Raw genomic sequence first — 209,691 nt, 5'->3', positions numbered from 1 at the left:
GGCTTATCTTGTAGCAAATTTCATATATCTCATCGCTTACTTGAGTCCATGAGGATTTTGGCAGAACATTTAATTTAGTATCCTTTGCCTGAAATGTGAATTTGACAGCAAATGTATTCTCAGATCTCTTACGTATTTTATATTTATGTCTTGTAAGCTGTTTTCTTTTACATGCGGTGTTCAAATTTTTTTCTTTCCTTTTCTCCCTCCTTTGCATGAAGACAATGCAGGGAATGGAACCTATTAATATACTTTGTATCGTGCTGCAAAAGACTGTAATATATGTAAAATGCACATAATATCCAGGTTTTAATGATCTAAAAGTAACATAAATTCCTGGTATCTATCGGAATACTAACAGTGTTTATCTAATTAATTTAAAAGAGGCTGTGCTATAAGTGGAAATAATTTTATGGCACTCTCCTGGTTAATTATTGCTCTGGTCCACTCTTCTTCATATACGAGCCTTTTGAGACACTTGTGATCATTCTAGTGGTTGTTTTTTGTTTAATATCTGTTACCTGAGGCTTCCTTGTGTACATGTCTATGATGCGTGCCCCCGCAGGTCAACCTGCTGCCTCTTACTGCACTGGCTCCCAATCTTCTCGTAACCAAGCTTTGCTGAAGAAAATCAGCAATGTGCTATACTTCATTCCTCAAGTCCTTTTTTTTGTCCCAGTATCTGCAACCCCTCATCTTGCAGTAAGAAGAGTGTGGCACAGTGTGGCTGGTCCTGGGCTTGCAGTTAGCTCTGTGATTGCTTCCGGAAGTGCTGGCACTAAGCTAGCACTAGCTTGGCTGAAACGTCAGTGTTTCTACCCTGTTTTCTCCAGAAGTCCCGTTTTCAGACTCCCAGCGATGTAAGCCAGCCCTGCCTGGGTTGGATGCAGCCGAGGCCAAGCGCTGCTTATTTGCTTGGGCTCTGCCTGAGCCTCAAGAGCAGCAAGTCAGTGTCCTGCCCATTGGGGACAACAGTGGTGCTGCTCAGCAGGGATGGCCTTCGGGCTGCAATTGTGCAAAGGCAGGAGCCATTTGTGGGAAAAGCAGGAGGGGCTCTGGAAATGAGAATGCTGACAAAGAAACAGCAATAGCATAGCGCTCTGCAGAGTGGGCACACAAAATAAAGAAGTCAAATTCACGATGGAATTGGGCTTTGGTTTCCTTTTCCTGTCAGTGAAGGACTGATTTAAAGATAAAGTCTCCTTTGGAGGATAAAGGTAACGGATTCTCTTGCCATGAAATTGTTTAGGTACTCAATTATTTTCCTCCAGGAACAGCCTCTTTTCCTCTCTTGTGCATGCATGCTTTCGACACATTGCCTGACTTATTTTTGCAATTGCTATGGAGCTTCTCTGGGAGAGTTTGCCTGTTTGAGTTCAGTTCTCTCCTAACTTTCAACCTGGTGTTGCAGCTACTGCGTTTGTGAGAGAATAACAGAGCTCTCCACCTTGCAGCTGCGATCTGACCGTGCCCTAGCTGTACATGGCAGCGGTAAGAATAGCAAAGTGCAGAAGAGGAGGCAAGTCACTACGAGATGGGCTGGGGCAGATGACAGCTCTGGGAAAGACAGGCAGGGAGAAAACAGGCGCAAAAGGACTGTAATGCAGACAGACCATGAGCAGGTTTTTGTTGGCTCCTCTGCATTGCTGGCCTAATTTTGTTGGGAATATATATAAATTTTATATCCCGCAAATGTTGCACTAGACCCTGCTTGTAGTTGCAAATGCTGGGTTTATGTGGCTGCTGTAAAATAGCTACACTATTTCCAGGATGACAGTGTTCAGTCTTTAAATACTAACAATCTCGGCAAAGCAGCTGGTTTTGGACAGATGATTAAGAACAGGCTTCACTGTATCCCATTATTAACTGGGATATGCTGCTATGAGGTTACGAGCTAATATCTGAAGGTTCAGAGCAGTGCAATGTCATGCGTTATTTGTGCAGCTCACTGCTGATCAGATAAAATATTTAGTGGCACTAAATCTTGGCTCTGTGGTGTATGCATCATTTGCTACAAAAGTACGGAGAAGATTTTTAGTGTGTGCAAGTCAAATTCCTCAGGTTAGAGCTGTAAAGAGCCCGCATCGCCATGATGAGTTGTTATGATCCTGTACTGGGATCTACAACCTTGAACCAAGACCTTTAAGTTTCCTGTGGGGAGGGTGACATGGTCCTTATTCATACTGGTCAGAGGCAAAATGCAGAAGGCCAGTGGGAGATGCTAGGGGAGACGAGGGGTACCTGTGTCAGGCTGAATTCCTAGTCTTTGATTTTGCCCTGGAGTTAGTCCTCTCTGGCAACACAGGCAGCGGAAACATTGTCTCCCACCCTATGGAACAGCCCGATAGGTCTCTTAAGCATTTACCTAGAAAAATGTCAGACCCAGGTTCAATGTTGTCTTTCACCAGGGGAATCCAAGTCGATGTCTCCCTTCTTCCTTTTCCGCATGTTTGTGCAGATGTTCAGCAGAGCCTCCAGGTATTTCCCTGCTCTCTCAGGTGAGAACCAGGTTTCCTCTCCCTGGGCCTGTGACGTCAAAGTTTTGCTGGAGGGTGCCACAGTCTCAGCTGCATGGCAGGGGGTTACGCTAAACACTAGGACATGTATAGGGCCATTCTCTTGGCAAATGGGGGACGAGAGATTAAACTGCCTAAAGAGAAGAAACTCATCTATTTTCTGGGTGGGTGTGACTGTCACTGGGCTACTGTGTGAACCATTGATGATAGTGAAAGAACCATGGCCTTCAGCAGGATCAGTGGTGACTGCTGCAGCCTGGCGTTACGTGTCTTCCCAGTGTACTTGCTGGATCTGGTTCTTCGGGGACTGGAAGTGATGCTTCTCCAAGGACTGCCTGGGACTGTGTGAGGCTCCGTATCACCTGGAGATAAAACTCTAGGAACACACAAGACTTAGAGTGAAAACTTGAATTATGAGCCCCTGCTTTTCATCTGACATTAAACTACATTAGACTTGTAGTGGGAGAGCTGAGGCTGCTTTTGCCCCCAGCGGTACAGCTGGCCTCTGTCCCCACCCTGAGAGATGCCAGCGCTTGTCAGAGGGGTGGGATGAGGGATTGGGAGCACTAACAGGTTTAGCCTTCTGCTTTTAATCTGATGCTGCAAATGTGTCCGAACTATATAAAAAAGCTGGCCGATGAAGTCCCATTCTAGGTGCGGAAGCCTTTTTGTAGAGCCCACCTCCGAGTAAAGTGCCTGGAGCTCTGCTGAAGGCAAGATGTGTAAGCCAAGTAAAAGTTCTCTTCCCCTTCTCTTCATGCATCCCTGTCCAGAGAGAGCAAGAGCAAATTACTTTCAACTGGCATTGGGTAATAGGTTTTTGGGAAAAGCCTGTTCGTCATTTAGTGCTACAGAAGCAGGAAATTACTGTGATGGATCAAGTGCCCACTCCAACCTCCTAAGCAATTTATCTACACTGTTTTTCCTGCAAATTCAATACACTTAAATGTAGTTGATCAGCCATTTCCATGCTGGCTGGCTGTGCTTGGAGACCTCGAAAATTTCATAGGCTGAGTTTTCCCAACACAGCGGTTGCCTCAAGCTGACTGACCTGCTGACTGTACCTCTCAACGAGAAAAGTGGGAGGCAGATTTCTGAAGTTGTGCGTTACCAGCTCTCTATTAGGTATAAAAATACCTGGGTCTAACTCTTAGACCAGCCTAGTGGGATTTGTGGCACTATCTAATTTTTCTTGCTATCCCTGTAGACTGAAATGATACCCCAGCTCCACTCATCCCTGAACATGTAATGTTCTCCATATCTACGTATGCTGTGGGTGTCTCAGGCCCATCTCTATTTAGGAATGATTTGTTAAAACGATGGCTGCTAGATTAGAAATGGCTCATTCTAGATATTTCTGCCTGAAATTGTAAGAGAACAGTAAAAAAATCCCATCACCTTATTGATGAGTTTGTAGTATGTCCAAGAAGGAGATGCAAGTCCAGAGACAGAACTGTCACAAGCTCTTGACATATCTATCTTTAAAGCTGTCAACCAAAATGTCTTCAGGGGGCTGATAAGATAATAATATATTAAAAGCATAAGGCTTATGCTTCAGAGCGTAATTTGCTCACCAAGCACTGAGGAACGAACTTACCCATCTGGAAGGTTGTTCTGCAACTATGCATTTTAAGGACTTTACTATTTTATGCTTTTCATGGTACCATTTTCTTAGGCACTTATAAAAATAAGTTATGTTTGAAACGAGCCAGATGTGGCTTTTTCCAAAGCTGAAGAGATTCAGAGACTGTGGAGTGTGGACATGAAATTCACTGCAGATAAGCAAATTGCTGTTTGCAATTTTTGTACCATTTCTTAATGCCTAAGATCAGTATTTTAAACTACGGTTTAGCTTCAATAAAGCAGAAAAACTGCCACTAGAGGGTGGTATTAATACAAAAAGAAAAAAGTCAGTTTGGAATACATCTCTTTCCAGGATAAAATGATTTATACTCTCCTACACGTTTATAAATATGGGATAGATCTCCTGCTCTAGTCAGACTTGTTTTAGTCTTGTTGGCTTTTTTCCCCATCGAGTGATTTATGTAGTTCTGTTTCAACTGTAAACAGTACTAGCAGGTAGTTAGTTTCATACCTTAATGTATATATGAATACTAAAATGATGTTGTTTCATCTTCTTTGCAAGGGACTTTTTTATTGTATTGCAAAAAAAACCTGTAAAAAAGTTTTAATGATTTTTCTGTTGAAAACTACCCATTCACTTAAGATTGCATTCCATTTTAGAAAAGATGAGGTGGGTGGTTTTTTTTCCTCCTCATTCCTTTTTTTCTCTTCTTAAACAGTGGGAGAACTAAATTATTTTTTACCAAGGCAGTGCAGTATGATTGAATGACTGTTAAAGTCCATTTAGGGAGCATCAGGCTAGGGTTTAAGCCCCAGTGCAAAGTAAGAGGGTTTTGATAGTCTAATGTGGACAGAGCTACTGTGGTATATAACTATATATATATATATATATATATGGTATAACAGTGTGTGTATATATGTATGTATAGTATATGGTATAACCAGAAGATATGGTTATACCGTATGAGCCAAAGTATGGTTATACCATACCAACCCTGAGCAGTGGAGGCTGAGGTACAGGGACAGGGTAGTGCAGGGGCTGAGGGGCCAGTCCTGAGCTGGGTGGCTTAGGCCCTGGGGATGATGTTGCTGTGCTGCTTTGGGCCGTCGCAAGCCCTATGAGACGCTGATGGGTGTGCTTGGACACGAGGGCTGCAGACAGGTGCCTGTGACACCCCACTGCTGCCCTTCGGTGTCGAGATTGGGGAGTTTTGCCAGCACTGCAGCCTGCATCAACCCCAAGGAGAAGCTGTGGGAGGCAGAGGAGGGGTGTGAGAAATGGAGGGAAAGTGGAGGGGACACAAGGGCCAAAGCAGTGGCAGGGACCTTGCCCTCTCCCATCTGTCCTCTAAGAGAACAAGCCAGTTTCATGGCACTTTCAGCATGATTGATACACACAGGGTGGACCTGCAGCGCTCGGCAGGAGTGGGGGCTTGCTGTGCCCAGGAGCCTGGTGGGGACAGTGCCCCTGGGCTGTGATGGTGCCCACAGACCCCCACCACAAACTGCTCCAAACCCGCTACATCCTTCTGTGCTGATAGCCAAGCTCCTGTGTCCCTTGTGCTTCCCCCTCTGCTCCCAGGCGGGGTTGAAACCCAGTAATAATTGTATTTATTTTTCCTTCTTCCATGTTGGAAGAGAGCTGGATGAAAGACATTATCTAGCCGTGAACTTTTGGGCTTTGATGTGATCTGAAAAGCGTCAGTGTGTGTTTCCCCTGTTGCTGTTTTACGTCACCGCACACGATGACAACTCTGCCAGGGAGGCAGCGGCCCGGCCTGAGCTGGCGTGTTAAAACGACGATCGCATGGGTTTTGGTGGTGCGCAGTAAACACATTCTTTCGCCGTGACGATGTTGAAATCGTGGCTCTTCAGGGGACAGGACGGTGCCTTTGAACTGATATTGTGACTGTGTGCGTGGGATGCGAATGCAGCATGTAAAGCCACCCCGTGGTGCGCTGGTTTAATAGAACAGATTTTCAATGACTCATCGGGATGATGAAAATTTTCTACTTGAATTTAATCTTAGCCCAATAAATCACTTGGAGGGGAAAAAAAAAGCAACAGTAAAATGCATGAAATTAGTGGTCCGGTGATGAGATGGACTTGGGTTTGTAGAGCCAGCATGGGTGGGGATCTTGGTCAGCAGCGTGGGGCTGGGAAACATGGAAGGAGGTTGGATTAAACCGCAAAGATGGGTTGGGGTGGGACTGGCTGTGGGGCAGAGCTGGGCCACGGTGGTGGCTCCTCCTCGTTGGCGTGTTGGCCACTGTGCGTGTAGTTAAAAACTAACGATGTTCAGCCAGTTACTATGGCAATGATGTAGCACGAGTTGTCATGGTGACGGAGCAGAATTTTCATCACGTTCCTGCAGGAGGGCGATGGATGCTGTTGTGGGGGGTTCTGAACTTGACCATTTGCCTCGTATCTTTTTCCTTGGTAGAAACGCTTACACCCGCTGCAGTCGATGAACAGACCTGTCCTTCCTGTCCTGTTACCTGGTTTTCTGTGTCCCAATGCTAAATTTTTCTTTCACATTTAAAAGTTAAGAACAGCTCTGGTAAGCCATAAGTTGCTAAGCCTAACCTGATTATGTGCGCTCTTATACAACGTGTGTTAATAAAACATACTTCTGCTAGCGAGGCTGTTTCCAGACACTTGCTTAGTCTTGTGTGTGCTCTTCACCTTTGTATCTGCCCATAATACAATTCAATAGGACATTAGCTGCCCATTTGAAAAAATAATTTGAAGCTGGTCTGAAGTAAATTTGCTTCAAATGCTCCCTTTTAGCGCAATACTAATGTATGTTTTGCCTTGGAAATGCATCTTTTTTGTTGCATTTTTATTTAAATTGCCTTTGCTTTCTTTTCCTCCTCAGGCTTTAAGAGCAATACACAATCTTTTTCCTTTACTCATGAGCTATGCATCAGTTCCTCCTTGTCAGGGTTTTTTTCCGTATAGGTCATCAACAGGACAAGTACACTGTATGTAAATTATATTGCTTTCAATGGTTCTTTCCTTAGGAGAGCTGGCGTAACTCCTATTTTACCCCTATAGAAACCAAGAGCGTACAGATCAGCTATGTGCTTTCAGTTGTGCAAGAAAGTAAACTCCTAGAGTGCAGAGCACATGCAACAATTTGGTTTTGTAAGGATAAAAATCTCGTATTCAGCTTGACTCAAGATGATGGCTGTTTTTAAAAACCAAAACATTCTGCTCATAAGCTACTTTTAAAAATCTCTAAACCCTTCATTACATGTAAGTCTCTGTGCTAAACCGTACACCTCAAAATGAAGCCTGAAAAATAGCATTAGTGGTGTTTTACAACAATGCGTACATGCTGCTTTCATAAACCGTCATTCGCAGGCACCAGGGAGTCTGGGAAATGGCAAATCTGAATTTGGGGTGTACAACTTGATAGCACTGATATTTCGTAAGTGTCTTCAATATTTTCTTTGGTCCTGTACTTTTTAGCAAGTAAGTTCTGTGTGTGCCAGCAGAACTGTATTTATTGCCAGGGAGCAGAGGAAGGAACAATACTGGCTCAGAAATGTCTTGGGATTTGGACCTGTGCAGTGGTGGGTTGGAATGGTTATGCTTGAGGCTGCGTAGCTTTGGATTTAGGAAAGTAATCGCAGTGATATGTTTTAAGTCCTTTTTGCTTTAAAAAGCTCTGATTGCTGTGTGCTTCAGCGTACGACTAATGTGAGGAGCTCCCGTCGGCTACACGTGCTGGAGTGCTTGTTATAGTTCCTCTAAGTGAATTCCATCTCTTACAGTATCACTATTGACATCTACGAAAGACAGTTTCTTTTATTTCATTCCTTGTTCACAGCTTCATAATTACTCCCCATAAATGATGTTAAACTCATTGACCTAAGAAACTAAGTTTTCAGAAATTCACTGAGCTCTATGGTTCCCATGTACTAATTTAAGCAAAAAAACTCAGCCTCTGGGAGAGGTAAACTCTCAGCTGCAAGTTGCTGGGAAGCAGCAAGGTACCACCCTGTGCTGGTCCTGTTTTTCCAAACTTTCCTGGATATATCCAGGGGTCACTGTTAGAGATGAGGTATAGATCTACATGGACCTGTAGTCAAACACGGTGCAGCCTTTCTTGGTTGGCTTTTTAACACAGGCTTCTCAGAGCCATTAGTTTTACAAGAAGCTTCGTAAAATATTGGGAAAATGTTGCTCCATCTCATTAAAGACCTTGCAGATGTGACACCTCTGCTGTATCGTGTCGTCTTCCTACCATTTGTTGCTTTTCATATAAAATATTCTGTGCTTTTCCTTCCTTGAATCTTTCAAGTGCTGGACATAAATCCAGAGTCTCTTTGGGCTGTCCCATTGATACAAAAAAATAATCACAAGGTGGGAGGCCTGTGCTGTGCCTATATTGTTCTTCAGGTGTTGCATAAGCCCTGGAAGCCATTCAGAACCTCCCCACGTAGTCCTTGCTCTCCGCTAGGATCTGCTCAATCCACTTTTGTTTGGGTTAATGCAAGTCCGTGGTCATGGGGCAATTACAAATAAATGAAGTATGAAAGACTTCATAGGAACTTTATCTGGATATTTATTCAGGCATAAACTGTGATGTGAATCCAGCTGGGTCCCAAATAAGGTGACGCCAGTGAATGAAGATTTGTAAACTGCATTATTGTTCTGCAGGTATATTATTGTGCGTGATTTTTGGCAAGTGACCTCGAGAAATCTCATACCACAGTGATTTTTTTTTTCTACCTTATCAGTCTTTCTGATGATAAAAGAAAACTGGCTTTTGAAATTGTGAATAACTCTGGCATTACACTGGTATAGATTAGAAGATTTATGCCCAGACTTGTTGAGTGCTCCCTCCCTTCTCCCTCCCAAATGAAAGACACAGTATCCGTCACTGTATCTTGACAGAGGTGGATTTAACTGTGTTCAGCTGGTGAAAAACTTTAAAGCTCACTGAGATGAAGGATACTGTTTGAAGTCATGCTAGTAACTTCTTACAGCGGAGGCTACTCACAGGATTAGAGGATGCGCAAGCACACTAATGAGCAAATTTGGAGTTTATGAGCACTGAGAGAACTTTTCAATGGTATTAAACTAACTCTACTAGATACAGTCAAAACCCTCGTCTTTTGGGAAAGTGTTTATTTACATGGACAGTATTGGTTCAGAAACTTGTTCTCTTGCTGGAAGGAGGGTTTATGAAATTTCTGCAAATATTTTAATAGGAAGCTCTGATGAGTGAGTGTTTGTCCTAGAGATTTTTCTAAGATGTTCAACAAGCCATTACAGTTAGTAGATGAGTGGAGGCAATTTTAAGCAGCAGTAAAACTCCTCTGATATGTACATCACTGCTTCTTTACGTGGCAAGGAGTGTTAATGAGATGTTGCAGCATGCTGCAAAGAACTACCAAAATAAATTGACCTTGTGGTCCAATCTTCTTCCTTCTGTGAACAAAGTCATGGCACAGACAATGGGCTCTCTATGCTCTGCCATGAATGTACCACAGAACGCTGCTTGCTAAAACACAAAGAAAGTCCAGGAGGGAGGAAAAGTTGGCCATCCACGTGAAGGTAACTGGTTTTGATGTTGAGCTGCTTTTGATGGTGTGCTGCATCAAAGATGTTTTCAACTTCTGACATTGTCACCTTCAGCCTCCCTAAATATGTAAATAAAAGTATGTCCATAAAAACCTGGGGAGTGTTATCCCTACTTGATGGGTCTGTTGGCTGAGGAGAGATGTTAGGGAACTTTCCCAAAGCCTTGGGTGTAGGAAACATCCTGTCCTCCAGGTTTGGAGCAAGGATGTGAAACCAGTTTGTGTGTGCGTCCGTATGTGTGTAATGGAGACTTGAAAGAGAAACCAAGAGCTATTTATCTTATCCTTGCAGAAGTAATTGGTTGCACAATAAATGGGAGAAGTGAAAAATGATATTGTAACAGTTTAATCAAGCAACTGCTAAAAAAAAAATATAGGGGGGTTATTTCTCTATAAAACACTCTGAGAGCTCACCAAGAGACACTTGATGTTAACAGATTAATTTAAAAGACAGCAGTGTCAAAAAAAGTAACGTTTGTGAAAAGTTGGTGGCTGCAGGACATTTACAAACCATGAATGATTAACAGCTGAAGTTTAAAAGACCATGAATTTCCATTGTTTCCCGTGGTGTTTGTGACCCAAAGGAAATGGGTAGGAAGGAGCTTTAGGTACGTAAGACCTGAGACTCTTGAATTTGGGGTAAGGCTTGCTGCTAATAAGAGCATTATGAAAACCTCAATTTATGTGACTTATATTTCACTGGGTGAACTTCTTCTCCTCGGGGTCCTGCTGAGCAGAGGGTGGCGTGCGCTGCCAGAGGAAGGGAGAGCAGTCATGTTTCAGTGTCCTCAGATCGCTGAGATGACCTCCCTAAATAAAACACATGGCTGCTAAAGTTTTCATCTCTCTCTCTCAAATAAAAGTCCTTAGTCTGGCAGCTTTCCTTCATATTCTTAAATATTACTATTTTAATAGCAATAGTTGCTCACCTGCACCCCGGCTCGGAATTTAGTGTTTCACTATGTGCCCTGGGGGGGTTCTGTGCATGAAGGGGCTGAGACATCCCAAAGCTGTTTGCCAGAACTGACCAGTAATTTTCCTGTAAGTCGTCCCATCAGGAAATGCTGTTTTGTGAAACCCAGGATATTTCCTGAAGACATGCTTTGTAGCAATATTTCATTCTAGAAAGAGCAGAAAAAAGTATTTTGCTGATGTTAAAACAGAATTGTTTTATATAAGATGTTACAATGAAATGCATTTATCCTATAATGATGAGAAAATCACAGCAAAGCATTTCAATTAATAAAAAAATCATTTAGGGACAAGTTACAGAGATCCTTTTGTCCATTTTTTATTATGGAAAATATATTTAAGCTTGTAGAATTTGCTGTGAAAGGGAAAATCCTGTTACAAGGCAGCTTTGTTTTCTCTCTCTGCGCTGCTTCATGTTTTGTTTTATGTCTTACATTAACGAGGTGTTCAGCTGTGCAAGAAATAATGTTTTCTCAGTTTGTGGTTGACCTTCTGACTGCTTAAACTTATTTGCTGTATGATATCTTTATAGTCCAGACTTCTGTAATTTATAACTTAGGTATCCAATACTTTCATGAAGATGCAATGTAGAGTTAACATCTAATGTATGGAATGAGAGATGCAGTTGTAAGTCTCAAGTCTCCTACAGGACTGTGGGGCCCATTGGGTTGGTATTTAAGTCTGTAAGAGCAGGTGTCACTTGTGGAAATAATTAGTCAAATTTAAACAGAAGCCAGTCAGGGGCTGTTGGACAGTTTGGTCTAGGCCTTTAGGAGGGTTTTTTCTTTATGAAAATCCAAATGGTGTGTTTTGGAGGACAAGCCAATAGACTAAGCCCTATGTTTTCATATAGGTTAACTTGTTGGGCTGGGCTTTTGTTTATGAGGCATGCAACGCAGCGTGGGCCGAACTCCGGTGCTCTTGCCATGAAATAGGCGTTCAGCTCTCCTTAAAAGATAAGCCCTACAGAAAACCCACACAAATTGGGAGCAACTGTTATTAATTGAACCACGAATTTTTAATATTTGGATACCCTGAGGTACAAACTAGACCTTAAAATAAATTACTTTATATTTCATACTCCAGGTAGTGCATGCAGTGATACATGAAGGGAACTGAAGTTTCCAAAGGACTCTCTGCTTTGGGTTAAACAGGGCAGTTTTACAAATAATCATCCTGGAAACAGGTTTGTACCAGCTCTGTGCCTGGGGGAAAAAATCTGGCAGTGCCTTTCGTTGTCTGTCTGTGCCCGGCATCTCGCCTTCCGCCTGGGCAAGACTTCTCGTGTGGCCCTGGTGGCCCACTACACATCAGTTTCCCTTCTCGACTATCCTGTAGTTTTGCCACTCTAAAGCAGAATCCTCTTCTGACTGGTTTAAGAGCATCCTGTACTGGGGTCCTTCCCCTGGCTAACCCCTGCCTCTGGCAGAGCAGGACACCCGCCCCTGTGAATGCAGCAGCTGGGAAGGGGCTGCCCAGCATCTTCTCAACGGGGCTCGTGGCTGTGCAGCCAGCAGACGTAACAAATAACATTTCTGAGAGATCAGGGTTGAATTACAAATGCCCAGGGAGAGAAAAATCTCACTTCAGTGCTATCTTGACAGAAGTTATGAACAAATCAGATTATCCCTGACCATTACTCAGGATACTGCAAGCAACACAAAAATATTGCTGCACGTAAAGGTAACAGCAAAGTGATTTATATTTCCTTTCACAAAATTGCAGCACCTTGTTCTGGGAGGATTTCTGCCACATACAAATGTGGTTTTCCTGCCTGATGTGTTTTTATTTGATACTGGGATCCTTCCTTTAATCATCTAGGACATGTCTGTTCCCAGTGCTTTGAAGAAGTGGGTGCCCTGGATGCAGGGGGGGAAACCTGAGCCACCGCAGGTTCTGGAGATGCTCGTGTTGGCTTTAGCAAAGAGGGCAAAGAGCTTCAGGGATGATGGTTGACACTCAGTAGCTTTGTAGGGACAGCACAGTTTGCACATTTACCTCCAGTCCTCCTCCAAGTGAGCAAGGTGTGAATTGGCTCCTATAGCATTTGAATGTTGCTTTACTTGGACCATGCCACATGGGATTCAGACTATATTAGGGGAGATGTATAGATTTGATAGCTCTTGTGCATATTCTCATTCAGGTTAATAAAGGGGGAAAATGTCCTACTGGTGTTGCTATGACCAGAGCTGTTGGTGGGTGTGCGCTGGAGGTCATGGTGCAGGTACTAGGGTAGTGCTGCCACCCAGCACAGGCACCCTCAAACAGGGCTCCTTGCCAAGCTGACATCTGGGGCGGCCAGCAGCTGCTGGGAAATTTGTAAGGCCTCAGGAGAACTTTTTATTTTTTCACAAAAAAAAAAAGGAAATATTCGGGAAGTCTTAAGTTATCCGCAGGAATTGCCTTCTCATCAATTTTATTTAATTAAGAATGAAAACCACGTTAAGCGCACACACCATGTTGACACACACAAGTCCATGGGGCTGGCTGGGATCCACCCAAAGGCACTGAGGGAGCTGGCGGAAGTGCTCATCAAGCCACTTTCCATCATTTATCAGCAGTCCTGGCTAAACAGGGAGGTCCCAGGTGACTGGAAGTTAGCAAATGTGACGCCCATCTACAAGAAGGGCCGGAAGGAGGGTCCGGGGAACTACAGGCCTGTCAGTTTGACCTCAGTGCTGGGGAAGAATATGGAGCAGATCATCTTGAGTCCCGTCACGTGGCATGTACAGGACAACCAGGCGATCAGGCCCAGTCAGCATGGATTTATGAAAGGCAGATCCCACTTGACTAATGAGATCTCCTTCTATGGCAATATGACCCACTTAGTGGATGAAGGAAAGGCTATGGATGTTGTCTACCTAGATTTTAGTAAAGCATTTGACACCATTTCCCACAGCATTCTCCTGGAGAAACTGGCTGCTCATGGCTTGGATAAGCATATGCTCCACTGGGTAAAAAACTGGCTGGATGACTAGGCCCAAAGAGTTGTGGTGAATGGAGATAAATCTGGTTGGTGGCCGGTCACAAGTGGTGTTCCCCAGGGCTCAGTACTGGGGCCAGTTCTGTTCAATATCTTTGTCAATGATCTGGATGAGGAGATTGAGTGCACCCTCAGTAAGTTCGCAGATGACACCAAGTTGGGCAGGAGTGTTGATCTGCTTGAGGGTAGGAAGGCTCTGCAGAGGGATCTGGACAGGCTGGATCAATGGGCCAAGGCCAACTGTATGAGGTTCAACAAGGCCTCAGGTCCTGCACTTGGGTCACAACAACCCCATGCAATGCTACAGGCTTGGGGAAGAGTGGCTGGAAAGCTGCCTGGCAGAAAAGGACCTGGGGGTGTTGGTCGATGGGCGGCTGGATACGAGCCAGCAGTGTGCCCAGGTGGCCAAGAAGGCCAACAGCATCCTGGCTTGTATCAGAAATAGTGTGGCCAGCAGGACTAGGGAAGTGATCGTCCCCCTGTACTCAGCATTGGTGAGGCCACACTCTGAATACTGTGTTCAGTTTTGGGCTCCTCACTACAAGAAAGATGTTGAGGTGCTGGAGAGAGTTCTCCCAGGTAACAAGCGATAGGACAAGAGGAAATGGCCTCAAGTCGTGCCAGGGGAGGTTTAGGTTGGATATCAGGAAAACTTATTCGCCAAAAGGGTTATCAATCATTGGAACAGGCTGCCCAGGGAAGTGGTGGAGTCACCATCCCTGGAGGTATTTAAAAGACATGTAGATGTGTTGCTTAGGGACATGGTTTAGTGGTGGACTTGGCAGTGCCAGGTTAATGGTTGGACTTGATGATATTAAAGGTCCTTTCCAACCTAAATGATTCTATGATTCTGTGATTCTAAGCATAAGTGAATTATTCTATGCTTAGCATTGCTAATAGATCTTCGGAAAAATTGAGTTTACTTTAGCGTAATAATAAATGTACCTGATATTGGAGATGGAACTGTAGTGCACACAAAAATTACATTTAAATATTTGAGCCTGCTGGTACGCCTCTAAAGTAGGAAAAAGTGAAACAGCAAACAGCAAAACTGATGACTTGTAGACAGAATACCAAGTTATTTCTGTAGAGGTCAAACCAGAGACTCAATATTACAATGTAGGTACAGAAGAAACTTAGATTTCTATAGAAAAGCTTGTAAATCAGCTGCTGCTTCACTGAACATATACATTTTCATTTGCACACCTCATGGATGCACACAGATATGAACGGCATTTAGGCCTACAATAAGTAAGAAATTCTATTATTCCTAAACTTCTAGTATTTGACAAAGTAAGTTCATTTTTAATACTGGGAGCATTTCAAAGGACTGAGGTGTAATGACAGCATCAAGGCAAACATTGCTCAGGCCGGTTGCTCAAGCTGCGTTGGGGTATCTCACCTAAATATTGCTGTTCGGTCTCTCCCAAAAGTTCCTCATTTTGTTGTCCTATTTTGCGGAAAAAAAGAAAATCCACGTTGTTGGTGGGTTTTTGTTTCTCCTGGCCTCTGGATCACTCACTGCAGCTTCCTCAAACCCCAGCCAAGGGGAGCTGAGGAGATCTCGATGCCTGGTGTTGTGCTGTGTGCCTGGCCTTGGGTTTCTTCTGGACTCCCCTAAATCCCCAAACATTGCAAGAGCAGCAAAGCCCCCAAACTGCGCTCCTGTGCTGCTGCCTACCCCTGGGGCTGGCTGGAGAAAGCTGTGCAGGACCCTCAGCACTGCAAAACTGGGGGTGCAGGAGAGGGATGGGCCTGTGGGTGTGTGAAAAGGGGGGTCCCTCCGATGCGGGCATGCTGTGTCCCCCACACTGCTGCCCAGCTCCGTGCTCCCCTCTCACCTGCCATCGGGGCTGTGTGGGGAGGGAGGGCTTTTCCCCTCGCAACAGACTGCGTGACTGTATTTTCTTAACCAGAAATAAAACACGAAGCAGGAATTTTGCAATGTGCCTGGTTCCATGCTTTTGAGAAATGGTATGTGCATATACACTTTTTTTTTAATTTTTAGTTTTGGAAGGGGAGCAGAGGAGAGTTCAGAATTAACTACGGGATTTGGCAGCAGATTAGCCACATTTCAATCCCTGATTGTAACGTTGTACATCATGAACCGCTTTTATTCAGAGTAACTTTGCTTTGGCCATAAAATAAGCCTTGTGATGTGTATGACAAATTAAACAAAGGTCTTTGACATTAGGTCTGAAATTAAGTTTTGACACTTGCTTGGAGTAGCACTCAGGAAAAAACATTTAAAAAGAGCTGAGAAAACCATACAAATGAAATTCAGCTTAAATCTGCAGATATTGGTGGATAACCCTGTTGTGTTCCCCTTGGTGCTTGTTACAAGGGGTGCCAGTGTACCACTGTAATGGCTATCTCTGAAAACATCATAGGCAGGAAAAAAAAAACCACAATTAAAATGTGTTGCACTGAGTTATTTTACAGTACTCAGTAGTTCTTGGCCAAAGTTGTGAGGGATGTTAGGTATTTTTCCACCTTTAGCACACTTAAACTCACTGTTCATAACTCCAGTAACAATCTCCACGTTAAAGCTATTTCATCACAATCAAGAAGTCACTGCCAGAAAAAAGACCATTTCAACGACTTGTCTTATTCCTCTCCAGAGCAGCGCTGGTCCCAGTGATTTGTCCCTCCCAGAGGGTAATTCATTCAAATAAATGTAAACCACTGTTTTATGTTGTTTGGCCAGTATTTATAGATGTCAGTGTACTCTACTGAAAATGCACATGGTAGATATTAAGGGAGGAATCGATGTGTTCCATGGAAATAAGAACAGGCAGGGTTTGATTTTGGTTTACCCATGTTGCCATACTGAGTGCAGCTACTATTGATTTCAATCCCGCAAGTGTCTGACCTCCTTTGTACAGCACAACTTGTCTATCTTCATATCTTACAGCTGTATTTGTTTCGCCTTGTATTTCACACTTTTATTCCATTACTATGCTACTAGATAAAAAAAAAATCAATGCAGTTTGTTAATTTAAAAAATGAAAAACTCCCAACTTCCAACTCCGGACCAAAAAGCAGCTCTCGGGTATCTGCAGTGACCAGCATGGCCTGACCCTGCTGGGAGGTGACAGCGGCACAACTGAGGATAGAATCGTTTTGGTTGGAAAAGACCTTTAAGATCATCAAGTCCAACCGTTAACCCAGCACTGCCAAGTCCACCACTAAACCATGTCCCTAAGCACCACATCTACACGTCTTTTAAATACCTCCAGGGATGGTGACTCCACCACTTCCCTGGGCAGCCTGTTCCAATGATTGATAACCCTTTTGGCGAATAAGTTTTCCTGATATCCAACCTAAACCTCCCCTGGCACAACTTGAGGCCATTTCCTCTCATCCTGTCACTTGTTATGTGGGAGAAGAGACCAACATCTACTCACAAGGACAGATGCCCCGTCCTTGTGCTGCCACGGGGCACAGGCTCAGCTGACTGCAGAGTTAGGCATAAAAACTGTGTTCCTGCTGGTTTTGATTTGCATGTATGTATTGAGAAAGGTGGGAGAAAACCCGCTGACTTGTCCAATTCAGCCAGACCCAGTTTATGTTATTTAATGCTATTTAATCCTTCCGTCAGCATCAAATTCTGCGTGTCACCTTCCAGCATGTGGGCCTGTCGGCTCTCGCTGTATCTGCCACGTGAGTGAGAAGGTAAGGAAATATATTGCTCTTTTCTCCCTTAAGTCCATCTTAGTGCCACCACACAAGTTGTGTTCCCCTGCCTGGCTGGGACGGTGCATCAGATGGCCTGGTCCTTGACCTGCTATTTTCTGTTTTCCTCTCTCCACCAGTTTTGGCCTCGTTGGTCAGCAGGACGGCTGGATGAGAGGAACTGAAATACCGTGTTAGGGTCACAGTCCTGCTGGGGCAGGGGGGAGAGGGGCAGTCAGAGGGAGATGGGGTATCTGGCGGGGCTGTGTGCCAGGAGGGGGCTGGAGGGACGGCGGGAGCCAGGCTGAGGCCTGGGCAGGCTGCGGCACGGCGGCAGAGAGAGGGAGTGGCACCTCCAAGTCATACGGGTGCTGGCGTTGTGGCCCCTCCAGCAGGAAAACTTGCTTATGCCGGGTCTGCTGGAGCCGTAGTGCCGGCAGAGATCGGTGCTGTCAGCTGCATGATCTGCGAATGCCCTTGAGGAAAACAGTGAGGGAGTAGCTGCAATTATAGCAGCATGTCTAAACAATTTTTTTTTTTAAACAGTAATTGAGTTCTGTTATCTAACAGGATTTTAAGGTGCTACATTGTTGATCTTGTTTGGCCTTTCATATATTATAGAGTTTGTTTCCCTTCCACCCCAACAGCCAAGTTCATGGATAAAGCAATATTCCTACCTACAAGCATGGTACTTTCATGCTGTACCATCACTAGTGGATATTTAGGCTGGTTTCAGTTGTTCCCCATGTGTCAGTACCATCCAGACCAATGTAAAGGCTCGTCCCATGGGTTAGCAGTGATTGAACAGAGTGATTGTGGATCCTTCTGGGCAGGTTAAGCCCCTGTGAGTCTCAGAGTAAGTAATGAAAATGAAAAGACTGGACATGGCACTTAGTGCCATGGTCTAGTTGACAGGGTGGTGTCAGGGCAACGGTTGGACTCGATGATCCCTGAGGTCTCTTCCAACCTGGTTGATTCTGTGATTCTGTAATAAACCATGCATCTCTACCAAGGAGAACTTGAAACCTGGGCTGAGGCCTCCGTGGTTTCCTTACGCTGGCTGAGGAGGTGTTTGTGTGGGCTGCGGCAGTGCTGCGTCCTGGAGCTGCACATGGCTTGAAACAGTGATTTTTCAGCAGTGGCCTGAGAGCTAAACACCCCGCTGCCACTGATGCTCATTTTCTGTTCAGTTAATGCACTTTTCTCAGCAAAACAACTCATCGCCCTTTTACTTTTCTGAGTGCCAGTAGAGTCAGCAGTTCCCTTGTCACCTGCCAAAACCTTTGTCTGTCTTCATGAGAGCCGGGCTTTTTTCCACTACAAAACCTGGAAGCAATCTAAGAAGTCAGCGCAGTGTAACACTGGAACTCCACATTACACAACAGGAGGAGAGCCCTCTTCTTGTCTTACTTATTTTAAAACAGATAAAAAGCCACCACAGAAGCCTCTCTCCTCACCAGCGTATGGGCTGACTGTAGAAATTGGGTTACGTGTCCTCTGGGCTGTGCATGATCTTGAATGAGAAATGACCTTTGCTGTCCCCTCCTGCATGTCTTAGTCGGCTTTTGTGCAGGAAGGGACAAGAAGAAATACCCAAAGTAGGTCATTGGACACTGCGGTACAAAGGCTGCCACCACGGGCTGATCGATGAGCCCACTAAAAAACAGTTGCATTACGGCGGCTTTCCCAACATGAAGAATGAAAGCCCTGCTCTGAGACAGGGTGGCCAGCGTGCCCGTCACCCTGTATCACCCCACAGCACCTGACATCTGTCCCTTTCTTCCCCTCTGGGCAGATGGTAGTCCTCAACCACAGCCAGAGATTACTTTAACACCGGCCCCTTCAGCTGCGGCTCCTGCTCCTTATTATTTTTTTAAGCAAAGCCTGGGTTTCCAAGTAGCTCTTCTCCCCCTAAACCCATGTAAGTTGGGCATCATGGCAGGCCTGTTTTGGGCAGACACAGTCCAAGCCCAGGAATTGTCTTGACAACAGCCGAGCTGTGGCTGAACGTCTCTTGTGCAGCCATCAGCCTGGCACTGACATCCCCCTGGTTTCTGCAGCTGGCTGCAGAGGCATGTGCATTGCCACCGGTACTCAGCCATGAAGTCACTGAAGATAGGTCCCTCCTCCCTGCCCAGCGTGATGGCATCCCTTTTTCTGCTGTGAGAAATGCCCCCAGGTAGACTTTTTTTATTCTTTTCACTCTGGGACCATGTTTTTAAAATGTGGAAGATGGAGTGCTTCTCCCTCCCCCCTCCATTTTTCCTGTGGGGAGCAGGAGGGTGGTGGCGGGGTGCTGGCCGAGTGGGCAGTGGGTTCCCGCAGCCAGCAGGAGCAGGGCTGGGGGGCCACCATGTGCAGTTGCTCTTTAAATTGGGTAGGAGCCTGTCCATGAACAAGCGCTTCTTTGGGCCAAGATGGTGATGGGACCTGATGCAGGGTGGAGCGTGGGTGGCTGGGGGACGCTGATTGTTTTCTCTTTCTGTGGAAGGTAAGGGGAGATGATTGACAATCCATGTTAGATACAGTGGCTTACCCAGCAGAACTATCTTCTTTATTATAAAGATACACTATGAGGAACAAACCTGAATGTATACCGAAGCTTGTAATGGTACATGCCAAAAATGTACAGTACTATACATAAAAGTGCATTGTCACAACAGAGTAACAGTACATTTCTCTTCCAGAACCGTGAAATTTCCATGTTTTTATTTGTTCTTCGGGAGTGGAAGGAATGCAATGGGAATGCAGCCATACACGAACAGGGAAAGATGCAATGGAAATGCAACAGTACAAGAGCAAGGCTAAAGCTCCTCTAAAATTTAAAGGCACTTTCACATGTACATACTACAGATGTACATTGACACAATTAGGTAACAGTCAACAAGCAAGAAGCTACCAGTACTGCAATTTATCCAACTTGACAGTAAAGGACAATACTGATTGGATTAGGTGTGCAGGAGTTACCCTTTAGTACGTCTGTAGTTGTAGCAGTCTTTCCTGTTACATATCCACTTACTATACTTTTAAGTATCTATAATAACCATCAAACTACACATTTAACTGTGTGAATGCACTAAGTGGATGCATTCACTAAATGCACTGTTTCTAATATTTTCTTTTGCTAAACAATTTCTAATATAAGCATTATGGAGGCCAGTATAGTTATTTAAACATACAAAATTCCCTACGCAATTTAAAGATACAGGTATCCATCTCAATTATGCCAGGTGGGTTAATTTAAAAACGCTCGACTAAAACTGCATGTAAATGAAAGCTGAAATTCCAGTTTATTTCACTGATTCTAGTAAATTGGGGAACTACTTGAAAATATCTCTGGTCCCAACCAAGTGAACAGACCCTATAGACCAGCGCTGCTCTGCGGCTGGGGCCAGCCTGGCGTAGGCTCTCGCCCTGCGTTAGGACTAGGCAGTACAGTCAAGGGGGCTGGACGTTCGCTGACTTGACGCTGCACAGTTGGCTGTGGTGGATTAAGACTTTGCCTCTAACCCAGACATGCGTGAAGTCTGTGGCTGGATTGAGATGGGTTTGCAAATACCAGGAGCAGTTTGGCTCTCAGAGGAGGTTCATGGGGTACTTCTCACATCTGGAGCTTTGCATGACCTATCTACCAGGTGTAAACCAGAGTGGGAATTAGTTGCTCCTAAATAACAACAGGAAATTACTCCTGTCACCTCAGTAATTATGCCTATCAAATTTTTGTCACTACTTTTCTCCTCCCAAACTCAATTGTTGATGTATAGTGAGCGGTACAACTTCAAGCTTTCCAACGGTGAGATCTTAAATAACAGGTGGAAAGCCAGATCTCACTTAAAGCCATTTGTACTCCTGGAGGTGGACCACAACGGATTTTTTTTTTCCCCCCATCTTCTTCACTGAAACTTATTTTATGGATTGGATGTCAGAAAATATATTCACAGAAATAATATTATGGCTTACTGTTGCAACGTGCAAAACAGCTGTACACTGAGTTCACGCCTAACAAAGCTTAACAGCAGAGCGCTAAGCAAGGTTGACAGTCTTCACTTACACAGACATAAGAAAGGTACTGATTTCTGTCGTTAAAAAAAAGGGGAAAGGGGGGGGAAAAGGGTTACAGAAAACTTTAGTCAGCTTGAATCTAGGTGGCAGAAACTCAGCTGTCTGTCCCGTGAGTGACCCCTGCATCGCTGGCAGGAGGTAGTTCCCTCTTGAGGAGAGAGTCCCCGTCCTGCTGCCGTCAGCATAACCGAGGACGTGCATAGAGCGTTTGCGCTGTGCAAGGCAGCCAGCGGAGCTAGGTCAGCTCGAAACTCCGACTGTTACAGCTGAAATCATGTCTTTAATTGGACACTGAGCAATAAAGTCAACGGGATACTTCGATGAATTACTGGTAGTTGATCTTTTTGATCGCCTATCAGCCAGCCTAACGGACCAACAGGTTCCTGTACTCCCCAGAGCCTGGCTCGCTCAACTATGAACTTTAAATTAATTTCGCTTTTGTGAAGAATGTGATATCAGCGAATGAAGGTCTAGCTTCATGGGAAAAGGTACACTACTACAGAGCACAGAAAAAGGAGTTTCTGGAGATGTGCTTTAGCTGTGACCTGGAATGCTGCTTTTTATCGGTGAGAGCAATGTGATCTCCAGATCCATCCAGCGCTTGGCTCTCGTGAGACTGCCAACAAGAAAGCTAAAACTCGGTGCCAATTGTGAGAGTTGTGAGGGTTTGGTGTTTTTTTTTTTTGGTGTGTCTTAAATAAGATATGTGGCCTGAGATGACTTAGACATTCCACACAGACACTTAATCCTCACATGCTAGATTTCAGCTCTTACTAACCTGCTTGAGATTTGGTTTGGTGACCCAGAAATGAGAGGTCCCACCTCCCTTGACCCCCCCGCCCCTTAGTTTTGTGTGGGATCTGTTATTATATAGCTACAGTAAGACTGTGAAGTATGGTACAACGTAGCAAGCTGTTTGTGATTGGTGTTGTTTTTATTACAAATGGTGCAGCATCAAGTTTTCAAGTAAGTCTGTTTTTTAAAACGATGCACAATTGTCCAGTTTTTATTTTAATTGAAACCATACAAAATACAAATGCCCATGTTAACGGAGCTAGTTTCAGACAATACATTCAAAAACACTGAAAACCAAAGCCTCTCCAGTTACAAACATGAACAAATGATGTTATGGAGCCCTGACTTCTATCGTTAATCCATCCCTTTCCCTAGCATACCCCAGCCGGGCACTGTGGGTGGCTGAGCTGTCTACATTGTGCAAGATTTGTCGGCTGGACCCTGGGAAGGAGGGGAAGGCCCTATGCTAGGATTTGTTTTTGGAAGAACAATAGGTTTTGGCCTAAGAGCAGGAGGTTTCAGCTGCACTCCCATTCTAGGGGCCACCATGGGCTTGAAAGTACTCATGGTGTCACTGGAAGAACTAGTGCTACGGCGGATCTGAGGCTCAGAGCTCCTTAAAACGACGCTGTGGAGAGGGCTGAGTGACTCCGTGGAGGTGGCAGGGGTGGGGGTGTTTTTCATTTGTTCCAAGGTGTCCAACACGACATCGGGGGCGTGCTTCGCCGAGCTCTGCCGCTCCAGCTCCCGGAGCTCGTTCAGCGCCGTGTTCATCGTCTCCTCGATGTCCTGGGTCAGAGCACAGAGAGAGCGGCACGTCATTCGAATTGCTACTGAACGGAAAGCACTGGAGGAGCAGGGGGAGGTGATGAAAAACGCAGGACTTAATTTGCCAACCATCCTCTCTTTAATGGATATTATAGTGCTAAGGCCAATTTCCACCAGATTTATTTGAAAGACACTACGATTGACAAGATGGCAGCTTTGGCTGGACATTACAAATATTTAACCTGTTCACATGAGAGAGTCAAAATTCAGCTAAAAAATTTTTAAAAATCAATTAAACTAAATCCTGTAAGCCATTTTATTAAGTGATTGTCAGGACAATGGATATTTGCTTAGCAGCATTTTTAACTGTGAAGATTTCTGTCATCTCTTAGGTACTGACAGCTGTAAAGATTTTAGTCCATTTGCTACCTCTTAGCTGACTGCTCCCCTCATCTAGTGCCCCAGGTGTTCAGGATCTATATTCCCTCACGGGGATTATAAACCAGGTTTTGTAAGGAAATAAAGCTTGTGTGTCTGTCAGCTTTTCTCTCCTCCTGTTTCTCTGAGTTAAATTTTAAGCAGAAAAAACTGCAAGACATTGTTCAGTGAGCTTACCTAAGAAATTAGTTTTTTCATCAGGATTTCTGGCACAAATGATAAAAGATTGCACCAAGACACTAGTTTACTATTTTTCAGTGGTATTGAGATATGACTGAGATTAAATATCTGGTGTTCCCTGCTTGCTCAAAGTAACTATCATGCAGTTTAATCAAAGTTTGGGTTCTCTCACTGCCTAATGATCACTAATCTATGCATAAAAAAAAAATAGCTTAAATCAAACAGCACTGTGTGTGGTTCCAGGAAAGTAAATAACATATGGTAAAATGAAACAGTAACAACATTCACAGTTTCTAACTCTCTAATACATGGTTCAGCTTTCTGGCCCAAGCATGACAGTCCCTTCTATCCCTTGTTGGAAGCAGAGTTTGAAAGCAAGCATCACCAGTACATTGAGTGCTAGCGTTATTGTAAAACACTTTTGCAATCATATTGTACCCTCAGGGTGCCCCTAGTAACCATGTTATACTACCTAGACAAAACACAAATTCTGAAGACAGCAATATCTATTTGCTCAAGAGCTGTTACCAGCTCTGTACAACAGACCAATTTGATGATCGGGGTGCTCCCTATTCCATCCTTTTCACCTCTTCACTGCCAGGAATGAGACTGGTAAGTGCCCACACAGGGACGAGATGGCCCGTGATTTATTTGTGTCTTGCACATCATGTTCTTAGGCACAACTAAAAGCATCAAATCCACACACGGTATGAACTATATGAAAACTATGTAAAATCCACAAGACCCTGGAGTGTAAATCTGTGCTTTGAACAGCAATGGTCGCTACTAGCCAGTCAGAGCACTTTTCTGCAAAACATAATACTGAGAAATAATCGAACACTAATTACATGCAAGTTGGAATAGGCCAGCCTTCACCAGAGCACACAGATTTACATAGCTGTTGTAATCACATACTGTCCTAGTGTTCTGGGTGACAGAGGCAATTTCATTATGGTATAACAGGAAATAATGTATTTTTATTGCTACTGCAATGTCTATTCCCCCTCGTGCTTCTTCTATTCCCCCTTAATGCATCTTCTTTCACACACACACACTGTTTAAAAAGCTAAGTAGGATGTTCTCCTGCACACGTACTCCTACCAGTGTATGTGCTCTGGGCTATGCTATTCACTGAGACTTGCTCCTCAGAAAAACAGAGGGTGACATAAAATAAAGACACATACCTGAGCTATTGACTCTGGGTCCAGTGGTTTATGGTCATTGAAACCCATGTACTGACCAGAGGATGTAGATCTTCTAATTGGAGGACTATCAATCTTCTTTAGAGAATCATGCCTACTGATGTTAGTGAGACTGCCATGTCCAGGTCTACGCCTCCTTTCAGGGCTGTCGGCATTGAGGTTGCGATTTTGAAGGAGGGCTCTGGGACTGCAGTGAGTTGCCAGGTTGGGGGAACCTAGCTCCACAGATGAGTTGGAGAGAGGGTGGGGTGGGTGTACTGGGCAGTGACCGTCACTGCTCCTGCCAGGGCGTCTTAGAGGAGGTGGAGGTTCTGATCTCTTTCTTTGCCTGCACCAATGAAGAAGTGGTTATAGGACAAGTTGTAGTGACCCACCATAAGCACGTGGAGAAGTAATTGCTGTGTTATCTAACCTGTGAGCAGTACTACTGAAAACATGTTATGCTCAAGCTTACCTTCCTAAATACACGTCAGAGTGACGGTCAGTGGGAGAGTTCATGTCCTTTGATGATGACTTGTCTTCGGTTATGGGTCCGCTGCTGGCCTCACTGTCTGCCTTTTGGCTCAGTGTATCTGAGAAAGTATCATCCCTGAACAGAACACACATGGTGTGATGAGAAGTCAGTGAGTTAGGTGTGACAGAGAGCATCTTGGCACTCCCATATTTTAATCCTCTTAAGAAAAGCAGGCATGTTATAGTGCACTCCATATCTCCAAAAATTGCTTATAATCCTTTTGTTTACTGAGCTCTTTACATTTTGACTGTAACCTTTCTGTAAACAAGAACTGTCATCCTTGGCAAAGCACACGCTTAATACTGTAAAACAAGAGTTCAAGGCTGCATTTCTCCAGCCCTTGCTATTCTGAAGTTAAATGTCAGCAATTGCAATGAAGAGATAGTCAAATTAAAATATGTGCTGCAGCATCTGTCTCTTAATGTACTGGGAACATATCCATAAACAGAGTAGCTTAGCCTAGTAGTAGCTTTTGATTAAGAGCTTTCAATTCAGGACAATAAAGACAGTGGCATCCTGCATAGAAGGCTGAAGTTTCATCTATCTGAGCCTTCTAACCATTGTCCCATTTGGAAATCACTTTGTTCATTGCTTCAGCATTTTTTTACACCCCACCAAGAACCTAGTCACGCCAGACATTGCTTACATATCCTGCACCACTATGTACTGGTGAGGGACAAGGCCATCAATTCCGTTGTGCCTTCCTTCCCACCAGTCTTCAGATGCTCGGTGATACAGCAGAAGGGAAGCTCCTTTCTTGAAAGAGAGTTCTCGTGCAGATCTTCCAACATAGTCAAACTTGGCTATGGCTTCTATGGGCTCGCACTCTGGGTAGGGAGGGAAGAAGAATAGATGTCAGATTCCATACCGGCTTATCTGCTCATTTTGGTTTCATAAAGCCCATTTATTGCATTTTCTCAGTGCTCATTCTTACTGAGCGGAGCTGACAGAAATCAGGTCAGCTAAGGCAGATTTCAGGCAGTAGTTATAATATGTCTCTTACAAAGAAACATAATCAATCTGTGCCCTAAGTGTGAAACATCTGGGTTGCTTCGCAAGCTGCAGAAAACATAGCAGCATACTCAAACGTTACAAGAGCTGCTGCTGGGAGAGAGGCCTCTGCCTCCTGCCGCAAGGGCTCCTTCATGGCTGGGGAGTGGGATGAAGGCCAGGCAATGAAGATCTCCGAAAATAAGATGAACAAACCCAGGTGAATAATCAGGGTCTGAGGAAGTAAAAGTAAACTGGAGTGCCTTTAGCATCCGCAGTGGCAATGGAAGGGAGACAGGATTTCCCTGTGCATGAGTAGGGATGCTCTGCCTAATTAGGCTATGAGATCTCTGTCTTTTACGTGATGAGTGTGCAGTCTTGGTGAAAACCTAGTGTTTTACACAACATCGAAGCCTAGTGCTTTAATCTGCTTCCTTAACACCCTTTTTGAGTGAGGCAGGCGGCTCCAGACCGCCTAAGGACAACTCCTCTGCAGGGCAGTCCCTGTGTGGCCTGAAGTCAGCTAAGGCAGCTCTGCCTGCTCCGACATCCCAACATCCTCTGGTTTCTGCAGGGGAGGCTGGTATTTGTTGAAGCCAAACACTGGTTATAGCAGTCCTGGCTAACCTTCCACCAGTATGCTGGTAAATTCAGCCTTACACTGGTAATGGACTCCATCCTGTAACCTATGCTTGGGTTGGAAACCTACTGCTGTCAATGAAGGGCCCCTGCTGAATGTGTGCCTGCAGGTATCTTCAGAGCTGTGCCCGGACATCAGTGAAACAGCTGTGATTTTAACAACCTCTAGTTTCTTCTGCACAAAACCAAAAGCACCTGAGCTCAAGCAGATTAAAATTTGTCACCACAGTCTCAAAACCTAAAGAAAACCCTGCAAAATATAGGCTTAAAAATCACAGGCTTTGTTGACTCCAATAACTCAGAGTCCCCGAAATGACAAATTTCTTTACATAATTAGAGCAATATTTAGATGGAAATGAACATCTGGGCTAACGACTAGCATAGCAACTTTCTGTCTGGTGCAAATTAAAATCGCTGAGGTTGTAATTCCCCAAAGAACCTGGCTGGTAATAAAAGCCACTGTCCCTTTATGACAACATTTTGTGCAGGAATGTCTTTTCAAAATTAACGTCATCCTGCAGCACAAAAACATAATGATAGCACCTTTATTGAGGTTATAGTTTGCATCTGTGTTTTTTTAATAACTTGCCCAGCCCGCAGAGGGCTGTCTTGTGGTTTGCTACTTCTGCAGTCATGCTAAGACCTCCCATCAGTGATGAACTGCAGGGTGTTTAGGAGTTACAAACCCAGAAACTTTCCAGAGATGGCACACAGTGGTATGGGGAATTCACTGTTACAAATGCAAAAGTAATGTACGTTGGCAGAAATGACTTTGATTACATAAATGCAAATAAGAATCTAGCAATAACAGTATTAATTCCTGAAAATGCATCACTACTGGATGGCTTGCTGGCAGGCAGTCCCTGGTGGGTGGGTGGGGGGTGATAGGTTTCTTGGTTTTATGTTTTTAAGTGAAGAAAATGTAAAGATGACATAGAAAGAAACATTCTGGAAAACTGGGAAAACGTTAATGCTGGGGTACATATTAGTGATATATTCTAATATACAATCTTGTTTTAATTTCTAGGTACTCTATCTACATTATATCTCCAACAGAAAGTACCGATGCAACAAAGCAACTATAGGCACGGAAAGACACTATTGCCAAATGAAAATAAATAAAGCTCAACATGCCTGTTTATCTTGCATTGTGTTTAAGAGGGCAATATTAAATCCAATGGCAATAACGTAACACTGACAAAAGAACGCTGTTTTTACACACATCACGCACGTTTCTTGTGGAATTCGTTATAAGAAGGTATTACTGGGATGGGGGTAGGATTGAAAAGGAGATGATGTTTCTATGAACACACTGTTCTCAGATTGCAGGTAGGTTATGGGTTATGGAGGAGCGGGTCAAGGATTCAGAAGCAAAAGCTCCCAGGTTTCAGCAAGCCAGTCACTCACTAACAGATAATACTTTAAAATGCAAAAAAAACCCCCAACCAACCAAAAAACCATTTACATTAAGTATGCAAATCCCAAATTTCCCGTACATATTTTCCTTCGACGTTCTCTGAAGTTAACTGGTAACAGTCATGGGTACTGGATTGATTGACAAACCCCTACTCTGATTATCTATGGGATCTCCCGTTTCTCTGCTGATTTCAACAGACCATATAATACTCCACATTTAAGTATACACGTCTTTTTATTTACAAATTAATGGAACTAGTTCTATGTCCCTCAAAGGAATTACACTAATCTAAGTGTGGTGTGTGGTGGGAATCTGTTTTTTGGATCCTTCCATTGCCTGCAAGACTCACACACATTCCCAGAGATCTGAAGGAAGTTGCCCCACTGGAACCAGCTGTATAAATTGGTAATGTACCCATAATGGATGTGACTTTTGAGATATGTTCGTTAGATTGCCTGGGCAACAAGTCATACCTCCTCAGGGAGGAGTGCCCAGTAGATCTCACACAGTTTTCTTAACAGAACCAAAAATAAGTTCAGACAGGTTTTACTATTTTGAAAGGGGCATTTTCTTTGCTTGACTATTGCTTTTACATGGAGAGAACTTTCCTATAGCAAACAGTACTGAGACTTTACTTAAACAGTAATTCACCTTGTTACACGTCAAGCCTTAATAGTTAAAACTAAAGTACCATGACAGTTGCTCCCAGAAATAAATGCATTTTGAAAAGCTAAGCCATTTAATATCAAGGTTACTGAATGACAGACAAGCATTTCCAAAAAGCAAAAGTGATGAAAGCTAAATTTGGGATCTGTAACTCAAACTCTGTGTGGTACTGAATGTCTAACAGCAAAATTGACAGCTTCGAGGGAATTGTAATTGCACTGCTCTGTCCATACCTGGGGGCATTCGCCTACAATAGCAAGAAGTATTTGATGACATATAGGATCTCACCAGCTATCATCTGTAGTGACTCAGGCAATGATAGGGAAGCGAAAAATAAGGACAAACAGAAGAACTGTGGGAAAAGCTTTAGGGACTCTGTTAATCAACCAGCTCTGTTCTCACTTTTTTACTTATGACCCCCAAAGTTTGCTATGATTACTACCACCCTTTGATGACACATTATGTTGCAGTGTGCTTAAAAATCAAGGTTTGATGCCAAGTAGAGCTGTCCAGATCCAACAGCTTGGGAGAGCAGAAAGGGCAGAGGAAACATAAGTGCTAATTTTAATTTTAGGATTGGAGTGCCAGATGCAGTACTAACCTCCCTACAGAGGTGACGGCACTGAAGGGGCACTGCGCTGCCCTCTACACCTCAGGGTACAAGGAGCTAAGGAAAAGAGGGGAGACCATCCCCTGCACTCTTTTTTTTTGGGGGGAGGGGTTGCTGTTGCTCTGCTCTGCACTTCCTCAGTTCTCCCAGATGTACCCTGGCTGCCAGCAATAGAGTACGTCCTTGTAGTCCCTGGAAGACACTATCTCCCAGTGTGCTTCTCCTCTTCTGCACCCCATCAGAGAAGAGTGGCTTTTCAATTTCAAAGTCCTGCCCTCAGGACAGCAGTTCTCTGACTGGGGAACAGCAAAAGCAAAGAATGTTGCAAGGTGTTGAGAGAACAGAATTTGTCACTATGTCGATTACAGCATGGCCCACTGAAAAGCAGGAAAATCACTATGTGTTGGGGACACAATAATAACTTACAGCCCTATGTGTCCCTGTAATTTCTGTTTCCAGCAGAACCACCACCTCTTTTTTTACCCTACGTTTACGAGATATCTATGAACAGTATATTAATTGTATATATGTTTTCCCAGGAGACACCCATCTGTTTAACTTCCTCAGGAAATTCTCTCTTACTTCCTTTGAAAACAAACCTAGTCATCCTTCTCCATATGCTTCCAACAAGAACAAAAAATCTCCACCAAACTGAAGGTAAAGGAAATATGCTAAAAACTGCTTCAGCAAAACATGAACAATATCATTTGAATAGATTTTTTGTGTGCCTCAGCTTCAGTACAAATGTTTTGAACTTCACAAATTAAATTTCATTTCCAGATTTAGGAGAAAGAAGAAATTTATGTGTTTTCCTTAATAGGCACACTGTCTACACATTTAAAAAAGACTGAGAACACTACAGTAAAAGGCATCTCCTTCCCTCTTTCCTTTCCAGTGATTAACAGAAATATACGAACACTAGTAACCTTAGGAAAAAAAAGGCAATTTATATGCTTAAAATTAAGCAGTTATGAAGTGTTTATATGTTCAATTATAAGTTCCAGCCCTCTTTTTACCAAGCTACCAGATTTTATCTCTGCAGACATGATTTATTTTTTATTTTTTAAAAAGTCTTGTTGTTTTCTAAATAGTAATTAAGCATTCCTAGTGCTACTGAGCCAGCCCTTACAGATGGGTTTATTCTAGTAGGCACAGAAAGATTGAATTTTAGTTTAACTTTATACAGCAATTAATTCTTATAACAACAATAACTAAAGGAGAAAAATAAATCCTTTTGCTTTTGATCATAGCCTCTGGATTATGTTTCAATAACCCCTTAATTCCTATGGGGTTAGTTGCTTCGTCTTGTGTATGTATACAACATTTTAGCATAAAACTAATCAAATTTTCAACATTTCAAAAAATTACATTTATAGAATCAGCTTCTTCCATCTCCTAACAGAGGGAAATATGTTAAGTACCACGTGTGTGATCAATACAGCAGCAATGCTGCGCCTCTCTCTCCACATACAGCTGGAAGTGATGAATCCAGCTTATAATCAATGAATCAATCACATTAAACCCCCAAAACACTCCAGACTCTGTAGTGGAATTTTTTTTTTGTCCACCACAGGTCAATGAGTGATTCTCATGAAGTTCACCATGCAAACTGAAAAATTCTCACCTACTCTCATATTTGGTACCAAGAACATTTTACAACAGGAATTGTCCAAAGGACAAACACATGAATGTATGTGCAAAGAGATGGTGAATGCATTTAGTTTAAAGCCTGTAACATACATTAGAAAAATGTGCTATTATAACGGAAAGCCATATCCATGGAAAAAAATGGGTTAGAGCTTACAAGCTGAGAACTGAAGGCCAACACCATTTTGTACGGGATCCAGCTTTGCTAATCTTTATCTTTGCAGCAGTATTTCCCTAGATTACAAATATTTTGTGCTAACAGTTATTTCACTGTAATCACAAACATCTGCTTCCTTTTGGCACTGAATTAATTCAGAAGGTGCGATGGGGCAACAAGAATTAAATTGCTGGCCAATCTGGTGAACAAAAAGCCATGTCTTGAGCAGTTAAATCTTTTAAAGGGACTCTGTCCTGTTGACATCTATTCTCTTCAGGGTTTTTCTCCACCAATGACACAGTTGTAACACAGGCACCACCACAAAATGAATGTAAAACTGTTATTATAACAACACAGTGATGGGGTAGAGCCCATGATTATCAAGGCACAGATGATGCACTATGAGATGCCATGGTCCTGCTCCTCTGGATCCTGCTGATGTTTTAATCTTTCCTAGACATGGTTTTGAAGTAACTGCTTTTAATTGCTGCTGAAAAGCTGCACTTCTTTTCCATGTCCGCTTGGGCCTTTATCTCTAGTTTGGTTATGGGATTCCAAAGTTGGCCCCAATATATTGAACTGGCGTGTCACCTGCATTTCACTACTTCACTTGTGCTCTAAATGAGACAGACAGACTTCTTCAGCTTCCACTCTTGCTTCATACCTCCAATGGAAGAAGGAGCTCTTATAAAGTACAGCTATTCTGTCTTGGAAAAATAAAGTGCAATTATGAGCTTGTTCCCACCATTTAGCGGAGCTGTGTTGTATGAAGACGATGGGTTTAGCTTTACAGAGCTCATCAAGAGGAACTCACGTAAAGGCTGTCTTGCAAAACTGTCAGTATTCCCTACTGCAGGTGCAGGCATGGGTATACACCCCTGGCAGAAGATTAACATTGACTTCTCTCCTATCCTCAGTTTCTTCCCCTTTCTGTGATGCTGGCCCACCCAACTGTCCCTCCCCTCCAAACAGCTGCACTGATAGACTCTGTCTGCCCCTCCTCACCGCAGCGAAGGGGAAGAGACAGGCAATCTGTCACTGACAGCCTGGCTACGTGACAAAGCAGTTAGATATAGCTAGAGTGGAACTATTGTTTACATTGTTCTGTGTGCAATGGGACCAGTGTAGCCAGGTTTCCTATAGAGACACCTTCCTGTTCCCCTTCCCTATGGCAATTGTCCCAGCTCCTAAGCAGTATCCTTTAGGACATCCCTTTTTTAAAAAAAATTTCCTTCTCTGCTGTAGCTCTTTTCCTCTCCTTTCCCCCTCTCTGTCTCTTCCTCTTCCTCCTTCCAAACATCCTCTGAGATGGACAAGGGGCAGCTTTTTTTTTCTGCTGGTGCTAAGTGCACGTGTGCTGGTTGCTGTGTCTGGGTTGTTGGCAGCCCAGATAAGGAGTGAGCTCACACTGCAGCTCTTCTCTACAGAAACTGTTATTCTTAATCCTTCACCTCTAACTGGCTACTAATTGTCAGGAAAATGGTAGTTATTTAACAATTTTGACACCTCTTTCCATCTGTTACAGTTGCTTGAAACTGGGCAGAAGTTACTAGGAGGGACATCTGAAGGATGGTCCAACTGAAATACGTCACAGTAAAATACACCTTTAGGAAGCCTGGCTAAAAAGAATTGATATAATAGAGATGCATCAATTTTTTCATGGATATCTATCATACCCAGAACTGTCAGAGTATATGTGATTAATATTTATAGCAAATTACTATTCTTCAGAAGTTTCACTGTGGGGGGTACACACATGTTTTTCAGTAGTTATAAATCCTTTAGATGGATCAGCTTTTAAATTCATATCAAAATAAAGCCCACTGAATGGCAAATATTGCTTAGCTGAAATATTTAAAGACACACTTTTGATGAGCTTAGCTTTTGCAGACAAAAGATAAAGAGTCACTAAAAATGTAACATTATATCAGAAAATAATATGTGCTGACTAAAATAGTTGCTCTCTCGCTCTTCCTGTGACTGGACAGATCAGGAGAGAACAAGGAAACAGCTGGTCAAACACAGATGAATCAGAGTGAAAAAGCACACAAACAGAGATTAAAGAAGCCAGCTTTGCTACAGACCACCAGGACTGAAATCCTCTTCTTTCAAATAAGACATTATTAGGAAAGGAAGAAGGTCTCCCGCATGAAACACCTGTAAAACTTATTCCTATCAAAGGCACATAATGGAACAGACATACCGTCCTCACTGGTATGGGGCTCTGTACTAGCATCCTGGTCCACTTCCTCTAATGTACCATGTTCGCTGTATGGGCTGTCACTGAAGGGAAACAAAAGGTCGAGAAGAAAGAGAAACCACAGCATGAAAAAGATGCTTCAGTGGGCGTTAAACCCCAGTCCCTTTCTTCCCCAGTCCACTGAGGGTAACATGTCTTCCACACATATCAAAAATATGCCACTCCCATGATATTATTTGAAGTTATTCTTCTAATGTTACAAAGATATGGGCAACACAATTCTCATGACATGCTATGAATACACAATTACTGAAGAAGTCTACACACCTCTCCTTCAAACAACATCTTCAGTTATTAAGAAGTTCCGAGAACCTTTGAACCCTTTCGTTTATGAAAAGGGTGTGTGTGTTGCTACGAGAGGAAAGGAGCAGAGGGAAGGCATCAGAAGCTGAAATTTGTTAAGATGGTTCACAGTCAGAAAGCCAGTTTCTGTCTGTGTGCTCTGCATAGTACACCCAGAATTCCGGCTGTGTCTGGCTGAACACAAGGGCAACTTCCTCCACAAAATATTGTAGAGAGCCTCATCGTAATTGCCTTTGCTTCATGTTTTTTACAGCTGACACTTTCCTATGTGAACCTAAATGCTCTTCTTCTTTATCTTCATACTTCTATTGTGTGCAAAAGACATTCTGTATCACAGGAGTTATGCAGACAAGCAGTCTAATGATTTTGTTAAGGAGACAGATAGATAGAAGGGTAATATTCTGACTTACCAGTAGTCATCTCCAGCCATGCATTTTTCATACACTGGGCCATCAAGTTCTTTAGCATCTGGAAAAATAGCCTCATGATGGATGATGATAGTTTTGATTATCTCATTCACGTGTGCCTGACAAGATACCTGGTCTTGTATGTCTGGAACAGGCATTAGGGTTGGCCCAAAACAAATAGCCAGGTTGTACGGATCCATCATGTTTTCATCACTATACTGTGAAAGGCTGTTATAACAGAAAAATCAAGAAAAATTGACTTTTCCACTGCGACTGACCTTACTCTGAAAACTGGAGAAACTTTATTTTCCATCATAACTCAGAGATATCCTGTTCTCCTTGACACAATTCCACGCAACGCAACAAACAAAAAAAGCGGATTTCTTCAATACGCTATGCACGTTATAAAGTGAGTTTATAGCACATATATATATGTAGATGTATGTGTTTCTACACTATAGTGTTTAGTGTAAACTGACTTAACGGGCTAATGTAAAATGCATCAACTGCTGCTGCTTCTCTCTCATCAGTGCTCATTCTTGGAGGCCCAAGTGGAGTGGATCCAAAGTGGATCATGCTTATCATTTCTCATCAGTCCCTGATGCACCTCTCCCATCAACTGGCTACATAACTTAGGCAGACTGAACTGTTTTCTGCAGGTAGCTAAGTTCCTGGAACTTGCAAAGGCTCTTGTGACTTCTGGTTTCTGCTTTTACCATACAACCTAAAATCCTTGAGCACCCTGCCTTCTGCCCACAAACGCCCACAGGGGTTTAATTTTGGAGGCAACCAAACAAAAGGCTTTGATTGTTCTTATTGACTAACTTTTGCAAGGTCTGCTTTCCTCCAAAAAATTCAACATTACTAGTTTTCAATTTTGATTTTGAATGAAAAGTTGCTCTTTGTTCCCTTGTTTAAAAGCACTGTCATTTCTAGGGGAAATGCTGGCTTGTGAGTGGTTCTGTGCAGGGCCAGTCAAACAGAACCCGAAGCACTGGGACACCCTTTATCTCAGTGTTGTTCTGCACTCTGAAGCAGCATATGAATTAGTATGTCTGGTTGTGTTTAAATACAGCATTATAGTCCCTTTAGAAAGGGAATTTTATAGAGCGTACGTGTACAAACAATACAATCTGAAGCGGCAAACCTTCTAAACGACTCCCTTCATAACTAGCTTGTAAAATTAATCATGCTCTCCTCTTTCCTATGCCATGACTTGTTATCATATCCTGTGTGTTAATCGGAGACATCTTGTTCTACTGATTTATAAGGTGGCTCAGCCTTTATGTATCCAAGAATGTGTAAAAAAGATTATCATCATGAAACATGTGAAGTTCTGCTTGTTGCTGGTAACATGTGATGCTCTTCAGGGCTCAATACTGGGGCTGATACTGCTCAATATCTTCATGAATGGCCTAGACAACAGGACGGAGTGCACACTCAGCCAGCTTACAGATGATGCCACACTGTGGCACCGGGAAAAGCACTTCTGGGACAAGAAGTTGGATGTGATTCAGCAGTCTGTCTTCCAGTGATGAAGGCTAGTTACATATGTGCCTGTATTAGGAAGAGCAAAGCCAGCAGGTCAAGGGAATTGACTATTCCCATTCCATTTGGTGCTCATGAAGTCAAGACAAAGCCTTGAACAACTTGATCTAACTTTAGAAGCTTTGAGCAGGATGCTAGACCAGATGAGGTCAAGACATGAGGTCTGATGAGTCCATGTGGCCAAGCAGGCCTAAGTGCGTATGCAAAAAGCAGAACTGGATTTGCAGAAAGTCAAACTATGGGAATGTTCTTCCTGTGGATGCACCAGGAACAATTTCGAGGCATATGAGATTTAAGCTGCTTTCTGAATTGCATTCCTGTGGAGAGCACAGATGTAGCTAACATGACCATGTAGCAAGTACAAGCTCGTATAACTGGCCAGTCTGTATGTCTACACAGAGAAGAAGCTGTGATATAAGCCTAAGAGATATTTACACAGTGTCACTATAGAGGGATGAATTAATGTTTTCAATGAATGGTTATTTTCATAAAAGTATAGATCTCTGTCCCCCTTTTAAATATTGCTTGGAAGTGGTTCAGAAATTACTAGAAGAAAGGAAATGGGAACATCTGTGAATACAGGCACACACACATAACCTGGCTGCAAAGACCCTGTTTCTATAGGAACAGACAGGATGGATGAAATGGGGAAGCTCACAAAGACGGAATGAATCAGCAGAGGGCAAATTTAGAAAAAAAAAAGAGGAAAAAGACAATATGAAAACAGATAGGAAACAGACAATATGGCAGCAGAAAGAGAAAAACTAGAATCAGGGCAAAGTGCACAAGAAGCAAAATTTGCAGCGAAAATACTGGGATCAGCAAAACCAGAGAGGGCTGTGAAGAACTGGAGGGCAAAACACAGTGCAATTGCCCAACCTGTCTTTTATTTTCTCTTTGAGAATGAAAAAGTTTTTCTGGGATGATGAAGACACAAATACCACTTTCCCTTTCTCACACAAGCCTCCTTGCAGCAGCTGCCTGTGTTTTGCTATGTGAGAACCAAGCTGCTTCATACCAAAGCATACACAGGGGATGTATGTTCTCTATACTGGTAGCCCTATTACCAGAAAATAGAAGCAGTAACACAAAGTATCACCCTGGCAGTGCCTACCATTAAATAGGTAGCTTGTAGTGCCTGTGCTGCTTGAATATACTGTTTATTTTTTCCCATCAGGAGATTAAGATCAGCCTGAGACACAGAAAAAAATTCTACTTTTAAATTACATAAATTATTTTAAATGTAGTTACAGTTTGTATTTGTTATTTTTCTTATCAGCTTATTTTGTTATCAGCTTTAATGTTGTAGCCTGCACTCCCCATTTCAGACAGCACTTTAATCTGTCTTATTACGACCTTGCTCAGTTTTGGACAAATGGAAATTTAATTTGAATGAAAAGTGGCATTTTCCTTCTATTTTCATGGCCAATTAGAAGATCATCTTTTGTGTTAAATGGAGCTTAAATGTAAGTAAGTTCTACATAGAGTATGAGTAAACCCAAAGAACTTCAACACCAGCAGGGGAAGGTAGGTAAAGATACAGCACCTGGGCGAATGACAAAACACTTACTGGTTGAGGAAGGCGAAGAGGTATCTCACCACTATAAGGACGGACCTGGGCAAAGTAAGGAGGAGTTTGCGGATGTGAAGAGCCCTCTCATAGAGATTGTCTATTCCTGCAAACAGAAGAAAGTATTTTAAGTTCCCTTTCATATGATGGTCTAAAACAGCATTCAGTCAGTTTACTCAATTTACTTCGACTCTTTACCATCACATGTCCCTAGCCAATATCCTCTCATTTTGGACTATTAGAAAAATAAGATCTAAAAGCCCTTCTCCCTCTCACTAAAACCACACAGTTTAAAAGTAACATCTTTAAACATAAGAAGTCACAGACCTGCCTAAGTCAAACCCTGTGCCGCTTGCTCAGCTAGACAGCTCACAAAACCACAATATCAGTACATAAATCCAAGGAACCAAGGAGAGATGTTTGCCATCAGTTTCAAATACAGATTCAGTCTCTTTATTTGAATGTTCATATCAGATATAATATTCCAATCACCGAGCTTCTCTAGCAAGTTTTCTTAATCAAATGTCCAGCTATAACTCTCTTAATGGGAAAGTAGGAGAAAGGACTGATGTTTTACAGCGTGCAAGCAACAAATGCAAAGATCACATGTATTTTCCCAAATGATTTTATAGCAGTCCACCAAAATTCTTCTGAAGCGGGCAAAACAAGGTCAGCTTAATAAAAGCATCAGTTCTTAATATCTTATAACAAGGATGCATTATCTTCTATGTTGGTCAGAAAGATTATGTGGCTCCAAGTGGGGCTGTGATGGGGTAAAAGGATAAATTGTTTTTCAAAATAAGTAATATCTCAGTTTTTTACTCAATGTGTTTTCTGTGTAAATGACACTGTTAGAAACAACCTAAAATTTCAGTAATGCTTTTTATGTCAGCCAAGAAAGAATGCTGCAGTTAACAACATCTAGGGGAAATCTTAGCCAACTACATGAGAAATACTGTCCAGTGGCACTGAAATGGATATTCAGAAATTTGGAAATGAGAAACAGAAGCTGATTCCAATAGCTGAAAAGCCATTTGTACCACAAAATGTGATATTTAACAGCACACATTTAAGGTAATTACTTACATAAAACCATGCTAACTGTAAGCAGGGTTCCTGGTGTTTATTTGTGCTCTTTGGTATGGCTCTTTGTACCAATCAACATTTATTTGTAGATGCAAAATGTGTGTTGACTTACATTTCTTAGAAGAACAACTGGTGCCTAGTAATTAGTATTTTGGCACCAAGAACTAAGCATAAGCAGAGCATGTCAGCAGTGAGACTTCTGTTTACCACACAGAAGTACTGTACTTCATTAGGAAATGCCAGCATAGTAAACTAAGGGGGAAAACCTGTTCCCACACCTGCATTTACAGGAGATCCCACTGTCTCAGAGCTACTAGTGTGCTGGGGAACAGAAGATTTTGGGATGGGGTGAAGCTTGGCTCCTGGGGAGTTTCGGCAGAAGGAGAACAGCCCACCACCGCTTGCATGAAGGAAGCCCATTTGGATTGTGGTATTTACTGCAGGAGCAGCAAAGTGAAACTCCTGTGGGAGGTAAAATCCTGTTCCCTAGCAGAGCGGCTGAAGGCTGGAACGGTGTCCCTGGTGAGATGCCACTGACTGCTGCAGAGCTGGTGGGGAAAAGGACTGCTGACAAGTCGTATAATTAATAATCTAATGAGTCACGCTGAACTCAAACTCTAGCTGAAAATCAGTTCAAGCCATGACACTTTCTCTAGTGTAGTATGGAATTTGAAATTTATTTTTATGTTTCTGTTAAACCTGGACGCATGAATCAAGAAGAAGTATTCCTGGTTACTGGTTAAGACAGTAACTGTTACTGGTCCATGGCAGGGACGTGCTAAGCCTGAGATCTGCTCACACAGTGACGATCTGCAGGGCAACCACAACTCTCCTCTCCCTTTCCAGTGCATATCACACCCAGGCGATGTCAATGCTATGTACCCTCACTTCTGCACTGTAGTGCCACACTGCTGCTCTGCATAGCCCACAGCTGCCAGTTTTAGTGCAAGGCCTTTCTCCACCTGCCTAAACTAAGCAACTCTCCAAAACTAAGTGGAGGAGCCTGACCGTATCTTCAGTTCCCTATCTTCCAACAAAAGCAGCTGCTGTTATAGCTAGCAGTGCCTTGTGAGTCTCCAGCTCAGCCGACCTTCTCCCTGGCAAGCCTGTCTCTGAGTCTCTGTACACAGAGTTGTAGGTCTGGGTGGTTTTGAGACCGTGTGCATGTGCACAGGTGGATTTTCTATGGAGTGGGGCTGAGGGAAGAAGGTCCAAAGCTGCTTTGGTTATGTCTTTCAATGCTCCTGCCTCAGCGGCACTGCCGTGCGGTGCTGTGGCACAGCTCCTCTTCAGCCTTTCCGCCCTGTATGCTGGATGTAGGAAGCTGGAGGGAAGTTGCGATGCAGCACCAGGACCTGCCTGGTCCTTAAAGCCCTTCCTGGCTAATGCTTGTGCCGCAGACCTGCCTCTTCCAGCCAGTTCTGGAGACTGGCCCTGGATCAGGTTCAGTCATCATCGAACTCAAATCAGACCCAAGAAATGCACTGGCTGGGCTCCCAGGCAGGTCCAGCAGCTCCTTCCAGCAGTGTGCTGCCTACCCGGGTGCAATAGCTCTGTCTAAACTAGTGAGCTAAACCAGGATGGGGCACAGTCTTGAACACTGGCAGGCAGCTACCATGCAGCAGTTATCACACTCTCCAGCGTGCTTGTGGTCTATGCCAACTATAACTCTTCCAAGCAGTTCCTAGACATGGTTCACAGGATGCATGAGCCAGGAACTGGTCCCAGTAGGCAGCACAGACATGGCAGAATAGGTACAGAGAGCTTGGCTGCATGGCCATGTGTTGAGTTATCCCAGCTGCCCTACTAGGAGCATGATCAGTACTAAGTACTAGCAGGTCACCTCTATACTGAAGCAGGTACAAGCTATACATGCTGGAATGACGGGTGTGTATTTCCAATACCTTCCTGGTAACCCAGTCCCAGTTTCCATAAAAGCCCCTTTATTGAAAATCCACACTACTGCCAAGCAGTAAATTTGTGTGCTTTCCACATTATTTCGAAAGGTTTGGTTTAAAGGAGATGATAGGTAATAATGTTATGTATTTACATGCTGCTTTTAAATGAGGAGCCAAATTTCATAGTTGCTTGTGTGTATGCAGTAAGTGTTTGGGTACGCAGGAAAGAAGGAATGAATATAGAGCGATCTTTCTGCATCGAGGCAGAGAGAATTTGCAGCTCTGCTGCTTTCCATGCAGAGGGAAGAGAAAGCATTGCCTTGCCTCTACCAGAGTTGCTGAAGAGAGCCTTGGGGCAGGACAGCCATCCAGGCTACAAGCTGGTTGCTGCGAGAAACCACTGGCAATCCCAACACTGCAGAAAGCTGGTTGTGTCTCCTCTCTCACAGCAATTCTGTCGGAGGCCCTCTTTTCATTACTCTGATTTTCAAGAACTGTAATTAGCCCTACCTCAGCGCCTGAAGAGGTATTACCCATTTCTCAGCTAAGGAAACTGAAGTGCTGATATTACATGACTTGTCCTAATAATGCAATTAGCTGCCAAGCAGAAACAGAAATCAGGGGATTTGAAAACTGGTTCATTACACTAATGATACGATGAGACTCACATTCCCAAACACAGGCAACAGGACAAGCCTCTGGCAAGGTCAAGCACACTGAGAACTAACATGTTTTTTCTGACTGTGGAGCGAGGGAGGGAAGGGAGATCTGTGTGAAGGACACATGGATATCAACCACAAATCAAGACTACTGTCAGGTAAACAGCACAAATAGAAATGGTGATTATTTTCTAATTCCCAGTTCTCAGAGCAGAGCGAAACTTTTGGAGCTCTGGTCAGACACACCTGCCTTCCAGACCCATCTTAGCCACGGCGGTCAAACCCACAAGCAGGAGAGTTTCCTGCCAGCCAGATGAGAAGGTGTTTGGCATGGGAACACTGTGCTCCTGTCAAAGTGGAGCTACAGTGCAGCCCAGAGCACAGGAGACATGTGGGGTGAAATAAGAGAAGACGAAGAGGCCAGCTTCTGGGGCTTCGTGACTATGGCACTCTGTGGAAGAGACGGGCACCTGTGTCCAGAACTATTAATGTATTTTTATCAGGCAATAATGGAGCAAAGCATCCTAATAATATAAGGAGCTTGGTTTTCTGTGTATCCATAAAATTATCTAGGCACCTAAGCATCAGAGGTGTTTGGGCACTAAGGAGCCTCTGCTGGCTACTACAAAAAATGAAAATCAGAGAGCTCGGAGGACTCCTCAGAGACCATTTAAGCCTACAAACTCACCCCTTGACTTCACCTTAATCACCTCTGAGAGATGTCTGTCCAACCTGCTCATAAAATCCTCCAAAGAGGCAGATCACAACCTTCACAAGAAAATCTGTTGAGGTGCAATCTTTCATTGCTCTTGGAGAAGATTTATTTATTGATCTCCCATGGACTTCCTCTGCAAGCACTCCTTGTCCTTGAACTGGATGAATGAATCCAGCTGAGACTAATAGCATTGCATAAATGAAAGGATTACTTATCAGCTAGCTGCCTCTTGGTCAGCCACAGGCTAAGGACCAGTTCTCAATAGCATGAGATAGGCATAAATCCTAGCTACTCAAGCCTTAAAAGGTGTGATCTTCAGCCTCCAATAACACTGGAACCTGTTCCGGAGAGGCAGTGCCACCTTTGCTTACAGCAGAGACATACAGAATCAATGAACACCCACTTTTCTCTTCCATGAGAAATAACACGTTTTAATCACCTGGCGACTCACCATGAGGTTTTTGCAAAGGCAAACTCTAAAGTGAAACAGATCAAAAGTGAACAATCTGCCTCAGAAGAGTAAAGGAAACCTGAGAGGGGAGAAAGCATAATTACTAACACAAGCCCCCAAATACAAAAAAACCCAAAACTAAATTATAAATGAAGACAGGGATACTTTCATCCTAAATAACACTAAGAAAATGTAAATTGGGGTTTAATTAAGCAATAATCCTGAAGTAGTGGAGCATGTAAAAGGCAATAAATATTCAAATATATAAATGCAGTGCTTTGGTGATGAAGAACAGATGACTTTTGCAAGAGAGCAATTGCTGGTCGTTCCAAAATATTTTGGGCCAACTGGACAACTACATGCCTTTATCACTCTGGTTTAGTTAAAAATGCTACAAAAGCACTGTACTTTTCCTGGTCATGGTTCTACACATAGTGTCTCCTGCACTGGTGGTGAGACATGGATATCCAGCGGGGAAAAGATTCAGCCTGGGAGCAGTCAGAGCTCAGAAACATGAGTTCTGGATTGTGTCTGTTCCACCACCCTCTGTTAACAGGCAGCCTCCATGGTCCAGTCTCAGAAGTAACAAAAGAAATGCAAACATTTTGCAAAGGGAAGATATTATTGATCAGAACATGTAGAAGGAGAAACCTGGTGTCAGCAATGAATGAATTGTGCTACATTAACAGCCAGTGCTGTGCAAGCTAAGCATATTTCACAGGCAAGGGTAGCACAAAGGAGGAAGAAGAAAGCAAACAATGGTAACGTAAGCTCGCTCTCTCCTTTAGGACCACTGTTTTGAAGGATAAAATCCAATGTGGTATCTCTGTGGGGGGCTCACTTGCTACTTCCACTTGGAGTGGCACCTACCAGTAACAGAGTGAATGCCTAATGCGTATTTTACACGCCCACTGAACGTCAAATGGGATTGAGTTACACTTGCAGATGTAATTTTTATGGTCAATTTGCAGCTGACAAGTAATCTACGTGAATATGTATTAGTGCTGAAGTTAACAGTTTGTGCCTCTCCACTTTGGTAGACAGGTCCAATACAACTCAAAGATACGTTATATATTAACTCAGCAACGCCACTTAAAGCTCTTTCAGATCTATTTAAGAATGCATCACTGGAGGACAAACACAATGGTCTCCACTGACACACGGAAGGAAACAGTTGTCATTTTGTTGAAACTTTTTCAGGAAGAGTTGAAAATTCAGAATATAGTTTTTTACTTTTTAGGTAATGAGCAATAGTCTGGAAAAGCAATAAAATAATTTCCTTCCATAACATTTATGCCTTTAGGTAAATGGACACTGCTGGCAGCAAGGGATTGAAATGATGAAAATCAGAAGAAAAAAGGTGGAAGTTTTCATCCATCCTGGCATCTTAGTATATCAAATTTAAGGCAAGGGAGATGAAAACAAGAAGAATTATAACGACCTGAGCAGAAGCGAAGCTGTCTGGGTAGCTGAGATGTGTTTGCTGCTGCATTGCACAGCTATGTATGCAAAAGCAATTCATGTCTATAAGAACTCACACCAGGAGAGGAACTGCAGCTCCCCAGCAACGAAGGTGAATTATGGCCAGCCCTCAGCACAGCTTCAGTACCCTCTGCCTACAAGTAACTCCTGTTACAAACATTTTGCTTGTGTTTGGCCCAACCTGTTCCTACAAAGGGGCAGAAAAGATGTACAGTGCCACTCTCCTCCCTTCCCCCCTACCTTATTTTACCCTCTGGATTGCCAAGTGCTGCTGCAAGCAATAGTAGCCACTCCTTTTGCTGAGAATGCAGAATTATGGCCCATAATCAGATGGATTCTTTACGTTCTGTCCTAGCTTTCATGCTTGCTCTGGAGAAGTCATAATTTGGCCCAAATTTTACCTAAACTAGTTCATAAGCCCAAACAGAGTAACATTGTTCTCATGAGTCTAATTAATACAAATTGCCCTAAAAGTCACAGTCATTTTGCACTGTTCCACTGAATTTGCAAAAGGGAAAGCATTAAATCTCAATGCTCTATTTCATTTGGAAATATATGCATAAATGCAAAGGAATTCCTCAGTGGCTGTACTGAGGAAAGGTTCATTTTGCAGCTGTAGCCTCAATTATGCTTGACATCCATAACTAAGTACTTTAGTTTCAAGGGGTTTTTCACTGGCAACATTACATTTCCATATAAAATGTGTGACATTTTGCCCTTTTACAGTTTTATGTGAACATTAACTTTATGAATTTGCTTTCTTCCTCCCCCTTTTTATAACAATTTCTGTCAACGATTAAAAACACCACACTGACATTTATCTCAAAAAAACTATTTGAAAACAACTTAATATTTATTTCTTTCCTCACTGTTTATCAGATAGTGAATATAATATGAATTAAGACTATTTAAACCCTCTTAATTAAAAATGTGAAAGCTTTCTGGACTTTACATGACAATTGCGATCTAAAGAAGTTACAGTAACGTGTTCTCACAGAGGAAAGGGAGTCTGGCCCTGCTCCCATTAACATGAAGACCAACATACTTAATATGTGAGGCTACATGAGCACAGAAAAAGAAACTAATGCAATTACGACAGGTTCAAAGTCTGAAGTGGGAGAAAAATCTTGCCTAGAGTGTCCTCCTTTTTTTAAGAGATACAAAGCATCAAGGTTAAAAAGTAGCAATGGAAAGGGTCTTTGAGACAGACAGGTTTTGATAGCACATACCACATAGGTGCTACTTAAACGAAACCATGACAGGTAGCATATTCTGAAATGCTTGTTGTTTTTTTTAAAAAAACCCAAAACCTTATTCCCTGGAAGTAGTGGGCCACTTAACAAAGAGCATATACTAGGTACACAGCTGTAAAAACACTCCACCTCAGGCTTCTCAGATAATCAGAAGATGCAGACACACTGTTCCCAGCCTGTGGTTCTGGCGCTGGCTCTAGATGCAAGGCACAAGAGTTTCTTTCTCTGCTCACACCACATTCAAAACCCCCACTCTAACAACACAAACTAAACCTATCCCAATGTGCTCAAAGAGAAAACCCCTTTTGCCCTGCCATATTCTAAACTTACCTCTCCTCCCTCTGCTGAAGGAAGGCATTGACATGCCATTCCAGAATGCCCCGAAGGATAACCTTGTGGAAACTAAACCAAATAACAAAATCATTCTCCCTCGGTTTCCTTCAAAACCTTCCAGAAAGAGATCTGGGACTCTTACAACACATTATCAGGAAGAAAATGCTTTGTTTTATTCTGTAACAGCAATAGAAGTCAAACCTAGCAGAACTACTCAGTCATTACACCTCGTTTTGACAAGCTGTTGTAGAGATAATAATCCAGATTTACGACAGCCTCAGAGAACAGCAGTCTAAACCAGGATCAGATGACAACACCTCTTTCCCAATAACTGTCCCATTTGAAAATGTGGCTGGGAAAAGCAGTGACTTTGTTCTGGGCTATTGGTTGTTACTGATTTCAGCTCTGCTGGATGATACTATTATTCAGAAAAAAGATTGTCAACTCTTGTAAGAAAATAATCTGCTGCCTACCTTGAACATGCAATAGCTGGACATCCTCTAAGGAAACCAAGGCCTAACGTTAGGGATCTAGTATCCATTGCCATTTTCTTTGAAGTTCTTAATAACAAAAGACCATTTTTGGATAACTGAAATGTATCCCTCTCAGACATTGGTGCTCTGAGAGGCTGGTGAATCTCTCCTGCCTGCGCAGGTGCCACGTACAAATACTCAGTCCATTGAACTTCTACCCCTCTTTCCAAATACCCCATTCTGTCTTCAGATGCTTCAGTGGTGAACAGAAACTCCTTGAAATCATCCAGGTTCCTCTTCTTGGAACACATTTAAAAGACTGTTTTGAAACTACTTCTAGTTTCTGCCCAAAGCTAATCTCCTAAACACTCACTTGTATAATCTCTGTAAGATGAACACTCATTCTTGGTATTTTACAATTCTATTTAAAGCTCTTCAACACAGCAGAGTGTAATACCATCCCCACATATAAGAACCACCATTTCTATTTTTCTTAATGCTTAGTCAAAATAATAAAGTCATAAAGAGATCCAATGGGCAGAATCTGACAGCAGAGATTTTGAAAAGGAAATCTGGTACAAACGTTTAATGATGAAAGTGATTAATCATTTGAACACCTTATTCAAGAATGTGGTAGGTTTTCTGTCAATTGAAGCCATTAAATCAATAAATTTTTCCAGCAGACATGATTTAATTCATCCAGAAGTTATGGAAATCAGTGCAGGATTATTAGGTAAAGTTCCATCATCCCTGTTATGCAGAAAATCACTCAGTCAAAACGATCCCTTTTCAGATTTCAATTTGTATGACTCACAGACATTTTCTGGGCTGTGGCACCGCAGTTAGCTAAAGCTGAACTCAGGCAGAACCAAGAATATGCTTCCTAAAGAGACAATGTACCCCTCAGCATCATGGATCACACTGTTAAACTGCTGTTTTGAGGTCCTTGAGGACTCGTCAGTACCACAGAGTCTGTAAATAGCAACAGCTGCAGAAAACCCGACAAAAAAATGAAACACAAATATTGCACATGGTCACAGCGATCCACGTATTTGTAACCTCCAGCCTGAATTACTGTAATCCTCCCTATCTGGGAAGAAAACCACACACGTTGGGTTCCCCTGGAAGGGAGCAGAAAAGCCCATCTGATGGCCAGCCCAGGACACTGTGCACACACTGATCTGCAGTCCTGACTGCTGGGCTGAGACCCTTTTGCCAAAATAACACAGTTTGGAGAGAGCCTGCCTTAATTAATATCCCAAAGGACTTCCCCATTGGGCTGAAGCAGGCAAGTTACAAAGGAAGGGTTGAAAGGAAATTCTTCCACAAAGCTAGCACCTCTGACCACTGCTAATGGACCCACAGGGAACAGTAAGCCTACTGATGGTTGGCTTGGCCTGACCCCTCCTCAACATCTGCAGGGATCTGTGAACTCAAGAGGTTTTGTGCATGCCAGAGCAACTCATTCATCCACTGAGAACTTCCTAAATTACTACAACTTCTCTGTGTCCGGCTACAAACACCAGCAGTGCACAGACCCATGCAACATTCCTCCAAAGCATCCCATTACAGCCCGGTCATGCTTGTGTATTGGAAGGCAGACTGGGCTCTTCTGCAGACAACACTCAGCTGCTCCCCTACACTCCTGCACTGAAGGGTTTTCCTGTGGTTGGACTGGGGTTTTTAAACTGAGCACAACAAAGGCCCAGAACCACACAATGTCGAGCAGTTGGTTAGTTATTCACCAGCACTGACTCCAAGCTGCAGGGCACGAAAACCTTTGTGGAAAGTAATGTACTCTGTTTGCACGGTCATGACTTCATCCCCTTCTGTCTGCCCCAGTGCACAGAGGAAAATAATAATGCGTTTAAATTTAACTCTCTCTTGTATACTGAAAGATATTCTTCCTGCCCTATTAAACAAAGAGTTGTACTGTACATTAATCCCACTGTAAAAAGGGAACAACCACAGCTGCAAGTATGACTAATAACTGACCCAGACTGTTACAGATGGCAAACAAATTGTCTCAGAAAAATCTGTGAAGTTAGCTGTTTTTTCAGGCTGCTACTGTATATATGAAAGTAAAACTCTGTTGAGAAAGAAATATAGAATTCTACTTACTGATACAAGAAATAAGATCATTAAATCTTTCCTTAGGAAAGACAGGATTTTCCAGCCCTCGGAAATAGAGCTTCAGGACTCCAGCAACTGAATTAATGTCATGGTTATTTTGGTCATCTGCCAAAGGATTTTCACCTTAAAAAGTAAATAAAGTGAATGAAACACACATGCAGGAGCATTCTTGCGTGCAACATTTTTATAAGTGAGTGACATTTTGGGGTTTTTTTGTTTTTAGTGTGTGGGAGGTGGCAATGCAAGCATTCAAGTAAGATAATAAACACTCATTTAGAAATCCCAGGCTATGATTAAACTAAAAACGGCAGCCTAAATAAAACTTCCTTTAAATTACATAACCTAGTGATCTCTTACGTCCTGAACTTCCAACTAAGTATTTATGGACATGTCATGATTTGCAGTTAGTAAAATAAAAAAGCCAAATGTTCTTAATTGAAGAGGGTTTCTCAGACTATTCTTTGGGAACTTACATAAAGCAAATCTAGTCAGATAACTCTTTGAATTGGAAATCAGTCTTCACTCTGAAAAACGAAAACATTCAGGAATACGTGCAACCATTTTGTAAAAACACTGTATGGGAACTGAAAACCTAAAGACCATGACTGAACTACCTGTAATTTTAAAGACTTAATCTTTATTTGAAATACTTTAAAATGTGTGTATCTATCTTCCACAATAATGCTACCTAGGAGAAGCAGCTAGCAATAAGGCAGATTTAAAAGGCAGAGAACAGGAAGATGTGGCTTCACTCAGCATGTAAAACCAGCTGCTTCATGTATCTTGTCAAAGACAAGATCAAGTTTAACAAGTTATATAACTTATCCTGGGGAGAAAAATACTGTGCATATTTTTTCATGTTTTTAGTCACAGGACTTATTGCTCCAAGGGTTTTCTCATTAGCAGATGATCTGCAAAAGGTTTTCCTGCAAATTAAAAAAACAGCTTCTAAAACCCCAAAAAAGAGAATGTAAGATTTAAAAAAAATTGAAACTACTATTAACAAAATTAGGGGATTGCTGGATCCTAGCTCCCCTAGCAGAGCAATCCTAGGCTGGATGTTGCAAGCCACTCGTGTTTAAAAAAGCTGTTTTCACTTCCTGTTCTCTTTCCCATAATTCCTCCTCTGGGGCTGAAGTTTCCTTCAGGAGTGAAAACAGTGGTTGAAAATGGAACGGCCCTTTCAAAGCCTGTATTCTCATTGATCATGATGCCACTTTGTCAGAGGGACCAGAAAGTTGAGCACTTGTATTCCAGAAGACCAAGTAACAGGGTTCTCAAATTGCATTAAGTAGTCTCTTGAATCTAATTAAAAACCATAATCTTTCCTTTCTGAGGATCTTTAAAATAAAATATAGACAAACTATTATTTGCAGTTTATCATTAAAAAAAGACTAAAGTTTACAGTTGATTCAAGAGTCATATGCCTTGTCTAAACAAAATGAAAAACAACTTCAAGCTTCTAGGACACAACAGGGAAAAAACATGTATATGTCATCATTATACTTCACCTTTAAGCACATGACGGTGCAAAGTTTTAGCTGCAGTACACAAAGTGCATACAAACTGCTTAAACAGCCAAGAAAGTAATTAGAATTTAAAAGACTTTAAAATGTCAGATATTAAGGTGCTCAAATAAATGAAAATGCAATTACCTCGCTCAAATGAATTTTTAATATCATTGACTTCCACCTGGGAACCAGACACTCTAAAAATTCCCTGATGCTGAAGACCTGCAGCATAGATAGGAGACAGTGGTGAGAAACAAATCTAGTTCTTAAAACACTTTTAGTCTCTATTTTAAAAACAAAGCTGTGGTGGTAAATGCATTATGCAAAAGATACACAAAAAAGTCAGGGCAATAATGGAATGACATAGTATGTGTCAGAGCTTACCATATAAATTGATAAATCTGATGCAGCTTTCCACGATGAGAGGAATGACTTGTCCTGAATCCTGGAAAAGCAAGAGCAGAAAGAGTGAACTGCAGACCAGAAAAAGGAAACTTCCCTACTCTGGACTGAATATGAAAATGCATTTTCTTGGTCAATCCAGATGGACATACAGTGCTCGCAAAAAAACACATAAGAAAACATGTAATTTCTAACAGAGCTCTCTTCCCATTTAGGAAGGGAGGGAAAGGAACAAGTAAAGAGAAAAGATTACAGTTCTTCATTAAAATAATTGAATTGGGAAATTCAGAGACTTCATTCTGTACCTCTGCCACTGTATCTGGCTAACACTGTATGTAACATCTAAGCTCATGCATGTGTTTTCGATTTTTGAAGCAAAATGAGTTAAAGGAGTGAATTTGTCTTTTTAAAAGTTTATTATTAAGAATAATAATTCATGATGAAGATGATCTTTCTGCATCTATTTAACTTACCTTTCTTTTCCTGGTGGAGAAAATCCTACATGGACCTAATTACACAGGACCTAATTCCTCGAGGTGTTTTTTCTGGGTTTTTTTTGGTAAAAAATGTTGATCACAAACAGTTGACAAGGCCTCTTCTGGACCTGCTGGACTATCAGAAAAGTTCTTGGAGAAGAGTCACCACATGACATTGCATGGGGTACCAGGTGTCTCCCTCCTGACCTGAGAGCACTCCTATGTGCTCTGTTGATTTGTGTGTCCTAACATAGGGCAGATGATGGCCTGGCACACTGTTTCAAGCTGCACTAACTAGCTGGTAATACACTGGATGGTGAACTGCAGCCACTTTGAGCTGAGCACATGGTTCAGCTGCCTCTTCTGTAGGCACAAGGCATTGGGAAAGGGAGGTCACAGCCCACACCTCCCTATCTGCAGCTGGCAGAGCTCAGGAACCCAAGCTCCTGATCTCAGCCATGATACAGCAGCAGGTCTACAGGTACATCTTAAGGAGAGGTGTTTTAACAAAGGAGAAAAAATGCTTGTGGTGGTAGAGGCAGAAGATGACTATCCACTAATTTTCAGTGAGTTATTTGTCTTTTTATTTTAAACTGCTCATTTTCCAAAAGAACCGTCATAGTCTTTCCTCTGTGTGTTTTGGCACTTTAAAAAATGGGTGTTTTACCCCAAGCACATTAATGTCTACAAGGCATCAAATATCTATTAAAGACACAAATCATATGATTAAAAATTATTTAGAAAAGTTGGTGCTTATGCTGGAAAAATTACTGTTTCATAAATAATAGGTACCTTTGAAATTCTTGTATTGGAAGCTATAATTTTTCTTTTCAAATGATTTTCAAATATGTAGGTGCTCAGAGAATTCACTAGTTCATTTGAAAGTTTAATATAAAACCAGTCTGTATTACAAAACCATGAATTCAGAAGCACCCTGTAACTCAGAATACACATTTCCTCTTACAGACTAGTCCTTCATTTTTCATGCTAAATTACACTAATGGGAAGTTTATGAATTAAGCCCCAGTAGAAGAAAATCCAACTACTAAAAAAGTTTGAAAAATAACACACAGTGAAGCAATGAAACAATGCACTTCCTGGGATAACCTAACCCCTGATTTTCTGTGTACTCCACGTTGTTTTAGTGGGGTTTACAAAAGACTGTACCGCTAATCATGCTATTTAAATTGTGACTTGTTTGCCTTTTAATTTAAAGCCCAGCAAAGACTGGCTAGCCAAGAACCAATAATGTCTCGATGAGCATTTTCTGTTTGAGTTGTGTCATGATTCAGTAACAGCTGAATAAAAAACCCCCCATGGAACAGGTCAGTTGCTAAAACCAGGAATATTGTCATCTTCACCAACACTGAGCAGCCTGGCTCTCCAAAAAAGCAGAGTATTAGAAAACATGCACAACATGCACCCGTATCTCCTGTTAGTACACTGGTTCAAGCAAAGAATGTAAAGCCATGGAAAAGATAGTGTTTGCAGTAAGAAATTACAAAAAATTAAGTTATTTTCATATCTGGTTTTGGAGAATCTGTTCAGAACCATGCACAACTTTGTAGTTAAGTAATTCCCTGAAATAATCTAAACTAACATCTTTGGATTTTGGATCTAATGAAAGGAAGATAATTTGAAGTAACAATCTGTGTTGGTGAAATGTCAAGAACAGTGATCCTACCACTGCTGTGAATTTAATCTGATGTATGTAGTCAGTGAATGTATGTTTGGGACTAATTATCAATTTTTATGATGAAAAATGTAACAAAAACAATTTGGTGCAATACTGGATTTCACTAGCTGTAATCCTTTTGTGCCTGTCAAAATGACTCACCCCTGTCAGGAAGGACATGGTCTTTGGGCAGGGCTGCTTTCCTAGGTTAGCTCCCACTCTGGCAAATCTGTCATACGGCTACCAGCTTGCTTTTCTTCTTTCCTTTTGAAAGACAAACTATGTAGAACTCTCCACTTGCAAGTAAGCCCTGTCACCCATCTGCCACGTAGCACAACCCTCTTCTCTGTGAGGGAAAATTATGGGGTGGCATTTCTCCCGATTTGCTCTGAGCTTCTCTAATCCAGGGGCTTTTTGTGTGGGAATTTCTGTTTCTTTGCTTACTTTCATCCTTGAGCAAGAAACTGTTTGTGATATTAATCTCTTGCAGCATGTGATGTTTTCCTGAAAGTCTTTGCACCTCGCAGCACCACCTGCATAATCATAGAATCATAGAATGTTAGGGGTTCGAAGGGACCTCTGGAGATCATTGAGTCCAACCCCCCTGCCAGAGCAGGACCAATCTAGGGCAGGTTACACAGAACGCATCCAGACGGGTCTTGAAAGTCTCCAGAGAAGGAGACTCCACAACCTCTCCGGGGAGCTTGTTCCAGTGCTCTGTAACCCTTACGGTAAAGAAGTTCTTCCTCATGTTGAGGTTGAACTTCCTGTGCTCTAGCTTGCATCCATTGTCCCTTGTCCTATCGCAGGGCACAAGCGAAAAGAGATTGCACCTTTCCTCTTGACACCGAGCCCTCATATATTCATGGACATTAATCAGATCCCCTCTCAGTCTTCTCTTCTCCAGACTAAAATGCCCCAGGTCTCTCAACCTTTCCTCATAAGGCAGGTGTTCCAGTCCCTTAATCATCCTCGTAGCCCTCCGTTGGACTCTCTCCAGTAGATCTCTGTCCCTCTTGAACTGGGGAGCCCAGAACTGAACGCAATACTCCAGGTGAGGTCTCACCAGGGTAGAGTAGAGGGGGAGGAGGACCCCCCTTGATCTGCTGGACACACTCTTCTTCATGCACCCCAGGATACCATTGGCCTTCTTGGCCACAAGGGCACATTGCTGTCCCATGGATAACTTGTTGTCCACCAGGACTCCAAGGTCCTTCTCCACGGAGCTGCTCTCCAGCAGATCACCTCCTAACCTGTATTGGTGCATTTTATTACTCCTTCCCAGGTGCAGGACTCTGCACTTATTCTTGTTGAACCTCATTAGGTTCCTCTTTGCCCAGCTCTCCAGTCTGTCCAAATCATGCTGAATGGCTGCACAGCCTTCAGGTGTATCAGCCAAACCTCCCAGCTTTGTATCATCAGCAAACTTGCTGAGAAGACACTCTGTCCCTTCTTCAAGGTCGTTGATGAAGATGTTGAACAGGACTGGACCCAACACTGATCCTTGGGGGACTCCACTAATTACAGGTCTCCAGCTGGTCCTGGCACCATTGATTACCACTCTTTGGGCTCTATTGTGTAGCCAGTTCTTAACCATCTCACTGTCTTGTTCTTCTACCTCACACTTCCTGAGTTTGCTCACGAGGATGTCATGGGAAACTGTGTCAAATACCTTGCTAAGGTCAAGGTAGACTACATCCACTGGTCTCCCTGCATCTACCCATTCAGTCACGACATCATAGAATGCTATCAGGTTAGTCAAGTATGATTTCCCCTTGGTAAATCCATGCTGACTACTCCTGATAACCTTCTTCTCTTCCATGTGCTTAGAGATGACCTCCAGAATGAGCCGCTCCATCATTTTTCCAGGGATGGAGGTGAGGCTGACTGGTCTGTAGTTTGCTGGATCTTCCTTCTTGCCTTTTTTGAAGACTGGAGTGACATTGGTTTTCCTCCAGTCCTCAGGCACCTCTCCTGTTTGCCACGATCTTGCAAAAATAATAATAGTAGTTTTCCCTACAGTTGTACTGAGGGTGGCTGAAAGCTCTGTTCAAAGACAGCTGAACTGGTATGGTGCCACTGAGCACGGAATCTGTTCTTCGAAATATTTGCTGCTAGCTATGTTGTGCAAGAAGGAAAAAAAAATCCCAGTAACATTCAAACCTAGTTCATGAAGTCATGAATTTCATTGACTGCATTTATAAATGTATTGTTACATATTTTTTTGAGATTTCTTTCCTTTAGCTCTGTCAGCTAGTGTCCAAAGGCACTGATTGACTGTGATGGGCAGGTGCTTGTTAATGAATAAGAAAATATCCATGATTTAAGACTAAATCACTCCAGCGTTGTGCTCTGGTTCAGTTTTGCCTGCTGTGCTCGTGCACTCATTTCTTAATGCAAACTTCTCCCTCCAGGTCTTTGAAAGAACTAATTTTGAGCCAGGCGTGACTGCAACCCGAGAGCGAGGCAGAGATGGTTCTCTTGTCACCAGAACTATACCTGATGTCTCGTGTGAGAGTTCCTTCGGCCTCGGCTAGAAGCATTATTAGAAACAAAAGTATGAGAAAGAAGAAGATAGTAAATACAGCAAAGATACAAGATCCAGAATAGCGGTGATCACAATTTCATACAATATAAGAAATTCCTAAAGTCATAGGAAATCAAAAGCTGGATATCAAACCCAGGGTGATACTGCTTCTCCACAGATTTTGAATACTGAATGTAAAGAAAATGGCGAGCAGGAAATTGTGCTAAGTTGTGGGATGCACCACTACATCCTATCTTCTACGTGACGCTAAGTTTCCTAATAAAACCAGGCTGCCAGTACTATCCCTACTTGATTAACAAAATCGTAGGGAGGCTAACGTGAGAAATGAATCCCCCTCTTTCCCACTGACTTCAGGAAGTATTATATTGATCAATGGGGAAAGAAAAGAGCCCCAGGACAGACTTAAACATAATGATCTACCTCAGCTCACATGAGGTGGTGACCATTATCGTAAGTGTTGAGATCAGCCACTGGGGTGGCTGGTGCCAGTACCTTGATGAATGACTCCAAATCACCATTAAACAACTTAGCATTATACTGTGATTGGGGTCTGGGCTTCCTGTGTTTCTGGGGCTTAGGGGGAAGATTTGGAGGCCTAAGGGAAGGGAATATGATTACTAAGCAAGGAAGAATTAAGTCACACAATAAAATGAAATGTCTGTAAGCTCATGGCAAAACAACAGAACATGGTAAAGGGAGAAATAAACACAGCACTTATCACATAAAGACTTCCCATCAAATTGAAGTGTAACAGTGATTAAAGAGTGGAGAACTCCCCCATTAAAAACACATTACTTATAGATAAATATTGACATTCTTTACGAATCCCTGCTTTGCAGTTTTACCATATACATTTATTGCAAACACTGCACAATTGGAATGGCCTTTTTTGTTGCGGTCATGCATGAAATGTGCATTCACTACTGGAACTCATCCTGCCAGCCACGGCAGAACACAGGCCACTCGAAGCACCTCTTATCAAGCAGAAAAGTTGCTTCATGCTGGAGAGGCTTCAAATGCAAATTAAAGCTGCTCAGCACACTCCTAAGATGCTTCAAAACCAAACCATCTGCATCTTCAACTAGAGCCAGGAAGGTTAAACAGCTTTAGCCTTCCACATCCAACCATCAACATCTTCACACAAGAAATGAAACACCTTGCAAATTAGCTAAAGGAATTAAAAGAACATCATCAACTTGAAACAAATAAACAAAAGCAGCATAAAGCATAAAAAGAAAAGAAAGAAAGAACACACAAAACTTTGGTCTGCAAAATGTTTACCTAGTATGTTACACATGTGATGACTACAACTGAAAGAGATTACAGGAAAAAAATATTGTTCTCTAGGTCACTCTGCATACCAACAGCTTCCCTAGTTCCCCTGCATCAGCAGTACAATATTTCTATGGGTTTTTCAGGACTTAGCAAAAAATCAAATGTTTTGGGGGAAACAGTGAGGAACAATAATGCATAGAACATTAAGTGGTGGAACTTTGGTCTGTTTGGGTACTACCTGCTATTTTAAACTCATCTTTAAAGATATCCTCTTCTCTTCTACAATTTAACTTTGACCTTGAAGAACTTTTCCATTTTCACATCTTACAGTCTGGAAACTTAACTGAACCTTGGGGCAATAGGCAGGTCACAGCTGGAGTGGGGGAACTGGTGCCAAGGAACGGATGGGCAGGCCCTGCTCCCTCAGTTTCTTTCTTTAAGTGACCAGCTGTGAGAAGACAGGCGGTAAGATGGCTTCAAGCTGCTCCCCCACTTTATGAAGGTAAAACCATTGCCTAAATCCATCATCTTCTTTCAGCTGCTTACAGAGGAGAGAATTTAGGATGATGTGAGCCTGATGAGTCACCTGCTTTGGAGTCAAGAAAGAACGTTTTTCTCATTAGATATAAGCTTGTTGACCTCCATGCATTCCTCATAGCATCTGGGGGCAGAGTTAAAGGCACAGGTCTCAAAATTAACATCAGCAATTGGGAAGAATGCTCTGATTTGTTATCACTTTTCAACTGAGGTCATATAAGGAAAGAAGTGAATAAGTCCAGCTTTACAGAGCTAAAATGGACCAATGAGTGGTGGGAGAAAGGCAGGTCTCAAGTCTGTAGAGATGTCCCCAGGAATATGGTGGCCAGGCAAAAGAAGTTGTACAAAACCAAGTGGTCCAGCAAAGGCAGAGCCAGAGCTGGATCCAAACTTCTCAGCTGGGAGGGCAAGACTTTTTTTTTTTTTTAAATTCAAAGAGGAGGGGTGGTGGCAAGGCCATTCCTGTCCAGGAAGCAGAAAGGAGAACAAGAAGGTATTGAGCATGCATGTACTGCATGGAGAGGGAAGAGTGAGACCAGGTAAGCTGGGCTGGATGTTCCTGCTGTCACCAGGACAGGAAGGCTGGCGCCTGTAGCAGTGATACACACAAGTGACAGCTGCAAATCCAAACAGTTGCCATTGCCCCCCAGAGTCTGATAGCCTGGGGGCTGCAGCATGCTTGGCTGTGTTTATGTCTGGAGGCAGAGTCTCAGGTGTGGGATTATACCACTTAAAAAGTATGTGCTGCACAAAGCAGGGAGATCTAACACTGCATCCCTTCTCTTCTGTGAATACATATAGACTCATTTAAGTATCAAACACGTGGATGCTGGGGAAGGCAGGTATTCCAGTCCAGAGCTAGGTTATTAAAGATGCTGCCTGCCCCTAAATTCATCTCTGTATCAGGTTCTTCCGAACTGTGTATCCTGACCTAGTGAATACAAACCATGAGAGGCAAGGTATCTCTAGCAAATGAAAAATATTCTTATCTAGCGCCGAAAAGTCCCCTGCAACTTCCAAATTTGATGTGTGATTCACAAGTATTTTTAAGGATCTCCCAGCTTGTCCCACCCTTGACACTGGCCTAAGTGGCTCACAAGAATGAGGAAGAGGAACAGTCTGGTCCTTTACCCATCAGCATGCAGAAACAGAAATGTTGAATGTTAAAACACATAGGGCCTATACACAATTTATGTAACAACAGCAACAACAACAATGTTATATACCCCTACAAACTTGTTCTAAAATTTGTAATTTCCAGTATTTTATTACATTTGTAACTCTAAATCAAGTCAAATAAAAATATCTTACCTTGTTGTCATGTATTCAGCCCTGTGACCTAGAAAAGTTCAATAAACAGGACACAATCATTTGTAGGTTTTAGGTAGATTTTTTTGTATCTAAATTATGTTTACCAAATTACTTTTAACCCTAACTTTCATGTTACCAGCAAAAGATACACAATTATACAACAAACAGGGTGGTGCAGTTATCTACCATCTCCACAGTTACATTTAAAATACAAACACAACCCACGTTAAGGAACAACTTTTAAGAAGCCTGCCCATAGACTAAAGAGTCACTTGATACTGTAAATAATTTGAAGTAAAACTCCAAACAACATGTATTGTTTGTGCTCATGTGTTTTAGTGGCTAAATCAGCATGGAAATAGAGCTGTGCCAAGATTAGATTACATCTCCCCTTGTGTCTTGTGCCTAAACCTGTTCAGTGCTGAGAATACACAGCTCTAGACACCAATGGATTGCTATTGAAAGACTCTTTCTTCTCTTTTGTCTGTATATTGCAGGAAAAAAATACAACGCTACCACTGGGAAACACCACAGAGAACTGTGGAGAATTGTAAAGAAGCAAATACCATATTCCAGAAAGGTTCCTGGGTAACCTTTGCAGAACAACAGACCAGTAAGTCAGGCATGTGCACCGTGTCAACTCATGGTAATGAAAAGCAAAACAATGAAACAGTAGAAAGGTCATGGTATGGTGAGTTCCAACCAGCCCTGTTTTCCCAAAGGGAGACTGTGCCCTATTAATTTATCAGAATTCTTTGAACATGTCAGTAAAGTACTGGATAAAGGAGAATCAGCTGAATTAATTTACTTAGACTTTCAAAGGCCCCTGATAAGTTTCTTCACAAGAGGCGACTAAAGCAACTAAACAGCCATGGATTGAGTGGCAAAATATTCTCATTGATCAAAAACTAGCGAAGAAAAGGGAAACCGAGTGGAATTAAATGGCCTTTTTTCATCATGACAAAAGTGTAACAGTCATTTACTCAAGCCTTCCCATTAGGACCATTTACATAATACACAATACATTTATTAATGTCTTGGGGAGACCACAGCAGCTAAGGAGGCAGAATATTGTGCAGATGACTGAAATACTTCTGTATCAAGTCCTGACAAAACTGTGAAGCCCTTCAGAGGGGTTTAACCATGTTAAGGAACAAGACGCACAATGGCAAATGAAATTCAGTATTAACAGGTTCAAGTAAGATATTAGGGAAGAAAGAATTAAACACCTATGCAGCTAACAGAACTACAGCTAATTATACCGACTGAAAAATCACTCTGAGCATCACTTGGGCTAGGTCTAAGTACACTGCTCAATTAGAAAGTGTCAGACTGCAGAAAGAACAAAAAACACTGATATGCAAAACGTAATATTATGTAGCAATGTCCAGGTGCACCTAAAATACTGCACAGTACTGAAAACCTGAAAAACCTAATCTGGAAATATATTTTGCAGTACCAGAAGAGTGGGGATCCACAGAAGGTGGCACAAAGAATAAGCTCTGAGAAAATCTCTGGCATTAATAAGACATGTAAAGATTGTTGGCATCTGTTTCAGAGAGGTGAAAAAGAGGGATGAAAGGAGAGTATGTAAAATAATCTATGACAGAAAAAGAGTAAGCCAGGCACTTCTCCCTACTCAGGTAACCGAGAGAAGTTCATTGAGACTAAGAATCCCAATAATAAATGCTAGTAAAATGAAAGAAGTTACAAATCCCAAGTCTGAGGGATTTTAAACACATCTCTGATATTTAACAGATTAGAGCAAAAACTATCTGGGACACAGGGGCAATTTCTTTTACAACTACTTATTCTCTTTCTTGCATTTCCCTTTGCTTTGTTCATTTGTTCATGCAACAGATGAGCCTTGGGTCAGAATTAATATGAGTATCAGTGTTCTTCCTATGTTTAGTACCAATTTCATTTGAGTATTTCTCATTTACTTTTCCAAATTTGTAGATGCAGACTCAGCACAGAGCACTTAATCTATCTCCCTTGTGCAGATCATGAATATGTATCTGCTGTGTCCATAAACAGCAACAGACTGTAGTAGGCAAGTGACGAACTGGAACAGAAGCCAAATGGTGTCAAAGTTGTGGACACAAGACTGGAATCTGGATTTATTCAGCCTACATCCCTACACTGTACAGGTTTGAATAAAAGCAAGAGAGGGTTCCAAAAGAAAGCTTGCAGTTCAGACAATCCTCTCCCTCTCCCCCTGTACTTACTACAGCACCATGTGTTATTTATCTGCTGTCTTGCTGACATGAAAGTTTACAGAAAAGGCAGTTTGAGTGGAGCAGGGGAGCAGTTCACTTCCTACAAATTCATTTCTATACTAGCTACAGCAATAATGTTCATAATTCCACTGTAATTCTATCCTTTCAATCATCCCCATTCAAGGAATGTACAGAATCCAGGTCCTCCTTCCCAGGCATGTGTATTTTAATGCAGGACATGCCTCAGTAGAAGGGGGTACTTGAACTTTTTAACCTGTAAGAACAGTGGCTTTTGCTCCAAATATCAGCTTTGAATGTAAACATGTACATTTGGGGTACTATTATATGTGCTATGCTATGATGATGTGACAACAACTATGTGCAAAAACACTGTGGGCAACACACACTAACTACTTGGGGTTACAGCTGGTGGGTCGAAGGGAACTCTTCAAACAGAATGGTCCAAGCATGTCTGAGCATGGCAGAATGGCCCAAAGCCTGATGGCAATTTATCACTTAAGTCACCCGGCTGAGAAGTTTTTCGTTGAATTTCCTTTCATATTGTTCTTTTCTTATTTCTTTCCAAAATGCATCAGGCAACAGATTCTGTTGCCTTTTATCTTTCTCCCTTCAGTAGATGATCATGCATTTTACCGGGCTTCCAAATAACAACATTCACTTTATTTTTCCAAATACATTTTCTGTGAGTCTTTGGAGGAAAATTTTCCTCTTTTGTCACTAACATCATCTGCACATTGTTTTGTGTGAATAAACTGCTCAACGCATATATTAAAAAAAAATCCTATTAAATTAAAGCTTCCATGAGAAAGGACATAATGTAGTTAGTTGTCTAAAAACAGCTACCATCTTCTACAGTCCAGCCTTGAAAGAAAATGCTGTTTATTTCCTACCCCCAACCTCAGTCACTCCCTGGACAGGGGCTTTGTTTGCATCATAGCCACTAAACTGTTAATAGCTCTGTACGCACCTCCACAACAGGTTTTGTGGATCTGGGCTTTTATATGAAAAGCAAGAAGAGATCTGATTAACAACGGATGTTTGGCAGTAAAAAGAAAATAAACTGATACATGCTTTAGAGAGAGTCTTTAGAGAACAAGTTTCATTTCTTGAGTCTGAACTTTGAATTATAGTCTTTAACCTTCAGGAGAGGATTTTTACTCTTTGCAGTGTAATTCACTTCCTCTCACATCTGTAACTCTCTGTGTGGCCAGTCCTCAAGGCTTGCAGTGTGATTCTCCTTTTCCCTTTGGCCCATGAGGAAGTGCCTGTTGGGAGGGCTGGTAAGAGGTGGGCTGGAGCTGTGCATACTGCCTGATGCATTACTGCCTGATTCATAACTGCCTGATTCATCACTGCCTTAATTCAGCTTTACTTCATTTCAGAATCACAGAATCAACTAGGTTGGAAGAGACCTCTGGCATCATCAAGTCCAATCTTTGACCTAACCCATTTGATCATGGACATCTGCTGACTTGGTTTATATTTTAAGATGTATTTTTAAAAATTGTGGAGAGTTATCAGGACAATGGATAATTCTGTGCTATCACAATTTGTAATGCAATAATTTTAAATGCAATAACGATAATCAACAGGTATAGAGCTAGTCATTAAGTTTTCATTCATTCCAGTTCACAATACGCAAATACTTTGCAGAAACCCGCCACTAAATTAAGTCTATAAGAACCTCACTATTGACATCAGTGATGTTAGGATTTCACCTTTTAATAGCTGGCCCAGCTTTAAACTGTGACAACCTTTCATAAATGCTCCATTGAGCTGTTAGGCTGAAAGAAGGACATTCATGTCCGTATGTCAGAAACGTTGCACTAGTGAGTCCACTGTAAGCAATGCATCCTGGATAATTTTGTATGCTTAAAAAAATATCACTCTCCTCCAACTCTTAAAAAACCCTCAAGTCAACAGAAATTGTTAGAAAGCAGAAACAGTACATTTGTCACAGCTCTTAAACCACCCTGCACTGACTGTGTCAGCTCTCCTTTCAGACACGAGATTTTTCATTCAACAGTTCCATTTCCAAATATAGTTACTTGTCTAAACATCTGTGCAGTGGAAATAAATATCTGTTGAAGAAATAAAATCGATTTACAGTGCATACTCTTACCACTGCACTAAAACTATGACTAGTAAAAATCAAATCTATGCTTACTGGATAATTAAGCTTTAAGTTTTGTAATTTTTTTCCTGCATACTTTTGACATTTCAGTGGGTTCATTGTATAGTCTGGAATCACTTTTCAGTTTATTGTGTGATATTTACCTTCTCCGAGTGTCTTCTGTAGCAAGTCATGTTTTGCTTGAAGTTTTGTGATGAGGTTACTACCTTCCAGATATTCTCTGAATTTCTGTAGAGATGCATATCAATCTATTACTACGTATAGCACATGAATTCCAGGAACTTCTGCATAATGTTTACTTCAGGTGTTTGGTCTGTATCATATGAACGAGGAAGCAACCAACATACCATGAAATAGAATTGCTCTGTTTCCTGCTGGTTAGCTCTTCTTTTTGCAATGCTAGGCTTACTCAGGTATGTCTCAGAGACTGTTGACTTCACAGACTCTGTTGAGCGACTGTGCTGGAAACACTCTGACACATCATAGTCTTCAATGGTGACCATATCTTGTATTGTCTGCAGGGTAGCCTCTGTTGTTTTCTTAACCTGGTGTTAAAAAGCACAATTTTCCAAATGCAAGATAAATACATATCAGAACGGCTTAGAAGGGAAGCTCATTACTCAAAATAATTCTCTGGCACACTCCCCCAAATAAATTGGTGTGTGAATGGGAAAAGTTAGGTGTACTATAACAGATATCTATGTAACAGAAGAATGACATGATTAGGTTTCCTATCTAGTTCTCTGCTTTACCATGGTCCAATCCACAAACATGGATGTACACTTGTGTTGACTGTATAGCACTCTTAAGCATTTGTTTCCTGAAATTAGAATCGAAATGTGACATGATTTGATTATGGTCCCTAATCTGGGAGGAAACAGAGATGATACACTTCTCTGAAGGGTCAAGTCTCCTAAGTGTGGTCAACGTGTTAGATTGAATATGTACATCCAAGGATCTGGCTGCCACAACATGTTCTTCCAAGATAAAAATCTATGACACTGTTCTGAGGAGTGCTATGGTGAGGAGCACAGTGATGTTTAGATTGCAGAAGTGGAATACACAGATGGAGGACGGGGCTGGAGAAAGAACAATTTACACCAGCCTCACAGCACTTCCTATGAACTATGGAGCACCGTTGCTCATAGTGTAAACCAGGGCATGGAGGCTGTGGAACAGTGGGTGCAGTGTTTCCACAACGCAATAAAGTAACTGGCAAGATACACAAGGATGTGATTTACCTCCCAGTTCTGCTTCAGAAGAGTCGCTAGTAGAGTCAACTTAACCAAATCATGCATACTTCTACACACATCTCCAGTGTAGGCAAATATCTTTTCCGTGCCTGCCACATGATTTCTCCCCCTACGCCCTGTCACTTCATTTTACTGAAAGAAATAATCTTTCTCCTACCTTTTGTCTTTGATACCTTGAGATACTTTCTGAATTCAAGTGGGTTTTTTTAAAGACTACTGTACATGTCTCATGGACATTAATACTTCATTCCAGGCATTCAGCACATAACATAGAATGAGAAAAACTGTAATCCTGAAAACTTATCAGTAAAGTACACCAAGAAATTAAAGTACTCCTGGGTTTTAATTAAGGAACAGATTCTCATTTGAACTGAGGGCCTTTAGCACTGCCTTAAATGGGATAAAAGTGCAATTTATACCCACTGGGAGGCCTCTCTGCTGCCAGAGCAGGGGAAAGAGAACAGCAAGCTTTTCTGTATTTTACAAAAAAAATGCATTTTATTTTACTAGGTGAGCTATTCCCATCACACGCATTCAGTACTCTTGTTTATAAATCGCTGTAACTGAGAGCGTAAGAGATTTTGATTCAGCTACCACAAAAGACAGTTCAAATTCCTTTGTACTACAGAAGTAGCAATTTGGGGACTGGATGGAGGGTGGTCACAGAAGACAATAACTGTGCTCTGTGGCTTTCTGACACAAAACTCCAAAAAAGATGTGCTCTAACAAGTTTATACTGAAGCATCTGCAAAACCCAGAACTCAGTAATGTGAATGTATGGACAGGTAAAAGATGAAGTTTCCAAATCTCTATGAAGCAGACAAGGATCTACCTTAGCATATATGCCAGTATTTGACTTTTAAAATTAAAACAGCTCATATGGATTCAAGCCATTTCAGGGACATTTACATGCTTTTGACAAGGTAGAAAACACTGCACCTCCCTGATAAATGGTGTTCAATGCATAGCCCTTGTAGACAGAGATCTTACCTCCTCATTTTCGATTTTGAGTGTGGCCAATCGTGACTGTAGTTGCTGATACCTAAGCATAAGCTCTGCTTGCACAGGTTGCTGGGCAGTGACCTGACAAACCTAAGAAAGAATCAAAAGGAGCTGTAAGATGCAAGGAATTAAAAAAACAGTTAATAGTGTTTGGTCGCTCTCCTTAAAACTAGGTGAATTCCTACCAAAGCTGCTAAAACTTAATAAAGCAGACAATAAAATGTGTCTGTCTAAAGTATTTATGTGTTACAAGGTGTGGAACTACATACTGCATCTTACGACTACAGAGCACAGCCTTGTTGTACGGCTGCTTTGTGTTGCTCCTCTATCACACAGAAATGTAAAACCTGGAGTTACCTTCAGATAAAAGATGTACACAGGTGATTCTGCATTCTGCTTTGCTACTGGCCTTTGGTGTAGCAGAACAGGGCACAGCTGGGGTACCCTGTATGCTTGAAATGTCCAGATGATAAAATGGGGGAGGAAAAAGGGGAAAAGGCTGCATTTCAGCATGCATAATTTGGAGCAGCTCTGCAATTATTCTCAAATAGCACCCACGAGCTCTATTATAGGTGAGGCACACAGTGAAGGCATAAAGCCACTACTTACACCGGTGCTGGGCTGAGCACAGGTTGGCCAGCAAATTCACAGCAATGTCATTATGAGTAATACAGAATATAGTAACACACAATGGTTTTTATTTGAGAACTCTGAAGAAGCTCAGAATGGCGCTGCCAGTTTTGCAAAATGTTATTGCTGATCCACTTGCTTTTGGGTAGCAATAACAGCTTTTACCTATCTCTTTGTGAAAGGGGATAAATTCTCTGTCTTTGTGTATAGAAACAGAAATAGCCACTGTGGGGATACTTGTCAGTATACAGACCTCATCACCCATATGAGACTGGAACTCAAATTTCATTGGTGGACAAAAAGCGGTGGGGTACATTTCCATGAATCTCTGCTTATCACTTCGTGGCTCCAAGCTGTCAACTGCGTTTTCAATGATGTCTAAGCCCTCATGCCTGGAAGTTTCAAGGTTATACTCTGCAGAAAGGTATGTTCTGAGGGCTCTGTTCAGACTAGCGTGGTATCCAAGATCGCAACACTAAAAACACAATTAAAGGGAAAAGAAAACAAATTAAAAAGGAAGAACATCATTCCAATATCCCAAGCCACGAATTATCACTACAATTTTCTGTCCTGAAATTCTTCTGCCTTTAAAGTATTTTACAAAATATCTTCTAAATTAAAACACAATACTGGGGTCAAGACAGTAAGTATTTAGTTGCAAGTAAACTTTAGTTGCAAGTAAGCATTCTGTTGCAAAAATCAAAGGACAGTTTTAGAAAAGAGATCAAGAGTACATGCATGGCAATATGTTCGCATTTGTTTATCAGATACAGATGTGCAATTACTGTATTTACATAGAAAAGGTTTGGGACTCCACACACAAGTGGGCTTTTCAGTGTTATTGTCATATGTAAGTCTCAGATCATCTGTTTAAACCCACTCTGACATAACTCTACCATCTAAGTCAATGCCAGCACCAACCTGAAAATGAAACAATTCCTACTCACCATGTCTGTGCACAAACAGAAACACCCACAACGGCCTCTAAGATTAGTGACCTATCTAAGATGCTATTTGATGCAACAAGAATGGTTTAACATCCTTTCTCCAATAGTGAAAATGTATTTACTGTAAACATCTTATTTCCCATGCTCAAACTGAGCCAGCAATGTACATCATGTTACTAAGTGCAGAAAGTCATAATTTATGTCTTTTTTTTCTAGGAGTGAGAATAACACTGGAATGTAATTGAAACCTAATTGGTAGAACATAAAGTTGTGTTTGTTCTTGAATTTTAAACATCCTCAGTTTGCATTATTCATGATTGGTTAATATTTTAGAGGAACAGCTGAATATATTTTTAAAATGTCACAGCAGTAGCGTATCAAGAGATTGTTCCTTTAATTTTTTTCCCCGCAGCACACAGTAAACAATATCCTCTGCTTCTGCTCAGTGAGCTTCCAGGTAATGGCAGATGTATCGCAAACCTCTCTGTCACCCCAGCAGTGGCACTTCAGTCTGCTAACAGTTGCATACAAAGCAATGTTCTTTAGAGGGACTTTTTACAAGGGCATGTAGTGATAGGACGAGGGGTAACGGTTTTAAACTGAAAGAGGGGAGATTGAGATGAGATATTAGGAAGAAATTCTTTACTGTGAGGGTGGTGAGACATTGGAACAGGTTGCCCGGAGAAGCTGTGGATGCCCCCTCCCTGGCAGTGTTTAAGGCCAGGTTGGATGGGGCTCTGAGCAACCTGGTCTAGTGGAAAGGTGTCCCCGCCCATGGCAGGGGGCTGGAACTAGATGATCTTTAAGGTCCCTTCCAAGCCAAACCATTCTATGATTCTGTGATTTGAACAGGGGTGATTTGTCCTGGTCAGAGGCCAATGCCTGGCTAGTGCAGTCAGGGAGCATGCGGCTTTAGGGCATCCCTCAGTCCCCAGCCACCCGTCCTGGGTACCCACCTGCAGTTCAAAATCATCCTTCCCTGCAGGACTCGCAAGTTAAGCGATGCAGTTGGGTAAAGAAGCAACTTGAATTCAGTCCACTGTAGACTCTGTTTATATGCATACCTCCCTCATAGCTATTACAAACCCTTAGGACTCATGGGATCATGGTCCCTTCCCTTTCCTCTTACTAATTTGAAAAAGGAGATAAAAAGAGAGAGGGAGACAGACAGACATACAGATGCACACACTGCATGGAAACGAGTTTTCAGTCTGTTTACCACACTTGAACCTGTGTGTAGAAGAGAAAGAAACCCCTCACATCTTGCCTTAGGAGCACCAAGGACTAGTGATCAAACCGCTCTCTGAAATCTGACAACAGAGGGCTGTTTTATTCACAACAAAGCTTCCAGAAAGACTAAGCTTTCAGTCCTAGCAAGTACTCCAAGTAATTATTGCAGATGGGATAGTGGCTCTCCAAAAACCAGTTGCTGAACCATTTAAAGAAAAGAGAAAAAAAGATGTGATTTTCAATCAAACACACGTAGGTTAACCTCTCTCTTTTGCATTTATGGAATGGAAATTTGTGTTATACCTACTAAAACAGCTACTCAACTTTTATACTAAAGTACATCCATATTTCAAAGACCTCCAGCCTACAAAATATTGTTTCTAAAAGGAAAAGTCTCTTGGTGTTTTTCTCTTGTTCTTTGTCAAATCAGATCTCATATTTAATTCACTATCTTGGATGAAAAAGACAGACTAAAAGTGCTGATAAGAGAGTGGATCAGGACAGCTGTTTTATTTCATGCGCATTACTTACAGAAAGACCTCATGGAAGATTAAACTGAGAGGAAATGAGAAATAGAGGGAAATGCCAGGTTTAGCATGGCTAGCTACCCATGTATTATAAAACTACAGGCATCTAGAGCCTGAATTTTGGCTCTAGAGGAATTATCTGAGTATTAACAGAAAGCTTATTGATTCACAATTAGAGTTGTGTGGGTTTCTGATGCAGCTTTTTTTGCAAGTTGGAATATAAGACTGCAGCCTTTAAGCTGTGCCAGTATCAAGAACTCCATTGTTTAACCCTCAATCTACTCATTATCATCATGGTCATTCTTTTGCAGGTCATGACAGCTGAACAGGGTAACAAATATGGCCTCTCAGCCAAGAAGAAGGATTCTTCAAGTGATGTAGAATGTCCTGCCAGACTAAGGCTTTTTCTTGCAATGCCAATGCCAGCAGAGCAAACAAGAACTAAATCCAGAACCTGAACTAATGCGTTATCACCAGTGGCTCTTTGAATGGAATTTTAAATGCCTGAATTTGGAATTTTACTTCAATGACTTAAGTAAAAATAGAATTTGTATGAGTAAAGTTATTTTTTAAAAGCAAAAACAAACACTCAGACATCACAACTCTTACTTCTGCCAGATCATAGTTCACTTTCTCCAAAATTTGGAGACAAAGATAAATTTAACTGGGGAATGGCTTCGTTGCAAGATCAACTCATGGCTACCCAGTAAGAAGACTACTGTTTTAATCTACTAGTGATGGTTTAGAAAGAGAGTTGTCTATAATGGAGATGGCACTCTGGGTATTTGTTCCTTACTAAGACTAAAAATCTAAGGTACTGCCACTAAACTGCTGCCCCCACCACATCCTGTCTGACCATGCTTGGAAAAAAAATCACCAACCTTTCTGGTGTCGCAAAAAAGTACATATGTATGCAGATACACACGCACATGCATGCATGTATACACAATTTTCAGGAAAAATCTGTAGATTTGTAGAAAGATTTGGGAAGTTCAAGCGAGCAACCACATTGTTAGCCAAAATAAATATGAGTCTTTGAGGTTCACTGATCGGCACACCAAGGCTACAGCCTGGATGGCTAATGAGATCTGCTATCAATCTATGGGCTAGAGAGACGAGATGTCAGTTGGTGCAGCAAGACATGAAGATGAGAAATGAGAGAATGAAGTCATAGACTATGAGTCTTATTGCATTTCTGGATTCATAAAGAGTTTTGGTTGGGCAAAGCGGAGGGAAATGAGTGATGCATTTCGTATATGTGTGAAAAATTAATTTTGTAATTTGCATTTTATTCGTATTTGGAATTAAATCTGAAGCAGTCTCAAGAGCATTTACTGTCTTTATTGCTCCCCAGAGTATATTTAGGCTTAAACAAAACAAACTGCAGTGCTTAGCACAGAGCTTCAACCAAACAAGCAAGCTGCTCTTCATTTCATTTCAGGAATAATAATAAAATTCTAATGCCACTGGAGAGAGAACTTAATTAAAAAACGCCTTAAACTCTGAATAAGTCACTTTCTCATCATCCTGTTACACAGCCATCAACATTCAAATCAAAGGGATCTGGCTTTACATATCATATTTATGAGAAGTTATGTAATAAAGATTGTGAGCTGCACACACTCTAGCCTAGTTTAAACTTGGCTCTATGAATGATTAACAAAGAACCTTTACAAAATAAATGAAGTTCATCATAATAACTAAATGTTCCCTAACTTCCTAACCATCCAAAGCATGCAGCTGCAATTAGAGATTCAGAAACTCCACTCTAAGAAAGACCAACACATGAATGTTTTATTCACAATAATAGTTTTGATCACTATTTCCTAGCATTTACCTTCAGATCATGAGTGCATCCTAAGTCTGAAAAAAGGTCCCTACCCTCCTCTTACACCCAGATAAATCTAATAAACTCAATTACATGGAAATCTTCAAGTAAATGAGTAATAGTAAGTGCCATATGGACAGATGTTGGTACTAACAGTGAGATTAGCAGGGGTGTGTACTCTGTTGCTCCTTTGAAACCCACAATCTTAAAAAAATAATTTCTACATACTAGATAAACCTTATTTAATTCAGCTAAAAAGTAATCTTTGCTACTTTTTACATAACACAAATAAAGAAAAAAATGAATCATGTCCTCCACTTGAACTAGATCCTACTGTATAGTCAGCAGAGAAGAAATATGCAACAGAAAATTCAAATTCCTCTAGCACAATATGCAGAGGACAGAAATATACCGTGCATATCAAATCCTATTTATCCCTCTACTTCTTTGCCAATGATGGTCCCAACCCTCAGCTTAAATGCATTAAAACATCCAGCTAAGACTCCAGAAATATTTTTATCTTGCTTTTATCACAAGAGCTTAAGATAAACATCACATCATCATTTTAAGTCAGAAGCTCTGAGCTTTGTTAATGAAATGAAGGAGTTGAACAGTTCAGACCGAGTTCAGATGAGGAACTGCAGTGGAATCCAAATGAAAAAACTATGATTTTTTCTGTAAAAAAAAAAAAAAAAAAAATCCCACAACCCTCCTCAATCTTGTTATGAAAAAAATACATTGAACAGTTCACTGCATTCTTTCATATATTTATCCCATTTTTATCAGACATATTTTTCAGTAATGTAGGAAAATATTCAGTTTCATTTATGGGCAACACCAACACCAAGGGAGATCTAAATCCCTTCCATGTTAACTGGAATTCAGACATAGAGGAGAAGTAATTCCCTTCTGTACAGGCAAAGAGAGAGCTCAGGCAAGCACAGAAAGGCAGGCAGGCAGATGAGGACAAAGCAGAGAGGGCAAAGAATGAAATCACCATCACTGCTCTGAAAACTCCAAATTGTATCATTACATTAGCAGATTTACAGAACAAGATTGTCAGAACTGTTGCAACATATGGCTAGTGGGAAGCATGTCTCACATTCCAATGATATAACCCCAAAATCTTGCCAAGACTCTTGCATTTATAAAAAGTGTTTCCTTTGTCAAGTAGTAAACACTCTGTCTAGATACCAAGGCTTTCACAGCATATTCTGATTAAATACAAATGTCTGAAAGACACTTCATTTAAACAAGCTCACAACTGGATTAAATTGGCTCTGAAGCAAATTCTGGTTGCACATGTTTACAGCCTACTCTTACAAAACAGTGATGCAAAGGGCAGCTAGACTTTCCATTTAAATTCCTTAGGGAAGAGTCATTCCTAAAGCTGTTTTGCCAAAAGAATGTTATTGTCTACATTGGTCCATGGCTTGGAAAACACCATGCAAAGTAGACACCGTTTTCCTGCATTACTAAATACTGTAGAATGTGTACTTCTACTAAAAACTAGCAGTTAGAAAGCTCTAGTCCTCATGGTTGTATAAATATCCTCTCAAACAGTAACTCCAAAGAATGTTGCCTTTGTATATGTATGCAGAGGGGGCTTCACTTTACTTCTGCTTGCAGTTCTTTGTGAAGCTCCAGGCCCGTGGTTCCTTCCCTCAGCTTTCCCTGCTATGGCAACCTCTGTGGACACCAATGAAATGGGTAAAAGTCAGCTGCATTTTCCAACCTGAGAAAGTTTTGACCAAGTAGAAACATGCACTGGAGACATTCCCTGAGAAATGTGAGGTTCGAAAGAGAAGGCAGGAGAGAAGACAAAATCAGCATCTTTCCAACTTCTGAAGGGTTGGGAGTGCTGGGAACAGAGGGAAAGGGACCTTTCCTTCCTTCCAGCAGCCAGGAAGAACTCATAAAGTTCACATTTATCAGACACGATCTAACTAGAAGCTAAAAATTCATCATCCTTTAAGCAATATCAGGAAAATCATCCATTAGATAGGGACAACTTCTCACTTGGGTGGTACCCTAGCAGGTATGCTGCTTGTCCCTAGTTTTCTGCCCTGATCATCTATCTATCAGGATCCTAATAAATGTTTTCGTTGCCTGGTCAGGTCAGGTGGGTGGAGAAGAATGTGCAGGTGCATGGGTGTAGAATAGACAGGGACAATATACAGCAGAATAAACCAGAAGAAATCAGAAGAGAGAAGACATGCAACAGTGAGTAGGAAAGAAGAAAAGAGATGGTGAGTTAGAGACAGCAGGAAATACTGAAAATACAAAAAAGATAGATCACCATTTGTTACAAGAAAGCAGCAAGGTAAAAAAAAGGAGCAAAACCATTTGGAGAGAAAAAAGTTGAAAAGGAAAAGGTTATAACAAAATCAAGCACTATTTTATAAACTACAGGAAAACACAAATGTCAAAGCAAACTGACTCTCAGTATTTAGAAAACATACAATAAAACACATTTATGCAGCTATTTCAGTCCATTCATCTCAAGAAGGCGTTTTCCCCTTCTCTGTCAAGCTTTGCTTCTCCAGACAGCAGAAATGAGAAACCTCTTGTGAAATGCTGCATTATTTTATACTATATTACAAACCAGAGCTTAGCTGCCTTATCTTTGTGATGAACATCCCACCAGAAATGACTGTATGTAAATGTTATTTACTAATGTAAATAACAAGTGCTATTGTTGCCGTAGAAAGCATATTCACATATCTAGCAATTCATACGGGCCACAGAGGTGTACCCACTGATTTATTTAACCCTACGTTGCTAGTGAATGAATATTCTTGAGCTTGTGTTTGCTGCCTCCAAATTTTCTCTGTCAAATATGTGGTCAGCTTACAAAGAGAGTGGGACATGACAGAGTGTGGGATCCTCCCTCCATATCATCTAAAAATGTCAATAATACAGGTTCTGGAGACAAAATGCTGGTACAAGTCAACATCAGCGTACAACCTCATTCTCCTAGGATGTTCTCACAGGAATAACTTAATGAAAATCAGTAACAATTCTGTTGACAGTACAGAGTACAGGATTGATTGTGTCTGTTCTGCAAACTACATGAAATAAGAATAAAAAGCAGTGTATATTTGATTCAATGATTAAATGAATGAAACTAAATGATTTTGAGGACATGGAGGAAATGCCTTCTTTTGAGTTAAAATACTGTTATTAGATGCCCACTTAAGAAGTTTATCTTGTAAAAATATTTGTACCCCAGCAATCCTTTTTTAGTACAAAATGGAAACGTCTACCTTTTTTGTGTTATTCCTGCCATATTTTCTCTTGCCACATGGGGAGGAAACATAACATTCTATCTTTAAAGGAATGGGTTCAGCATCTTATTGGCACTTTATTTTGTGAAATATAAAGCTGAAGGGAAAATCTGCTTATTATACCATACAATATTATAAATGATAAGAATATTGTAGGCAACCCATATGACTAACGAATTCCCTTTGAAAATGAGAAAAAAAGAAAAGTATTATTCCTGAACAGAATAAACATAAAAACAAATGTGCCAATACTTACGTCAATTAAATCCGAAAGGTCATGAATATAATACTTGAAAACAGAAGCATTGGTTGCTTCAAGGGTGAGCAGGTATTCATTACGGGCCTTAATAGATTTCAGCTTGTTTTCAGAATATTTTGCTTGACGCTAGGAAAAAGATTGTTTATTAATGTATTTGAATTACTTCATTTTTGGTATGTAGCAAAACCGGTAACAATTCAAGCACACTTCCTATTAACAAGAACGAATCTTAGTTGCCAGCCTGTTATGCATATAACAAATGTAATACAAAGTGATAACTTAGTATTTTGTTTCAAATGTGACAAACCATATAGTAAGAATTACACTGGGAATAAAGTATTCCCTTCTCTGAACTGCAATTAAGTCAAGTTATCATAACCCACTGCTAGTTTATTATGTGTACCTTATTCAATTTTATTTCCCAGCTGGACTTCTCTGTCTAATACCATGCTAAAGAATGTCAGAAATGCACTGAATTTACTTCAAATTAAGGTAAATAAAAGGACTATTTACTTTTTCCTTCATTTTTTCAATCTTCTTCACAGAGCTCCGTCTCTGGTGCCTTTCTTCTAGTCGAATATGAAAAACAGGGTCTCCTGACCTCCCAATCTGTTTTTCTTCTTGCTTCTCTGCTTCCTTCAGTTTGCTTTCTGCACTGATGCTCTCTGCATGATACATGTGGTATGTTTTCATGACCTGCAGGAAACAGAGTCAAAGGACAGTTAGGATAAAATGAAAATACAAAGGTATCTACAGAGAAATCACAGGGTCTTTAGAGCAAAACATTCTCTTACAAACATGGAGCTTGGATAAGTTTCTTTGCCAACAGAGACTGAGGATTTTTGGTTGCATTTTTATTTCATTTTTATACATCTAAAATTCTAAATGTTCAGGGTGCTTTGCCAAGCACTATGAATAAAGAGAAAGGTGATGGAGAACTAGTTGTAATGTAAGCTTGTGAGACCGTCTCTCATCCTGCCTCATTTCTGCTCAGAATGGCCTTGCATCACAGAAACGTTTTGATACGCAAGGGGCAGCAAGCTATCAAATATTTCAGTCAAGAGCTGGGGATTTTTTTTCTCATTGCTTTGATAGGAGAGAGCAAAATCCTTCTCATTAAACTTCAAGATTCCTGTCTTTGAATGAAAATATGAAATAATGAGCAATAAAACTAAATCTATGTCAGTGCCATATCTATCTGACTTCTTCAGTGCTAAGTTAACAGCTCAGCTGTGGACATCGCAAGTTTGAAAGCAGAAGGACCTCTTCATCACTGAGGGAAGGGGAAGGATGCAGAGGCAACTGGAAGCTGCTGTCTGGGAACACATCCCCAGTCAGCTGGATGCTGTCCACAGCCTGGAAAGAAGTGGCTCCCAGTGGCGCAGACAGCAGATTGGGCACAACCTAAAACCAGATGAGAGCTAGAGATGGAGTGGCCTGATAAATAAGTTGTGAAGATGCTTTCCCCATAGTCCCCCAGTTAATACCATTATCTCCCCCCTACAGACACGCTGGCTCTGCAGCCAAGAGAGCTTGGGCTGCCAGCCTGCAAATATGTGCTCACACAGACCACAAAGAGGGAGAGGGACTGGTTCAGCCCAGTTCTCCCTTTCTTCTTCAAGCAAGAAACGCTTCAGCTTGAATGCTGCGCAGTGGGCAGAAAGCAACCACAAACCACCTGCCTCTGCTGGGGAGGGCTGTCTCTGCCCACCTCCAGCACAGAAAGCCTCTTTCCACCTTCCCCAGCGTTTTTCTTTGTTTGTTTGTTTGCTTTTTGTTGTTGTTGTCTTAAGTTTCAAGCAAGGAACAAAGCATGAAGGCATCCTCAGGCAGCCAGCGGCCTCCTCTCTTCTTCACAGGGTGCCAGAGTGCTCTCTCCAGCAGATGTTATCTTTGGGTTGAGGCCATGTGAGCCATTCACATCTTCTCCGAAGGACACAGCCAAGGAGGAATCAACCAGGCTTCTCCTCCCTCAGCAGAGCTTTGCGTGACCCATGGAAGAGACAGACTAGTTTGGGGAGCTGCCTTGAAATATTACCTAGGGAGAGGAGTAGTTTTTGTAACTGAGTAGTTAGGCCAGCCTAAGGACCATCCATAGAGTGGCAACACTGGGGACACTAAAGCTAGACAGTGCAAATTCACTGCAGCATGGCTTAGTGTGGGTTGACACAAACCAGCTGCACACCATGTCAGGTGATGGCTCAACAGATGCATATTTAAAGTTTTGTGCAACAGAAAGAAAGATTTGAGAGAGCTGCAATTTTGCATAACCATGTATGCTATGCATATGTTATACACCATAAATGTGTATGCCACTATTTAATACTGATGCCATGCCGTTGATACAACTGAAATAGGATTGATATCAAAAATGAAACAGGCAACTCTTCACTAACTTCCTGTAGTAAGGTAAAACGGTTGGAGACACGCATCAAAAAGAGATGCCTTGTTTTTATTTTTAAAAACATATGTTTACAGCTCTCTGCTGAAAAAACCTAAACTGCCCAGAGCAGGGCTTAGTGTTATTGCTGCTGCTGCTGTTTTATAGCACAGTTGCACTTCAAGGCCTGACCAGAGTGCAGAGCTTCTTGCCCGAGCACTGCCTACACCTGCCGGGAATAGCCACTGCCCCAGCAGCTCACAGTCTACATGGATGAGGCAAAAACCCAAAGACGAAACAAGCCGAGCTGGGAAGAGAAGGCAAGCCTGTAGAGCTGAGATCTGCACGGTTCTCAGCTTAACCAAACAGCACGTTCAGCTCCCTATATCCTGCACTGTTACCAAAGGCATTTCTAAAGTTGTCGATAATCTGTACCCAGGGAGTCTAACTCATACAGCCACATGGAAAGAATTACTGAAAAGAGAAGAAATGCATTTCTTAAAGAAATGATTTAAAAAACAAACCCGAGAAGCACAGAAAGTGATATGGCTCTATGAGTAATGATGGGAAAAGGAAATTAAAAACAAGGTTGTGCCCTTATCTTTTGGCCTTTTTATTCAATTTTTTAAGTGCTTCTTTACAAAAGTCTACAGGTGTTTGCTTTTATTTTTTATCTTTTGTTCTGTGTCAGCTCCAGAGGCTTTTTAGTTGGTGGGACAAGGCTAACTCATGTGTCTTACCACTTATTTTCTTTTGTACTTTCTCAGTTTTTCTGCTTGCAAAGAGGGAACAGTAACAGTATGTCAGAGTTTCCTGACAGCACACCTCAAAGCATCTGACTTAAGTTGTGAAGCAAGGATTTGTTCTGCTTGACAAAAGCAGTAAGCACCGAAGTTTTTGAAGCATCTTTTCTGAGTGCCATGTAGCCCAGTGGACTAGGCATAAATGTCCTTCTGCAGTGGCTGTGTCATTTCAGCTTGCCTTCTTGTTGAGTGAAGGAGTATAAGTGTATCACTACCAGCTCTCATCAAGAGTCTCAGATGCCTCCACACTGACTCTGCTAACCTCACATCACTGAAGAGTACTTCTTCCTCTCACTGCCTGCTTACAGCACATGCTACGAAATCCAGAGCATCTCACTATACACCGATTGAAAGACAAATTTTGTGTGAGGATGACATGGAGCTCATAGTCTCTACAGAGAACCAAGAAGTCTACTTGAAATCCATGTTCTCGCAACAAACTGCACAAGTTCTTGGTACAAATGATTACTAAGATAAGTAAAATTGAAAAAGAAGCCTTCTCTTTAGCAGTATACTCAGGGCTGGACAACAGAGTCTGTCCTACCCGAGCCACGCTAGTTTAGAAATCAATAAAGACTATGTACAGAGCAGTGATCAGCCGATGCATTTCACCCCTGTCCAGTTTGTTATGTTGACAGCATTATCTCATGCACTAGTGACATCATTATTTTGCAAGCCTCTGGGGAAAGCTGACAGCTCCAGCCTTTTTCATGATTTGTCCATGTCTTAAGAGACAATAATGCAGCAGCTCAACTTAACTTAAGAAAGGATTAGACAAGATACACATTGAAAATAAATGGGAACAAGTTGGCTTCCAAGTATCTCAGTGCACGTCCTCAACAAATTAGATCAGAATTTGCATGCTAAGCTGCATATATGACTCTCCCTCTTAACATTATACCATCTTTTCTCCCTGGAGTTTTTAAAAGACTGTTAGATACTGTAAAAGACAGTAACAGGCTTGCCTAATTCTTGTAAATAGACTTATTGTATGAAGAGTTCTGAGGTCCACAGATCTCTGATCTCTGAATATGCAACAGATCCATAGATCTGTTATTCAAACGACAAATAATCTGATGAAATAAGCAATACCGCTTCTCAAATGTCCACCAAACTGTTGAACAATTGACTATCCTGTGAGAGTATCCATCACTGAACTGACTTTAATTAGTCCCCAAAGTGCTTATTGATCAGCCATCAAGTATGCACTGAAAAGAGAGAGCAAGGTCATAATTTTGCAGATGCTGAACTGTCATCATGACATATGCTGCACTTCGCTGTACTGAACAAGCACTGTTAAATGCATACTAGTCCCTTTATAAAATTGAACAGTGAGTTTATCTCCTATTCTTTTAGCAGGTTTATTCTGCAGATCCAGTGATGTAAAATATAGATTTCTGTGAGATAACTAAATCAGACTACAAGCAGATGAAAAAGATTATGCTACCCAAACTATGTACTCTCCCACTTGTAGGTGACAGACTGTTCACTTAGTGATATATACGTCTTGTTTCATATGCCAAATTTTCAGCATCATTCATAAGAGCTCAGCAAGTAGGCTTAGGGCAGAAGATAGCACTTATCACAGGGAAGGGCACATTAGAGTAAAACCTTAGATAGATAATTATTTTATTTAAACCCACAATTGTTATCTGGGCAAATCTATCAACAAGACAGTAATTAGTGCTGTACTTCTGTGGGCTACAAGAAAGGAATGCTCTGGTAGCAAGGTACAGGCTCTCCTTTCCTACACGCATAATTCTTTTCTAGAAAAGCTTCTTTTAACCCAATGTACTAAGACTGAATGCTGCAAAGTTAAAATATATTGGAATTACCAAGTGTTACCATGTGCTTTACTTTTATAACAAAACCACATAATTAAGAACTTTTTCATAGTGTTTCTCAGGAAATAGGCATTTAACGGAACAGTAGTTCATCCCTGTTGCAATTACCATGTTTGAATCGTTTCAGAATTGTCTCTGCTAAGTCGTGAGTTCTTATCAGAAGGTGGAGTTGCAAGGGATTCATTAAATCAGGTTAGCTAGTACTTTCCCCAAGAAATAAGTAAAATCTTATGACAATTTTACTACATCAGTGGCCTCTAGCAGTTAAGTAGGCTCAGTATTAGCTGTTATCAGCATCCTGTTCACTTCCAAACCATCCTCTGATGTGGTTCCAGGAACTGGCACTGATATATTACTACCAATACAGCTGATTTCACCTTCTCAGATCTCTGGTGTGCTACAGTAGATTGGACTTTTCTATAGAGAATCCAGGTTCTGTGTTATTTCAGCAAAGAAAAATGAAAATCTGTCAGCAACTACCTTGAGAAATTAAACAGCCAAGATTTTTAAAGAGTTCGATAAAGCAATGGAAAATGCAAGTGCCACAGCAGCCCTGTCTTATTTAATATTAAATTGTTTGCTTTGGACTGTCCCTACTTTTTCAGTTTTCTGGAAGTCTTACATTTGTATTGCTTATGAAAAGTGTGATGCCAGTAGGAGTAACTTGGAAAGCCAAGTGGGAGATATGAAGATGGATTTTTATGACATGCATCACTTTTATCTACCATTCACCCTCACCCTTTTTACCAGAACAGCTCTGTATTTTACTTGTTTTGATAAGGCCACTGTGATCTTATTCTGTAAACAGTAAATGTCATACAGAATGAAAAACCTATGCATGAGGTTTCCATGCGTCTAGATATCTTTCTACCTTTATGTACACAAGCACATATATTACACAGATATGCTGATGATCATTCTAAAGATGCAAGCCGTGGAACTGATGTTATTGCGCAGCATATTGTCACTTTATTAAACATGGGTTGTATCTGGCTAAGTATGGGCATCTACAGCTGACCAATTCCTTTGCAATCAATGAAATGCTGGACAATGGAGTGAACGGTGTAGATCATTTCATCTGAAGCAGATGCTTGCATCTGATCAAAGGGGTCTGATTTCCCCATATTAGATTTCCAGCGACTATAACTGGAACCCAGATGCCAAGCTAAGATATTTGCACCTACACTGCAGATGCCTGAAAATTAGGTGAAGTAAATTCCATCCCAAGAAACCATCCTGCAGCAGTAACCTAATTCAAATTGTGCACATGCTCTGTATTCTACTAACTTCGAAAAACTTCCTATTTTACAAAAATCTTAAATTCTGAGAAAGGAATTAGCATTCATTGGAAGCCATAACATGGAAGTTAGTATCTGAATAAATCCATAGCCATCAGTGGGAAGATATAGCACTAGTGTGAAGAAAAAGAGTAAAAATAACAAAATCCAGTCCTGCAGATTTTCACTGGTGATTCAGCAAGGTATTTCAGCATGTTTCGCTGTTTTCCTACCCTGGGAACATGGGCACTAATCCTGCGCCTCACCAGGCACTGGAGTTATGCAACTGTTTAATTGAAACAAGATGGTATCTTCAGGGCTTACTCACCACTGAAGCCCCACTTGTGCAATGGCTCCTACAGTCACTGATCCCCTGCAGCTGTGAGAATTGTCTGCAGCTATCACTACTTTGCAGAAGCTAATCCCAGCATACTTCACTGACTATAGGCCCGAGCCAACAAGGTTTTGCAGTATTGCACCCTACAAAATCAGTGGTGATTTAAGAAAAAAGAAGCCCCGATGAAAAGACCACAAAAAAAAAAAAAAAGGTTTAGGTAGGTTTTAGGAATCTATGTCCGTAACTACAATCCAAAACAATCCAGGATATTGAGACAGGTCTAAATTTCTTTGGATCTTCTTTTTGCTGTCTAAGTTGTCTTTGAGTTCAAATGTTCTTCAACCCATCCACTGATGGGTGCACAATTTCCCTAGCTCAAAAGAAAAACAGACAAGATCCACAAAAGTAATGTTTGGCTGATCTCTCCTTGAGGAGAGCTAGTTTCTGATATCTTCCTAAACTTCCTTAAAATCACAAATTGTTTCTTAATATAGATATTGTCATTTTTTTTCCTGGTCATAAATAACATTTGCTGATTTTTACTGAATGTAGTCCACGAGTCAAACTGAGCAAATGGCAGCCCAGACAAAAACAAGGCAGAAAAGGAAGAAGCTTTGCCCTTAGCATAGTCTGGGGGGAAAAAGGGTTGAAAGTAAAGAGTAATCCTGAAAGTATTAGCATATGTACTGTAAACAAGTGATTAGTCTTTCCAAAAGAGATAGTTTAAACTTGTGTAAAAAGACAAAAATAAGCGTCTCCACTGGGGAGTAACTTGCTAGATAAAAGGACACTTAAAGCTTATAGAAGTAGTCTGATATGGAATTTATATAAGCTAAGTAAGTAACTGTACTCACTGTGTAAAGCTCATTAAGAACTTTCATTAAGTCTTCATGAAGCTGAAACGCCATCTCTTTGCTCTGTAATTAAAAAGAAATCATTAGAAAAAAGGCACGTAAGAACCGCAACATACATTTGCTTCTTGATATTTGTACTCATTGTTCATCCTAGACAGTGAACGCAATATTGCTCACAAAGACACTGTTCTGACAGAATTAGAGTGCACTAAAAGTATGATTCAGGGTAGACAACATCTGGACAGAAGACTTCTAAAAGGAAACCCAGAAGTAATTTGAGAGGTTTTCCCAGGAAGCATCAGGAAATTAGGTACCAGCAGAAAGGATGAAGTTCAGGATTAATGTTATAAGCCCTTTTTAACAGAACAAACTCTGTACTGTTTTACAACTGCTATGATATATACAAAAACTAAACCACGTGGAATGTGATATTCCAGAGGGACATCTCACCCAGTTTTACATTGAGAATAGTCTTTGCTTCTCAGCACATGCAACTATCTAAATATTTATGCAAGAAATAATTGTGGCTCCTCTTTGAAACAGATACCCAACTGCATAATATTCCACAGAAAGGGCTGCTGAAACAGCTTTGTTTAGCTTTTCTGGACTGTGTCTTTACTTTAATTCTGACCCAGAAAAACAGAAATGCTTAGCAGTAGTTATTAAAGAAAGCAAGTACGTCAAAATAAGAGTATTTAATTGGAGTCTCATTCAAATATATTCCTTTGTTAGTTGTCCATAGCAGTTCAATCAGATGAAAATTGTGGCAACTGTGCACGAGTTGAAGGTGTTTGTACCACAGGCTTCAGAAAACAGCTATAGAATAGAGCTACGGGACTTGGCAAACAGCCTGGCTACATTTCTTCTGTGATGCTCAGCATTGTAACATCCATGCTGGAAATGTCAGCTCTTTTTTTCTGTGAATAAATTGATAATTTTAGGCTTCTAATAACTCCAGCTTCATGATAGGTAATGGCCTTAGCGATGAGAAGTACTTTATATTTGTATAGAAGCCAAAGGAGAATCCTCAGAGACAACTCATCTCCAAAGCCGCTAACACATACTTGGCCATCACTAAAACACCTGCAGGAATAATGGTTTCTGAATGAGAATTTCCAGTGCAATGCCCATGTATGAGAAGGAACCACGCCACACATCCCACCCACTACGTCCTTCCAGGAGGATGAAACAGACACATACAGTAGCTGCAATAGAAAATTTTGCATTTTTTCTCCTATTCCTACTGTCATACTCCTAATTTTGGGCAGTATTTTAAGGAACCTTCCAAATCACTTATCAGTATTCACTCCAGTCCTTATATGCAAGATGATTTTTAACTGACAAGAAACTAAAAATAGAAATCAAAAAACACTTCAGTGAAATTCTTGTATTCCCAAGGGCATTAGCTGTAGTAGCTAAGGCACAGTGAGACAGATGCTCTGAAGCTGAGTTACACAGAAATACTATGAAACCTTCCTTATTGCTTATACTTTTCAAAGTCTGCTATTTTTCATGAGGTATGCTCTACTACTGAAGTATCTAGAACATAAGGCTTAATACTTCCATTTCTTTGCAAATATCAGATTATTTTCTTCTAATAAGAAGGACAAAAATTCATATGCATAACAGTGCACAGAGTGCTTGTAAAGAATTGGAAAAGGGTTTCAGATTTGCAAGCTGCTGTAGGGAAACACAGTAAAAGCTTTAGTAAAAATTCTGAATTGCTTTTCATTGCTTTACATTGGCACCCTGCCTTAAAAGTCAGCAGCGCAGCTCTGACACAGCTCACAAATCTCCTCAAAGCTCCAAGAAGTGGAGGCCACCTGTTTTTTCTTGGATGGCTGCTTCTATAGTGCTGAATATCAGTGGTCTGTTTTTTAAATTACTTTAGCAGAAAGAAGGACAAAACATACAAATGAGATGGTTGACATTAAGACTGGAAGATGAAAGCATACACGTGTGGGAAAAAAATGTAGATAAACTCCAGCTTCAAGCAATTTATCCCTTTCAACTATTGGTCACTACCATCTCAAAGCTGGTGATAACTCAAGCCCTGAATACAGCAATGCTGATTCTAAGGCAGCGTGCCTTAACCTGGCAGTGCAAAAGTTTGTTTGAGAAGGTGAGATAGAAAGCCCGAACCCAATTTTCTCTTTACCCTTTGCAGATTTTGTTGCAAGCAAAGCACACAGCAGTTCATTGAAGGATGCACCCTCCTCTTCTGCTCTTCAGTTACACCTTAATGCAAATAGACACCAGACAAGTTGAGGATTTGGGCAATGATCACTAGTTACTAGGACCCATTTCTTCTCTTTGCGCCTGTAGGGCTTTGTCCAGCACTGAAGCACAAGCTGTCCAGCCCTCAGGATCTAATGGCCACCACACATGCATGATCTGTGATTCTGTGATTTTCCAGGCAACACACTGATCAATGGTAAATTTGAAGGTGAACGGGAGAGATCACAATAGAGGGAAGAGGGAGACGCTTTTAGGAAAGGACAATAGGCTTTAAAATGGGAAGCAAAAAGAGAGTGAGGTGATCATCAAAAAGAGTAAAAATTAAGAAGAGAGAGCCTAGCAATGCCACATGGTCACAGATGAGTCACCCTTCCACCAGTTCATCTGGGGACTCCAACATCCAGAGGGTGCCTGTAGTGATGGACAACATGTCAGTTGCTGCCTCTTTCTGATGAAAGATAAAAATCAGGAAATTTGGTTAACCTCAGCAGTATAAAAGGGATTCAATTTCAAGAACCAACACATTTTACATTAGCATTTAAGATCAAGAAATACTGACTCAAGTGGCAAGCGATACGGCTTTTAGTGTGTAATATATAGCACGTTAGAGCACCAGATAAGAAGTGCATTTATTTTCAGTGGTTAATGGCTCTCCTATTTTTCTTTTATGCTACCTATTCCCTGCAACAGTTCAGCATGTTCGAACGGTGTGCTCCTCTAGGAGCCTATCCTCAGGGCAGCCAAACAACAGAATGTAAGACGCAGCACACATTTTCCTGGAGCTGAGTTGATAGCCCTCATCAGGCCATTAAAACCTGACAATCAATTACTGAGGTGCTTCTTTATTCACTATGTCCTAGAGAAATGTGTTAGCATCTATTAACCAAAAGAACAAAGGACATAGCAAAAATGTTAGAGCACATGCAAATTCTTGCTAAAAATGTTATATATGTTACTAATCTGATTCAAAGCATTAAGAGACAGTAGCGTATTTTTTTCACCTGATAGTAGGATAGATCACGCCCATGCAACAGACACATAAGTGTACCTAAACCACCCTCTCAGTATGTGCTCAATTTTCAACACATCAGTGGTCCTACTGATGTTATCAAGATTTACATTTATGAATTAATGTCTGAGAAACTTAAAATTCATTCCATGTTAATACCCTTTCATTGAAGTCTAAAAATTTTTCCGTCCATTTCAGTCAGAGCATAATTGGGCACCCGAACTTTACTCTTTTGTTTGTTTTTGTGGGTTTTTTTTTTTTTTTTTTACTGAAATTTAAGAGTCAGTTCAGTTCTTCCTGGAACGCTTTAGTGTCTGTATCTAGCACACACTCTGCTACTCTCAGTTACATCATTTAGGGAAAATATCCTGTGACTATTGCTTTTAAATGAGTCTGCTGCTGGTCCCTGGGGGAAGTGGTGTGCAAACCCTTCTTTTAACGAGCTTTCATGAGCTGCGGTGACACTGACATAACCAACTCACAGTAAAATTTTGTCCCAGATTTGCCAGTCTATAGAAATGAATAGCTTTTCTATCCTTTTAAACCTTTAAATGTTTAAGAAAATGATGCAAAAAATTTCTCTGTATGCCACAATCTTTATAACGTCAATAGATTTGGCAGGTACTCATACTCCTTGCTAATAGCCAGATTATGGAACTAAAATATTTATTGTGCTTGGCTTCTCCAGCATCTATTACTGTAAACACTGGAAGATATGTTCATCTTGGCTCGTTATGGTTTCTGTCCAAAGAAAATACATGTTTATAAATTATAAATATACAAATCTGCTTAAGGATTTTGTGGGTATGTGTTTATACAGTTGATTATTAATGCTGGGGTAACCAGAATCACTTCATGAAATGTTCTGCATAATACTTTTCCCTTCTGCTTGACATTTTTCCATATTACTTTATTCTTTAATTGTCCCCATGAGGCCATCTACCCCATCTGCCTGAAGAAACAGGCAAGTATGCAAGGTTTGAACTCTGCTACTTTATGTTTGTAATTTTATGTGCAGCATGAAGGCCAAGCATGAACAGCAATCTGTACTGCTTTTAAATGCCAGCAACTAAAAAGAAGAAGAGCTTAAGTGCCTATCTGGAAGTATGAGGCCTGACATAATATCATCAGGTAAATGCCACAAAATCTCTGAACTAGATCCTACCTTTGTCCTGCATTTAGTACATTTAAAGAGATGCTGGTTCCTGACCCCTAGAAAAAAGAATGACAAAGAGCTTCCAGGAGAACAAAAATAATGAATATCTACACATTAAGTGGGCCAGCCTAGACAGGAAAGCCATGTTCAGTCAGATACCTGAATACAATATATCCTGGCCCATCAGAACATGTAAGGTAGAACCAATAGGGATCATTTCACCAAAGCAATCCAAATGTTGAAACAGATCATAGAATCATAGAATGTCCTGAGTTGGAAGTTGCAGTAAGATATTAAGCATGCACTTGTTAGTTTTTTATTTTTGAAATCTTCATATTACTACTGTTCTTACTATTTACATTTATTACTTATAAGAGAGAGAGTACATATTTCACAGAACAGTATGATCAGACTCCAGTGTAGAAGTATCTGCAGGATATGGTTTGTCTCTACTTTAATCTGAAATCTGTGAACAGTGAACAAATCCCATCTGCTTTCATAGGGATGACACCCATTGAGGTTGATTATACTTTTCACCAACAGATTTTATTCCAAATCCAGTCTTTTTCAAAAGGAACCTACAGAAAGTGACAGAAGTTGGTTAAATATTCTATTTGATGTTTACAGATCTCCAACAAATTCCATGTACTTTTCTTTAGGGAGAATATAATTTTGATGGAGGAGAGTGTTGGATGTCACATTTCTCATTCTAAGTGTACCTTCTCTTTGCTCCTGTGACCTCTTTTCTGCAAGGGGGACTGTAGTAAAGGACATGTGTGTTTTGCACCTGATCTCTTTCTGTTGCCTAGTGGACATCCATTAAGCATTTCTGAGATGCGATGTACCTTAAGCTAGACTGTTCATTCACATCTGACAAATTATCACAGAATCATAGAATGGTTTGAGTTGGAAGGGACCTTTAAAGACCATTATGGTTGAAGTTGCCCATTTGGACTAACCACAGATGTAGACAGCTTATGTTCTTCATCAATAAAGCAAGACAATTTGCTAACAGCTTTACCTCCTGCAAAGGTCTTCGTTTTCTCTCTGCCCGATATCGTCCACGTCATCTTATAACTCCCTTCGCTTTTCACAGAAGAGAAACCGGAGCTTCATCATCATTCAAGCTATAATCAGTTCTGCAGCTGGGAACTAACAGCAAATAAATCACCAGTACTCTGCAGCAAGCACCACAGCAAGAACTGTGCACACTGGGACTCAGCGGAAATACCAACCTTCTCCAACAAGTATTGATTCCTGACAGACTGCCCTAAAAATCTGTGCTCAGAATCGATACTGGTGAACAACCACTGCCACATTCAGGCCACATGCCCGTGAAGCTCACTTACACCATGCCGAGGTGCCGCGTGTCTTCCTGCCACCCTTCCCCTCACATTACCGGGCCTGGCTCAGATCCCTTCACATAGGCTTTGGTGAGATCACTCTGCCCACGCTCTACCTCAGCTAACAGCTGTTTGATGTGACACTATCACGCTGAGTGTCAGCTGGCAAACCCTGCTGAAAGGTAGGATAGGGCTGTTGAGGATCTGGGCTCCACTAATGTCAGCTCCAGGTTATGCACAGCAGGGCTCCCTCAGTTTCCTTTCTCTTCTTTCCTCTGTAGAAGATCCCAGTTAGGAATAAAAAAGCAAGAGCAGCTGCTTGCACTTCTTCAAGAAGCCACGCTATAAAGAGAAAATTTGAAATGTTGCATGTTCCTGGACATGATATGGAGGAAAGAGATGAGTCTGTCAGGAAAATGTGACAATATGCCGCCTGTTAATGCACTGAAAATGTCTACGCATTTTCCTCCTTCCGAGAGGTAAGCTGCAGCAATCTCCATTAATAAGTTATGAGTGAATAAGAAGGACACACACTTCTCCACGGAAAACTTTAGATATTTTTGTACAGTCCATCTGGAGAGAAGGGAAGGAAAAGCAAGACCTCCAGTGCTAAAGAACTGAACTACCCTGAAAGCAAACAGGCTAGTCTAATAATGCACACCTAGTAAAGAAGAGACTTCTGAGATATGACATAAGCAACTAAAAAACTATTCCAGATTCAATACAAAAAAATTCCTACTGGTCCAAGCAATTCTGAGTTATCTCGATATAGACAGTACTGTAGTACGCTCAAATTGCTTTTCCCATTATCTTTTCACCTTCTATAATAATCTTCCGTATCAGTAAGTTTAGTGGTTTGTGAACTACAGTTTTATGCATCAGACATTATATGAACAGACCATTACTGAGTGAGAAACTATAAACTTCAACTCTTTTACTGTTACAGGTTTTAATGCACATAAATAAATTTGATTCATGTTTTTACTTTTTTTCCTCCAAGTACAACCTATGCGCTCCCTAAATGATTCCTCCCCCCCATCCCATTGCTATCTATCTAGGATTGTGGTCAGGTATATGTGAAATCAGTTCCCTATTTTGAAAACATTAATCTGATACCCTTGCCATCATTTAGTCACACACTTTACATTCTTTAACCTTTATCCTTTTTGAACTCTTTTTTGTATGACGCTTGCCCACCAGCATCCCACTGTGCCTGACGGATACGCATTTATAATCTATTTCTATTACAGAACATTACAACAACAGTGACTGCAAACACATTACATAGATCTCTAACTAAGGCTGCCTAGAGTGCTTGCTTAGCACAAGAGGGATTTACACATTGTATGTGTTATGAAAACACATAATGGGCATGTACAAGGACAAACATGTACAGAGACAATGCTTAAATGCTCTAATAGATGTAGTTTTGTTATCAAAAGTGCATGTTCATATTTAATATTGGGAAGGAAAGGAAACACTTTTAGGAGAATCACAGCATACACTACCTTCTTTTATGCCAAGGAACTACAAGGCACACCCTTCCTTTGGCTTGAATCTGTTTCTCTCATGATAGAGTTACAACAAAATACTGTTTTTACAAATAATTCATTAATACAGCATTACTATTTTGGGAGTCCCAAGCGAAAACTGTTTCCTTTCTGCATGGGTAGACAAGTGTGCTTTTGAGAGAAGAACAGGCGTTTTCCCCTGCCTTTTGGATATTTGCGATGCAGCTCTTAAGGTCACCAGCACATACAGCAGGTTCCCAGGCGTTTCAGCACTAAGGGTTTGCTCTGCGAGAACAGTCATGAAGAATTTATACGTGTGGTAAAACAGATTTTATGCTATGTGTGCTGAATCTTCTCCTCAAATGCTACCTATTAGGACACTTTGGCCTCCCTCAGGCATCTTACAAACCAGCTGGAGGACTGCAGGAGAGGCCTTACCTTCTTGAACATTCTGGTGGAGTCTTCACTTATCTGCATGAATCGCATGATCACATTGTTCAGGTAGATATCGCTCAACGTTGCATGGTCTTTGCTTTCTCTTCTCACTTGGTTCAGGAGTAAGTACCAGCAATTCACTGGTGACAAGAGGTTCTGGTCTTTCCTAAGGAGTAGATACACACATGTATTATATATAGAAATGCAAAAGTTACATTATTAACACAAACATCCCCCTGACATTTACAGTCATAACTTGTTACATAAAAATGGCTGCTCCTGAACACTCAGTCAATCTGTTCTCAGAATAACTTGGGTTAGGCAAGCTTCAGATCACTCTTTTAAGACAAAATCTACAAATCCCATGAGGATGGATACAAAAATATTGAAAAAGCATAAGAACTCAGAACACTGCAAGCCACCTGAGAGTATAAAAAAAATCTTGCCACAAAGCTTACAGTTGCTTACAGATGGAGTATATGTAAATATTCAAAATCAATAAAGATCACTGCTGAAACGGCAACAGTAATTAATTTTTGACATTAGAAACAAACAAGCACTGCAAGCGCATCCCAAATCCTTCACGAGCAAAATTGCAGGTGTAGCTGTTTCATTGCAATGGATTTGTATAACTGCTATAAAAGTAGAATGAAATGTCACAAGCATACATATTCTGTGATCAGCATTCATAAATTCACAGCACTCATAAATACACTGCTACTGCCAGTCCCACATTGTTTAATTACAAGACAAACAGCAGGACTGGACTTTTTCCGCAGCGGTCCAGTTCTGAATCTCCTTGACAGACTTTTTGCATTGTAGGCCCACTCCAAGTTTTTAATACTGCAAAAAGTGAAATCCCAGAGGACTTCTCATTTCTTCTACACAAAGCAAAATAAAAATACATGTAGTTCAACAACTGTTTCACAGACAACAAAAACCTATTTACAATTTTGTTTAAATTTTAATTTCAAGTTTGCCTTGCAACTAAGTGCTCCAGAAACTTCCTGCCCTTTTTTTTTTTCTCTTATGCAGGGATTCTCCTATGGTCACAAGGATAAAGCACGTGAAGATAAAACAGCCAGAGGTTGTGATGAATTGAGGGAGAAACTCCTTCAACTCTTTGTAAATTGTTCTAATAATTAACTCGTCTCACTGTTAGAAATATGCCCTTTAATTCCTCATCTAATTGTCTACCCTTAGCTTTCACTCCTAGAATCAGAGCAACAATGAATGGTTAACAGACAAAAAACTTTTCTTAATCATCAGTGCTTTGCTTTGCTTTGCTGTGAATCAGAAGTGAGTTAAGGAAACTTCCCCATTTTGTTTCAGATGGACGTCTTAACAGTGTTACTCACAGCAAGGAGCTTCAGGGTTTTATCAGCCAGGTCAGCCAACACGAGCACCTCTGAAGGGTCGTGCTGATATTACCTGGTCCTCACTGCTTCTGCATGTCCCAAAGCCAATCCTACAGAACTTCCTGACTGCTCTGGGGGGAATGGTAGGAACAGCATGGGGGACCACCAGTTAAAGTGACTTTTGCTGCAAACTCTTCTCAAAGCAATCAGAGAACTGCAGAACAAAGCCGAAGGCAGGATTCAAGTCATGACCCTCGTGCACATCTGCCAGTCGCAATTTAACATGTTTAAGAACGAGGAAAGATGTTTACATGCACAAGGCAAAAAGATTTTGCCACAAGCTGAACAGAAGCCAGGGCTCTCTCTGACGTGGTGACATATGGACATGTTGGTTATTTCAGGGAATCACTGAGTCACTTAACTGAATTTTAAGAAATATATGTTATTGCTCTTTGAACTGTGCAACTGTATTTGGATTAACCTTTCCTTTGCCAGATGTGTTTGGAAAAGACTTTTCTCCTGAAACAAAAGCTCTGTCTGTGCATCTCTAGCACAACACTGACTGGACAGTGGAAAAAGGTACTTATTTTTCAGTTTTACAAACACAAATCATCAAATCATAGAATCACAGAATCGTTTTGGTTGGAAAGGACCTTTAAGATCATCAAGTCCAACCATTAACCTAGCACTGCCAAGTCCACCACTAAACCATGTCCCTAAGCACCACATCTATATGTCTTTTAAATACCTCCAGGGATGGGGACTCCACGGCTTCCTTGGGCAGCCTGTTCCAGTGCTTGATAACCCTTTCGGTGAAGAAATTTTTCCTGATATCCAATCTAAACCTCCCCTGGCACAACTTGAGGCCATTTCCTCTCATCCTGTCACTTTTTACCTGGGGGAAGAGACCAACACCCGCCTCGCTACAACCTCCTTTCAGGTAGTTGTAGAGAGCAATAAGGTCTCCCCTCAGCCTCCTTTTCTCCAGACTAGACAACCCCAGTTCCTTCAGCCACTCCTCTTAAGACTTGTGCTCTAGACCCTTCACCAGCTTCGTTGCCCTTCTTTGGACTCGCTCCAGCACCTCAATATCTTTCTTGTAGTGAGGGGCCCAAAACTGAACACAGTATTCGAGGTGAGGCCTCACCAGTGCTAAGTACCGGGGGATGATCACTTCCCTCGTCCTGCTGGCCACACTATTTCTGAGACAAGCCAGGATGCTCTTGGCCTTCTTGGCCACCTGGGCACACTGCTGGCTCATATTCAGCCAGCCATTGACCAACACCCCCAGGTCCTTTTCCACCAGGCAGCTTTCCAGCCACTCTTCCCCAAGCCTGTAGTGTTGCATGGGGTTGTTGTGACCCAAGTGCAGGATCTGACACAAAATATTGTGGTCAGGCATAACCTAAGTATAATAGGACCAGGCAAATGAATTTATTAATCAGCTCAAGTCAGGAAAAGAACCAGACGAGACTATGCCAAGAAGACTTTAGAAAACATGCTGTATACAAGTTTTGCCAGATACTACCTGACCACTTTTGTTTTGCACACAAGTTACTATGCCATGAAAGGAATACATTAAATTGTAAGCAAGGCATAACATTCATATCATCTTCATTTTCAGGAATAAGAGGGGCCAAGAGGCAGCACAAGTTCAGATGCAACAACAAATCAAAATAGTTTTCTTTCTTAATGCCTTTTTGCCAAAATTCCTGTCCTTTTTTTTTTTTTTTTTTTTGGTTGTAATGGTGGTTGACTTTCAAGCCCTTTTGGGACTCTGCATCTCTTCTAGAATCTGGCTGTATTTCAGATGGTTTAAATTCCACATGGTAGGTCAGGGATAATATGTGTGCAGCCTACCTTTTAAGAAACTGAAACCACTTGTCAGAAGCTTGCATGAATAATTGTAGAGGGCCAAATGAGCAAAACACTATTTAAGCACCCAGTTACCTTCAACTGCAATGAGAATTGCTATGCTGCTAAATAGGGGTGGGAATTTTAAATGTGTCTTTGAACCTGGGCTCAACCTAGCAGTACTCAAAACCAGCAGAAGCAAAGAGTGGCACAGCGCTCCAGCAATGGCTAACATGCGGGCACGGGGGAAGGAAATCTCTCTTACTTGTACTGTTGATGGTCCTTTGTACTTCTTGTTTTTGCCATGAACCTCTCTGCCAGTTTTTCCAAGTTTCGGGAATATTCCATCTCTATTTCCGACTTCTTGCGGAAGAAATCCTGCAGATCCTGAAGAAGCTGCACTCTCATTTCAGTCTGCTGCTCCAGGCATTTCTGCTGCTCGATGAGTTGAGCTCGGATCTCTAATGAAAGAAGCACATATCCACTCAGGTCAGTGAAAGCAAACGAGAATTGAGTGTTAACAACCAAATGTACAAACACTCCAGCATACTTCAGCCTCTGCAGCTACACCAGCTGGATCTGTATTTTAGGTCCTGTGGTGGGACACAGCAGTGGCAGCTCTCACTTCTGCCACCACACGCTTTATGCCTCAGGCCACAGCATGCTCCCACCTGCTGTCTGTCTCACAAACAGCTATGGCAGAGGACTCTGCTGGGCTCATGTGAGCAAAAGACCTGCCTACTCCTTCCTCTCCCATCCTCTTCCTGGCATGAGCACAACATCTGGCTCGGAGTGATCTCCTCACAGGAGGTGCTGTGCAACCATTTGAGCAGCAGCCCATTCTGCTGCCCTGAAAAATGTCAAGCTAAACAAGCACCCTTTGGGCCACGATCAGCCTGCTAACTGCCAGGTGGACCTTGCTGGTTGGTACCATCATGTACACCACGGAAACAACCTTGTGATAAACTCTGGAGGCATCATCAACCATTACTGTGCAAAAATGAGCTTCCGCATCTGCCCCATCCCTGCCAGGGAGGGAACTGGTGCACTATACATGCATTCACCAATATTTTACAGTGAATACAGAGGAAAAAGTGTACCTATATTTAGAGACAGCTACTTGAAAATTTGCACAAGGTTCCATAGACTGAGGTGTATTTATTAACATAAAACAAAATCAGTCAACTTATAAGAGAATATATGCTCACAGTGATCATCTAAAGTAACAGGCAAAAGCCTCCAGATTTCTTACCACTGTATCATATGCTGTTTGCCATATGCACAATTGCTATGTGGTAGGGTTCTTCTTTTAGTTTGTTTTTTTTTTTAGCACTTTTATTTCTTGAGTGCTAAGCAGTTAATCACATTCTGGGAACACTTAGTCTAAAAACATCCCTCTGGTTCTTTTGAGAGACTGGTTCATTAGAGTTGTGTCAGCTGCCCAGGCACACTGTAATCCAGCGTTGTGGAGTAAACACAGGAGTAAACATTTTGTGACTATAATATATGTATGTATTTTTTAAACGGTTTAATGCTATAACAAGGACTTATTGATAGCAACATAATATGCCAGAAGTGATATCCATGTAAATGCAAAATTGTTGTGAACTTTTACTTGATTCCTGATGATGTAACCATGCTGTGGGTAAGATGTTGGAAATCTTAGATGCCTCACTGGTTTGAAATAGAAAAGCATTCTAAAAATCACTGCTAATCATAGAATAGAATCATAGAATTGTTTTGGTTGGAAAGGACCTTTAAGATCATCAAGTCCAGCTGTTAATGTCACACCTTGCCTCCAGCAAGGATGAGCCACTGTAATACAACACTGTATCAATGACATTCATCTACACAGAGGAGAAAATCAGACTGGAGCTGGAAGGTTATTAACAGAAACAAGAGACTGCTTTTTTGGGTGTCCACTACTTCTACTATTGCAATCATGGAAAATTCCTGTGTATAGGAAATCAGTTGTACAGATTCACTGATCACAAGCAGCAATATTGCCCACAAGGTGGAGTTTTGACTAAATCCAAATCCATGTACATTGTCCCTCTACTTTGGCCATCTCCCTTTCCCACTACAGATTTTCTACCAGTTACTTTAAAAACAGAGCTCTGTACAGAGCAACTATGTTCTGATTATTTTGTAGGTCAGTGGATCTCACTGCTGTAATTCTTCCTTTTTAGGCAGACTTTTACCATAGCAACAGGACAGAGAAAGATTTTAGAAAACGGAATATATGAATAGAGATACAGGAAACAATGAACAAGGGACGACAGATACAATATGAGAAGTTGCATCAGCTTTCTGATGCTGTCTGGATTTCCAGTGGACAGTAGTAGCTTCCTTCAAATTTGTATATTAGAAAACAAAACTGGAGCTTGATCTCTGAAAGGTGATGGTGGCTGGAGGTGTCCAAACTCTGAGTAAGGTGGTAACTTAGTGCTACAGGGGGACTGCGGCCTTATGAAGTTAGTTCTACAATTTCTGGCTATTTGAACCTTGGCAGGGAGAAAGAACATGCTGGCTCCAAAAGGTTGAGCCTCTGGCCTCCCACTGGAGGAGAAAAAGGGGAGATGCACATCCCACTCGTGCCAGCTGACCACAGTCTGTCCAGAAGAGACTTCAGTATAGCAGTTCTCCCTCCAGTCTTTCACGTCCTTCTGCTCCTGCACTTTTCAATTCTTCTTTTACAAATAATGGCAGGCTGAGGAGACGGCAATGAATAAGAAATCAGATCACTGAATGTTGTGATTTTCACTTTCTGATATGAGAAAGCTGTGGATTTAAAAAAAAAAAAAAAGCTAACAAAAACTCCCCAAAAAACATTGGCATAACAGCTAGCCAGCCTGAGCCACTGCACATCACAAAATCACAACTGTCCAAGTACTATTAACTAACATAGACTACCCACTACCTACTGCTATGGAAAAATGCACCAAGGCAACGCTCTCTTCTTCAACTAATCCACCTGTGATTTCCCTAGGGCTACGAAGCAGCATGGAAAATTGTTGCACTGTAGTCAAAGAAATAAATATCCAATACGCCAAGAAGGTGCCAAGTTAAAAACTAGTAGAGCTCAAACTCCATAGATACGGAAACAGGTGCAGCAGGCAACAGAAGGGTGCCTGTCTTTACTCGTATTTTGCTGGCACATTTACATTCAAAGTCGAACTGATACCAGCTGTAATGGACAATGACATTGACCTATTCTGCTCTGCAGGGTGGCTGATGTCAAATGATTGCCAGGCTATTTTGCACCAGGAACAGGCACGTTTAAACCCTGGATGAATTAACCTTCTCCTCTGTACAGCACCTTTGAGTCATACTCACTGGTTTTCTGGCCAAGGGCTGGTTCACAAGGAATTCCATCCATTTACACTGCAGTTTGAACAGACTGAATTCACATCAAGTGGACAAACCTTTGCCCCCTCAACCTTTGTCCAAGATTTACACACACAACCAAAGCAAGTAAGCAGCTAATGTGACCATAATTAAATCAATAACCTCTGAGGAAAGTTTTATTTTTAAAGATTTTCATGTTAAAAATTATTTCAGTTATGCCCTCATTGACACCATCCTCTAGAATTACTGCATTAAGTATAAAATCAGGTTTTGTTTGTGGCAGCCTTCAAGATATAACTCTAACCTTTCAACAAATCTGTATTTTTTCCTGACAAGAGGTTAAATCAGTGCACTATGAAAAACAAAAGGAGATAAAATTATAGCTGTTTTGAGAGTTAAGTACAGAGCAGATGAAGCTGAACTACTGACATCACCCAAATCATAATCAGAAACAAACTCGTCAAGGTTACCTCTTTGCACACAGTACAGTATTACAAATAACGACTTATATAGCATTGCAGTAATACATCGTGTTACCCTGGAGAAGGTACGTGTAACCAGTTACAGGCCAGTGCCCCACCTGAAGGCACTCATGGGGAGATATACTGCAATGTGACACACAGCAATGGCACCGGCTACACACCAGCAAGGAACAAAACTTGCCACCTTTGCTTCCACACACACCAAAGCACCAGGCTCCATTAAACATCCCAGAAAGCCACAGGAAACCCCCTCCTGACCTCAGAAGCTGGACACCTGATAAATACACAGTATTAACCAAATTAACCTGCTGCCAGACCAACACTTTGCATGCAGGCTGCCGCCCTGCCGCAGTACTCCCCACTGCAACGCATCCCTGCCCTGCGATGCTGCGGTGCTCCTGTCACGCTGCACTAGGCTGTGCTTAGTCCTGTCAGCCCTCAGAGACTTCCCAGACTACCGTGAACCTTCGTTATCAATCCTCAACCAAAGCAATGCTAATGAATGCTTTGTAGTGCTGTTACCCGTCTGCTACAGCTGCTTCCCACCCAAGCCCCCTCAAGAGCTGTTGCAGCCTACTGCCCTTAACTCCCATTTAAGTGGAATTAACTTTTGTGCTCACAGAGCAGCCCTTGCATGGTTTTTGGTGTTCGCTGAAAGCTCTGGAAGGTGCTGCAGACCCAGACACCTCTCCCTGGTCACCCCCTTGGCTGCACTGCAAGTCTCCCACCTGCTGCCTCACTTTGCCCCGCACTGCGATATATTTAAGTCATGATTACAGTATACAAACTAGGTAGACACATTAATCCAGCAGTATTACTGGATAACAATACAAACAGCCCCAGAGCCCCATCCTGTGAATGATTATAAAAGCAAGCATCTCGCCAGAATTACTTGAGACTACAAACAGGCTCTCACAAGGCATAGTTATGTTTGCAGGTCTTTATCTGCTCGGTAACTTCAGACAAACCCGTATTACCTCCCATCTTTCTTTAAATACCTCCTTCACAAAAAAAAATAAATTTTTAGATTAGTTTTAAAACACTCGGAAATGTCTCATCAAAAGCACTGAGGTCAATGTATGATATCTTAGACTTTATATTTCTAAGCCATTACAACTTTGTCATTTTTTTGCCCCACTGACCTATCAACACACATATCCCTCATTCTCATATTTACGATATCCAGATCATATTCCATAGGAAAATATTCAGACTTTAAATTCAGTCTAAATATCATTTGGTGACCAACATGCTCTTGTAACTAAGCAGATATTGGAGCATTAATCATCTTGCAGCTCCTCCTTGGAGACACTTGAGTCTTACATGACTCTCACTGCACCTCAGTTACTCAGTGTAAGAATGGCTCATGTCTGAGGCTGCTGCTACAAGCTGGGGTGCTGCATCAGGGGACTGATCTTTCCAGTTTCATCCCAGCCTTCTGCCTTTGTAAGGACCTGCTTTTGGCTTCTCTGTTGAGACAGGCAGAGCTTTGGTCCAGCTGAACACAGCTGGCCAACATCTGCAGTTTAGGTTTTGTTTCAGGAAAGTGCTTAGCTCCAGCCCACTGAGGACACTGCCAGCAGAGAAACCGCAGCAGGAATCACTGCGGGGGGGCCTGGAGATGTCCCTGTGCACAGTTAGCAATCCTTAACGCCATGTCACCCCTAGGATCACCGCTCCCACACCTGCCACGGACATTAAACTGCTTCTCAGCAGACAAGAAGATAAAGATGATGAGAGGTATCAGCCCTGTGGTGGGTGCTCTGGCCCAGCTGCTGATAGTCCTCTCTGATATATACAGCCTAAAGGTACTAGTGCTGGACAAGCTTTTATTTCTCAGAGACATGTCTAGAAAGCTATTTAAGTTTTTCTATGACAAATGGTGAGGGAAGCTCTGTGGTCGGCAGGGAGTCTGGCTCATGCTCTCTTCCAGGTTCTCACTGCCATTTTCCTGGACCACAAGCACTTCAAAAGCCAGGAAATTCCACCAGCCTGACAGCTGATGAGAGATGCTGGGGTGAGGATCTCACAGGCTGCTGGAGAAATGCCTTTAAATAGATCATGAGCCTGTCCCACAACATTAACTTTCTATGACAGACCAGTGGAAATCACTTCCCTGAGTTCAACAGGCAAGTCAGAAGTGTGGCTGCATAGACAGTGATGCCCTTGAGTTTCTGAAGGCAGGACTTCTGTGGATGTTCTTCTACCCCTCAGCTGATTTTACTTAGGACATTGAACACACAGCTTTATGCATGTTCCCACTTAAAGTGAAACCTCTGCAATACACACCCAGCTCTAAATTTACTTTTTGGCTTTGTGCCATTTCCCAGAGAATTGATTTCAGATTTTTTGGTTTTTTTTGGGTTTTGGGGGATGTGCTTGTGGTTGCCTTCAACAGAACACATCTCCAGGCTGTAGTAGCCTGTGGAAATGGATGGGGATTGAGAATCACACCTGGTATCTGAAGGTCTGTACAAAGGGTCAGGAATCTGAAGCCCCTGTTGACATCTGCCAACCCCTTTAGAGACTTTAAACCTTGTTCATTCAAGCACTTTGGCATGCTTAGAGATAAAAAACAGTCCTTGTGCAGCCTTTAGCATGAAAGCTGGTGCAGAAGCCATTTGCAAGATGAAGACAATTGTTTACAGGTCCCTTCAGTTGTCATGCTGAAACATAGTGAGCAGATAAAGAACAAATTCTCTCCTTGCAGCTGAAAACTTAGTTCTACACATTCAAGCAAACACACTCCTACCTACTGCAGCCGCAGACTGGGCAACAACATGCCCCCAACCAGAACCATGTAACTGGGGGATCCCAGTGGACAACGTCCAAAAGGGGTGGCTGCATTAGGGCACCTTCTACCTTCCATTTCCCCTTGAAATGGGAAGACACGTCTGGAGGAGTCAAGAAAACCTCTATACGTAGCTGAAGAAGCTTTTCTTCTTCTTGTTCTTGGACTAATGCCCTCCTGCTATTCACAGCCACAGCTGCTGGTCACTTGGCTGCCTACCGTCTGAGCCTGAATGGAGGGGAGCATGCCAGCTCATGACTTGGCAGGACACTTCTTGCCACAGCGCTACTGCCAAGTGACCGTGGGTTTAAGCAGGCACTCTGCCTGCACCACATTTTGAGTGCCACTGCTTCTGCGGCAGCTGCTCCCTTGCACCCATGACTAAGTGCTGACACTACATCCTACCAAAACTTGAGCGTGGCATACTTTGTCCTTCTGGCCACTGGAGCTGGGACTCTGAGGACAAAAACTTCTACCCCTTAGAGAAGAGGGAACTTTGTTTTGTTGAACAGTAAAATCACAGCTCATCCCAAAACCACTGCCAACCAGAAGAGAAGAGAGTAAAGTGCAAGACGCCTCCTCTGTCTCAGCAGTCTGATGCCAAGTCTTTCACCAGCCTGACCCAGCCCTCACCTCCCACTGCGGGAGCAGATGCTCTCCTGGAATCCAACTGCCCCACCGCCAGACGAACAAATCAGCTCTGCCAACCACCAGCACACAAAAGAAGAGCAAAGAATCCACATCAAACAAGATCCCAAACACATTTAAGAAGAACAAAACAAAGCAGCAAGTACCCGAACCATGGCATTCACGGCAAAGGCCTGTAGCCTTAGAGAGGAAAGGAAAGGAAAAAAAAAGAGAGACAGACAAGGAGTCTGTGGGCACCTCTGCCTGCCAAGGAGACAGGCGATCATGCAGTAGGTGTCTAAAAACCCATTTAGGCCATCTAAACTGTCAGGATCTATGTGACAACTTATTCTGAAGCTTCCGAAGGATTTAGACCATCCAGGTTTTTTTATGCTTGTTAAAGATACCATGAGCCTTTCCTTGCAGACTTCAATTTTGAGCATATGAGAAAACGAAAAGCAAACTCAGTATGCGCAAACCTTTCTCCTCTTCTTACCAATGAGGTATCTGCCAGCAGAACACAAAAATTAGTCATGGCTCTCCTCTGAATAATTCTTTGCAGCAATGTCTGGAATGCCGGATTGACAAGAGCACTCTACAAGAAAAAAACATACCCCTTCCTGGCCACAGATTTCTATAAGTCTATTATTTAATTTGATTATTACAGGCTGCTATGATTGCTCTAATCAGTAGATGAAATGTATCCTTCCTTCTGGTTATTTTCTCTGTATAGAAAATTCTTTCCAGAACACAGACTGTCTCTTTTAACTATTCAACAGAATTTACCCAGTACATGCCCTATGCTATATCCTTGTTACATGCTTACTCTTCTGTGTTTAGATCATAAATCCTACATTTTAACTAGCACCTAAGGAAATATTATTTCAGCTACACCACTTCATAAAGTGGAACAAAATAACTTCTTCATTTCTAGAGCATTAAAAGCAGTTTTAGCATCAACAGATGGTCAAGCTCACGTCTCCCAGAAAATTCATGTCAGCAAAAGATCAAGGCTTGTAAGCTAAATTCTGACCTCCCTGAAATCAATAGAGATTTGTCACTAACTTTACTCATGCTGGGATTACTATCTTTACTTAAACTTACAAGAAAAGCTTACACTCATCTAACAAATATACTGCTATCAGAGCAGGCAGTCTTTCTCCTTCTTACATTCAGGGTACACAACCCTCCCAGGTCACCACGTCTCAGTACCAGAACTTCTGCAGACAGACAAAAGGACTAACCCATAGACGGAAAGAACACTCCACGAGTATTGTCAGAGCAGGGAACAGAAAGGCACGCGTAGCTCAGACCACTCTTGTCAGTGCCATTACAGATCAGCCTCAATCTCTTTTGAAACCTTCCCAAAAGTTGGTAGCTACAACAAAGATAATTTCCCAGCAGCAGCTTACACTGGTGAATGAAATACTACGTTCTCATCAGGCTCAGCTGGAGCATGCATGAACTCTTTGGAGAGGCAGCGTGCAGGTGTGCAGGGTGGAGGTGGCCAAACTGGGGAGCGGGAGAACCTGGCATGCAGGCACCAGTAACACAAGACTGGCACTGTGAGAGAAACTCAGCCTTACGAATGGGATCATCTTTGAGGATCAGCAGAGAAGCTGTTCTGAAGTGGACATACTGCTGCTGTACAGGTAGGGTGGTTTTACTCCTCCTGAAATGCTGTATCTGGTTTACAAATCAAATCAAACTACAAGGTCCCATTTTTCCATCTTTCAGTCAATTCTCTTGCTCTTCATAGACAAACCACTGGCAGGTTTTATGTTTCCACATGTATATCATACATCTGTATGCTTTCATTTCAGGCCACCTGGAACTTCAAAAAAAAAATCTCCCTATTTTTGTAGAAATTCTCTACCTGTGAATTCACTATTTTAGTGAAGAACTCATAACACTTGCTTTTAAAAATTAGTATAATAATTTCTCCTTGGTTTGTGTTTTGTTACTTCCTTTTAAAGCCAGAACAGACTTGAGGACATAGTCACAAAGTTTCCAACCACTCAGGGCATTGTTTATAGAACTAATTACCTGTACAATGAAACAAGCAATATAGGGTGAACCATCACCGAGCTTCTGCCAATGTAAAATGACCACGGGAGTGCAAAGAAGTCAAGAGATGTATCTTAATAAGCATTCCCCAAAACAGTCTGATTTCAATTAAACTTCCAGGCCCAGTGACCCACCTTTGTGGGTATTTCAGGACCCACAGCACTAACCTCCTCACCTACTAGATACGGTGGCCAACTGCCCATAGAGTCTCCTTACATTGTGGTGCAGACTGCTGCTCTCTGAAGCGCTCCTCTGAGATGAGTGATGTACCTGTCAGACTACAGTGACAAATGGCAAGAAATGGAGAAGAAAAGGAACAACAGCTGGTAGTCTTAAAGTTGATGGTAAAATGTAAAAGCAATGCTGGATGTACGCAGGTTTACAGACCCTGGGATCATCATTGTCAACTTTGTATTAAAATGCAGGCAAGCTTGTTAAACAAACCCATTCTTGCCATGGAGGACTTGTGGATAATCTTTTGTTTCCCACAGGCAACCGCATTTGGTCACTGCTGTATCAGTTTTAGCAATTTCCCCTGCAAGCAGCAGCAAAAAGAAGGAAATTGTAAGGCAGGCAGAAGATGCGGTAGTCCTTTCCTTTCCCATTTTAATTTGCACTTTGGAGATGGCGTTCTGAGCATGCAGGAGCTGCCGATGCACTGGGGAACCTTGAGTCCTGCCTGACACTGCTGAATTATCTAAATGTGGAAGATTTAGGTCCACTTTTTTCACCCTTCTCTAGCACTCAGAAATTATTTTAGTGTTTTTATTAACTCATCCTCCTCTAATTAAATTTAGATGGTAAAAATATCTAAAACAGATTTCAGACTTTCATAATTGCTATGACTTTTCAGAATAATATGCAAGTGCTGGCGAGAAAATAAGATCTGTAGTGAAAGCAAGTTCTCAGTTACCCTAGAAATAATTCAAGGCAACTCCACTCCTTCAGTACTCTCATTTTGGATGCCCTTTCTGCTCCCTGTTACCCCAACCTCCAAGAGTTTATTGTCTTGAAAGATGTAACGCGACAATTCAAAGAACATTTTACATCTTTATGCCGTAGTGAGATCAAGCAGAAACAAGTACTCAACTACTAGGTGTTGCACCAGTACTTCAACAAGCAGTGTACGTATGTCCTCACTGTAGAGTCTGTGCACTAAGCACAAAAAATTTGGTAGCTGCAGCATCTGTTTTCCACAGGTTCTTCTAAAGTTTCTTCAAAGTGCAGCACACAGTATAAAGGCAAGTATGCAGCAGAAAAAAAACCCAGCTTGTCACGATCAGAACAGTAACAAAAACCTAATGATCTTAATCAACTTCCTTACTCGTAAGATGGGTGAAGCCAAGTTAAGGCCTTGTCCTGGCTGCCGCAAGGCTGAGGATGGGACCGACTCCGGACAGTGCGGCAGTGTGTGCTCCATGATAGACACTGCATCACCCGTCCACCAACGCCTCCCTGAAATGACCCCAGGCTTGGTGCTGGCACACATCCTACCACACAGGCGTGAGCACCATTTCATTTTGTTAAGCTCTGCCACAATAAAACCCTTCATTCTTAACATCTCAGGTGGACAGCTGACAAGTGAAAATGTCTGAAGGTTTTTTCTGTAAATTAAATGTTGAGAGATGTGTCTTTCTTGACAAAAAATAAATTATTCTGAACCTCTGGCAGACGACATAGCTGTTAAGATGAGAGTTATGCTGGTAGCAGTGCAAGGCAGGAGCTCCTGAGTAGCAAGACGAGCAGGAAAGACATGAAATCTGTGCATCGATCAGATACGGCCTCTTCTGTACGTTGATTACTATCACTGTGATAAGACTCAGGAATTAATAACTAGAGAAAATGCCCTCCCTACATCCTGTGAAAATGATTCTCCATGCATGGCGCATCTTTAAGAGGTCAATAAAACATTTTTAGTACAACACACACCCTGCCGCATGCCATAAATAAAAGCAAGTGTTTGATCTAGCCATGACTTTCAGTGACAGCTTTTTAAGTCCCAAGGTGAAGTCACTGTCCGGTTAAGGACAAAAAGGAAACCACAATTTGTGCTCTGTGTGCCAGGATTTTACCCACATCTTTTTTCAGCTCAATCTGCCTAACATGCAGCAAAATACTTTCACCATTGCTCATTTATCCTTTACACATTTAACTCCTAAAACCTGCAAATTTAACGTGTTGAGCACTTTTGTGTTTTTCTTCTAAAACAACTTTGTATTTTTTCGCTGTGACAGATCCATGATGCTCCTCTTCTTTACTGAGACAAACAGCTATGCCATTGTGATGCCTTCAACACCAGTTTTAAAACTTCATGTCCTCTTCCCATGCTAATTACTCACCTGAGTACATCCTTGCAGTTGTATAAGGTCCTGTCTACTGTAGTCAACCAAGTGGGGCAAAAACACTGTCTTGGGCAACACGCCAGAGCTGCACAGTCTGATTTAGTTTTTGCAAACTTCTGGGCACAGCATTGCCCCATGAGCACCCTCCTCACCCACACCTGCTGTGCAGGGCTCAGGGGATAGCATGAACTGGGGACTCTCCCCATCACTCTGCATCGGTGAGGTGTCCCCATGGCAGTAGGGGACTGGAGCTCCTCCCTCACCCACTCAGTGCTGAGCGAAGGATGGTTTGTACCACCCAATAAATCTTTGAACTAAATCGTATCACCATGCTTCATACTCCTTGTACAGATTTCTCTGTACAAATGCAAGCCTTGATGGGGAATATGCCTGTCAGACCAGACGGACCTCGATCTGCATAATTTTTTAGTAGAGACGTGGCCTGAGTCTGCAAAAGGAAAGTCCCCGTGTGTGATTACTGATCCTCTGAGCATGACTATAATATTATCCAAAAATATATTTCCATGTCATGTCTCAGTTTCATATAGCAAGTAATACTGAATTTGACTCAATAGATGATTTAAGAAACATAACAACATCACATTCTGGGAATGAAAAACGGAAGTTTCGTATGCCAAACTTTGCGCAGAAAAAGTTAGTATTTTTACTAATTAGACAAAACAATGAGCCCTATCATGATGGAAGAACTTCTTCTGTCTGTGGAAATCCTAAAAAATGTAAAATGATAATCACCATGTTGGTTGATTATAACTATCAAACAAATAGTAGTAACAGTCAAGTATTTTTATATGTCACTGAATTAATAAGATGATATAAAATCTGCCAAACTTCAAATACATTTGCCTATGTACTGCTCTGATTTGGTAAAAGACGTCATTTCTAAGTGAGAAAATAAAATGTCTACCTCAAAGTAAAGTTTTCTGACAAGTTTGAACCCAATTACCTGGAGCCCCAAATTCCACTAACAGCAGCTGGGAAAAAAATCAAATCCTTCAGTGTCACAAAGCAGATTCTTTGCTCCATCTTCCTGCTACGTGGAAGTATAAATTGGATTGTGGACCCCATTTAATTAAATTTAGCTTCATTGTTACAGCAGGAGGAGAAAAAAGCCTCCCCTGAGGTTCCTGCTAAAGGGAATAGAAAAAAAAAAATCCACTGAGAGACTCTTTGTAGGTAACCATTGCTCACTCACTCAACAGTAAGATGAATAGTATGTGCTAGTAAGTGAACTTTGGGTTAAAATTATTTGCATATTTCCAGCTCCCCTGGAAGCAATCTTCAATCTGTTAGAAGCTAAAAAAAAGAAAAAAAATCACTCACTTTTTTTTTTATGAGATGAAATATCAGAGCCAGCAAAATTTAAAGTTCATGATTTCTAGAACCCACTATCTGCATTGTCCTCCTGCATTAATTCACTACTTTGTCTATTCTGCAAATGTCTCTCTCCAAGAGACACAGAGGTGGTTAGGGCTTCCAGCAGGGCTCCAATGAGTACTCTATGGAAGCAAAGACACCAAGAACAGCTGTAGGAAACAGCTGTGCCACTTAGGGCACTTTCAGTGAAAGGCCAAGGGACGAATCCTTCATATGCTACTTAGTTCAGGATCCCTTTATAAAAAAAAAGGCCATTAAAAAAATAATTATTGTCTATGTTTTTAGCCCAGCTCTACTTGGAAGTAGACATTCTGGTAGCAAAAGCCCTGCTGGAGTGAGTAAAGGAGAAGGGTTGCAATGGGCAGGGCAGGAACAGTAGCTCTTAGGACCTTTCTGTGTGTAAATAGAAATTGAACCCAAGCCACTTAATTTTCATATGTATAAAGTGCCAGCTCTGAGAAGGACAGCAGCAGCCATAGCAGCTGGATGGCAAAGTGGTAACCTGCAGAAATTGTTATCCTTTATTCTGGGAAAAAAACGTAGTTTGGTAATTCACAGGAAGCAGTGCACAACTTAGTGAAGAAATCAAAGACATGACACCTACAACGGAGAAATCTCTGCCCTGTAAGCAGCCCATCCTCCAGACATGAGCAAAAAACTAAGTGAACTTTTGGAAAGAATACATGCAGCAAACACGGATACCAACTGGGGAAAAAAGCAAGGGTACTCGAAAGGACAAGCCAGAGACGCCAGCAAGTGATACGAGTCTCGTAGGCTTCTGACAATTTGCCAAAGGAGGCTTTATTCTCAGTTAAGGATGACAGGAATACTCTAAATACTCTTGATACTGGTTTTACAACAGTGCTAAATTTCCAAATGTTTACCTCAGGCCTGCTCTTTTTATTGGAAACAAAGATGAGTTAGAGTCAGTCAGGAGTACTGGGAAAAGAGCTGAAACCAAAGGATAAACTAAGGACCAAAAAGTCATGAGGTGTGGACAGTACATACCCACACAGCCTGGACAAATCCCAGGGTGCAGTGGCCAAACTGCTGACAAGAATGTGTCCCTTCTCTCTGAAAGTGGCTTCTGTGACCACAGGGCTGAAGAGCATCTCCTGGAAAGGGGCAGGGGGAGTAGAGAGAGATGCCAGTGCGTTCTAGGCAAGTGAATCACTACTTCTGCATCAAATAAGTTACTGAAGCTCTCATCAGAAATACTTACAAAACAAAAGTAGATAGAGAGATAAGGAGAAACCAGGGCAGTTCCTGGAAAAGAAAACTGTATGGTGGCAAGCTACTAGAGTTACTTGAGTTTATCAACAGATAGTGGATAACTGAAACCCAGCTGACCTTCAGTTTCAAGTTACCTGCAGTCTCTAGCCTCAAATTATTCTATTCCTGTTCCACTTAAAATCTATCGACAAACCTTAGAGGGCACAAAAAATATAGATAACCCAGTTAAAAAGAATTTAACCTTTCCAGTTTCTGCAAAACCCGCATTTTGGCCACAGCTTCCTTCCTGCACCTAGTCTGTCAAAGTACAGACAGAGCGGTTATTGCAGGATCAGTCCTGTCCTCTCTACCTGGATATTCATTTTCACCTAAGTGTTAATCTACTGCTTTACCACTTTGGTGGCAGTCTGCCATAATCCAGCCATGTAAAAATCATGAAGAAATTAAGACTATATTTGAATGAAGTTCAAGTCATCCTAGTTGACTCCACACATGCATCACAGACATCTGACAAGTCTAAAACTGTAGATCAGTCATGTCCGAACTGGGGATATCTGAAAGACCTCCTCTGCAGCTTCTCTATCCAACAACCACCATTTCACAACTAACTGCACCCTCCTCAGGACAGTCATCTATAATCCAGCTTCTACTTACAACTTACTGTATGCCCGTGCAGTGCTGAACAAAGCACCAAGCCCAGATGTGACTGTAGACAGTAACACAACACACATCAAACACCAATGGTGAAGCCATGCTGGTCTTTAGTTGACTCACTGCTATACAGGTGGCATGACCTGTTTGTGAGCATGTGCACAAATACCTTTCAGAAAGGTACAAGACTATTACTGTAAATTTTTTTCCACCTTCATACAGGGCTGGAAACTGTACGATCCTGGTGTTCCACACTGTATTTCTAAACACTACCATACTACAAATAGCAAGGTCCAAATGTCTGAAGTCCAAAGGCAAGTTACAAATTCTAAACCAAGCAGTCTAATCAAAAAGTTTGGAGGTGTATTTTTACTTGTTTACACAGACTTTCAGGTTATGAAGAACAAGAGTAGATAGCCAGGAGATGCTGAGAAAGGTTTTGACTATAATTTGCTTTTATCTACTTTGAAGGAACAAACTGCTGATAGGAGGGGAAAAAAAGAACTTTTTACCTAGAATGGAAAGCAAAGGCAGTAAGTGCTCAGACAGTATTTAAGCGTCCTGCAAGTCAAGTCTTTCTGACATGCTGTCCCAGGTAATGGTTCTTTCCTTGTCTGTAAAACCCAGTTTCATCCCAAATTAGCATTATTTTTGACCCATGAGAAAACAAATGAACTTCATGCATGAAGAAAGGCTAGTCAGAAAGCTTGACAGAACTGTAACACCCAGACCCTGCTGCAAAGCCCAGCTAACCTCACCAGGAACATCCTCTCCCCACCTCCAAACAACAGAAAATTTGCTTGGAGAACAAAACCACCGCATCCAAAACTGTGTCAATCACCCTGAAACTGTTTGCAAATGTAACTGAAATCTACTGAGAAGATACAACTAGAGAGGTTTTTTTTTACCCTAGAGCCAGATTTACAAAATTGCTTGAAAGACAGGAGCTGGCAAAAGCCTCCCTTGGTCTGGGAGATCACTGCGCATGGCACCCAGCCAGGCTGCTGAGCTCAGCCTCCTCCCCTGCACTGCTGAGCCAAGCGAGCTTTTCCCACTTTCCATAGAGTCTTCTAAACACACAGGTATACAGCACTCTTAAGATGAAGGAGACATTCAGATCAGAAAAGCCAGTAGCTGAAATAGAAAAAGCTGGTTGTAAGCCAGCTTGCTAGGAAAAAGTTTTCCAGCAGACCTACGAGCCATTCACACTCGAGCCAAACAAGCTGCTTGAGCTCCTCAGAGTGGGCGGAAAAGCCACCCAGAATTAGGGTAGTCTCTGAGTGAAGCAATGTGAAGAGGTGACGACTGGAGACCCATCTCATGTCCTTCCAGTGAGAAACACATCTGCAACAGTTTAACTCTTTTGAATAATGATTTGTTTCTTGAGTCATCATTAAGGCTAGATGTAAAAACTGCATTTTCATAGATTTCAATTTCAGGGTAGGACACTTATAACTTTGAAAAAGGATCCTTCCTCTCAAAAGAACACCTCACTGCCATCCTACCAAGGGTGCCACTCACCCTGACCTGCCTCCATCCCTCAGGTGTTTTGCTGGGAATGCAGAGCTGGGCAGCCTGCCTTCTCCTGGGCGCTGCCTCCACTGGGCTCACTCCTGCTGATGGTTAACCATTGCCAGTGCTGCAGATCCACCAGGTTTGTGGAAGAAAAGGAAAGATGCTTTCAAAGCATATTCATCCCATGAGGCTGCATGGACAGTGTAGGGGTGATTAAAAAAAAAAACCCTAAACAAATCAGGAAAGCCCTTCAACAAGAGAGAACAAACATATTCCAGTTCTAAAGCACCTAGTGATTTTAATTAAAACTTCCCTCTTCTGCAAAGTTTCAGTCTTTTGATTTATTAAAAGCTTGTAATTAAGATATAAACAAAAGCTCAAAACATTCCCGTTCCTTGCAGGAGGGAAATTCAGATTTTTTTTTAATATGTCATTAGTCAGTATGATTTAGACAGAAATTTTATAATTTGAATCTCCAAGTAAAAAGAAGTAAACAACTGCTGCCAAAGGAAATTTAAGGGAAGAAATAAAAGCTTTCAGTGACATAACAACAGCGGATCCAGGAGAAGCAGAAACCTTGCAGAGGCTGCATCTGGCAGGGGGATACCTTGACAAACCTGTCAGCATTCTCATGAGTCCCAGACTTTTTCCAGTTTGCACCTTCAGATCCATGCATTTGTTCACTGAAATACAATAAGAAGTGCCGTCCTTGTTCCTTGTGGTGTCACTCAGCACATGCTCTGTCAGCTCAATGCTGTGGCACGTCTCAGACACTCCATCTTATTAGAAACCTGCACTCGTTCACATCTTAACTATGCAAGAGAAAACACTGTCTGTCTGGCCACTGCTCGTATAATGCTGAACTTATCTGCCTCTGCTGTGGGCTGGATTCACCACCACCTACATCCTTCCCCTGAACTCTTCTGTGCATGGGTGACTTCAGTACAGTGTTCCCAAGAAAGTAAATCCAAAACTACCTTGGTATCAGTTTTGGGTTTCCTTCTGAGAAAGGTTTTTTCGATGCCTTACCTGCATTTCCCCTGCCCTAGACGGACATTCCAAGACCTTCTTCCATTGCTCAAGCGTCTCAGTTGATGCTCTTTGAATGTGGGGAGGGAGACATAGCAAGAACCTTAAGTGCTTGAGGGCAAAAGGAAATAATTTAGTTTTCTTTTTACAGAGGCACTAGACAGACACGTAAAACACACTGATTTGCAGGATGCTCCTCTCTGTTTACCAAGATGTTTTACTTAGCAGGCATATGCTCCCTCTGTATTCCCCATATGTTTTGGGGTTTTTTAAAAATAAAGTTGGAGAAGTGGAATCATTTGCTCCGTTGCAGCCAGCTTATATGCGAAACGTTTGGAAGAGCAGAAGAGGATAGAAAAATCTACTTGATGAATTCATGAGAAGACTTTCAATCTTTCACTTCAAAAACTCTTCTGCAAAAATAGAGAACAAGGTTTTGCAACGTTAGGGATATTCCTTATTAAAGCCTGTAGACATAAACATCAGAATATGGCTGTGTTACTTAAGAAAAAATATATAAAAAGGTCAGGTCAGCTCAGAAAGCTGTACCTTTCCTGCACAAAATGACAGAATATTGCATCCTCTTCAATATGAGACATCGTTTGTTAAGATCTGGTCAAGGAAGCCATTAACAGCTCACAACTGCAGCTGTATTGATCAAATTAACAAACAAATGCGCAGTTGTGCTCTTCTTGTGCGTCGCATAATGGTGACCTTTCTATCAACCATGTTCATCTACATTTCCAACCACTGTTTGACAAATGCTGCACATACAGGAACAATGCGGTTTTCGTGCAGTATTACGTATCCCATGTCAGAAACCATGCAGGAAAGACAGGAGCTGCCTGGTGGAGGTGAAGACGGTACAAACACAATACCTGGGAAACAGGTATTTTGTTCTCAGCTTTCACTAAATTCTCCTGTTATATAAGGAGGTGTTTCACCTTCTTCTGTGAAAGAATTCACAGTGGCCCTGCAACTTATTAATCCTTTTCAAGAATTCTTTGTACCCTCTATTTTTAAAGGTCTTTTTTAAAAGAAAAAAGGAAAAAAAAGGAAGTGGGTTGTTTGGTGTTTTTTAATAAGGGGAAGGGCATTTCAGTACAAAGTTGGATTGTTAAAAAGAACCTAAAGCAGGCAACCATGTACTTTCATGCTGGGTTTTTTTTTTTGTTTGTTTAAAAAAAGCACTTTTAAATGAATGAGCATTATCTCAAGATGAAGCTGTCTAGGAGTGGCCATCGTGAATAAAAGCAAAAAACTTCAGTTTGACAGGACTGTAATTTGGCCATGCATTCTCTACCATGGGCCACTTACCACTGCTTAAAATCCTGCTGACCTCAGACAGCAGCAGGGAAGCAAGCCCAAGGTCTGACATTAAGACAAAGCAACAGAGGGGGAGGATGAGTCCACTTTTGTGTTCTGAAAGCAAGACCTAAGTGATTCTTTGAGGAAAGAGGAAATCCAGCAGAATAAAAAACCAGCAGCCATCCTATCTACTGCAGGTACAAAAGCAGAATTGTTAGTAATATTACATCAAATTTGGTGTTATGAGATAGGGGAAACCTGATTGCCTATCTTTGTGCTTGCTGTTAAATGACAATCTCCATCTGAGTCTTCCCTTTGCACACCACAGAGGTGCAACTTAAGCTGACCTAAGCTGGATCTAGAGCAGCGCGTTTGCGCTAACATGTTGTATCTGCTCAGGGTGTTGATCTTGCTAAAAATTAATGAGGTAAAAAAGATTATCCTTCACATCAGCTCTCACTGCAACCACATCGCTGCCAGTGTGAGACGAAGGAGAAAGTAAGAACATATGACAGGGGCTAAGGCAGCTATTGCAAAACCAGACTTGTCATGAGACCTGAAGTGCTGATGGACTGAAGCTTTGGCTGATCTCTGTTAGCTGTTTAGTTGTGGGCTGCTGAGGAAATATGTGGTCTCACCTTTCCTCCTCTCCCTGGTCACTCACCCCGCCTTCTTCCTTCTAGTCCCTCCAGAGATAAGACACATGTGGCCACATGATCTGTCAGACCAAGGCCTGAATCCAACCAGAAAAAAAAAGTGGATAAGGGAACTGAATCCACGCCAGTTCCCTTACAATAGGGTTTCATCATCACTCTGGCCTAGCAGAGCTCATCTTCCACCCTGCTTTTCTTTCAGCCACCAATTCAGAGTAGCAGCCAAGCGCCACATGCTCTGGTCTGCTCCCTGGGAGAGCTGCTCTGACAGAAGGAACCCAGAGAAATCAGCCCCTTCCCAAAAAGAGTTGGTGACTATAAACCACTAGTCTCCATATAATCCATTTTTGTATTGTCAAACAGATCTGTAGCAGCTGAAATGGCAAGCGGTAGCCTCCCATGGCAGTGAGTCAGGGAGGGGCAGAAAGAACAACTGCACACAGGTGCAGTGGCACAGACAAAAATTCACTTAAGTTATTCAGATGTGTGGTCACACGTGTCAGAAAAAAAGGGCTGAGAAAAGCCCTCTTTGCCCTGTGTGATGCACTGTCGTCCAACTGCACGCTCTGCTGTTTCCCGCAGTGCCTGGCATAGGCCCTGTCTTATCTGTCAGCTGTGCATTAGGCACCTCGGTGAAGTACTTGCAAAGATACATCTCCCTAAAATTGACACTCCGATGCCTTGGCAAGAGTAATAGCACTAACTCCAAGGGCTCACTGTCTTCCAGTCCAAATCCTACAGCATGGGGGCGATTTCTATTACTGTCAGCCATAAAGTACAATGGATATTGTCAAGCACTTGAGTAAAAATGCATGTGTAAAGCATTAACAAGAAGGATGATATAGCTTCCTCCTTGATAAATGACTCTCTTGCCTAAAGCCTGCAGCAGACACAACCACATATTTCACCTCATTTCCTGTGGAAGAATTTCCTTTTGGTTTTGTGGATCAGACCATCATTTAACACGTCCACCTCACTACAGGGTTTGCAGTGGTACAGAGCAGCAATCCACAGGATGCTGTGCCTCGGGAGGACAAGCACCATGTTAGATATCTAAGATAGATATAGCGGTACCTGTGTTCAGAAACCTGATTATTCCTGATTTAGACAACTACAAAAGGAGCCCTCCCACAGGGAATTCGGAGCAGGTGCAACACCCAGAGTGAATACCTCCTCCAGAACCTTTGTGCAGGTTGCCGGTCCCAAGGGTCCTGGACACCTGTGATGGGGGCAGGTCAACCAGTGCTGAGAGTACATGGGACTCTGAAGCAATTGAATCATGGAGGAAACGGTCTGTCATATAATTGCTTCTTCATGTGTGCATTCAGTCTGAGGCATAGAGGTGTCAGGATGTTATTCACTTGTGAGGAAAAGGAAATACCTTATCCTGTGGGTCTGGTTATTTTTATTGGGGAGGAAGAAAAGACTTCAATGACAGGAGCTGACTCTCTAAAATGGCCAGTCCCAGAGAGGTAGGACATCGATCTATGGCACTGCTCAGGACTTCTCCCTTTTGTGAAGGGCTTGGTACAACATTAGCCTGTGCATCAATGCCTGAAAGGGACAGATTTGCCAAGCAGGAGCTTGGCCAGGTCCTCAGCTGGCTAATACACATATGCTAGACAGGGGCACATACTGCTCTTTTCTGAAGGAGCAGAAACATGCCTCCTCGCTGTGCACCACAGCAGACTGACTTGAGTCAACCTCTCCTGCACCAGTGGGATGTCTTTTGTAACTACAGCAACACTTCCCTTATCACCACTAATCTTTCCAACTCTTTTTTTTTCTGTTAGGAAGATAGGATGCAATATATAGCTTGGAGGTGTTGCTAAGGTTAAGTCAACCTATGCCCTGTGTCAACACATCTTCCATGAAGAAAGAAAGACGTGTCACTGTCATGGGGGACTCCCTTCTGAAGGGAACAGAAGGCCCCATATGCAGACCAAACCCACTTCAAAGGGAAGTCTGCTGCCTCCCTGGGGTCCAGGTCAAAGATGTGAAGAAAAAGCTTCTTATCCTGATAAGGCCCTCAGATTATTATCCGTCATTTATTTTTCAGGTAGGCAGCGATGAAGTTGCACAACAAGAAGTCCAAGGACAATCAAGAGAGACTTCAAGGCCTTGCGATGACTGGTTAAGGGATCAGGAGCACAAGTAGTGTCCTTCTCTATCCCCCAGCTGCAGGGAATGATGAGGGAAGAAACAGGAAGATCTAGCAGATCAATACCTGGCTCTGAGCCTGGTGTCACTGGCTGAGTTTTGGGTTTTTTGATCATGGGTCAGTCTACACGACACCAGGCCTGCTGGCGACAGACAGGGGACACCTGTCTTAGAGGGGCAAAAGGATCTTTGCACAGGAGTTAGCAGAGCTCATCGAAAGAGCTTTAAACTAGATTTGAAGAGGGAAAGGGATAAAACCAGGTTCACTAGAGACAAGCCTGTGGGTGGCATGCCAATGTTTGTGGGATAGTGTGCTAGTGAGGTCCTTTGGTCTGCTGTCTCAGTGGAGGGAGGGAATGGAGACCCATGCCACAGCAAAGACACAAGGATTATTGATGTATTAGAAATCATGGAAGCGCCTGAGAATGGTCATGTAGGAATTAGGGCTACTCCCCCCCAAAAGGTGGCAGGATCAATAGCCCAGCTGAAGTGCATCTACACCAATGCACGCAGCATGGGCAACAAACAGGAGGAGCTGGAAGCCATTGTGCAGCAGGAAAACTGTGATATAGTTGCCATCATGGAAACATAGTGGGAAGACTCACAACTGGAGTGCTGCAATGGGCTATAAACTCTTCAAAAGGGATAGACAAGGAATGAGAGGCGGTGGGGTGACCCTGTACGTTAGGGAGTGTTTTCATTGTCTAGAGCTTGATGATGGTGATTATAGGGTTGAGTGTTTATGGGTAAGAAGCAGGGGGAAGGTCAACAAGGCAGACATCATGGTGTGAGTCTGTTATAGACCACTCAACCAGGATGAAGAGGCAGACAAATATTCTATAAGCAGCTGGGAGAAGTCACACAATCAGTTGCCCTTGTTCTTGTGGGGGACTTCAACTCACCAGATGTCTGCTGGAAATACAACAGACCACAGAGGAAAAGTCTAGGAGGTTCCTGGAGTGTGTGGGAGATAACTTCCTGACACAGCTGGTGAATAAACCAACTAGGGAAGGTGCCACGCTGGACCTCTCGTTTGCAAACAGGGAAGGACTTGTGGGCGATATGATGGTTGGAGGCCGTCCTGGACATAGCAATCACAAGATGACAGAGTTTTCAGTTCCTGGAGGAGATTCTATATTACAGAATCACAGAATCAATCAGGTTGGAAGAGACCTCTGGGATCATCGAGTCCAACCATTGCCCTGACACCACCATGTCAACTAGACCATGGCACTAAGTGCCACGTCCAGTCTTTTTTTAAATACATCCAGAGATGGTGACTCCACCACCTCCCTGGGCAGCCCATTCCAATGTCTAATAACCCCTTCTGAGAAGAAATTTTTTCTAATGTCCCTGGCGAAGCTTCAGGCTATGTCCTCTTGTCCTATCACTAGTTGCCTGGGAGAAGAGGCTGACTCCCACTTCACTACTTGATGTCCCAAGGCAACTGCTGACATAAGAGCTCCATGGAAGATTATATCCAGTGCGTATTATGGATCAGAGGCACTTAGTAAGGACCTCTAAGTCCAGATGTTGGAAAGTTAACACAAAAGAAGTTATGAATGCCTACAAACATACTAGTCAGGAAAGACTGTAGTTACGGCAATTAAATAAGGAACAAAAAAAAATATCTCTTTGTTCAAAGGGACTTTAAACTATAAAGCAAATATATCAGAAAGTAAATGCTACGGAAAAAAAACATTCACCCGAACAAAGCAAGGATTTGTCTTAGGAGGAAGGAATTATAATTATTATAAATGTCACATCAAATGCAATAGACAACTTCCACAACCAAATGCATTTGAGGGAATTCTACAAGGAACTGAATCCTGTGTTAATGCTTTCCGGGTGTAAGATGATAGTTAGAAAACCACAGTAATGACAAGCCCATGACTGTGGCAGAATGAGAAGCTCTAATGTGGCGATAATCTTCCCAGAATTGCCTCTCGGCAGAGCTCAGCTGGCCTGGCTTGGTTTCCCTTACCATTTCCAACCTTTAAGGCATACAATCAACTTCAACTCAGCCAATCTCCAAGCTTTCAGAAGGAGTTACCCAGGCTAAGATCTGTGACTTGATGTTTTTTGGTTTGTTTTTTTTTTTTCTGACATGTTAAAAACATCCTCCCCAACAAAAAATGAAAAAGCTCCTGGGGTACCAATGCTATAGGAGAAAGGACAAAAACTAACTAGGTACGAAATGCATAGGGATCAAAAGCAAAGATAATGAAAAGCATTTCCCCCCTAACCTTTTGAGCTAGGTGTTTCCCCCAAGGATTCACTGTTGCTGTTCCCAGGTGTCTGCCATGACCTTGCACTGGCTGCTGGTGCTCAAAGCAGAGCGTATGACGGACCCCCAGCTCAGAGCAGCCCTATTCCACACAGTCAAGTGCCAGGGGGTGTTACACTGCTGTTCCCTTCTCAGTGTTATTCATCCCATCCCTCATGTCCTCTCCTTTCTGTTCTCCAAAGACACACTTGTCTATCTTTCTCAAAAGCTCATATTCAGTCCATTACACCTCCTTCCCCCTCATTTTTTCTACTCAGCTTTCTCAGGCTATTGGGGATGGAGAGAGTCTGAGAGAAGGCTTATACATCTCAAATCTTCTTGCTTGCCTGCTGCCAGGGAGTAAAAAAGAGATGATAGGTTCTCTCTCCTCTTGCTGCCATCATATGCCGAGGAGGAAAGAGTCTTTTTGCCACTCCATACACACTGCAGTAGTGGAGGAAAAGTGTTGAGATGATCAGAGTATCTTCTTTCCTTCTCTTGACCTTAATGAAGTCAGGCACGAGCGACCTAAGAGCTACAGAGATTATCGTACATCTCATTGTCAGAGTTCGCAATCAATTATCCTTCCTCAGCTGCTCCCCCCCATCATGACTCTATTCTAGTCTCCTGCGGTTAACATGAGCCTCCAAGCTACAGGTTCTCATCTGCCATGACTCACAGAGGCAGCCCTTATTAAAACAACATACAGTTAATTCTGCAGTGAACTTCCACACTGTCTTTATCAAAGCACTGTATAAAGTAAGGCAGCTACTGGTGTGCTGGTGCGGTGCCTGGGGAACTAAGGCACAGGCAGGAGGATTTGTCTGAGGTCCCACTGGAGGAAACAAGGACACAGCACCGAGGAAACAGCCGAGTAGCAGGACAAGGAGCTGTGAGTAAGAGCAGACTTCTGACACCAAAACCACCTCCTCCTGCCAGCTATAGGCTTGACCCCATAGCACACTGACAGACACAACGCCTGGCATTGATGGTAAAGGAAATCCAGGAGGAGTGAACAATTCGGGTATAGAGAGAATACAAGACACATTTACTCGCATATTAGTACTTTTGAAATAGCTCATTTGAAAGCTCTGCTGCAGGTTTGCATACTAATAACTTCCTCCTGCTTCCTAAGGAAAACATTTTGTTCTAGGTGTCAAGAAGCTGATTTCTGCAATTCAAATATGCAGACATCTGCAGGATGAAGAGAGGAAATTGTGTGCAACGCTGCCTTCAGTGTGCAAAACAAATATCTGCGTAGTCACAAGCAGTTTATTGTTGAAGTTCAAAAGCAGGAGAGCCCTACAGCTGTCTACATCTACTTCCAGCAGCTGGGGCTACAAGAGGAAATAAGCGCTACTGTTGAGGAGAGTGCAAGAGGTTCCATTACAGAAGGCAAAATGCCTAAAAACAAGAAAGAAAGAAAAAAAAAAAAAAGGAATGACACAACTAGACCATAATCATGTAAAAATATCTGAAGTATGAAAAGCTTCTCTAAATGGTCTGGCAACATTTCAACCAATCTACATTTACAGTATGATTTGCTCACAATTTGTAAGTTTACTCATCTTTGAAGGCTCCAAAATGGAGTTGTAGCTATTCTGTGTTATCTTGGCTGCAAGTCTAAAATTCTAACTTTAGAAATTTCAATGGTGCTTTTGAATAGTAAGAAGTTGCTTTATCATTTTCTGCTTCCTGTCTGAAAAATGCGATCTGATCCAGAAAGTAGTTGATGCATACATTAGCAAGATGAAAAGCAGCAGTTAAAGCCAATTCTGGTTTACAAATAAAATTTATTATTAAACTGTCCTCCTGAAACTTTTCAACTTGTTTGAAGAAATTCAGCACAGTGACTGCATTTTACAGAGTGGAGAAAGTATTGCGGAAAATCCCTAAGTTCAAGTTCAAATCCTCACACTCAAAGAAATCAAGTCTTTTGTGACTCGATTAAAAAGTGCCTCAAAAATGTAGGGCAACACTCGCATTGCCTCCCAAAAAGGAAAACCACATTTGCTTCAAAAGTAAAAGGACATTTTTCTGATTACAAGCCTGCCTGGTGACTTGCGCTGTAGCAGGCAGCAGAGCTGCAGGGCTGGCTCCTAGGTCACTGTGTCTCTTAATAAGAGGGCCGTTGGACAAATAAGCTTCCTGTTCACTTACTTGCAAGTCCATTGCATCTTTACATCCTAAAACTCATCTGTATTTTTTCAACGATCAGGGTATCTAATAAGAGATATTACCACACAAACACAACCCCATTTTAGAAACTGTTATTTTTTTCAAGAGATCCACAACTTAAGGCTAGTCAAAGCTCAGCAGGAGTGTCAGAGCAACAGACAAAAGCCAAGGTGGTTGCAAAGACGTTGGAACACATTTTCTCTTAAGGAATCCTGACCTCACTAAACATAACACTGGAGGAGGCTGATCCAATCAGAGCTTTTTAAAAGACATTATCAAAATATTCTGTTCTGATTTTAAATCTTTCAAATTTTATGTTGAATTTTGACCAACTGTACAGGGACCTTGTTCAATACACTATAGCAGAGAATTGACTGATCTTCCTGCAGTGTGGATATTAATTTCTACAGATGCTGATATGACAAACAAGAAAGAGAAAACATCCAGGATTCTAGACTCCTTTGAGTAAAACTAGGATCAAGCCCTGATCTCAATTTTTAGAGGCATCAAGCTGAGTAGACTCAATGTCTTTTAAGAATTACATCATCTACAGCTGCATATGTGACATCCAAATCCATCAGTCTTGGACACCACTATGGGCACACTTGCCTTAACCTGTACCTATGGAGAGCAAGGCAGCACTGCTCTAAATCTTGATAATTTCAAAAGGAGAAGAGTCACGTTCACTCCAACTTTTCTTAAAGGAAGCTGCCCTGGATTTCCAGAAACAGAATCAATCTGATAAATACCTTTCACCATATAGTCTACACACAAGGACATGAAGATTCATGCATAAATTTCCCCTTCTGAAACTAATAATGTTATTGATCATTCGACTGAGACACTTCCTGCCCTTTTCTCCCTCACAGAAAAGGTAAAGGCTTTTCCATACATTTTTCGCATATAAATGTTGTGAAGCATCTGTGAATTCTCTATGGTGAAAGCTATTATATAGTGCTCTGACAGATATCTTCAGGAAAGGTAAAGCCAGAAAGCATTATCAATAATTCAGAAGCATAGGAGTTTATGGATTTACGAAGCAAGCTAGATGCTTTAATATCTTTAGCCAACATACTTTCACATACCTAATATATAGGGTGCTGAGAGCAACAGTGGCAGAAGTAAGACTGTTGACATGGAGTAAGGATTCTGATTTAGCTCATTATCAGCATGTAGCACTTCCTATGAGGCTAGCTAATTAAGAAGCTGAAGAACACCTATTTAACTATCAGTCAGCTGGGAAGAATTAAATGTCTAATCCTATCAAAAAAAGAGGAGATAATGGATGGTACAAGTGCTTTTCAGATAGGCTTGAGAGCAGCGGTCTGGTGCTTAAGCTTCTGTCAGGTTCCCAGTGTATGGCAGCTCTGGCTGGAAACCCTGAGGTGCAAAAAAAAGCTCATTCTTTTCTGTGACTTCTGTTTCTTTGGTTTTGCAATACTCGAATCACACAGATGAAGTTCCAGAAGCTTTTCCCTTCTGCAATGCAAACTGGAACCATCCAAACTTAAAAGGTCACCTCCGGATTTCTTTTTTAACTATAGCAGAAATTTTGGGAGCAGCAAGGCCGCCCAACACTGACTGCTACAGCTGGCCCAAATGTCCTGGGTTCCCAGTCACCCACGAGCACTTGTACGGTTGCAGGGAAGCGCTGTGGGCTAGGCTGCAGTGGAACAAGCCAGTTTTAGGTCTTTTTCCAGGAAGTAAATGCTGTGGAAGACATCTGACAATCTTCAGAAGCAGAGCCAGGATTTTAATTAAAAACCTTTGGGCCTTTCACCCCAGAAAAGTCCAAACTCTGCATTATCAGCATTTTACTAATTTCCGCTGGAGGATGAGCAAATCCTGTTGGTGGAACAATGCAATTAACCTGAGTGTAAAAACATAGAATCTACTTTTCAGATCAAGAAAAGGAGGAATCGGTAAATGCAAACTTGCTGAAAGCCGCCCATCTGGATTGTGATATTTGCTGGTGTGTAACTTATGTTTTACAACAATACACTTACAAAAATTGAGATCTATTTTTATGCTGCTACTCTTGCAATGAGACTGCAACAGCTACATCAGAAACACAGGGTTCTGCACAGAAAAGAACTAGCTTTTCAATGAACTAATATTGTAGCCAAAACTAAACTACCACATTTCCTAGCAACTCTTAAATATTCATATGCATTGTTAATATATTGCACCTGGAAGCAACAATCTTGGCCCAAATCTAGAGTAAAATTGCATTTTTTCCAGTCAAGTGAAAATAACGTACAGTCACTGCTACGATAACAGGTCTAATCATTTCCTTAGGCTGTCTCCATTCTCCGTATGTCGGCTGTGCATAATTCATAGGTTGTGCCATATGTTGTCTGAAGCAAGTGGCCCTATAAGTGTTTGTGGTTCTACTCGAAGGCATGTCTTCATAAATTACATTGTGATATAGTTGACGTTTTAAAAAACAAACAGGGAAACAATTCAGTGAAACATAATCTGCTTAAAGTTTACCACTCAGCCATTTGTTGAACATTCAAGTGATTAACTCACCCGAAGTACATTGTTTTTTCAGAGTGTGCAGGCTGCTTCTGCTGGCACCGATTTCAAAGGCAAAGAAACAATTTAGCTGGTTCTCAAAATAAGGACTCGGTCCAGCAACTCCTTTACACACACGAATAAGCCTTTGCTGACTCCCCAGGGCCTGAGCACACGAACTAGCATTAGTCACTTGAGCAAAGCATGGCAGGATTAGACTTTCTGCTGGTCACAGCCTTGCAGTAGAGAACCCCCCCCGTACAACTCAGGTTTCCTGTTTCCTGACAGATCTCGCAGCTCCAATGGATTTTCTGACTCTCAGCTGGCCTCCCTGCAGCATCTCCAATAATTTTTAGGCAAGCAAAGTTCAAAAGATAAGCAGCTGTGGAGCAAAGACAAGAGTATTGGTCAAAATAACAGGATGGCAAACAACAGGATCTCCCAAGAGAGCGGCATTGTTTGGAGAGGGGAAGCAAATGGTGAAAAGTATAGGCAAGGGCAGAGGAAAGGAAAAAATAAAAGCGGAAGTGATGAAACCTGTTTGCTTCTGTCTCCTGATAGCTAATGAAAGATGAGCTAATTAGCACATCTTTCAGCTGGAACAGGAATAAAACATCCCTCCTACAGACAGCTATGCATGTTGTGAAAGCTCACAGGAGCACCCTGTCTTTCAGACCGCCGACCCTCTGACCCGTGTGGCTGAGATCTGCCCGCCAGTTCCAAACATGCTGGAGAGAGGAGGGCAGGCAGCCAAGCAGACGGACACAGCAGGATCTCATGGTATGTGTTTCCTTGGGAAAACAGGCTAAAAATCTGAAAGATAAAGGAATACAAACAAGCACGTTCCTCTTATACTAAGAGAAAACAAATTATCTTCTAAGGCTTTGTAGAGGGAATTGGGAACTGGCTGGAAAAGAGCCAAACTGGAACGCTGATGGGTAGCTTTGCATAGATAAGAACTCAAAATTTTAAGACAGCTTCTCAAAATGTCAGCATAACTGTGTTAGCAAAATCCCAATATATTGAGGAAGTTGGAAAAGCAAGCATGAACTTAAACTCTGAAGTGATGAACATTTTCTAAACCATAATTTATTTCTCATGCTTATAGCAGTAGTGTCACCAAAACCCTCTAGCAGTTACCACAAAAAGTTTCATGCATAATATAAAAATTTCTTACCCAGCCATGATCCTCTGAAGAGTCATACATTTCCAGCATGAATAATGCAAGGAATCATACTGGCACCACCAGGACTACAGGCACTTACAGGGAAACATAAGCTCCCTCTTCAGATAGTCAAAGACTCAGAAAAAAGCCTGACCCCTACAAAAACAAAGAGATCAAGCTCCCAAAGTCCGGTGCAAGGAGGGGCTGCTCCGGACTGCAGAGGGGAATATTTGTGTTTTAACAGAACCATGTGTCAATGTGACGCTATGAAAGCAGAAAGGGCCAGATGTCCAAGTGCCCCAGGCAGAACTATGTTTAGATTTTTATATAAATTCAAGTAAATAAAACAAGAATAATTAAAATAGTAATGGTTTCTTTCCTTGAAAGTTTACCTTTAGGAAGAGGAAATTTTCCTAAGGGTGGAGAGGGTGAAACATGGGTGGCCTTCACCTTACAGCAAGCTCAGTCATTCATGTGTCTGCAGAACATGTCTTTATCTGTCATTCCCTGTGAGCACACACAACTCTGGGCACAAGTACATGCTTCTGCCATTAAATCCATTCCTCCTCCCTGCTCAGGGCTGGAGAGCTCCAGGAGGGAGGCTGGGCATGAACAGCCTGTTGCCATCAGAGGAATTCGTGTAGCTGTCTCCTAGCTGCCATTTTTCCTGAGTGTCCTGCAGTTACTGGCAGTTTTCATGGAAATGTGCTCCTTGTCACTTTCTTTCCTGAGGCATCGATGGTTCCTTTTCCCTTCCATATCGTGAGGACATAAAGGAAAGTTCAGGTTGGATATTAAGAATAAGTTCTTCACTGAGAGGGTGGTCAAGCACTGTAACAAGCTCCCCAAGGAAGTGGTCATGGCCCCAAGCCTGTTGGTGGTCAAGAAGCATTTGGACAATGCGCTTATATATATGGTTTAACTTTCAGGTTGCCCTGTGTGGACTCAGGAGTTAGACTCGGTGATCCTCGTGGGTCCCTTCCAGCTTAGGATATTCTGTGATTCTATAAATCGCAATGATGCACAACGACTGTCTTCGTTTCTTCTACGTGACAGAGGCAGAGCTGGTTGCTTTTATCAGAGCTTGGTGAAAGTGGGTAGAAGAGAATATACCACAGTGACCTCATGAAGAAGATACGGGACTTCTGTTGTACTGTACAACACATCAGTTTGATACCTCATTTATTAAATTACAGACAAGAAGAACTGGGGTTTCTTGATGCAAATCAGCAAGAGGCTTTTCTAGAGGATGCTAATACTTACATGAGAAGCTTGATTTCACTGGAATCCCCTGGAAGATTTCTATTGCATTTTGTAATTAGCCAGAAGTTTTTGCCTTATTCTGTCAATTGGAAAAAATGACAGCTCACCTGAATTGTCAGTGCCCCCTGCAAAGAACATCTTCGATGGGAGCACTCGGGGAGTTCACTGATACTGACAGCATCTTGACTTTATTTTTTTAATGAGATTTGTGAATATCATTTAATAGGCTAACTCTTTCCACATTAGAGGACTACAAACTCTTTTTCTTTCAAAGCAGGTTTTGAGTGTAAAAGATTTGGTGGGATACTTCTGTTCAAGGTTAACGATCTTCAGTATCAAGTGTATATTTAAATGAGTAAGAAAGCTAAGTGTATTAAGTTTATTTCCATGACACAAAAAAAAGTTAGCCGTCATCTTCATTTTTTTTTTAAGATGTGCACTGTTTAATAATTCAAGTAGATAAAATTATTTTATTCCTTAAGCATAAAAGCTCTCAGAAATCCCAGCTGAGAAGGAACTCCACTGTGCTAAATGATGTGCAAATACAGAATAACACACAACACTGTCCCAAAGTTTACTATCAGTGGGACGACAAAGAAAGTACCAACCCTGCTTTACATTGTGGAAACAGATCTAAAAGAAACAAAGAGTCTTGTTCAAACCATGCAGGAAAGCTGAGAAAGGAATCCAGATCTGCAGAGAACTGACAGAACCGACTTAACCACAACACGATGTCTGCCTCCAGCCATGATCTGGATCAAACTCAGGTCTTCCCTCAGTGCTCTAGTAACTCTCACAACGTATGATCTCCTTCATCCCCTTTTCTGCTTGTATTGCCAGCCCACTTTTTATTTTTTTTAATTGTAGCCCACTCATTATTCATCATTTTGGAGTCACCAGTAGTTCAACTCAAAGTGGCTGAGTGCCTCGTTAAATTCTTCTCTACTTACCATTAACATATCACACATTTCATTGGGATTTTTTCATGTTCTGTTCTAGATGAAAGTGTTTAAGCTTTGGTTCTGAGTGGCTTATTTTAATGGTTACTAATGTCCAGTTCATTGGAGATGATGGAAGCAGTTTACCCTGCTATCTTTACAATAAAGATATATCGTAAAAAAAATCCAGTAGATGCACAGAGATTGCTCTTTGCTTTTTCAAACACAGAAGTATTTTGCAAAGTAGCTATAAAGAAATGAACATTGTGTTGTCTAAGTGCTCCAGCATGCTTATTAGAAATGCCATGATAGGACCATATTCTGCCCTTGGATTAATAAACATATCAATATATCAGCCATGATTTAAAAGATGGATAGTATAAGCTGTGAAACAGAACTGATACACAATAAAGCTATGAATACTAAGGAAGATGCTATGCAGAAAAATAGTTAAGGCATTGCAGCATAAGCCAGTTGCTGGGACTCCATAACTCAGTATTGTCTAATAGAGCAGTTATTGTATGTCTTAATGCCAAAATTCAATAGGGCTGTGGGAAGAGCAAACATGGAAGCAACACAATGGGTTCCCAGATAAGAACATTTAAGCATACTCCTGAAATACAATGGGCCAAGCTGTTAGCTTCAAGGAATTGATTTCCTCTGTCTCCAATTAGGTGCAATTCTTGCTTTGCAAGAGCTGGCAGGACCAGACCAAAGACTTACCCGACAGGATAAACAGCCCCTTTGCTGCAAAGGCTTGATGAGTTGCCAGGGGTTCCCCAAAGAGTCATCCCTCCCAGAAACAAGGTAGCAAAGAGGGAAGCTCCAAAGAAGGACCTGAGCTCATCCAATGTTGGCTAAACATTTAGTAAACATGCACTGCATTTAAACCACTTTACTGTTTTCAAAGTTAAAGCTTATTTTGCATGGGTTTTGTTCCAAAACCAGCGTGACCTTGCACCAAAAAGAACAAAATGACAGAGTCTTGGGAACAAATTAGGCCTGGTGAGGAAACCACAACCTATATTTGGAGGACTGAAACTCAGGATACCACCTAAGAGTGGGAGAATTGCACACTTCCTCCCCAAGACGGGAGGGTTCAAGGTCTCCTGCTGGGACAGGGCATAACTGGGGATGCCAGGAAGGCACCGGTGGGCTGCTGCCCACCCAGCAATCAAGGCAGTGGCTACAGCATGTTTTTTTTGGGATGCGCGTTCTGTGGCAGGCACTGCATCCTACAATATCATCTGAGGCAAGCAAAATTACATACAATCTCAAGTTTGCTATAAATACGTGCGGAGGTAAACTGACTAACAAGATTTCAGTGTAAGCCCACATGAAGAAAAGTGCTTGACATACAGCTTGTAAGTCCCAACAAAAACAATATTCCAAAGTCAAAACCATCCCTGCTGTCACCAGAATTTGGAACATATAAATAATTTATGTAATTAATTCAGTTAAGTAAATTATAATGTTTATAAATGATCTAATAAGGTGACACTGACAGTCCAGTCCTTTTTAAGTGTAGAATTACCATGTTCTCCTCATTAAGAATCAAGGCAGTAAAGAATCAAATACTTAAAAGGTGAAGTTAATGAAACAACCCAATTCTTTCCATCTTGAGATTCCCTGAACCTTGTAACCCTGGCAAACAAATTGATGGCTTATGAGCAAATTAGTGAAATGAAAGATTTATTTTCCTATGTCCTATGAGAAGACTGTCATCTCGCAGAACATGCTTTTACCACAACCATCAATAAAAATAAAAAAATGTCTGTTAAGTCACAAGCATTTCTTCCTATTATTGAGAGCAAACAGCATATTCTTGCACAATTCTGCATTCCTTTCATGAGCATTTTGTTATGAAGCTAAAATATTAAATGGTACAGGATATATTTCTCAGCAAATGCCATGATATTTATTTCCTTAGAATAGGCAGGGATATCATTATGAAAGGTGTATTATAGGCATTTATAGAAGTCTCACAAAAAGATACTTCCTACTCTTGTGTTTTGCAATTCTACTATGAATACCTAAGCCAAACCAAACAATCCTCATCCAAACCCCTCAGCTCTGCAAATTACATAAAAGGTATTGAAAATTCAGATTTTTTTTCTGTTTTACATAAATCAAAATTGAAGGTCAAATCAATCTGTTCTTTCATATAGTACAAAAGTTCAGTATTAAAAACATTTTAATTTCCAGAACAAAATCAATTCTTTCCCTGAAAACTTTCCAATCCTTTACTGAACTTGAATTAAGGTGGTGTATACGTAAGAGCATCATTGACTTCAGTGAAGTTTCAGCCTTGTTCTAAGCTGAAACTAAGATCAGCACAAAGGCAGCTAGGGATGTCACGTAACACAACTAGGATGGCGCCAGCAGCATCTGAAAGCCAGAGAATTATGAGTTTTAAGGCAAAACTTAAAACGTTAGGGACAGTTTGCTAATTCAAAACTAAGACATCCCTTGTAAACAATGACAGCTCTGAAGTATTCTGATTTTTTTTTAATACCAGAGTAAGATGAATGCTTTAGCAGTATAAGCATGCACTCCAGTAGAAAATGCCATAAATACTTCATCCTTTGGTATTTTCCTTGCAACTGTAGGGATCGCCAGGCATAGTTCTTAAAACAGGTACTTCTTTCTCTCTAGCGTTACACCTAATCCTGACACTGGGCAAGTGACACACACTAAGACATTTGATCTGGTCTGATCTATTCAGAAAACATTGTGCTTTCCTTTGTTATTTTCCTTTTCTTACAATCGTCATCCCAAGGAAAGCAGATCTATTCCATCCTTCTAGGAACACAGCATGGATAGTCACCTGTTCCTACACAGACCTTCACCCCCTCTGCCATCCTCTTTGCAGCCTCTCTGCCGCTCCTGCATGGGCTGGCCTCGCCTGGACAGGTCATCCCTGCACACAGTGCCGTGTCCCCACTGGGGCCACTCTCTCCCTGCGGCTGCCGTGGGTTTGGCTGGACTGCAGCCAGGAGAGCCACTCGGCCACTGCTCCACAGGAACTGCAAAACCCTGGCAGCTCGTCGGGGCATATATCGGGGGATCAGGAAGGCAGCAGCAGAAGTGCATTGGCATTCAAATAGCATGGTCTGCAATCTCACACCCTGTTTGCTAACGGCGGCATAGGGCACCTTGAAGACCCTCTTAGCAGAACCTTAAATGCAGCAGTCACTACAGCCAGATCCGATTTATTCCAGAATTTAAAGGATGCCCCCACCCCAAAACAAACCCCAATGACTTTTCTATGCATTTGTTGTACGCAGAGCACATCAGGTCACAGACCAGTGAAGCCAGTTACAACACTAACAGCTGCCCGGTCTTTCCACTACTGCTATGTTTCATCAGTATGAGCCAGACCGACCGATGCAGGCTGCAGCCCAGAGAGACTCATTTGGAAACGTTACGTAAGAAATGAGCTGCTGGCCTGGCTGCTTCCTTTTTGTTTATCCACACAAATTAAAAAGTGTGGTCATGCGTAAGTTAATCAATGGCAGCAAACAGCTATCGCCACTTCTTACACTGGCTGGCCTATTTATTGCTCTCAATTTTAAAAGCAGCAATAAAAAGGCCACAGAACAGAAGATTTGTCAGATAAGTGGAGGACAGTGACTGGCTGGAGAGTGAGCCAGGGCATGACGTCCATTGGTGCGCATCTCCCAGAACCCAAGTATAAAATTGGCAAAAGTTACAGATAAGCTTCAAGCCAGCAATATACATTAAGATGTATTATAATGCAAAAGAGCGAAGCCCTGGACGCAGAAAAATAAACTTGAAAAAAAGGAGGCAATTAAGGCACAAAGAAGTAGATGCAAAGGTACTGTATTTCAAGAAAGCATTGTAAGAAAACAAAAACAAACCGAAAATCTCTTGACAGTGTCACCAGGGATGTCGCACCCACTATGTAAGTGCTCCTAAAGAAACAGGGCATTTGGATCTAGCAGTCAGATTTGCAGATTTGGCATATCATGGAAAAATTGTCCCAGAATTTGCCAATTATGCATTTTGAATTGCCAATATCCTTTTTTACTTAATATTCATAAAAGTATCGTGAAATACTTCCTCCCAATTTACAAGCTAAGAATAAGACAAACATAAACAACACATCCTTCAGCATATGTCCAAGCTTTGCACCTAACAACTCTGTTTCATGGTACCCAACCCAGAAATTTGTCAATGTTACCTAAAATTTCACATTAAGTTTCAAAAAAAAAAAAAGGCAGTGTCTGCAGGAGGTGACCATTTATACGTTAAAAAAGTAAAGAAGCTGCAAGCTGATAGACTGTGGACTCGTACCTAATAAGCATTAAGTGCGTCCATCACAACTACTTTTCACAGCCATTTGGTATCCTGACAGCTTACTCTGAGGTTTGAGATCATTACGATGCCAGCCCCATGCTAGCCTTATGTAATACTGTCTGTGTCTGTATAACTTTTTTTTTCTTCAGCAATGAAGAACTACTTTATTCTAAAGCACGGTGTCCTTCAGCCATTTAAAAAACATTGAAATGGGGGGGAAAGGGATTGCTCGGTCCAAAGCCCAGTTAATCGAGATGGAATGTCTCCCGGTGCTCACATCTGACCTTAAGATTTTTCAGGATTTCACTGGTCTCCCTGGTGATAGTTGCTACGAGCACTTTCAGTGTGTGTCATGAGAAATACTGAAAAAGAAATTTTCGGTGCTTTCACACAGTCCTTCTAACTGTAGCTGTATTAACTTTTATCAGTGTTGTTACCCCTAAAAAATAAGTTGTAAAATTCTTCTCATTTTTCTTTTAATGCCCTTGGGAATCCAAGCCCAAGCAATGAATGAGGTTTGTCTCTGCCTGCCACAATGAGCCATTTTAAAGCCTTCCAAGATGAAAACTTTTTCAAAACTTGTCCTCCAAGGAATGAGCTTGAGAAGGTGAAGGCATCTTGTCGTTTTAAAAGACTCGAAGCAGGTCAAACACATCAAGGTGTGATGCAAACTAAATTAAAGCCATGGGGCTATGCTCATCAGCTTCAAACATCAGGCCCTAAGAATCTCATTGTATTTTATGTATCTGAACAAGCTGAGTTACACTGTTTGAGAGGCCACGATAAATCATATTTGATTCTCTTTCCTTTTTACTAATTTGAAAATACCACCATTTTGAATGTTTAAATCATACAAGCCTCCAACCAACAAAATGCCTTTTTATAAACCCTAGGAGATAAAACCTTCTCCTTTAATACATCTTCCATCACAGCAAGGCAGTAGGGTCCTGTTGTTAAAGTACTGCAGTGTGCCTGCTCACACATGGTACGTTTTGAGCAGTTAATGCTATTTGAATCAATACGTCAGAACCAAACACCACAGTTCAATACAGCAACTCCTCTCGCTTTTTTGGTTTATTTTGTTTTCTGGCTATTCCAAAGAAAGTTCAAATTTAGTATTTGAAAAGCCCACAAAACATACACTCATTTTCTGCTTCTTGGCATATAGTAGGAAAGAAAAATTAGTTGGTTATTAAAGAGAGGCAACAATTCCAACCAAATCCAAAGTCGTTGGAACATCAGGAACTGCCATAGCTTAGAATACACCAAACATGAACTTTCAGAGGGCTTGGAAAACATGATTAAGGCCATCATTTTCAGAAAACAGTAGGGTACAATTCCTCTGGCAGTAGCAGAAATGCATCCAGATGTAGTATATGTATTAAACATCTGCTGAAAAGCTTTCTGGCAAAATTAAGTCAAAACCAAACTTTATATTGAATGGCAAAGATCAAGTTTTTCCTATAAATGACTGCTTTACACACACAAGATTTTAATATTTTGTTGGAAAAGTGCCTGAAAGAACAAAACACTTCAAGCTGAGAATATCTGGATTCAAAATGGAATTGTAATTCTCAAAGAGATGTAATTCAAGTGCTTTATACTTTTCACTACCATCTAACGGACAAGTTCAACTGGACTACACTACCTCAAAAAGGAAGGGAAAAAATTCTTATAATCAGAAAATTTAGCTGATAGAGGACTCTTGAGGCAAAAGACTTCCATATTACAATTCCCACAGGAAAACAAAATGCCAACTTGAATGTTTTTCCACTTTTAATCATTGACTAAAATAAAAGGGAAGACATTAGTGCTGTCCTCCACTACCTAACGGGAAGGCATACAGAAGACAGACCATGCTATTCTCAGAGGTGCAACGTGAGAGAGGGAGAGGCAGTAGACACAAACTGCTTGACAGAAAATTCTAATTAGTTGTAAGCAAAAACTTTTCTCTGTGATGATGGTCAAACAAGGGAACAGGTTGCCTAGAGAGGTTGTGAAATCTCCATCCTTGGACATATGCAAAGCTCAAGTGAAAATGGCCCTGGGCAACCTGATCTAAGGGGCTGCTTGGAGCAGACTGGACTAGATGGCCTCCCGACATGCCTCCCAACCTAAATTATACCACGATTCTATACAGGCACTGAAAAGATAACCTGCATGTTCACCAGCAAAGTGAATGTACATATTCTTCTTCATGTACACCTACTTCTCAATAAATAAATTCCGCTACACAATTACGGTTAAAGAAAACTTAACTGGATGGAACTCTGCCTTGCATTGCAGACAGTCCCCTAGAGAAGTAAGAATTTTTGTTCATATTAACAAAATCATATGCTAAAATCACTTGGAAACAAGAAAAATCATTCTCAAAATAAAAATACTCGATATTGTTGTTCACACAATTTGCCTGGATCAGGAAGACATCTAGATCTCCCTGAGAGAATACAAAATGTTCTGTAAAGGCAGTGACTGTTAACTATGCTTATTTGACATGCACCAGGGTAGATTAAAAGCTCTTTCTAACATTTTTAATATGATTAGGTCCGTAGCCACTGAATCATGCTGCTATATGCGTTACCTTTTGGAAGACGTGTCATCCAAAAATGTAAGCATGATCAGATCTGCCTAACAAAATTCAGGGAAAAAATATTTGCCTCTCTTCACATAACTTAATGTCTGTGCAGGAATGTAGGACAGTTTCAGGATATAGGAAAAAAATTCTTCATGAATAAAAATGTCAAGGTATTAAAGTTTAAGTGATACGTATTCTAAGTTTTACTACTCCAGTATGTAATCAACATACTGGAAACACTAGCAAAATTACCTAATAGAGGCCAAGTTAAAAAAAAGTTAAAAAGAAAGCCCAGCTGCTCCCTGAAGATCTGTCCTAAGAGGTCCAAAACCAGTTCCTTCACATTTCTATTACAAAGCAATATTTTCAGACAATTTGGTGAAATGCTAACAATTATCAAAGAAAAGTCATTCCAAGCAACTTCTCAAGCAAATGACTTTCCCAAAGTACAAACTGAGAAAACTTGCTCTTTTGAAAAAAAAATGAAGACAGAAATTTAGCCTTTGAATTGGTGACATTTTCCATAGTAGAAGGCTTTCCAGCATCCCAAATACTTTTTTTCATCCTTGAACTGAGTATTCTCTTCTTCATAAGGAATTAAACACAGCAAGACAGAACTATATCCTATTCATAGGGCACAGAGGCATTTTTTTCAATTGTCAGCCAGAAGATATTTCCATCTACTTAACAGTGAATTAAGAGTTTCTTGAGCAAGACATTTCCATCAGCCAGTCATTTTCACCTGTGAATTGCAATGCTTCATGTCCACAGGCTGCCAGAACTAAGGTTATCCATATGAAACTCAATGTTATAAACACTACACAAGAATAGAAGAACAGCCATAACAAGTCAGTCCTAAAGTCCATGCAGCCCTGTACATTATCTCTAACAAAAGCCAGGATAAGCAGAGAATCAGTAAATGCAGACTGGCTCCTATATGTGATTCCAATCTCTGACCACTGGTGGCCGAAAAATTTGCAAGTTGGCACCTGCTTCCCAGGTTAGATATCACCACCGTTCACACAGGACACTTCTAACGAGGGCTAATAATCATCTAATTCCTTCTCAATCCTATGCACCCTCTGTACTCATCACCTCCAGGAAGAATGTGTTCCAGAACATCACCACTTCAGTTACTCCTAGTCATCTTCTCCATGACCTCCATTATTTTGCTGACTTCAGTTACACACAACTTCCCTTTCCCTCCCCAGCCATTTCTTCTCAGGCTATCTGGAATTACCTTTGCACCAAAGCGGTTCCATACTTCTGATTGTCTTCTGTACATTTTTAGTTACGCTACCTTCTTTCTGAGATAGAGCAACTACAATCATATACAGCATTCAACAAGTTCTGCACCATGGATTTATATAGCAGACTCTTTCTGATATTAGGATACTACTAAATTGAAACACTTAAAGACAACACATTTAACCATAGTCATGGTTTAATAGCTTAATCCATGATTTAATCCATAGTCTATTATGTATTTTACCCTTTCAGCTGCTCCTTTTAATATGCCTTTGATTGTTTCCTCATTTTTATCTACTTCCTTTCTGAAACATTATAGTGGGAAGTGTTTTGTTTTGTTTTTTTTTTTTAAGGCATTTTCATTTTTAATGAGAAAACGGAATTAAAATAGATTACATTGTCTATTACAACTCTGCAGCACATAAATTGTGAATGAAACCCCAGGACAAAATTAGAATTTTTCTTGTGGGTTCTCCAAGAAAGTATTTTATACTTGACCATTATTTCCACATCATACCTTTCGTCACTTCTGCCTTGTGTACACAGAAGGAGCTGAAGTCTCTGGTCATTATTGTTTTCTAACATCACAGCAATCCTCATCTTCCTCTGTATTCTGCATCATTAACACCACTCTGTGTTATAACTGCCGGTATATTTCCAGGATCATTTCTATATATTCACTGAATTTCTATCCACATGGACTGAGTCACTTGTTGATACATTTGGCTTATTAATGCTATCCCATTTCACTTTCCTTAAAGCAGAAAGCCATTATCCTAATGGTGCAACCTACTCTTATTCTGACATATAACCCAATATTACAACTTCTGGGATATTCACTGCGAAAGTATTCTATCTGAAATCCAGATGCTCCAATCCACCTGTATTAGCTTGTAAGGGTTTGATATTTATATAGAAGCACTTGCAGACTGGGTCTTGGTTTGATCACCTGTTTTTGTGCACTCTGTTTAAATGAGACTGTCAGTTAGAAGGAGTCTTTGCAGTTTGTTTCTTGATACAACCTGATAACACTTCTACCTGTTCTTCCCAGAGAATTTTTTTATACTTTCCCCCATAGAAGAGACATCATCCCAAAGTGCACATTTGTTTGCATTCATTTATTTTTCCAAGTCTTTAGGTTGGGCGAGGACTGGGTAGAGAAGCAAGAGTTACATGCTCCAACACAGTATCATGCAAATGCAGTTCTGCTCCTTCCAGATGCCAGGGTACAGATTTCTGCCTTCCACTGTGATACTGAAGGGACTTCACAGGCTATAACTGAGCCTCAGAAACAGCTCCCTGCATTGAGATACACACACCTCAGGCACTCACTTCGAGAGAAGATTCAAACTTCTAACTCTTCCTTGAAAGAAAGACAGACAAAAGATGCTATTCAAAAGCCTGTTGGGAAGAGTGGTCACCAAGTATGACACAGTCTAGGTTAAAGTTTTTCTTCTGTCTGAAAGAAGTGAGAGCTGGGCTGTCCCAAAAACTGAGATGTGGACTATACTGAGGAGTGTCACTTCCCGCTGCCTGAGTTCAGAGATTCATTGTCTCAAGAGATCAGGAGAAAAACCCTACCAATGACCGTAGTCTAATGGTCACACCCAGTCTTTGGCAAACAAAAATAAACAGGTAAGGTCCCTCCCCCACTATCAGTAAGAGGCTTGTAAGAAAATTCCCACTGAAAAGTGAGAGTTTCAAAAAGAAGTCGTTCCTTCTCCCTTTTGCTCTAACAATTACACAGGACTCCATGGAAAGCTAAATGCTGCCAGAGAGAAGGCAAGAGGAGACTCTCACCCCAAAACAGGCTTTTGTCTGATGATGAGGACATTCTCATCAGGCAAGGGAACTATGAGACTGAGTCTCTTCAGCTGGAGGCAACAATAACCATGTCCAACTCTGCCACATCTTTGACACGAATTGCACTTCTGAACTAAAAACACCCAGAAAACTTGGAGAACTTTTGTGAACTCTTGTAATGTGCAGAATGAATAAAATAGTTTACCAAAGACCAGATCCTTCTCAAGTGCCAAGAACATGTATTTATCTCCTATGATTTCATTCACAAAGCAAAGCCAGATATAGTTGAAGAATGTCACTACTGTTTCATAGTCCTCATCAAAAATAAAGAATACACTTTCCGCCCTATCTTTAACATGTTAAAAATAATAATATGCAATGGTATTTTAATATCAACAGTTCAGGTAAAATTCAAAGTTCAGTAGGTCCTCTTCACCTCTTGATCTATTCACGTTCCTACCACAAAGGTAGTTTCTGTTTTGTTTGCGGTTCCTCCCTTTCTCCTTAATCCTGATTCTGTTTGTCCCAGAGACTGCAATGGGTACCTTTACTGTTTTGAAGATGAGAAACTAAACAAGAGTCTGAAGGCCAAATAAAAAGAATTCAAGGCTAGAAGACATTAAAAGCCTGCTATAGGTCAATATATGAAAAGTAATTCAATGCGATATTGAAATAGCTCCTGTGACTTCTGTTCTTCAAAGTTTCGTAAAAATTGCTGTAGCTGTTTAAGAGACATAGCAATAATGGATAATGAAAGAAAATGAACACTTGTGTAGCAACAGTTTATTTTCTTTTTCCAGGATACCTCCAACTTTTTGTCTGGAGTGGTGGTGCTCTAGATAGTCTTTCACTAGGGAAAGTCTTCTGGAGAAACAAATATTAAGTTCTCTAACTTGCAGGCATTCCTGTACCCAGGTACACAGCAGCCATGGCAGGAGGTGCAGTTGGGTGTACAACCGGAAGTTGGTTGGTTGTAATTACCGTATGCCCAAATGCAGGTGTCTTGCACATATATCTAGTCCAGTGATAAGATACATGTCTAGCACATGTTGAGAGAGCATTTTGGTGGCAGCAGAAGGGAAACAGCTCCCCTGAGACAGAAGGAACCACAGCGTGATCCGTGATGACTAACTGTGGTCTGCAGCCTACCCTCCGTCTGGTCCAAAAGAGAAGGTGAAAGATGCAGGCTGTGGACTCTTGAATTACTTTGGTAAAATGACAATTCCTAAACTAGAGCATTTCTAGAAGAAAGTTTTCCATCTCTTTTAAATAAGCAATCTACCAGAAGACGCAGTCCTCCCTGAATGTATATTACATCTTTCTCCTCTCCAAGGAGCCCACATGTATTTTATGAGTCCAGCTTGCCAAAGAAGTTTTGGCACCTGACAGGCATTAGCTCTCTGAAGAGGCACAGGGAACACTTCACTCCATGTCACAGCTTCAAAATAACATCATCAATCTGACCAGACAGCCAAATCTGGTAATATCTGTGACCAACTGCACCTGCCGTTTGTTATTTATCAAAGCGTGTATGTGTGGAGGACCTTGCAGACTTTACTGGAGCACCCAATGGTAAAATTGAAACTGGTATAAGGAGATGATCCTGGCCTATTTAAACAAACCAAAACTACTGACTCTCTAGGCAGATTAGCAACTGTTTTCATTGACAGTAGCAATAAAGACTCAGTAGAAATGCAAAGAAAATACAAAGTATTAACCCAATCCTGAAATCCTTATCAGGTGCTTCCACATCAAAGATTTCCTGTTCAGCAGTACAACTTTTCCTATTCTGCATGTGCACAACACACACATTATGCTGGATACACAAAAAAATTCCTCTTTCCTCACTTCATCTATTATTCTACAAAATATTCTCCAGTTTTACTTCTGGCAAGGTGTCCTTTCTAATCCCTATACACCAATTCAGGGATATTTTCTTATCTTTCATTTATCATACATAAGTACCTGCACAAAACACAAATGCAGTTGCTAGTAGACCGATTCATGTTTATTGATGAATCTTTCTGTTTACAGGCAGCATGAAACAATCATTGCCACTACAAAGTAAAAGCAATGTTGTTATATTTTCAAATTAAAAAAGCTTAAAATAAAATTTAAAATTTTACCATCTTCTTTCCACCGTGTCTATTCAATTGACAAGTGTTTCTTTCCTTTGCAGCTAACAGTGCTACTGTACGTTTCCCAGATGGGCATGAGTGATAAACTCTTTAACAAGCAAGCAGACAAGTCACTGGCTTCTTGGGCTTCCACCAAAATGTCTTTTGTCTTCACACAAGTGAGGGAAAGCATAAAAAGAAAGATGGGCTGGAATAATCTTCAGTGTCTGCCCTTCAGCATCTTCACAGCAAGCATTAAACATTATCGCCCAACAACAGCCTGTCTGATACCCAGAAAGGTCAGCACATGTCTCACCTTCCCCTTCACAGCCTTTGGGCATGCAGCCTTCAGCAGGCACCCACACAAATAGTGTCAGGAAAGTGCCGATACAGCGTGGTTACTGTATGATTCTCAAGTACATTAGATTATTTTTCTTAACTGGTATTCTGGGTTACCACAAACATAGTAAAAGACAACCAAACACAATTAAAATGCCATCCTCATAGTATATATCTCATATATATACACACACACAAATATGTATGTATTTAAATTAGGTATCAAAAGGAAGTGTGGTTAGTGTCTCTGAGCAACAAAAATGCTACACAGGAAGGCCATCATGTTAATACGCAATCCAATGTTTCATTCACAACCTCAGATGCAAAGCTGCTCTTCGCAACTCATTCATTAAGCAGCATTGAAAGAAAGGCTGAAGACCAGAGCAATGAACACTGATGTCTTACTTATATAAATTTAGTGCATGTTGTAAGCAATATATAGCAGAATTTCCCTCTAAGCCAGGAGGACACACACAGGTTTGTACATGCCATGCAGTTTCAGATACGTGCCTTTTGGTTTTATCAACTCCTGGACCTTATCTGATTGTTGCTAACAGCAAATTGTCACTTTAAAACTACTTTTTCTTCCTTAAAGGCAGGTACAGAGCATAATTATCACACTATCTTAGTACACAGCCACAAAACTTTAATGTAAAGTCAAATTATAATTCAGATAAGAGTATGCCAAGTTGTGCCTGCCATCGCTTGCAGAATTTCAAACGAATTGTCAGGCAGAAGCCCACGGGTCATAAATTTAAACGTGGGCTGCTTGTGTCCTCTTAGAACAGCTAAGCTTTAGTTAAATGGAAAGGTTCAGAAAATACAGCATAAATGCACTAGGCACTTTCCTACAGACCAGGTAAAACCTGTTACTGGAATTTAGCTGCGTCATTACAGGCAACTGGCAAGTAAAGAAATTGTAGGCTGAGATAAGCAGTGCACAGCAGACCCATGTATCCTGGATTTCAGTTTTGGTTGTGCTGTCTGAATCCATGAACATTGTTCAGAAGAGGAAATTCACCTGATGAATAGAAGTGTGGTTCCTTTGGGGACTAAAGAAACAGGACACATGGAAGTGGTGCCAAAACTAGTAAGACCCTTGAAAGAATTGAGAAAATTTTATTCCTCTCAATGAAGTACTTCTAAAACTTACCCTGAGTTGCCAACCTATTCCTGCTGAGCCAACACACCTACAGTCTTGCTCAGACTGAACAGCATATGCTGCTCAGACTGAACAGCATATTCTTTACTGTTGAGGGTAGCGAGACACCGGAACATGTTGCCCAGAGAAGCTGTGGATGCCCCCTCCCCAGCAGTGTTTGAGGCCAGACTGCATGAGGCTTTGGGCAACCTGGTCTAGTGGAAGGTGTTTCTGCCCATGGCAGGGGCGTTGGAACTAGATGATCTTTAAGGTCCCTTCCAACCCAAACCATTCTATGATTCTATGGTATGATTCTATAATTCTATCCTCACCCAGAGTACAACATGCAATACGATATGAAACCCAAAGGTGAACAATACTTCCTTTTGGGTAAAAAGATAAAAGACATTATTACCTCAATTTTCAAATGTGCTGCAAGATATACAGTATTTTTAAGTTGTTATCACTTTAAAAACCTGCAATACCTTGTGTTCGGAGTAAAATATATTTTTAAAAGCTATGTTACTTTTTCTCTATGCAACTCAAAATGTTTTATAGTGAACTCAAAATAACAAAAGATAAAATTCCCACTTCAACTATCCAATTCCAGTAATAAGTAGAACACTTGTTCAAACAATTACCCAGGAAGGAGCTGAGGGCTGCGGGAAGAGAGGGAGAGGAAAACCCCCCACCACATTTTGTTTAGAAGTGCCTTTAAATTCTGCCTTACTTAACAGATCATCCAATTGAGTGGAAATGTTCTGATCTACAAGTTCTATTTGTTTCTGCAAACTGTTTACATACCCATCTGTCTGTAGTGGCTCGGGGGTACTGTTCTGTTCTTTCAAGATAAATACACAACCAAAATACATGTAAAGTGGCACAGACGGAAGTCCTCATGTAAAACACACACAAGAATTCCTTAATAGTTTGCCTCTTATGATTTTGCTTTGAGATGAAAATAGTTAATCAATTAAATAAGTGAGATGTACAAGATCCAAGTATCCCCTCAGTGCCATACAAATGAAAATCCTGACTTAAATTAAAAACTGCAGAGACATCGTATAGAAACAGCTGATGTGCTAGGCTGGTATCCATAACATGAAAACATGTCAAGTGGGACTGTGCTAAAAAGCAGGTTGAGTCCATCCATAGAGGCCTTTTGCATATACCATTCATTGGCTCTCATGACACTGAAGGACTGCAGAACCAGGTTATGAAGACTTTGGAAGAAAATGAAGAAGTACAGAGACTTTACCAAGCAGAAGCACTGTAGGTGTGCCAAAAGATGACTTTTTCCCCTTTGACAAAAAGCTCTTTGAGACAGATGTCTCCTAATTGCTAGAGAGAAGCAGAACCATTCCAGATGTAAGAAAACTTTTACTTCTTAGAGAAAAAAAAATTTGCTTGGGCAAGAGCCCAAGAAAATCCAGATGACATTAAAGTAATACAAATCACATCACTTGAGTAGAAGTGAAAACTATAGATGAATTAATCACTCTCCACTGCGAATGCCATAGCTGGGGAGAAGACTTGCACAGAGTACACACAAGCAACTTGAGCCAGTAAACAAAATCTTACCCATATTCCAGGATGACACCAGACCACAATTTGGACTGATGAAGAATAAAAATATGTTAATTACTTAAAAGCACTGAACCCAAGTCAAGAAGTACCAAGGAGGCTCTGGGTTCACCATCAAGATGGCATAGTCAGGAAGCTGTTTGGTCAGCTTGGCTCTGGAGTAAAGCGAGCTCGCATGGTCCCACTACACAGCATGAGCATGTCTAGATCACTTGCCATTAAGGTCAGGTAGGATGTGAGGAAAAGGCACAGGCTGTTAGCTCACTCTCTGAAGGCCTACTGCAAACAGGGTGATTATTTTTTAAACAGGGTTAAAAATACATGCACTCTATCCTATCAAAATCGGTTGCATAACTCCAAACTTCACTGTGGTTACGGCAGGAAGCTCCGATTTTACTAGTCAAACCCAATGAAACACTACCAGGAAGATAATGTTGCAAATCAGCAGCAGACAAAAAAAAAAAAACCACTGAGAATTTTATTTAACTAAAGTATTGTAAAATGAAGTTTAAGGAAAAATAAATATTTTTTAACCCTCTCCACCTACAGCAATGTTTTTAGAGTCAAAATCCTAGTGTTGTTCTGTGTTTTTCGCAAGTTCATCAATAGCTTAATTCATTCTGATTAAAGGAAAAAACCATAATAACAACAGACACTGAAGTTAAAGCAACATATGGATTATTTTTCTCACCTTCGGTGAGGTGGAATTTTTAATTGCATGGTTCTTCCCTTATGAGAGTTTAAAAGTGTAATCAGGGGCATGTGTAGGTTTTATTGTGTTAAAGGGAAACAATTTTGCCTTGCAGTCCTCTTGGCATCACAATGCATCCATTAGCAATTGCTGATTTTAGCTTTTAACAGCGACTACAGCCATATCAATTCATGAGGCTAACCTCTATTTTTCTGAATGAATTAAGAGGAAGAGAAAAACGTGGCTTCCACTAAGCTTCCATTCCAGCACAGGAAATCCTGTGTGGTTAGATACAGTATGTGTCGTGCTCAGAGATTTCATTCTACTCCCCTTTAAAAGCCAACACAAGCAGCATGTCACAGGAAATTCTTCCTTATTTTCAGTAGTTCATAGGACAAGGCTTCTTTGGAAACAAGGTCAGCATGAATAGAGCATTGCTTCCTTATCGCTGCTAAGCAGCTGTGTTGAGGATGCAAGACACAACACTGCACCCTGTCCCTGAATACCTCTTTTCATAAACTTTAAGCATATGCAGCTCAGGCAGTTAGTTCCTTTGTGCTTTTTTATTTTGAAATTTTTATATCCCATGCTTTCCAAAAATATTTCTTTAAAAATGTGCTGAGTAGCTTTAAGGTTAAACTCCACCTAAAAAAAATATATTAAAAAAAAAATCAAACTTCAGTTACTTTCAAACAGACAGCACCAGACAGCAAGGTGGAGAAAGAAATGAGTTCTTTCTTGAGTCAACGTGATGGAAGACAAACTTAAAGCACAGAAGTCTGCCCACCTCTTCAAGAAGTATGGAGCCCAATTCCAGCCCCCGCTTCAACGTACCACTTTCAAGGTATTACTGGAAGTCTCTTACCCTTTGCCGCTGCTTAGTTTTATGTAAAGCTCCAGCTGTAATTAGTCTTTAATTTAATAAGCAACTTATGAAGGAATTATATGCCTAAAGAATGAAAGTAAATTCCAGTTCTTCCTGATACAAACCACTCATAAATCATGCAAACAATTTTCCCCATGCTTTGTACTGGAATGCAAAGTAACCAAATGACAACAGCAACCCAAGCCAGCGAGACTACTGTCAAGTACACTGATGAATAAGGTGTTGCTAATTTCCCTAACAGCCGTAGCTGAAATATTTGCATTTATTTTTTGCATATTTTTGAAAGGAAGTCAAGGGATGGAGGGAAAGAAGCTTTAAAAGTAGCAGCAGTTTGTCAAGCAGAACTACCTAACTGGTACCCCAATTGCAAACACCCCAAAAACACAGGAAGACCTTTAAAACTAAGATGCTTAACCCCTCCATGGCCAGCCAGCCACAGAGTGGGCAAGGTCCAGCCACCACAGAAAGACAAACACATCAGTTCAGCACCCTTGGCACGCGAGACATAGAGGCAGCACGCTTGCTCTCACAGCGCAGAATATTTGACTGAGAATTTAGGTGGAAGAGCTCAGAGGTGACACTACCAGCATTCTTCAGGCAAAAGGGCAGCAACAGTCACCTTTGAGACATGGGATGCAAAAGGAGTGAATACAAAAGAAGGGAAGCATCACAGAGTAGAGAAAATTGGTCCTACCAGTTAAAATAAATTGTAGGCTGAGGCATGCAGCAATATGCAGCACCCTGGCTGCACTGCATTTCAATCCCATTTGAGTTGAGCAACTCCACAAGTATTTTCCAGAAGAGGTACACGCACAGCAAATATAAGCCTATTTGTCCTCCTAGTTTTCTGGCTGCAGACCCTCTTAGAAGTAGTTCATGAAGTCCCAAGCATTCTCACAGTGAAAGCTCTCACCTAGCAACAGCCCCAGGCTGATGAATTCCAGGATTTTGTATCCTCCCGCCAGGCTGGAATGCTAAAACATCCCTCAGGCTCCTAGATGGTACAAAAACGGTCTGGGTGAATGCAATTACCTGGGGTAGAATCCTCTTCTTCTGAAGAAAAGTCATAATGCAGGACAGATCATTGGAAATAGGTGTCTCAAAGAAAATGACAATGGTAATAATCAGCATACAGAACACTTGCCAGACATTTTAGTTCTGTCATAGAACATGATACCTCTCTAAAGGTGATGGAGACGCTTTCAGCTATATCATGAAATAAGGTAAAAAAACCTATACTGTTCTGAGTTTTGTGAACATCCAGAAGCTATTTTACAATCTACAAAAAAGTTACAGTAGAGTCTGCTGTGTGTGGAATCGCAAACTTGATTTTACAAGTATCTTCTAAAAGAAGCGGCATAGGATAAGAAAGTAACATTTTAAAACACTAGAATAGTAAGAAAGTGCATACAGAATCACTTTGGGCATTTAAGAAGGTAATTGGCAGAATACTCCTATGACACCGGGACAATGTAAATGAGGTTAATTTTGCAATGTGAACAGTAACACATTGGCTTTGCCCTAATGTGCAGAGTAGTAACTCCTCACAAAGGAGGGAGGTTTCTCTTCAGGCATCCAAAGCTTAAGCCTGCCCGTTTTTGTCAGGATGCTGCTGTTACCTTGAACCTCAAACATCAATATAATTTATGCAGCCGGCACATTTTATTTAATACCTTAACTTCTGTGGGATAACTAATAGGATAGATTTTCCTTTTATTGTAATGTAGGGCTAAAAAGAAAAAAAAAGAAAATACCACCACACAAACCACACCTGACCCCTTAGATCTTTTAACAGTGTTTTTGGATTTGCTGTTCCATCAAACTTAGCCATGTCTGAAACCAGACAAAGAAGGTACAATCGGCCTAAATGTACCAGGAACAACTCCCTCAGCAGAGCATACTGTACTCTGAAGTTTTTCCCTTAGATTTATTTATCCTTAGAAATTTGACTCTGTGTGCAAAGCCAGAAAACAACATCTTACAATGAAACTCAGCGACCACTTGTGTTGGTACAACTCATGGACATGTCAATAAGATCCTCTGTTTGACTCTACTACATTTGACAGGGCAAGACCTTGATTTCTTTCTGAAAAGACATGAAGTTAAACTGAAGCTGAAAGGGGGCCCTGAAGTGGTACTTATATTCTGACAGCAACTATGGAAAATCTGAAGCACTTCTTTATCAGTATTACTCAAACTAGTAATTAAACCTGACCAGTGCCTGACCAGTTGTTTCTCTGTAGGTGGTAGGGTCCCAGAACACAGAACTGATGGAGTCAGAAGAGCCCTTCCACACATCAGGTAGACGCAGGAGGTGCCAGGACTGCCTGGCACAGAGGCTGCTGAAGCAGCTATGGCTGTTCCCAGCACTTGCCCAGGCTGGTTCCACCTTGCAGTGAAGGGACCAGGCTCTGGCTCATGTCACCTGAGTGTCATCCCCAGCACTCCCCACTCCCAGACCTCAGAGCTCTGCAGTCTGCAGAAGCTGGCAGTTTTTGCACAAGGCTTTGAATTTGTGAAGTCTGTACTGCTTGGCTCAAGTACATTTATTGCTTAGTCTACCAGCACCTGTTATATCAGAAACAATAGGGAAACCTGAATCATATACAGCCTGAGCTATGCTGACATCATGATAAACGCAGGCTAGCTATGAGAAAGGAAACCACCAGCCTAGAAACCACCCCCCCACACACAGGACACAGCTTCCAGGAAGTCACTGGTGACAAATTCTAATAATTTACATCATGTTTGTTTAGGGATTATTTGCATGTAGGCATGTAAGGCAGAAAGCGGAGAAATAGTACTAGAGCTGAGCCCAAGCAAGGCAGCAGAAAACATAATCATAAAAGCAAGGGGACTAATGACTGAAGTCATTAAGAAGGACTAGTTGCTTAAGCGACCCGGCTTTAGGTCAGTGTCAAATTCCTTTCAGAATCATGAAAATCATCAGTATTCATCTCTTTCCTGGCAAGAAGTCTCATTCTTTAGATTCCACTGTTAACAGAGTAATCCAGGCAGAAGAAAGTTGGAAGCTTCTTTCTGGAACAGTCAGACCCATCCCTCTGCAAATGATTTTCATCTTATGGGAAAAATATTCCTCTTTTTCAGTTCCATCTTTGGCACAGAAATATTTAATTCTAGTGACTGCAAGCTGAAGTACATTACCAGGTTCATTACCTCTCACATGTAGAAATATACTCTTCTGTAACTTATACCTGTCTGGCTAAGATATTTAATACAGAAACAGACTCCCAAGCCAGAGGAAGGGACAACATAAACAAATATTCGTGTACTTAGAGAGCTATGAAATTCCTGGGGCAACAGCCCACTCAGAAATTACAGAGGGCCTCAGGGGGCTGAAGAATTCCACTATAGCACAGGCGGCTAACCAACGGACAGCTTCAGTGGGATAAGAGTGGCAAAAAAAAACCCCAAACCAAAACAATCCCCCCCACACCCTATTTATTAAAGAATGAATTCTAAATGTTATGGGGTGAATCATTCAACTGGTCTCCATAGAGGCTTGATATTTCCTGTCCAGGGATAAGCATCCATTTCATCACTGCGGTCACTTGAATTTTAAGGATTCCCTCACCAGCAGTAAACTGATGTGTCAGAGGCCACACAGGATTCCATAAAACAGGAATCAGCTCTATTGCTTTTTATTGTTCTTTCAGGCAAGAACTATTTTAATCTCAACAGAACCTTCACCAGGCTGCTAGCAAACAGGCAGATCATTTGTGCAGAGGCTTTCACCCCACCATACCACAAAAGGAGGAAACCGGTAGTTAACATTGGAAGAAGCAGTTCTGTTTAAAGACAGAACAAAACAAAAAGAAAGGATTTGGAAGATTTACTTACTAGCTCTAAAACCTTACATTCTTATAGCATGAAGAGCAAGATATTTGGTATTTGGTTAACCAAGCTGCATAACTCGGGGAGACAACTGAGTGAGCTGCTTCAGTCTATGTAAGGACACTTTAACATTTGAGGATTAAACATAGAAATGTAGCAATTAATGCCCCCGATGTTTTTAACAGTGTACAGCCTAAGAGATTTTCCTCTAATGGAATTATGAAACAGAGGCATGCCTTGTTTAGCACGTTAACAAGCTTGCATTTACTGCTGTCAGCATTAGACCTCCCAGCACAGCCGTCATCCACATAATCAATGAAAATAGTTTGCAAAATGCCACTCTGATATTAGTCAGACAACGTTATTCACCCAAGGAAAGATCTCTAGGTTTAGGAATAAGAGTAGCATTTTTCGGCATGGAAACTGGTTTGTCAACAGCCATTCTTCTCCCGCACAAAACCTCCGACAACGCCAGCTCAGAGCAACAGTGGCCTCATTTACTGGCGGGGAAAAAAGGCGTCCCTTTGTACCATCAGTTTTGTGCCCTTTCAATAGCAGCTCCGGTGGTAGAGTAGTGTGGACAATCGCAGTGACCATCTGTGACTATGAGACAGTTTGATAGCTGCAATACTAACTTATGTTCAACATCGCCACATCTTGCCCTGCTGAGTCTTTCATATGGCTTTGAAAAACTTAATGAAAATGGATACATTCAAAGCTGAATAAAAAGAGGTCTCAACAGGCTTGACCCTAAACCTAAACAATGGAACTGTAATGCCAGCACCATTGTAGCAACACGACAGATGTAGGTCGTGCCAGCTTTCATCTGTAGCTGTGACTGATAGCTTGCAATTTGCTGACAAGACGTATAAAGTTTCCATTTTCATTTGGTTTGTAGGCACAAATTTCAAGGGCTCAATTAAGATAGAATATGCACTTTTTTTTTTAGTTGTTAACAGGGAAAATTCTTGCAAAGACAATAGTCAGCATGTGTCACTGACCTAGGGACGTTCTTGTCCTAAGTCCACCCTGCAGAACTTATTCTAGAATTATTCAGTACAAGATTGGTTTAAAAAGTTTATAGAGGAACATCACTGCTTAACCAAAGAGGTTAATCCACAGAATCTTTAGTATCAGTCCAGACTTTAATAGCTATGTATTAGTATTTTCCTGATTGCTTTAATTATGTAATCTAAGTTGTATTGGTTAATTAGCTCGATAAATCCATCCATCACAAGCACACGTTCACTGCTGGCACATCCTCACCATGTGATCCGTCCTATTTGGATAAAGGTGAGGAACTGATTCTAAATTGGAGCTAGGGAAAAACAAACAAACAAAATCTCCTAATCTACACATATGACTTGAAGAGCAGTCACAGGGAGTTTTACAAGCAACACATTCTTCTCTGTTCTTTCTGGACAGAGCAGTTTCGGGAATTACCCAATGACAGCAGAGCCAGCTCATGTTAGAGCTGCCCTGGTATGTCTCCAGAAGAGCAACACAGAAAGTCATCAAGACATGACAGCAATCAGTTCCTAAGTCCCCCTGAATTTGTAGGCCACCCCATTTCTCTGTACTCCCTTGTGTGTCTGGGTGGGCGAGCAGGGGAAAAGTTGGCAGACCTTAAATCAGTAGATGCAGAAGGACATCAGGAAAGCTTCCTGGGTCTTACTCTTTCTCCTGTAGGTAGAGTAAGCAGTGCCATTTTGTGCAGAAACCTCTTCCGGGCTGAAGGCAAGCTCCAAATTTTTAGAAGATTTGGGCAGTTAGTTTTTAACTGGTTGGGGTCATGGAAACATATTTGCATTTAATTTCCAAAGAAACTGCTTCTTAAAAACAAAAACACACATTCAGGCAACAACTACCCCCAATTTTTCCCTACTGCTTGTCCAGAAGGCAGGGGGGTGGAGGAAGTAGAAATCTGCATGAGATGGCTAGGAAAGCTGTAGTAACTAAGGTAAAAGAATATATCAAGTCATTTTACAGTAGAGTCCTTGAATGTGCTCATGTAATGTACTTCACTTCATTAAGCACATAATGCCACCATCACATAATAAGGATCCCCGTATCCCAATCCCACATAAGCTGGTGGCAAAAGGACCTCTGGTGAACCTGGTGAGGAGAGCTGTCAGATTGGAACAAGACAGAAGGAAGAAGACAACCACAATCCAGTGCTGAAGTAGTAGACCAGGATGACAAGCAAACAGGACAGTGTAATATGTACAAGACAGACCTTGTAATCAACAAAACACGGTTGAAGGGGGACCACCTCAAGTGTACGCACAGAAGTAAGAAAGCACCTACAGGACGGTATCATGAGGGAAGCTCACATCTATTCTGTGAAATCAGCATGACTGGGATACCTCTCTGAAGTGCCCGTACACAAACATTTGCAGTGTGGAGAACAAACAGGAGAAATTAGAGGTTTGATTGCAGTTGCAGGGCTACAATTGCATCAGGATCATAGAGATGCAGCAGGGTGGCTCACACAACTGGAGTACTACAATGGACAGATACAGGTTCTTTCGGGAAGGATAGGCCAGGACAGGGAGGAGAGAGAGTTGCCTTTTATGCGAGAAAGCCATGGGAATGCATGGAGCTCTGCCTTGGGATGGCCAATGAGCCAGCTGCAACCTTATGGGTCAGTATCAGTATGCAGACCAACATGGGCAGCACTGTGATGGGTGTTCGCTACAGATCGTCCAAGCAGGAGGAAGTACAATATGAGGCCTTCTTCAGGCATCTGGAAGAAGCCTCATGTTTGCAGGTTGCAGTCTTCATGGAAGACTTCAGCCATCCCTGTAACTGCTGGAAGGGCAGCACAGCACGGCACAAGCAATCCAGGAGGTCTCTGGAGCACACTGATAACAACTCCCTGACGTGGGTGATCAAGGAGCCAATGAGTGGAGATGGTCTGTGGGACCTCATACTTACAAATAAGGAAGAACTGGACAGCAATGGGAAGGCTGGAGCAGTCATGGCTGCAATGACCATGACATGATAGAGTTCAGGATCCTATGAGGAGGGAATGAGAGAAATAGCAGGATCACAGCCCTGGACCTCGGGAGAGCAGACTTTGGTGTGTTCAGGGACCTGCTAGAAGCCCATGCGATACTGTCCTGGAGAGAAGAGGGTCTAGGACAGCTGGTTGATTTTCAAGAATCACCTCCTATAAGCTCAAGAATGGTCCACCCTGATGAGCAGAAAGTCAAGCAAGAGTGGCAGGAGGCCTATATGGTTGAACAAGGAGCTCTTGACAAAACTCAAACATAAGAAGGAGGCATATGAGAGGTGGAAACAGGGACAGGCGACCCAGCAAGAATACAAAGACACTGTCCAAGCGCGCAGGGAGAAAGTTAGGAAAGCCAAAGCCTGTCTGGTGTTGCATCTGGCTGGGGACATGAAGGGCAACAAGAAGGGCTTCTGCAAGTGCATCAGCAACAACAGAAAGACAAGGGAAAAATGTGGGCCCCTGCTGAATGGAAGTGACAGAGGACAGAGAAAATGCAGAGGTACTTGATGCCATCTTCACTTTGGACTTTAGTGGCAAGACTTGCCTTTGGCAATCTCAGGTTCCTGAGACCAGTGGGAAAATCAGGAGCAAGCAAGACTTACCCTTGGTAAAAGAGGATTAGTCTAAGGAACATTTATGCAAACTGGACATACATAAGTCCACTAGCCCTGATGGGATGCACCCATGAATCCTGAGAGAGCCGGTTAATGCCATTACAATGCCACTCTTTACTATCTTTGAAATGTCACAGCTATCAGGAGAGGTTCCTGAGGACTAGAAAAGAGTAAATGCAACTCCTATCCTCAAGAAGGAAAAGGAGGAAGATCCAGGAACTACAGCTCAGTCAATTTCACCTTGATCCCAGAAAAGGTGAAGTAGCAAGTAATTCTGGAAGTAATTTCCAAATATATTAAGGACAAGAAGGTGATTTCAAGTAGTCAGTATGTATTTATGAAAGAAAAATCAGGCTTGACCAATCTGATAGCCTTCCACAATGAGATGATTCACTTGGCAGATTAGGGAAGAACAGTGGATGTTGTCTATCTTGACTTTAGTAAGGCTTTCAGCACTGTGCCCTACAATATCCTCATGGAAAAACTGATAGAAGTATGGGCTAGGTGAATGGACACTGAGGTGGACTGAAAACTGATTGAACTGTCAATCTCAAAGGCTTGTGATCAGTAGTATGAAGTCTAGCTGGAGGCCAGTCAGTAGTGGTGTAACCCAGGAGCTGATGCTGGGGCCAGTACTGTTTAACATCTTTGTTAATGACCTGGATGATTGGCCAGAGTGCATTCTCAGCAAGTCTACAGATGATACAGAACTGGGAAGAGCAGTTGATACACCATATGGTTGTGCTGCCATTCAAAGGGACCTCAACAGGCTGGAGAAATGGACAGACAGGAACCTCATGAAGTTTACCAAAGGGAAATGCAAAGTCCTGCATCTGCGAAGGAATAACCTCAGGCACCAGTACACAGTACTGGCTGGGAAGCAGCTTGGCAAAAAAAAGTCTTGAGGGACACCAAGTCAAACATGAGTCTGCAACGTGCCCTTGTGGCAAAGGCGGCCAACATCCTCCTGGGTTGCAGTAGGAAGGCATTGCCAGCAGGTCAAGGGAGGTGATTTTTTGTCTCTGCTCAGCACTTGGTGAGCTCTCACCTGCAGTGCTGTGTCCAGCCCTGGGCTCCCCAGTACTATGGGCATACTAGAGTGAGTCCTGCAAAGGGTCATAAAGACGATTAAAGCACTGGAGCATCTGACACACAGGGAGAAGCTGAGAGAGCTGGGATTGTTCATCCTGGAGAAGAGAAGGCTCAAGGAGGATCTTAACAATATGTAAAAATATCTGATGGGGGACAGGGGAGAGGAAGAAAGAAGATGGAGCCAGACTCTTCTCAGTGATTCCTGGGGAAAGGACAAGAGGCAACGGGCACTAATCGATACTCAGGAAAAACACACCTTTTAAAATTTCCACTTTCAAGTTATTAGTATCTCCCTTATGTGAGGTTACCATACTGATCCTTGTGACAGAACCAGTCATGATCAAGCCAGGTCACAGGAAGTGCCATTTAGTAGCACATTCTATAAATGCAACACAATGTCCCTGCCTCTCCTTCCTGGTAAAGGATCCCACATGCCAGCTGAGGTTGTTCCAAGGGCAGAGAGGACAATAGCTTTATTCTGCAAATTAATTGCTCATATGGGATGCAGCAAAGGGGATGCAAGACGTGGGTCAGGGCAGGAGATTTAAATAAGTTGAAGTATATTGTTACTGTGAAGTACCCTTTGCACCTCCACAAATAAGATGCACTGTGCTCTGCACTTGAAATGGTGTCTACTGCTCACCCAATAAAACTGGAACATTACATTTCTAGAACAGTCCACAAAATAAAATTTTGACCAATGAGGATCACATCAGTTATTTAACGCAAAGGTCTATGCCTTTCCTCTCCAAAAGCCTGACCAAAAGTCCACTGAAGTCAATAGTAGCTTTCTTCTGAATTTAGTGAGTTTTGTTTAGGTCCTTTAAAGAGACATTATGGATTTCGTTCTGGAAAGCACTTTCTTGATAAGAAAGAGCAGGAGGCTGTAAAATATCCAAAGAGAGAGGTAATTAGGGAAATGAACAATCTTGAGCCATGTCTGAGGTCTCTTCCACCCAAACAAGGAGTAGAATCAATCGTTTCCCAGACAACAGCGGGCTTTTGTCATTGTTGGATTTGGCATTTAAACTGCAGAGGACAGGCATAGGACAGATGGCCAAAGCTTCATCACAACCATCTTTTTAAGGTGTTCCTTTAAAAAACTCATTTAAGACAGGACATTATTCCATTGTCTCATCACATGCAATAAGACAGTAAAGATTAGACAAGCCAGTGTAAAAGAGAACCAGCTTCAAATCTGCTAGGCTTTCCCTTACCAGTGTCTGTTGGAAAGAAGAAACTATAGTTTGCATTTTTGCCAAAGCTCATTTCAGAAACAAATTAAGAAACCCTTCAAGCTACTACATATTATTCCTTAAAGGTCCCAGTTTTATAATTTATTGCACACTAGCAATTTGCTGAGGCTGTGCAGAAGGTTATGGACTTCAAGACCTCAGCAACATAGAGCAATGTACACCCCAGAACAGACCAGAATGCTTTACTGTCATTCTTCGTGTTTAAAGGAAATGCTGCATTGTATTTAGATCATACAAATTAAGCACAAAGATGAGTAAGGGATGAACGCAATTACAATGCATGTACAGACCTAAAACCAAAATATGATAACACTATAAACATTGCTATTAATGTTACATTGCAGTAAAGGTATTTCCTGTATGAAAAATTAAAATGAGCAAGAAAACCCCAAACTAAACCACTGAATAAGTTGAAAAATATTTCCTTAAAATATCTTGACTCAGATGCCCAGCGATGTGGAGAAGGGGAATCTTACTTTAAGAGCTTCCCAAGTTAAAATTACTGGTATATTGTAAACTCAGCACTTAACTTTGTAAACAGATGTGCTTCTTCCAAACTTCCTCCAACCCATCCATTGTTTTATTTATTTATCTGATTTAATGCAAGTTTCTCCTACACAAAGCAAAAAAGAATGCACTTGAAACTCCTGTCCTAATTAAAGGTTTCTTTGTTCTATTATGAACCTTACTTGACTGCTCAATACTATCGCCCAGAAGAACAATACATATTTAAATATCTAATGCCCACAAGGGAAGAGACTCCATTCGGAGCTCTGCAGTAACTATAACAAACTGGCTTGGGGACAAAATACTATTAGAAAATATGCATTAATCTAAACTTTCTTCCTAACACTGCACACCCTGTACCTACGTCTCTTTACATTTCTAACATTTTGTGCACTTACAGTCATGTGCAGCTGCCTCCTGTACCAGCTCATGAGGTTTGAACTGTGGAAAGGGTGGAAGTAGAGACCATTAAGAGAGAGAGTTATTCAGAATTAGGTACAGTCTCAGAACACATCAAATTTGCACTACCACCCATGGAGACTTCTGCAAACAAAAGGGACCTCCACAAATAGCTGCATTTCTCAGAAACTCTAGCCCTGGTAATCAGTGGCAAGACACATAAGACAGCAGCTTTCAGACAGGCTATAGATTTTGCACTCAAAGATAAAAGTGACCAACAACCTCATGCCACTCAAAATAAATGCAAAACTTACTTTTCCAGCTCAGCTTTTTTGTAGGCAACCTGCAGACATGAGCCTGTAGCTAACTGAGCTATTTTCCTGCAGAGTGATAAAGAAGCACGAGACCAACATCACTTGTAAATTCCATAGGTGATGGCCACTGAACATGACAGTGTCAAGCTTCTGAACATCTAGTTAGAAATATGCAGATGTCTGTTGAAATGGTGGTGTTCAGTTCTGTTTGCAGGCATAATATAATCTAAGAGGCTCCCAAGGGAAATGCCTTACAGCTACTCATTCATCTCTTGACCAAGCATATTACCTTCCCAAACTTTCCAAGTACGATCACGATACAGGCAAGTGTGCATACAGTAACGGGACAGCATCTGCAACCAGTCCCAAGCCATACGATGTGGTGCACACATACCCTAATTATATGGCATGCATGTCAGGTCACAAGACAACAGCATACACAGTCACAACAGAAGGAGGGCATGTAGGGAGTGAGGAAGTAGGGCAGAAAGCAAGACCTTAGTCACACCAAAAAAAAATTATCATTGTGATAATAACTTGGCCCACAGCTCGCCCCAAAATCCTACCTGGAGCAGCTCTCTGGATGGAGGTGATTCTGATAAACTGGGTCTGGTCTATGGTCCACGGGTTGGCTATGTTTGTTCAAGGCTACAGAGTATCATCATTATGGATTCAGGGACTTGCATTAAAAGTAAAAAAAAAAAACCAACACTACTTTCTGGTTAGTGCTCTGTATTTTGTACACACATGGACACACACAATGCTCAGCAACACTATCATGTTACCAAAGTACTTTTTCTGAGACAATGTTTCAGGAAATAGCATGCTGCATCTGTAAAGCAATTCAGCAAACTTCTTTGAAATACGAACTCAAAGCTTTTTAATATTAGCACAACTTTTGCTCATGGGGCAAAAATTATTCTAGTTCAATCTTCTATGGAACCTTCATTCTGTCAATATTGCAATTTCACAGCTAAACATATTAATAGGGTCATAAATATTCAGATTATGTAATAAAGACAGTGAAAGCAGCTGATAAAATGCTGTTAACATTCATTTACAGCAGCTGGGAAGGCCCTGCCAAATGTTGCTTTACATAACAGGTCGTGACGCTCTGACTGCATTAAGCTTTCTGATCACTCTTCCTTTATCTGCTATGATTCAGAACACAATACGAGACAGTGCAGACTAACCAATGGATTTAGAAGCCCTTTCAAGCACACCAACATTTCAAAGGTTTAAAAGATTAAAATATCAAAGAGAGCCTTGTGGTTACCATGTTTGTGCTTTTGCATTTTGTAGTGCAGACCTGACAGTGACATTCACATCATTTATCTGCATTAGCTCCACAATTCAGTGCCTCTGATAAATCTTAAAAGTGAGTTTATTTTATTGTACCATGCTTCAGTTAAGCTATATGCAAAAAAGGAAAACAACATTCAATAAATTGAAAACATCTCCACTACAGTTTTCACAAGGCATTTTGAGCACTACTGAAACATTCTGTAATGTATGCATAATCCTGTCTGCAACCTACATTAATTTTATCTTTAGTGTTGCATCTGAATCAGGAGACAGTTCTTGCTTTGCTTCAGTATATTCTGCATTACATTTCCTTTGTTTCAGTACAGTCTCTGCTACACTTAAGAAGTCAGGATTCCCAAAGCATGGGTCAGATCCTACAAGCTCTCAGGCAAGCATCAGTCAGGCATGTGGACTGTGGGACTAGGTCAGAATGTTTTACTGTAAAACCCGATGACTCACAGTTTGATTCATTTGTTTTGCATATTTCCATGCCAAAATTAAGCCAAATCCTGCAGACGTTTATGGAGATTAGTAGCCCTAGGAAGGTTAAGAGCTCTGATGCGGTCAATAAATTTGTGTGTAAAGTAAACAAGGCTGTACATAACAGGATACACACAGCAGCTACTATACTGCTTGTAAAAGCAATACCACTTCACTCATCCCTCCAGCCCTGCATTCGTTAGCAACTATTCAGAGCACTGAATACATTACAAAGCCTAATGCTTTAAATGACTGAAATTTTACAGCAGTGGGTCTCAAGCTTTTCCTGTAGCCAAGACTCACTAGAGAGAATTGACATGTCTATACGCAACTGAGGAGTTTCAGCAGCACGTACCAGCTCTGGCTCCACCTCATCCATGTGGGGCACTGCTTCAGCAACGCCCACCTCACCACCTGGGAAACTGCAAGCTAAAGTGACGGAGACCTGACTAATTACCACGTGTTGGTAAAAATCTTAGCCATTACAGGAAAAATAAAATTCTCAAAGGGAAACACCAGTTTCATCAATACTCATTCAGCATTGTGAAGTCTGCATCAAATTACAAGAAATTCAGTACTTGGTTTTTGATTTGAGTAAGGCTACTTTCAGTCACTTCTGGAGACTCTCGTCAGTGCATTCAATCACCTGAAATTAAGATCTCTCTTCACTTTAAATTAAGTGTTCTTGCCCAGGTTAGAGCAGAGTCTTGTCCCAGACTTGCAGAAAGAGAGACCGAAAGCGTTTTTTTCCACTAAGTCAGGTCTATTTGCACAAGAACTACAGAAGAGGTATGTCTTCCCAAAATCACAGACTCTTGAGATGAGATTCAAAGGGGTAATTCCAAGGTTATAAACACACTGTAATAGGAATAATGACCCATATGATCCTAATAACAGCTCTGAAACCCCACTGCACAATACAATGTGCAAGTTGTAACTTAAAATTCTTTCTTTCAGGGCATCTTGCAAATAGACCTACAAGCAAGGTTCCTCAACTAGAGGTACTTACCATCGCTAATCCCATGATCTCACATACTACTGATATTTTATGAACTGAGAAAAAAGTAATCACAGAGAGGTTATCTAAAAAAAAAAAAAAGTATTTGGAATTAAATTTACTTTCAAATATCCTAACACAAGCAATGCTAAGGGGGAAAAAAAAGCCACATATGCTCTGCAAGTCAGATGTTACAACTGAGAAAACAGATTACATATAAATACTTAGGGAACTGAAGTTTCTATTAAGTCTCCACATATATTCTATCAATCTCCCCATTTACAGTATCTTTAATAAGCTCATAGCATCCTCTTATCCAATAGGAACTGCTACTGCCTCAGGATGCATTAGCTATTCATTTAATACAACAGTCAATTACAATTTAAAAAAAAAATAAATGAATAGCTAGATAAATTACTGGGTAACTGACTGGAGTGCAGGACAGAACTCGGAACAAATTGTTCTTTCCAACACAAAATATGCCAGTACACAAATTCAGAAACATACCTGAAGGGTCTTCTTAAATCTCCTTTTTAAATTAAGTTGAAAAGAATTCGGACATTTCCATCATTTCTATCTTCTTGCCTGATTCTAAGCTATGGTACTTTGCATACAGCTGTTCAAACAACCTGACTTCACCACACGCAGCTGAAGTAGTACAAGTGAAAAATAGGCATGTTAATACACTCAAGTAAAGCCCAACCTCTACAAGTACCTTGGCTTGTCAAAGTACTGTCTACTGCACCAAAACAGTTCTGCAAAGGAAATAACCTGATCAACTGCCATGACTGATAAAGAGTTCTTCAGGTTTCCTTCTTCTTACAGCTATATTAATGCACTGTAACCATTCACCTCTAGTCACTAAACCCCAAAACGTTCACTGTTATTTGACTAACAACTGCAGGCTTGCCTCAGTAATATTTGCAGACCCATTCCCCTTCTTTTCTCCTTAAACATCAGTTGAGGTAATTTTTCCATCCTCCAAAAAAAACCCAAATCCTCTCTTCACAGATATGAAATAAGTCAGGAATATTTGCAGAGTAAGTTTCTGGTGGCTGCAATGAAAGCTGTTTGTGAATCTGCAACTCAGGCAACTGCAGAGCAGAACTGCCATGGGAGAGAGGACTGAACATGCCCTGTGAAGGGAGCGCTGCAGGAAGAGTCACAGAATCACAGAATCAACCAGGTTGGAAGAGACCTCTGGGATCATCGAGTCCAACCATTGCCCTGACACCACCATGTCAACTAGACCATGGCACTAAGTGCCATGTCCAGTCTTTTTTTAAACACATCAAGAGATGGTGACTCCATCACCTCCCTGGGCAGCCCGTTCCAATGTCTAATGACCCTTTCTGAGAAGAAATTCTTCCTAATGTCCAACCTGAACCTTCCCTGGCGAAGCTTGAGGCTGTGTCCTCTTGTCCTATCGCTAGTTGCCCGGGAGAAGAGGCCAACTCCCACTCCACTACAACCTCCCTTCAGGTAGCTGTAGACTGCAATAAGGTCACCTCTGAGCCTCCTCTTCTCCAGGCTAAACAACCCCAGCTCCCTCAGCCGTTCCTCGTAGGTCAGACCCTCCAGACCCTTCACCAGCTTGGTCGCCCTCCTCTGGACTCGCTCCAACACCTCAATGTCTTTCTTGAAGTGCGGGGCCCAGAACTGGACACAGTATTCAAGGTGCGGCCTCACCAGTGCCGAGTACAGATGGATGATCACTTCCCTAGACTGGCTGGCTACACTATTCCTAATAGAGGCCAGGATGCCATTGGCCTTCTTGGCCACCTGGGCACACTGCTGGCTCATGTTTAGCCGCCTGTCGATCAGCACCCCCAGGTCTCTTTCCACCGGGCCGCTTTCTAACCACTCTTCCCCCAGCCTGTAGTGCTGTATGGGGTTGTTGTAGCTGAAGTGTAAGACCCGGCACTTGTTCTTGTTGAACCTCATGCCGTTGCTCTCGGCCCATCTATCTAACCTGTCCAGATCCCTCTGTAGGGCCTTCCTAGCCTCCAGCAGATCGACACTGCCACCCAGCTTGGTGTCATCTGCAAATTTGCTGAGGGTGCACTCAATCCCTACGTCTAGATCATCTATAAAGATATTGAACAGCACCGGTCCCAGAACTGAGCCCTGGGGAACACTGCTAGTGACCGGCAGACAGTTGGACTTTGCCCCATTCACCACCACTCTCTGGGCTCGGCCATCCAGCCAGTTTTTAACCCATTGAAGAGTCCACCCATCCAAGCCCCGGGCAGCCAGTTTGTCTAGGAGGATGCTGTGGGAGACAGTGTCGAATGCCTTACTGAAGTCTAGATAGACTACATCCACAGCCCTGCCCTCATCTACTAAGCGGGTCACTTTATCATAGAAGGAGTCATTGGAGCAAAGGTTCATTCAAACAAACATTCATTTGTAAACCTTTCAAATAACTCTGGACAAACAGTTTTTTGTCAATTGTCTGCAAAACTAAAGACACTCTGCCAGAAATTGCCTTAAATGCTGGCAGGGCATTAAGATTAAAAATCAATACAAAGGAAAGGGTTGGATTTTTTTCTGTGTACTGTATGACCACATGCAATGAATAAATAAGGCATCCTCTGAATAATTCCCCCTCCAGATTAATAAAGTAAGTATTCTTAATTTACAACGGTCACACAAATATCTCAATCCTACAGCCCTCCTCCTTTTCTATTTCTTTAAAAAAGAAGTAGAACAGGAACACACGCTTGCTGGAACACATACTGAGAGCCGTATCTCTCAAGTGACTGCTCTAACTACCAGGCAATGGATTCATAATCACCCTGTAAATAATTAAATATTCATTAAGTCTGGGAAAAAGCAGGATAGCTTCAACAAACAAGAAAACAGGGAGACTTGTCCCAGAAGACTGTTCCCTAGTTCTCAGAGCAACCACTTGCAAGGTAGAAGAGCTGGATTCGAGACTTAATTTTGAGTAAGATAAGGGTAGCAAGGTGTGAAACCAGACTCCTCATGCAAATGCTCTGATCACTAGGAAGGATGCACTGATCAGATTCCTAACGCCGCAATTCCATACATATTTCCACATGGCTCACCAAAAGAAGCTAACATTTTTACGTCTTCTTTGGTGGCAACTCAGATGACATCAGCATGGATGGGGCCGGAACTTATCTCTTGCCTCTACCAGCTGGAGGCAAGGCAGCTTCTGGTCTATAAATAAGGGAACAATGTTAGTGAGATGCTGTGTTTCACATTATAACTCCTGTAAACAGTCTGCAGAATAAACATGTAGGCCAGTGTATGCAGTCACATAAACATACCCATAGACACCTCTGAAGTGAGACAGCAGCCAAAGGGGAACTAAACATGGCATCTGAAAGGCAAACACAGGAACTAGAGTTCTTTTATGGATTTAATCCCATGGGATATTTTTCACCCTAAGCCTCTTTGAGCCCATATGGAAGAGTGTAAAAACTCCTCAGTTGTAGTCTGAAAGTCTGTTCTCTCAGGCCTGAGCAGGGACCTCCCTCGTTACACAGAGGCCACCCTACAACCATCAGGGAATGACACAGTGCTATACCGAACTGGCTGGCAGGCCACCAGCAAGGCGTGCACTTGGTTATCTCCCTGAACAGTCCCTCTGCCAACCCATCCCCTCTCACCAGTAACCCACTACTTTGCTAGTCAGGGTGGTACATATTGTAGGAATTACACTTCAACTCTTATTTTCATTGATTTTGCCCTTTTGATATGAAAAAGGGGGGGTTTTTTGCTCAGCATTAAAAAACCAGTTATCAGAGATCGTCCAGAAAAGTTTCCCAGCGATGGTCTGAAAGACAGGCAAAAGCTGCTAAGCAGGTTTTACACACATCAGCTACTTGGTCTTTGGTGGTCAGAGTATCCTTTCTCTTTCACCAGTACTACATGCCTTATTGCAGCCTAGTGCAACATACATGTATTTCACCAGATTTTTTTAGACATAAAAGCAGTCTCATAAGGAAAAGATGCTCCAGTTTTCTCTATGTAGGTACAGTCAGCCAAAGCCACCCATAATTCAGTATTCACTTCCCCTTGTGCTGCTATGTCAGCAGGTAGAAGCAGCACTGGAGCCCTGCTCAAATACAGACTTTTTTTTCTTGTCCACAGTTTAGCCATTAACATTTTCATATTTTTCTTTACTTAAAGTACCAGAGACATCTCCACAAGACAACATATTGTGCCTCCCTAAGGTACCTTTATTCTGAATGGTTATCGTGATAACGCAGTAAAATCTTGGCAGAAACCACCTGAAGCAGGAAGAAGTCTCAAAGGATCACAGAATCACAGAATGTTAGGGATTGGAAGGGACCTCGAAAGATCATCTAGTCCAATCCCCCTGCCGGAGCAGGGTTGCCTAGACCATATCACACAGGAACGCGTCCAGGCGGGTTTTGAATGTCTCCAGAGAAGGAGACTCCACAACCTCTCTGGGCAGCCTGTTCCAGTGTTCGGTCACCCTCACCGTAAAGAAGTTTTTCCTCATATTTATGTGGAACCTCCTGTGTTCCAGCTTGCACCCATTGCCCCTTGTCCTGTCAAGGGATGTCACTGAGAAGAGCCTGGCTCCATCCTCATGACACTTGCCCTTTACATATTTATAAACATTAATGAGGTCACCCCTCAGTCTCCTCTTCTCTAAGCTAAAGAGACCCAGCTCCCTCAGCCTCTCCTCATAAGGGAGATGTTCCACTCCCTTAATCATCTTCGTGGCTCTGCGCTGGACTCTCTCTAGCAGTTCCCTGTCCTTCTTGAACTGAGGGGCCCAGAACTGGACACAATACTCCAGATGCGGCCTCACCAGGGCAGAGTAGAGGGGGAGGAGAACCTCTCTTGACCTGCTAACCACACCCCTTCTAATACACCCCAGGATGCCATTGGCCTTCTTGGCCACAAGGGCACACTGCTGGCTCATGGTCATCCTGCTGTCCACTAGGACCCCCAGGTCCCTTTCCCCTACGCTGGTCTCCAACAGGTCTGCCCCCAACTTGTACTGGTACATGGGGTTGTTCTTACCCAGATGCAGGACTCTACACTTGCCCTTGTTATATTTCATCAAATTTCTCCCCGCCCAACTCTCCAGCCTGTCCAGGTCTCTCTGAATGGCTGCGCAGCCTTCCGGCACATCAGTCACTCCTCCCAGTTTTGTGTCATCAGCGAACTTGCTGACAGCGCACTCTATTCCCTCATCCAAGTCATTAATGAATATATTGAATAGTGCTGGTCCCAGTACCGACCCTTGAGGGACTCCGCTAGACACAGGCCTCCAACTGGACTCTGTCCCGCTGACCACTACTCTCTGGCTTCTTTCCTTCAGCCAGTTCACAATCCACCTCACTACCCGATCATCCAGACCACACTTCCCCAGTTTAGCTGCGAGGATGCTGTGGGAGACCGTGTGAAACGCTTTACTGAAATCGAGATAGACCACATCCACAGCTTTACCATCATCTATCCACCGGGTTACGTCCTCATAAAAGGCTCTCAATTTGGTTAAGCATGACTTCCCGTTGGTGAAGCCATGCTGAGTGCCCCTAATGATCCCCCTATCCTTGATGTGCCTAGAGACAGCACCAAGGACAAGTTGTTCCATCACCTTTCTGGGGATGGAGGTGAGGCTGACCAGTCTATACTTACCCGGGTCCTCCTTCTTGCTCTTTTTGAAGACTGGAGTGACATTCGCTTTCCTCCAGTCCTCAGGCACCTCTCCCGTTGCCCACGACTTAGCAAAGATGATGGACAGTGGCCTAGCAATGACTTCCGCCAGCTCCCTCAGCACCCGCGGGTGCATCCCATCAGGGCCCATGGATTTATGGACGTCCAGATTGCTTAATTGGTCCCTGACCCAGCCCTCATCTACCAAGACAGATTCCTCCTCTATCCTGACTTCTTCTGGGGCCTCAGGGGTCCGGGGCTCCTCAGGACAGCCTCCAGCAGTATAGACAGAGGCAAAGAAGGCATTCAGTAACTCCGCCTTCTTTTTATCCTCTGTCTCCAGGGCACCCACCTCATTCATCAGTGGGCCTACATTGCCTCTAGTGTTGGCTTTACCTGCAATGTATTTGAAGAAGCCCTTTCTATTGTCCTTGACCTCTCTTGCAAGGTTTAATTCCAAGGAGGCCTTAGCTTTCCTAATTGCCTCCCTACATCCTCTGACAACAGACTTATATTCCTCCCAAGTGGCCAGCCCCTCCTTCCATGATCTGTACACCCTCTTCTTCCACTTGAGTTTGCCCAGCACTTCCCTGTTTAACCATGCAGGTCTCCTGGTACCCTTCCTTGACTTCCTACCTGCTGGGATGCTCTGATCTTGAGCTTGGAAGAAGCAGTCCTTGAATGCTAACCAACTATCTTGGGCCCCCTTACCTTCTAGTACCCTGTCCCATGGGATTTCCCCTAGCAATTGCTTGAAAAGGCCAAAGTTGGCCCTCCTGAAGTTCAGGGTTGTGATTCTGCTAGCTATTCTGTTCCTGCCACATGAGATCCTGAACTCTACCATCTCATGGTCGCTACAACCAAGGCTGCCCTCAACCTTCACCTCTTCAACCAGACCCTCCTTGTTAGCAAGGATCAGATCCAGCAGCGCCCCTCTCCTAGTTGGCTCATCCACCATTTGCATCAGAAAGTTATCATCAATGCACTGGAGGAACCTCCTGGACTGAGGATGGCTGGCTGAGTAGGCCTCCCAGCAAATATCAGGGTAGTTGAAATCCCCCACGACAACCAGGCCCTGTAATTGTGAGACTGCTCTCAGCTGCCTGTAGAAGGCCTCATCACCCTCCTCATCCTGATCTGGTAGCCTGTAATAGACACCCACAACAGTATCACCCCTGCCAGCCTGCCCCTTAATTTGCATCCACAAACTCTCAACTCGCTCCTAATCTGCCCCTGGACAGAACTCAATACATTCTAGCTGCTCACTCACATAAAGAGCAACTCCACCACCTCTCCTTAGCAGCCTGTCTTTCCTGAACAGGACATAGCCATCCATGACCACATTCCAGTCATGCGAGGCGTCCCACCAAGTCTCTGTGATTGCCACTAGATCATAGCCCCCCGACCGAACATGGATTTCCAGCTCCTCCTGTTTATTCCCCATGCTGTGCGCATTGGTGTACAGGCATTTCAGGGAGCAAGCTGGGCACACCGATTTCACCCTAGGGGGATGGGAGGCCTCCTGGTCTACCTCAACACTAGAGCGTTGCCCCAGTGGTGCAAGCCCAGCTACAACCCCATCCCCCTTCGAATCTAGTTTAAAGCTCTCCGAATGAGCCCTGCTAATTCCTGTCCCAGAACCCTTTTGCCCCTACGACATAAACCCTTCCCATGTATTACCGTCACGCCTGGTGTCTTATAAAACCAGCTATTATCAAAGAACCCAAAGCCCTGCCTGTAGCACCAGTCTTGCAGCCAGGCATCAATAGAGACAATCCTACTATTCCATCCCACGTCATCACCTGAAAATGGAAGGAGGGAGGAGAAAACAACTTGTGCCCCAGACTCTTTCACCAGCCGTCCTAGGGCCTTGTGGTCTTTCTTCATCCCCCTCAGACTATGGGATGCAGCTTCTTCCCCACCTGTCTGGAAGATCAGCAGGGGGTAGTAGTCTGTGGCCTTCACCAGGCTGGGGAGTTTCCTGGTGATATCCCTGATTCGGGCTCCAGGCAGGCTGCAGACCTCCCTGTGATGGGGGTCAGCTCTGTATATTGGGCCCTCAGATCCCTTTAGGAAGGAGTCTCCAACCACTAAAACTCTTCTCTTCTTCCTTGTGGAGGAGGTAGCTATAGGCCTGTCAGGTTTTTCTGACTGTGGTGGGACCTCTGATATAGGTTGCCTCTCCACCACATCCCCATTGGATGGTTGGAGGAAAAATAAAACCCCCAATTCTCACACCCCATAACCTCTCAGGCCCAACAGAAACCTTAAAAAGTAACATTTTATTCCACATTCCCAATTCATAGGTTCTGGCTTAAACAAGTTTGTTGATAGAGAGCTGTTTGTCTAGACTCCAGTGAAGGTCAATAACTTCGGTCAAGTACACGGAAAAGGATGGTTCAAGACGCTCCTGGCTGCTTGTTTCTCAATAAGACCATACAATCAAGTTTGTGAGGGGTAGTGTATTCCACCATCCCACATCTGAAGTTAAAGACAGCAGAGGGAGCACTGCTTAAGAAGCACAGGATTTGACCCACAACTACATCATGACATCCGAAGTGGCTGGCAATTAAAAGATTACAATACAGTCGACGATAATCCGATGAGCTCAGCTGCAGATGCACACAGACTGCTCACAGCATGCTGCTGGGGAAGAAGCGATGCTGGGCACGCACGACAGCACTCAGTGCCGCGAAGCTCCTCTGCAGCAACCCGCGAGGAGAGGAGCCACCAGTAAGTGGGGGACCTGCTACCTGCACTGGGCTCCCTCATCTCTTCTGCACAGGTGACCTCCTCTCATTCTGTACTTGGTTGTGACCTGTACTTGGATGTCTCCCACAGCATCCTCGCAGCTAAATGGAGGAAGTGTGGTCTGGATGATCGGGTAGTGAGGTGGATTGTGAACTGGCTGAAGGAAAGAAGCCAGAGAGTAGTGGTCAGTGGGACAGAGTCCAGTTGGAGGTCTGTGTCTAGCGGAGTCCCTCAAGGATCGGTTCTGGGACCAGTTCTATTCAATATATTCATTAATGACTTGGATGAGGGAATAGAGTGCGCTGTCAGCAAGTTCGCTGATGACACAAAACTGGGAGGAGTGGCTGATGTGCCGGAAGGCTGTGCAGCCATTCAGAGAGACCTGGACAGGCTGGAGAGTTGGGCGGGGAGAAATTTAATGAAATATAACAAGGGCAAGTGTAGAGTCCTGCATCTGGGCAAGAACAACCCCATGTACCAGTACAAGTTGGGGGCAGACCTGTTGGAGACCAGCGTAGGGGAAAGGGACCTGGGGGTCCTAGTGGACAACAGGATGACCATGAGCCAGCAGTGTGCCCTTGTGGCCAAGAAGGCCAATGGCATCCTGGGGTGTATTAGAAGGGGTGTGGTTAGCAGGTCAAGAGAGGTTCTCCTCCCCCTCTACTCTGCCCTGGTGAGGCCGCATCTGGAGTATTGTGTCCAGTTCTGGGCCCCTCAGTTCAAGAAGGACAGGGAACTGCTAGAGAGAGTCCAGCACAGAGCCACGAAGATGATTAAGGGAGTGGAACATCTCCCTTACGAGGAGAGGCTGAGGGAGCTGGGTCTCTTTAGCTTAGAGAAGAGGAGACTGAGGGGTGACCTCATTAATGTTTATAAATATGTAAAGGGCAAGTGTCATGAGGATGGAGCCAGGCTCTTCTCAGTGACATCCCTTGACAGGACAAGGGGCAATGGGTGCAAGCTGGAACACAGGAGGTTCCACTTAAATTTGAGGAAAAACTTCTTTACGGTGAGGGTGACCGAACACTGGAACAGGCTGCCCAGAGAGGTTGTGGAGTCTCCTTCTCTGGAGACATTCAAAACCCGCCTGGACGCGTTCCTGTGTGATATGGTCTAGGCAATCCTGCCCCGGCAGGGGGATTGGACTAGATGATCTTTCGAGGTCCCTTCCAATCCCTAACATTCTGTGATTCTGTGATTCTGTGACTTCAGTGCAAGGGCATCTGAGGAGATTGATGCTTTTCTTCTATTTTCTGTCATGACATTAAGAATCTCACTAATTTTATGCACTGTTACTTGGAAATTAGGAAGGCACAAATACATGAAGGCAGCCTCAAAAAAAGGCACATAATGCACACAACCGTATTACATTGGGTCTTAACCTCAAGTAGTCTGTTGGGCAGCAAGGACAGCATAGTTGTCCAGTTCTCAAATTTAAATCAGGTTCTTAACTTAAATCAAGTTCTTAAACATACCAGTTATCCCTTTGCAACACAAAACAAACAAGCTAGCTTTCCAATTACACAGCTGGTTCTTCATGGAGCTGATATTATTTATGCCAAGAATGCAGAGACAACAATCTGCCACAGACACAAGTCACCTATGAACAGGAGTTTATATACTTTCATTTCTACTAATCATCAAGTTAATGATGTGTAAGAGTAAGAGCATGCTGTGCTGTCTAAACACTTGTAACAACCTTGGTGTGTTAAGTATCCTATAAGGGTGAGAACTTTTTTCTTTTTAGTGTACCTTTTGAATGCCTGCATAAACACTGTCAAAGGAATAAGAGTAAGTTTATGCCTATCAACTTAGTTGCAGCGTGCTTTGGTACAGAGGCTTGTATTGCGGTGCGTCTAGCAAGCAAGGACAACAATGACTAGAGGCACTAGACAGCTGTCTGACACAGTACCCTGAACTACCAGCAATATAAAACTTTAAGGAAAGGGACTGTGTGGATCATCAAGTCCAGTCTGCTGTTACCACAGGCAATCCTATCTTATAATCTTTCCTAAAAGATTATTTACTGGACACTTGACATCTTCAAAAAAAAAAGTTATTGTCTAAATGCTAAAGTTGGGGGGTTTTGTCCAGCAGAAAAAGCAGAATAATAGATTTTCTTGTTCTAGAATACAAAAAAAATGAACGACTTGTAATCCTTTCGATTTCTCTATTACTTTCTAAAACAATAGCTTAATTGTTCAGTTAGAAAGTTTCAGTTCAGATGCCCGCTCATCTTGGTACTGAAAGAACACTTATTTTATCTTGCCTCTGACCTAACGCTTTAGATTTTTTTTAAGGGAAGAGAGGATAAACAGAGTCAGAGGGGAAGAGCGGAGGACAGCAAGGCTTGAAAGAAGACAGGTTGTTGAAAGAGCAGAGCCATACAAGAGCTATTACTGAATCCTATTAGACTTCTGCTGTACTCTGTACTTTGTAAACATGAGCAGATTCCTCTGATTTTCAGGAAGCGGATACTCTGGAACTGGCTAGAACAGCAGAGACTAGTTTCTTTTACCGTATGAAAGAACGTGCATTGGAAAGTGAAAGGGGATCAGCACATCTCCTTATTTAGTTTAACACACAGAGCAAAGCCAAAAGTGCGTACCACTCCACTTCTGATACCTTGCAAGAAACAAGTCAAAGCAGCATCTTGAAGACTCCTGACACAAGAAGCACCAACAAACTGCTAGCAGATCCTACATGCAGAGTAATTCAGATGAGTAAGCACTGAGTCAGTTAAGGAGTCTGGACAGTCCACTTACATGAATCTGCACTAGTCAGTTACGTTTCCCACAACAGTTAATTATGTAAAGTGTTACAATCATTACTTCCTGGAAGTCATCATCCGGTAAGCCAGCTGCATTTGCTTTTTATTCCAAATATAGTTAACAAGAAATACTACACCATAAGTGTTCTAATTATATTTTTTGTAACTTCTATTTCACAATAAAAAAAAAATTTTCTCTAGTATATTTTGACAATGTTTTGGTCAATATGTTAACACAGCTCTCTTGCTTGCTTGTCAGCACTTCTACATCTATAATAGGAAGTCTCAGGAGGTTGCAACTGAAACTCAAACAGGTTTTATCGGTCAATAATAGATAATGTAACAAAGTTAATAGGGATATTCTAACTGATGAATCCATGATCACATTTCCAAGCAAGTTCTACTGAAACTTTTTCTAGAAAAGTGATAGACAAAGAAAAGGTTTTTTCCCTTCTCACCACTCTGTAATTAAAAGCAACCCCTCAGATGCTATGATCAAGGTAGATGCAGATCAAGTATGCACACACCTTCACAGGGACTTCATTAAAACCATATCAACTGCACTGTCCTGCACTGCATAGAGTTAGAAGTTAATGACACAAGTCATCCTTAACTCATTTCACATATATGATTGTTACAGAGTCAAATCATAAAGCATACATCTTCTCCACAGCATTTTCTGAGAGCATTTAATGGTTTTGCTGGTGTTTGTTTCCTACAGGTTTTTCTGACATAGGAGGCTGGGAGCTTTTCTTGCCCAAATGTTTCAAGTGAAAGACTATGAAGAGCATCTTCTCTTCCTACCTGCAACACCTACCTCATTAACATGCACCTAGAGCTGAGGTTATTTTATTGTGCCAACCATTAAATAAAACAAGCGTTTTCTCCTTCTAGAGAAGACAAACTGTTCAGTATAACGTTTGCATTCACTGACCAGCAGAGAATAATACGAAGTCATGGCCATGCCCATATACAATCCAGTTCTTGGAAAGAGAACATTAGATTTGCTTGGGGTTATTTCCAAAATATTCTTCATTTTCCATAATGAGATTGCATCTCAATCTCAGGATTTATCAAATGGTCACCTCCAGGTAAAATCCAGGTTTCCACTGGGTTGTATGATGCAAGATTGAATACTGCATCTTGAAATTCATCCAAGTATGTGCCTGAGAAATAGCGACATGAACAGAGGAGAGGGAAGGGGCTATCAAAGAGATTTTTCTTGTTCAGTTACTAAGCTGTAGCTAACAGAAAATGGCTTAGGAATACCAGCATTTTGCCTGGACAAGATGGGTTAGTGGGCAGAGCATAGGTAAAACGTAATACACCACCTTTAGCCTACCAGGTGGCTATAACCAGCTTGTGACACACTTCTCTGTCTACCAGAAGATAACTTTCACAAGCTGCTGAAAACAGTAGATTCCTGAGGAAATGGTACCTCAGGATTACCGCTCCCATTACAACAGATCAAAGTGAATTGTTTGTCTCAGAGCACTCCCACAGGACCAAGCCACCACACAAACTGCCCCAACAGCCTGCAGTTGTTTAAGTCTTGGAAACAAAGGAAAAAAAGCAGTGATAGCCAACTCCTTTGGATTTGGTGCCAGATATAGTCTTGGTAATGCAAAACACATGCAGCAAGCAGTCTTCCTGTGCAGACAGCTCTGCCTCTTAGATGGTCTCATGCTCTCAGCAATGGCCCTCTGTGCTTCATCCCAAGTATCTGCTACTGCACAGCCCACCAGCCTCATCCGTGTTAGTGGTACACAAGCAGCAATGCCAGCCATTGCACCTTCAACCACTGCCTCCAGTTTTCAGCTGCTGCTCTTCCTCTGCGTGCATGCATACATGCATGCATACATACCCCCACGATCTCTCGAACCTCAGGGTATTTGGCACGGTGCCCAAGAGACAAGAAGCGGGGAAGGAAAAGAAATAAAGTAAATTCAGGCAGAACAGGCTATTCATGACTCGCAGCTCCTGAACTGACCAGCACAGAGCAAGACCAGCCAGCCTTGCCTTGGAGATGGCCAGCACTTCATCGGATCAGCCCAGATAACTCAGAGCAGAGAGCACAGAGAGGTCCCAGGTCAGTAACTGGCAAGGTGGGAGAAGCCAGGCACAGAGGAAACGCTGCCACGAGACTAAAACCTGCAGGAAGCAGAGGGGCACATGCAGGGCGCAAGGAGCCCCGGTTCACGTTTAGACTAATCACTCACACACAAAAACAAACCCCCCACACTCCAAAGCCTATTTTGCTCCGTGAAAGCCGAGCAATAAGAGTAGATTAGACTCTAAGAGGGATTAATACAAGTTAAGGTAGCACTAATTTCCGCTGGGGAGACCAGAAAGGTTAGACGTGGGATCGTGTGACAGCTAGATGTAGGGGCTTGGAAAAGAGGTAAAGGGGAAAAGAAGCACCATTGACACCTGCCTTGCTCCATTTGTGCTCTGCTCCACGTCCAGCCCTGTCCAAAACAGATCAGACGTGCTGCACTGTCAAGTCATGGTCAGTGATTTCTAATAGGCTGTGTAATGGTCAGCAGGGGATTTCTTATCCAGTCTCAACAGCACTGACCCACTTTTTTCCAGTGCTACCATCCATCACTTCTGACTGACAAGCAGACCAATTTTCACAAAAGGCAAAACCTAACCCAAGCGAAGTTTGAGGCAGAAAATGAGATGAAATTTGGATCTCATTCTGTCTTACTGCAGCCATTTCAAAGATATAAGTTTAATTTTATTAGCAACTAGGACTTCAGTTCATAAAAAAGCGACCAATAAAAGATAATGGCAGGAAATTAAATGAACCTTAGCATGATTTAGAGCCTTGCTCTGCAACAGTGAAACTGCACGGAAAGTATGTTTGAAAAGGAAAAAAAGCCCCAAAGAAGTGATTGTTAGAGGATCCAAACTGCTTCAGAGTCAGAGGCAAATTAAGCTTTCTTAGAGACTAATAAAAAATGTGCAGGTACACAAAAAACGTACACATTTAGTATGCATTATGATTGCCATACTGACAGAAACACTGTCCAGAGAGTCCATTTATTGCTCACCCTTTCATGCGTACTATAGCAATTAGTACTTTATTCACCTTTAAATTCAAGTAAAATAACAAACAGTTTTGCTGCAGTGCTGGGAGACACCAGCTGCAGTGTGTGGTCAAACCAGGAAAAAAACCCCAACCTGTTCAGCTTATGACTGAACAATCTAAACCTGCAGATACCCCTTCCAGCTGCATAGCCAACTACAAACTCATTAACATTTACCTGGACAACTGAAGTTTGTACTCTGAAGGGAAGGATCAGAGAGCAGGAAGAAAGCAGTGGTGGGAAAAGGTAAGGAACTATCCTTCATTAGCTCCTCTCTCAAACAACATGTAACTCCAATTGGAAAAGAGCATGGAGAACAATATCCTTTCTGTATAAGACAGCACTCATTGTGGTCAAGTTCTTTGATCAGAAAAATTTCTACTGAACTGCACTTGATAAACTTGAACTTTGGAAACTGGCATCATTTCATCAGAATTTTTCAAAATAAAACTTGAGAATTCTGGCATCATCCAAGGCACCAAATCTTTCATTACAAAGACTTTTTCAAAATAGTTATCAGATAACTTTTACTAAAACGTCAACCCAATTTGTATTCCAGAACTCAGCCTTTCCTCAGAGAGGCTTCTGTTGTTGTTTTAATTCTAGATTAGTTTAATCTGGAGTAAATTGAAATTGAGTTTCACAAATTAGAATTTTCATTTTCCATAAAAATTAATCAGGCAATGTAATACAGAGTGCCAGCAAATTGTTCCTGGTGGAAAACAGGAGGATTTTGGTTGGAAAAAGTCCATGCAAATATTGATCTTAGGGAATTGTCTCCCTTCACAAAGTCACTTTTGGGCTTATATTTTAAAAGCAACTTATTTCCACTCAGTCACTTCCTACTGGAAAATGAAGGTGGAAAAAGGAAGCATCCGAGTAGCTCTTCCCTCAGTCCTTTTCAGTTGGAGATGCAGTTGTGCAGCAAGGCCAAGAGACAAACTCAAAAAATCCTCAACAGTTCAAACCATATGGAGGATCTCACTGAATAGACAGACCCAGATAACTGGTCAGCACAATACTTACCTATTTGAAGCACATTTCTCCTGTGCATGGAAGGCCAGTTACAAGTCTTAAGAAGATAAACATGCCAGTTTAACACTTGAATCATCTGAAAGCTATTGAGCAGCATCCCCGATCCTCTGCTACTACTACATCTTTCTTCTCCAGAGGGATAAATTTCTGAAGTGAGCCAGGTATTCCAGATCTCACTAGCTCACCCTTCATCATACCTGAAATACCCACACTAACATCAGAGGATGCTCTAGTATTTCTTCGCTACCGTGATTGCTCAGTAACTTCATCAACAGACACTACTTTATGTTATCAACAGTACCAAGGAGAACTGGTCCTCAGAATACAAAAGGTAGGATAATAATAGGCTACTATAGTCAATTGAGCTTTGAGTTAAGGAATGCTGTGTATAAATCTAAGTAGGGTCATGTGTCAGAAAGTTAAAACTCAGCTCCTAACTATACCACCAGTCTGTTGCTCATTTAAACAGGATTCCCTCCACTTTCTATCTCTAGTCTTACCCCCCACCCCAGCTGCAAGGTTTGTAGGAAACCTACCTCTAATGACTTCAGAGGGCCTATAAAATTATCACATTCTTCAGGAAACGCACATACAATTAGTAGTCTGGACTGTCAGGGGTATTTTAAGCAATTTTACTCAGTAATCCAATACAGTCTGCAGAAAGTCTACAAGGCACATTGCCCAGGCCATTTTAACAATAATATAAATTGTTCCTTGGAACTGTCAAAATGTTCTTGAATAAACAAGCTCTTGATGCCTTTCCTAAAGCTTTTGAATTAGAAAGTGAGACATTGCTGAGAAGTAGGTGCTTCAGCAAAATTAGCAAGTAACAAGGTCATATTGAAACTGAAGTGTATCAAGGTAGCTCACTTCCAACAAGTAATAGTGACAGAACCAAGCAACACTTCCCACTTGCCTTTAAGTCTACAAATTAAGGTACCTAAGTCATCATAATATCCTTACATGCCCCAAAACAATGGGTATAGGTATCCATCTAGACAGATCTAACTTCAGTATTAAGACATCCTTAAGAAATATCCTTCTGCTTTCTATATGATGTGCAGGGAAGTGAACACAATTCCCTTACTGCTACAGTTGTGATAGTTCTTGACAGAAGTTAGCCTGAAGAACAGGGATGTTGCAAAAAAATGTGCAATAAGATGTTCTGCCCAAGAGGTCAGAAGTACCTTGTCCACTTCAGCTTGACAAACAGGTAACATTTGCAGGCTTTCTACTGTTCCTGTATGACCTGCACAAAAGCAACAGCCAATCTACTGATATTGCTAAAAGTCCAAGGAGAAGATGTCAGTTTACACCACCCAGGAACCAGGCAGAACAATTAACATTTGTTACTGCTTCCTATTTGAGCAGTTAAGAGCAGAAAAGCTATGTGAAGAATGGCACTGTTAAATCCTCATTTCCAAATATGGCACCATATACATACCCTACAGGCCATGTACATTAGAGGGCCCTCTTTCTTCAGTATCAATATTCGGACATCTTACAACAGGATTTACAGCTGCACACATCAGTGGTATGGTTTCTGAACCACTAACACTGGTGTTCAGCATGCTGGGCTCAATGCAATCTCCTCACAAGGTAAGGGATGCATGTGGCGTTACACTCCTTTGCACACGCCTGTCCAGAGGACCTCAAATGGCCAGTTTGCTGCCAAATTGTCCAGATCCTTCAGGTAACTAAACATGTCAGCAGTGAAAAATCAGTTAGCCATTGCAAACACCAGAAATCGTAAGCAGCAAAAGCGTTTGGGCCACACCCTTTCTCCTACCCAAATGCATGAATTCCAGGTAGTATAATAGGGACCTGCATTTCCTGCAGTTATATTCACTTAAACCTACCTTGCTGGCTAATTAGGACTGATTCCTTAGTCCTGGACCCTACAATATCAAAAAGATTTTCAAGCTATCACACAATGGCATCATTACTTTGTTATAGTATCACTGAGCTAGCATCCAGCAGAATTATGTCTTAGTACATTCAGTTCTTCCCACCTGAAATACAATTGTAGCGATACTGGTTAAAGAAAAAGAAGCTCTGGCTACAATTTCCAGCCCAGCATACTTTTTCAAACAGCTGCTAATCAACAATTCAAGCGAGGCAGTCGGGACCAGACACATCACAGACCACCACAAAGGAGCTAAAGCAAGTCAAAATATGTTTAAGCTAAGCTATGTTTACAAATGCCATCTCTCTCTGCAATTATGATCGGGGACCATGACACCAAGGAGCCACGTTATCAGAGATGCTTGCTACCTTCATCTTTGTTGTTTATGAAATGATCAGATATATATAGCTGAAGGGCATGGTATTTTTTCTTCATTATTCAAAAGAAAAAGAACGGTTTATACAGCAACTGGCTCTAGTTAATAAAGGCTGAGCCCATAACAATTGTGTTAGGAGGAGGCAAAGAGCAGCCTGCACACTCTGCAAAGAGCTTAAGATCTCGAACATTTTTTCTGTTCAGTGATCAAGACAAATCTCCACCATCTCCACAGAGAGGAAGAAGCACCAATCCTCCAAGGGCTCAATGGCAGTGAATCCACCAGCTACACAAAAGCTGTCTCAGCCCTGCCCATTTCAAACAGACACTGGAAGCATGGCCTACCTGCTAGCTCAGAGAAGACCCCTCACTGCCCACCTATCTGTCACGTCTCTAATTTTAAGCCTAAATCCCTTACTGGACCCAAAAAAACTTTCATTGGTGACAGGTATTTTTCACAAAAAGTTAAGCTTAGGAAGCAGAAAACTCAAAAACTACCTCTTTCCTTTTAAGAGGAAAAAAGAACAACGAAACCCCAAGAATTGTCTTGAAAATTTGGTCTCGCAGGATCAAGTAAGAGGAAAAAATAATGTGCAATTACAGAAAGTCAACAAATCTTTGAACAGCTGAGGAGTGCTTCCTCCCACATCATTTCAGACACCTCACTCTGAAGGTCCCCAGCCCTTGCCTGTGTGGGGCAAGAGAGCTCCCGAAGCCCACAGACCTGCGTGGGGACATGCTCCGTCTGCGGGCAGCATCAAGGAGGGTCCAACTCCAGGAACATAAAGAGCACACCCACATCATTTTAATAGACAGAGTTCAGGTGTCACATAGCTTTTTAAACGTTGCATTTCAGGCTCGCGTCCAAGCTTGGAGTTATTGCAATTTGTGTATTATGCAATATATTCCCCGACAGCACCCATAATAAAAGGGTGTGCACCAAGAGACCCACACCCCACCGCCTATGCCACTACTTTCCCATCCTCTGTTCCACCCAAGACACTGGCAGAGGGGAAAACGCTATGCGAGGAGAGGAAACCCGAGGGTGTGGAAGTGCTGGTGGCTCAAGCCAGGGTCTGCCAGCGCTGTCCTTGGCACAATAGTTGGATGCGATACAGCCGGGCGATGCGAGGCTGAAATACTTCCTGGGATGGCTGAAAGGGCTCATTCAATAGTCAAGGATAATTCTTTATTAGCCATCTTCCACAGCCCAACAGAGAAACTACAGCCCTGAGGGGAGGGTGGGGGACCCCAGCCATGTGCCTTAAGAAAGGGGCTCGGCTTACTATTGTCTCTCGCTTCAGTTTAACTGCCAAGCCTTTTTTTTTTTTATTCCCCCCCCGCCCCAGTCCTACCGAAGTCGGTGGAGGAAGGGAAGGTGCTCCGCCGGGGCCGGGCAGCGGACAACCGCCGCAGCTGCCGCCCAGCCCCTGCCCCCGCCGGCCCCTCACACAAACCGGCGCCGCTCGGAGCGCGGGGAGGCAGCGCCCGCCGCCCCGAAGTTCAGGCAACAGGGACTGGCCGCCCGGACGGCGGCGGCGGGGCCGGCCTCGACCCGCAGCCCGGGACAGGGGTCCCCCGGCCCGCCGCGGGGGATCTCGCCGCCGCCCCTGAGGCCGGGGAGGCGCCTCCCGCGCCCCGCGCTTACCTTTCACTTGACTTTCATACTCCGCTATAATCTCTTTGTCCTTTTTGAATCTGCTCGGGGTTGACATTATCCACTTGCTTCTTCCGCTTCTCCCCCTTCTCCTTGTTTTAAATTATTAATTATTATTATTTTTCTGGAGGGGCTCCCAAGTTGTGTCAGACGGCCACAAGCCCGAGCGAGCGGGGCGGCGGCGGGCAGCTGGCCCCGCGGGAGCACCGCCGGCACCGGAGGCGGCGAGGCGGCGATCAGACTAACCCCGGCGCGGGCACCATCGCCTCCAGGCACCGCCGCCGGCAGCAACGCGGTCCGCGGCCCGGGGCCGCCGCAGGGCGGGGCGGCGGAGGAACTGCCGCTGGCCGCGGGGCACCCGCTTCCACTAGGCGAGGGCCCGGCGGCTGCGCCCCACCATTGTTATCTCTCCTCACGCACCCGGGAAAGGGGAAGGGAGGGAAGGAGAGGGAGAGGGCGCGGGCGGTGGGCGGGAGGCGGGCGGCTGCGCTCGGTCCGTACGCCAGAGGCACTAGTTACTCCTGTCGCCGCGCTCGCCTGGGTGGGGACTCGAGGCCGGCGCCCCGCCGTGACTAACCCCGGGCGGCAGCGCGGAGGCGCATGTCCCAGCGCCCCAGTCCGAGCAGCGGCCGGCGCAGAGCGACTCCCCCACCGCGCCCTGGAGAGGTGTCTCCGGGAATAAACTTCTCCCCGCCCTCCCGCCACTCTCTCCTCCCTTCCTGCCTCCCCGCCCGCCTCCGCTCCTCTCTCGCCTCGTCCCCGGTGGCGCCCTCTCTGCCTTCCCGCTGCCAGCAGCCGCGGTGGGAGCGCGGCCGCCGCCCACCGCCGCGCCGCGGGCCGGGCCCGCAGGCCCCGCCGGCCGCCTCCCCCGGCCTGCCCCTCAGCGGGAGGCCTAGCAGGCCCGGCGGGCCCGGGCCGGGGCGGGAGGGAAGGGGCCACCGCCTCCGCGGCCCGCAGCGAGCATACGGTGACCGGGTGCCCTCAGGGGACAAGGGTATGAAGCGGCGATGTGGTGACAGAAAGCCCTTGATCCGGCGGGGAAAGTTAAAGCCCTGTGCTGCCGCCACCGCCCAGCTGCACGGGGCGGGGAGAGGACAGAGGGGAGATCTGTCCTTTGGGGACCCCGTTTTGCTCCCCCATTTCTGTGGCGGCAGGGCACGGCTGTGGCGAGCGGGACCCTGGCTGCAGCGGCGTGCCCAGGGACCAGTCCCCAGAGGGGCCAGCGCCATGGTGGCACTGAGGGGAGAGCCGTGTCCCTCAGCACAGCCGGTCTCGCTTCCTCTGTCCTCGCCCTCCTGGTGCTCTCCTTTGGATGCAGCTCGTTCTCTCTCGTGGGCAGGACTGTCAGCACCCCTGTGTAGGGCACTCCCGGAGCTCATGGGGGAAACAAGGAAAACAGGGTGGGAGGCCATCCACAATGCTGCTTCCTTGGAGTGCTGTGTGTGGCACGCGCAGCGGCTGGCCCTGTCAGACGGTCACATTCAATGTCGGCATCAGAAGGATGGACTCCAGCCCAGCGAGCAATAGTGCACAGCTCTCCCTGCGAAGCCGTGGCTGGAAGAAGGTGGTCCAGAAGGGCAGGAAGAGCTGGAGTTGGGAGCATGGGGCAAGGCACTAAGGGGGAGAGATGGCCCAGGTGTGCCCTTCCTCCTGGGTGCCTCCAGCAGCAATGGGACAACCTCCTCCTCTGCCTGCAGAGCTGGCACCTGGCTCAGCCCTTCAGGGCTGCGGTGCATGAGCTGGCTGCCAGCTCTGCAGGCGGAGATGAGGTAGTGCATGCCAGGAGCCCAGCACGGCGGTTCATAGACCCAGTAGCCAGACTTCTCCTAGGTCCTGGGCTCTAAGCTTGAGAGTCACCTGCAAAAGCAGTCAGATGTGACTCAGGTTGAATAACCCCTTTCTCTTTCCCTGTCTGCCCTGAAACTCAGCATTTGCCCAAGAAGAGCTTGCTAAAAAAAAAAAACCATGGAAAAAGCAGACTGATGGACACTGCTGCCTTGTGATGGACAAAGAATGAGGCTGTCATCCATGGGTCAAAGCCAAAAGCCAAACACCAAGGCCACAGCTGCAGACTTCGGGCTGCAGGGAGGTCAGCTCTGAGGAGGTTAAAGGCAGGCAAGGGACATTTTGGAGGCACAGAGGGCTCTGCTGGCACCAAGTATGTCCAGGAGTGCTTAGGCGAAGTTGCAAACTATTCACAAGGAGTTCCCAAAGGTGGCTGCTGTATGATTAGTTTGGTGAAACTAATCCCAGAGATCCTGTCCTGGACAGCTGGTCCTAAACACCACCAGGAGCTGACCCTTCAGGACAAACAGGATTGAATGGTGGGATCATCTGCTGCTGGGAAAGTTCAAGCTGGCTACCCAGTAATTTGTGTGGATTAGAGCTTTAGTGCTATGGGGACCTGGCCGTCAGAGGGAAATGGCACAATTACTGTACACATACTGACATTCTTGCTTGTGTTTCTATTTATTTCTTATAAATATATTGCCTTAGCATTGCAGTCGCTCGCTTCCACACCTCTGCATTTCAGCAGTAAATGTACATCTGTCCTTTGCGGTTCCTCTTTCAGTTTCATCAGGTACTATGCTCTCCCCTGCTACAGGATTGGGGTAACAGGGTTCCTGTTCTCTTTTCCCTCTTCATTTGTTGATCTCTAGAATACTATTATGTCTTTTCCTCTTGCTCTTCCAGCACAATTTCTCTCCAGGGCTGATCCCAATTCAGATCACCTAAAGCAATCTTAGTACTGGAGGTGATTGTCTGAAGCCAATTTAACTCCAAGCTGAATGGTCAAATTACATCCCCTGAATAAGAAGCCCTGCCTCAAAAGAGCAGTCATCTTGGTAATCCCACCCCACTCTGATTTTCATCTCGGCCTTTGGTGCTCATGTCTTGCTTCCTGGCTATTCCAGTCCATCTGTTAAGCTGGGGGCAGGCTGATTTACAAGACAGTGGGCCTTGTTCCTGGGGGACATGGGGCGCTAGCTGGAGATTCGCTGTGAGTCTTGCCTGGTCTTGCAGAGCACAGTGTTTTCACAGCTGGTGAGGACAGAGAATGGTGGTCAAGTCCCCTCATGCCCTGGGTGAGGCTATGCAAACTGGCACCTCCGGCCAGGCCAGTCCCCATCTCCCTTGCCCAGGAGCTGGGCATGCAAGCCATGCCCAAGGTGTGGTTGGAGGTGGACATGAAGTATCTGCCTCCTCTCCTGGGGGCTGAAGGACACAGCCCCCTCTTGCCACTGAGCCTACACTGGGAAATACTGTCCAGATCTTTCTTCCCAGGAGAAGGGTGCAGAGGGGGGCTGAACACCCGTGCCTATGCCACCCCTTCTCCCTGTGCTAGATGCTGCAGCCAGAAGATGAGCCTGGCTCCGCAGAGCCAGACTGGAGGCTGCAGAGGGAGCATTTCTGTTTCTCTGCAAAAGCAGCTGCTGGTGAAGATGCAGAAACCATCTTCTGGCTTTGGAGATTGATCTTCCTGCATTCAGCCGCTTGGCTCAGGGCTACATGTCCATGGCAGGACCACCAACCAAGGACGGACCTGTGTCCTAGCAGGCTTGAGTGTGCCAGGCTCAGAGCTGCACAGATTCTGGATCTCTGAGTTAGGGCTGGCCTCCAGGACAACCAGGATTGAGCTGGCTGAGAAATCTGATTTCCCCCCCCATGCCCCCGGCCCCACCCTTCTTTAGGGATTGGCAAAGGATTGTGCATTATTACATGGGTGTAATCTTCTTTTAAGATGTTTGTGGCAGCTCAAGTCTCCAGACTCAATTCCACACTGATTTACACAGCCTGCGATCCCATTGCAAGGATGGCGATTGCACAGGAACAGACTCTGCCTGGGCTCTGCAACGCCACATTTGAGGTGACTTACAGGATCCAGAAGATGAGTACAGAAATCCCTGTTTTTTGAGACCTGTTCCCAAAGAGGTCCCCACAGACTTCCCATCAATTTCAAGAGCAGCAAGTGCTAGAGCTGTGGAATGCTCTTGTTATATGAACCCCTGTGCACCCATGGATGATGCTTGAAAACGCTTGTTTATCCACAGTGGTGTTCTATGAACTCTAAGTTATTGCAAGTAGAGCATATCCGGGTCTTGGCAGGGACGACACTGTAGACATTTAAAAAGTATTAGGACAAAGCTGATAGAGAGCACATATGTTGTTGCAAGAGGCAGAGTTGTATCAATAATGCAGGGTAGTAGGGTACTGCAGAGGTACAGTACTGGTGCAGGGTTTGTGGACCGTACCTCAGCATACGGAGTTAGATAATCTACTCCATCAGGGAACTGGAAATCCTGAATTATGTATGATGAAGCAGAGATGTGTTTATACAGAAAGCAGTTCCTGCAGTACTTCATGCACTCAGTGCAAAAAAGGCATAACGCAGGCATGCTGGATTCTGCTTGCTTGAGAACTTCATTATTGCATTTCATTTACACAGCCTGACCAGCTGTGCAGTATTTACTTTCTTGTGCTGTTAATAAAAATAGACCATATAACTGATTGCTGGAATATCACTGAGATGTTCTCTGTCAGCACATAATGAAACGCATCGACCTCCTTAAACAGCAAAACCCTACACTAATTTTCTTTAGGCTGAAAATAAGACAGAAATAATTCATCTTGCTTTATAATTGCAGTCAATCAGTCATTTTACAGTTGGACGGTAAGTCTCTAAATGAAAGACCAAGCTTTAATTGAAACAATGAAACTTTTGATTATTATTGAAAAATCGGTAAGAGGCACCATTCAAAGAGCTTGTTCAAATGTTTATCACTGATAAAATGTACATTTCTATAGAATCAAATCTATTTGCTTGGGAGTGAGATTATTTTAGTAAATACAGTTGCTTATCTAAGATATCAAACCAGCGAGGCTTTTTTTCTCTGCCTTGCCCAGCCAGTGCAGCACTTAATGCTGCTCCATGCTTATAAACTCCCGAGACATGGAGATGAAATTGGGGCTTACGGCGTTTGTCACAGGCTGCAGAAGAGGCGCAACTTCACCCTGGCTGACTTGAAAGTAAGTGGCGCTAAAGCATTGAGAATGCAAAGCTGAATGCATTCTGCTTTCACAGCAATGAAATGAGGATCACGAGCTGCCCAAACTGCAGTAGTTCAGGAAAGATGTTTCCCTCACCTGAGTTTCTGTGTGAGCCTAAGCTGTCACTAGCTTTTCATTTCCAGGAACAGTACTCTGACCACTGGCACGGGTGTATTGACTGTAAGGGCCCGTGGACACAATCTCTTCCAGAAGCAGAGTAACGGAAGAAAAAGCATTCTTATTTCATAGTAAGAGTGTCTACAGGTGGAGTGTGTAGAATTGGTAATGTGCTTTAAATTCATGCTGTACCTGGGTCCATAAGCATTTTCAAGCTCTAGGCGTTTGCTGTGTACTGCTTCAGATTACTGGTTTTGTCTGTTCAGCAATTGCTGGGTTTCTTTTGGACATAATGATCTGAGTGTCCATTTTGTGAGCTTCACACACCTGAGTTTAGGCAACTAAGGTCATAGGCCTAATCTAAATGAGTCATTTAACCAAGTCATTTAACCTCCTTCAAAAGTCAATCAGGAGAGGTGGGCATGCCTTTGGTGGTGATCACTGCAGTTAACTTATTTTAGACATTTCATTTAGTGTGGATTTGTTCCGTTTTTCCTTACTATTATAACCAGGGGTCATATAAGACAGGAATGACATCCTCTTCGTAAAACCTGAATGTAATTGCTGAATGTTAACAACAGTCTATTAGGAATATGGTTATTATTTATACTCCCTTGCTCCTGAATAAAATGCATAGCTAAGCATATGCAGACAGTGTTTGTTCATTTACTATTTGCAATCACATTGGAAAGTAATCCTGTGGGCCTGTCACCTGAAGGACTGTTCAGGAAAAATACTATTAGGTAACGTGTGTGTGTGTGTGTGTAAAGCCAATTTGCCATGTTCAAATGCATGAAATAGTTCTCTCAGCATGAAACACATCTGAATCCAGTGGAGAATTGTTCATATCACAGAAGAAAAAAATCTTTCAGGTGAAATTACTGCCTTGAAATGAAAGAGATCCTTCTGTCTCAATAAGGTAAGATTCAGCCCTGGAGGATGGATACAGTCTGGGACATGAACAGGCATTGTATTTCTTCCAAAGTAAAAAGAAAAGCACCAAACCCAAACCTCCCCACATTAGTTCTATTTTGTTTGAAGAAATTAATGAGACTTAAAGCAGTAATTGGTATGTCAATATTTAGTTCTTTGGCTTTACAGTCATGAAGTGCAGTATAATGTTTTCTTGTTAACTTGTTCCTTTTGAGCAGTGCTAATAGGACTAATGACATAACTAATACATAGAAAGTGATGAGGCTACTTTATGCCTTTTGTTAAGAATATTATCCTTTTTTTTTATATGGTGTTGCTATTCACTTCCCAATTAGTAATTACAAGGAGGAATGAATTCCGAGTAATAACTTTCTCACTTAATGAGAAGACACTGAGGCGGTCTTGCCATTTCGAAGGAGAAGAAATATGGAGGTAATTGCATTCTCACTGCAGGGGTTGTGTTCTCTGTAGGGCTACTTTTGTTCTATTGGTAGTCTTTCAGACTCTGGTATTACGCTTCTCCTCAAAGTAATGAGCTGAATGTCCAATTTGTAAGCTTCACGCACCTAAATTTAGGCAACTGCACGTGCCTTACACCTGCCAACTTACATGTGCTAGGATTATTCTCGATCTTTATCTTACTTCTTAAATTTAACAGCTATATTGTCCAGAGAAGCACTAAGATGGTTTTTGGTTTAGCTTTTCTTTCCAAGCCTCATGGGGGAACACCGGCATGTTTGAGAGAACTTTTCCAAGTGAACCTAAGGGGCCATGTTAGTGGTAATTCAAGTCTTTGATGAGCAGATAATTGCAACTCTGATAATTAGCTTTTGGTTTTAAATTTTCTGTTTGCATTGTTTATGTTTGTTTCATCAGTTCTCAGCTAAAAATGAAATACTTCTGCTACTTCATTACTCCTGACCTTCTCATGCTAATTGTTTTGAGTGGAGAGCATTAAAAATTGGGTTAAGTTTAAAAGGAGAAGAAAGTATGTTTGAAGCAGCATCAGAGAATTAAGAAAGTTGTATTTTTAAAAATCAGTCCTATGTACTTCATCATACTGCTGTTATCTGACTTCAACTTTAATAAAGCTGCTGGATTGTACCCTCAGAACTTAGATAGGGGAATGCAACTCCTGGTCTTGCTATCCTTATATGGCCTTCACAGGCCATCCAGATTTTGCAGAATCTCAGCTTTCTGCGCTGCTTCAGTCCGTGCCAGTAGTATAAAGGTTGCAAACCACTCTCATTTATCTCAAAAGGGCATTAATGTTGAAGCCCAGCAATGACACTCCAAATGTCAGCCTTGTTCATTTTCACAGAAACATCTCGCTAGTCTGCTTATTCATTAGTGGGGACTAGAGGGGTGGGAACAGCTGCAGCCTATCTGGCTAAAAAAGGGCCTTGCTATTAGTGGTCTACCCAGCACACTGCTGTTTCTCTGATTCAGCCCCTTGGCCCACCCTCTGGCTGAGCCCTTGCCCAAAAGCAAGGCATATGTGGAGAGAAACAAGACTGGAAAAAGAAAGGCTATTTCTATAACATTTGATCTTTTGATTATTGACAGCAGCAACGTGCTGCTTTCCCAAGTTCTTTTCTCCCTCAGCTGCTTTTGTCTTCATTGTTGCAAAGAGACAAACCAGAATCACTTGGAAAGGGTGTCAGATGGCTAAAGGTGGTGATATCTGGGCAAATGAAGGTAGAAAGGGATACAGGCACCAAGCTGGGCCTGGGGAGACCAGGTGTTTCTACATTTTGCTTAATATCAGTTTAACAACACTCAAAAACCCAGCTGCTAGTGTGGCCCAAGAGCTCTCCAGGGTGAGCTGGGTGGTGGCAGCTGGAACGGTTTCAGGCTGCAGAAGGAATTGAATCCAGACCTCTAGCTTCTCGGGCTGCTGCTCCCCTGTATTAAAAGGCATCACAATGTCCTTCTCCTGCCATTAGGTTTTAAAAGACAAGGGTAGCCTGAACACTGTTCTTTTAAAGACTTGATACTTGTGATTCTCTAAAGGGAAGGTGGTCCTCGCTGCAGTCTCCCTCTCAAAACTCTGTGTTAAACATGCAGCCCTGAGCAGGAGGGAAACTTCAGATATTTCTCTGTCCTTGGCTTTTCATATTGTGTGGCTGTGAGAAGGTCTTCATGTAGCATGAAGGGTTTTGGGTGAATTTTGATGTGCCTATGATTCCTCAGGCCATACCCAAGTGCCTGCTGTGGAGCAGACTCTCTGGGGGCCAGGAGGTGTTGTGGGTACCCACGTCCTTTATCGGACATGGTATTCTGTCATATCCTCAGGTTGCAGCTGACCCTCTCTGCATACTTGGGCTGCTGATTCTCATCAACAGGGGACACACAGTAGTTCAAAGGTGATATATAATGAACTTAGCCTCAGAACTGTGTCTTCAAAATAAAGCTTTTAAGCTTTAGTTCCGGTGTATAAGAAGATGTGTCCCACATGGAAGAAAATCAGTAAGGAGTTTAAGAGCAATTTTCCTTTAATTTTTGGCTTTTGTTTGCACTTTTCTTAGTCTTAGCTTCCTTTTGTTATTTCTGTTCAGCAGCCCAATGTCACAATAACTGGGTGTGCAAATATTGCAAACTATGAACAAATACTTGTCTCCAGGCAAATAGTGTTTTTTACATTCTGTTTCTCATATTCACGCATAAAACTGAAAGCTTTCTGTTAACACCAACTGCTTCAAAAATTTATTTTGACCAAAGACTTCATGTAACTGACAATATTAGTTTAAGATGGTCCATAGTTTTCAGACGTGCAGAAGACAGATGTGTAGAAAATCCTTCCTGGGGGCCTCCGGGGCAGTTTCCAGCCGAGGCTGGTGATGGTATTTCAAATGTCACAGCTCCCTCCAGTGGGAAGCTGCGGGCAGCGAGGTTTCTGCAGACACCAACCCAAAGCTGCTGCTTTTCAAAAAGAAAATATTCAGAACATCTTCCCCCCCACTCCCCCGCACCCCCGAATACAGTAGCTGATTCTCCCTTCTCTCCTCACAACATAATAATATTTGAACAAAAGATTTGTATAAAATCTGAGAAAATTAACCTACACGGTTCAGATTTTCATACAGTCTCAAACCAGTTATTTCCTGTTTACTACCGCGTAAATACATTTGTTCGTGTTGAATAGGGTGGCATGGCTTATGAAACCATGACGTCTGAGGTGTACTAGGGTGAGGAAGGTCTCCTGTATTAACGTCCTGCCAGTACCATTCTCCAGGATCAAATAACTGCAACAAATACAACACAACATGTGTGTAATTCATTTGAACACATGTGAATTGGTGTAGGTTTGCTTTCTTAACACGAGTTACTGGTGTTTTTGAACATTTGCATCTGCAGGAGTTGATGCCTCCTGTTATGGGTTTTCAAGCATGACAGTGGATGAGGCCATGTCCATGTGAATGACAAAGTCTAGCCCAGGCTAAGTAACAGGGTCAGAATGGGAATGGGTTCTTTCTTCCTTTCCACGAACCTGAAAACACAAAGCAATTATTTTGGGAGATCTATGACATTTCTAATTCTGGGTGTAATTTTTTCAGTGACTTTCATATCCCAGAAATCTTCATGGCTTCTGGGGAGATGTTGCCTTGTGACATACACATTTTATAAATATCTTAATTTTCCCAAATACGGTAAACCGTACCATGTGTATTAATAATTATTAGATTAATAATTTAATATTATTAGATTGACAATTTGATATGAGATGAAAATTAATTAACAGAGTTTAATGCAGTTCATTACTGCTCCTTTCCAGCCAGCTTCTGCTTAGATTACTCACTATATTAAGTAGTGATTCAAGCTGTAGGTTTAAAAATGGGCTTGCAGCTGATGCATGGTGCTGGCAAACCAAGGGATAGACTCAGCATGATGATTGTAGCTAGGTGGTGGCTCAGCCTATGAGAATCTACATTCGATACAATGGCATGAGCATCCGGAGATACACCACCACTACTACATAAATCATGTGCATTGTTATATGTTCTCAAGGTACATAAGGTGTTGCCTGGCAACTGCATGTCTCCCAGCTCTGCAAAGTGAGTGTTTTTAATTATGTCCCTGTGATACTGCATGACCCCAGAGTTAAGAACACTGACTCTGCCTGATTGCTTTAAAAATGACATTTATTAAAAAATGAAGCTCCTTTCCCAATCATTGATATGCCTTGTCCTAATCAAGCATTCTGTGCTTCTGCTGTTGTTCCTAAGCACACATTACAGTATTGCAGTTCAAGGATAACTATACAGAACCTGTTTTCTTTTCCCTGAATATTTCAGGGTTTACAGAATTTATATAACATCCTTCATGTGGTCAGGGGACGTTGCTCCTTTTTTTCACTATCAGTTTGTTCTTACATCTCTGTACCCACAGAGACAAGAAACTGGGGCTATTTTGCTCTCTGTCCTGGTTTGGCCTAAACCAGGCCGATTTTCCTTTCAGTGATTTTTACTTTCAGCTAAGTCTCCTCTAAATAACTGCACTTTCTGAAACTAACTGCATGTTTTTGCAGACAGTGTCTGCTTCCAGGACTGATAACGCTCGAAGTTTGTAGTTATCGCTGAGGCACCGGTAGGGATGTTGTGCAGTAAGGCTCTTGCTGTACTTTTTTCTTAGAGAAACCAAGGTCACCGCTGGATTCCTCACTGCTTACAAGTGAAAAGCTGAAGGGGGGGTCGCAGCTGCAGGGGGGAGCAGACAGGGCAGGTGACCCAAAATTGACCAACGAGGGTATTCCATCCCATACACGTCATTCTCGGTGTAGAGCGGGGGGATCGCGAGGGTCTCGCCCCTCTTGCTCGCTCTTGCTCTTTCTGCTATGGCCGGTGTCCAAGGAGGACTCTGTCTGTTTTCCTGCTGCCCCCAATCCTGATCTGTGCATCCCTGAATCCAGCTCTCGACCGTCGCTAGGCCCAGCCTGGGCCTTCCCGGAGCCTGCCCTGCAGTGCCGGTGGTGACGTTGCCGACATCGGGGGAGCTCGATCTTGGTTTTGTATATATATTTGTATATATTTGATTATTCCAATATTATTATTATACTCTTTTTCATTATTATAGGTTTATTAAAACTGTTTTAACTTTCCAACCCGTAAGTCTCTCTCCCTTTTCCCTTTCCCTTTCCCTTCGGGTGGGGGGGGAGGGTTAACAGAGAGCGTCTGCTGCAGGTTTAATCGCCAGCCCAGCTTTAAACCGTGACAGATTTATTGGCGCCCAACGTGGGGCTCGAGAGAAGCTCCAACAGGTTCCTCTGATAAGTCGAATCCCGGCTCCGGCGGGAGGAGACCTGGAGAGCTCAGCTGAGAGAGTATCAGATTTCTTCCTTTGAGATTTACGAGGGGTTGGAAATTAAAACAGATAGGGAAGATGCTGATGTCATTTTTGAGTACTGTGTTATCTCGTCTTTTTATAGAGTTTCTTTCACAGTTGAGTATTGCAATGATGCCTTACCTGCCGTGGGCACTGTGTTATTGTTTGCTTCTTATGAATGTTTACATGCGGTTTAGCAGTGGGCGCTGGTCGAAATGTATTGTTTTGGTATGGGGTTTGATACTGATTTATGTCGTGATAAACTGGGCTGTTACTATTCTGACCGCGGTAGCAGCGATTTTATCTGCGGGCTCCGGGCGTCCTTTAGCTGATTGTGTTAATGATTACACTTCCAGTTTTACTTCAGGAAATAGTACCTTCTCCTTTTCTGCCAAGCTGATTCCTCTAGATTTTGTGAAATTCGGATGGTGCTGTCTAGGTGGCATGTTTTTATTTTCGGTTGTCCTGAATGTGTTTCTGATGTGGGATAAGATTAAATATCGGTGCAGGGACAGTTGTAGATGTTGTGCAGCCACCTCAGATCCTACAGCGTGTGCTGCCGCTACAGCCACTAAATCCACTGAAACCTCGGCAGCCTGTACCACAGCTGCTACACCCCCCAAGATGGCCACTGCAGCTACTCAGACTCTAACGAGTCTCAGCACTCCCACGACAGCCACTGCATCTACTCAGAGTCCAGCATCTAACGAATCTGTACCAATTGCTCCTGTAACCAGGAAGAAATACAGAAAGAAATCAGCTCGTGAAGAGGAGGATGATGACTCAGAGCTTTCTAAGGCAGAGCCATCACAGGACCCAGGTGAGGGCCCTTCTCAGGCAGAGTCAGGGCCTGACACAGATGGGGGTTCCCTTGATCGTCATTTTAAAGCAGACCCATTACAGAAGAAAGGTCGTTCTAAAGCAGAACTATCACAGGAGGAGGACTCGGATGTAGAGATAACCTACCACTCCTTATCCCTGAAGGACCTGAGAAATATAAGGAAAGATTTCAGCCGTTATGATGGTGAGCCAATTATTACCTGGCTGCTCCGATGCTGGGATAATGGGGCAGATAGCATGCAATTAGACGGTAGAGAAGCCAGACAGTTGGGATCCCTGTCCAGAGATGGTGGTATTGATAAGGCGCTTGCAAGAAAGTCAAACACTATCAGTCTCTGGAGGCGACTCTTGTCAGCTGTAAAGAGCAGGTATCCCTATAAAGATGATGTTATGAGCCACCTGAGCAAATGGACCACTATAGAAAAAGGTATTAACTACCTTAGACAACTAGCTGTGCAAGAGATCATTTATAGACACCCACGGGAAATTGTAGATCCTGTAGATCCTGATGAAGTGGAATGCAACCGATCCATGTTCCGGAAGGTTGTGAAGAATGCTCCACCAACATATACCCATACATTGTCAATATTAGTCTGGGGAGAAAATGCTATGGCACGACCTAGTGTGGATGAAATGGCTAACTGTATGCGACAGTATGAAGATAGTATTTCTTCCCCACTGCAGGCCCGTGTCTCGGCTGTGGAAAAACTGACAAAGGAAAACAAGGACTCATTTAAACAACTGTCAGACAAACTGTCCAGGATAGAGAATAAACTTGACTCTCTACCTACACAGGCCCGCGTTGCAGCTGTTAAGAGAAAACGCCCTCCTACAGGACCAGCTCAAAGGAAACGGAACACATCACGAGGTATCCTGTGGTTTGCCCTGCGTGGTTATGGGGAGGACATGAACAGATGGCATGGACAACCTACCAGTACCCTACAGGCACGAGTACGTGAGTTGCAAGCTAAAAGAAATACCAGAGAGAATTTTTCTAGGAGGATGGCTGCTCCAGTTACCAGTGAGCAGGACCCCAGTCAGGGTAGATGGGCCTCAAATTCCTTTTTCCAAAGTGTGAATAGGAGAAATGAAGGTCCAGTCCCTGTGAGCAGCACAAATCCATTTCTTGATTAGGGGGGCCCTGCCTCCAGCCAGGTGGAGGAAAGGGACAACAGAGTTTATTGGACTGTGTGGATTCGATGGCCTGGCACATCAAAACCACAAAGGTATCGAGCCTTGGTAGACACTGGTGCACAGTGCACCCTAATGCCATCGGATCATAAAGGGGCAGAACCTATCAGTATTTCAGGAGTAACAGGAGGATCTCAAGTGTTATCTGTATTGGAGGCCGAAGTGAGCCTAACTAAAAATGAATGGAAAAAGCACCCCATTGTGACTGGCCCAGATGCTCCGTGCATCCTTGGCATAGACTACCTCAAGAGAGGGTATTTTAAGGACCCAAAAGGGTATAGATGGGCCTTTGGTGTAGCAGCTGTAGAGACTGAGGACATTAAACAGCTGTCTACCTTGCCTGGCCTCTCAGAGGATCCTTCTGTTGTGGGGTTGCTGAAGGTTGAAGAACAACAGGTGCCAATTGCTACTGCCACGGTGCACCGACGACAATATCGCACCAATCGAGACTCCCTGATCCCCATTCATAAACTGATTAGACAATTAGAAAATCAAGGAGTGATTAGTAAGACTCGCTCACCCTTTAATAGTCCTATATGGCCAGTGCGAAAGTCTGATGGAGAATGGAGATTAACTGTGGACTATCGTGGCCTAAATGAAGTTACGCCACCTCTGAGTGCTGCTGTGCCAGACATGCTAGAACTTCAATACGAACTGGAGTCAAAGGCAGCCAAGTGGTATGCCACCATAGACATTGCTAATGCATTTTTCTCTATTCCTTTGGCACCAAAGTGCAGGCCACAGTTTGCTTTTACCTGGAGAGGTATCCAGTATACCTGGAATCGACTGCCCCAGGGGTGGAAACACAGTCCTACTATTTGCCATGGACTGATCCAGACGGCACTAGAAAAGGGTGGAGCTCCAGAACATTTGCAATACATTGATGACATCATTGTGTGGGGTGATACAGCAGCAGAAGTTTTTGACAAAGGGGAGAAAATAATCCAAATTCTTCTGAAAGCTGGTTTTGCCATAAAAAGAGGCAAGGTCAAGGGACCTGCCAGGGAGATCCAATTTTTAGGGATTAAATGGCAAGATGGGCGTCGCCAGATCCCGATAGAGGTGATCAACAAAATAACAGCTATGTCCCCACCTACTAACAAAAAGGAAACACAAGCCTTCTTAGGCGTTGTGGGTTTCTGGAGAATGCATATTCCAGATTACAGCCAGATTGTACGCCCTCTTTATCAAGTGACCAGAAAGAAGAATGATTTTCAGTGGGGTCCTGAACAACGACAGGCCTTTGAACAGATTAAACAAGAGATTGTGCATGCAGTAGCCCTTGGACCAGTCCGTACGGGACAAGATGTTAAAAATGTGCTCTACACCTCAGCTGGGGACAATGGTCCTACCTGGAGCCTCTGGCAGAAAGTACCAGGGGAGACTCGAGGTCGACCCCTAGGATTTTGGAGTCGAGGATACAAGGGTTCCGAGGCCAATTACACCCCAACTGAAAAAGAGATACTGGCAGCATATGAAGGAGTTAGAGCTGCTTCAGAGGTAATTGGTACTGAGGCACAACTTCTCCTGGCACCTCGATTACCAGTACTAGGCTGGATGTTCAAGGGTAAGGTTCCCACTACCCATCATGCAACTGATGCTACATGGAGTAAATGGATTGCATTAATTACACAGAGGGCTCGAATAGGAAACCCTAATCGCCCAGGAATCTTAGAAGTGATCATGGACTGGCCAGAAGGCAAAGACTTTGGAATGCCACCAGAAAAGGAGGTGACACGTGCTGAAGAAGCCCCACCATATAATGAACTACCAGAGGATGAGAAGCAGTATGCCCTGTTCACCGATGGATCCTGCCGTCTTGTAGGAAAGCATCGGAAGTGGAAAGCTGCTGTATGGAGTCCCATACGACGAATCACAGAAGCCACAGAAGGACAAGGTGAATCAAGTCAATTTGCAGAGGTAAAAGCCATCCAGCTGGCTTTAGACATTGCTGAACGAGAAAAGTGGCCAAGGCTGTATCTTTATACTGACTCATGGATGGTGGCAAATGCCTTGTGGGGGTGGTTAAAGCAGTGGAAGCGAAGCAACTGGCAGCGTAAAGGTAAACCTATTTGGGCTGTTGAACTGTGGCAAGATATTGCTACTCGGCTAGAGAAACTAGTCGTGAAGGTACGTCATGTAGATGCCCACGTACCTAAAAGTCGGGCAACTGAGGAACATCGAAACAACCAACAAGCAGATCAGGCTGCTAAAGTGTTCCAAATAGATTTGGACTGGGAACATAAAGGTGAACTATTTTTAGCTCGGTGGGCTCATGACACTTCAGGTCATCAAGGAAGAGATGCAACATACAGATGGGCTCGTGACCGAGGGGTGGACTTAACTTTGGACTCTATTGCACAGGTTATCCATGATTGTGAAACATGTGCCGCAATTAAGCAAGCCAAACGGTTAAAACCTTTGTGGTATGGGGGGCGGTGGTTGAAATATAAATATGGGGAGGCCTGGCAAATTGACTATATCACACTCCCTCAAACCCGCCAGGGTAAACGCTATGTGCTTACCATGGTGGAGGCAACCACCGGATGGCTGGAAACATACTCTGTGCCCCATGCCACTGCCCGGAACACTATTCTGGGCCTTGAAAAGCAAATCTTGTGGCGACATGGCACACCAGAGAGAATTGAGTCGGACAATGGGACTCATTTCAAAAACAGTCTCATAGATAACTGGGCCAAAGAGCATGGCATCGAATGGGTATATCACATCCCCTATCATGCACCAGCCTCTGGGAAAGTTGAACGGTATAATGGGCTGTTAAAAACTACCCTAAAAGCAATGGGGGGTGGAACCTTTAAAAACTGGGATAAGCATTTGGCACAAGCTACCTGGCTAGTTAACACCAGAGGATCTATCAACCGAGCTGGCCCTGCTCAGTCAGATCTTTTACATACAGTAGAAGGGGATAAAGTCCCTGTGGTGCATGAAAGGAATCTGTTGGGAAAAACTGTCTGGGTTCTTCCTGCTACAGGCAAAGGTAAACCCATTCATGGGATTGCTTTTGCTCAAGGACCTGGATGTACTTGGTGGGTGATGCTGCAGGATGGTGGAGTCCGATGTGTCCCTGAAGGTGATCTGATCTTGGGTGAGAATACTTAATTCTGAACTGCATGATGTTAATTGCTGCATAATACTAACAGTGTTCATAAGTGTCTTTCAGGTTAAGACAGTGGTGACGAGACCAGAGCTAGCTGCAAGTGGCGTCCAGTAACCTCCTCGAGACTGACATCTTTAACCTGCAACCCGTGGGCATGAACTGTGACAAAACTCATACCATGTCTCCTGCCCTGAGAGACTCCTAGCCAGATGGAAACCCACAATCCTGAACTAAATGAACTTGATAAACTTTTTTTTTCTGTATAGAGATGAATCATAAACTAATGTTATCTGTATATATTTTAAAATGAAAAGTTAGTGGTGATCTGAGTATGACGTGAATGGTATGGAATAAGGGGTGGAATGTCCTGGTTTGGCCTAAACCAGGCCGATTTTCCTTTCAGTGATTTTTACTTTCAGCTAAGTCTCCTCTAAATAACTGCACTTTCTGAAACTAACTGCATGTTTTTGCAGACAGTGTCTGCTTCCAGGACTGATAACGCTCGAAGTTTGTAGTTATCGCTGAGGCACCGGTAGGGATGTTGTGCAGTAAGGCTCTTGCTGTACTTTTTTCTTAGAGAAACCAAGGTCACCGCTGGATTCCTCACTGCTTACAAGTGAAAAGCTGAAGGGGGGGTCGCAGCTGCAGGGGGGAGCAGACAGGGCAGGTGACCCAAAATTGACCAACGAGGGTATTCCATCCCATACACGTCATTCTCGGTGTAGAGCGGGGGGATCGCGAGGGTCTCGCCCCTCTTGCTCGCTCTTGCTCTTTCTGCTATGGCCGGTGTCCAAGGAGGACTCTGTCTGTTTTCCTGCTGCCCCCAATCCTGATCTGTGCATCCCTGAATCCAGCTCTCGACCGTCGCTAGGCCCAGCCTGGGCCTTCCCGGAGCCTGCCCTGCAGTGCCGGTGGTGACGTTGCCGACATCGGGGGAGCTCGATCTTGGTTTTGTATATATATTTGTATATATTTGATTATTCCAATATTATTATTATACTCTTTTTCATTATTATAGGTTTATTAAAACTGTTTTAACTTTCCAACCCGTAAGTCTCTCTCCCTTTTCCCTTTCCCTTTCCCTTCGGGTGGGGGGGGGAGGGTTAACAGAGAGCGTCTGCTGCAGGTTTAATCGCCAGCCCAGCTTTAAACCGTGACACTCTCTTATGGCTTGGATCTCTACCCTGTGTAAGGAAAGCCACTAATATGCAGACTGTCTTGACTCATATCAGTAGTTCACAACACACTTCATCTTTAAGCTAAGTACACCTGAAAAATTATATCCAATATATACTATATTCCCAGGTTTCTGTAAACTGTAGCTACTACACCATATCTTTAGATATCCCTTTCCTATGGGTTATAGTGCTCCTTCAGAAAGCACACTGGCCATACATCTCGTACTGCCCAAGAAAGTGTCCAGCCCACTAGAAAACAGGTAATGCTGCCCAGGGAAGTAGTCTCTGCTCCACCTGTTAAACTGTATGGATGTGCAGAGAGGATAATACACACAGTACCACAAGAGAAAGAAGATGAGAGAAGTCTTAATCTACAGTCCAGTGAGGAACTGAGGTAGTCACATCTGCTCTATATAGATATAGAGTAATGTGGAGATGAAGTAGGGAAGAGATTATCTGATTAAAAACATCTGCAGTGCTGAGGACTTGAAGGACTTCCAAGGTTTAACCTTGAAAATAAGTGGCCTGTTTTGTACCTATAACGTTTTTACAGCAGCTAAAGGGAAATTTGAAGTTACAGATGAGCTTTGCATTATTTTGTAGAAGTAAAAGTGCAGGCTCTTATCAGCCAGGCCTGACTGAACTGCTCAGTTTCTGAAAATAGGTCATGGAGAGAATCTGCACTAATTAGGAAAAGTTGGCAAAGACAATCACTGCAAGTTAAAAATGTGTGCAAGATCCATTTTACTTGCATAGTTGATCTGGAGGTGGTGTAATGAACAGGTTTTGTACCAAAGCTGGACATACTGAACAGTATGACTCAGTTCTGGGAGCTGCAGGGAACAAGTCAAATCAGGTTCACTTTGCGGAGCTGCAGCTTTTGCCAGCTCCTCAAGAACACCAGCAACTGCTTCACCTTCCCCAAACACCCCACAGCACATTGACATTTATTCATGCAGTTAAACTTTTCCTTTTTTTCTCAGGTCCAATCTTCTGTTTGATGGGTTTAAACTGCTACTTCCTTTGGCTGACTTCAACAGAGGACTTCAGTGCTAGTGAGTCAGATCTTGTACCAGCCTTTAGGTATTAGGCATGCAAAACAGAGTCCCAAGGCTTGTGTCAGGCATCTCCCAAGTTTGTACAAAGTCAGGTATGACGCTATGTACATGGACAGAAAGAAATATATCAGGATGGAGTACTAGAAAAACAATATGTAAACAGGCCAACATAATAGTAGCCAGTAGGAAATGGGGAGGGTGGGTGAGCTGCTACCACCAGAATTTTGGTGCCAATATGAGTTGGTTCAGAATCCAAGATGAAATCCCCTCTTTTTCCTACATCCCTTCTTCCCAAAGGCTGACCATGGCATACACATTTGTTTTAAAACTTGACAGAAGGAAAAAGAGATACCATCATTACTTGCTGGTGGAAGAGCAAGACATTTTCCTCTCCTCCTGGTGCAGTTTCGCTACTGTGGAGCAAAGTATGCAATACTCACTGGGCCAGGGAGGGAGCAAGGGACCACAAGGAAGAGTGTAATTCTGTAGCCTGATGCTCAGGGTAGTCAGTGGGAGTCATAGAAACCTGGATGCTGCTCCTGGCTTCAAAGTCTATTTTTCCCTTCAGTAATCCAGTGACTGCTTGTTGTAAAATCTGCTGAGGGCAGTTGTAAGCTCCCAGCTGAATGCCAGCACCTGCCCTTGGGAGCAGCTGGGTCCTGCCTGGAAGGTGGCACCTCGGTGCTGAAAGGAGAGGCTTTTCACAGGCACGTCTCTGTTCAGCTTTCCCTGCTGACTCACACCGAGTGACTGTCCATGCTGTGCACAGAGCTTTTGGTTGCCCAGCTGAGATGTCCGACTACCTCTGTGCATTCAATATGAAGCTGTAGCGCAGGCTCCTGGACTCCGTTTTGGGGTCCAGACATCCAACACTAAGCCCTGCAGTGTCTAAGTTTGAGCTCATGGTATCAATTTTAGACACTAAACCTTTTGTTTCCTTTTCTTCTTTCTTTGGCAAAGCAGCCTCTGTTTTCTGGATCTGTTTAATTATAGCTCCAGAACAGCTGCTTTGCTGCTCTGATGAGTTTGATCCTCTGCATATCCAAAAGCAGGAATGAAAGGGATGGTTAGGTCAAGCAGACAAGTGTCTATGCAGCAAGGTTAGGTGTGTGGCCAACTGTTTAGTGATGTTGATATCACGCTTACAGAGACAGGCATCTGAGGTTTGCTTGAGTCCTCTTCTAGGACAGGGTCCAGATTCCAGATTGGTATTTAGAGCTAGACCGTCTCTTTTCCCTGATTTTCATTACTTTGCTAATGAAACACAGGAGTTATTCTTCTGTCTTTAGTGTTAAGTAAGTATTTACTTACCTTCTGCTAGAACAATGCCCTGGATAAATCACCACGCAAAGCAGGTACCAACGTGGAAAGAAAATTCGAATTGGTCTTTATGTGCATGTTCCAAAGCTGCTGAAATAATTTGGCATCATTTTACTGACTTCAAGAAGCTGTAGGATTCTGTCTCTTGGTGAGTATCCGGATGATGTGAGAAGCTGCATTTCTTTTGTTGACTTCCAGCATTATTTCATTATATGAATCATTTCAGTATGCAAAGCTGTCATGAAAATTTACAAGCCTAGGTGCACAGCCCTACTTGTCGTATGTTTACTTTGATGAAAAAAGCTAATAATACCTTACAGACACATCAAAAAACTTGGTTGCCTCTGGCAAAGAGAACTTCAACCAGCTTGTCTTCCATTAGCTCTTTAAAAAAGCCAGAGATAGTGAAAAAATCCTCTGTCACTTTTCTTTTTAGCAGTTTGTATCTTAACTTGAGATGAGCCAATCCAGTAATACTATGCAAGAGTGGCTACAGCTTACCTTGAACTGGGAAAGAGGGGGAAATACTCTGATTTGATATTCCTTTCTAGAAAGGAATACAATAAGTCTATATGTAAAGTTTAGAAAGCATTTTATCTGAAATGGTTCTCTCATTGCCGGGAATCTCAATGTCATTAACCTTTTTTTTTAGCATGCAACTGAAATTTTAAAGTGAGTGTGGAATAATTATTCTGAAAATGAACATTTCAAAGTTCATATATTGCACAGCTTGAACTGTGATGTTTGTTGCGATTGACTTTGCCAAGGGAGTAGGAAGCTAATGCCTTTCACAGAAAGCAGGCTCAAAGGTGAAAAGAAAATTACGTTCTGGTGAGAACCATTCTCTACTTGTCAATAGTCTGTATTCTCTTTTCAGCTATGCTGTCAGTAGCTTGTTCACTAAGATATTAAATCAGATATTAAATGGCAACCACAACATCCCAGTTGAACCTCACTGTCAGAGCAGAACATGGGGATTGTAGCACCTGTGTGAGGTGGCTTTGCTATATGAGGGGTCTTGTTCCTTTTAGCTTCAGTTCAGTTACCTGAGACCTCATCTCATTCTCAGTTGCCATGTCCTGCCACAACACTGTCACTTTCATGTTGCTCTTTGGAATTGTTCAAAGGTTTTCAAAGTCCAACTCTTATATGTGGGCCAAAAAGTATCTTCCCTTTCGTCTTATATCAAACTAAGAAGTAAGCCTTTTTAATTCTTGTTTTTCAAGATGGATTCCTGGTGGGTGAGATGAGACCAAATGAGAAGTGGGACATAGGCTCCTGTCTTACCAGCACAGCACTTCCTCGCTGCTGTACAGAAGCAAAGCTGTGTAGCTCCCTGGGTGACCAGGAGGAGAAGCCAGGAGGTAGCTCTGATCCATCTCCCTTCTTTCCCCCTGACACCACCCTGTTTATCAGCAGAGCCCATGAGTGGGATTTCCACGGCTCTTGGCACTGACACTCTGCCCCATAGACAGAAAGAGTTCAATCCCCACTTTGCTGCACCTCTAGGGCTTTTGCAACAGTCCTGTTGCCCTTAAACCTTCCTGCAACACTGTCCCCCCCAACAATTTAACCCATCGCCAAGACAGAGTAGATCTCAGTATCCCGTTGGAATGCTGCCTGTAGCCTGACCTGCCATATCGGCAGACTCCTGCTCACCCCAACACTGGAAGCCTGGGGGCATCAGTGGTGGTGGCCCTGTGATCATCACCCAGGGACACGACTCCCGTGTGTTTGGGAGCTGGAAGAGCAGAGGGCTGGATGCCAAATGGCTGGATTCCAGCTAGGGACATCAGGAGGCTCCATTGCCTGAGCAGCCACCTCATGGATAAGCATAGGGGTGATGGTGGTGGGGGTAGGCATGTCATGGAGGCCCAGGTCAAAATACTGCTCTGTTTGCTCTTTTGCAGTGCCATGAAAAGCGGCTTAGATGATGAAAATTGGAAGTCCTTTATTACAGAAAGTAATAAGAAAAAGCTAAAAATACCAGAACCTATAATTTTGTTCCATTTTTTAGTCCTCAAAAGGAGGAAACTAGAAGGGACTTTGAGAAGAAAGCAAAGAATAAGTAAATGGTTGTACTGCTTGGGCACTTGGACTGAACCTAGCCAGGTGAGGCATCAAATGAGAGGTAAGGTCACGTTTTAAAAGATCTATTTTGCATAATATATAACTGAAAAGACATGTGATTCAGCATGGTTACTAACTTTAATGAAGAAGACAACACATATGCTTTAAAGAAGGAATTTCTCAAGGTATAAAATAATTAAAAAGAGGCAGCTTTACCCATAGTCCTATGACAAAGTTGTTAAGGATTATTGTGTGTCATATTTAGTCCACTGTACCCTGTAATTTTCTCAAGATGAAGGGTTATTTAAAGCTGTCTGATGATAAAAAGTTGAAGTAGAGAAGGAATAAAGTCTTCCAGTATAATTTAGAGAAAGAGTCAACCATGACTGTTTCTGAGTGGGTGATATTCTGAGGTTTATGTATAGAAACACAGTGAAGTCTCCAATGTTCTTTTGCATAAACCCACTGAAAGTCTTCATGCATAAGTGTTAACTAAACTTTTTGAAATTAATATTTATTCTTTTCCTTGCTTCGCTATGATTCTTGGGGAACTTGTAATGAAGGAGCGTGTAGGAGAGAAAGGTAACTTTATTCTCTGCTGCTACAAGACCCTCATAAACAGCTTCAAAGCAAGATGAAAATGCTTTGTGCTAAGCCGACAATAAGTTTAGTGCCACTGTGTTCAAAAGGATCCTTCTGCAAGTTAAACTTTAGCTCACAGAGGGGGCAAAACTCTCATTTTATGTGGGTGTCATTAATTATGGCAAACACATGCAATAAGCTCCTTTTTTGTAGATGACTCATACTGTGAGGACGAATAAGATAATTTTCCTCACAGTACCTGGTAAGAAGAAGAGACTGCTGTGTCTTAGCTAGAAGTTCATTAGGATATTGGTGTAGATTTTTTAACTGAACACACAGTGATGTATGTGCTTTATCCCAGCATCTTTTCATATTTTAATAACATCCCTCTGTAGTGGGAGGAATGAAAGAAAAAATCCCTTTGATGAGAGGCTCCTGAGTTAGATGAAGAGCAGTTCCTCTTTGTCCCAAGAGCAGCCTTCACTTTTCTCCCATGCTGCCCTCCCCACTGCCTATTTTCCCTTGTGATGAGTATTTGCACCTCCGTGGGCCCACACCTGCCGTTCATACTCTCCAGGTATGTAACAAGCCCAAGTCACCACATGTTCACTCCAGGTCTGGAAAGTCAGTTCAATCCCTCTTCTGACTAGTTCTGGCCCATATCTGGCCCACCACACACCTACCCTGTCTTCTTCACTTGCTGGGTGTTACAAAGGACTGGCCTCCCCTGAGAGCCGAGGAGGGGAGGTGGCATGCTCCACTTCGTAGTGACAAATGAGCTGTCCTGCTACTTGCACTGCAAGATGCATCCATCATTGCAGCAGCCACCATTCCTACTTCACTGGTGCAGGAATGGTGAGCAGGGCAGTGTGCCTGTGGTGTTTTACCAGCCTGGCTGGTCTGGCAGGCAGAGGCTAAGCTGGCTCAGTCAGGTACAAACCTGCAGAACAAGGTGCATCCATCCTGCCAGGGGAGTTGAACACACCTATGGGCCAGTGTCGCTCTCTGCTGGGCTACCTGAGTTGCACGGAGGGTAGCAGCCGTTGGCTCGCTCCAGACTAGGGCACAGAGTGAGGTGATGTAAGGTATGAAGCATCAAGGAGCTTTGGCTGACTGCAAGATGGTGCTCTGAGTTAACATGACCATGCAGATGTACCCAAAGTGTCCTCCAAGTGTCTGGCTACAAACCACGACCCTCAGGGCACAGCAGTGTAGGCTTCTCTCATCAGACCTGTGGCCTTTTGTGTAGTCTGTGGGAGGGCAGGGAGCACACAGCTGGCTGTATTTACTGGGAGACAATGGCACTAACCAGGTGACTAAAGCAAACTCCACATCTAAGGAATAGTTCAGAGTAAGTAACAAACCTTTGAACACAAGGAGCAAGGCAGGTACTTTGTACCTGTGGTACTTACACAGCCCCTACTGTGACACCTCCTGAGCACCTGAAGCTCTTTCTGTGTGGTGGTCCTCACTGAGGCCTGGCGATGAGAGACAAGTTCTGCAATGTCCCATTTGGGAACAGTGATCAGAGACACAGAAGTCATGTCTTCAGTTTTGGTTACTGCTTTTGCCTCAGAAGGACACCAAGCCATCACTGTGTGCTTTCTGTCTGGACCGAGGACCTGTCAGCCTGGCTGTAACGTCTTTGATGTACTTATGAAAAGCTGAGCATGGGGCTATTGATTTATTTGCCTGTACTGTACCTGGGCTGGCTGCATTCACACTGCATGAAGGATATCTTGGGCTTATGCTAGTATTTTGGCTTTCCCTTCATAAAGAACTTGGAGACAGGCTGTATCAGTTCTGTGTTCTCACATGTTAATAATGGCTTTGTCTCCATGCGTGCAGACTAACCCGCACTTCAGTTTCAAAATATGCCATAACATGTCTTGTGTCTGCATGTAGCCATTTATAGTTTGCTTTCTGGAACCTGAGCTCCTGGCAAGAAAATTAAGATACTGCTTATGATGAGCAACCTTCACTGGGCTGTACGGGTGTGAATGCAAGTGCTGAGCAGGAGCATCTCCTAACGATGCAGTGGTCATCTAAAAGTCAGGGTTGGAAGCCAGCATTTGGTAAACAAACTATTCCAGAATTTCTCCTTTCCCAACTTACAAACGATGCAGACTCCCAGCCTTGTTTCCAGTGGTTTTCTAGAGCTCCGCTGATTCAGCCAGTATCTGTTGCCACCTACTGTCTTCTGGTTTCCGTTCTCCAGAAGGGATCATGAACTTGCAAAGGGTATGCTCTTCCAAGATCCTCTTTCCATGGATGGACTTGTAAATTCTCTGATGGTACAAGATGCTCAGCATTCATTTTCATTATACAAGAATGAAAATTTATTGAGGAAGAACAGAGACCAGAGAGACTTGCTCCCCTTTTAGATCACCCAGAGCAGCTTGCTCTCCAATGGTCTCACCTTGTCCACGATCTTGCAGCAGGCAATATAATCATAATCTAACAGAAGTAAGAGGGGGAAGGAGGGATACGTTTTACGTCGACTTCAGACCTAATTGTCTGAAACAGTTAAGAAATCTGGCCTAGTGTTCAAGCTGTGGATGCTTTTTTTCCCTTTGTTCTTGGCAGGGCTCGTTTTGATCACCTAGCCTGAGCAAAGAACTGCATATGTTAATTAGGAACAAAATGTCATCTCACTAGAACAAAATGTCATCTCACTAGAAAACCACTTGCCATGTGGAAAGTTGTGCCGTGAAACAACGTCTATAGTGTGGATGCAAATTTAGCTGTCTTGAAAATAGAAGCTGACAGAGAGCTGGCAGAGTGGAACAGCTACAGCAAGCCAGCCCAGGCTTGAATGAGCACTGCAGCCATACTCAGTTAGTCTAAGTCATGGAAAGCCTGTGGCAGAACCGCAAACTGTCGTCAGAGCTCCCAGTTTCTAGGCTGGGGCCCTCTCCACCATCCCAGCCTTCCTCACCTTGACAAAAACTACCGGACTCTTCCCTGTGTTTAATTTGACCCTGTACTTGTGAAACGAAAGTGTCTCCACAGCTAAAAGGTTTAAGCTTCTTCTGCAAAAAATGATTAAGGTAGCTTTGCCCTCCACTTCAGTGGGGGCAGGTTTGGGCCCTCGAGCACTAAGCTGTGAGGGAGTGAAGAGGATGATCTAAGAGCAATGTGCTCAGTCCTTGATATGCCCAAGGCTGGAGGCCAAAGGCTTTTAAGCACTGAGGTGTGTCACTGTTAGATTACACATACCCTGTCATAATTTACAGTGTGCTTAAAGCATTAATCTTGAAAGAATACGTAACATGAAGAATGTTTCCGAGATGATGAAATCTACTGGATTTCTCAGTTTAAATCAGGTAAGTATAATATTATAAAAAATAGCCCCATACAGCTGAGAAATAGTAATGATGATAAACTGCCTGACTTTTCAGGTTCAGCCAGCCTTTTTCTCTACAGAGACAGAACAGCAAGGTACCACGGTGGTTCCTCAGTGGCCGAGAGCGATGTGCTCTCTCCTGCAAGCACTGCTGCCAGGCCAGAGATGCCGAGGGAAGCATCCCTTTCCTCCAGCTGTCTATGCACAGTCTGCTGTCATCTGTTCAGTCCACCCTCAGGGGGGCTTGCTTTTCATCTCTGCGACTGAAATAACAAGCCTTTCTTGGGGGAATAGGGTAAATTTTGCTGGTGGAAAGAAAATGCTTAATTTGAACACTAAGCAGCAGTTCTGGTGCACGCAGGTAGGACTTGGCTCATTAGCTGCATGAGAACAGCAACTGCAAGTAGCACAGAGGCCTGTAGTGACCAGTCAGAAAACAAGATTAAAAAAAAAAAAAAAGTCCATTCTTAAATGTACGAACACTAAGATACAAGTAAAGCTTCTGAACATGGTTTCTATCAGAAAGGACATAATCCTTTTTCTTCCACTTCAGGGTGAATTGACTTTTTCTCCCACAAATGTCTTTTAGGAGACCCCACTGAGCAAGAATTGAGTCTGAATGCACTTCAGTGCTAGCTTAAAGCTCACTTTCTTTATACTGTTACCAACATACTCCTGGTTATTTCAAACTGGCTCAACCTCGGTATTTTATGGAAATCTTTGCTCTAATTTTTTAGTGTGGCTGTATTAAAATAAAAATGCCTCAGGAAGTACAGTTGATGAGAAATATAGAATATGGCATTTTTACAAGAGTCAAGGCAGTATTTCTCACAGCAAGTAGACTGAGGGATACGGTGACTAGTGTAATGGTATCTTCTCAAAGAATGGTTCAAAAATTACAGCCAAATAAAAGGCCATTTGGAGTTTTGACTAACTGTTCTGGTCGACTGATAGACACAGGAACCTGTTTGGCCAGCAGAATAAAAACAACAACTCTACTAACCCTTTGAGCTCCTTTTCATATACATCTGTAACAGTAAAGCTCACATATTTTTGATTTAATGATATTCTATAAAATCTACGAGTCCCAGCACCAAACCAGAATAATAACTATTTAATCCTCACAATGCTGAACCTAAAATGTCAAACTATAATTTCTTTTTCTAGGGGAAAAAAAAGAAGAAGATGTAATTTCCAATATCTTGTTTTAGTGCAGTTAATGTTATTATTGTCATAATCATAATAATTATTAATAATTACATATTATTATTCAGCTATGGCAACAGAGTGCATAGTTTCTAAATATTTGGTTACAGCTCTGGGGACCTGACATTCTGTCTTGATCAGGAATAAAAAAATAAAGCTGGCGAAAGATGATGATCAAAAGCAAACGACAGACGAGTGTATGTTCTAGAGTGGCTTGATACCGTGCCAGTTGCTCCTTTATTTTTGTAAACATGTTGGCTCCCGGTCCCTGGGGGATACTTGCTGATAGAGTATTGACTCTCTGGAAGTTAATCCCCTTCTTCAGTCTTTCTTAGATGAAAACAATTCTCATTATATTTGCCACGATATTCCACATCATCTGCATGTTAGAAAAGACTGCGAATCTCTGTCTAAGTAATATATAGCATACACAGCAAAATGTAAACTGAGTGCCTCTTGCTAAAGGCAAAAGTGTATAAAGAAACTCAAACATTATAATTCATTAATTTCTAAAGTTTAGCTTATAGTGTTTACACTGAGAGTACCAAGTGCTTGGGCATATGGCATCACCAGTAAATTATGACACTATCTTACATTAATGCTCATAGTTATTAAGGCTAATTTATTAAGAAAAAGACACTATGATCTCTTAGGTTGCTCTGCTGCAAAAAAAAGCCTGCAGTGCTGACTGAGATTCTGCTCCATAGCAAACAGGCTGTTTATGGCCAAAACACTGTCAGTGTAACCTAAACAACTATTTTTTTGTTGTACAGTCCTTTCTCCTCTCCTTTGCAAGATGAAGTTTTTGCAAGACTCGAATCCCCTGACACTGGATGCAGTATTTTGCTAGTGAGCAAATCATCATTTATAATACTGAAGAGTTTCAAGGATATTTCATTCTGGCTTTATGAGTCTTTTGTTTAAATCGCTCATACTGAAGTCCCTCACAGTAATGCTGGTTTTTCTCCCTGCATGTTACAGACAGCTGTTTATGTGCTGCTGATTGTGTTTACCAAAGGGATACGATGGTCTGTGGCAAATATCAACTTGCGAGGCTCTTTCTGCCTTCACAGAGCACCGATCCAGGTGTAACCATGGCAATTTATTTTCAAGCTGCTCGTGACTCAGAGGGAAATGATGACATATTTGACACAGAGACCTACTCCATTTTCCTTCTTGCCCTCTCTGTATTTCTTCAGCAGGCTGTAAGCCCTGGTTTTAATAGTCTAATAGTCTGAATCATCCCACAGGTTGAAAAACACCAAGTAGGCAGAATTCATGTTCTTAAAGGAACAGCTTTAATTCCTCTTGCTGGTAACCCAGCATCTTAGCATTAGCGCACAGACAATGAATTCCTTTCTCTCCTTTATATTCCTTGGCATCTAGATCAGCTCTTGTTCCTGACATCCTGATTTCAGGTTAAATGAGTGCTCATTTTTTCCTCCTTTTTGCCAGGGTGCCACAAGGGCAGGGACAGAGTAGAGACCCCGGCGCTGGCTGTGCCTGCACCAAAAATCTCCATCCCATGGAGACTGACCACAGAAGAATTTAATCTTCCTCTGATTACAGAGGCACAGAGGAAGCTTCAAAGTGGTCTCAATATTCCTCTGCTTTCCATACTCCTCTGAGGGTACGGGCTGTGCAGAGGGGCCATGGCACATGGCCACCGGCACAGACTCACTCAGTTTGAAACACATTCAGCCCTGCCTCGGCTGGTCCTGGGAACCACTCAGCACCCTCCTGCTACCTGTGCATCCTGTAGAGGATGATTTTCTTTGCTCTTTCTAGCAGAACACACGCCCCAGGAGAGCTCTCCTGCTTGACTGGCAGCTGCCCTTGGTCATACCCCACGCAGGGTGCCCATCTCCAAAGTTACTACTTGCAGTGTCCATGCTGGGCGTCCTGTGGGCATCTGGCAACGTGGATCCTCTGTTCTCTCACCATGGCTGGTTGTGTCCCATTTCGTAAGCTTACCTGGTGAACGTTACAGCCAGCGTTCAGCCTCACTGTTGTTTGGTTTAATCTAACTGCTTAGATCTCAGAGGTGAAGGTTAATCTCAGGCCTTATGGGGGCACCCATCAGATCTGCTTCATTTGGTCTGCTTAGGTCTTTTTATTCCACTGTATGGAAGAGTCATTATCTGCGAGACCTATCAGAAATAAACAGCTTGAATTTATTATGTAAATATGTATCAGATAATTGAGGTTTACATCAAAATATGCATTGAAAGAGTATTTCCAGAAAAAGACACATACATTTTCCTTTGAAAAGTACCATATCATAAAGCGCTATTTTCTTCTGGTGAAAAGGCGTCATATGAAAACTGCACACCATTTTTCTAAATAGTCATCATGGAAATGTTCTATTTGCAAATTTGGGGGTAAAAAGAAACCCAAAGCAACTGCACTTCAATATTCCTAATTGATACCAGCCTGTAACCACTGAAAAATGTCTTTTTTTTCTACTCATACCACCTGGAAAAACCTGTAGTCCAATATCCCAGCAGTTACCAGGATTTCCAAAAAGAAAAGGATAGTACAAAAAATCCTCTCCTGCTATGTATTTCATGATCATTATAAATCCTATTCATAAAGTAGTTCTGAAAAAACTCTTCATGCGCTAGAGTGGTTCCAGCTACAAGCCCCTTATCTGAGCTGAGCACTGGCAGGGTCAGCTTGTGTTTCTGCTCCTTAGAAACATGAAGGCAGAGAACATCCCTCCCAATGTTTTGCAGAGTGCTCTGGATACCATGGGCATGTGTCTCATTAGCTTCCCAGGAGTTAAACATTAGTAAATGCGATCACAAGAGGAAAATTACTGGAACAAACATGACTAAATGGTTCTAGCCACCTGCTGCTTTGAGGAAGGGATTGTGCTTATCAAAAAGTAAGGCACAAATTCAATCCTTTTTTAGGACAAAACAACCTTTAAGAACACAAGGTGTTGCTGCAGTTATCATGTCTGTGCATGATCTTAATAGAGTGTAATACTGCTGTGGCTAGTCACAGCTGCTCAGGGCTTCCTAGGGGGAACCTCCAGACAAAGCAGGGTACGAGTGCTTTTCTGCATGTACCCTCCCATTCCCATCCACAGGCAAGTTGCTGTTGATGAAAGGTCATGGATCTGAGGTAGAGAATATGTTACCTGTGTGGAGACAGAGGACACCTTGCTGTGTAGAAGCAGCTCGCACATGTATGATGTGAAGGATTAGGAGCTGAAGAGAGCTGAGCACAGGAGGGTTTGAGAAATAATTCTGTAACTACACAAATTAGTACTCCAGAATTCCCAAGTGCTCTTTGCAATACTCTTCTACAGTGCTGCAATTTATTATCTGGCATGGCTAAAATACTGGGATGAGGAGACGAATGAGAATAGATGCTACCAAACAGGTGATGCCAGCTCCATGTTTTCTGAGGGTACTCCTGTATAAATAACCCCACGCACATTTACTCAGGGGCATAAAGAGGGGACTAGGAAGCTAACTCTAAATGTACTTCCCAAAATGGAGAACTTCGCTATTTTCAGGAGATGATACTGGTTCTGTTGTGAGATACACTAGATATATTTCCCTGATTGTTCCTTTCTTGACAAATGTAGCTCTTCTTGGAATAAAAAAGGTTCTACCAGATCATTAAACCACCTAATTGTCTCAAACTTCCTTTCATTAAGGATTGCAGTATTGCTTTTTTATTGCTTAAATAAATACTAGCTACAGCTCTGCTCTCGGCAGTGTCTGTTTATTCAGTTTCTCCAGCAAACCAATAATGTCTGTGAAAAGTCTGGAGGGGGTAGGAAAATGGTGAGCAAGAGCTTATCTGCTTCCAATGAAAGGAATTAAATGTGACTTTAAAAAAGCAACCTCTGAGGACTTTTTTTCTTCATCTCTGATTCAGCTTTCAGCAGGAGAAGCACGAAACAGAATTACCAGCCAGAAGTACAACACGAATGGCAAGCTGGGATGACAAACAGGGCATGGATGCAGGAGCACAGCTGGCATCTTCTCTGAGTCCATATTGCTCCCTCAGCTGCTTGCAGTGAAGGACATAGAAGCATGTGGTGTCTACAGTTTCATCCGTGTGACAAACTGTACATCTGTTCAATGTACCTACTGATAATCTGGACTGATTAGTCTAAACCAGAGATCACAAAGATCTCATGCTGTGTAACGTCTGTTGTAACTCTTCCTTTGTTGTTCCAAATGTTGTTTGTCCTTCCTGTGGCTGCCAGCGATGTTTAAACTGTAATAGACTTACTACAGGACCTGTGGTGCAGAAACAATTCTTCATGAGTTGGGCCAAAAGCACTTGCACATGGGGTATTATGATAAGCTAATAATGCCTTGTCTGGATCACTGGCCTTCTCTAAATGCCTTTATATTCACTGCAGCCTCAATGGACTCGGTTCCTGGTGAACAGCAAGGGATGACTTGGTAAGACTAGTCTTTTGCTATTATGATGAGAGATACTTCTGGAATGATTCCAGTACAGCTTCTCACCAGAGTCTCTTGGAAATCACATCTGGCAGAGATGAAATTCATGTGACAGCTGCGTTGAAGCAAAAGCTCTTTGACTTTGTCTACCTGAAATAACATGAACAGCAGTCAGCCATGAAAGCCACCACTGACCATTTGAGGGAAGGAGGATACTCGGGGAAGGTAGACAGCAGTGTTGCACTGGCTCTGGCTAGGATGGAGATAACTTTCTGTGTAGCAGCCCCTGTGGTGCTGTGGTTTGGATTTGTGACTGAAAGTGTTGGTACCATGAATGTTTTGGCTATTGCTGAGCAGTGTTTGCGCAGTGTTGATGCTTTATCTCTCTGTTGCTCTGCCCCCTCCCCTGCAGTGAGTAGGCTAGGGGTGGGTGAGAAGCTGCGAGGCGACACAGTGGGGACACCTGACCCAAACTGGCCACAGGGATATTTCCTATGATACAGTGTCATGCTCAGCACTAAAAAAAGGGTATTTTTGTCTTCCAAAGCAGCCGTTGCTTGGAGACTGGCTGGGCATTGGTCTGCTTGCAGGAGGCAGTGAATGATTGCTGTTGCATTAACTCGTTTTTTCCTCTTTCCTTCACTTAGTAAACTGCTCTTATCTCAACCTATGAGTGTTCTCGCTTTTGCTCCTCCTGTTCTCTCCTCTGTCCTGAGAGGCTGCGTGGGTGCTTAACTGCTGGCCATGGTCAACCCACAACAACTGTCCATGTCTGTGGGTCTCTTTATGCAGACATATCAGGCAGCGCTGATCAGCACTTACCTAAGAGATGATTTGGCCTTTAGATGGTTTGCACAGCTCAGCATTTTGTGATATCTTGATGTTGTGCATCATGTAGCCTCTGGAGAATTTTAGCTAGCAGGGTTTCAGGGATGATCAAAAGAACCCTGTTCATCAGTGGTCTGTCTTGTACCACAGTCTACTGTCCTTGTCCCCATTACAATTTGCAATCAGAGATCACTTTATATTTGGTAGGCCGAATCGCTTGCCACCTTGGCCAGTTGATGATATGTTTTATTGACTTGCTGAGCTGATTAGATTTCAACTATGGTTCACATCCAGGTGGATTTCAGATAACTTCTGATCTGTGACTGATAAAGCAGTAAGGATTAGCTGCCACAATTTCTTCAGTCTCCTCTTGGTTGCCAGTCTCAAGGGTTCTTCACAGTGCATCTGCTGCAAATATGTGTAGAGGATCATAAACGTGTACAGACACTTTTATGGGGATTGATCACAAATCAATAACCAGTTGTAAAATATTGATGAATCTTTATTTATTGCAATCCAAAGTATTTCCAAAAAAGAATGGTTTGCTGTTATTTTTGCTGGTTACACTGAAGTCTACAACAGCATCAGAAAAGTATCCACATGTTGAGGCAATTGCCAGATCTTTTCTTTTTTCCTAATCTAGAAATTTATTTTCTCTGTGTGAGAAGTTCTACATATAGTAGAGAGCTCACCTTATCATTTTGCTGTATCTGATGTTGGACAAGTCATCAGCCAAAGCAATGAGTGCTTTGCACAGATTGAAATGACCAAACTCAGAATAGATATAAAAGTCTCACTGATCTAGTAAAACAGTAACCAGTGTTGCAGCGTAAAGCTCATGCAAAGTCTGTAGATATCAGAAGTTCCAGGTACTGGTCTGCCTTGAAAATTAGTATAAACAGACAACATTTCATGTCACTGTCTCTTGTTGGTTCAGCTACCATTTTGAAAACGGCTTCAGACTTACTCTTACTTTAATAATCACCATCACCAGTGGTTATGAGGCCCAGAAAGCAAAATGTTGTCTCTTTGAAGCTTACATTTGCTGTGTTTCAGATGATATACAGTTTCCTGAAGTATTTGCAATATTTTGCATAGGTAATTGTTATTAGTCTTGATAACAGAGTTATGAACCAGAATATTGTAAAAATGACAGACTATCTCTTCCAGGCTTTCCAACAACTGGCTCTTCCTTCTCTGAAAGATCTCAGATGATGAGGAAAATCCAAACAGCAGGCAAATGAATCTCTCAGACAGAATGATTACCAACAGAAATATCTGCCAAAATCCAAAGTTTGTCATTGAGCTTGCTGAGAAATTTGCCATTTTCCAGCCAGTAATGTTGGATCTTATTTGGGATAACACATATACTTCGTATTTTTCTTGAGCTCCAAGTCATCAGTGCAGATGGCACGTGCCATTCAGAAGGTCCACTGCTTCAATCAATAACTCCTTTGTGGACCATTACTTGGAGCTGTTTGTGGACAGCCTTCCCCAAGGAAAATGGAATTGCAGGGTAATCTGAATATGAAAGGTGGCCCAGAGCTTGCCCCAATTCAATGTGTGAACCAGGCCTCCTTCTTCACTTCCACTGCAGCTCAGCGGGGATGACATCAGGTCTTTGCACACATAGCATCTTGCATTACAGCTGCTTGTTCATCATCTTGCTGATCTACAGAAGCACCTTCTCATGCGTAGAAAGTTTCTTGTCAGTAGGACAGAGCTTAAATTGAAAACCAAAATAGATTTATGCAACTTCTCAGTCATGACTTCTGTTTCTCTGTCAGTTTTGAAGGACACTGAAGTATCTCAGTGTCCAAGGACCAATGACTTGGCTCAGGTCTATTTGCCAGATCTAATCATAGGAAGGTGTTGGCAGAAGTTAGCTCTGGGCTGTGAAATTCGCCTTCCTTAGGGACAGTGGCTCGCTTTTGTGACTTCTGCTCCATGGGACTTTCTTAGAAGGCATTCATTATGAGAATGTCTGATGACATACCAACACCAGGTGCATGCATCGATTTGTGATATTTTTTTGCCTACCTGTACCTGTCTGGTTCTTTTCAGGATGACTGGGTTATTATCAGTGATGTTTGGTGTTTCTTTAATGACCAGCACTGGGCAGTAACAGATATTCCCTACGGAATTAATGACACCCCACAGCATCTCTTGTTACATCCTCATGTTCTTGACTTGCACAGCCATTGCAATCACTGAAGTGTTGAATCAGTAGCAAACTATAGCTTTTCTAACATGCACCATTTCAGTATGCCATGCTGTTGGAGCCTCAGGTTTCTGTCCTTCTGCCCCTCCTTCAGTCTCGTCCCCTAGTCCCATCCATGTGAAATGCAAGATAAAAAATGCTACCAATAAGGTCACCAAAACTCAGACTGCTATTTGCTAAGTCGTGGGCAACGGGAGAGGTGCCTGAGGACTGGAGGAAAGCGAATGTCACTCCAGTCTTCAAAAAGGGCAAGAAGGAGAACCCGGGTAAGTATAGACCGGTCAGCCTCACCTCCATCCCCAGAAAGGTGATGGAACAACTTGTTCTTGATGCTGTCTCTAGGCACATCAAGGATAGGGGGATCATTAGGGGCACTCAGCATGGCTTCACCAAGGGGAAGTCATGCTCAACCAAATTGAGAGCCTTTTATGAGGATGTTACCCGGTGGATAGATGATGGTAAAGCTGTGGATGTGGTCTATCTCGATTTCAGTAAAGCGTTTCACACGGTCTCCCACAGCATCCTCGCAGCTAAACTGAGGAAGTGTGGTCTGGATGATCGGGTAGTGAGGTGGATTGTGAACTGGCTGAAGGAAAGAAGCCAGAGAGTGGTGGTCAATGGGACAGAGTCCAGCTGGAGGCCTGTGTCTAGCGGAGTCCCTCAAGGGTCGGTACTGGGACCAGCACTATTCAATATATTCATTAAGGACTTGGATGAGGGAATAGAGTGCGCTGTCAGCAAGTTCGCTGATGACACAAAACTGGGAGGAGTGACTGACACAACGGAAGGCTGCATAGCCATTCAGAGAGACCTGGACAGGCTGGAGAGTTGGGCGGGGAAAAATTTAATGAAATATAACAAGGGCAAGTGTAGAGTCCTGCATCTGAGCAAGAACAACCCCATGTACCAGTACAAGTTGGGGGCAGACCTGTTGGAGACCAGCGTAGGGGAAAGGGACCTGGGGGTCCTAGTGGACAGCAGGATGACCATGAACCAGCAGTGTGCCCTTGTGGCCAAGAAGGCCAATGGCATCCTGGGGTGTATTAGAAGGGGTGTGGTCAGCAGGTCGAGAGAGGTTCTCCTCCCCCTCTACTCTGCCCTGGTGAGGCCGCATCTGGAATATTGTGTCCAGTTCTGGGCCCCTCAGTTCAAGAAGGACAGGGAACTGCTAGAGAGAGTCCAGCACAGAGCCACGAAGATGATTAAGGGAGTGGAACATCTCCCTTACGAGGAGAGGCTGAGGGAGCTGGGTCTCTTTAGCTTAGAGAAGAGGAGACTGAGGGGTGACCTCATTAATGTTTATAAATATGTAAAGGGCAAGTGTCATGAGGATGGAGCCAGGCTCTTCTCAGTGACATCCCTTGACAGGACAAGGGGCAATGGGTGCAAGCTGGAGCACAGGAGGTTCCACATAAATATGAGGAAAAACTTCTTTACGGTGAGGGTGACTGAACACTGGAACAGGCTGCCCAGAGAGGTTGTGGAGTCTCCTTCTCTGGAGACATTCAAAACCCGCCTGGACACGTTCCTGTGTGATATGGTCTAGGCAATCCTGCCCCGGCAGGGGGATTGGACTAGATGATCTTTCGAGGTCCCTTCCAATCCCTAACATTCTGTGATTCTGTGATTTTGTGATTCTGTGATTCTGTGATTCAATTGCAGGTGCTAAATGAGAAAACATGAAGGTGAAAACTTCATATTCATTTTGGTG

The 209,691-nt window shown here is 42.6% G+C and overlaps 1 protein-coding gene across 2 annotated transcripts; it reads right to left on the bottom strand.

Moving 5' to 3' along the window:
* Positions 1–22,527: 22,527 nt before the first annotated feature.
* SRGAP1 (SLIT-ROBO Rho GTPase activating protein 1) lies at positions 22,528–173,391 on the bottom strand. 2 transcript variants are annotated; one of them, XM_068400485.1, is made up of 22 exons: positions 173,163–173,391; positions 91,717–91,912; positions 88,243–88,405; positions 80,548–80,610; positions 73,566–73,748; positions 73,050–73,178; positions 65,228–65,449; positions 64,333–64,434; positions 62,437–62,634; positions 62,233–62,317; positions 57,716–57,743; positions 54,544–54,577; positions 49,876–49,936; positions 49,636–49,713; positions 47,969–48,103; positions 37,498–37,603; positions 34,383–34,607; positions 33,613–33,692; positions 25,930–26,110; positions 25,224–25,358; positions 24,752–25,097; positions 22,528–22,970 (listed from the first exon to the last, which is right to left on the bottom strand). In XM_068400485.1, exons 1-22 carry the CDS (start codon positions 173,227–173,229, stop codon positions 22,593–22,595), a joined length of 3,195 nt encoding a protein of 1,064 aa, XP_068256586.1. In that variant the 5' UTR covers positions 173,230–173,391; the 3' UTR covers positions 22,528–22,592. The 2 variants fall into 2 exon arrangements, 1 of the variants encoding a protein (XP_068256586.1); XR_011048176.1 differs by lacking the exons at positions 22,528–22,970; positions 24,752–25,097; positions 25,224–25,358; ... (5 more) ...; positions 91,717–91,912; positions 173,163–173,391 and having other exon boundaries at positions 37,535–37,603; positions 80,548–80,605.
* Between the last annotated feature and the right edge of the window lie 36,300 nt (positions 173,392–209,691).

Source organism: Nyctibius grandis, chromosome 5 (genome assembly GCF_013368605.1).
Source record: "Nyctibius grandis isolate bNycGra1 chromosome 5, bNycGra1.pri, whole genome shotgun sequence".
In the NCBI taxonomy this organism is placed as follows: Eukaryota; Metazoa; Chordata; class Aves; order Nyctibiiformes; family Nyctibiidae; genus Nyctibius; species Nyctibius grandis.
This window is presented reverse-complemented; position numbering and strand designations above follow the sequence as displayed.

What these genes read in the sequence shown, in the direction of transcription:
- SRGAP1 (XM_068400485.1), bottom strand. Translation starts at nt 173,229, where the DNA reads ATGTCAACCCCGAGCAGATTCAAAAAGGACAAAGAGATTATAGCGGAG. An exon ending in GTATGAAAGTCAAGTGAAAG is followed by an intron (nt 91,913 to 173,162) that starts GTAAGCGCGGGG and finishes TTCTTTCATTAG; the next exon opens with AGATCCGAGCTCAACTCATC. An exon ending in TCTGACGTGTATTTAGGAAG is followed by an intron (nt 25,098 to 25,223) that starts GTAAGCTTGAGC and finishes TCATTGGTGCAG; the next exon opens with GCAAAGAAAGAGATCAGAAC.